We start from the raw sequence: 288,358 nt of genomic DNA on the forward strand, positions 1-288,358 counted from the left end.
TCCCAGCCTGTAGGTCTAAATAGCAATGTGCACCCATGATCATGTGGGCTCGAGACACGTGGCAGAGCCCAATTGGTAGAATGCTGGGCCCTCGATCTCCAGCACTGTCCCAGCCTTTGGAGGAGAGTTGAGATCTTCCCAAGGGATGAGCACACTCAATGGACTGCATTGATTTAAGGGGTTTGGAGGGCAATAAAAAGAAACTGACAACAGGCACCACTTCACAAGATCCATAGCTACCAAAATCAGATCAGACCAGATCCATTCCTTCATTCCGCTAGTGAGGAGATCAGGTGAAGTAGGGGAAGCGAAGGAGGTTAAAGAGAAATCGGTGTCACTACGATTTCAGAAAAGCCATGTTCACTTTCTCATATCTCACTTCAAATACGAAGTAGAATTTTTAAGTAGTGGAGCTATTGCGATATGCAACCTGCTGCTCGGAAATGATGGTGGAAGCGGATTCAATTCAACTTTCAAGAAATTAATTGGATAAATACTTCAGTGACAAATGAAGGAAAATAAAACGTTTGCAGGACCACGAGGAGAGCAGGGAACGAATGGGGTTAAATTGCACAGTTCTATCCCAGAGCTGCCACAGGCAAGATGGGCTGAATGGCCAACTTTGCCATCGTTTGATTCTCCGAGACATATTATTCCACAATGTTGGTTTTCTTGAGGCAGCTGATCCCAGTTAGAACCCTCAACGGCAATAAACGCAACAAGGAATATAGGAGAAAACGTCTTAAAGCAGAATGGCAAGAATGTGAAACTTTCTACCACAGGTAAATTGCACAGGTTCATTTAAGGGGAAGCTAGAAGGACAAAACAATGTGCTGATCTAGGGCCCAATGAAGTAAATCGAGTGGAAGTAAATCGAGTGGTGGGGGGGGGGGGGGGGGGGGGGGGGGGGGGGGAGAGAGAGAGAGGAGGCTTGTGTGGAGTGTAAACACTGGCACGTAGTTGTTTGGCTGATTGGCCACATTCTGTGCAGTAATTACTATAGAAATGAAGTGCTTACAGGATCGACACTGGGCGGAATCATTCAACGGGGTGGGTAAGAACAAACGGGGCTTTCCCTGAAGAGACTGGCACAGAACCAAAATGGAGTTGATCCTCATTGTGTACGGGCTACAAACATTTGTAATGATCAAAAGAAATCGATTGAGACTAAAAAGTGAAGTGACAACGCAAGCCCTGAACTTTAAAAACAACTCCCGGCAAAACATTTCTCCCATGGAAAGCTTTGTTCAGATATTTGAGACACAGTTCATAACTCCTGCTGTAGCTGTAATCACATTACCCAGTGGTCAAGGTGTCATGTTGAGACCAGGGTGGAGTACGATGCAGCTGGCAGGGAAACAACCTGCAGCATTACGGCAATGACGCACACCTATCTCAATGGGGCGCTGGGGATTTTTTCTGCCCCCCACCCTTGGCCTCCATATCTCCACCTGCTGGAAGTACCAAGGATAGAGAGTGTAGTGAAGGTTGGCTGAGATAATACCAGAAGTGAAAGATTATTACATAGGCAAGGGTGCAAGATGCTTCCAACACAATGTTGGGAGGAGGTCAGTAACTGCAGCGCTGCTGGACTATTGGCTACAAGGGATGGAGCAGAATTTCGTAAAGTGTGCACATACGAACGGGCATGTAAACACCCGTCACCATTTAAATAATTAACTGGGGAGGATTTGCAATCAAAATTCTTCACTTTAGAAAAGTATTTCCCTTATTACAACTTTGTGACGTGTTGGTACAAAAATAGCATATTTCACAAGTACTCCACATTTTCAGAAGAGCCTCAAACCCGTTTCACTTGCTTCTTGAGCTGGAGCTGTGACACACATGGAGAGCACGCTCCCACATGGCACAGAGTGACTGTGGCAGATTAACCCCACACATGTCCTGGCACCCTGAAGACCCTGCTGAGTACACGGGTAAGATTAAGGAATGCTATCCACTTCCCCGGATGTGTGCAGTTGCAAGTGCCACTCAAGTGGACAAAGCACCTCTACTGATTGATTGGCAGCAGCTGAACACCTCACCATGTCTGCATCCCTACAAGGCGCAGTGCAGCAACTCGCCAAGACACAGGGAAACACCACCGTCTAAAATATCCCTCCCCAATCAGATACACTGCCCCCGCTTGGGACTACATCACACCATTCCATCCTCCTTCGGTGTCACCGGCTCAAAATCCTCTGGAACATCTACCCAAACAGCTTAGTACTTGCACCACGTGGACTGCAGCAGCTCAAGGAGGTGACTCACCACCACCGGCTCATAGAGCAATTAGGGGTGGGTAGTAAATGCCAATCTTCCCAGCGACAGTCACACCACAACAATTCATTTTTAGAAATGTCTGAACACGAGTGAAATTCCCGAAGAACATAGTGGATAATTTACTAAATGTTGACCCATTGCTATGATTTTCTAACCCGTATGTACACCAAGGAGAAAAAAAGATCTTCAAACAAGGTTCAATTCATCAAGACAATTTGCTTCATGTATAAAATTTTAAAAATATATATATTATATAAATATATATTTAATAAATTTATTCCATCTTCGCATTTTGGCTTTTGGCACTGTTTAAATAAACAAAATAACAAAAGTACAAACATTACTTTTAAATAAACAAACCTTCCCTCAGGTAGAAGCACTGATTTGTTCCCCCCCCCCCCCCCCACCACCCCCACCACCATTTGGGTGACAAGAGATTCCTCTCAATCCTCTCAGAACTTCCATCACATGGTCAGTACCTTCATCGTGCAACTCATCACCCGGCTATTTTCAGGATTTCTTTTTAAAATCCATTGTCTTTTATGGTCAATCCTCCCCTCTCCTGAAGGCATCGCCATCGAGGATTGACCATCCACGTCTGCACCTCTCTGAAGGACGCTCATTCGTTGACCGCCGGTTTAAGGCGGGTGTTGCCAGGTCAAGGTCAGTGTTGTCTTGGTCCAATATCCAATAACTAGTGCAGGGGAGCAGTCAAGAGGCAGGAACTTGGCCCGCTTTTTCCCACCGCCTGTCCCTGCGACACTCGAGCCCAATTCTACCAGAAAGCCTTGATCGGTCAAGCACAGATAGAGCCTAGGTTGTGGGGGGAAAACCCAAAAACTCCACCCCCCGCAGGTCGACCGGGCTTTGATGGAAATGAGTCAGGTTGGGGGAGAGAGTCGTCAACTAAGCAGGAAAGGAACGTGAAACGGTGCAAATTGCAAAATAAACGACCCTTCAAATATTTTAACAAGCAGCGACATTGGTGACCATCTCAGTTAATGTGCAATGCAGTCCAAGTATGAATCAGATCCAGTTGATTCACAATCAGGAAAAGGAACACCTGACTCCAAAGTGCTGAAAGAGCAAAGCTCCCAAAATTAACAATGACTAACCTCATGGAATGATTTAACAGAAGGCAGGGGAGGTTGATCTGGAGAGAATGGTAACTGTGTTAATGCTAACTGCTCATTCACCAACCTCTGATCCAGACCATAACACAAAAATAATAGTCTTTTAATCCTTTAGGATTGTGCTCAGTGTAGAAGAGGGGGGGGGGGGGTCGTTTGGTGAAAAAGGAATCCGTTAGTTGAAGTTGACTTTCTGGAAATGTCGATTGGGAATTTCTAGGGCACTGACCTGCAGGGGCCAAGAGCCTCCCATGATCCCAGCCTGTATGGCAACACCAATTACTACTGCCAGGTCAGGATCCACTGAGGTGTTTGGCTCCTTGCCGAAGAACTCACGGATAACCTGGCGTATCCGCGGGATGCGGGTGGAGCCGCCGACGAGCACGATCTCATCCACCTCGTACCGGCCCAGGTGACCACGGGACAGCACGTCCTGCACGGGCTGCAGAATCTTCTCAAACAGGTCCCGGTTCAACACCTCAAACAGATCCCTGGTCACCGTCTCTTCAAACAGAACAGTTCTGCCTCCGCCGCTGTCTTCGCCTCCTCCTTCACTGGAGTGCCTGGGGTCCGGAAGTGACAGTGGCACCCTGATTTGCACCGAGTCGTAGAGGGTCAGGTTCAGTTTGGCCGCCTCGACGGCTTGGCGTAGGTGGTGCACGTCCTCCTTCTGGGTTGGTAGTGTTTTATACCGCCGGTAGATCTGTTTAAACAGGAACTGCAGCAACCGCTGGTTAAAATCCTGGCCGCCCAACTGGTTATTACCTTCACAAATAAATAAATTGGACAGATTAGAACCTTAATGCACAGAGCGAGGCCATTCAGCCCTCTTTGTCTCTCTGCTGACATTTTGAAAGAATTCTACAATTAGTGGCACTCCTCTCACTGCCCTTTATCCATACTATTCAAAATTAAAAAGCTTTACTCTGTATCTAACCCCATGCTGTACCTGTCCTGGGAGTGTTTGATGGGGACAGTGTGGAGGGAGCTTTACTCTGTATCTAACCCCGTGCTGTACCTGTCCTGGGAGTGTTTGATGGGGACAGTGTAGAGGGAGCTTTACTCTGTATCTAACCCCGTGCTGTACCTGTCCTGGGAGTGTTTGATGGGGACAGTGTAGAGGGAGCTTTGCTCTGTATCTAACCCCGCGCTGTACCTGTCCTGGGAATGTTTGATGGGGATATTTGGGGGCTGGTTTAGCTCAGTTGGTTGGTCAGCTGGTTTGTGTTGCAGAATGAGGCCAACAGCACGGGTTCAATTCCCATACCAGCTGAGGTTATTCATGAAGGCCCTGCCTTCTCAACCTTGGCCCTTGCCTGAGGTGTGGTGATCCTCAGGTTAAATCCCTCAAAGGGGAAAGCAGCCTCAGGTCGCCTGGAACTATGGCCTCGTTACTTTTCCATTTGATGGGGACAGTGTACCAGGAGATTTGTTCTGCATCCACTCCTGTGCTGTACCTATCCTAGCATTTCCTTTCATGGACTTTTTTTTGCATGTGCACCGGTCCCTTAAGGTAGCAGAGCAGAATCTTTTTTACCCAGAGGGTGGTGGGAGTCGCTGCCTGAAAGACTGGAGGAGACAGAGACCTCATAACTTTTGAGAAGTATTTAGATGTGTACTTGCGATGCTAAGGCACACAAGGCTATGGGCCAAGTGCCGGAAAATGGGATTAAAATAGTTAGGTGCCTGTTTCTGACCAGCGCAGACACGATCGAGCCTTTTCTGTGCTGTAGACCTCTATGCCTCCAATCTGAAGCCATGGGTCACATCAACCCAGAGTTCCATTCTGTTTCTGTATTTGTTGACGTGACCGGTTTAACCTTTAGAGGTTTTATAAAGTATTTGTCCTTACTTGGTAGATAATTTTAAATCAGAATAAGGTGCACATTACAAAGTGGCCACACTTTAAAACAGCTTCAATTGGCTGAAGAGTGCTTGGTACATTCGGTAGATGTACAAGGTTATCCCTTAGTTATAGCTGAAATAGATATAGGGAAATTTGCAGTGGCATTTTAAACAGTGTAACAGATCTGGACACCTTGCTCGGACAAGCGGTTTTGTTGATGTTGGGAATATGAAGGGAAGGAACTCTGTTCCCCAAGACAGGCATCCGTCCTCCCTACAAGCAATAAATACTTGGGTGAGTGCTGTCCCAGTGAGGAACACAGGGTCAGGAGGAGGCCATTCTGCCCTCTGAGCTTCTTCTGCAATTCAATGAGCTGATGGCTGATTTGTACGTTAATTAATAACTAAATTCTCCTGCTCTGCTTTTGAAATTCTCTATTCCAGCAACCTATGGGTGCTCAGCCACTGAGTCTATTCGCGACATATCTATTTTTGGGTGCTATGGGGAGTCGGGGATATGGAGATAGTGTAGAAACGTAAAGTAGGAGACCAGACTTGAGCTTGAATGCCAGAGCAGGGTTGAAGGACTGAATGGTCTCCTCCAGCTCCCATTTATGATTGTTTTAAATTGCCCTGGCCAGCAGAACAAAGTTTCTCTCTATTAACCCGATCAATTTAAATCAAATCAAGTCACCCATTAATCTTCTAAAAGGAGGGGCAGACAAATCTCACCTCATAATCTTACCCTTTGAACCTGGGTAACATTCTGCTCCATCTGAAATGAAAATGACCATACCCCTATCAAGACCACACATCCTTTGTCGGAAGAGAGTGTCAGTACTGAGAACCATATACTGGCCGGTAGCACAGTGGTTAGCACAAGTCCCGAAAGACACGCTGTTAGGTGAATTGGACATTCTGAATTCTCCCTCTGTGTACCCTGAAAGGCGGCGGAATGGGGTGATCGGGGATTTTCACAGTAACTTGAATACAGTATTAATGTAAGCCTACTTGTGACACTAATAAAGATTATTGTACTGTTATGCCTTTACCTGCCATTGCTCTGGTCAAGAACATTCCTCCTTGTTTGTTCAGCAGGGATACATCCAAGGTTCCACCCCCCAAGTCCACCACCAGCACATTAAAAACATCCACCTTGTGCAGCCCGTAGGCCATGGCTGCTGCTGTTGGTTCATTGATCACTCGCAGAATGTCCAATCCTGTAACACAAACAGTCAGTCTCACTAAACCGGGTGACAGCCCTTGCGGCATGATTCATGGCTGGGGTGGTGCTCGCTTACTGGAGGTAGAAAATTATAAATGATCTACATGCACGTGCACACAGGACATTTTCAAAACGGAGATCTCAGGACTGAGGGGTACGGGGAGGAGGTGGGACTGAGGGGTACGGGGAGGAGGTGGGACTGAGGGATACGGGGAGGAGGTGGGACTGAGGGATACGGGGAGGAGGTGGGACTGAGGGATACGGGGAGGAGGTGGGACTGAGGGGTACGGGGAGGAGGTGGGACTGAGGGGTACGGGGAGGAGGTGGGACTGAGGGATACAGGGAGGAGGTGGGACTGAGGGATACGGGGAGGCAACGTGACTGAGGGATACGGGGAGGCAACGTGACTGAGGGATGCGGGGAGGAGGTGGGACTGAGGGATACGGGGAGGAGGTGGGACTGAGGGATACGGGGAGGAAGTGGGACTGAGGGATACGGGGAGGAGGTGGGACTGAGGGATACGGGGAGGAGGTGGGACTGAGGGGTACGGGGAGGAGGTGGGACTGAGGGGTACGGGGAGGAGGTGGGACTGAGGGATGCGGGGAGGAGGTGGGACTGAGGGATACGGGGAGGTTGTGGGACTGAGGGATACGGGGAGGTTGTGGGACTGAGGGGTACGGGGAGGAGGTGGGACTGAGGGGTACGGGGAGGAGGTGGGACTGAGGGGTACGGGGAGGAGGTGGGACTGAGGGGTACGGGGAGGAGGTGGGACTGAGGGGTACGGGGAGGAGGTGGGACTGAGGGGTACGGGGAGGAGGTGGGACTGAGGGGTACGGGGAGGAGGTGGGACTGAGAGATACGAGGAGCAGGCCAGCATGTGGAATTTAGGGATATGGTGAGAATATTGATTTGGTGGGATTGAGAGGTAAATGGAAACGGTGGGTAAGAAGGGTTCAGCGATGCAGTAAGCAAGATTGGGCACAGTTCCCAACACATCTTCTGATGTTCAATCAGGAACCCTTTCCTCAATTCTCTCCGACAGCAGACACAGGAGTTGTTTGTCTATTGGCAATCAAACTCTGAAATTGTCAGGCTGTAATCAGCCAAGACATGGTAGTTATAGCTTCATCTCCTTCATTGCTACATAATGTACTGTTCAACCCATGGCAGGCAGCCAGCTTTGAGGATGATCCATTTCCACCTCCTGCAATTACTTTACCATTTAGAAAATTGCGCACATCAAAACATCAAAAACATCCTGAATGAAACCCAAGCAGCATATTCAGAGATTTAATAATAATACAATAATAATAATAAACTCATCTGCCTGGTGAGTTTAGATGCAGTTCAGAGCGATGGCCGAGTCTTCACTCAATGCAAGGATAAAATATGACGTACCATTAGACCGTCACAAGTTAATTCCTGTGGGGAACAGACATTCACAGAACATAGCCACCTATAGTTTGGCAGTAAATGAACTACCTTGCTTGGAGAGCCTAGAGTGTCACTCTGGGATATGGAAATGTGTGGGAACTGATGCAAGTGAAGGGTCAGAACATCTAGCTGAAGGATACGAGGAGCTTTATACTGAATCTGATCCATTAGGTAGCCAGCCTGGGGTGCCTGATGTTAACTGACTCGATCCACAGAAACAACATTCCTCATTTGATGAGCATTAAGAAAATTGCTAATGCTGGGACTATGCTGCTCTGGGTGATAGGGCACTGTGTACGGAGCTTGCCAGCTCCAGGACCTGACCAAAAGCAAAGCAAAACCTCAAAAATATTCAGCTTTGACTACTTGGCATCAGGAATCAGAATTTGGCAGTGAAAGGCCTGTGCTGGGTCCAGGGCATCAGTAACTTGGGCTCCAATGCTGGTCACAGATAAAATGTTATACTGGGTCCCCACCAACCTGCGTCTAGGTTTGGGCAAGGAATTCTCCGGTTTTCCTGTTCAATGTTCACCAGCAAATAAACAAATTGACTGAGCACGCAGTTATGTTAGTGGAATCTTGCTGCATCGTGTTTAGCTAATGAGTTTCTCACACAACAATGACTACACTTTAACCAAGTACAGTGTCATTCTTTGTTCAGTGATATCAGTCTTGCATGACAGATAGGCCCCGCCTCTCACTGTGGAAAGTCTGCCTCTGTACAGCGCCAAGGACGGGTCTGTCGCCTTCTAGCACTGCGGATGGGTCTGTTGCCGTCTATCGGTGAGGATGGGTCTGTCACTGTCTATCAGTGAGGATGGGTCTGTCACTGTCTATCAGCGAGGATGGGTCTGTCACTGTTTAGCACTGCAGATGGGTCTGCCACCGTTTGCGCTGCGGACACGTTTCTCATTGTACAGCACTGCTAACGGGTCTGTCCCTGTATACTGCTGGGGACAGGTCTGTCCCTGTATAACATTGGGGTACAGAACTGGTGGGGATGTGATCCCACTGCATAGCACTGCAATACAGGCCTGTTCCTGTATAACACTGGGTGACAGTAACTCTCGGGATGAGCCAGTGACTGTATAACACTGGGGTACAGTACTGGTGGATTCAGGTCTATCACTGCATAACATTGGGGTACAGTACTGGTAGGTATAGGTCTGTCACTGCATAACACTGGGATACAGTAATTATGAGGACTGCTCTATCACCTTGGAACACAAGTGCAGTACTGGTGGGGACGGGTCTGTCTCAGTATAACACAGATACAATACTGCTGGGGATGGGTCTGTCACTGTATAACACTGGGGTACAGTACTGGTGGGGACGGGTCTGTCACTGTATAACACTGGGATACAGTACTGGTGGGGACAGGTCTGTCACTGTACAACACTGGGATACAGTACTGCTGGGGACAGGTCTGTCACTGTATAACACTGGGATACAGCACTGGTGGGGACGGGTGTGTCACTATATTACACTGGGGCACAGTACTGGTGGGGATAGGTCTGTCACTGTATAACACTGAGGTACAGGACTGGTGGGGACAGGTCAATCACCATATAACACAGGTGTACACTACTGGTGGGGACGGGTGTGTCACTGTATAACACGGGTACAGTAGTGGTGGGGACGAGTCTGTCACTGTATAACAGTGGAGTACAGTACTTCTGGGTACAGGTCTGTCACTGTATAATACTGTGGTACAGTATTGCTGGGTACAGCTCTTTCACTGCACAACACTGGGGCACAGTACTGGTGGGGACAGGTCTGTCACTGTCTCATACCGGGATACAGTAGTGCTGGGGGCGGGTCTGTCACTGTATAACACTGGGGCACAGTACTGGTGGGGATAGGTCTGTCACTGTATAACACTGGGGTACAGTACATAGACAATAGAACATACAGTGCAGAAGGAGGCCATTCAATCCATCGAGTCTGCACCGACCCACTTGAGCCCTCACTTCCATCCTATCCCCGTAACCCAATAACCCCTCCTAACCTTTTTGGTCACTAAGGGCAATTTATCAAGACCAATCCACCTAACCTGCACGTCTTTGGACTGTGGGAGGAAACAGGAGCACCCGGAGGAAACCGACGCAGACACGGGGAGAACATGCAGACTCCGCACAGACAGTGACCCGGCGGGGAATCGAATCTGGGACCCTGGCATTGTGAAGCCACAGTGCTATCCACTTGTGCTACCATGCTGCCCCAGTACTGGTAGGTGTACGTCTGTCACTGGGGTAATATATTGGTGGGGACAGTTCTATCACTGTGTAAAACTGGGGTACAGTACTGGTGGGGACGAATCTGTCACTGTATGACACAGGGGTATGGTACTGGTAGGTATAGGTCTGACAGTGTGTAACACTGGGGTACAGTCGTGGTGGGGACGGGTCTGTCACTGTACAACACTGGAGCATTTTATACGTGGAGACAGATTGCCCCTAATGTTGTTCATGAAATACCTTTTGAATTTGAATCAAGATTATGCCAATACAGAAACCTGAGCTAATCAAAGTTGACAGTACCAGTACTGTGCTGAGGAAGAGCTTTTTCATCAGAGTTGCCATTTTTCAACACAGACTTTACGTTGAGGCTACAAGTCCTCTCTCAGGGGAAGGCAGAACATCCCACAATCACTATTTTGTAGCCATGATGTGGAGATGCCGACGTTGGACTGGGGTGAGCACAGTAAGAAGCCTGACAACACCAGGTTAAAGAGGTGTGAATTGAATCAAACCAGGACAGTTGGTCGGTACTGATCAACTAATCCTACCAACTGTCCTGGCTTGAGACAATTCACACCTCTAACCTAGGGTTACCCCTATCTCTGGATCTGTAAAGGCTCAATTACCTGCAAATGCTCACATTCAAAGCATTGTCTGGCATCTTTGACTTTGTCCATATATATGTTTCTGGAACATACCTCTTCATTCACCTGAGGAAGGAGCAGTGCTCCGAAAGCTAATGATTTGAAACAAACCTGTTGGACTTTAACCCGGTGTTGTAAGACTTCTTGCTATTTTGTAGAAGTGCCCCCCCCAGTGCCCTGAGCCAACACAAATGCCACAAATTAGACAGACTCCTTCCAGAGGTGAAAGAAAGCTGGTGCGACGTTACCACGAGACGTGCAAGCTCTGCTTACCCGCCAGCTGTGCAGCTTTCACTGTATGGTTCCTCTGTCTTTCGTCAAACTCTGCTGGTACCGAGATCACAGCTTTACTCACAGCTGTCCCCAGGTACTGCTCTGCCATTTTCTTCAATTCTAACAGCAAAAGGGAACCAATGTACTCTGGCGAGACATACATTGATTCATTGGAAAAAACAGAGAACACAGCATCACCCTTGTTGTACAAGATCTGTGAAAGGAAAACAATCAGATGACTCAATGTACTAGAGAAAGAAATACCAAAACACTCCCAAATTCTCCGACTTCACCTAAAATAACAGAATGGCCCACACCAGTGCTATACCCCAGTGTTATATCAGTACTGACCCCAGTGTTATCCAGTGACAGACCCGTCCCCACCAGTATAGTACCCCAGTGTTATAGTGACAGACCTGTCCCCACCAGTATTGCACCCGAGTGTTATACAGTGGCAGACCTGTCCCCACCAGTACTGTACCCCAGTGATATACAGTGACAAACCCATCCCCACCAGTACTGTACCCCAGTGTTATACAGTGACAGACCAGTACCCAGCAGTACTGTACCCAAGTGTTATACCCCAGCAGACCCGTCCCCACCAGTACTGTACCCGTGGTCTATAGTGACAGAGCTGTACCCACCAGTACTGTACCCCAATGTTATACAATGACAGACCTGTACCAAAAAGTACTGTACCCCAGTGCTGTATGGTGACAGACATGTCCCCACCCGTACTGTATCCGTGGTGTACAGTGACAGACCTGTACCCAAAAGTACTGTACCGCAATGGTGTACAGTGACAGACCTGTACCCAAAAGTACTGTACTCGAGTGTTATACAGTGACTGGCTCATCCCGCTTGTTACCGTCACTGTATCACGGTGTTATACGGTGACAGACCCGTCCCTACCAGTACGGTGTTATACACTGGCAGACCTGTACCCACCAGTACAGTACCCCAATGTTATAGTGACAGACCTATCCTCACCAGTACTGTACCCCAGTGATATACAGTCACAGACCTGTACCCACCTTATAAGGAATGATTACTGCGAAGTGACATACTTATTGGATTTTATAACAGGTACATTAGAACCTTAATAAGTGGAAGGGCTGAAAGCACATTTTTTTTTTATAAATGTTTTTTATTGAGTTTTCATGTTTTATATATGACAAGTTACAAATTGTTAGAGAGAAAAAAGACACAAAAATTTAACATGTATATTTACAGGTAAGCATCTTTATAACAACAATTGTGGCCGCCCCTTTTAGCCAGCATACATATTCTACATTCCCCAATATGGCCGAGGCACATGTTTATAGGCATTTATTTATAGTTTGGTTTTGGGCCTCAGCTTGCCATCAAACCCCCATACGAAGCCGTAACCCCCCCTCCCCCTCCGGCTACCTTCCCCGATTCCCGTCCATTTTCCCCCGATTCTTGGCCATCCGGCTATTCTTCCTTTTGTACGTTGGTCACAAACAGGTCCCGGAACAGTTGCATGAATGGCTCCCACGTTCTATGGAAGCCGTCGTCTGACCCTCGGATGGCGAATTTGATTTTCTCCATTTGGAGAGATTCCGAGAGGTCGGACAGCCAGTCTGCAGCTCTGGGCAGTGCTGCTGACCGCCAGCCAAACAGGATTCTACGGCGGGCGATCAAGGAGGCAAAGGCAAGGGCGTCCGCCCTCCTCCCCAGGAATAGATCTGGCTGGTCTGAAACCCCGAAGACCGCCACTATCGGGCATGGCTCCACCCTCACTCCCACCACTTTGGACATAACCTCGAAGAAGGCTGTCCAGTAATCCACAAGTCTGGGGCAAGACCAGACATGTGGGCGTGGTTGGCCGGGCCTCCTTGGCACCGTTCACATCTGTCCTCCACCTCCGGGAAGAACCTGCTCATACGGTTTCTCGTTAAGTGGGCTCTATGTACCACTTTTAGTTGCGTCAGGCTGAGCCTTGCGCACGTGGAGGTGGAGTTGACCCTATGCAGTGCTTCGCTCCAGAGTCCCCACCCTATCTCAATACCCAGGTCGTCCTCCCATTTCCTTCTTGTTGCGTCCAGTACGGTGTCGTCCCTTTCTACCAGTCGGTCATACATGTCGCTACAGTTCCCTTTCTCTAGGATACTTGCGTCCAGTAGGTCTTCCAGTAGAGTCTGTCGTGGCGGTTGTGGGTACGTCCTTGTCTCCTTTATGAAAGCACATTTTAAGCTGCATAACCTTGAAGGCGATTGACCCATTATGGCTGTACTGGTTCATTGAAACATTAACTGTCCAATTGTGCAATTAATCCCAACTGCTTTGCTCTTCTCCCACTGCCCTACAACTATTTCCTTTTCAAGTATTTGTCTAACACCCTTTGAATGTTATTAAATCTATCTCCACCATGCTTTCAGGCAAGTCATAAGACTCACATTGCCTGTCTCCAAGTGGACGATCTGCAGTGTTATACAGTAGAACATAGAACATTACAGCACAGTACGGGCCCTTCGGCCCTCGATGTTGCGCCGACCTGTGAAACCATCTGAAGCCTATCTGACCTACACTATTCCATTTTCATCCATATGTCGATCCAGAGACCACTTAAATGCCCTTAAAGTTGGCGAGTCTACTACTGTTGCAGGCAGGGCGTTCAACACCCCTACTACTCTCTGAGTAAAGAAACTGCCTCTGACATCCGTCCTATATCTACCACCCCTCAATTTAAAGCTATGTCCCCTCGTGTTAGTCATCATCATCCGAGGAAAAAGACTCTCACTGTCCACCCTATCTAACCCTCTGACTATCTTATATGTCTCTATTAAGTCACCTCTCAGCCTTCTCCTCTCTAACGAAAACAACCTCAAGTCCCTGAGCCTTTCCTCGTAAGACCTTCCCTCCATACCAGGCAACATCCCAGTAAATCTCCTCTGAACCCTTTCCAAAGCTTCCACATCCTTCCTATAATGTGGTGACCAGAACTGCACGCAGTACTCCAGGAGCGGCCGCACCAGAGTTATGTACAGCTGCAGCATGACCTTGTGGTTCCGAAACTCAATCCCCCTGCTTATAAAGGCAAGCACACCATATGCCTTCTTAACAGCCCTATTAATCTGGGTGGCAACTTTCAGGGATTTATGTACCTGGATGCCGAGATCTCTCTGTTCATCTACACTACCAAGAATCTTGCCATTAGCCCAGTACTCTGCATTCCTGTTACTCCTTCCAAAGTGAGCCACCTCACACTTTTCCGCATTAAACTCCATCTGCCACCTCTCAGCCCAGCTCTGCAGCTTATCTATTTCCCTCTGTATCCTATAACATCCTTCAGCACTATCCACAACTCCACCGACCTTCGTGTCATCTGCAAATTTACTAACCCATCCTTCTACACCCTCTTCCAGGTCATTTATAAAAATGACAAACAGCAGTGGCCCCAAAACAGATCCTTACGGTACACCACTAGTAACTGAACTCCAGGATGAACATTTGCCATCAACCACCACCCTCTGTCTTCTTTCAGCTAGCCAATTACTGATCCAAACCGCTAAATCACCTTCAATCCCATACTTCCGTATTTTCTGCAATAGCCTACCGTGGGGAACCTTATCAAACGCCTTACTGAAATCCATATACACCACATCAACCGCTTTACCCTCATCCACCTGTTTGGTCACCTTCTCAAAAAACTCAATAAGGTTTGTGAGGCATGACCTACCCTTCACAAAACCGTGTTGACTATCGCTAATCAACTTGTTCTTTTCAAGATGATTATAAACCCTATCTCTTATAACCTTTTCCAACATTTTACCCACAACCGAAGTAAGGCTCACAGGTCTATAATTACCAGGGTTGGCTCTACTCCCCTTCTTGAACAAGGGTACAACATTTGCTATCCTCCAGTCTTCCGGCACTATTCCTGTCGACAAAGACGACATAAAGATCAAGGACAAAGGCTCTGCAATCTCCTCCCTGGCTTCCCAGAGAATCCTAGGATAAATCCTATCTGGCCCAGGGGACTTATCTATTTTTACACTTTCCAAAATTGCTAACACCTCCTTCTTGTGAACCTCAATCCCATCTAGCCTGGTCAACTGTACCTGAGTATTCTCCTCGACAACATTGTCTTTCTCCAGTGTAAACACTGACAAAAAATATCCATTTAAAGCTTCCCCTATCTCGTCTGATTCCACACACAACTTTCCACTACTATCCTTGATTGGCCCTAATCTTACTCTAGTCATTCTTTTGTTCCTGATATACCTATAGAAAGCCTTAGGGTTTTCCTTGATCCTATCCGCCAACGACTTTTCGTGTCCTCTCCTCGCTCTTCTTAACTCTCCCTTTAGGTCCTTCCTGGCTAACTTGTAACTCTCAAGTGCCCTAACTGAACCTTCATGTCTCATCCTAACATAAGCCTTCTTCTTCCTCTTGACAAGTGCTTCAACTTCCTTAGTAAACCACGGTTCCCTTGCTCGACAACTTCCTCCCTGCCTGACAGGTACATACTTATCAAGGACACGCAGTAGCTGTTCCTTGAAAAAGCTCCACATTTCGATTGTACCCATCCCCTGCAGTTTCCTTCCCCATCCTATATATCCCAAATGTTGCCGAATAGCATCATAATTGCCTTTCCCCCAGCTATAATTCTTGCCTTGCGGTATATACCTATCCGTGCCCATCGCTAAAGTAAACATAACCGAATTGTGATCACTATCACCAAAGTGCTCACCTACATCTAAATCTAACACCTGGCCGGGTTCATTACCCAGTACCAATTCCAATGTGGCATCGCCCCTTGTTGGCCTGTCTACATACTGTGTCAGAAAACCTTCCTGCACACACTGCACAAAAACTGACCCATCTATAGTACTCGAACTATAGTATTTCCAGTCAATATTTGGAAAGTTAAAGTCCCCCATAACAACTACCCTGTTACTCTCGCTCCTGTCGAGAATCATCTTTGCAATCCTTTCCTCCACATCTCTGGAACTATTCGAAGGTCTATAGACAACTCCCAACAGGGTGACCTCTCCTCTCCTGTTCCTAACCTCGGCCCATACTACCTCAGTAGACGAGTCCTCAAACGTCCTTTCTACCGCCGTAATACTTTCCTTGATTAACAATGCCACATCCCCCCCTCTTTTACCATCTTCTCTGTTCTTACAGAAACATCTAAATCCTGGAACCTGCAACAACCATTCCTGTCCCTGCTCTACCCATGTCTCCGAAATCGCCACAACATCGAGATCCCAGGTACCAACACATGCTGCAAGCTCACCCATCTTATTCCGGATGCTCCTGGCGTTGAAGTAGACACACTTCAAACCAGCGTCTTGCTTGCCGGTGCCCTCTTTCTAACTTTTAACCCTATCCTGACCTCATTACTCTCAACATCCTGTACACTGGGACTACAATTTAGGTTCCCATCCCCCTGATGAATTAGTTTAAACCCCCCCAAAGAGCACTCGCAAATCTCCCCCCCAGGATATTGGTACCCCTCTGGTTCAGGTGAAGACCATCTTGTTTGTAGAGGTCCCACAGACCTACACCCCAGACTCTCTCATTCGTTTGCCAATCATCTTAAATCTATGTTCTCTGCTGACTGACTCGCCACCAGTGGTAATAGTTTCCCCGCATTTACTCGATTAAAAGTCTTGATAATTTTTTTAAATTAGTCTGTCAATCTCCACTTCACAAAAGAGGATCAGACTAGGCCGTCCGACCCTACTCCGCCTATCGGTAAGATCATGGTTGATCTGCTTGTGGTCTCAACGTGGTTTTCCTTTCACTGCTGTCACCCCCATACCTTTCTTCCTCCCCAGCCCCAGCCCCCATAACCTTTGCCTCCTTGTCTATCAAAAATCTATCGAACTCAGCTCCGCCAAACAAAGGTTGGTGGAGCTGCGGATAGTGAAGAGAATTGTCAGAGGATACAGCAGGATATAGATCAGTTGAAGACTTGGGTGGGGAAATGGTAGATGGAGTTTAATCCGGGCAAATGTGAGGTAAAGGATTTTGGAAGGTCTCATGCAGGTGAGAAAAGTAAATGGCAGAATCCTTAGGGATATTGACAGGCAGAGAGATCTGGGCGTATAGGTCCACTGATCCCTGAAAGTGGCATGCAAACGGATAAGGCAGTCAAGAAAGCATACGGCATGCTTCCCTTCATCGGTCGGGGCATTGAGCATGAATGGCAAGTCATTCTGCAGCTGTACAGAACCTTGGTTAGGTCACATCTGGAATAGCACGTCCAATTCTGGTCGGCACATTATCAGAGGACGTGGAGGCTTTGGACAGGGTACAGAAGAGATTTACCAGGATGTTGCCTGGTCTGGAGGGTATTAGCTGTGAGGAGATGGTTGGAGAAACTCAGTTTGTTCTCACTGGAACGATGGAGGTTGAGGGGCGACCTGATAGAAGTTTACAAAATTATGAGCGGCATGGACAGAGTGGACAGTCAGAAGCTTTTGCCCAGGGTGGAGGGGTCAATTACAAGGGGACAGAGGTTTACGGTGTGAGGGGGAAAGTTTAGAGATGTACGAGGAAACTTTTCCACACAGAGGGTAGTGGGTGCCTGGAGCTCACTGCCGGTGGAAGCTGATACAATAACAACGTTTAAGGGGCATCTTAAGAAATACATGAATAGGATGGGAATAGAGGGATACGGACTCCGAAAGTGCAGAAGGTTTTAGTTCAGACAGGCATCATGATTGGCATAGGCTCGGAAGGCCGAAGTGCCTGTTCTGTACCCTCTTGCACTTCAATATACTCAATGACCCAGCCTCACCTACTCTCTGGAGGATCCCAAACACTAACGTCCCTCTGTGAGAAGTAATTCATCCTCTTTTCCATTTTAACCTTCTTTGCCTTGAAGGATTTATTTTGCCTCGCCTCATTCTTCCTTACAAAATTGATCACTTAATTTTGTATGTTACATTTTATCGATATCCGTTTGTGTATTCCTGAATTTTGCTCTGAACTATCTCTGCTCTCCATGTAGAACAATTCCCCTTTCTCTCATCCGTGACGCCATTCCAGTAAATTGCTTCTGCACTCTTTCCAAGGATTTGACCAGCCGCTTCCTGAAAATTGCAGTGCTCCAAGAATTGCAATTAATGATCCAAAATATTTCCATCCTTACCTTAAACTGGTAGCGGCCACTTTCGGTGCTCAGTTCCTCCGGTGTGAAGCGCTTCCCTATGAAGCGTTTAGCATCATACAGAGTGTTCAATGGGTTGGCATCAGCCAGCTCCTGTGCCTCGTACCCTACCAGTATCCCCTGGTCAGTGAACAACACCACACTCGGCAAGCTCTTCCGCCCGGCCTTGTCTGCAATCACCTCCACCTTGCCGGTGCCAGGCTGGAACACGCCAACCGAGCAGTAGGTGGTGCCAAGATCCACGCCGATCACCTTCGGCTTAGGTGGGGGCAGGTACTGCTGTGCCAAATAACCAGCCAATAGGAGGGCCAGAATAGAGGAGCCTGGGGAAATACAAGAAGCTGAGTGAGAGACCCACTCAAACCAAAGGTGACAAAGCCCAATCAAAACTTGGTAGTTTCAAATTCCTCCTGCTCACTCACCCAGAAACCCAAGAGAAACACAACTGTGGTTGTCACCCGCTATTCAGTGGACAAAAACTCTCCTTTAAGTCAGGAACTTCTGGGGTCAAACCCCACTTCCATAAACTGAGTGTAAAATCTAGACTGACACACCAGTGCAGTACTGAGGGAGCGCTGCAGTACTGAGGGAGCGCTGCAGTACTGAGGGAGCGCTGCAGTACTGAGGGAGCGCTGCAGTACCGAGGGAGCGCTGCAGTACTGAGGGAGCGCTGCAGTACTGAGGGAGCGCTGCAGTACTGAGGGAGCGCTGCAGTACTGAGGGAGCGCTGCAGTACTGAGGGAGCGCTGCAGTACTGAGGGAGCGCTGCAGTACCGAGGGAGCGCTGCAGTACTGAGGGAGCGCTGCAGTACTGAGGGAGCGCTGCAGTACTGAGGGAGCGCTGCAGTACTGAGGGAGCGCTGCAGTACTGAGGGAACGCTGCAGTACCGAGGGAGCGCTGCAGTACCGAGGGAGCGCTGCAGTACACGAGGGAGCGCTGCAGTACACGAGGGAGCGCTGCAGTACACGAGGGAGCGCTGCAGTACACGAGGGAGCGCTGCAGTACACGAGGGAGCGCTGCAGTACACGAGGGAGCGCTGCAGTACACGAGGGAGCGCTGCAGTACACGAGGGAGCGCTGCAGTACACGAGGGAGCGCTGCAGTACACGAGGGGGCCGGAGGGAGGGGGCGGGGGGGGCCGGAGGGAGGGGGCGGGGGGGCCGGAGGGAGGGGGCGGGGGGGCCGGAGGGAGGGGGCGGGGGGGGCCGGAGGGAGGGGGCGGGGGGCCGGAGGGAGGGGGCGGGGGGCCGGAGGGAGGGGGCGGGGGGCCGGAGGGAGGGGGCGGGGGGCCGGAGGGAGGGGGCGGGGGGCCGGAGGGGAGGGGGAGAGGGGGCGGAGGGAGGGGAGAGGGGGCGGAGGGAGGGAGGGCGCGCGGAGGGAGGGAGGGCGCGCGGAGGGAGGGAGGGCGCGCGGAGGGAGGGAGGGCGCGCGGAGGGAGGGAGGGCGCGCGGAGGGAGGGAGGGCGCGCGGAGGGAGGGAGGGAGCGCGGAGGGAGGGAGGGCGCGCGGCGGGAGGGAGGGCGCGCGGAGGGAGGGAGGGCGCGCGGAGGGAGGGAGGGCGCGCGGAGGGAGGGAGGGCGCGCGGAGGGAGGGAGGGCGCGCGGAGGGAGGGAGGGCGCGCGGAGGGAGGGAGGGCGCGCGGAGGGAGGGAGGGCGCGCGGAGGGAGGGAGGGCGCGCGGAGGGAGGGAGGGCGCGCGGAGGGAGGGAGGGGCGCGCGGAGGGAGGGGAGGGCGCGCGGAGGGAGGGGGGCGCGCGGAGGGAGGGAGGGCTGCGGGGAGGGAGGGAGGGCGCGCGGAGGGAGGGGGGGCGCGCGGAGGGAGGGGGGGCGCGCGGAGGGGGGGGGCGCGCGGAGGGAGGGGGGGCGCGCGGAGGGAGGGAGGGCGCGCGGAGGGAGGGAGGGCGCCCGGAGGGAGGGAGGGCGCCCGGAGGGAGGGAGGGCGCCCGGAGGGAGGGAGGGCGCCCGGAGGGAGGGAGGGCGCCCGGAGGGAGGGAGGGCGCCCGGAGGGAGGGAGGGCGCCCGGAGGGAGGGAGGGCGCCCGGAGGGAGGGAGGGCGCCCGGAGGGAGGGAGGGCGCCCGGAGGGAGGGAGGGCGCGCGGAGGGAGGGAGGGCGCCCGGAGGGAGGGAGGGAGGGCGCCCGGAGGGAGGGAGGGCGCCCGGAGGGAGGGAGGGCGCCCGGAGGGAGGGAGGGCGCGCGGAGGGAGGGAGAGCGCGCGGAGGGAGGGAGGGCGCGCGGAGGGAGGGAGGGCGCGCGGAGGGAGGGAGAGCGCGCGGAGGGAGGGAGAGCGCGCGGAGGGAGGGAGGGCGCGCGGAGGGAGGGAGGGCGCGCGGAGGGAGGGAGAGCGCGCGGAGGGAGGGAGAGAGCGCGGAGGGAGGGAGAGCGCGCGGTGGGAGGGAGAGGGGGCGGTGGGAGGGAGAGGGGGCGGAGTGAGGGAGAGGGGGCGGAGGGAGGGAGAGGGGGCGGAGGGAGGGAGAGCGCGCGGAGGGAGGGAGAGCGCGCGGAGGGAGGGAGGGCGCCCGGAGGGAGGGAGAGCGCGCGGAGGGAGGGAGAGCGCGCGGAGGGAGGGAGAGCGCGCGGAGGGAGGGAGAGAGGATGAGGGAGAGGTGGGAGGGAGAGACGTGGGAGAGAGAGAGATGGGGGAGAGAGAGAGAGAGAGAGAGAGAGATGGGGGAGAGAGAGAGATGGGGGAGAGAGAGAGAGATGGGGGAGAGAGAGAGATGGGGGAGAGAGAGAGATGGGGAGAGAGAGAGATGGGGGAGAGAGAGAGATGGGGGAGAGAGAGAGATGGGGGAGAGAGAGGGAGATGGGGGAGAGAGAGGGAGGTGGGAGAGAGAGAGAGAGAGAGAGAGAGAGAGAGCGAGAGAGAGAGAAAAGAAACAGAATCAAGTTTGACATTGAGACGTCATGCATTTAATCAGTAGGGAGAGATTGTTAAAGTATTTTTTCACGTGATCAGATCTTCACACTATTTACGAGAACTATATCAGGGAAGGTGGCGCGAAAGTGTGCAGTAATCTTATTTGTACTTATGTCAGTGGTTCAGCGATATCAACCTCACCTTAGAATCAGAAGTTTCCACTCTATTGTCATAAGCCCACATTCTAGATTAACCCTCCAGCGCAGTGCTGAGGGAATGCTGCACTGCCGGAGGTGCCATCTTTGGGATGATATATTAACCAGAGGCCAAGCCTGCCCTCTCAGGTGAATGGTTCTATTCTCAGAAAAGTAGACATCTTTCCCAATAAAAATTAATCTTTCTCACAAGTAGGCTTACATTAACACTGCAGTGAAGTTACTGTGAAAATCCCCGAGTCGCAACACTCCAGCGCCTGTTCGGGTACACAGAGGGAGAATTCAGAAAGTCAATTCACCGAACAGCACATTTTTCAGGACTTGAGAGAGGAACCCGGAGCACCCGGAGGAAACCCACACAGACTCGGGGAGAACGTGCAGACTCCGAACAGACAGTGACCTGAGCGGGAATCGAACCTGGGACCCTGGCGCTGTGAAGCAACAGTGCTACCATGCCGCCCATTCCTGATCAATAATTTATCCTTCAATTGGCATCATTAAATAAAATGCTCACTATCACATTTCTGTTTGCTGTGTTTAAATGGCTCATGTTTCCTACAATGGTGGCCATGGGTGGGATTTTCCAACTCCTCCTGCTGGTGAGACCATCCAGTCTCCTCCAAAGATGACCCCAAGCAGTGGGTTCCATGGCAGGACAGGCGAGCCAGGCAATTGACCGGCGGCCAATGGCTGCCACATCGACAAAAGAAAACAAACTGCCACATTCCGGCGCCCTGTTCGGGGAGGCTGGTACGGGAATTGAACCGTGCTGCTGGCCTGCCATGGTCTGCTTCCAAAGCCAGCCAATTAGCCCTGTGCTAAACCAGCATCTAATTCCTTCTAGGAATCACACAATGTTTTGGCCTCAACTGCTTTCTGTGGTAGCGAATTTCAGATTCCCCACTCCCTGGGTGAAGAATTTCTCCTCAACTCAATCATACATAGTTTACCCCTTATCCTCAAACTATGACCCCTAGTTCTGGACTCCTCCACCAACGGGAACATTCTTTCTGAATCTACCCTGTCTAATCCTGTTAGAATTTTGTAAGTTTCTTTGAGATCCCCTCTCACTCTTCTAAACTCCAATGAATATAATCCTGAACAACTTAGTCTCTTCTCATATGACAGTCGTGCCACCCCAGGAATCTGCCTGGTAAACCTCACGGCCCAACACTATAACTATAACCTTCAATATGCCCATAAATTTGGATAGTGAGCCATGCCTCCCTGGATGGCAAATTGATGTTCCTCTGTTCAATTCCCCAGCACACTAACACAATGCCAACTGCAATATTATTTTCAGAACATAATTCTTTGTCAAGAGCCTCCCTGATTAAATCGGCACCTTCATAAAGAGCAGGGAAAGATGGCGCGGGCCTGTGAAGGTCACGTCATTAAGCATGTGCTGATGTGTGATTTAGGCACAGGGGTTACATACTCTCAGACAGTGCATTCCAGTGCCAAACCATTCTCGAATATAATAACATTTTTTTCTCATGCCCCCTCTGGTTCTTTTGTCAATTACCTTAAAACTATTCCCTCTGGTTCTTGTTCCTTCCACCGGTTTCTCCCTATCTACACTGCCCCGACCCCTCATGATTTTGAAAATCTCAATCAAATTGGTCGGCACAGTAGCACAGTGGTTAGCACTGTTCCTTCATAGCTCCAGGGTCCCAGGTTCGATTCCCGGCTTGGGTCACTGTCTGTGTGGAGTCCGCACATTCTCCCAGTGTCTGCGTGCGTTTCCTCCGGTTTCCTCACAAGTCCCGAAAGACATGCTGTTAGGTAATTTGGACAATATGAATTCTCCCTCTGTGTACCCGAACAGGCGCCGGAATGTGGAGACTAGGGGCTTTTCACAGCAACTTCATTGCAGTTACTGCAGTGTCAGCTACTCGCGACAATAAAGATTATTATTAAATATCCTCTCAGCCTTCTCTTCTCCAAGTAAAACAGTCCCAACTTCTCCAATCTATCCACATAACTGAAGTTCCTCATTCCTAGAATCGTTCTTGTGAATCATTTCTGAATTCTTTCTCAAGCCTTCACGTCCTTCTGAAAGCGTGGTTACCAGAGATGCTGGTATATCGCAGACAGATGTTGTACAGTTCTATGCGCAGTCTGACTGTCGGGATACATGATTACTTACTTACTATATGATCAATGTATATAATGGGAGATGGCTCTACAGGCAGTGAGACTACAGGGATATATGATTACTGTATGTAATGGGAGATGGTTCTACAGGCAGGGAAACTATAGGGATATATGATTAATGTATGTAATGGGAGATGGTTCTACAGGCAGGGAAACTATAGGGATATATGATTAATGTATGTAATGGGAGGCTGCTCAATCGGCAGTGAGATTATAGGGATATATGATTAATGTAAATAATGTGAGATGGCTCAACAGTGAGACTATAGGGCTATATGATTAATGTACACAATGGGAGACTGTTCTATAGGCAGTGAGACTATAGGATATGATTAATGTACACAATGGGAGACTGTTCTATATGCAGTGAGACTATAGGATATGACTAATGTATATAATGGGAGACTGTTCTATAGGCAGTGAGACTATAGGGATATATGGTTAATGTATATAATAGGAGACTGCTCTATAAGCAGTGAGACTATAGGGATATATGGTTAATGTATATAATAGGAGACTGCTCTATAAGCAGTGAGACTATAGGGATATATGGTTAATGTATATAATGGGAGACTGCTCTATAGGCAGTGAGACTATAGGGATATATGGTTAATGTATATAACGGGAGATTGTTCTATAAGCAGTGAGACTATAGGGATATATGGTTAATGTATATAATAGGAGACTGCTCTATAAGCAGTGAGACTATAGGGATATATGGTTAATGTATATAATAGGAGACTGCTCTATAAGCAGTGAGACTATAGGGATATATGGTTAATGTATATAATAGGAGACTGCTCTATAAGCAGTGAGACTATAGGGATATATGGTTAATGTATATAATAGGAGACTGCTCTATAAGCAGTGAGACTATAGGGATATATGGTTAATGTATATAATAGGAGACTGCTCTATAGGCAGTGAGACTATAGGGATATAGGATTACTGTATACAATGGGAGGGAGGACACTCACCCAGGATAGCCATAGCCCCGGCCATGGTGTGGCAGCTTGCTGGCAGCGCTGTGCTCGCTCCGCTTCCAGGCCGGTTTGATGGCGCGACCGCCCCCCGGGGCCGCACTCCTTCCTCACAAGGCTGACTGTACCTAGCGGCATCAGCGGCATGCCGGGACCTGTAGTCTTTCCGCCTTTCCGCTTCCGCTTTCCCCCACGGCGTCACCGCGCTTTCAGGACTACAGCCCCCGGCGGGCACAGCGCGCCCCGCCGGCCGGAGCCGAGGAGGCGACGGAGCGCACGACGATCCAGGGGCCGCGGCAAGAGTAGACTGGTCCCTCCCCCTAGGCCGAATGACTGACAGCGCCACCCGCAGGTCGGAGGAGGAACACAGCACCCAACCCAAATTCCTAATTCACTGTTGCCTTTGGCATCCAGGGATACTATGGTTAATTTATAAAAGGTCCATGTGTTCATTTATAAAATGGGCTGGAGAGGTCCCGTACCAGCCTCCCTGGACAGGCGCCGGAATATGGCGACTAGGGGCTTTTCACAGTAACTTCATTGAAGCCTACTCGTGACAATAAGCGATTTTCATTTCATTTTTTCTTGTGGTGCACTGGGTAGCTTCTCTACTTCCAGCCCAGAGCTCCAGGTTCAAGTCACACTTAATAACCATGGAAAGATCAAATAGTTTGAGTATCATACAATTTGCAGTGCAGAAGGAGGCCATTCGGCCCATCGAGTCTGCACTGGCCCACACCTCCACCCTATCCCCATAACTCAAACTAACCTTTTTGCACACCAAGGATCAACCCAACTAACCTGCACATCTTTGGGCCGTGGGAGGAAACCAGAGCACCCAGAGGAAACCCACACACACACGGGGAGAAGGTGCAGACTCCACACAGACAGTGAACCAAGACAGGAATCGAACCTTGGGCCCTGGAGCTGTGAAGCAACAGTGCTAACTACTGTGCAACAACATGTCAATCCTTCCAACGGAGGCACTAAGAGGAGAGATTCCTGATGTGATGGGAAACCTCTACTGAAAAGGGTTAATGGTTATATTAATTAGATGACAGCTAGGGGTTGGTTTAGCACACGGCTAAATTGCTGGCTTTGAAAGCAAACCAAGGTAGGCCAGCAGCGTGGTTTCAATTCCCGTACCAACCTCCCCGAACTGGCGCCGGAATGTGGCAACTAGGGACCTTTCACAGTAACTTCATTTGAAGCCTACTTGTGACAATAAGCAATTTTCATTTCATGTACACATGCCTCCAAAGCAGCAAGACACAGATCCTAGAATGCATAGAATCCCTACAGTGCAAAAGGAGGCCATTCAGCCCATTGCCTCTTCACCGAAACTCTGAAAGAGCACCTATCCCTGTAACCCCACCTAACCGCACATCCCTGGAAACTAAGGGGCAATTTATCATGGCCAATCCACCTGAGCTATACATTTTTGGACTGTGGGAGGAAACCGGAGCACCCGGAGGAAGCCCACGCAGTCACGGGGAGAACGTGCAAACTCCACACAGACCGGAGGCTGGAATTGAACCCGGGTCCCTGCCGCTGTGAGGCAGCAGTGCTAAACCCTGTGGCCAAAGGATAATATACTTACCTTAAAGTCTTGAATGATAATAATAATTTAAAGAAAAACCAAACACTGACAATCTTCAATTTACCCCCAGAATACGTGAAATCAGAAGAACATACGAAAGTAAAGTAGGAGTAGGCCGTTCGACCCTCAAGCATGCTCCCCCGTTCAATAACTCCACATTCCCACCTACCGCGATAACTTTGCTCCCACTTGCTTATCAAGAATGTATCTACTTCTGTCTTAAAAATATTCAAAGGCTCTGCTTCCACTGCCTTTTCAGGAAGAGAGTTCCAAAGACTCACGACCCTCAGTAAAAAGAACCCATCATCGCTGCTTTAAATGGGTGACTCCTTGGGCGGAATTCTCTGATAATTGGGCGATGTCCCAATGCCCGCGAGAAAACGGGCACAAATCACTCCTGGAGAAAGTCCAGTGATTCTCTGTTTTGAAGGGGCTGGCAGGATGCCGGAGTAGTCCTCGCAGTTCCTGCTGCCGATACGGAGCCCTGCAGTTCCGGCCGCGGGTCCGTGCATGCGCGCGGCTCTGGCCCCATGCACCATGGCGAACCCGCACAGCGGGCTGGCCCCAACAATGTAGTTTGTCTGGATGGCTGATGTGGATCAGATTGGTGGCAACAGCATGGGATCCAATCCCCTTTCCGGATGGGATGGACTCAGGACCCGCCGGTTTGCCCCACCCAGAGCAAAAGTTGCGGCGTCAGTGATTATGAACATACGAACAAGGAGCAGGAGTAGGCCATTCAGCCCCTCGACTCTATTCTGCGGCTCAATAAGACCATGGACCAGCCTTGGGACAGAGAACTAAAGAAGGGCTAAGCTGCTGAGTTCACGCTTCATAGAGATCATAGAATTCACTCGTAAAAAGATTGCATCACAGAAAGAGGCCATTCAGACCATCACATCTGCGCCGGTTAAAACTGAGCCACCCAGCCTACTCCCGCTTTCCAGCCTTTGCTCCATAGCCCTGCGCTTTGGCACGTGAGGTGCAAATCCAGATACCTCTTAATGAACGAAAAACAGACATTCCCGGAAAAATCATAGCAGGTCTGGCAGCATCTGTGGAGGGAATAACAAAATGAATGTCTAGCTCACTCGGCTAAATCGCTGGCTTTTAAAGCAGACCAAGCAGGCCAGCAGCACGGTTCGATTCCAGTACCAGCCTCCCCGGACAGGCGCCGGAATGTGGCGACTAGGGGCTTTTCACAGTAACTTCATTGAAGCCTACTCATGACAATAAGCAATTTTCATTTCATTTCATATACTAATTCACACTGTTATGTAAGCGCAGTAGCGCCATGCTACCACTAGGGGGAGTAGTGCTGGGAGCACTTAGGAACTTGTACTGGGCTCCACCCTTGGTTCCGCCCACGACTCCTCCCCCTAGTGCAGCTGTATAAGTATCCGTGTCCAGAGTCAGCCTGGGTCACTTCGAGTTCATCAACGGGTAACAGGCTGGCTCTGAAGTAAGTCGATTAAAGCCTAGATTCACATCGGAAACATGTGTCTGGTGAATTGATGGTTCCATCAATTTAATCGACTTAAGAACAGTAAGATTGATTATGGAATCGGCCCTCAAGCCTGGACGCCTGGAACTCAACCCGCAGGATGCAGAGGCTAAAGAAATCTTCTCCGATTGGATCCGGTGCTTCAAGGCCTACCTGGCCGAAGCAAGCACAGCCGAAACTACAGAAGATCAGAAGCTGAGTCTACTGCACGCGAGGGTGAGCCATAGAATCTCAACGCAACTAAACTCGGCCAGTTCATATACTGCGGCGCTAGCAATTCTCGAAAAAATGTATATAAGGCCCATTAATGAAGTTTACGCTCGCCATGTGTTCACGACCCGCCGTCAGCAGCCTACGGAATCACTCGCCGAATTCCTAAGAGAACTTAACAATTTGTCCAATGACTGTAATTACCAAGCGATTACCGCGGCTGAACACAGGGAATTGGCGGTACGCGATGCTTTTGTAGCGGGCCTCAGGTCTAACTATGTGCGCCACCGACTGCTGGAAAAGGGGGCCCAGGACTTAGAAATGACTGTGGAAGCTGTGACCACGATGGAGGTCTCCTTCCGCAGCCTTAATTCGTTCCCCACGGACATCGCGACCCAATCATGGGCCCCCGACCAGCGACTCCCCCAGGCCTGTGCTACACGACCGCCCAGCCACCATGCTGCCCCAGCCAGCCACCATGCTGCCCCAGCAAGTCGCGATGCTGCTCCAGCCAGCCACTATGCTGCCCCAGCAAGTCACGATGCTGCTCCAGCCTGCCATTTCTGCGGCCAGAACCAGCACCCGCGGCAGCACTGCCTGGCCCGCAACGCGACCTGCAGCAGCTGCGGGCGAAAAGCGCATTACGCTAGAGTGTGCCTCGCAAAAAAGGGCCTCAGCTTCCAACTCCCCAGCGACTCACAGTAACCGCTTCCCACACTCTTAGCCCCGCGGGGCCCGAAACGCTGCGGCCTATGCCCCGACTCCGCCCCCTCCAGCCACGTGCGATTCATGGGGGCCGCCATCTTGGAAAACCTCCACCACGCGGCCGGCCATGTGCGACTCATCGTGTCTGGTGAATTGATGGTTCCATCACATATAACTCTTCTTCAGAGTTTCTTCAGTGAGCCGAGGGTTTCTGCTTGCAGTGTGTCATCTTCACCGAGACCCCTCTGATCTTACCCTGTTTATAATTCTAAAAATCCGCAACCAACATAGATTGGATTTATTTATTGTCACCGAGGTCCAGTGAAAAGTATTTTTCTGCAAGCAGCTCAAACAGATCATTTAGTATATGAAAATAAAAGAAAATAAAAAGAAAATACATAATAAGACCATGAGACACAGGAGCAGAATTAGGCCACTTGTCCATCGAGTCTGCTCTGTCATTCAATCATGGCTGATATTTTTCTCATCCCCATTCTCCTGCCTTCTCCCCATAACCCCTGATCCCCTTATTAATCAAGAACCTATCTATCTCTGTCTTAAAGACATTCAGTGATTTAGCCTCCACAGCCTTCTGCGGCAAAGAGTTCCACAGATTCACCACCCTCTGGCTGAAGAAATTCCTCCTCATCTCTGTTTTAAAGGATCGTCCCTTTAGTCTGAGATGGTGTCCTCTGGTTCCAGTTTTTCCTACAAGTGGAAACATCCACTCCACGTCCACTCTATCCAGGTCTCGCAGCATCTTGTAAGTTTCAATAAGATCCCCTCTCATCCTTCTAATCTCCAAGAGTACAGACCTAGAGTCCTCAATCGTTCCTCATACGACAAGTTCTTCATTCCAGGGATCATTCTTGTGAACCTCCTCTGGACCCTTTCCAAGGCCAGCACATCCTTCCTTAGATATGGGGCCCAAAACTGCCCACAATACTCCAAATTGGTCCTTATACAGCCTCAGAAGTACATCCTGTGGTGATCACAAGTTAACCAGATGCAACACAACTGAGCGACCACTAGAGGGAGCACGGGAGAGCCATATAAATACATCAGGACAGGAAGTGAGGACACACTCTTCACAGCAGGCGGGCTGGTAAGCAGGACACAGCAAGCAAAGCTGGTAGTTAGCACTGGAAGGTAGTTCTAGGTCGAGCTCTGGAAACTGAACGAACTCACAATAAAGCATCTTCTCCACACTTGAGACTACGAGCTTTATTAAGATACGAGGAACAACACATGGTACCCAGGAGTGATTTCAGACGCTTATGACAGGACAACTCAGCTGCAGATACAGAAAACAAAAAAAAATGGCATGGAAATCTCAACCAAGAATGGCATGGAAATCTCCTACTGGACATTCGACTTGGGAAGACATTGCTGATGAGAGGATGTGCCTTGGATACCCACTTCACCTGGACACGACTGGAAAAGTAAGAAGTGTCTGGGAAAGGTTTAAACAAATGTTCGATTTCGGTATCATAGCATATGATGCAGCAGCAGCTTCAGACGAAATTAAAATAGCAATTCTCATCGAAGGAAATGAAGCTATGAAAGTTTATAATGGATTTAAATACTCAAAAGGTGAAGACAGAAACAGCTTACAAACGGTACTAAACAAATTTGAAGAGTACTGTGAGAAATTTGAACAGCAAGACATACTCAGAGTCCAAACTGCACAGAGACTGAGTGATGCAAAACTTAAAAAATCACCAAAAGAGCAAGAAATCGCGAATGCACAGTACAGATCAAAAAGAAGAAATAACAGGAATTTTTCACAAAGCCAAAACGCTGAAATCCAGTCCAGATCGGAAAGAAAAGGTAACTTACAACTTTTAGAAAGAAAAAACGCTGAAATCCGCGATAAAATGGCGTCGGAGCACATTTTGCAGTCTCTGGTAAACAAAGAACTACAAATCGCGTCTGCGCATGCGCCAGAACCGGAAGTCGCGCATGCGCAGTTTACAAAAGATCGCGGCGCCGATCGTTATGCGCATGCGCAAGCCGCGCATGCGCAGTCAAAAAAAGTCTTCGTCGCGGACCGTCATGCGCATGCGCAAGCCGCGCATGCGCAATGGACACCGAACCGCACAAGGAAAGAAAGCCGATTTGCGCATGTGCAAGTCGTTCCTACGCGTGGCGTCATGACGTCTGAGAATCCTGACCACGCCCACTTAAAAGGGAAATGCCCGAAAATTGAAAACAAGACACTTAAAGTGGTAAAACCAAATTTTCTTGCCTCAGAACACAGAAAAACGCCTGAACTTAAACCAACAGTGAAAAACAACTTGCACAAAACCTTGGAAAAAGCTGCCTTCACCACACACAGTGAAGCGAACAAAAAGAATTCCGAAACAACAAAAGATGATTTGTTTTTCGACGATTACCTCTCAGACCTGACTGGGTCAGTCGGATATGCTTATCACAACATCAGCGACACGGTCGCAAAGCACAACACGAACCAACTCGTGGTAGATGAATCCAACCAAGATGATTTGGTTTTCAAAGAATACTACTCAGACATGGCTGAGTCAGTCGGATATGCTTATCACAGCATCAGCGACACGGTCGCAAAGTTCAACACGAATCAACTCGTGGTAGAAGAATCCAACCAGGATGATTTGGTTTTCGGAGAATACTACTCAGACACAGCTGAGTCAGTCGGATATGCTTATCACAGCATCAGCGACACGGTCGCAAAGTTCAACACGAATCAACTCGTGGTAGAAGAAGCCAACGAAGATGAAATGGGTTTCAAAGAATACTACTCAGACATGGAGGAGTTATTTGGACATGCTGATCACAGCATCAGCGACACCGTTGCAAAGCTCAACACGACTCTACTCATGGTGGATGAATCCAACACCATGATGCCATGGCAGCTCGTCGATACATTGGATGACAGCAATACCCAAGACGAAGACGACGCCACACAGAGAGCACAGGAAGACTCCACGGAGAGAGCGATGACAGGCTCCACAGTGCGAGTGATGAAAGACGCCAACAGGGATGCAAGCAAACACTCCCGGGCGGACACCAAACAGGAACAAGAAGAAAGAGCAGACTATGAAAGTCCAATACGCTCACAGGAACAAGAAGAAAGAGCGGACTATGAAAGTCCAACACGCTCACAGGAACAAGAAGAAGACAATGCACCTCTGCCCACTGCATGCGAAGACAGTGACAAGGTGATCACACTCAACGTACAGGATCACAGTGAGACTGACAGTTCTCAGCTTGTCTGTACCGAAGCACAGAGCGAAAACAGTGACAAGGTGCTCGCACTCGACGTACAGGATCACAGTGAGACTGACAGTTCTCAGCTTGTCTGTACCGAAGCACAGAGCGAAAACAGTGACAAGGTGCTCGCACTTGACGTACAGGATCACAGTGAGACTGACAGTTCTCAGCTTGTCTGTACAGAAGCACAGAGTCGGGCCACCCAACAGTCCAGAGAGACAACGCCAAAAGAAAACATGCAGATTTGACTCCAGAAGAGGAGCACCTGGAGTCCACAGAGACAATGCCGAAAGAAACCATGCAGATTCTGACTCCAGAAGAGGAGCACCTGGAGTCCAGAGACATCAAACAAAAAGAAACCGTGCAGATTTTGACTCCAGAAGAGGAGCACCTGGAGTCCAGTGAGATAACATCAACAGAAATCATGAAGATTTTAACTCCAGAAGCGGAGCACCAAGAGTCTAGAGAAACCACGTCAACTGAAATCATGCAGATTTGGACTCCAGAAGAGGAGCGGCGAGAGTCCACAGACACCGCGTCAAATGTAATCAAGAAGACTTTGACTCCGGAAGACGAGCACCAAGAAAGCAAAGATGCGGAATCCAATTCTCCACAACTGATTGATGTCACCTGCACCGATGCAACATCAGATCATTCGCACCACTCGCGAGACGGAATGCTCAATGACTCAAATTATCCACTCGGGACACTCATAGAGTATAACAAGAAAAACAAAAGTCAAAAGAAACACAGCAAGAACAAAAACAACATGAAGCGCGACAAGACAAACAACAATAGCAAGAAGCACAGCAGAAACGAGAACGACAACAGCAAGAATAAAAGCAACATGACGCGCAACAAGACAAACAACAACGTCAGGCACAAAGATAGCGACAACGACAGAGGCAGAAACAACAAGAATGGCAACAAACACAACAAAGTCAGGAGCAAAGATAGCGACAACAACAAAGACGGAAACGACAAAAACAGCGACAAGTACGGCAACGGAAACAACAAAAACAGGAACGACAGAAACAACAGCAATGAAACAACGACTTGTACACAATGGCACTACTTGGCACATGATGGACGATGCCACAGCACACTGCAAAACGATAACAAGACTACAAACATGTCATGGGATGACAACGAATCGCACAAACTCACGTCTGCTCCAGAACAAGCAAGCACACCAGCATCCAAGGCGGATGAGACAATAAATCAACACCACAAGCACAAAACAAAAGTCCATGCCAGTCAACATCAGTGATGTGACCATGCAAACACCTCGGGATGACGCATTGGGTACTTAAGATAACAAGGAACACCAACAACATTCACAGCGGACTTGCAATATCAATATCACCACGTCATCAACAACAAAAAGAAAAAAAAAGCTCTGAACAAATTCATCAAGTTTGGACTCATAAATGTGTTTATTAAGTTTGGACATATAAATACATTGGCTTTGTTTAACTAAGGCAATAGCATCATCACTTGTATAGATACGCATATCATAAGTTACTGTTTTGTATAATTTTCCTTAATGATGTACAGAAACTATGTAATGAGAAAGAGGGGGATGTGGTGATCGTAGATTGACCAGATACAAAAACAACAGAGCAAACACGAGCGGGAGAGCTATAAATACACTGGGACAGGATATACAATTTTCTTTAACGATGTTCAGAAAATATGTTAAGAGAAAAAGGGGGATGTGGTGATCACAAGTTAACCAGATGCAACACAACTGAGCGACCACTAGAGGGAACACGGGAGAGCCATATAAATACATCAGGACAGGAAGTGAGGACACACTCTTCACAGCAGGCGGGCTGGTAAGCAGGACACAGCAAGCAAAGCTGGTAGTTAGCACTGGAAGGTAGTTCTAGGTCGAGCTCTGGAAACTGAACGAACTCACAATAAAGCATCTTCTCCACACTTGAGACTACGAGCTTTATTAAGATACGAGGAACAACACACATCCCTGGTCTTGTATTCTAGCCCTCTTGACATGAATGCTAACATTGCATTTGCCTTCTTAACTGCCAACTGAACCTGCACATTAACCTTAAGGGAATCGTGAACAAGGACTCATAAGTCCCTTTGTGCATCTGATTTCCTAAGCATGTGCCCATTTAGAAAATAGTCCATGCCTAAATTCCTCCTTCCCAAGTGCATAACTTCACACTTTTCCACACTGTATTTCATCTGCCACTTCATTGCGCACTCTCCTAGCCTGTCCAAGTCCTTCTGCAGCTCCCTTGCTTCTTCAATACTACCTGTCCCTCTACAGATCTTTGTATCATCTGCATACTTAGCAACAGTGCCTTCAGTTCCTTCTTCCAGATCCAGATAATAGGGCAACATGAGGTCCACATCGGGTGAAGCATACAGGAGTGTAGTATTAATCAGGTCAGTCCAGAAGAGGGTCGTTTAGGAGTCTGGTAACAGCGGAGAAAAAGCTGTTTTTAAGTCCGTTCGTGCGTGTTCTCAGACTTTTGTAGCTCCTGCCCGATGGAAGAAATTAGAAGAGTGAGTAACCTGGGTGGGAGGGGTCTTTGATGATGCTGCCCACTTTCCCAGGCAGCGGAAGATGAAGATAGAGTCAATGGATAGGAGGCAGGTTTATGTGATGGACTGGGCTCTGTTCACAACTCACTGAAGTTTCTTGTGGTCTTGGTTCAAACAGTTGCCATACCAGACTGTGATGCAGCCAGATCGGATGCTTTCTATGGTGCATCTGTAAAAGTTGGTAAGAGTCAGTGTGGACATGCTTAATTTCCTTTGTTTCCTGAAGAAGTATAGGCTTTGTGTGCTTTCTTGGTAGAAGCTTCGACATGTGTGGACCAGGACAGATTTTTGGTGATGTGCACCCCTAGGAATTTGAAACTGCTAATCATCTCCACCTCGGCCCCGTTGATGCTGACAGGGGAGTGTACAGTACTTTGCTTCCTGAAGCTCTTTAGTTTTGCTGGCATTGAGGGAGAGATTGTTGTCGTTACACCACTCCACTCGGTTCTCTATCTCCCTCCTGTATTCTGACTCATCGTTATTCGAGATCCGGCCCACTATGGTCGTATCGTCAGCAAACTTGTAGATGGAATTGGAACCAAGTTTTGCCATGCAGTCGTGTGTGTACAGGGAGTAGAGTAGGGAGCTAAGTACACAGCCTTGCAGGGCACCAGTATTGAGTACTATTGTGGAGGAGGTGTTGGTGTTCATTCTTACTGATTGTGGTCTGTTGGTCAGAAAGTCAAGGATCCAGTTGCAGAGTGAGCAGACAAGTCTTAGGTTTTGGAGCTTTGATATGAGCTTGGCTGGGATTATTGTGTTGAAGGGGGAGCTGTAGTCAATAAATAGGAGTCTGATGTAGGAGTTCTTGTTGTTGGGGTGCTCTAGGGATGAGTGTAGGGCAGGGAGATGGCGCCTGCTGTAGACTGGTTGCGGCAGTATGCAAATTGCAGTGGATCAAGATGTTCTGGGAGTATGGAGTTGATGTCCTTCATGATCAGCCTCTCGGAGCACTTCATTATGATGGATGTCAGGGGCACCGGGCGGTAGTCATTGAGGCATGTTCCCTGGTTCTTCTTTGGTACCGGTATGATGGTGGTCTAATTGAAGCAGGTGGGGACCTCGGAGCGGAGTAGGGACAGGTTAAAGATGTCCATGAGCACATCCGCCAGCTGGTCCGTGCAGGCTCTGAGTGCACGACCAGGAATCACGTCCAGACCCGTCGTCTTCCGAGGGTTCACTTTCAGGAAGGCCCATCGTGGGCAGCACGGTAGCATGGTGGTTAGCATAAATGCTTCACAGCTCCAGGGTCCCAGGTTCGATTCCCGGCTGGGTCACTGTCTGTGCGGAGTCTGCACGTCCTCCCCGTGTGTGCGTGGGTTTCCTCCGGGTGCTCCGGTTTCCTCCCACAGTCCAAAGATGTGCGGGTTAGGTGGATTGGCCATGCTAAATTGCCCGTAGTGTCCTAAAAAAAGTAAGGCTAAGGGGGGGGGGTTATTGGGTTACGGGTATAGGGTGGATACGTGGGTTTGAGTAGGGTGATCATGGCTCGGCACAACATCGAGGGCCGAAGGGCCTGTTCTGTGCTGTACTGTTCTATGTTCTATGTTCTATCTGAATTTGGAAGCTGCGACGGTGGGTATGGGTGTGTCCGGGGTTGCTGGGGCACCCGCCAGCGGATCGATGGTTTCCTGCTCCAACCGAGCATAGAATGCATCGAGTTCATCGGGGAGGGGTGCGCTGCTGCCGGAGTTACGGCTCGGCTTCTCTTTGTAGCCCATTGTGTTGTTTAGGCCTTACCACACGCGGCAAGAGTCTGCAACGAATAGAGCCTTAGCGTAGAAAAACTTGGGCGAGATGCTTCACAGGAGCATCACCAAACACAATTTTGACACTGAGGTGTTTTCAGGGCAAGATAAAGTTTGAAATGCAAACTGGAAATTCTGAAAAACCAAGTGAACGTTTTAGGTCAGTGACCACATCAATATTCCAATGGAAAGGCCGGTGGCTGGAAGATTGGTCGGGGATGTTTAAATAGGCATCCTAAAAGGAGGGTCGGAGGTGGCAAGGTGGAGAGGTTTAGTGAGGGAATTCCAAAGCTTAGGGCCGAGGCAAGTGGGAATGGGCGAGAGGTCTGAGTGGAGAAGTGCAGGAAATTTGGAGGTTGTTACGGAGATAGGGAGAGGATGAACCATGGAGGGATATGGGCACCTGTGGCAAGGACAGCATTTATTACCCACCCCTAGTTCCCTAAGAAGGTGATGGTGGACTTTTGCCCTGTACCGTTCCAGTCCTGTGCGATGAAGGTGCTTCCACAGTGCTGTTGGGGAGGCAGTACCCCCAGTGAAGGAACGGCAACTAGATTTCCAAGCCAGGGTTTAGGGGATACTGGAGGCGGCGGTGCCCTAGTTAGAAGTCAGGGATTTGCTACAGTGCCTCTTGTAGATGCTACACACTGCTACACAGTAGCACCGTGGTTAGCTCTATTGCTTCACAGCTCCAGGGGCCCAGGTTTGATTCTCGGCTTGGGTCACTGTCTGTGCGGAGTCTGCACGTTCTCCCCGTGTCTGCGTGGGTTTCCTTCGGGTGAACAAAGAACAAGAACAAAGAAAATTACAGCACAGGAACAGGCCCTTCGGCCCTCCCAACCTGCGCCGATCCAGATCCTTTATCTAAACCTGTTGCCTGTTTTCCAAGGATCTGCTTCCCTCTGTTCCCCACCCATTCATATATCTGTCTAGATGCATCTTAAATGATGCTATCGTGCCCGCTTCTACTACCTCCGCTGGCAAAGCGTTCCAGGCACCCACCACCCTCTGCGTAAAAAACTTTCCACGCACATCTCCCTTAAACGTTCCCCCTCTCACCTTGAAATCGTGACCCCTTGTAATTGACACACCCACTCTTGGAAAAAGCTTGTTGCTATCCACCCTGTCCATACCTCTCATAACTTTGTAGACCTCAATCAAGTCCCCCCTCAACCTGCATCTTTCCAACCAAAACAATCCTAATCTACTCAACCTTTCTTCATAGCTAGCACCCTCCATACCAGGCAACATCCTGGTGAACCTCCTCTGCACCCTCTCCAAGGCATCCACATCCTTCTGGTAATGTGGCGACCAGAACTGCACGCAGTATTCCAAATGTGGCCTAACCAAAGTCCTATACAACTGTAACATGACCTGCTGACTCTTGTACTCAATACCCCGTGCGATGAAGGCAAGCATGCTGTATGCCTTCTTGACCACTCTAGCGACCTGCATTGCTACCTTCAGGGTACAATGGACCTGAACTCCAAGATCTCTCTGTACATCAATTTTCCCCAGGACTCTTCCATTGACCATATAGTCCGCTCTTGAATTAGATCTTCCAAAATGCATCACCTCGCATTTGCCTGGATTGAACTCCATCTGCCATTTCACTGCCCAACTCTCCAATTTATCTATATTTTGCTGTATTCTCTGACAGTCCTCCTCGCTATCTGCAACTCCACCAATCTTAGTATCATCTGCAAATTTGCTAATCAGATGGCAGCACGGTAGCATTGTGGATAGCGCAATTGCTTCACAGCTCCAGGGTCCCAGGTTCGATTCCGGCTTGGGTCACTGTCTGTGCGGAGTCTGCACATCCTCCCCGTGTGTGCGTGGGTTTCCTCCGGGTGCTCCGGTTTCCTCCCACAGTCCAAAGATGTGCAGGTTAGGTGGATTGGCCATGGTATATTGCCCCTTAGTGTCCAAAAAAGGTTGGGTGGGGTTACTGGGTTATGGGGATAGGGTGGAGTTGTGAGCTAAGGTAGGGTGCTCTTTCCAAGGGCCAGTGCAGACTCGATTGGCTGAATGGCCTCCTTCTGCACTGTAAATTCTATGATTCTATAATTTGACCGACGGGGAAAAGGTCCATTGACTGCGAGCCGGAATTTCTGATCCCGGGGTGTGAGTGAGGGGAAAACCCCACCTTATGTACCCCACGTATTCCTGACGGTCTCTGCATTGCCCAGGTTCCTTATTGTGCTAGTAATCCGATATATATTCTAGCCTGCCTCCAAATCATTTGGACTTCTCACTGTCCTGCAGGTTCTTGCCTGCGTTATGTCTGTCCAGCTTTATCAAAAGTGCTTTTCCTGTCCCCAATCTTCCAATCCACGCACCAGGGTCGAACCAAAGACACGTGCAGAGTTTCAAACAATTCACCTCACTGAGTAACCACAGGGAGGAGCAAGCGAGCCACGTTTGCTCATTGAACTCCCGGCTTCTGCGTGAGTTGTGTGTGGACTTAACCTTTCCTCACATGACTCAGTGCCATTTGCAACGTGGATGAAAACTACTGTGGCCCAAGCCCGCTCTACTTATCATTGTTTTTCTTCAAGTCATATTCATAATGGGCTTAGCTCAGTTGGCTGGGTGGCTGGTTCATGGTGTGGAGCGAGGCCAGCAGCGCAGGTTCAATTCCCATGCCGGCTGAGGTTACTTATGGAGGTCCCCGCCTTCTCGACCATGTCCCTCACATTTAACCTTCAGGGTTAAATTGCCATCGGTCACCTCTCCCTCCTCAAGGAGGAAAACAGCCCACGGTCACTGAGGACCGTGGTGACTTTACTTCATTCCTAATGGCTGGGACCTCAGCTATAAGATTGTGAGCACTTAATCCCAAACAGCACACTTTTGGGAGCAGATTAAGGCTGAGAAGATTTACTAGAATCCAAACAGGGCTACAGTTTAGGGATTATGCTCTTCGAAGAGGAAAAGGTTAAAGTGGGGGGGGGGGTATTTCAATGAAAGTGTTCAGATTTTGATGGAACAAATAATGAGAAATTGTTTCCACTGGGGAGAGGGTTGGTAGCGAGATAAAACATTTAAATCCGACCTTGGCTGAGGTGGGGGGGGGGGGGGGGGGGGGGATGAGTAATATTTTTAACCGAGGTCGTTGCAGGGATGTGCTGCCTGAAAGTGTGATAGAAGGAGCTTCAGTTATAACTTTTGTTTTGTCCAGTGAGGGGTCAGGAGTGGGCATTTCCTCCCCTCCTCCTCCTCGATTGATTGTAAGGGGGTTATTGACCATGGTGTGGGTGTCGGTACTGAACTATTGCTGTGCCCGATAGCAAATAACTCGTTGTTTTGAGCTTAAACGCCAACAGGGGGTTAATTTTTTTGTTGTGATGAAAACCCACCCAAGTAAGGATATTTAAAACGACCAACCCACATCCCGATCTTTGCAACACGCACAAACACACACGAAATTACGAGCTATACATCAGAAGAGGCTTTCTTTTAGCCAAGTTAAGATTCAATGATAAAAGATTTTGAAAACAATAGAGAGTTCACTGTTCATGAGCCCTTGGCTGTGGGGTTGAGGCGATGTCATTGGCAATTTCTGGGGCAGTCTCTTTTAAACCTGAATCCATCTTTTCCAAAAGTCAGCACAAATTAGCCAACGTTCCTTTCAATTGAAATTCTCTAGATCTGTGATGTATTCCGAAAAGGTATCAGAAGAAGGACTCCAAACGTGAGAACAGGGGAAAGATGGTGTACTGCTCTATTTGATGATGTGGAGATGCCGGAGTTGGACTATGCTCTGTGTTCTATTTGAGACTACCTCTTCGAGACTACCTAAAAATAACCAGGGTATTGGAATAAATGCCAAAATGGTCATTCTGGTCACATGACCTCTCTCCCTATAGTGAGCTTGATATTCCGCAATGGATAATTGATTAGCTCAGGCTTGGACAGACCTTGGTTAGCATGTTGTGGCCCAGGTGATTAATTTCTTTAGTGGCACAGTCATCACTTCTGACTGCAGCCTTTGCCCCGGTAGATTGTCTTTTGAGGGGATCTCATAGAAACTTACAGAATTGTAACAGGATTAGACAAGGTCGATTCAGAGAGAATATTCCGGTGGTGGGGGAGTCCAGAACTAGGGGTCATAGGTTGAGGATAAGAGGTAAACCTTTTAGGAATGAGGTGAGGAGAAATGTCTTCACTCAGAGAGTGGTGAATCTGTGGAATTCACTACCACAGAAAGCAGTTAAGGCCAAAATGTTGTATAATTTCAAGAAGGAGTTCGATACAGCTCTTGGGGCTCAAAGGATATGGGGGGAAGGCGGGGTCAGTGTATTGAACTTGATGATCAACCAAGATCATAATGAATGGCAGAGCAGGCTCGAAGGGACGAATGGCCTCCTCCTGCTGCTATTTTCTGTATATGTTTCTCTGTATTGTCAGTGCCTACCTGAAAAGTAGCTTAATCGAAATGTAAATGGTGAGAGCCAGTTATACGTTTCTGTTCATCTTTGAACTAATTCTTGACAACAGTAGGTGCAAAACTCCATCGGAGGTGTGATGAACGGTATTAATAACTGCCGTAAACGGTACCTGACCTTTAATACCTTGCCCCTTTCAGAGGCTTGGAACTCTGGGGGACTCCGCCTCTGGCTACGCCCCCAGGAAACGGTAGATAGGATAAGGCTCCATGTGGTGAGCACTCTTCTCTCGGATGCTGTTCAGTTCTCTGTAGATTAAAGCCTTTTGATTACCGACCTCGCTCTCGCGTCGTAATTGAGGGTGCCTCAGGAGATTTGCCTTGACATGTCTGATTTGTAAGCCACATGGAAGCTTCCAGAAACGGACCAACTTGTAATTCCAAATCAATGTGTCAAGTGACCTGTGGCTGCCAGCTTAAATCAGTGTGTTTAAAGGTCCCTTTAAAGAAGCTCAATACGTATTTGGCCTGTTGATGAAATAGGATATTAATATTACCTGTGTACATTTCACATCATCATGATACTTCGAAAGAGAATTCGATAAATACTTAAAAAGGTAAAAAAAAAAATACTGGACAATGGAGAAAGAGTGGGAGTATTGAATAGGTCATCACAAAGCCTTTGCACAGGTCAAAAGGCCAAATGACTAATTCTATCCCATATCACAACATTAGCCATTTAATTCAAAATAACAGTGAGATATTGCAGATGCCGGAAATCCTTAATGAAACATAAAATCCTGAAGAAAGAAAACCTCAGCAGATCAATCAGAATATGTGGGAAGAGAAGCAGTTAATACTTCTGGTTAATGATATTATGAGAACAAAAGGATGTGAGAAATGAACAGCTTTTAAGTGAATAACATCCATACCCTTGGACCTGATAATATGACTGTTTCAATGCTTCCCTGGTCAACCTCCCATTTTGGTATCCTGTCACACACCAGTCCCATTCGCTCAACATCCCCTGTTCTTGCTCACCTCCATTGGCTCCCAGCCTGGCAACGCTTCAATTTTAATATTCTTGGTTCTGAACCTTCCCATGGTCTCATCTTCTCCCTATCCTCTGTAGCCTCCCCAGCCACCACAACCATCCATGACAGCTCTTCCAATTCTGATCATCGGCGTCCATGCTTTCCGCTCTCTGGAACGGCCTCCCTCAACCTCTCCGCCTGCCCCACATTGCTCTCTGCCTCAGAAATGACCCTTTTGACAAAGCTTGTGGGTCACCCTGTGCTGTAGACCTCTATAACTCGCTTGCTCGAAAGTGGGATTAGTTAGGTGGTTGACCGGTGCAGATGCCATGGGCCGAGGGCCTTTTCTGTGCTGCAGACCTCGATGACTCTAATGTCTCCAAATTCTATTTGGTAACGCTCCTGTGAAGCACCTCGGGATATTTTCCCACGTAAAAGGCGCTTCGCAAGTGTAAGTTGTTGTTGCAACAGAGTCAAGGCGGTAAACAGAAGCCCTGTAGGAGAGCGGGGTGGAAGACATCCGAGTGAAGGTCATGCCTTGGCGAGAAGGGGCAAGGGATTAAATTTAGAAACAAAAAAGGCAAAATGGCGCCGATGTGGAAATGTTAATCTGGAGTTCTGCCAGTATTGGTTGAGAGAGGATGTTGACTGAGGTAGCTGAAAAACACCCTGCTTCTTTCTGGTATTTTTCATGAAATCTGTATTTTTCGTCTGCGTGTTTGTTCAGGGTGGAGCTGCACCAGTTTTGTGCCTATGTGGGTGGGGGAGGGGAGGTGACCTTTGACCGGCTGGCGATTATAGCATTTGAGGTACAGAACGTAATAAGGATTGATGTATTCGCCCCTGCCTCAGGACAGGGGGTGTAACTCTGCTGGGAGATATTAACAGGACAGGTCAGTTCAGGGGTCACGCTAGTTTTGAGATAGTGAAGAGGAAGCCGGTGTTCCATGTAGCTCAGGTGCTACCATCAACTGCGTGCTGCTGGGGGTGCTGCGTGTCATGGTATGCAGACAGGCAGATAATGATATGCAGACAGGCACAGACAGGCAGCTAATGAACACAGAGAACAGGACATGACCAATGAGCAGGCAGGACACTCAGGGGTGGTATCTCACTATAAAATGCACGAGGCGCTCACACTCCGCCTCTTTGCACTGTTGAATAGGGTGTATGTACAGTGTCACACCTCCAGCACGTGGCTAAGAGCTAGTCTGGTTCAGTCAGACAGAGTAACCACACTTGGGTTAGCAGAGAGTCGAACTCATAGAGAACTGTGCTAACTGTGCTACTGGTTCAATAAATCAGACCGAACTAACTTCAAGGTCTGGAGTATCTTTTGGTTAAAGCTGCATCCAGTTGCAGCCTGTGTTATCCCAGAGTACATAACACATCACTGCGGATCGGAGCAGCGCCAGGAGTCCCATTGGTAGCTCCATGTTGCTGAGACCTGGGGCTCACAGAGGCCCGGGGGCCACGGGGTTCCTCTCAGAGCAGCGAGAATGATGGGATCGTCTTGACGATTCATTGGTAACTCCGTGAAGCTAGCAGCCGGGGCAATGAAAAGTCTGTCAGCAGTGATTGCCTGCTGGAGACTTGGAATGTGCCGGTGATTAGATACCAGTTTGCAGCCTTGTGAATCCAACGGATTACAGTCTGAGAAAAAGAGATTGAGCAATCGAGAGGTCATTGGGCAATCTGAGTTGGAATGGTTGCTGAGGGAAATCAGAGGCTAGATCAGGGGTGGGCAAACTTTTCCGTGCAAGGGCCACATTCAGAAATTCACAATTTTAAAGGGCCGCCTAGTATATTAAGTAAAATAATTAATATTTTAAATAGCCAAAATAAAAGGTCTTTAAAGAAAAAAAAGCACATCTATTTGAAAAACAAAGTAACTCAGTAAGTAACAGAACAATGTCAATGAGAATGATGCATCTGACTGCAGTCATTTACCAGTTTGTTGAAATCAGGTGTCAAGTTGCTTGTGCTGATCCTTAACACTGACAGAAGCACGGCTTAGCTGAGTCAATGATAAAAACGCGCGTAGTGGGGTGGATGAGTGGGGCTGCCTTATTGGTCGGTTTAGTTGGGTGTGCGACCAATAGGAGTCCAGGTTACAAACAATAATAAGGCTTATTGGGGGGGGGGGGCGCTTTCAACGGTCCCCGATCGGCGCGGTGGTGATTCCATGGGTGCCCGAGAATAGGCACCGGAGAATCGGCGAGCTGGCGTCGGGGCGGCGTGGCGTGATTCTTGCACCCCACCCATCCCCGCCCTCGGGGATTCTCCAACCCGGCGTGGGGGTCATGGCTGCACTTCTTGCAGACCCAGCATTGACCACCGTTACCCATGGTGCTGCAGGAGCAGTAATGGCTGACAGCTTTCAGAAGTGGGACATCCTCTCGGATACGGGCGGGTGTTCCATCAAATGCCAATTAACATCCAATGGGAGTGAGGTGAGATGAGAGTGGGACTCAAACCCATACCCCACTGACTTATTTAAACGTTTAAGCTTTTCCAGTCCCTGGCTAACCTTTATACCAAACTATACCAGAGCAAAACATCTCGAGGGATTCTCAGTGGCTTTAACCTGTAAAAGTGGACATCAATCTAAAGAAAGAAAGGGTCAGAGAGGTTGACCAAAGACTTAGACAAAACCATAATTTTTTCAATAATAATTATATATAAATTGCAACTTTAATGTCATAAAACACTCCAAGGTGCTTCACTGGAGCATTATAAAGCAAAGTACAATACTGAGCCCCATAATGAGATGGTTGGACAGATCACCAAACGCTTGGTCAAGGAGGTAAGTTTCGAGGAGTGCCTGAAAGGAGGAGGTGGAGGTTGAGAGGCGGACAGGTGTAGCGAGGGAATTCCAGATCTTAGGGCCTAGGGAGCTGAAGGAGAAATTTCCACCCATAGAGGAACAGAGGCCTCGAAGCGTTAAGGGTCTGGAGGAGATTACAAATATAGTGACGGGTGAGGCGAGGGAGAGCTTTGAAAAGGAGGATGAGAATTTAAAAACCAAGACGCTGCTTGAATGGGGGTGAATGTAGGTCAGCAAGCGCAGGGGTGACAGGGGTATGGGACGTGCCACGAGTTAAGACACATGCAGCAGGGTTTTGACGGCATGGCGGCTCAGTGGTTAGCACTGCTGCCCCACAGCGCCAGGGACCCGGGTTCAATTCCTGCCTTGGATCATTGTGTGTGTGGAGTTTGCACTTTTTCCCTGTGCCTGCGTGGGTTCCTCCGGATGCTCCAGTTTCCTCCCACAGTCCAAAGGTGTGCAGGTTGGATGGGATTGTCCATGATAAATTGTACCTTAGTATCCAGGGATGTGCTGGACAAGGGGTTATGGGGATATAGCAGCGTGGACGTGGGTAGATCGCTCATTCGTAGGGGTCGGTGCAGACTCGATGGGTCGAAAGTTGAATATGGATGATAAGGGCATAGTGTAGGTTAGATGGCCTTTAGTTTTTTTTCCATGTCGTTGCAACATCGAGGGCCGAAGGGCCTGTACTGCGCTGTATCGTTCTATGTTCTATGTTCTATGTTCTATGAATGGCCTCCTTCTGCACTGTAGGGATTCTATGATTCACAGGTTTCCAGAGGGTAGAATGCAGGAGAAGAGCCAGAAGTGCATTGGAATCGTCAAGTCTCAGGCTAAGAAGCCATGGATCAGGGTTTCAGCAAAAGTTGAATATGAGGCTGGAAGCTCATCTCAGGATCAAATGTGAAACCAAAGTAGAAAATAGATGGGCTTAATCTCAGTCTGTTGCCTTGAGCAAGGATGGAGTCAGTAGCTCGGGGACAATGTTTGGACCAGTGATAGAAAATAATAGGTTAATCATCCCAATATTTATCCAGTACTGTTTGTCGGGCAAGCAGTCTGGGAGTTCAATGTAAGAAGTCTTACAACACCAGGTTAAAGTCCAACAGGTTTGTTTCAAACACGAGCTTTCGGAGCACAGCTCCTTCCTCAAGTTTCACCTCCACATCTGTGTGGAGTCTGCACGTTCTCCCCGTGTCTGCGTGGGTTTCCTCTGGGTGCTCTGCTTTCCTCCCACAAGTCCCGAAAGACGTGCTGTTAGGTGAATTGGACATTCTGAATTCTCCCACGGTGTACCCAAACAGGCACCAGAGTGTGGCGACGAGGGGCTTTTCATAGTAACTTCATTGCAGTGTTAATGTAAGCCTACTTGTGACACTAATAAAGATTATTATAACAAGAACCAAAGGGCACAGCCTCAGACTGAAGGGACGATCCTTTAAAATAGAGATAAGGAGGAATTTGTTCAGCCAGAGCGTGGTGAATCTGTGGAACACTTGGTCGCAGAAGGCTCTGGGCGCCAAATCGCTGAATGTCTTTAAGACAGAGATGGATAAGAGGAACCACTGCCGCATTGTCCTGGGACTGAGATGATTGGCCTGAAATGACCGCAATCATCTGCCCTTGTGCCAGCGATGACTCCAAGCAGCTGACGGGTTTTCTCCCGATTCCCATTGACTCTAGTTTTTCCAGGGCTCCTCGATGCCATACTTGGTCAAGTGCTGCCTTGATGTGAAGGGCAGTTGGTCTCCCATTACCTCTAGAATTCTGCACTTTTGTGCACATTTGGGCTAAGGCTGTAATGGGGTTTGTAGCTGAGTGGACCTGGAGGTATGTAAACTATGCATCAGTACTGTGAGCAGTTGGTGCCGAGGAAACGTCACTTGATAACAATGTCAACGGCATCTTCCACCATGGTGATCAAGAATGTTCTGATGGGTGGTAATTGGCTGGAATGGATTTTCCCTTTGGTACAGGAACAACCTAGACAATTTTCCACATTGTTGGGTTGATGCCAGTTTTGAGGAATACTGGAACAGCTTGGCTAAGGACCTTGATAGTTTAAGAGCACAAGTCTTTAGTGCTGTTGCTGGAATGTTTCCAGGGTCCAAAGCCTCTTCTCTGGTCTATTAGCCCAGGGACTACAGCGGTTCAAGAAGGCAGCTCACCACCAGCTTCTGAAGGGCAACTAGGGATGGGCAATAAATGCTGGCCTAACCAGCGATGCCCACAGCCCATAAATTAATTTGATAAATATCAACACTGTACTATCAACGTTATCAAACGCAAGTTCTTTCTTCCTTTAGTTGTCTTTCGTTCTCTCTTTTTTCCTTCTTCTCATTTTTTTCTTCAGTTCCCTCTTAATCTCTCATCCTGAAATGTGTTTCAGAAAGCAATTAGAATTATGCTGCTCCTACTCAAAGACTCATTCTGCCTGGCAAGTCAGGGCAAAATGAAAACCGGTTATTGCAAAATGTTTAGTTCTTACTTAAATGGAACCCAGCAGTCTCTGAACTTGCACAGCAACAGGATATGAGCCACAAACGGAAACCACACTCACACTTTGTGAAGTATGAAGTCTTCCCAGACATAACACAAAATAATTTTTGTTTTAAAATGTTTTTCTTTTTAAAAAAAAGACTCAAATTTTCAGCAGCATATTTTGCAAAGATAGAGACAGCAAGATAACCAGTGACGTGATGAAGACTTGGACGTATTGTGAACCATCAGGAGTTTAGGGGGAGATTATAACGGTACAGAAATCCAGAAGCTCAGGCTAAATCTCTGGTGATATGAGTTCAAAATCCACCATGGCATCTTTGCTATGTTAAATTCAATTTTAATAAAATCTGGACTTGAGGGCTCGGCATTTTGACCACTAACCATCATTAATTGCTGTGCTTTTGTTTTGCTGTCTTTATTTGATCTGGCCAAGGTGTAACTCCAGACTCACAGAAAATGCAGTTAACTCTTGATTCTATCAAAAGCACAACAGGAAAGTCATCAAGGAATTAAATGGGCCGCTGAGCATCGAAACAGTCACTGGAAACAAGAACAGCAACACAGCCCTCTTAACGCTGCAAAGTCATCCTTCCTGACATCAGGTCCCTTATGCAAAAATTGGACGATTTAGATTTATTGTCACGTGTACCGAGGTACAGTGAAAAGTATTATTCTGATTACAGGCAGATCACTCCAGACATGAAAATCATAGGACATACGATAAATATACGATGTAAATATATAGACATAGACATCAGGTAAAGTATATGGACTGTAGTGCAGAGAAGATGCATAGAGCGATCAGTTCAGTCCATAAGAGGGTCATTCAGGAGTCAGGTAACAGCGAGGAAAAAGTTGTTTTGAATCTGTTAGTGGGTGTTTTCAGACTGTTGTACCTTCTGCCCAGTGGAAGAGATTGGAAGAGAGAATAACCCCGGTGGGAGGGGTCTTAGATTATGCTGCCCGCTTTCCCAAGGCAAAAGGAGGTGTAGATGGCAGGCGGGTTTGCGTGATGGACTGGGCTGTGTTCATGACTCTCTGTAGTGTCTTACAGTCTTGGGCAGAGCCGTTGATGCAGCCAGATAGGATGCTTTCTAGGATACATCTTTAAAAATTGATAAGAGTCATTGTGGACGTGCCGAATTTCCTTAATTTCCTGAGGAAGTCATAGAGGTTTACAGCACAAAAACAGGCCCTTCAGCCCAACTTGTCCATGCCGCCCAGGTATTACCACTAAGCTCGTCCCAATTGCCTGCATTTGGCCCATATCCCTCTATACCCAGCTTTCCCATATAATTGTCCAAATGTTTTTTAAAAAGCAAAATTGTACCCGCCTCTACTACTGCCTCAGGCAGCTCGTTCCAGACACTCACCACCCTCTATGTGAACAAATTGCCCCTCTGGATCCTTTTGTATCTCTCCCCTCTCACCTTAAACCTATGTCCTCTAGTTTTAGACACCCAGACCTTTGGGCAAAGACATTGACTGTCTACCTTATCCATGCCACTCATTATTTTATAGACCTTTATAAGATCACCCCTAAGTCTCCTACGCGTCAGGGGAAAACAGTCCCAGTCTATCCAGCCTCTCTTTTTAACTCAAACTATCAAGTCCCGGTAGCATCCTAGTAAATCTCTTCTGCACTCTTTCCAGTTTAATAATATCCTTTCTATAAAAGGGTGACCAGAACTGTACACAGTATTCCAAGTGTGGCCTTACCAATGTCTTGTACAACTTCAGCAAGACGTCCCAGCTCCTGTATTCAATGTTCTGACCAATGAAACCTATCATGGTGAATGCCTTCTTCGCCACCCTGTCCACCTGCCACTCCACTTTCAAGGAGCTATGAACCTTTACCCCTAGATCTCTTTGTTCTATAACGCTCCTGAACACCCTACCATTAACTGAGTAGATCCTGCCCTGATTCGATCTACCAAAATGCATCACCTCATATTAATCTAAATTAAACTCCATCTGCCATTCATTGGCCCTCTGGCCCAATTGATCAAGATCCCGTTGCTTTTCGAGATAACCTTTTTCACTGTCCACTGTGCCACCAATCTTGGTATCATCATGCCTCCTAAATTCTCATACAAATCATTAATATAAATGACAAATAACAGTGGACCCAGCACTGATCTCTGAGGCACTCCGCTGGTCACAGGTCTCCAGTTTAAAAAACAACTCTCTACAACCACCCTTTGGCTTCGGTCGCCAAGCCAATTTTGTATCCAATTGGCTACCTCACCCTGGATCCCGTGAGATTTAATTTTATGCAACAATCTACCAAACGGTAACTTGTCAAAGGCCTTGCTAAAGTCCATGTAGACAATATCGACTGCACTGCCCTCATCTATCTTCATGGCTATTCCTTCAAAAAACTCATGAAACATGATTTTCCCCTCACAAAGCCATGCTGAGAGTCCCTAATCAGCCCTTGCCTCTCTAAATGCCTGTAGATCCTGTCTCTCAGAATACCTTTGAACAACTCACCCACCACAGACGTTAAGCTCCCTGATCTGTCGTTCCCAGGCTTTTCCCCGCGGCTCTCCTTGAACAAAGACACAACATTTGCTACCCTCCAATCTTCAGGCACCTCACCTATGGCTGTCGACAATTTAAATACCTCTGCTTGGGGATCCGCAATTTCCTCCCTAGCCTCCCACAACATCCTGGGATACATTTCATCAGGTCCCGGTGATTGCCTTGATGCGTTTTTAAGACTTTCAGCACCTCCTTCTCTGTAATATGTACACTCCTCAAGACATCACTATTTATTTCCCCAAGTTCTCTAACATCCATGCCTTTCTGAACAGTAAATACAGATGAGAAATATTAATTTAGGATCCCACCCATCTCTTGTGGATCCTCACATAGATGACATTGTAGATCCTTAAGAGTCAGTCTCTCGTTATTCTTTTGCCCTTGATGTATTTGTAGAAGCTCTTTGGATTCTCCTTTGCCTTATCTGCCAAAGGAATCTCATGCCCCCTTCTTGCCCTCCTGATTACTCTCTTCACTTTACTCCGACAACCTCTTAACAAAGAACAAAGAACAAAAAAAAGTACAGCACAGGAACAGGCCCTTCGGCCCTCCAAGCCTGTGCCGACCAGGCTGCCCGTCTTAACTAAAATCTTCTTCACTTCCGGGGTCCGTATCCCTCTATTCCCGTTCTATTCATGTATTTGTCAAGCTGCCCCTTAAACGTCACTATTGTCCCTGCTTCCACCACCTCCTCCGGCAGCGAGTCCCAGGCACCCACTACCCTCAGTGTAAAAAATGTGCCTCGCACATTTCCTCTAAACCTTGCCCCTCACACCATAAACCTAGACCCCTCTACCCTGGGAATAATCCTCTGATGATCCACTCTGTCTATGCCCCTCATAATTTTGTAGACCTCTATCAGGTCGTCCCTCAACCTCCGTCGTTCCAGTGAGAACAAACCAAGTTTATTCAACCGCCCCTCATAGCTAATGCTCTCCATACCAGGCAACTTCCTGATAAATCTCTTCTGCACCCTCTGTAAAGCCTCCACATCCTTCTGGAAGTGTGGCAACCAGAATTGAACACTATACTCCAAGTGTGGCCTAACTCAGGTTCTATACAGCTGCAAAATGACTTGCCAATTCCTATACTCAATGCCCCGGCCAATGAAGGCAAGCATGCCATATGCCTTCTTGACTACCTTCTCCACCTGTGTTGTCCCTTTCAGTGACCTGTGGACCTGTACACCAAGATCTCTTTGACTGTCAATACTCTTGAGGGTTCTACCATTCACTGTATATTCCTTACCTGCATTAGACCTTCCAAAATGCATTACCTCACATTTGTCCGGAATAATCTCCATCTGCCATCTTTCCGCCCAAGTCTCCAAATGATCTAAATCCTGCTGTATCCTCTGACAGTCCTCATCGCTATCCGCAATTCCACCAACCTTTGTGTCGTCTGCAAACTTACTAATCAGACCAGTTACATTTTCCTCCAAATCATTTATATATACTACGAACAGCAAAGGTTCCAGCACTGATCCCTGTGGAACACCACTAGTCACAGCCCTCCAATCTGAAAAGCACCCTTCCATTGCTACTCTCTGCTTTCTATGACCTATGATGTGGAGATGCCGGCGTTGGACTGGGGTGAGCACAGTAAGAAGTCTTACAACACCAGGTTAAAGTCCAACAGGTTTGTTTCAAACACGAGCTTTCGGAGCACGGCTCCTTCACGGCTGAAGGAGCCGTGCTCCGAAAGCTCGTGTTTGAAACAAACCTGTTGGACTTTAACCTGGTGTTGTAAGACTTCTTTCTATGACCTAGCCAGTTCTGTATTCACGTTGCCAGCTCACCTCTGATCCCGTGTGACTTCACCTTTTGCACTAGTCTGCCTTGAGTTACCTTGTCAAAGGCCTTACTGATGTAGACAATATCCACTGCCCGACCTGCATCAATCATCTTTGTGACCTCTTCGAAAATCTCTATCAAGTTAGTGAGACATGAACTTCCCCTTCACAAAACCATGCTGCCTCTCACTATTACGTCCATTTGCATCCAATTGGGAGTAGATCCTGTCTCGAAGATTTCTCTCCAGTAATTTCCCTACCACTGACGTAAGGCTCACCGGCCTGTAGTTCCCTGGATTATCCTTGCTACCCTTCTTAAACAAAGAAAAAACATTGGCTGTTCTCCAGTCCTCCGAGACATCACCTGAAGACAGTGAGGATCCAAAGATTTCTTCAAGGGATCCACTTGATCCCGACTGCCTATGCATGTCATATGCCTCCTTCTTTTTGACCAGATCCTCAATACCCCGAGTCATCCAGGATTCCCTACTTCTACCAGCCTTGCTCTTCACTCTAAAAGCAATGTGCTTACCCTAGACACTGTTGGGCTTTCTTGGTCGTAGTGTGGACGTGGGTGGACCAGGACAGATTGTTTGTGATGTTTACAGCAAGGAATTTGAAGCTGTCAACCATCTCCACCTCAACACCATTGGTGCAGAGAGGGATGTGATGACACTTGGTACATGAAACCAAAAGAGAAAATGCTGGAAAATCTCAGCAGGTCTGGCAGCATCTGTAAGGAGAGAAAGAGCTAACGTTTCGAGTCCAGATGACCCTTTCTCAAAGCTAAAAGGCATAGATAGTGGGAGATATTTATACAGTAGGGGAGGGAATGAAAGATGAGGCATAGAAAGTTTTTAACTTGATACACGGAACTGTCCCACAGAAGAGTAAAGCAATAGCTGGGAATGGAACCCGCAAGGAATCTTACCTGACAGACAATGGCCAAGATACCACCATCACCATCCGGAGGGAGGGAATTCAAGGATTTTGACCCAGTGACGTTGAAAGAACGGTGATATATTTCCAAATGAGGAAGGTGAGTGACTTGGAGGGGAACCACCAGATGGTGGGGTTTCCAGGTATCTGCTACTCTTGCCCTTCTAGATGGTAATGGCTGTGGGTTTGGAAGGTGCCATCCAAGAAGCCTTGGTGAGTTACTGCAGTGCATCTAGATGTCTAATTCCTTCTTGAAATTGTACAACGTTTTGGCCTCAACTACTTTCCATGGTAGCGAATTCCACAGATTCACACTCTCTGTGTGAAGACATTTCTCCTCACCTCAGTTCTGAAAGGTTTACCCCTTATCCTCAAACCATGACCCCTAGTTCTGGACTCCCTTACCATAGGGAACATTCTTTCTGAATCTACCCTGTCGAATTGTTAGAATTTTCTAAGTTTCTATGAGATCCCCTCTCACTCTTTGAAACTCCAATGAATATAATCCTAACTGACATAGTCTCTCCTCATATGACAGTCCCGCCACCCCAGGAATCAGCCTGGTAAACCTTTGCTGCGTTCCCTCCATAGCAAGAACATCCTTCCTCAGATAAGGACACCAAAACTGCACACAATACTCCAGGTGTGGCCTCACCGATGCCCTAACAATTGCAGTAAAACATCTCTATTACTATTCTCAAACTCTCTTGCCATGAAGGCCAACACAACATTCACCTTCTTTACTGCCTGCTGCACCTAGACACTTACTTTCAGTGACTGATGCAGGAGGACACCAAGGTTTCGTCTAACAAATGCTTCTCTCAATTTACACCCATTCAAATAATAACCTGCCTTCCTATTTTTGCTACTGAAGCAGATTACCTCACATTTATCCACATTATACTGCATCTGCCATGCATATGCCACTCACTCAGCCTGTCCAAATCCCACTGAAGCATCTCTGCATCCTCCTCACAGCTCACCCTCCCACCCAACTTTGCATCATCTGCACATTTGGAGATAATATATTCAGTTCCCTCTTCCAAATCCTTAATATATAATGTGAACAGCTGGGGTCTTAGCACAGATCGCTGCGGTACCCCACTAGTCACTGTCTGCCAATCAGAAAAAAAAACATTTATTCCAACTTTTTGCTTCCTGTCTGCTCACCAGCTTTCTATCCATGAAATTAAAATCGCTTATTGTCACAAGTAGGCTTCCAATGAAGTTACCTTGAAAAGCCCCGAGTTGCCACATTCCAGCGCCTGTTCGGGGAGGCTGATACGGGAATTGAACCGTGCTGCTGGCCTCCCTTGGTCTGCTTTCAAAGTCAGTGATTTAGCCCTGTGCTAAACAGCCCCTGCAGTTTATCCATCTCAAGACACTACAGTAATCTCATGCACTTTAACTTTACATATTAATCTGCTATGTGACACATTGTTGAAAGTCTACTGAAAATCTATAAGATCCACATCCACCAGTTCTCCCTGGCCAAGTCTACTAGTTACATCTGCAAAGAATTCTAGTAGATTTGGCCAGCATGATTTTCCTTTCGTAAATCGATGCTGACTTTGTCTGATTAAATACCAAGAGTGACCCAGACTCGCTTTGACAAAGAGTCGGCCAGACTCGAAACGTTAGCTCTCTTCTCTCTCCACAGATGCTGTCAGACCTGCTGAGATTGTCCAGCATTTTCTCTTTTTGTCTGATTGCAACACTGCTTTCCATAGAAACATATAAAATTGTGAAGGGAATAGATAGGATAGAATCAGGGAGGTTGTTTCCACTGGCAGGTGAATCTAGAACGAGGGGACATAGCCTCAAAATAAGGAGGAGCAAATTTAGGACTGAGTTGAGGAGGAACTTCTTCACCCAAAGGGTGATAGATTTTAAGGCAAAGGTAGATAGATTTTTGAACAGTAAAATAATAGGTTACCGTGAGCGGGCGGGTAAGTGGAGCTGAGTCGACAAAAAGATCAGCCATGATCTTATTGAATGGCGGCGCAGGCTCGAGAGGTCAGATGGCCTACTCCTGCTCCTAGTTCTTACGTTCTTATGCACTTCGCTAGATTATAACAACCCGGATATTAGAAGGGTCCGGGAATCTCAACAATGTACCTCTCTGCTGAAAAGTGTATGGAGATGGTATCTCGAGTTTGGATACAGAAGACGACATGAGACAACATATTTTCTAAATGATATGACAGTTTATTGAAGAACCAAACATGAAATCCACTTTTAATGGCAATTCAATCACAACAGTGACTGTTCTAGGAAATGTAAGCAACGCATGTTTCTAATAGAGAATCAAAGTCTTATTAATGTCACAGCAAGGTATTTAAGATATCAATCAATATTTAAAATAACATTTACCTTAAATCTCTGAGGAGAAAACTACTGAGTCTAGCAAGATACCTCCACCCCAGTTAAGGAGGGAACTGTCATCACTCCAGTACATCAGCAAATTTTGCCATGAGAGACGCTGGAGTGAATCCAATGAATTTTAGAACCCTACTGTACAACAAGAGCTAAATCAGCAGGAAGCATGTTGAGCACTTGTGCTGGAAAACATCCTTTGTTTTTGGTCAACATTCTTCAATCAAACATGGTACTGAAAAGTGCAAGGCAGTGGTTGCTTCTTTGCAAACACCCAGTTTTCAAGATTCAGTTGACAAGTTATTTAGGTCATTCTTAAGGATATCCATTCTTAGATTGCGGTACTTTGCAATGTATCAATTCCTTACTGAAGCGATGTGGAGGACAGTTCTGTTTTTTCTTTACTACCTTGTGTTGGAGGATATACAATATTCTATTCTACAGGATGATGTTGTCCTTGAGCGCACAAGTATGCCCAGGCACGTTTATAAAATTTCTAAACATTTTCTTTTCGTCCAGTTCTTAATCCTGACTTCATAGGAGAATTACTCTTTTTAATCTTGTAACTCCTGATTTATAGCTGAATTCTCTTGTAACCTCAGATTTACAGCTGCACTCCTTCACAGTAAAATCAACAAAAGTCACACCATGGACCGGATTCTCCGATTTTCCGGCTATATCCAGAGGAGCCATGATGGTTTACGTCAAAAAAATCATCCCCAGCACCAATCCTCCGACCGGTCAGGGGCGAACAGGTAAACCGCACCACGTAAACCGTACGGCCTTCACAGACTAAACGGCCGGAGAATTGCTGGGTCCGTGGCTGCGCATGCAGCGGTCGCGCCGTACAACATGGCGCCAGCCATGCACGGACTGACCTGCCAGAGAGTGCCACCCTGGACATCCCCTTGCCACCCCCACCATTCCCTCCAGCCCTCGGCGAAGCCCCCCCACCCCGGCCAGCAGAACGGATCCTGCCCGACTGTGGCAGCGCTGGACACAGTCCACGGCCGCCACACCAAGTTCCCGACCGCTGCGACCACAAGCCAACCACGTCATCGGTGAACCTGGCCCATTGGGGCCGGAGCATCGGAGGAGGGCCTTTGGGTGATGTCGTGAGGCCGTCCCAACGGCGCGCGGTATGGCCATGATGTCGCGGTTTTGGAGGGGATGGAGCATGCGCAACCTGCGTAAAATAGGCGTCACCCCGATTCGCTGGTAAAAATGGATTCGCGGCCCAATCGCTAATTCCGAAATCGGCCTTGGGAAACGGAGAATCCTGCCCTTTAGCTCAGCAAAGCCATAAAAAGGCAAACCGCCCACTGTTTGTTTCTAGGGTGGATGTGGGGCTCTACTTCAGAGAAGAGCGAAAGTGTTATCCCCTGTGTCCTGGCCAACATTCATCTCTCAATCAACAAAAGGATCATCTGGCCATTGTCAACCACATTCAAAATTCACAATAATAAAAAGATATTGGCAGCGTATGGATGCTGGTCTGTGATACCGACATAGCTAAAGCACAAGCAGAAGCAGTAGGGAGGTAGAATTGGAAAGTTTTAAACCTGTATCAATGTTTGTTTAGAACGCACGATCACCTTTAGATCATCGCTCCGATCATCTGCTGGTTAAAAAGGACGTAGGGGCACGGGAGAATACGCAGAGAAGATTTACAAGGACAACACCAGAAATGTGTGGGTATATATATCAGGAAGCCTCGTTTTAAAAAACTTGAAAATCATATAGAAAGCTGAAATAGAGTAGATACAGGGAGAATGTTTCCTCCTGTGAGGAAGAGCAAAACTAAAGGCCGTCAATATAAGAGAATTACCAAGAATCCAATTGTGAATTCAGAAGAACCTTCACTCCCCAGAAAGGGGTGAGAATATGAAACGCGCTCCACAGGGAGCTCTTGATTTGGAAGAGATGTATTTAAGGGGAAGTTAGACAAGTGAATGAGGGAGAAGGGAGTAGAGGGTTGTGATGATGGATTTAGATAATGAAAATGGGAGGAGGCTCGAGTTGAGTATAATGGCCAGCATGGACCTGTTGGACCGAATGGCCTGTTACTGTGTCACATATGAACCCCGTTCAATAGATCCTTTCACCCGCCCCTAGTATCCTCCCTCCCCTTGGACCCCTCCCTCTGGCCGCTTACCTAATCTTTTTATTGAGAACTGTTTGCATGACATCGACCATCTCATTTTCTCAACTCCTCTCACCCACTCTAACCTGTCACCTTTTGAACTTCCTGCTCTCCGCTCTCTCACGTCCAACCCTGACTTTGTCATCAAACGTGCCAACAAGGGTGCAGCTGTTGTTGTCTTGCGTACTGATCTCTACCTCACAGAGGCTGCGCACCAACTCTCAGACACTTCCACTAAAAGATTTGTTTCTTAGGGGTCGGTTTGCAGGATTGAAGGAGCTGGAAGCGAAGTATGGGCTGGGGCAGTGGGAAATGTTTAGATACATGAACGTTCGAGATTTTGCCAGAAAGGAGATACAGAACTTCCTGGAGGAGCCGGCCTCCACATTGCTGGAGGAGGCGCTGACAACAGATGGACTGGAGAAGGGGTAGTGTCAGCAGTCTACGGAACTATTTTGGAGGAGGAGAAGGCACCACTGGAAGGGATCAAAGCAAAGTGGGATGAAGAGTTGGGAGAGGACATGGAGGAGGGGTTCTGGTGTCCAATTTCTCTATCCCTCCATTCCTCACCAGGATGTCCAATTTCTCTATCCCTCCATTCCCCACCAGGATGTCCAATCCCTCTCCCTCCACTCCCCACCAGGATGTCCAATCCCTCTCCCTCCACTCCCCATCAGGATGTCCAATCCCTCTACACCTCCATTCCCCATCAGGATGTCTAGTCCCTCTTTACCTCCATTCCCCACCAGGATGTCCAATCCCTCTCCCTCCATTCCCCACCAGGATGTCCAATCCCTCTTTACCTCCATTCCCCATCAGGATGTCCAATCCCTCTGTACCTCCATTCCCCATCAGGGTGGCCTGAGTGAGATGGCTTATTCCTCGAGCAGAGGCCTGATCAATTCCCATTCACCACCACTCTCCTCCGTCTGGCTGAACTTGTCCTCTCACTCAACAATTTCTCCTTTAACTTGACTCACTTCCTCCAAACCAAAGGTGTGGCTCTGGTCCCTGTTCGGTCTGTCTCTTTATGGGGTATGTGGGACATTCTTTGTTCTAATTCTACTCCGGCCAAATCTCACAACTCCTTTATCAGTACCTCGACAACTGATTCGGTGCTACTTCATGCTCCTGTCTGTACCTGGAAAAATGTATTAATTTTGCTTCCATGTTCCACCCCTCTATCACCTTCGCATGATCCATCTCTCAGACTTCCCTTTGCTTCCTTGACATATCTATCTCAATTTCTGGGGATAGACTGTCCACTAATATCCATTACAAGCCCATCGACTTCCACTCCTATCTCAACTACAGCTCTTCACACCCCACATCCTGTAAGGATGCCCTCTTCATTGCAGTGTTAATGTAAGCCTACTTGTGACAGGAATAAAGGTTATCATTATTACTATTCTCCCAGTTCCTTCGTCTCCGTTGCATCTGTTCCGATGATGCCACTTCCCAAAACGGCGCTGCAAACATGACTTCATTCTTCCTTAATCATGGTTTCCCACCGACTGTGGTCGAGAGGGCTCTCAAACATGTCCAACCCATCTTCCCGTACCAGCCTCCCCGGACAGGCGCCGGAATGTGGCGACTAGGGGCTTTTCACAGTAACTTCATTGAAGCCTACTCGTGACAATAAGCAATTTTCATTTCATTTCATTTCATTTCCACGCCTCTGCCTTCATCCCTTCCCCTCCCTCCTGGTCCCTTTTGTACTCACTTTTCATCCCACCAGCCTCCCCATTGAAAGCATCTTCGTCTGCCAACTCCAGCATGATGCCACCACCAAACACATCTTCCCTCACTCTCCTGTCAGCATTCCGCAGGGACCATTCTTTCCTGCACACCCTATTCCACTCCTCCATCACCCCCAACATATCACCCTCTTCCCATGGCACATTCCCATGCAATCGTAGAAGGTGTAACGCCGGCTCCTTTGCCTCCTCCCTGCTCACCAACGTAGGTGAGGCAATACCTCACGTGCATCTCCTTCAATCTGGTCTGTTGCAGTCGCGGTTCCCAATGCGGTCTACTCTACATTGGAAAGACTAGATGCAAGCTGGGTAACCGCAAGCAGGACCCAGACCTTCCTGTCACTTGCCATTTCAATTCACTACCTTGCTCCCATGCCCACATGTCTGTCCTTGGCCTGCTGCAATGTTCCAGTGAATCACAGACTAACTGGAAGAACAACACCTCATTTTCCAAGTCGACATGTTACAGCCTTAACAACTTCCCTAACAGGGCTTAACAACTTCAGACTGTGAACGCTCTCCTCCACGATCTCTGCCCCATTTTTATTTCTATTAACTTATTTTCATTTCTTCCATTCAGTCATTTTTCCACGACCCTTTTTATCCCACTTTCCATCTCGCTTTTCCCTTACCACCTCTTCCCCTACCCCACCTCGCTCGAGTCATCTGTTCCCTGTTCCTCGTTGCCCTTAGACACACTGCTTACCTTCGTTCTGCCATTAACACATTCTGATCTCTTAATGTTCCACTATCAGCATCCTTCTTAGCCTTAATCACCACCATTTACATTTGACAAAGAGTCACCCACACTCGAAATGTTAGCTCAATCCTTCCTCCACAGATGCTGTCAGACCTGCTGAGATTGTCCAGCATTTTCTGATTTTGCGCCAGAGACCAGCGTCTGCCGCAATTTGCTTTTATGATTAATTCCTTCGTTTGACTGAATGCAAATTCTCAAACGTCCATGGTGCAATTAGGTCAAGCTCTCAGCATTTTTACTCCAGTTCTCTGGATTACTTATCCCTGCAACAATATCAGGAACTCCACAGCAAAACTTCAGTGTGATGCCCTCCACAGTCGGATAGCCTGACAATCTGCATGTGAAGTATTGGCGGGTGCGGGAGGCACGTTGATGCAGCTGAATTTGTGTCCCAACAATTTTAGAAGAGGGAAAAGTACCAGGAAAACTAATATTCAGGGATGGATTATTTGAAGTGTTTAAGATGATTAAAGGAGTTAATTTAAGAACAGAGGAAACATGGGAGTGGATTCTCCGGTTCCCCAGCTGCATGTTTCTCGGCAGCGCCATTCGCTGGCGACGGGATTCCATACACTTGCCGCTTGTCAATGGATTTCCCATTGAAACCTCCCCACTCCGCCGGGAAAGGCACAGGCAGGGGTGCACCATCATCGGGATAAGTGAATCGCAAAAGCCGGAAAATTCCGACCATGAGTGGGCGGAGGTCATTTGACCCTTTGATCCTGCCCCACCATTCAGCAAGCCGTGGTCGATCTTCGACCTCAACCCTGAATTCCCAAACTATCGTCCGGATCGCTCAGGTACCTCGAGGTGCGTCAATATTGAATATACTCAGCAATTCCCACACCCCCCACAGCTCTCTGGGCTGGAGAATTGCACAGTTGGTAGGAAAGGGTAGATAAAGAGAAAGTATTCCCTGGGGTGAGGAAGACTGAAGCAAGGGGCATCTCTTTGAAATTAAAACGGGGGCATTTAGGCGTCTGGTCAGGAAGCAATTCTTCACTCAAAGGATCATGTAAACCTGGAACGCCCTTCCCCAAAAGTCTGCTGAGGTTTGAAGTCAATCGGAAATTCTAGAGCTGTGGACTGGAGGCATGGAGGAGTGAGGAGCTGGTGAGTCAATTGAAAACTCAGATTTTATTGGATGAGGGTTGTTAGGGGTTACGAACCACTTTGGGTAAATAGAATCGAGGTGCAGATTAGCCACGATCTCATTGAATGATGGAACAGACTTAGGAGGTTGAATAGCCTCCTCCAGTCGCCATGCCCGAGGAATAAAAGATTCATTTCCCTGTCAACCAGGAACGAACCTCCAATCAGAATCGGGAGGCGGCCGGGGGGGGGGAGGGGGGGGGGGGGGGGGGGGGGGGAATGGTCCTGGTCGGTGAGCGCGAGGTGATTGCTTTCATCTGATAGTTTTATCTGTCAAACATGCAAATGTATCATTCAACAAACATTTTTAAAATCTTATAATTTATTCACTGAGCCACAATTGAAGAATTTGGAAGGCCTTCATGTAAATTCATTAAAAATCCCAAGTGCACAACACAACAGTAAGTCAGGAAAAATTCGAACCAGAACTTAAAACACAGGAAATTCAGGTCAAATACAAAAACGTAATAAATATTTACACATAAAAAGTTTGAAATAAGCTTCAGACACGGATTGATGCAAATCATGCAAACTATCATCACGGAAACTGTGGCGAAGGGAACAAAGGGGATTTTCTCCAACCTGGTTAAAAGCCACACATCTGACCTAGCTAGTTACACCAAAATTCTTCCATTTGCCACGTTAAAAAATGTCAAAAAAGTAGAGCAGTGGATTGCATGTTGCACGTACTGATGTCTGTGTGTATCAATGTCTGTAGCTGGGTGTGTGTATGTTTGTATTTGTGTGCATTTGCATGCAAGTTCGTGAGTTTGTGTGTATCTATGTGTGTTTGTATTCGTGAATGTATGTATGAATATTCCCTTTATGTTCCACAGTTACATAGATACATGGAACATACAGTGCAGAAGGAGGCCATTCGGCCCATCGAGTCTGCACCGACCCACTTAAACCCCCACTTCCACCCTATCCCCATAACCCAATAGTCCCTCCTAACCTTTTTAGACACCAAGGGCGCTTTAGCATGGCCAATCCACCTAGCCTGCAAGTCTTTGGACCGTGGGAGGAAACTGGAGCACCCGGAGGAAACCCACGGAGACACGGGGAGAACGTGCAGACTCCGCACAGACAGTGACCCAGCGGGGAATTGAACCTCGGACCCTGGCGCTGTGAAGCCACAGTGTTACCCACGTGTGCTACCATGCTGCCCGTTGCACAGTTGCACAGCAACGCACAACTCCCTGCGCAGGGCACGCACTAGCTATCGTGCATCCACAACCATGCAAAAAGCTTTAACAGGACCATGCATTTACCTCAATGAATTGTGTACTCCAAAGAAAAATGGAGGATATTCTGCCCTGCGTGTATCTCTTCTTGTGTGCTGCATGTATGTCTTGCAATACTGTATGTGTGCTATGTTTATGGATTCAAGCTGTGGCTTTCCCAGCTCTGCATTTCCCTGTGTGTCAATGCATTGTGGGGTGAAGCACAAGCTGCCACGTTTAATTTTACTTTCCACAAATTCTGTAATACCATGAGAATATCTGGGATCGGAAAGAAGAGCATCAACAATCCCTTCCTTTTCGCATAGATCACTCATCTCCTCACCTTAACCCTCGCTAACTCACTTTTATCACCAGATACTTGCCCAGTTGTCTTCTTTGCAGCCATTTGTTATGATATTGCAGGTGGTACGTGCCAGGCTGCCAAAATCCCAAAGGGAAACTTGAGCAAACCATCACAACTCTTTGCAATTGGTATTTTATGAGAAGGTATCTGAGGTCAGGAGAAATAATTTCAAACCCCCTGTGAAGGTCTTAAAAACTAAATTTAAACATATATTTGGAAAAAAAAGGAAAAGAAATGAGACTTAAAGACAATTTTATACTCACACAGTTTCCGCGAAAGATTTCTGTTTAATTAAATCAGAGCTAAACATCCCTATTAAGCAACAGTCCTATAAAATATGAATTCATTGCTGCTATCGAGGAAGTCCTACATAGGCTTTTCTCTTTCTGTCATTCAATAATGGGACCAAAGCTTTTCTCAAAACTTTGCAGACACAAGCACTTTTCTCTGAGGGTGGTGGCAGCTGATTATTCACAAATCCGTCTCCAACACACACTCCTTCAGGATCTCAAAGCCACACCTACTGATACAGTCTTCTATCTCTCTCTTGTCCTTAACTCTATTGATTTTACCTTTCTTTCAGAATTCCTTTTCTCAGAATTAACAGGTCTTCCATGGCATTTTTTTATGGCCACCACATTGGGCAAACATACAGTTAATGCTTTGCGTTATTTCATCTGCGATCCTCGTCAATTAAATATATTGCCTTTGAAATATTATAGTGAACTTCAAGTCGCTTCACTTATCTTCCTAATGCAAATTTCCATTCATCCTGCACATCGTTCCCATCTTAGCCATTCTCAAATTCATATCTGCCCATTGTTGGCAACCCTATTCCCAACACAACAAAGCACTGGGCTCTGGAATAACTTATGGGTTTTTTTTAGCATATCTTCACACCCAACCTGTTTTTTTAGCCTTGGGGAATATTGGGGGAAGTCGCAGAAGGTCACTGAGCCGAGTATAGAAGGCAATGGTCACTTTGAAGATCCCAATTGTTAGCCCTCAGACCATCCACCTGCAAAGACCTGAAGATCCATGCGTTTCACATGCAGATTGATCCAGTGGGTAGTTTTGGGTGTCAACAATTGCCCATCATCTGTATTGCACCTCCATCTTGTGCTAAATGGACATCGCACACGGAGGCAGTGTACTTAGTGAAAATTTAGCCTAAAGCACGTTCACGACCTTGAAATGACCCCTGGCATCGGGTTACCAATGTTCATTGGAAAATTCAGCCCATTGAATTGCAATAATTTGCTGTAGTCAATGTATTTTTAACAGGTGCTCCCTGCTTCTTGAAAAGTCATAGGATGAATCCAAAACTGTGCCCGACTCTTTCTGTTGTAGATTCAGATTAAATAAAGGAAACAATGTTCACTGTGAGTCTATAGATATCAATGCAAAGAGACTGAAAACCCTCAACCATCCATGTTCTCCGACTGTTTGACTCAAAACTGTACAACTTGGTTATTCTCGCTGTAATTAATCATCAAGAGAAACACCTCCAACTATATCTTGCAAATTCTCCAATTCCAAGTCTTCTTTGCCATTGTCTGAGATTTCAGATGTAGCATAACATCCAGAGTCCCTGGGGCATTCAATCAAGTGTGCTTGTTCGAGCTTGAATTCAGAGGGTTGGTCCGGAGTTATAACATCATTTTTTTCTTCCTCTTCACTTAGAACTGGAACACAGAAGTGTCAAAATATCATTCTCTTTACCCATCATGAGCGACTTAGCTAGGAAGGGATAATTGAATAATGCTCTTGTATGGGAGACACATGGTTGTGGGTTTTGGTGCTTATATGAAATGAAATGAAAATCGCTTATTGTCACAAGTAGGCTTCAAATGAAGTTACTGTGAAAAGCCCCTAGTCGCCACATACCGGCACCTGTTCAGGGAGGCTGGTATGGGAATTGAACCCGCGCTGCTGGCCTGCCTTGGTCTGCTTTATAAGCCAGCGATTTAGCCCACTGTGCTAAACCAGCATTGTTTCCAAGTCCTAGAGAACACTCAGGTCCCTTGCCTTGACTACCTTCTCACTGCACCCCTCAAACCTGCCCACCTTCTCCCCACTTCACTCAATCCCACCTATCCAGCTTCCCCCCATATCTCTCCATCCTGCCTACTCATGCAGACACGGGGAGAACGTGCAGACTCCGCACAGACAGTGACCCAAGCCGGGAATCGAACCTGGGACCCTGGAGCTGTGAAGCAATTGTGCTAACCACTGTGCTACCGTGCTGCCCTCAAGTGATGTTTATGATGCCGCAGGTGACATTCTAACTTATTAACCTTCATGTAGAGAGACCGACAGAGGAGCAGGGTCAGGCAGAATTACAAATATCATCCTTACCATCATAATCCTGTTGAGCAGCAGACAGAAGCATAGCTCTCTGTTCTGCATCCGTGACGTTAAGTTCGATGAGGTGACACTCCTTGAGGTCTTTGAGATCCTCCAGGTTCTGGTAGCCATTCAGAAGTAACGTTGAATAAAGATCCTACACGGACCAAAACATGAAAATCAGAACCATTGCAAGAGGGACAAGAAAGATTACCTTTAACGTGATGCTCCTTAAAACCCTACTATTTATCCAGACTTTACGGGACTCAGTGTCAGATTTTGTCTGAAACGTGCTCCTATGAAAAGTGTTGGGATGTTTTGCTTCACTGACGCGCAGACCGAATGGGAATTGTTTTTGTTGTGAATATCATTCTGCTCTCCCAGCATTTCAGAGAGTTTCAGCTGTCCCTCCTTGCTAATGAGGAAACTCTGCTGATGAGCTAGCACTGCGTTCTCTCTCTGTGCCATTCTCCCTCCAATCACAGCTCTCACTGGGGTGGGACCGTGAAAGCCATCCTTTAGTATTTGAGTGGATGCTTCCCTATTGGTAAAAGGTTGCTTACACATGCAATCAAGTGATCGGATCGGTAGTCTTTGCACTTTGCACTGTTGGAGAGGTCGTATCAACAGTACACAACACAGGCAGTCCCAACTGGTAGAGGAGACATGAAAACAACCTGTTGTGCAGCACTTTCTTGGAATATTGACGTCGCTGGCAGCACCAACATTCATTGTCACCCTCAGTTGACCTGGATATAATTTTGGAGATCAGTTGAAGTTTGAACTTTAACCAGGTGGAGTCGCATATGGGAAACTATGGGTGTAAGGTTAGCAGGTTTTAAAAAAATAATCTTTATTATTGTCACAAGTAGGCTTACTTTAATACCGCAATGAAGTTACTGTGAAAATCCCCTAGTAACCACATTCCGGCGCCTGTTTGGGTACACAGAGGGAGAATCCAGAATGTCCAATTCACCTAACAATATGGGGGCAATTCTCCGCACTCATGATGATGCGCAGAATAGCGGGGGTCGTAAATTTTTACGGCCACGCTGGTCTGACGCCCTCCCGCTATTCTCCCCCCCCCCCCCCCACGCCCGCCTCCCGACACGAATCGCTGCCCGCCGTTTTTTTACGGCGAGCAGCCATTCTCAGCTGGCCGATGGGCCGAATTCCAAGCCCTTTACGACCGTTTTTAGGAACGTCAAACACACCTGGTCTGGCCGTTCATAAAAACGGCCGTAAAGTCGCGATCTGGGGAACCATGGCACCGATTGGCACGGCAGTACCACGGCCGTGCTAAGGGTGCCATGGGCCCGTGATCGGTGGGCACCGATCGCGGGCAGCGGGTACTTACCCCGCGCACTCTTTCTCCCTCCGCCGCCCCGCTGTATCCATCGCGGGGCGGCTGAGGGGCATACCGGCCCGCGCATGCGCGGGTTTCACGCAAATGCGTGATGACATCATCCGCGCATGCACGGGTTGGAGTCTTCCAATCCGCGCATGCGCGGCTGACGTCATGTGACGTGTCAGCCGTCGCAAACTCTGGCAAGCGGGCTTAACGAAATTCGTTAAGCCCGCGATGCTGGAGTTCACGGCCGCGGGATGCTAGCCCCGACCGGGGACCAGAATCGGTTCCCGGTCGGGGGGGCAGAGGCTGGCGTCAAACCCGCCCGTTTTTGACGCCAGCCTCACGATTTCTCCCGGGTTCGGAGAATCACGCCCAATATGTCTTTCAGGACTTGTGGGAGGAAACCGGAGCACCCGGAGGAAACCCACGCAGACACGGGGAGAATGTGCAGACTCCACACAGACAGTGACCTAAGCAGGAATCGATCCTGGGACCATTGCGCTTTGAAGTAACAGTGCTAACCACTGTGCTACCGTGCCGCTTTCTTTCCTAAAAAATATTGGTGACAATCCAACAGCATCATGGTCAACGATACAATGAGATTTATTAAAAATGGCTCCACGTTCGCAAAAAGCCATGGCGGGATTTGAACTCAGTATTATTATAAGTCTGGTGTGTTACTAGTCCAGGAACGTAACGGGTACTCGAGCATAACTGAGGACGCGGAACCTTTTCCTGCAACCAGTGGTTGGGATCTGGCAGGCGCTGACTGGGAGACTGAGGAAGGCAGGGGTCAATCAAAATGTTCAACGGGAATTGGATCGAGCATTATTGGAAAAGGGTCGACTGGGAAAAGCTGGGGAGTGGCATGACGTATATTGCTCCAATGAGCTGACGCCTCCTTCTGCCCCGTCTTCTCAACCTTACCCCTCGCCTGAGGTGTGGTGACCCTCAGGTTAAATCACCACCAGTCAGCTCGCCCCCTCAAAGGGGAAAGCAGCCTATGGTCATTATTATTGCTGAGTGAGCCGTATCAGAGAGTACATGTCTTAACATCAGCTGATGCCCTTTGCCACCCCTATCCCCAAGATGATTCAAAAGATTTCCCAACACTCAACACCTGGACTCGAAATTGAGGAATGAGCCAGGTGTAAGGTCTCTCTGAGTGCCTATGCAAGAATCTGGAATGGAAAAAGGAGGTGGAACATTGGGTGCATTAAACTGCACTGACCGGCAATTGGATTGTTTCCAAGAGTTCCTGCAAGGAATCAGGGACTGGCTGCTTGCTCCTCCTGTCTGTCCTTAGCTTCTTAGGCATGGCATCTTCATCGGGCAGGATATCCACATAAATGAACTTGAAGTTTCCCACCTTGCCGTTCAGCATTCCTGTCCATGTGCCCATGGTTGGCTTGTTAATTATGTCGATGAAGTCACCTCTCTGAAAGAGCATTTCAAAGTTGTGGTAAATTAATCTTTGCCCTTTCAATTTGAGTGGCCTGACATGACTGAACCATAGATACGGAGAAGGGTTGATTTTAGCTCAAGGTGGTGAAATGGGGAAGAGGCGAGTATTGCTTGGCATGTTGGCAAGTCCCCTTCGAATTCTCTGCACCCCCATCTACCCTTCATCTAACTAGCCCCTCCCTCCCCATGCTCCGTTCCCAATTACTCTACTACCCTCCTCTCACCTCGCCGTTCACTGTCTCCCATCCCCTCCCTCCCTCCCTTATTCTCCCCTCCCTTGCCCTTCCTCTCTTACCCTCCTTTCACCTCTGCCTCTCCTTCCCCTTCCTCCCCTTCAAACCACAACCCTCCCCCTTCCTGCCCGCCCCTCCCCCTTCCTCCCATCCCCTTTTTCCTTCTGACCCTGCCCCTTTCTCTACTTTCCCCTCCCCTCCTTCTTCCCCTCTCCTCCCCTCCCCTAGTTGCAGCTCTCCAGTAGTGTTCTCACATGGAGACTGTGTGGGTACAAGGCAGGAGTGAGGAGGCATTGGGAAAATGGAGAAAGGCCCAAGATGCGTTTGCGGTGGCCACCACATTTCTTGTGTGAGCATTTCCTCACTTTTTGGCGCCACAATATAACCAACGTTTCCTTTATTTTATTCGTTCATGGGATGTGGGCGTTGCAGGCTGTGCCAGCATTTAATGCCCAACCTTAATTGCCCTTGGGGGGTAGTTAAGAGTCAACCACGTTGCTGTGGGTCTGGAGTCACATGTAGGCCAGACCGGGTAAGGATGGCAGATTTCCTTCCCTGTAGGACATGAGTGAACCAGATGGGTTTTTACGACAATCGGCAATGGCTTCATGGTCACCATTCGACTTTTTTAAATTCCAGACTTTTATTGAATTCAAATTTCACCATCTGCCGTGATGGGATTTGAACCTGGGACCCCAGAGCATTACCCTGGGTCTCTGCTTTACTAATTCAGTGACAATACCACTATGCCACCGCCTCCCCCGTCCCTCCGCACCCAAACCTATCCCTTCATCTAACTACCTGGCCTGCTCTGTGAGTGCTCAGCTCTGAGGAAACCTTCAGCCGACTTGGGTGTCCGCTGTGTGTGTGTGCGTGTGTGTAGGGTGGGGGTGGGGGGGTGTGGGGGGGGGGTGCACTCAAGTTCCACCCCAGAGACTTTAAGGCCAGGCTGAGGACGTGCTACTAAAGGAGTGCTGCTCTGTCTGAGGTGCTGTTTCCCAGAAAAAAGAAAATACTAGAAATCTTCAAAACAGAGAATGCTGGAAATACTCAGCAGGTCTGGCAACATCTGTGGAGAGAGAAACAACCTGTCAGTTCCAATGAAAAGTTAGAAAATTAACTTTGTTTTTTTGGTAACACTGATTGAAGAATAAATATTGTCCAGAATACCAAGGGATAACTGCCTCTGCTCTTCTTCAAAACAATGCTATGGGACCTGTTTATATCCATCAGAGAGGGCGGACAGGGCCTCGGATTCACATCTCATCCGAAGGCAGCACTCCGTCTCTTCTACACCTGGATGTCCTGGATGTTGCCTCTGGAGTGGGATTCGAACCCACAACCTTCTAACTCAGGTGAGCCCCATGATGCCCCAACCCAAATACATCACCATTATCTTACCTTGAGCTTGAGAGAGTCGGTATCGTAGGGGCTCGGAGTGAAGTCTGTGTGAACCTTTGCTCGACAACAGAATGGGCCTGTGTATGGCACCTCTTCTTCCAGCCTCATACTGTCACGGTTACTGGTTGCGTCTGAGCTGCTCGCAAGGCCACCTGCTGAAGAGATAAGGAAGCATCAGGATTGCCGAAGGCAGCTCAATCTACACATCTTCTCGAAGCCTTCAGCCACTGCTACCTCTCCCATCACCAACAGTGTTTGAATACCTCCTCTGTCGTCAGCCGCCCCCCCCCCAACTCCTTTCCTGCTTCCCTTTCAGTGTTACCTTCTCTCTTCTGTGTTCTTCTTTGCGTTTGAGCTACGTTTCATGAAACTCCGCTTTTGACATGGCCTTAGGACACCTCAGAGAGGTTTATACAAGGTCAAACAAAACACAGTTCAAGTATTCTTAATCCTAAACTCTCGCTGTCCATTTGGAGTTTGGATCATTTTGATTTTCGGGTAGCAGGCATAAACTCACATTACAGTAGCCTAAACCGAGGCGAACGCGTCTAAAATAAGGAACATGTCGAGAAAAGTAAGATCAATCGCTGAATGATGAATACAGGGCGGGATTCCCCGATTCTGGGGCTAAGTGTTGACGCAGTCGTAAACGCTGGAGCGTTTTACAACAGCATCATCTGGCCGCTAGGATCAGCGATCATGCGCCGCACTGGGGGCCAGCACGGCACTGGGGGCCAGCACGGCACAGGGGGCCAGCACGGCACAGGGGGCCAGCACGGCACTGGGGGCCAGGGGGCCAGCACGGCACAGGGGGCCAGCACGGCACATAGAACATAGAACACTACAGCGCAGTACGGGCCCTTCGGCCCTCGATGTTGCGCCGACCTGTGAAACCATCTGAAGCCTATCTGACCTACACTATTCCATTTTCATCCATATGTCTATCCAGTGACCACTTAAATGCCCTTAAAGTTGGCGAGTCTACTACTGTTGCAGGCAGGGCGTTCCACACCCCTACTACTCTCTGAGTAAAGAAACTGCCTCTGACATCTGTCCTATATCTCTCACCCCTCAATTTAAAGCTATGTCCCCTCGTGTTGGTCATCACCATCCGAGGAAAAAGACTCTCACTGTCCACCCTATCTAACCCTCTGACTATCTTATATGTCTCTATTAAGTCACCTCTCAGCCTTCTCCTCTCTAACGAAAACAACCTCAATTCCCTGAGCCTTTCCTCGTAAGACCTTCCCTCCATACCAGGCAACATCCTAGTAAATCTCCTCTGAACCCTTTCCAAAGCTTCCACATCCTTCCTATAATGTGGTGACCAGAACTGCACGCAGTACTCCAGGTGTGGCCGCACCAGAGTTATGTACAGCTGCAGCATGACCCTGTGGTTCCGAAACTCAATCCCCCTGCTTATAAAGGCTAGCACACCATATGCCTTCTTAACAGCCCTATTAACCTGGGTGGCAACTTTCAAGGATTTATGTACCTGGATGCCGAGATCTCTCTGTTCATCTACACTACCAAGAATCTTGCCATTAGCCCAGTACTCTGCATTCCTGTTACTCCTTCCAAAGTGAACCACCTCACACTTTTCCGCATTAAACTCCATCTGCCACCTCTCAGCCCAGCTCTGCAGCTTATCTATGTCCCTCTGTATCCTATAACATCCTTCAGCACTATCCACAACTCCACCGACCTTCGTGTCATCTGCAAATTTACTAACCCATCCTTCTACACCCTCTTCCAGGTCATTTATAAAAATGACAAACAGCAGTGGCCCCAAAACAGATCCTTGCGGTACACCACTAGTAACTGAACTCCAGGATGAACATTTGCCATCAACCACCACCCTCTGTCTTCTTTCAGCTAGCCAATTACTGATCCAAACCGCTAAATCACCTTCAATCCCATACTTCCGTATTTTCTGCAATAGCCTACCGTGGGGAACCTTATCAAACGCCTTACTGAAATCCATATGCACCACATCAACAGCTTTACCCTGATCCACCTGTTTGGTCACCTTCTCAAAAAACTCAATAAGGTTTGTGAGACATGACCTACCCTTCACAAAACCGTGTTGAGTATCGCTAATCAACTTGTTCTTTTCAAGATGATTATAAACCCTATCTCTTATAACCTTTTCCAACATTTTACCCACAACCGAAGTAAGGCTCACAGGTCTATAATTACCAGGGTTGTCTCTACTCCCCTTCTTGAACAAGGGGACAACATTTGCTATCCTCCAGTCTTCCGGCACTATTCCTGTCGACAAAGACGACATAAATATCAAGGACAAAGGCTCTGCAATCTCCTCCCTGGCTTCCCAGAGAATCCTAGGATAAATCCCATCTGGCCCAGGGGACTTATCTATTTTGACATTTTCTAAAATTGCTAACACCTCCTCCTTTTGAACCTCAATTTCATCTAGCCTGGTCGACTGAACCTGAGTGTTCTCCTCGACAACATTGTCTTTCTCCAGTGTAAACACTGACGAAAAATATCCATTTAATGCTTCCCCTATCTCCTCTGATTCCACACACAACTTTCCACTACTATCCTTGATTGGCCCTAATCTTACTCGAGTCATTCTTTTGTTCCTGATATACCTATAGAAAGCCTTAGGGTTTTCCTTGATCCTATCCGCCAACGACTTTTCGTGTCCTCTCCTCGCTCTTCTTAACTCTCCCTTTAGGTCCTTCCTGGCTAACTTGTAACTCTCAAGTGCCCTAACTGAGCCTTCATGTCTCATCCTAACATAAGCCTTCTTCTTCCTCTTGACAAGTGCTTCAACTTCCTTAGTAAACCACGGCTCCCTTGCTCGACAACTTCCTCCCTGCCTGACAGGTACATACTTATCAAGGACACGCAGTAGCTGTTCCTTGAAAAAGCTCCACATTTCGATTGTTACCATCCCCTGCAGTTTCCTTCCCCATCCTATACCTCCTAAATCTTGCCGAATAGCATCATAATTGCCTTTCCCCCAGCTATAATTCTTGCCTTGCGGTATATACCTATCCCTGCCCATTGCTAAAGTAAACATAACCGAGTTGTGATCACTATCACCAAAGTGCTCACCTACATCTAAATCTAACACCTGGCCGGGTTCATTACCCAGTACCAAATCCAATGTGGCCTCGCCCCTTGTTGGCCTGTCTACATACTGTGTCAGAAAACCCTCCTGCACACACTGCACAAAAACTGACCCATCTATAGTACTCGAACTATAGTATTTCCAGTCAATATTTGGAAAGTTAAAGTCCCCCATAACAACTACCCTGTTACTCTCGCTCCTGTCAAGAATCATCTTTGCAATCCTTTCCTCGACATCTCTGGGACTATTCGGAGGTCACAGGGGGCCAGCACGGCACAGGGGGCCAGCACAGCACAGGGGGCTAGCACGGCACAGGGGGCCAGCACAGCGCTGGGGGCCAGCACGGCACTGGGGGCCAGCACGGCACAGGGGGCCAGCACGGCACAGGGGGCCAGTACGGCACAGGGGGCCAGCACGGCACAGGGGGCCAGTACGGCACTGGGGGCCAGCACGGCAGTGGGGGCCAGCACGGCACTGGGGGCCAGCACGGCACTGGGGGCCAGCACGGCACTGGAGGCCAGCACGGCACTGGGGGCCAGCACGGCACTGGGGGCCAGCACGGCACTGGAGTGACTCACGCAGCTCCAGCTGCCGATACAGGCGCCAGTACGGCCGGCGCGAGTTCGCGCATGCGCGTGGGTTGCCTTCTCTGCGCTGGCCCCCAGGCAACATGGCAGAGCCCTACAGGGGCCCGGCGCGGAGGAACATAGGCCCACCCCCCGTGATAAGCTTGGCCAGCGTGGAGGCCCCCCCGGGAGTCTGAACCCCCCCCTCCCCCACACCAGGGCGGCTCCCGCAGCATGAAGGGCGAGGTCCCGCCGGGTGGGACCACACGCGAACAGCGCCGGCAGGACTCGGCCGAACTCGGCAAGCATTCGGCCCGTCGAGCACGGAGAATCGCTGGGAGGGCCGCAGTGACCAGCCCCCAACCTGCGCCGGGCCGACCGCGCCGGAGTCATTGGCACCGATTCTCCGGTCGCTGGAGAATCCTCGGAGCGGCGTCGCGTGATCTGCGCCCCCCCCACCAGCGATTCTCCAACCCGGCGCGGGGTCGGAGAATCCCGCCCAGGATACCTGTAATAAGTCTCTTTCAAGAACATAAGAACTAGGAGCAGGAGTAGGCCATCTGGCCCCTCGAGCCTGCTCCGCCATTCAATGGGATCATGGCTGATCTTTTATGGACACAGCTCCACTTTCCGGCCCGAACACCATAACCCTTAATCCCTTTATTCTTCACAAAACTATCTATCTTTATCTTAAAAACATTGAATGAAGGAGCCTCAACTGCTTCACTGGGCATGTTCTACATAAAATCGCAAGATAAACAGTGCAGACATGGAACTAAACGTCCTGCGCAAAGGTCGATGAAGTTAAAAAAAAAAGTGTGGCTTTTGGATGCGTTTGGTTTTCAGATTTATGGATAAAGGACCTGCACTTTGAAAGTATGATCGCTGTGGCAATGTAGGAAACATGGCAAGAAAATCATGTGCAGCACCCTCGCAAGATAAATTATCAGGGAATGGTTTTGGGTGTTGGCTTGCTGACAAACTTGGCCAGGTTAACAATCACCCAGCCTTGAACGTTAAATAGTGAGAAATCGCCACTCCAACGCGAATAATGTATCGCCTCAGGTGATATGAACCTTGACCTTTTCGGGCGAAGGGGAAAATGGAATACGTTAACAGAGTTCTCTGTGTGTGTTTGAGAGTCAGCATGGAGCCACTGATAAGAAAGCGTAGGTGGTTGTTTTTGTGACGCACAGGTAACCACACTGCCTGTTCAAGCAGCCTTTGCCTAAAGTCGCTTATCATCTGAATCTGCTGAAGTAGCTTATCAACCAGCACACATCCTCAACAACTACAGTCAGGGTAACAGAAAAAATGTTCATTATTTTTAACCCTTGTAATTCATACTGATCACAGGAAATAGGAGCCAGGATTAGCCCGTTCCGCCCCTCGGGCCTGCTCTGTCATTCAATTAGATCATGGCTAATAGACCTCAACACCATTTTCCCCACCCTATCCCCATAGTCCTGTGATGTCTCTCCTCGCTGTAAAATCTGTCCATCTTTGCGTTCAATATACTCAACCACTGAGCCTCCACATCCCTCTGGGCTGGAGGATCCTCATAGATTCATCACTCTCAGGTGAAGGAATTCCACCTCTTCCCAGTCCTATTCTGCAGGGCAGTTGAAAAATACACCAACCAGTGCCTCGCAACAGGACTGACTTTAAATTGCAGGCAAAGCCTTTCTTCAAGTGGTAATTGGGGGAGCATGACTGAGGTTTTCAAGGTTAGATGGGGAACTGATACTGATGGTAAACCCAGAAAACTGCTCACATTGATCAAGGGATCGCAAAATACAAACAACAACATTCAGAAGGCACAGAAAAGTGGGAAATGTTTTCCTCCAAAAAGCGGTGGTGTTGTGTGTCAAACTTCAGAAAGGGGTTTGGAGGAGACGGAATCAATTGAGTTAAAGGGTAATTGGATATATTCCTATAGAGAAAGGGAATAGAGTGATATGGGGTTGGTTTAGCACAGTGGGCTAAACACCTGGCTTATAATGCAGAACAAGACCAGCAGCACAGGTTCAATTCCCGTACTGGCCTCCCCGAACAGGCGCCAGAATGTGATGACTAGGGGCTTTTCACAGTAACTTCATTGAAGCCTACTCGTGACAATAAGCGATTATTATTATTCTTGTTATTATAAGTTGGGGAGATGGTTTTGAGGGATATGGGTGGATTGTGGTAGTTGGGATTGAGGAATATGGGGAGTTGGTGGTTGGCGGGATTTAAAAATATGGGGATATGGGGAGACTGTGGGTAGGTAGGATTGGGGGATATAGGTAGGTTGTGCTACTTGGAATTGAGTGATATGGGGAGGTGGTGGGTAGGTGGGATTGAGGGTCATGGGGAGAAGTTGGGGAGGTAGGATTGAGGGTTGTAGGGATATATTAGCTTGGTGGGATTGAGGGATATGGGTAGATTGTGGTAGTTGCGATTGAGAGATATGGGGAGACGGTGGGCAGGTGGGATTGAGGGTTATGGGGAGACGATGGGTAGGTGGGATTGAAGGATATGGGTAGATGGTGGATGGTTGGAATTGAGGGAAATGGGGAGTTGGTGGTATGTGGGATTGAGTGACATGAGGAGATGGTGGATAGGTGGGATTGAGGAATATGGGAGATAGTGGGTAGATGGGAATGAGGGATATGGGGAGATGGTGGAGAGGTGGGATTGGGGGATATGGGGAGAAGGTGGGGTGGTGGGATTGAGGGATATGGGGAGAACATGAGATTGATGGAAATGGGGAGAAGTTGGAATTGGGGGAAATGGGGAAAAGGTGGGCATATGGGGTTGAAGAATTTGGGGAGCGGGGGAAATAGTCCCAATCTATGGAAAAAAGAGATTTGGGCTGTTGGATTGAATGGGCTTTTTCTGTTCCTGAAAACACTGATATAATGAAGGGCTTGGATGACAACATTGAAAACAGCAATCTGGATGGGAAGGACCTGTTGCGGATATGTGACTGTACCAATTTTGTTGCTCAAAAGTATATCAAGGGGAAGAGGATAACCAAGGAAAGAGTCGGACCCATTAGGGACCAAGGGGGTAATCTGTGTTGGATGATGTTGGTCGCGTGTTAAATGAGCACTTCACATCTGTCTGGAAAGTGGGATTAGTCTAGATTTAGAGTAGTTTTTTTTATTGGTGCAGGCTTGATGGGCTGAAGGGCCTCTTCTGTGTTGTATGATTCTATGATTCAAAACCACTTCCCTGGCTGTAAAACATGTCAGGACACCCGGGGGTATAGAAGTGGGAGACTGGCTTTTTATCATTTTTAATCAGCCTTCTCGTGCGATTGTTCCTGTTCCCTTTTCTCATTACCTGGACATCCATCCATCTTAACCAATGCACATCAGAATCTCTCTGTCATTCCAGGTTCTAAACAACGTAACAAGGGAAGGCTTCAAATGTCTCCCCCAGTAAGTGGTGGGTGAAGGTTGGACCATTGAATTTCTTCAAGGCTGACTTTGACAGATTTGGATAGACAGGGGTGTAATATCCCGCATTGGTCTTATGCGGTGAGAATGATTATCTTCCCCATGGTTGAGCACTTGAAACAAATTAATATACAAGGCTACGGACCAAGTACTGGAAAATGGGATTAGAATAGATAGGTGCTTGATGGCTGGCACAGACATATTGGGCTGAAGGACCTCTTTCTGTGCCATAAAACTCTATCACTCTATGACTGAGTGGCTTTTAACGTATGACCATTACTGGCTTGTGAGAGATTACGTCCTCGAAAAGGCACTTAGGTTGACTTACTGGATGAGCTTTGGCCACTGTTCAGACTATAAAGACTCTCGGTTGACTCGCCAGCTTTCAGGGAATCATCTTCTCCTTCATGTTCTCCTATAGTTTGGCTTGCAGGATCTTCTGCATCGGTGCCGCACTGAAAAACACAAGTTTGCTCCTGAAAACCTTGAACAATTGCAACTGTCACTGACAGAACCGATGAGATGATCCAGGAACAGTGATAGGCCCTTTGAGCCTACTCCATAACTCAATAAGCCCACCTTTGCCCCACATCCTCAATATTCCTGTTCAACAGAAATCTATCAATCTCAGTTTTAAAATTAACAGTTGACGTAGTGTCAATTACCATTTGCTGAAGAGAGTTTCAATCTTTCACCAGTCTTTGTATGTAGAAACATTTCTTAATTTCACTCCTGACCTCATACAAGCCTCACCAACTAGTTTCTCTCCATCTGATCTGTCTGCTTTTCTTCATTTTTTGAAAACTTCATTCCAGTAAGTGACGAAGGTTAGATGCTGAAATATCCCACTGATTGTGGCATCACTTGTATTGTTTAACACAGAATAACATGGATCCTGCATTGCTGCGGAGAGCCAACCACCAGGCTGCAATTAGAGGTCATAGCCCTGGGTAACCTTTGCCCTCGGTAGCATAATGAAACTGAAGCATTGCGTCAACAGCCCCTGGCTCACGCAACACCGTCCAACCTGACGGCTTCCTTGTCTGGTCTGAGGGGCGTGAAACTCCAGCAGCTAGTGTAACACCCATTGAGACATTAAGGTGGCAACAAACAGACCTTTGAGATTGAAGTGCCCTAGTAAAATCCCCTAGTCGCCACACTCCGGTGCCTGTTCGGGTACACGGAGGGAGAATTCAGAATGTCCAATTCACCTAACAAGCACGTCTTTCAAGACTTGTGGATGGAAACTGGAGCACCCGGAGTAAACCCACGCAGACACAGGGAGAACGTGCAGACTCCGAACAGACAGTAACCCAAGCCGGGATTCGAACCCAGGTCCCTGGCGCTGTGAAGCAACAGTTCTACCCACTGCGTTGAAAGCATGCCTCTTTTTAGAACCATATTCTTCTCTTTCTCATGTGTTAACTTCCCCTTGAATGCTCCGATACCATTCAACCACTCCCTATCTTGGTATGTTCACATTTTCAGCACTCCCTGGGTAAAGGCGCTTCTTCTGAATCCCCGATTGGATTTATTCGTGGCTATCTTCCTTTACGATCTCCCGTACAACTGGAAACTTCCTCTCTGTGTTAATCCTATCAAATCTCATCATAATTTTCAAGATCTCAATCAGGTCACCCACTCAGCCTCTCGTCCCCCTATTTTCCAGTCAGCCTAATTGTGATAAGAATCATGATGCGTTATCATTCTTGTAAATCTTTTGGTGCACCTTCACTGGTGCGCCAATGTTCGGTTTGTAACATGGAAACTAGCACCGCGTGCAGTACCAGTGCGGGATAACCAATATTCAACAAGTTTAAGTCAGAATTAGAGTTAGAGGGGATTTAGCCTATAAAACGTGACTGAACATTGAAAAGAAAACGGAAAATGCTGGCAGGACTTGCAGCGAGGAATCCCGGCCATGGACTCGAAGCGTTGGCCGAAATACTCCGGCCATTCCTGCCGGCAGGTCGTCTGGTCCCACTGATGGTGACCCCCCACCCCCACTGCCTGGGGGTCCTCGGCGGTGTACAGGAAAACCTGTTGATAGAGGTGGGATCGGAAAATTCAGCCGCTGTCCAATGGTGGGTCTCCTCAAAACACGTCGTGATTGGGGGGGGGGGGGGGGGGGGGGGGGTTGTTGAGCGTAGAATTCTGCCTTTAACTGTTTCTCGCTCTATAGATGGTGCCAGAGCTGTTGAGTTTTTCCCGCTCTTTCTACTTATGTTTCAGATTTCCAGTGTCCACAGCATTTGCTTTTTGTTTTTAGTTTGCTTTTATAATTATTATAATCTTTAGTGTCACAAGTAGGCTTACATTAACACTGCAATGAAGTCACTGTGAAAATCCCCTAGTCGCCACACTCCGGCGTCTGTTCGGGTACACGGAGGGAGAATTCAGAATGTCCAATTCATCCAACAAGCTCGACTTTGAGGACTTGTGGGAGGAAACCGGAGCACCCGGAGGAAACCCACGCAGACACGGGGAGGATGTGCTGACTCCGCACAGACAGTGACCCAAGCCGGGAATCGAACCCGGGACCCTGGCGCTGTGAAGTGACAGTGCTAACCACTGGGCTACCGTGCCGCCCAGTTATGTTTGTTCCTACATTCAGTGCACCTGAAAGGAGAGAAAGCTTGTCAATAAATGCAATTGCTTCAGCCTCTAGCAGAGTGATGGAAGTGTTATAACCAGCAACTTTCAAAGTGATATTAGTGTGAATGGGTAATGCCTGTGGATATATTTCCTTTTAGATCCTGCCATGTTAATTGGTGGGAACTGTGCTGTTGCTCATTCGAGGCATTATCGCCTTAATTAGACAACGGTTATTCCATGACCAGGTTGGGACGAGCACAGTTCAGTGGCGTTAAAACTTACCATCTCCTCCGACAGGGCTTTGGCATATTTGCGGGCCATTCTTTTCCTCATGGTTTTGGAAATGGCTCGCATGGTTTTCCCCAGGCCGCTTCCGTTCTGTCCACACTTGCCATGACTCTGCTCCCCAGCAGCCTCCATCCCCTGTTCAGCTTCGACATTCTACCAGAGCAAAAGAAATGCCTTGTTACTCTTCGGGTTTCATCCTCACCGGCAGCATGTTTGAAAAAGAAAAGTTCAAGTCGCCTCTTTAACTGCTGCTTCCACCCAGAAAGAGATTTCGCCACAAAACGTTAAATCAAGAACTTGCATTTTTATAGCGCCCGGAATGACCCCCCGGATGTCCCAAAGCACATCACAGAACTGTTCCCATTGGTGGTAAAATCGAGAACAAGAGTGCCCGGGATTGGCAAAAGAAGCAATGGTGACCTTTTCATCCACGGCTACAGCAAGTCAAGAAGGCGGCGGATCAACACCACCTTCTGAAGGGCAATGGGGAATGGCCAATAAAAATCATGCCCTGGCCAAGATGCCCACACCCTGTGAAGGAATGAAATAGCAAACGGTTAGGATCTGAAATGCGCTGCTTGACAGTGTGCCGGGGGCTGGTTCATTCCAGGCCTTCAAGAGGAAATTGAATTATTATTCGAACAGAAAGAATGCGCAGGGTTAATGGTAAAGTGGCTCTCGATGGAATTTATCCTTCCGAAAGCCAGCACAGATGGGATGGACTGAATGGCTCCCTTCTGTGCTGCTACCATTCTGGGATCTGGGATTCTGAGGTTGCACTGGGTGCCAATTGGGAGATACTGATCTTCAGCCTCGGTCCCTCACTGGGCTGCATCTTCAGTGAGGTGCAGGGGGCAGCATTTTGAGAAGGTCATGGGTACTGCCCATGTGGATGGGGGGGGGGGTGCCATTGTCCATGGGTAGGGGGTGTTGAGGACCCACAAGCTCACTTAGAGATCAGGGCACTCTTTCAAAATGGTGGCCCAATCTCTCGGTTCAGCTCCCCAGTGATGGAAGTAATTTTAAGTGTCGGCTAGCCCGGGTGGGGGGGGGGAAAGAAACTCCCCAGGGCCTAAAAAAGTGACTGTGGTTAGAGAGTGGTGGGGAAGTCACCAACAGAGTTGACTGGAAACTCTCAGCAAAACCCTCCGCAAATGACGCTTAGATACGTTTCCATTAGATCGCAACCACCAGCTACTACAATTTGCCTCAGTTTCTCTCTACGCGGAATTAGATGGGATGCCTGCTCCTGATCATTGTCTTACTTGACATTGGGCACGACTCGTTCAGTCAAATCACCCTCAGGAAGTAGGATCGACAGCCTTGCGGGATTATCCTGGAATGTCCAGGCTCCTGCGGAAATCAGTGGTGTAGTGGTGTGGTCACTGAACTAGGAGTCCAAGGCCAAGCCTCATGCTCTGGGGTCAGAGGTTCAAATTCTCCCACGGCAGTGAGCGAAACTCAAATTTTCCCAATAAAACTGGAATTTGGGGCGGGATATTCGGCGGCACCCTGCATCGCCAGGAAACCTGTGCGCCATCGATGGGACCGGAATATTCCACCCGTGTAAACAGCCGGTAAATTCCACCCGTGGTCTCAGTGACAGTCATCATTCACCATTTGACACCGACTATCTTTACCTGGCCTGCCCTTTACATGAATCCCTACCATGTTTACAGAAAAAAAAGACTCCAATAAAACAGAGGCTGGAAGAGCTACTCCTTAGGAAAGGAGAAGATTATGGGGAGATCCAATAAAGGTGTTTGAAATTATTAAAGTATTTGATAAAATATAGAGGGGAAAAATCTGGCAGGGGGATGATTTAAACTAACTAGCAAAAGAACCATGAGGCGTTGAGGGAAATGTTTGCCCCGGTTGCTAAGGCGATAAAGCATCAAACTTTTACTCTGAGGGACCAGTTCCTGCCTGGCTGCTGCTCTTGGCAAAAGGTGTTTAGTTCCCGTGAAATCACAAAAAGTGACCAAGTTATGCTGAAATCCCAGCTCCCTCAACAGAAGAGAAGGAGCTGTTTCTAAAATTTATTCAAAAGAAGAACACTCACACATACACACATTCTCACACTCACACACACACTCACACATACACACACACTCACTCACACATACACACACACTCACTCACACATACACACACACACACTCACTCACATACATACACACACACACTCACACACACTCACTCACACACATACACACACACTCACTCACTCACATACACACACACACACTCACTCACACACATACACACACACACACTCACTCACATACACACACACACACACTCACACACACTCACTCACACGTACACACACACTCACTCACACACATACACACACACTCACTCACATACACACACACACTCACTCACTCACACATACACACACACACACTCACTCACATACATACACACACACACTCACACACACTCACTCACACACATACACACACACACTCACTCACTCACATACACACACACACACACACACTCACACACACACTCACTCACACGTACACACACACTCACTCACACACATACACACACACTCACTCACATACACACACACACACTCACTCACTCACACATACACACACACTCACTCACTCACACACACTCACTCACACACAAACTCACACACACACAATCACGCACACGCGCATCATATTCACATACATACTGACACACACTCACACATACACACAGTGGCGGACTGGCCAGGGTGTCAGCTTGCCCGATGGCAAGTGGGTCCCCTATATCAAATAAAAATGCAATAAAGAAACAAACACAGCCAACTGTTTTAGTAATAAAAAGGAATTTAAAAAAAAGAGAACAGGACACAAATAAGCAGTGCATGAAAAGGAACGAAGCAGGGGTGGTAGTGGAAGGATGAGGAATAGGGGGGCCCGGGTCGGGCATAATTAAGGAAATTCCATGTTTTCAGCAAGAGTGTGTGAATTTAAAGATAAAGTTACAATTCGTGATTTGAGATGGTCGGCAACTTCAAAGGATATCAAGCAGTAGTCTTGGTTCAGCCGGTACATCGGTCCGGGGCCCGGAGAGCCAAGAAGTGAATCTCTGAAGGGCCCTTAAAAATTATAATTAATTAGATAAATAAATCTCCAACTTCTTTCCTGAGATTTGTATTCTAACTTAATAAAATATAATTGTTTTTAAAAAGAGCAATATCAAATAAAAATGCAATAAAGAAACAAACAAATAATCACTCAGTGTATGAAGGAACGAAGCAGTGTTAAACGGATGTGAAAAGGAGTGGAGGGGTAGGGGGGAGGGGCTGGTTCACCCGGGTCTATGTTCTATGTTCTATGTGCTTAAAGGTATTATCTGTGAGCGGCTACTTTCAGTTGTGCCAAGTAATGATGGTACAGGGCAGGGACGTTTTGATCTATTGATTGAAACATTACAGCATCTTAAAATTGACCCCCAAAAATGTTTCTCTGATAGCACAGATGGTGCTGCAAGCTACCATGGCCAATATAATGGTTTACAAAGTAAAATTGCTGATGTGGCTGATCAACATATCATATTTGCTGATCATATATGGTGCTATGCCCATGTCTTGAATTTGGTGATAACTGAAACAACAAAATGTTGTGTGCCTGCAGATTCTTTTTTCAATTTGCTCCAGAATATAGCAACTATTGTGAAAGCATCATACAAGAGAATGGCTGTATGGATAGACGTTGTTGGAAAACATCTGGGACAAGAAAAAATGAAACGATTAAAGCTAATTGGTGAGACCAGATGGTCAGGAAAATCCAATGCAGCAACAACTATATTTGGACGTTTTGATGATGCCGCTGCCAGTACTTTCGTAAATCTATTGACACGCTTATCCATGATACAAGATTCAGAAAAGTTTGATGCAAAAACAAAACATGAAGCAAATGTTTTACTTCAAAGTCTTCTAAAGTTTGAAACCATATTGACAGCATTTACTTACTTGTATATATTTGAAACTACAACCCCGTTATCAAGTTATCTACAGACAAGTGGTTTAGATATGTTTACTGCATGGAGTTTGGTAGATTCAGCTACAACAAAGTTGAAGGAACAGACAAGAACATTTGATAACGTTCACAGCAAGGCTTTGGAATTTGTAAATAAATGTAATGACAGGATTTCACAGATGAATATGGATGAAAATCAAACATTGGAAATTGATGCGTTGGAAACAGCATTGCCAGTTAAGAGACAGAGGAAGAAGAAAAGAATGGCAGATGAGCTTATTGATGATGAGAGAAATTCCTCAGATTCTCTAGCTGATTTTCGAGTAAATGTGTTTTACCTAATAATGGATCGCATTGTCCAGTCACTAGAATCACGCCTTGTACAACACAAACAGTTATATAAAGATTTGTCCTGCTTGGACCCAGCAAAGTTTAAAACTATTGCAGAGAAGGGCCTTGAAGATGAAGTATTGGAAGGTATATTTAAGCTGTTTCCACAAATCAGCAAAGATCAAGTAATATTGGAATTGTTTTCTTTTGCTTCAAACTTTGATGTATTAAAGCTATTCCTTAATGATGGTGAGAATATGGTTTCCAGTTTCAACAATTGTAAAATTTACAGCACTTGCCCATCGTGTGTACTAAAAACTCTGGCATCCAACAGACTTCATGACAAGGCATATGATAACCTTTATGAACTTTATAAAGGCATCTGCACACTATCAGTTACTCAAGTCCAATGTGAGAGGACATTTTCAAAGCTAAAGATCATAAAGACAAGGTTAAGAAATTTGCTGTCTGCGGAGAATTTGGAATCATACATGTTGCTATCCATTGAAAAGGAATTGTTAGATGAATTGGATGCAGAAGCAATTATTGGCAGATTCGCACAATCGTCTAGCGAACACAAACGATTGCTCTTAATATAGTGGACTGCATGCAATGCTCTATTGTGCTTTTGAACTATCTGTTAATGTGTAAATTGTGCAGTAAACTATTTAAAAATATCAACCAATTACTTAAAATAAAAAAATAAAAAAATTCAATTATAACATTCTGTATTTACATTTGGTATCTACTGCCAGTAATATGTACAGTGCATGTACACTGTAATTACTAAGAAATACACATTTTTTCCACAAAAATTTTAATTGTACCCTTTTTTCCATATGTATTTTTTGAAAATTTTATTTATTCGTTATGAAAATTAAATGATAGCATTGTAGTTGTGGGTGGGCCCCCTTTGTCTCCTGGCAACCAATATTTTTAGACCCAGTCCGCCACTGCATACACACACACACATTCACACACTCCCACACACACTCACATACGCACTCGCACAACACTCACATTCACACACATACACACTCGTACACCCTATCACACACACACTCACACTCACATACACACTCACACATATACCCAGAGACAAACACAAACAATGGAACAACATGAGAAGGAAACAAATGTGTCAGAAGACAGTGGGAGAAAGATGTTAATACTCAGGGTAAGGGAAATGGTGGAAGAGGTTTGTTCATACACTGAGTTAGGGAGATGGAATATGTGATACATGGAACGATCTAGGCGGAGTAAGAAGTCTTACCACACCAGGTTAACGTGCAACAGGTTTGTTTCGGAGCACTGTTCCTTCCTCAGGTGAATCAGCAGTGGAAGGAAAGTGCTCCGAAAGCTTGTGATTTGAATCAAACCTGTTGGACTTTAACCTGGTGTTGTAAGACTCCTTACTGTGCTCACCCCAGTCCAACGCCGGCATCTCCACATCAGATCCAGGCAGAGGCAGAGAAACAGAGCCCAGATGAGCAAGAAATTTGAAGAAAGTTCGAGACAGTACAGATGAACCTGGGAAATGTCACTGATTCTGACCATAGGGTGAAGAACACAGAGAGTGTGAAATACATACACACAGACAGGGAAAGCAAGAGAGAAGCAGCATATATTTGAAGGATAGGTCAGCTGTTGAGCATTAAACACGGTGTCCTCCAGCCTGAAAGGGTGCAGAGAGATCACTCCATTCGCACTCTGTGACCTTGACCTGGCCACGAGAACACGTACACTGTTGTCAGCTTTCTCCTCCGGTTTTGGTGCGTGTGAATGATGTCTGAATCGGTCGAAGCTCCCAAAGCTGCTGGTGCGCTGTAATTGAAACAAGAGAAAGAGCAACGTTTAGTCAGAATCCCATCGACATGTGGGCAAAAGATCCCATACCAGCTGAGAATTCTGAATTCTCCCTCCGTGTGCCCCGAACAGGCGCCAGAGTGTGGCGACAAGGGGATTTTCACAGTCACTTCATTGCAGTGTTAATGTAAGCCTACTTGTGACAATAATGATTATTTATTCATTTACTTAAACCTGGAACCTGGAGAGCCTGAAGGCTGCCAGCTCTCACTGCGCTCCCAAACTTTATTCTCTTATGGCCATGTTTTGCTGCAGCAACTTCCTGACCTCCTCCCTTCAAGGTGCTGCCTCCTACAGTTAATCAGCTCCACCATCATTGCTCACTCTCAGATTACCTAGCCTGGCTTTCACTATCTCCAGATTACATTATGATAAAGGTTACATTTCAAAACAACTGCATCAGCTATTGAACACTTGAGTTTTCCAAAGTCTGAAATGGGGCCATATTAATGCATTTGTTCTTTCATTCCCAATCAATCCAGTGTCCTGTTCCTTCAAGCATTCCCAGGACATTACAGCATGGGGTTAGATATAGAGTAAAGCTCCCTCTGCACTGTCCCCATCAAACACTTCCAGGACAGATACAGCACGGGGTTAGATAGAGAGTAAAGCTCCCTCTACACTGTCCCCATCAAACACTCCCAGGACAGGTACAACACGGGGTTAGATACAGAATAAATCTCCCTCCACACTGTCCCCATCAAACACTCCCAGGACAGGTACAGCACGGTGTTAGATACAGAATAAATCTCCCTCCACACTGTCCCCATCAAACACTCCCAGGACAGGTACAGCACGGGGTTAGATACAGAGTAAAGCTCCCTCTACACTGTCCCCATCAAATGCTCCCAGGGCAGGTACAGCACGGGGTTAGATACAGAGTAAAGCTCCCTCTACACTGTCCCCATCAAACGCTCCCAGGACAGGTACAGCACGGGGTTAGATAAAGAGTAAAGCTCCCTCTATACTGTCCCCATCAAACACTCCTAGGACAGGTACAGCACGGGGTTAGAGACAGAGTAAAGCTCCCTCTACACTGTCCCCATCAAACACTCCCAGGACAGATACAGCACGGGGTTAGATACAGAGTAAAGCTCCCTCTACACTGTCCCCATCAAAGACTCCCAGGACAGGTACAGCACGGGGTTAGATACAGAGTAAAGCTCCCTCTACACTGTCCCCATCAAACACCCCCAGGACAGGTACAGCACGGGGTTAGATAAAGAGTAAAGCTCCCTCTATACTGGCACATCAAACACTCCCAGGACAGGTACAGCACGGGGTTAGAGACAGAGTAAAGCTCCCTCTACACTGTCCCCATCAAACACTCCCAGGACAGATACAGCACTGGGCTAGATACAGAGTAAAGCTCCCCCTACACTGCCCCCATCAAACACTCCCAGGACAGGTACAGCACAGGGTTAGATACAGAGTAAAGCTCCCTCTACACTGTCCCCATCAAACACTCCCAGGACGGGTACAGCACGGGGTTAGATACAGAGTAAAGCTCCCTCTACACCGTCCCCATCAAACACTCCCAGGACAGGAACAGCACGGGGTTAGATACAGAGTAAAGCTCCCTCTACACCATCCCCATCAAACACTCCCAGGACAGGTACAGCACGGGGTTAGATACAGAGTAAAGCTCCCTCTACACCGTCCCCATCAAACACTCCCAGGACAGGAAAAGCATTCTTGGCAGGTGCAGCAGTAAGTACAAAGTACTAAGTTGCAAAAACATTAAAATCAGGTCGTTAACTTCCTTCGCAAGAAACTAAAATGTACAGAAAGTATGTTTTCTGTCTGATTTTTGATCTCCTGCTGCTCCTCAGAGGATATGGTCTGTTGATTGTATCAATGTTTGCGATGAAAAGATGAAAAGGTATCAGTGTGAATGGACCTCTTTTTAAAAAACAGGTTGATTGGCTGTTCAAATTGGACACCTCATAATTTCCAGAAATGAGAGAAACCTTGTTTTACCAAGAATCAGATTATGATGCCAGGCCCAAAGCCAATTGTAGAGCTTTGGACAGTGCAAGCATTTAGTTTAGAGGTTGGACAGGATGTGGGGTTGGATTCAGAGTGTGGACAGGGTTTGGGTTGTGTTTGAAGAGTTCCCAGGGGGCTTTATAGGGTAGATGAAGAGAGGCTGTTCCCCTTTGTGGGAAACCTAAGAGCAGAGGACATAACCTCAGGCAAAGGGATCAGCCATTTAAGACAGAAGTGAGGTGGAATTTATTCTTGTAGCGGGTAATGAACCTGTGGAATTATTTACCGTAGAAAGTGTTGAGGCTGGGTTGATAAGTATGTTCAAGGCTGAGACAGACAGATTTTAAATCAGTAATGGTTTCAAGAGTTATGGGGTTAAGGTGGGAAAGTGGAGTTGAGGATTATCTTTTTATATATCAGATCAGCCATGATCCCATGGAATGGTGGAGTAGACTCGATGGGCTGAATGGCCTACTTCAGCTCGTACAACTTACGGTGTTGTGCTCGTATGATAGGGTGCGTATTGCGTTTAAAGATTTGAACAGGATGGGGTTGAATTTAAATATTTGGGGTGAGTGGGCTGGAGTTTAAATATTTTGACAGGGTGGGGGTTGAGTTTAAAGGTTTGGACAGGGTGGGGGTTGAGTTTAAAGGTTTGGACAGGGTGGGGGGTTGAGTTTAAATATTTTGACAGGGTGGGGGTTGAGTTTAAAGGTTTGGACAGGGTGGGGGTTGAGTTTAAAGGTTTGGACAGGGTGGGGGGTTGAGTTTAAAGATTTGGACAGGGTGGGGGCTGAGTTTAAAGGTTTGGACAGGTTGGGGGTTGAGTTTAAAGGTTTGGACAGGTTAGGGGTTGATTTTAAAGGTTTGGACAGGGTGGGGGTTGAGTTTAAAGATTTGGACAGGGTGGGGGCTGAGTTTAAAGATTTGGACAGGGTGGGGGCTGAGTTTAAAGGTTTGGACAGGGTGGGGGTTGAGTTTAAAGGTTTGGACAGGGTGGGGGGTTCAGTTTAAAGGTTTGGACAGGTTGGAGGTTGAGTTTAAAGATTTGGACAGGGTGGGGGTTGAGTTTAAAGGTTTGGACAGGGTGGGGGTTGAGTTTAAAGGTTTGGACAGGGTGGGGGGTTCAGTTTAAAGGTTTGGACAGGGTGGGGGTTGAGTTTAAAGATTTGGACAGGGTGGGGGCTGAGTTTAAAGATTTGGACAGGGTGGGGGCTGAGTTTAAAGGTTTGGACAGGGTGGGGGTTGAGTTTAAAGGTTTGGACAGGGTGGGGGGTTCAGTTTAAAGGTTTGGACAGGTTGGAGGTTGAGTTTAAAGGTTTGGACAGGGTGGGGGTTGAGTTTAAAGGTTTGGACAGGGTGGGGGGTTCAGTTTAAAGGTTTGGACAGGGTGGGGGTTGAGTTTAAAGGTTTGGACAGGGTGGGGGTTGAGTTTAAAGGTTTGGACAGGGTGGGGGTTGAGTTTAAAGATTTGGACAGGGTGGGGGTTGAGTTTAAAGGTTTGGACAGGTTGGAGGTTGAGTTTAAAGGTTTGGACAGGTTGAAAGAGGGCTGCACTGTTGGAAGGCACTCAAGAGAGAGGTTGAGCCGAGACTCCCACTCCCCACTCAGGTGGATATCCGCACAAGGAAGAGCGTGGGTGTTCGCCAAGATTTATCCCTCAACCAATATCACTGAAACTGTTTATCATTTCATATCTTATTGCCACTGGTGCGAGCTGGCTTTGCAAAGAATTTCTGCCACATCCGCGACGTTACAACAATGACAACATTTCCAAATTGTTTCATTGACTGTCAAGCATTTGGGATGTCCTGAGGTCATGAATGGCTCTATATAAATGCAAATATTAATTTCTTTATTAGGAATATTTTTTATATTAACAGCTCTCTAACCCTTCATCACGATCTGACAATTATTCAATGATTCAAATCACTTCTCATCATCATTTCTACATGCCTTTCAGAAACTCTTGTTGAAGAAAGTTTCCAAATAGTTATTTTGACATTGTTCTTGTTTCACTTCCATTTTTTTTAAAGAATGGTTAATTTCGGGGTTTATCTCGCTTTTCCAGTAATAAATCAGTTTCGACGTAAAAATCCTACTCATCAGTTTTCCACTTTTAAAATCATAAAGCCCCCCCCCCCCCCCCGCCCGCCCTGGACATTTGTTTATTGAAGCTGTTATCTGGTGAGGGCAGAGAGATTCCAGATTTGATTGTTGGCCGAGGCAGTGTTTGTTGAGCTCAGGAACACTGCGATTAACACTGGCTGGGAGAGGGGTGGGGAGGGGGGGGGGGGGGGGGGGGGGTGGAATTTGAAAGGGAAAGTAGAGGAGTCCCAGTGCCCAAATGCCAGAAACGGGTGAGGGCAGGACTGTTGGTGAATGCAATGCCCCCACAGTCAAATAGCTGCTAAGACTGACTGCCTGGCCTCACAAGTGGACTGGTCATCTGAGTGCGTTACTGGGGATAAGTGGAAGCCCATTGATACCGACACCAGCAGAGAGCAAGCAACAGTATAACATGTCTAGACAAAAAGAGCCCGTTCCTTTTTTATCCTGTCACAGCTCCCAGCATTGTGTCCAGGCCAAGGGGGGAGGATAATCTGCAACCTTTCATTGTCCAAATGTCTGATAGTTTAAGGGATTTTTCCTTATTTTGACTGCTTGTCCCTGAGCCCCTTTCCTCCTGTATTTTCCGGGACAGCCTTTGGGAGACGAATCATGGGGGTCTCCAGGGTGAGTTTGAGTGATTCGAGCGGGACTGCAGGTGGACAGCAGAGAGATGACAGTGATGAATTCAAAAAGACAAGTTATAATTTTTAGTTGATTTTTAACCACCCTTCCTTGCTATTGTGGTCTCAAAACCCTGCTTTCGTGCTAAACAACACCCCCCACCCCACCCTTTCCCCTCTCTCACAGCCAATCTTTCACAGGCACCAGCACCACCCTGCCCATCCCCGTCAAAGTGCCTGTGCAGGTTAGGTGTTAAATTTCCCCTTAGTGTCTAAAAGCTTCGTTGGGGTTACTGGGATACGGGGCTGGAGTGGGGGCGTGGGCCTAGATGCGGTGCACTTTCGGAGGGTCGGTGCCGACTCGACGGGCTGAATGGCTGCACTGTAGGGATTCTGTGATTCTCTGATTAGTTTTCACAAGGGTTGGTCCCCCTGATCCCAGCAGGGTTAGTGAGCGCTGTTCGCACCCCACACTGTCCCAGGAGAGAAAGGGCAGCACACTTCCAGAAGAGATACTGACACAATGCCCCAGCTGAGCACGTGATCTGAGAAAGTTCGGGGGAACCACGGCCCGGCTTTTTCCCAACAGAGAAATTCAAGGACAATCTGCAGTCCAACATAATCCCAATATTTAACTCTCTCACCAATAAAATCATGGGTTATATTACAATGGAAAATTAGGAAAGCAGAAGTGCTGCACGCTGCCAGGATGAATTTCCGTTTGTGTCATTTCCCCTGGTATTTGTGTAAAGGGGAAACCTTAGAATCCACAAAACAGAAACAGGCCATTTGGCACAACTGCTCTGTAGCGCTGTTAATGCTCCACAATGTGAAATGGTCCAAAATCCATCGCTTCTTAACATCTCGTACTGGACAAGTGACCAAAGACGTTTCAACAAGTCTAATGTCAGATTCATTGAATTTACAGTGCAGAAGGAGGCCATTCGGCCCATCAAGTCTGCACCGGCTCTTGGAAAGAGCACCCTACCTAAGCCCACACCTCCACCCTCTCCCCATAACCCAGTTACCCCACCCAACACTAAGGGCAATTTTGGACACTAAGGGCAATTTATCATGGCCAATCCACCTAAACTGCACATCTTTGGACTGTGGGAGGAAACCGGAGCACCCGGAGGAAACCCACGCAGACACGGGGAGGATGTGCAGACTCCGCACAGACAGTGACCCAAGCCGGGTATCGAACCTGGGACACTGGAGCTGTGAAGCAATTGTGCTAACCACTATGCTACCCGGCTGCCCGTTTTGTTTGTACAGTGTTGTTTGTATTTAGTATTTAACATCTAACTGACAATCTTTGTTTCAATTCAGAACTGCATCCAGGCTTAAGCAGGAATAGACAAGCTCGCCACTGGAGAGCAGTTGAAGCTAGTTAATTAAGAAAACTAGCGTAAACTGTTTTTTCCTGTACCCAGGCTGAGCTAAGTATTCAATTTCAGGGTAAATGAATACAATCCTCTCAGTGTGACTTGGTGCTGGAGTGTGAGTTTGAACAAGAGCGCTGGGAGTTGGGTGACTGAGTTCAGGGAAGGAGCCTTTTTCCAGCTTTTTCCACCCAAAAAAGCTTATTAATAATAATAATAATAATAATAATCTTTATTGTCACAAGCAGGCTTACATTAACACTGCAATGAAGTTACTGTGAAAACCCCCTAGTCGCCACACTTCGGGTACACAGAGGGAGAATTCAGAATTACCTAACAGCCGTCTTTCAGGACTTGTGGGAGGAAACTGGAGCGCCCAGAGGAAACCCACGCAGGCATGGGGAGAACGTGCAGACTCAACACAAACAGTGCCACAAGCTAACCACTGCGCTACGGTGCCGCCCGGAAAAAGTTAAAGGCAGTATCAAACTTAAAGAAAAAGCATAAAATGGTGTAAGGATGGGAGGTGGGTCAGAAGATTGGACAGAAAATAAAAAATATTTTTAAAAAATGACTAAAAGATTAATAAGGAGGGAAAAACTAGAATATGACAGAAAGCTAGCTGGGACATAAAGACAGATAGTTTCCACAGATATTTTGAGAAGGAAAGAATTAAGAAAGTGAGCATTGGTCCTCTAGCAAGTGCGTCTGGTGAATTAATAATGGAAAATAAGGAGATGGCAGATGGGTTTTTCATCAGAATTCACTATAGAGGATACAAGTAACATCCCAGAAACAGCTGTAAATCAGGAAATGGATGTCAGGGAGGAACTCAGGAAAATTACAATCACCAGGCTAGTGGTACTGAGGAAATTGTTGGAGCTGCGACTGACAACCGCCCAAATCCTGATCGACTCCATTCTATGGTCTGAAAGCAGTGGCGAGTGAGATAGTTGGTGTGTTGGTTTTAATTTTCCGAAATTCCTTAGATTCAGGAAATACTCCATTAGCTTGGAAAGTAGTAAATGCAACTCCTTCATTCAAAAATGAAGGGAGACTGAAAGTAGGAAACCACAGGGCAGTTTTGCTAACACCTGCCATAGGAAAAATGTTCAAAGCTATTATTAAAGATGTGACAGCAAGGCACTTACAAAAAATCATGGTGATCAGGGAGAACTGGCTGGAGAATTTCCTTTGGCCACCTTGAGGTCATTAAATGTGCTATTTAAATGCAAATCTTTCATTTGTTTTCATTTCATTCTTTACGTTCACACCACTCACAGGCAGACAGTTTAACGCTCAGAACCTTGAACTCCCCAGAAACCTAGGCTGACAGATATTCAGGTGAGAAGTATTCTGGTGCACAGGCCCACAAGAAGCTGAAATGAAAAACATTTAACTTGAAAACTGTCATGTGAGAGTACCTTTAAGAAATGGGTGCTGAAGAAATGTACCTTTAATAAATGGGTGTCTATCAGTGATGTCAGAGTGTGAGTGGAGCTGGGCTGTCTGTCAGCTTTTTACTTTCGTTTTAGGCTGTTTGCTGCAGGGTGTGTTTTAGTTTCGTTTTCAGTGTTGGAGCTGATGCCAGACACAGCAGCTATACTGCCATGAAAAAACTATCTCTTGATCATTTGGTGAAATCAGAATTATAAATGTTTTCAGTAGTGACTTTAACCTGATGTGCTTCTGTTAGTGTTGTAGAATTTGGGGGTTGTATTTGAATTAAAGGTTGCTAAGATGTTCACTGTATGTTTTAAAAAGGTTAACTTGAGTTCATAGAATAAACATTGTTTTGCTTTAAAAAATACTTTTGCATTTCTGCTGTACCTGTAGAGTGGGCCGTGTGCTCCCCATACCACAATCTATGAAAAGTTGTGGGTCAGTTGAACTCCATGATACACTTTGGGGTTCTCTAAACACTGGCCCATAACAAATTGGGGGCTCGAGGGGAATAAAAGTCGATCTATTGGATTGGCTTAGTGAACTTAAAGACAGTGAGGGGTGAGCATATTGTGGTTGCTTATCAGGTGTGGTATTCCAGTTTAAGTGGGGAGTGTGTTGTGGACAACGGCTCTTTCAGAGGCTCTGAAGATTTTGGGTGTGGAGACGGTCACACGCAGTACCTTATGGACAGAGACGAAAGGCAGACTGTTAAATTTGGCAAAAACATTGCAGTTAACATTACCTGGCAAAATGAGAAAAGATGAGGTAATTATGGTGGTGGCAAAACATTTGAAGTTGCCTGAGATACAATTGCACTCATTGGAAATGGCAAAAATTCAGTTACAACTTAAACAAATGGAACATGAGAAAGAATTAAAGCAGCTTGAATACGAAAGAGAGGAAAAAGAAACAGAGAGAGAGGAAAAAGAAAAGGAGAGAGAAGAAAGGAGAAAAGAAAGAATACCCCTAGAAGAACAAAAAGAAAGAGAAAGGGAGATACAGATCAGGGAAAAAGATAAAGGGCGGAATTCTCTGACCCCCCGGGAGGTCGGAGACTCGCCCGGGGCCGGCGTCAATCCCGCCCCCGCCGTGTCCCGAATTCTCCACCCCCCGAGATTTGGCGGGGGCGGGAATCGTGCCGCGCGGTCAGCGAGCCCCCCGTGGTGATTCTCCGGCCCGCGATGGATCGAAGTCCCATCGCTGACAGGGCTCTCCCGCCGGCGGGAATCAAAACACCTACCTGACCGGCAGGATTGCGGCGCGGGCAGGCTCCGGGTTCCGGGGCGCACAGGATGATCTGACCCCGGGGGTGCCCCCACGGTCGCCTGGCCCGCGACCGGTGCCCACCTAATCAGCAGAGGGGCCTGTGCCATGGGGGCACTCTTTTTCTTCCATCCGGCCATGGCCTTCACCATGGCGGGGGCGGAAGAGACCCCCTCCCCTGAGCATGCGCCAGTATGACGTCAGCAGCCGCTGACGCACCGAAGCATGCGCGGACTTGCCTTTCGGCCCCGGCTGGCAGGGCGCCAAATGCCGTTCGCGCTGGCCGGTGGAGCAGGAGCCACTCCGGCGCGGTCCTAGCCCCTCAATGTGAGGGCTTGGCCCCTAAACGTGCGGAGAATTCCACACATTTGGAGAGGCCCGACGCCGGAGTGGTTCACGCCACTCCGTCCCGCTGGGAACCCCCCGGTCCGCCGGGTGGGGGAGAATCCCGGCCAAAGAGAGAGAGTTTGAACTTCAGAAAATGGCCATGAAACATGTCAGTCAGTTGAAATTTGCAGACATAAAGGGAAACGTACAGTTGGATGATAGTTATGAGGATAGTGAGAAAGAGCGTCATAGTCGAAGGCTTGGTGAGGATCTATTTAAATATTTCCAAGCATTGCCAAGGTTTGAGGAGAAGGAGGCAGAAGCCTTTTTCATTTCATTTGAGAAGGTAGCTAAACAAATGAAATGGCCACAGGACATGTGGGTATTACTAATTCAAATAAAGGTGGTAGGGTAGGGCTAGTGAAGTGTTTGCATCACTACCGGAGGAGGTATCTGGGATGTATGAGGAAGTGAAAAAATCCATCTTAGGTGCCGATGAACTAGTGCCTGATGCTTACAAACAAAGGTTTAGAAATTTAAGGAAAGAATTTGGTCAAACATACATGGAGTTTGAATGGCTCAAACAGAGTAATTTTGATAGGTGGATAAGGGCTTTGAAAATCGACCAAACGTATGAAGCTCTCAGAGAAATTAGACTTTTGGAGGAGTCTAAAAATTCAATTGCTGATGTAGTGAGAATTCATGTGGAAGAGCAGAGGGTTAAAACTGTGAGTTTAGCAGCTGAAATGGCAAATGATTTTGAATTAGTTCAGAAATCAAAGCTTGGTTTCTGATATCAGTTTGAGCCTGTGAGGGATAGAAACTGGGGACATGAGAAATACTGAAGTGGTAAACGTTAAGGTGACCTGATGGGAGATAATAAGGGGAGTGTACCTCAGATTAAAAAAGAAATCCAGGAGAGTGGAAGAGGCATGAAAAGCTTCAAATGTTTTCACTGTAATAAACTAGGCCATGTAAAGACACAGTGTTGGTGGTTGAAGAAAAGTACTGGGAAGGCTGATGTGGTAAAACAGGGTAAGACAGTGGTGTTTGCTAAAGTGGTAAAGGAAAGCCCAAGTGAAGCGAAGAAGGTGCAAAAGATTGTACAGCCTGATCAAGAGGTGATTGATAAGAAGGTGCCAGATCTCTTCAAAGAATTTACTTGTGTGGGTAAAGTTTACTCATGTGTATCAGGAGGAGCAGGTAAAGAAGCCACAATTTTAAGAGACACGGGAGCTAGTCAATCTTTAATGGTAAGAGATGAGGAGTTATGTAGTTTGGGAAGAATGTTTCCAGAAAGGTGTAATATGTGGAATTCTGGGTGAGTGGAGTAGTGTTCAATTATATAAGGTAAGTTTGGAAAGTCCAATGAAGAGTGGTGAAGTGGTAGTAGGAGTAATAGACAAACTTGTCCAGGAAAACAGTTTATCTTGGGTAATGATATAGCTTGATCGCAGGTGGGAGTGATGCCTACTGTGGTTGATAAGCCAGTGCAAAATCAGACAACTGAAGTGTTGAAGGGTGAATATCCTGGGATTTTTATGGATTGTGTAGTAACAAGGTCGCAAAGTCACATGTTAAGACAAGAGGAGAAATCAAAGTGTGAAGATGAAGTTGAAGTGCAATTATCAGAAATGATTTTTGATCAGATGGTTGAAAAGAACAAGAACAGGTGGATTTTTAGTTCAGGAAAATTGGCGGAGGTACAACAGAAAGATGTAGAAATAAAACGGATGTATCAGAAAGCATACGCGGAAGAGGAATCTGTGTGTATACCAGAGTGTTATTACCGTAAAAGTAATGTCTTGATGAGAAAATGGAGACTTTTACATATGCAGGCGGATGAAAAGTGGGCAGAAGTTCATCAAGCAGTATTGCCGGTAGAGTATAGAAAGGAGGTGTTGCGAGTTGCACATGAGGTACCAGTGGGAGGTCATTTGGCAATAAGGAAAACTCAAGCTAAAATACAAAAACATTTTTATTGGCCTGGACTACATAAAGATGTAGTTAAATTTTGTCAATCATGTCACACATGTCAAGTGATAGGGAAACCTCAAGCAGTGATAAAACCAGCGCCCTTAATACCCATTCCAGCATTTGAGGAACATTTTACAAGGGTCCTAATTGATTGCGTAGGACCGCTTCCTAAAACAAAAAATGGGAATCAATATCTTTTGACGATAATGGATGTGTCCACTTGGTTTCCAGATACATTCCAGTACGTAATATTACAGCTAAAAAGGTTGTGGAGGAGTTAGTTAAATTCTTTACTAGATATGGACAACCCACAGAAATACAATTGGATCAAGGATCGCATTTTACCTCAAGGTTATTCAAAGAAATTATGGATAGATTAGGAATAAAACAATTTAAATCAACTGCGTACCATCCAGAATCGCAGGGAGCGTTAGAAAGGTGGCACCAGACATAAAAGACAATGTTGAGGGCTTATTGTCAAGATTATCCAGAGGATTGGGAAAAAGGAATTCCATTCGTACTGTTTGCAATTAGTGATGCATCTAATGAGTCAACCATGTTTAGTCCTTTTTATCTAATTTTTAGTCATGGGGTAAGAGGACCATTTAAATTGGTTGAGGAAAAATTGGTGAGTGAGAAATCTGAAATTACATTATTGGATTACGTGTCAAATTTTAGGGAATGATTAAATAGAGCAGGTGAATTGGCGAGCCAGCATTTAAAAGTTGCACAAAATGTGATGAAACGGGTAGCGGGCAAGAAATCCAAAGTTTGTAGTTTTGCCAGTGGAGGTAAAGTTTTAGTGTTGTTACCAGTGGTAGGTGAACTTTTAAAAGCTAGGTTTTGTGGACCTTATCAGATTGAAAGGAGATTAAGTGAGGTGAATTATGTAGTAAAAACACCAGATAGAAGGAAGACTCACCGAGTGTGTCATGTGAATACGCATAAAAGGTACTTTGAAAGGGAAGGAGAGAAAATGGAGGAGGTTTTAATGATTCTAACTCAAAGTGACGAACCAAATCCAGATAACTTGGAATTTGACATACCTCAAATTAAATTGGAAAAGGAGGAAGTTCTTAAAAATTTGGATAAATTGTTGAGTTGCCTTCCAGAGGGATAACGAACTGACCTGAAAGAGTTATTGATGGGCAAGTTTGTGGAGATAAATTGGGAAGTACTAAAATGGCTATACATGATGTAGATGTGAGAAATGCTGTTCCAATCAAACAACATCCATATAGACTTAACCCTTTAAAATTGGCACAGGTTAACAAAGAGATTGAGAGTATGCTTAAAAATGGCATAATTGAAGTGGGTCACAGCCAATGGAGCTCACCCACAGTGATGGTACCTAAACCAGACGGTACCCAACGGTTGTGTGTGGACTATAGAAAGGTTAATGCAGTTACAAGAATGGACGCTTTTGGAGGATTGCATTGACGAAGTGGGACAATCAGCTTTTTTTTCCAAATTGAATTTATTTAAAGGTTACTGGCAGGTACCTTTATCCAAAAGGGCGAAGGAGATTTCAGCTTTTGTGACTCCAGATGGTATATACCAGTTCAAAGTTATGCCATTTGGCATGAAAAACGCACCAGCCACATTTCAACAGTTAACTAACAAAGTTGTTTCAGGATTACCCAATTGTGCTGTATACATCGACGATCTGGTCATTTCCAGCCAGACATGAACAGAACATTTAAAACATCTGATGGAGTTATTCGATCGACTTCAGGAGACGGGTTTGGTGATAAACCTCGCCAAAAGTGAATTTGGAAAGGCCCAAGTCACTGTTCTTGGCCATACAATCGGAGAGGGTCAAATGGTCCCACGGGATGTGAAAACACAAGTTATTGGGGAGTTTCCGATACCCTCGACGTGATAGGAAATAATGCGATTTCTTGGTATGAGTGGATTTTACCGGAAATTTGTACCGAATTTTAGCAGTATGATCGCCCCACTGACGGACCTGCTCAAGAAGCATAACAAATTCCAGTGGACAGCGGAGTGTCAGCAGGCATTTGTCAGCTGTGTTAACCACTGCTCTTGTGTTAGTCATCCCAAATTATACCAAACCACTCAAAGTGGCGTTGATGCGAATGATGTGGGTGTAGGTGCGGTGCTTCTACAAGACAACGACGAAGGGCTAGAGCGGCCTATTAGTTTTTTTTCTAAGAAATTGAATTCTCACCAGAAAAAATATTCCACGATTGAGAAGGAAACTTTAAGTTTGGTGCAGGCTTTGCAACATTTTCACATTTATGTGACCAGCAATCCGTCTCACACCATTATATATACTGATCATAATGCGTTGACGTTTTTGGAGCGATTCTGGGATAACAATGCAAGGCTGTTTCTCTGGATGTTATTGTTCCAGCCATTTCATTTAAAAATAGTACATGCGGCAGGACAAGAAAACGTGATATGCGATGCTTTGTCACGAATGTGATGAACGGAAGCAGTTTCAGTTGGAGGAAGAAGAAAGAAAACAAAATGGACTATATTATTATACCTGTTTGCGTGTGTTGTTTTTCGAAATGAAGATGTATATTTACTGTATGCATTTGTTAAAGGATAGTGAAAAGGTGAAAAATGAAACCATCTTGAAGTTGATGTTTATTTTTTTTTCTTGGGGGGAGGTGTCATGTGAGAGTACCTTTAAGAAATGGGTGCTTAAGAAATGTACCCTTAAGAAATGCGTGTTTATCAGTTATGTCGTCAGTGATCAGTGACCAGTGATGATGAAAGAGGGGCTGGTTTAGCACAATGCTAAATAGCTGGCTTTGAAAGCAGACCAAGGCAAGCCAGCAGCACAGTTCAATTCCCGTACCAGCCTCCCCGAACAGGCGCCGGAATGTGGCGACTAGGGGCTTTTCACAGTAACTTCATTTGAAGCCTACTTGTGACAATAAGCGATTTTCATTTTTTTTCCATTCATGTCAGAGTGTGGGTGGAGCTGGGCTGTCTGTCAGCTTTTTACTTACTTTTAGGTTGTTTGCTGCAGGGTGTGGTTTAATTTTGTTTTCAGTGTTGGAGCTGAAGCCAGACAGAGCAGGTGTACTGTTGATCTCTCTGCCATGAAAAGACTATCTCCTGATCATTTGGAGAATTCAGAATTATAAATGTTTTCAGTAGTGACTTTAACGTGACGTGCCTCTGTTAAAGGTTTTGTTTTTAAGTTCAAATGGATGTTAAAAGAAAAGCTTAAAGGTTTACTTGGTGTTGTAGTCTTTGGGGGTTGTATTTGAATGAATGGTTGCTAAGATGTTCACTGTATGTTTTAAAAAGGTTTTTTTTTTAAATTTAGAGTACCCAATTATTATTTTTCCAATTAAGGGGCAATTTAGCGTGGCAATTCACCTAATCTGCACATCTTTGGGTTGTGGGGGTGAAACCCACGCAGACACGGGGAGAATGTGCAAACTCCACACGGACAGTGACCCAGGGCCGGGATTCGAATCGAACCTGGGTCCTCAGCGCCGTGAGACTGCAGTGCTAACCACTGCACCACCGTGCTGCCATGTTTTAAAAAGGTTAACTTGAGTTAATAGAATAAACATTGTTTTGTTTTTTTTAAATACTTTTCCATTTCTGCTGTACCACACCTGTAGAGTGGGCCGTGTGCTCCCCATACCACAATCTATTAAAAGTTGTGGTTCAGGTGAACTCCATGATACACTTTGGGGTTCTCTAAACTCTGGCCCATAACAAAACCAATCAATTCACTTTCAGGACTCTTGAGAAACATGTAGAGTGAGATGTATTGGCACGTCAGAGACTCTGGGGGAAATGGTTGTCTGTTGCCATAGCGTCATAGAGTTTTTACGGCATGGAAAGTGGCCCTTCGGCCAATCGTTTCTGCGCAGGCCATAAAGCACCTATTTACTCTCGTCCTATGTTCCAGCACTTGGCCCATAACCTTGTCTGCTAAGGCATTTCAAGTGTCCATCTAGATATTTTTAAAATGTTGTGATGATTCCCACCTGTTTGTGGGACACAGGGAATTGCCACTAGATCTCCCCGTGGTCTTCATGGAATATGAATTCTCCTATTAAGTGGGCGGTAGCTCGCCCATTGGGAAATGTATCGTGGGTGCTTAAAACCAGCTTCTCTAACCTGGACTTCCATCTCCATGGGTCCCCGGGCTTGGTCGCGTGTACTGTCGGCTGCGGAAGAGGCTTTTTTCGTTACTGCAAAAAGGGAGGTGCCGTTACATTGGCGACGAGGAGTGAAAACAAGTTTTTCCGAGGAACTTTCAGAATCAACAGCGGGTGACTTCTCTGGTAATAAAATAATAGCTCGCTTTGGTAAATCCGAACCCTATAACGTTAATGGAGAAGACTGGGCCCTCTGCACTGAGCACATGTGCTACCTCTTCCGGGCTAATAACATTGTGGAGATGAGAAGCAGAAAGTAATCTTGCTGCTAGCGTGCGGCCCCGATATTCAGTTTAATGAAAAACCTGACCTAACCAGATGCCCCTGACTCCAAAGCTTGTGATGAGCCCGTAGACCTGGTGCGAAATCATTCTGACCCCAAGCTCCCTCTCACCCTCCAAAGGTACTGTTTTAACACAGCAGGGAGGACACCAGGGAGAACCCATCACCAAATTATTGACCGGATTGTGGAAATTGGCTGAATTTTGCGATTTGACCTAGGGTTCCAGCAGTATGGAAAAACTATGACAGTTGGACTGTTGTAAGTACTTATAAAAGGACAAAGCTGTAGGAAACGACAAAACATGTGTTACTCGGGGAAGAAGCAAGTACAGGCCCATACCATGCAGGTATACCCACTCCCAGAAACAGAGACAATGCAACAAATCATATCGCCAAGACCAAGATCACCCAAATAATGATAGAATTCCTGATAAATGGTCACCCATTGAAAATGAAGGTGGGGCAGCATGATGGCACAGTGGTTAGCACTGCTGCCTCATGGCGCTGAGGTCCCAGGTTCGCTCCCGGCCCTGGGTCAGTGTCCCTGTGGAGTTTGAACATTCTCCCCGTGTTTGCGTGGGTTTCGCCCCCACAACCCAAAGATGTGCAGGGTAGGTGGATTGGCCATGCCAAATCGACCGTTAATTGGAAAAAATTAATTGGGTGCTCTAAATTTATTTATTTTTTTAAATGAAGGTGGACATGTGAGCTGCTCTATCTGTCATTGGAGAGCAGACATTCGCACATCTCCAAACTGGGATCCAACCCTTAAGTTTAAAAGGCCCTAGGACCAGACTAACCATCTACATAGGGGAGCATTTGCAGATTAAAGGATTGGCAATGACCCCGTTGACCTATAGGCAGCAATGGGCCCAGGTTCACTCATCATTGTCCGGGCATCGGGAACAGGCCATCCGGGGGAAAATTGGCTCCAGTGGATCAGGCTGAACTGGCCGGCCATGTGGGAGGACTGTATGACGTCATCAGCAAATCTCCTGAAGTCTGTCAGGAGCGTCTTGGAAGAATAAAAAGAGCCAGAGCCAAATTTTATGTTGACCCCTCTGCAATGTTCAAATATTTTAGAAAAAGTCCGGTTCCATACTCCCTGTTGGAGAAGGTAGAGACCGAGCTCGGGCACCTGGAAAGTCCAGGTATAACAAGACCTCGTGCGAAGCGCAGAGTGGGCCGCGCCTGTCATCCCGTCCTTCAACCGGACAAATAGATTTTCCTCTGTGAGTGTGAGATGCTTACGGTCCATCGAGTTTCCAAACTGGATGGGTACCCCACGCAGCGAAGAGAAGACCGATGCGCCAAACCACTGGTGGCCAGATGGTCACTAAATTGGACATGAGCCATGTCTATCGTCAACTCGAAACAGGTGAGCCTGTAGTGTGTACAATCCCTGTCCAGATATTAGTACAGGGATTGTACAGACATTAAACACCGCTCCAAAGCTTCATGTAATCATCGGCATGCAGAAACTGGCAGCAACCACCGAGGCCAAATTGGCATGGTTTTTATTCGATTAGATGTCCACTCCTCAATACAACAGCATCGCCCCAATGGAAGTGTTAATGGGGCGGCGGCTTTGTACGAGATTAAGCCGACTATTCCCAAACCTGGCGGGGAGTGGCGGTGGAGGCCCAACAACAGAACCAGAAAGGAAATTATGGCTCCACTGGAACTGAAAGAATATTCAAGACAGGTGACCTGGTTTATGTGAGGAACTTCGGAGGTGATTCTATCTGGGTCCCTGGAATCAGAATGGAGAAAAAGGGACCTGTATCCTCCAAAGGGAAAGTCCAGGGTAAGGTCTTGAGTCGTGGATAGAATTGGAGAGCTTCGCTTCCGGGGGGTCAAAGATTAACTGATTGGATTCCTCCTCGGGGCCTGCTTCAGTCGGCACACCATTTTCCTCTGGTTCTATCTCGGAATCCAAGTCCTCGTTATCCAGGGAGACAGACACAAGGTTCTCTTCAGCATGTTGCCCTGTACTAGTGACGGCCACTTCTGTGGCCAGCAGTGAGACTTATATGGGGACGGACTCCCTACTTATGAGGTGGTCCAGGTGTTTCCCCAAGACCTCACCCTAGGGGTTGGGTGTCCCTCGGGTGTACATTTGGGCAACCCATTTAAGGGGTTACCCCCCTTAGCCCACCGTGAGATCCACCAGATCAGGTACACATTTGGTGATACCTGTAGCGACCTGTGTCCAGGTGACTCCCAGCCCGGAGCAGCAGAGGATCGCGATGGCCCGGAGACCCAGGAGCTGGGTCATGAAACCCATTTTCATCCAATAGTACCATCCCGCCTGTGTGCCTGCGCATACCTCGATCCAGCCGCCAGCGGTTGTTTCGGTGCCTGGTGCAAATCTCGGTTTCAACCGGACCCCCGATTCTCTGCCCGATTGCGATCCGCGTTGCCGGCTTCGCGGGCGGACAATCCCACCCAATTCTTCGCTATTGACCCGGCCAACTCCTTTCATCATCTTAAACACACCAATTAGATCACTCCCCAATCTTCTATGCTGAAAGGAACATGACTCAGTCCACACAACCCGTCCTCATCATTTAACCACTGTGGTCCTGGCCTCATGTCAAAAGCTTCAATATAAGTTGACGAGGCTGTTACTGAGGTATTATGTAATTTAGAACTTTGATAAGAGATGTTCCTTCTGTGGAATGTGGGCATTGCCAGAATCTATTGCCCATCCCTAATTGCCCTTGCTAAGGTTGTGGCAAGACACCTTCTTCAACCGCTGCAGTCCGTGTGGTGTAGCTACACCCACTGTGCTGTTAAGGAGGGGAATTTACAGATTCCAAAAAATGCCATAGATTTTGAAATCCAAAATAATGTTTGAGAACTTACAGAGAAGACAGATAGCGTGGCATGATGTGTAAGGCCAGAGTAATGAATGCTTGGCTGGGTTCCAAAGCTCACTAATGGAATAAGCAGTCACGAGCTGTTGGCGCAGATATGCAGGTGGAATTAGGAGCATTTGCTTTGATTGATTGACTCCTTAAGACATGGCAATAAGATATTCTTTTTTTGATTTTTTCTTTTCAAAGTTTGTATGTTTAATTGGACAAGATTGTGAGGTGTGAAGTGAGGTAATGCTTCTGTTTTTGAAACTATGAATGGCTCCGTCTATTTTATTGGATTGTAAAAGCAGCAATTTCTCTCAAACGTGATTTCGAAATGCATCTTTTTACATCTTACAGTCTTACAATATGGCTCATTGGATCGATATGGAGGACTTGAGGATATGAGGAGGCATGGAGAGGACATGAGCAGGAATGGAGGGTGTGGGGGCAGCACGGTGGCCTAGTGGTTAGCACAACCGCCTCACGGCGCTGAGGTCCCAGGTTCGATCCCGGCTCTGGGTCACTGTCCGTGTGGAGTTTGCACATTCTCCCCGTGTCTGCGTGGGTTTTGCCCCCACAACCCAAAAATGTGCAGAGTAGGTGGATTGGCCACGCTAAATTGCCCCTTCATTGGAAAAAAAATTGGGTAATCTAAATTTATAAAAAAAAAAGGAATGGAGGGTGTGAAAGAATGAAAAATGAAAATCGCTTATTGTCACAAATAGGCTTCAAATGAAGTTACTGTGAAAAGCCCCTAGTCGCCACATTCCACCGCCTGTTCGGGGAGGCCGGTACCGGAATTAAACCCTGTGCTGCTGGCCTTGCTCTGTATTACAAGCCAGCTGTTTAGCCCACTGTGCTAAACCAGCCCCTCCCCGAAATGGATGCCAGGATGTGTGAAGGGTAAGGGCAAGAGGGCCTAACAGCTTTCAATACAACCAGGCCGAAGTGCTAGAGAATCAAGGCAGGGCTTCTAACCAGCCTGTTGCTGTGGCTGCTTCCAGACTGTGTCTGGAGGTGGCGGACCTGGCTCCAGCCCATCCCCGTCTCCCCAGTGAGACGGCTTAGGAAATTTCCCAACTCAACCTCTGCACCTCATTAGCAAAACCTGGCCCGAAGTATTTAACTGAGAACAACAGCATTAAAGGTGGAGCTGAGGAAATGACCAAGAATATTGGAAATTCCAGAAATAACTGGGCAAAGGGGACACCCGGCAATTTGCAACTTGAAGTGAGGGCATATTTCTGACGCTTTCAGCGCAAACCAGAATTCAATGAGGAGAAATTACCATTGTCACAATTATTGAAATATTTCATTGAGCCAAGTAGAGGATTGAATAATTTGCACCCTGAGCTGGAGGTGGGAAATGGAAAAAGGGAAGCAGAGAATTGAATACGACACGTAATATTATTACTCAATTGCTCTTTAAAGCTTTAATCTTCTGTTTCACTGTGAATGTTGTAATCAACGCGATGAATACAGCCAAATGGCATTGGCTAATGACAATGATGACATCCTCTGTGCAGAACAGGATGTCTCACTAAAAATTCAGACAGCCGCTCCAAATCTTGCATTTTGTTTGCAACATTCTCAAAAATATTTTTTTATTGAAAGGAACACTTATGCCTGCCGAGTATTTCACTGAGTGTTCCAGACTGGACTATGTGGACTGGATTTCCCAGAGTGGGACTTGAACTCGTGACCTTTGGACTCGGTGAGGAGGTTGCCTACCCAAGAAAACTCAACGACCCCCTGGAAGTATCGTGGAGGCAAATGCAAAGCCATACAGGGTGAAGACATTTTCCCCACGCTGAAGGGCCAGAGCAATGCAGCAACAATTCATGTTCTCTTATTTATAGTGCGAGCTCACCCCACCACATTTATTTTATGTAAAAGTTCACCGTGGTGAATGTTGAGTTGACTGGCGGTTGAGCAAGACAAGACACTAAACTCGCCGTGGCCAGGTTCTGAAAAGGGCTTCAGCTTAACCATCCGGATAACTTATTTTCATCCCAATTCTAACCTCAAACACCCCTGTGACATTATGTAGAATGTCTAGAATATAACCTCATGAAGGAGCTGTGCTCCGAAGACTAGTGATTCGAAACAAACCTGTTGGACTTTAACCTGGTGTTGTAGAATATAAAGGGTTAACGTAATATCATAATTGACCACTAGATGGAGCAAGATGGAGAAATCTCTAAAGCACGGACTCTCAGGCTTCTGGGAGAGGGCTGGAGAGAGTGTAGAGGAGAGGTTTAGAGAGTGCGTTATAGATAAAGTGTTGAGACTAGAGTTAGTAGATTGTATTATTATTGCTTCCTATAGGAGTAAGTTGTCGAGCTTTAATAAGTAGAGTAATAAATGTTAGCTTTGTTACTGAACTTAGCTTGTGTGGTCTTTGTGAACACTATGACATTCACCCTGATAATAAGAATCACAAAGAACACCACAACTCCTTCTTGGGAATTAATGCCCTATCAGAGCATTTGTAACTGTGGACCACCATTAGATTCGTAAATGTTTGTGCTTGGCAAAGTACTGAAGTGGTTCGCCGTTGCCTTGCGCAGTTTGGCAGGCCAGGAAACTCTCCTTCGCGTACCGCCTGCCATCGGACGTATTGGAAAGATTCACAGGCTGGCAATCCACCAGTCTGGCCGCAGTGCATAAACACCTTCTATGGACATCAAGTGCTGACGTGAGACAGGAAGCCAGAGCTTCTGGCCCGGCGTTTAGTATGCTTCCCACTGTGACACACTACGGTGGCATTATGTAACTGGGCCATCTCCAGATCATCCTGAAGTAATATCCAAACTGCTGCTCACAAATCACGTCGCCGGCTCCTCTTTTTTAATTACTGTCCGGTCCTGGTTGACTTTCAGGCAAGTCAGGCATGTTTCTCACTTTACGGCTGTTAATTCTTAAACCTCTGAACACCCAGCGCCAATTATATCCTGAGATGAATAGAGCAATGATTTTTCATTTACATAGCGTATTTCACGTCCTCAGGACATTCCATAACCTTTTACAACCAATGATGCACTTTTGGGTCTGGGTGCCTCCGTGTCAGTAACAGCAACTTGCATTTGTATAGCACCATTGCTACAGTAAAGCGTCCCAAGGTGCCTTGCAGGAGGGTAGCCAATAATGAGATGCTGAGCCACGTACAGAGCGACCCTCGACTCGAAAACCTGCATGTTTACGATCACCAAGTGAGGGCAGAAACAGACAGGTCTGTGATGCCTGGCAGAGTTGAATAGCCTCCTAACAGCCACCATCTGACGTACTTTGGACTACACCACCGGGTGAAGCAGAATCTTTGGACAAAAAGGGAATAAATAGAATGGAAGATAAACTCTGTACCTCAGCATCGCTTAAATACTACCCACTGCTTTGGGAGCTTTTTTTCAATTATGCAACTTCAACCAACCTGAATTATTCTCAGAAACACTCCCTAAATAGCAGGACTGACGGGCAGCAAGAGCTGACTCATCACTGTCTAACAATTAACCAACATTTCATTTTCCTAATGTCACCATATATACTTTCGCATTACATGATATTCAACCGTCACTTGAGAGCTTCCAATAAATATCGACTCAATCCAGAAACGCGCTGCTCCACAGACATGTTTTCTGTAAAAGCAGAATACTCCCGGAGACCCCTGTAGAAATAGATCTACTCCCAGAGACCCCTGTAAATACAGACACTCTCCCAGAGACCCCTGAAAACACGGACACTCTCCCAGAGACTCCAGTAGCACGGTAGCATTGTGGATAGCATAATTGCTTCACAGCTCCAGGGTCCCAGGTTCGATTCCGGCTTGGGTCACTGTCTGTGCGGAGTCTGCACATCCTCCCCGTGTGTGCGTGGGTTTCCTCCGGGTGCTCCGGTTTCCTCCCACAGTCCAAAGATGTGCAGGTTAGGTGCATTGGCCATGATAAATTGCCCTTAGTGTCCAAAATTGCCCTTAGTGTTAGGTGGGGTTACTGGGTTATGGGGATAGGGTGGAGGTGTGGGCTTGGGTAGGGTGCTCTTTCCAAGAGCCGGTGCAGACTCAATGGGCCGAATGGCCTCCTTCTGCACTGTAAATTCTATGTAAATACAGACACTCTCCCAGAGACCCGTGTAAATACAGACACTCTCCCAGAGGCCCCAGTAAATACAGACTCTCTCCCAGAGACCCCTGTAAATACAGACACTCTCCCAGAGGCCCCAGTAAATACAGACTCTCTCCCAGAGACCCCTGTAAATACAGACACTCTCCCAGAGACCCCTGTAAATACTGACACTCTCCCAGAGACCCCTGTAAATACAGACACTCTCCCTGAGACCCCTGTAAATACAGACACTCTCCCAGAGACCCCTGTAAATACAGACACTCTCCCAGAGACCCTGTAAATATAGGCAGAATCACAGAGACCCCTGTAAATATAAGCAGAATCACAGAGAACCCTGTAAAATACAAAGCCCCTTAGGGCTTCCTCACCATAATCTTGCCAGATTGCCGAAAGTTAGTGGCAAAGACGTCCAAGGGTTCATGTGGAGAAATTAGCTTTCATTTACATAGCGCCTATTCCTAACTTCAGGGTGTCCAGAGGTGTGATTTGGCCAATTAAGTGCGTTTGAAGGGCAGCACGGTAGCACAATGGTCAGCACTGATGCTTCACAGCGCCAGCGTCCCAGGTTCGATTCCCGGCTTGGGTCACTGTCTGCGCGGAGTCTGCACGTTCTCCCTGTGTCTGCGTGGGTTTCCTCCGGGTGCTCCGGTTTCCTCCCACAAGTCCCTAAAGACGTGCTGTTAGGTGAATTGGACATCCTGAATTCTCCCTCTGTGTACCCGAACAGGCGGCGGAATGTGGCGGCTGGGGGATTTTCACAGTAACTTCATTGCTGTGTTAATGTAAGCCTATTGTGACAATAAAGACCATTTATTATTATTATAAAAAGTGTAAATACCGGGCGGACGGGTTTCTCCGTTTAAGGCTCTATGGTGTAAATTCTCCGTTGGCGGGATTCCAGCGGCATGGGGTAGCCACAATGGGAAATTCAATTGGCTGGGTTAAAATGCATCAAGACAGTACGACTGCTGAAAGTGAGATTAAAAGTGATTTTACCTGTTTTCAGACAGAGAGCTCATGTAATGTTGCAACAGTTTGAGCAAGGCTAAAGAAACCAAGGCAAAGCTTGTAATAAGAGACAAAAGAATGCTGTGTGCTTTGAGTGCAGCTGCTGTAGGTAATGGGAGGAGCCAGGTCTGTCTGGACAAAGAGTTGGGGTCTGAGCTGAGCAGATGATTTTCAGCTTGGTCCTAAAAACAAGGTGCGGGATACTCCAGTCCACCGGCCACTTATTTCCCAGTGGTGCGCCATTCGCTGGCGGAGGGATTCTCTCTTCCCACCGTTTGTCAATGATATTTCCCGTTGAAGTCACCCTGAAACCCACGGGCGTGGTTACCCTGCCAGCAGGAGAAGAGAATCTGAACTGCCGGAGAATTCCAGCCACGTTTCTCTCTCCAAGGACTCTGCACCAAGACAAGAAAGTAGACCCTGATTAACTTTAGACATAAGTGGCATTTGAAATATGTGAACTTGCTTAATTGGAATCGAGAGGCAGTTTTCATGAAGCAAGTTAATATGTTGTAATTGTAAACTGTAAATCTATTTCATTGTTGCTAATGTGCTTAATTCTGTTCAAATTCAAGTTGGTGTTGATATAAGAGCTGTCATATAATCATAGAATTTACAGTGCAGAGGAAGACTATTTGGCCCATCAGGTTAGCATCAGCCCTTGGAAAGAGCACCCTACTTAAGCCCATATCTCCATGATATCCCCATAACCCCAGCTAAACTTTATTGACATGAAGGGGCAATTGATCATGGCCAATCCACCTAAGACACATCTTTGGACTGTGAGAGGAAACCGGAACACCCGGACGAAACCCACGTGGAGAACGTGCAAACTCCGCACAGACAGTCACCCGAGGCCGGAATTGAACCTGGGACCCGGGCGCTGTGAGGCAGCAGTGCTAATAACTGTGCCACCGGGTCGCCCGATGTGCTGGCGACTGCTATCACTCTGGTGCAGGAACATCTCCTCATGGTTTAACTGAATGCAAATCCGTGATCGTAAACAAAAATTGAGGTTCTAGTCAGGACCCAAAACATGAGGCGATTAATTGCACCCAGTTTGTGTAGGAACAAGGCCCACTGGACAACAATGTGATCAGTGAGCAGATTGTTTGTTTTTTGGGTAATGTTTGAGAGCTGCAAATTCTTCCATTGTTTCAAAATCAATCTTTCAGTGCCATCATTGCACGTGTGACCAAGTTCATGTTCAACACGTATTTGAACTCACCAGAATTAATTTCATCTCGTGGAGAAGCAGCAGTCAATTGAATTATTTATTGGTAATTTATGTGACTGCCAGAAGGAGCACATTAGAGCAGCAAGACAAAACAGTGCCGGAATCAAACACTCCCAAGACAGGTACAGCACGAGGTTAGATGCAGAGTAAACCTCCCTCTATATTGTCCCCATCAAAACACTCCCAGGACAGGTTCAGCACGGAGTTAGATCCAGAGTAAAGCTCCCTCTGCACTGTCCCCATCAAACACTCCCAGGACAGGTACAGCACAGGGTTAGATACAGAGTAAATCTCCCTCTACACTGTCCCCATCAAACACTCCCAGGACAGGTACAGCACTGGGTTAGATACAGAGTAAATCTCCCTCTACACTGTCCCCATCAAACACTCCCAGGACAGGTACAGCACAGGGTTAGATACAGAGTAAAGCTCCCTCTACACTGTCCCCATCAAACACTCCCAGGACAGGTACAGCACGGGGTTAGATACAGAGTAAAGCTCCCTTTACACTGTCCTCATCAAACACTCCCAGGACAGGTACAGCACAGGGTTAGGTATAGAGTAAAGCTCCTCGACACTGTCCCCATCAAACACTCCCAGAACAGATACAGAATGGGGTTAGATACAGAGTAAAGCTCCCTCTACACTGTCCCCATCAAACACTCCTAGGACATGATGTGGAGATGCCGGCGTTGGACTGGGGTGAGCACAGTAAGAAGTCTTACAACACCAGGTTAAAGTCCAACAGGTTTGTTTCAAACACGAGCTTTCGGAGCACGGCTCCTTCTTCAGGTGAATGGAAAGGCTTGTTCCAGAAATGTTTATATAGACACAGTCAGAGATGCCCCGGAATGCGAGCACCTGCAGGCAATCAAATCATCAAAGATGCAGAGAGAGAGGTAACTCCAGGTTAAAGAGGTGTGAATTGTCCCAAGCCAGTTCAGTCGGTAGGCCTCTGCAAGTCCAGGCTTGTTGGTGGGGGCCGAATGTAATGCGACATGAATCCCAGATCCCGGTTGAGTCCGCATTCATGCGTGCGGAACTTAGCTAGGAACTTAGCCTAGGACGGGTACAGCACGGGGTTAGATACAGAGTAAAGCTCCCTCTACACTGTCCCCATCAAACACTCCAAGGACAGGTACAGCACAGGGTTAGATACAGAGTAAAGCTCCCTCTACACTGTCCCCATCAAACACCCCAAGGGCTGGTACAGCACGGGGTTAGATACTGAATAAAGCTCCCTCTACACTGTCCCCATCAAACACTCCAAGGGCTGGTACAGCACGGGGTTAGATACAGAGTAAAGCTCCCTCTACACTGTCCCCATCAAACACTCCCAGGACGGGTACAGCACGGGGTTAGATACAGAGTAAAGCTCCCTCTACACTGTCCCCATCAAACACTCCCAGGACAGGTGCAGCACGGGGTTAGATACAGAGTAAAGCTCACTCCACACTGTCCCCATCAAACACTCCCAGGACAGGTACAGCACGGGGTTAGATACAGAGTAAAGCTCCCTCTACACTGTCCCCATCAAACACTCCCAGGACAGGCACAGCACGGGGTTAGATACAGAGTAATGCTCCCTCTACACTGTCCCCATCAAACACTCCCAGGGCAGGTACTGCACGGGGTTAGATACAGAGTAAAGCTCACTGTCTACTATCCCATGTCCCGCACATGCCCGCGGATTTCCTCACAGTGTGGGAGTGGCCACAATGGAAAACCCCATTGGCCGACTGCTGGGACGGAGGATCCCGCCGTTGGCGGGTGCGGACTGCACCTGGAAACTGGTCTGGACAGACGTAGAATTATCTCCCTGGTTTCTCACACCAACTAATTTTGTGTCATTTGAGATGCTGATTTGAAATGGGATTGATTTTTATATTTTTAGTTCTCACAGATACATTCAGCCAGCGAACAGATTCCCTTTCAGTATAAAGATGGCCAAGAGATTTTTGTGTTGTTTCTCCTATTTAATTCTATGAGTTCATAGAATTATAGAATTTATAATGCCACAGGAGGCTATTTGCCCAAAGAGTCTGCACCGGCCCTTGGAAAGAGCACCTTACTTAAGCCCACGCCTCCTCCCTATCCCCGTAACCTAGTAACCCCACCTAACCTTTTCAACACTAAGGGCAATTTAGCATGGCCAATCTACCTAACCTGCACATCTTTGGACTGTGGGAGGAAACTGGAGCACCCGGAGGAAACCCACGCAGACACGGGGAGAACGTGCAGACTCCACACAGTCACCTGAGGCCGGAATTGAACCCAGGACCCTGGAGCTGTGAGGCAGCAGTGCTAACCACTATGCTGCCATGCCACCCCATGCGGTTGATGATTTTGTAAACGGAACTAAAGAGATTGGCCCAGCAGTAAACCTGTTAACCTGTTACATTATTCAAGAAGGTGATAGCTGACATTTGACCTCATCCCCATTATCCCACAATATCCCCATATCCAAAAATTCCCTTTGTGCCCAAACTCTGTCAATCCCTGCCTGGGGTAGACTGAAAAACTGACCACCACCTTCTCAAAGACAATTAGGAATGGGCAATAAATGCTGGCCCAGCCAGCGAAACCCAATCCTGTGGAAGAATAAAACATATATATTCACAGCTCCATGGGTGGAGAATTCCAAAGATTCGTCACCACCTTGGTGAAGAGATTTCTCCTCATCTCAGTTTGAAATGACCAGCCTGTTATCCTGAGACATCGTCCGCTACTTCTGGACTTCACAGACATGGGGAACAGCCTCCAGGGCAAACATTTATTTTCTTTAAGAATTTCATTTTCAGCTTCCAGTGGGGGCAGGTAGAAAGCAGTCACACACAAAGGGCCGGGATTCTCCCGGGGCCATTGTTCTACCGGCTTCACCATTCTCCGGCACCGTTTGTCGGACGCCCGCGGGTCCGCTGCCATGCTGGTTGGAGGACGTTGACAGCAGCACCCCCCCCCCCCCCCCCCCATGATTCTCCGGTCCCCGATGGGACGAGTGGCTGATGAGTTTGGCCGGTTCCCAGGATTACCCAGCTCCCACACGGCGGGACCTAGAAGGTAAGTGTGGGGGGCCGTCCTGGGAGGGGGGCAGGGGATCCGACCCGGGGGGGGGGGGGCCATGGTGGCCTGGCCCGCGATCGGGGCCTACCGATCGGCGGGCAGGGCGGTTTCATGAGGGCCTACTTTACTCCGCGCTGGGCCCATGTAGGGCTCCGCCATATTGCCCGGGGTCTGGTGCGGAGAAGGGAACTACCGATCATGCGTGGAAATATGCCGGCCATTCCGCGCATGCGAAGAAATACACCGGCCATTCCACACATGTGCGGAAATATGCCGGCCGTTCCGCACATGCGCAAACTCGTGCGGGCCATTCCGCGCCAGCTGGAGCTGCGGGGACCACTCCAGCACAACCTAGCCCCCGACGCAGGTGAGAATTCCTCACTTTTGGGGGTGTTGACGCCGGAGTGGTTGGTGCCGGTTTTCACGCTGGCATGGGGACATGGCCCCATTATTAGAGAATCCCGCCCAAGGTGTCTCGTGCCAGACTGCTTTGATTTTCGCCCTTTTCTCCTGGTTTTTGGGGGAGATTTGTGGTGGAACGTTTTTAGATTGGTGGGATAAGTGGCCCACCTTAAAGGAATGCCCAATAATTACAAAACCAGGCAGCAGAGTGGTAAAGAATCATCCTCGGATTCGGGAGCTTTGAGAACTTGGTCTGCTGAGAGACTATCAAAAGCTCCATCTACGGTTTTGGCCACTCCTCTAACCAATGAGATGCTCACGCGCATCCTGACGATGGAACGTAAGACAGGCTGTCTCCGAAGACCGCGACAGAACAATCGAAGGGGCCCTTTAGTCTATTCGTACGGCGTTGGCAGAAACGGACCTGGCGATACAGGCGCCAGACCCGGTGCTTCAGGGTGTGGAGGTGGCCCTCTCGAGGCAGCATGACCTGATCACCTCCTGGAGGCGGAGGTGGCACGGGTGGCCGGTGATGACAAGGCGATCTGGAGTATCGCTCCAGAAGGCAGAACGTGAGAATTGCTGTGAGGGTCTGGAAGGTCGGAACCCAATGAAATATATGTCGCAGCTATTTGAGAATATGGTGGGGAGGGTGGAATGGCTCCCCCTCCCCTTGAGTTGGTCGAGCCCCCAGGTCGCTCAGGCAGAAGCCTCGTTCTGGAGAACCTCTGTGTGGAACCATTGTGCACTTTGAGAGTTACCAAGAAAAGGAACGAGTCCTGCAGCAGGCGAAGGACCAGCAGGACTGTAAATGGGAGAGCCATCCAATAGGATGTACCAAGATGTGGGAGGGGAGCTGGCTAAGAGGTTTGCAGCATTCTATAAGTCCAAGGCCACGTTGTAAAGGAACAACGTTTGATTTGGTGTGATACAGCCGGCCTGCCTCCAACTAACTTAAGAATCGAAAAATTACTATTTTGATGCACTGGAGGAGACAAAAGGCGTTTGTGCAGAAATATGGACAGGGATCGAACTAACTGTGAACTATATCTGTTGTGAGATGTCTGTTTGGATGGTGGGCGTGAGATATTTGGGATTTCATTTCATTTCATTACTGTTTGGGCATTTTGGAGTTAGCACTTGTATTTTACTGTTCGTTTGTAGGATGGGCGTTATCCTTTGTTTTTATTAACTATTAAAGTTGGATTTGGGTGGGGGAGCTGGTTGGTGGTATGGTTAGTTGTTTTGTGTTCACTCTGAGCAGGGGTCAGCCTGCTAGCCGTATAGTTAGTCAACAGGAGAAAAGTGGTGACAATAACTGCAGCTCAAACTCGAGTTTTTTTTTAAGGATTAGGTTTTGTTTGGTTTGGTGGGTCAGGGCCTTTGTTTGTCTTGTTGCTGTTTGCTGTTTTATTTGGGCGTGGTATTGATGGGAGGCAGGTTGGGTGGGGAAAGGGGGAGGATTAGTTCTCTGATGGTGGCTGTAACTCATCCTTTGTTCTGATGGCGGCCATCTTGGGTGGGCCTGGGGTCGGCTCTCTTTGAGTAGTTGCTGGACCGCCCCGCATGGTGGGAATGGCTGACTCTGGGCCGGGGGGGGGGGGGGTAAAGATCTAGGGCATTTTTGCAACTCAAGAGTTTGAGTGCTGCTGTGGTGTTTTTACAGGAGACCCATTTATGGATCAAGAATCAGACATGATTACGGAAGGGCTGGGTGAGGTAAGTATTTCATTCGGGATTTGATAGTAGGGCCCGGGGCGGGGCGGGGGGTGGGGGGGGCTGCAGTTTTGGTGAATAAGAGAGTATCTTTTTCGGCGACTAAAACTTTGGTGGATCCAAACGGGAGGTATGTGATTGTTAGTGGGTTGTTTGTAGTTACTCCGGTGGTTCTTGGTAATTTGTGTGCAATGAACTGAGTTGATACAGCTTTCATCAACAGGTTGCTGACTTCTATTCCTGTATTCCCATTCTGGACCCAGATCAGCTGATTCTGTGGGGAGGGGACTTTAATTGTGCACCGAACCCTCGACTGGGTGGATCGAAACCTAAGTCCTTGAATCCTTCGGGGGTGGCAAAGACACTATTAGCCTTGATGGGACAGATTGTGGGGTGGGGGAGCCATGGCGGCTTTTACATCCGAGTGCAAAGGACTTTTCCTTTTTTCTCTCATGTCCATCAGGTCAACTCTCTGATTGACGTTTTTGTGGTGGGTGGATCTCTCCTTGGCGGGACGGTGGGGGACGGAGTATTCGGCAACAGTTATTTCGGAAAAAGTCATGCGCATGATAAAGATTATTCTTCGGACGTTTGAGGGCAGCATGGTGGAGAAGTGGGTTAGCCCTGCTGCCTCACGGCGCCGAGGTCCCAGGTTCGATCCCGGCCCTGGGTCACTGTCCGTGTGGAGTTTGCACATTTTCCCCGTGTTTGCGTGGGTTTTGCCCCCACAACCCAAAGATGTGCAGGATAGGTTGATTGGCCACGCTAAATCGCCCCTGAATTGGAAAAAATGAATTGGGTACTCTAAATTTAAAAAAAAAATCTTCAGAAGTTGGAGTATACCCAAAAATTCTTCAAAACCGGCAAATTTCCCCTCTACAAACATGTCCCAAAACCGCTCCAATCCCCCCCCCCCCCCCCCCCCCCACACGACCCGAACGACGAGTCCAAAACCGTTGAAAGAAAGCAATGATTTCTGCAGATTGGGGCTAACATTGATGTGGTGGCCAGCATAAAGTGCTGCCTGAACGGTCTCCATATTCTCAGAGTAGCCACCACCACCGGTTTGAAGTCAATTATTTTGCTGGGAGGGGTTGTGGTAAACCCACTGTTGCACCTATATGAGGTGATGTATGGTAGGACCTGTACTACAGGTACGACGGCAGTCACTGCCTGCTAGCTCCGCCCAGTAGGCGGAGTATAAATATGTGTGTCCTCCGTGCAGCAGCCATTTTGCCAGCCGCTGTGGGAGGCCACACATCTTAGAGCAATAAAGCCTCAGTTGTATTCAACTCTCATCTTTGTGCAATTGATCATGCATCAGGGAAATGGAAGCAGAGCCGTAACCAAGGTGCTCAAACTAATACCAGTACGAGCACTCACCTCCATCAACTCCCCTATAGAAGCAGAATCCTTTAAGCCATCCCCGTGCTTTCTCAAATTTTGCATGCCCATCCACCCCGGTACCACAGCCCACATCCTGGCACAACTGTCAGCACACTATGGTGATGGTGGACACTTTCCGTACCTACCCCCAACTTGAATAAAATAGCAAAGTGCAGAAAGATTTCTTCGGGAAACCTGCCTGTTTCTTCAGGGAGAAACACGTCGGTTTTCTGACTGAACTTTGCCATTTTTGAGGAACATTTCCCTCAGCGTGTGTATACCCATTTCATCAACAGGGAGGGGCTAGTGGCTAGAATCACACCCATTTTAAAATGGGTGTCATAAATCATTGGGGCAATTAAAGGCCAGTTAGCTTAACAATGAACAAAGAACAAAGAAAAATAGAGCACAGGAACAGGCCCTTCAGCCCTACAAGTCTGCACCGACCATGCTGCCTGTCTAAACTACAATCTTCTACACTTCAGGGGTCCGTATCCCTCTATTCCCATCCTATTCATGTAGTTGTCAAGATGCCCCTTAAACGTCACTATCATCCCTGCTTCCACCACCTCCTCCGGCAGCGAGTTCCAGGCATCCAATCCCCTCTGTGTAAATAACCTTGCCTCATACATCTCCTCTGAACCTTGCCCCTCGCACCTTAAACCAAGTAATTGACCCCTCAACCCTGGGAAACAGCAACAACAACTCTGGTTCATATTTAACTTGGTAAAACCTCCTTCGGGGTTTTAGTGGCGTGTAATCAGACAAAAATTGACACCGACCCTCGCAAGGTGATCTGGAATGATGACCAAAAATTTGGACAAATCGGTAGGGTTAAATGAGTGTCTTAAAGCAGAAGGGAGGTAATGAGGTGGGACGGTTGAGGGAAGCGATTTCGGAAGTGAAAGCCAAGGCAGCTGAGGGCATGGTCACCAATATTGGAGCGATTAAAATCGGGTATGTGCAAGATTGAGTACATCAACGAATTTAGACTGAGAGGAAACGGTGGCAGAAACCAGCAGAAGATGTCAAAGTAGGAAGTAGCGTTAATTCTTCAGAAAACCAAAGGAAGGGGTTGATAAGATTAAGGTGATGGGCTGTGTTAATATATCTTCACACCCATATGCTGTTTTGTTTTTACCAGCCCGTTGAACGCTCCTTCTGTGGCCAACACGTCCTTGCAGTGGACTCAAACCCAGAGCCTCTGATCCAGCAGTCGGGGTGCAACCCACTGTGTCACAAGGCCTCCAAGGGGTGGTGGGTGGAAGAATGACAAATTTAATCGCAGCACAGTGGCTAACACTGTTGCTTCACAGTGCCAGAGAGCTGGGTTCGATTCCCGGCTTGGGTCACTGTCGGTGCGCAGTCTGCACGTCCTCCCCGTATCTGCGTGGGTTTCCTCCGGGTGCTCCGCTTTTCCTCCCACAAGTCCCGAAAGACATGCTGTTCGTTGAATTGGACATTCTGAATTCTCCCTCCGTGTACTCGAACAGGCGCCGGGGTGTGGCGACTAGGGGCTTTTCACAGTAACTTCATTGAGGTGTTAATGTAAGGCTACTTGTGACACTAATAAAGATTATTATTAGTAAGAGTGAGGCGTTTTGGCAATAAAAAGGCAATAGAACAATGAGAATGGAAGTCAGGTTGGTGCAGCGGGAGAGCAGAGATGATTCAGGTCTATTAGGTGCACAGGTCATTGAAGCAGTAACTCAACTGTGAAAATAATCCAATCCAATTCTCTCTCTCCCTTTCCACTGGCTGATGCAGATGTGGAGGAACAACTATAATTTTGCATTCAGGTTATTAAACTAGATTATTGCATCTGGAGGAGGAGAGGGTGTTGCTGTCATATCCAGTCATACAGAAATATTTACAACACTAAAGGGGGCCCTTTGGCCCATCATGTATATCCAATCCTATTCCACCTTCCCGATCTTGGCCCATAGCCCAGTAGGTTACAACACCTCAAGTGTGTCTCAAATGCGAGCGTTTCTGCCTCTTGTACCGTTTCAGGCAGGGTGTTCCAGACCCTCGCCACCCTCTGAGTGAAGGATTATCCTACCCCCTCCCTCTAATCCTTCCATCAATTACCATAGTTTGCAGATCATTCGTCGACGTGGCGTGTAAGCCAACCCCATTTTAACGGCACAAGAGACCACGGACTGGTTCCAGAATTGTGGGCGTCTTAAATACAAGATCAATCTTAAGAGACTGAGGATGGATCTGTTTGTTATTTGGATCTTGCCGTGTGCAGATTGGCTGTTGTGTTCTGACATGACACTTACTATATTGTAAGTGTGCCTGTATTAAAGCAGAAACCATATTGACCAAAGAGATTAGATTAGATTAGTGGGTGTGAGATAATGGATTGAAGGGAGATGGGAAATGTACATGTGAACGTGGTAAAGCAGAATATTTCCTCAGGTGTAGGGTAAACACTGACGCAGACTGAATGGGTCACATGGACTCTTTCTATGTAATGACTTCTATACGTTTCCTTGCAGGGTTTCAAAAACGCATTGGTGCTGATCCTCTTGGTTCAATATTTTGACAAAATTGTAAATGCACATCCCTGTTTGTTTGACAGTCAATGCCTTTCAATGTGATTCATTTTGTAAGGAGAGCATTGACGGGTTTTTGTTTTCACAATGCGATTCAATCTGATAGCTGTGCAAGGTTCCCTACCGTCCACTAGCTGAAGCGTGAATTATTTTTAACAGCTCGATGGTCCAAATTAGCTGACATGCCTCTGAATCAGACCCACCTACTTCTCTTCGCACTCCTCTTCCTCGATGAGCTACTCCATCTGTTACATTTGTGTTTGTCCGAATATAAAGTGAAGCTGTGGTTAGGGTCAGGCGCTGTGAATGTTGAACAGGCTGGGTGCGACGTGTGTTAATTTATCAATGTGAATGTAAAACGAATTACACGCCAAATGATGAATCACTTTCAGTAAGGTGTACGTCTGTTCAAATTGATTTCTCGAAAACCGGCACTTGTTTCAGCTGTGGTTCAGTGGATAGTGTTCATCGCTGGGTCAGGAGCCATCATCTCCATCATAGAACATAGAACATAGAACAGTACAGCACAGAACAGGCCCTTCGGCCCTCGATGTTGTGCCGAGCAATGATCAGCAGAGCCATCAGATTGTCTCGCATCATGCAAAAAAAGTCTCACTCAAGAAGTTTGAAGCCACATTCCAGGCACTTAGGGATACCGTGGGCTGGATTCTCCATTCTTGAGAGTTGACGCCGGAACCGGATTCGTGGACTTTCCAACAGCAAAACTGGAGCCGCACCTGGACAGATTCAGTGACTTTGGAGAGATAGCACCAGTGCCACGTGGAACACAATCGATTCCAATGAAAAACGGTGCGGGATTCACCGGGTCCGTGATTGACGCTCGGGAGGCTGACAAGCTGCAGCCGCACATACACATTACACTCCCCCACACACACTCATCCCAGCCAACTAGGTGGCACTGGTTGTGCTGGAGCACGCCCAGACAGCTGATGGGTTGGCTGGAGCCAGACGGCACCGAGGGGAGTGCCCTGGGAGAAGGGGGGTGGGGGGGGGTACCCAAATTACCCGTGGCCCTTAGTTCGCAATGGGCAGTCAGCAGCATGCGCAGATGCATGGCTGCCTTGCAGACCGCAGCAATGGTGCTTCGTCCCGTCCACCCTGACCCCACAGCCCACATCCTAGCCACCCTCCCAGCCCTGGCAGAAGCCCCCCGGCGAGCAGCGTAACTGTCAGCACACTGTGCTGATGTTGGACACTTTCCGTAACCCCCCTCTTTCGCTCAGCAGCCACGACGTCAGATTCACGATTTTTAAAAGCACAGAATTGGCCGAGTGTAGTGGGCAGGAAGATTAAAAGGTAGGACAGTTGATGAGCAGTGACAGATGTTTAAGGGGGTATTCAATTCCTCCCAACTAAAATATATCCCATAGAGAAAGGAAGATTGTAAGAGTGGGGAAAACATCCATGCCTCAGCAAGGAAGTTAAAGACAACATAAAGACAAAAACTAGGGCACGCCATATTGCAATGGTTCGTGGCAGGCTGGAAGATTGGGAAACATTTCAAGATCAACAAAGGGTTAATAAAAATAATAATAAAAGAGCAAAGGTAAATTATGGAAGAAAACAAGCACAAAATATAAAAAAGGATAGCAAAAGCTTCTATCAATAATTAAAAAGGAAGAGGGTAGCTAAAGTGAACATTGGTCCCATGGAGGATGAGATTAGGGAGTTAATACTGGGGAACACAAAAATGACAGGGACACTCAGTCCATATTTTGCCTCAGTTTTCACAGTGGAGGATATTAGTACCATTCTAATAGCAGCCGGTTTTGCAGAGATATTAGAAAGATAGGACCTTCGAACAATCATCATTGATAGGGGAAAAGTACTTTGCAAACACTTGCAATTGAAGGCAGACATGTCCCCAGAGTCTGATGGCCTACATCCTAAGGTCCTCGCATCTTAAAGGAAGTGGCAGCAGAGATAGTGGATCCATTGATTGTAATATTCCAAAATTCCCCAGATGCGGGAATGGTCTCAGTAGTTTGGAAAAATGCAATGTAACAAACGTCCTTATTCAAAAAGGGAGATGAAAGTAAGACTCTCTAGATTAGATTAACATCTGTCACTGGGAAATCATTAGAATCAATTATTAAGGACATTATAACTGGACATTTAGAAAGTCCATCAGACTCAGCATGGTTTTATGAAGGATAAATCATGTGTGACTAATTTGCTAGAGCTCTTCAAAGCTGTAACATGCAAAGTGGATAATGGGGATACTGTAGATGTAGTATATCTGGACTTCCAGAAGACATTTGGTAAGGTGCCACACAAAAGTTAATACACAAGGTAAGATGACATGGGGATTAGAGGTAATTTATTAGAGAGGATTTAGCTAACCAACAGAAAGCAGAGAGTTGGGATAAATGGGTCTTTTCCTGGTTGGCAAGATGTAATTACTGAGGTGCCACAGGAGTTGATCCTCACACCCCAACTATTTACAATATATATTAATGCTGTGGATTCAATGATAGAAGTTACAAAAGCCAAATTTGCAGATGGCACTAAAATAGGTGGGTTAGTAATTTGCAATGAGGAAATAAGGCATTTACAAATGGATATGGATAGGTTAGGTGAGTGGGTCAAAGTTTGGAAGATGGAGTTGAACATGGATAAGTGTGAGGTCATCCATTTTGTTTGGAAAAATGGAAAGGCAACTTACTATCGAAATGGAGAGAAACATCAGAGTGCTTCAGTGCAGAGGGATCTGGGTGTCCCTGTGCATGAATTGCAGAAAATGAGTATGCAGGTACAGCAAGTAATAAAGAAGGTAAATGGAATTTTGGCGTTTATAGATGAAGAAATAGGGTATAAGAGTAGGGAAGCGTTGCTGCAACTTTCCAAGGCATTGGTGAGACTGCACCTGGAATATTGTGTACACTTTTGGTCCCCTTACTTGAGGAGGGATGTAGTGGCATTGGAGGCAATTCAGAGGAGGTTCACTACATTGATTCCGGAGATGAGAGGTTTGTCTTGTGAAAAGAGATTGAACAGTTTAGGCGCCATACTCTGTAGAGTTTAGAAGAATGAGAGGAGATCTAACTGAAGGATGTAAGTTGATAAAGGAGTTTGAAAAAGTAGATGGAGAGAGGATGTTTCCCCTTGTGGGCCATCCTAAAACCAGAGGTAATGGGCGGGATTCTCCGACCCCCCCGCTAGGTCGGAGATCGCCGGGGGGGCGGCGTGAATCCCGTGCGCCAGTTTTGGGGTGGGGCGGGGATCACGCCATGACAGTCGGGGGCCGTTAGCAGCCCCCCCCCTCCCCCCGGCAATTCTCCGGGCCCCTATGGGCCGAACGGCCGCCCGTTTTCAGCCAGTCCTGCCGGTGTGAAATAGACAAGGTCCATCCCGGTGGGACCTGGCTTGGAGGGCGGCTTGCGGAGTCCCCGGAGGGGCGTGGGGGGATCTGGCCCCGGGGAGGGGGTGGGGGGGGGGGGCACGGTGGCTTGGCCCGTGATCGGGGTCCACCGATCTGCGGGCACGCCTGTGCCATGGGGGCACTCTTTCTCCCTGCGCCGGCCTCTGTGAGGCTCCGCTATGGCTGGCGCGGAGAAGAAACCCCATGCACATGTGAAGCGAACATGCTGGCAGTCCTGCGCATGTGCCAACTCGCGCCGGCCCACGGCGGCCCTTCGCCACCGGTTGGCGCGGGGCCAACCCCTCCGGCACCAGCCTAACGCCCAGAAGTGCAGAAGATTCCGCAATTTACAGGCGTCCTGACGCCGGAGTGGTTCGCGCCGTTCTTGGTGCTGGTACGGGCCGCCCCATCAATTGCCGGAGAATCCCGCCCAATAGTTTTATAATAAGCGATTTGAAACAGAAATGAGGAGAAACACTTCTCTCAAAGGATGGTGATTCTGTGGAATTCATTACCCCAGAGTGCGGTGGATGCCGAGGCATTGAGTAAATTTAAGGAAGAGATCGACAAATTTTTAATCAGTTATGGGTTGAAGCATTATGGAAAGTGGGCGGCAAAGTGGAGTTGGGGCCGAGAGGAGATTAGCCCCAGTTGTATTAAATGGCGGAGCGAGCTCAAGGGGCTGAATTACATTCTCTTGCTCCTAGTTCTTATGTGCTTATGCCATGGACACAGTCATAACGTTTTATAGCACAACAAGAGGACCTTCGGCACATCGTGTCTGCACTGGTCAGCAAGGATCTACCTGTACTAATCCCATTTTCCGGTACTTTATCTGCAGCCTGTGTGCTGTTGTAACCCTCACGAGAACCACAGGGACCCGATCGACCGCCCCGTGGAGATCGTGGAGTACGAGCTCCCCTGCTGAGGGGCGGAGGCCCAACAGCGGGGCTCGATAAACCCCCGAGGTAACAGCCGGGCATCTTCGCACGGTTCTGGCTGGCTATTTGCTGCTGTATTTCCTCACCACGGGTAGGAAATAAACTTCGCTTTACTTACCTTTTCGCGACTCCTCTTTGATTACAGTACGTGCTGTGGCGCTTCAAATACTCATCTCAATGCTCCTCCAATGTTGTGAAGGTTCCCCCTCCTGCCACCCTTTCGAAGGACTCCCACTGCTCTGATGTGGTGACTATCACAACCATCGCTGATTATTGTTAAACCCCACCAGGTTCACTAATGTCCTTTTAGGGAAGGAAATCTGCCACCCTTACCCGGCCTGGCCTACACGTGACTCCAAGCTGGCAGCAAAGTGGGCGATTGAACTGCCCTCTCACCGAGCCTCACAAGTCAGCTCAAGATCGCGATTTTTATTGATTAACAGTAACAAGGGGATATCAGCAAATGCGGTTAAATAGAGTTGAGATGCAGATCAGCCAGGCTCTAACTGAACGACACCTTCTCAGCCCATTGCCTTCCTGTGAGCAATGCTGCAGAGGCTGTCTTGTCAAAGTGGAATCCTGAGTCACGTGCTGGCAATTATTAACACAGAAATGTTTAAAAGTACAGAAAATGCTGAGAATACTCAGCACGGCTGGCAGCATCTTTGGAGAGAGAGAGAGAGACAGAGTTAACCTTCCGAGTCCATTATGACTCTATTTCAGAACTGAGCTGGTCTGATTGCTTCCGGACCTACTGTTTGTATTTCAGATGCCACCATCCGCAATACTTTGCTTGTGTTTTGATGTTTAACACAGAGTTGAGAACCAAGGCAACAGAGCGTCGGTGCGTGAAGTGGGAGGCTGCCAGAGAATGAACTGTTAGAAACAGATGACCTGCCAAGTTGCTTTTTGAGGGAACTTGCTTGTGCGAAAATGGTTTGCTGCATTTCCGACAGGGACTACTCTTCACAACAACGGTTGTGAAGTGAAAGGTGTTGAAGAAATGCCTTGCTACGCGGGCTATCAGGTGGTCACCTACAATGGTTCCGAGTCTGATAATGACTCAATTTTAATATTCTCTTCCTTGTTTACAAATGCTCCATGGCCTAATCCGGCCTTTCTCTGTCATCTCCTCCAGCGCTACCAGCCATTGTGATATCTGCACTCCTCAAATTCAGGCCTCCTGTCTATAATCTATTTTAATTGCTCCACAGCTTTACCTTCAGGTGGCCTATGCCCTAAACGTCTCCTTGTCTCTATCCCTCTGACCCACCTGTGAGGTGGTCCTTGAGACCTCCCTCTTGGACCAAAGCCTCGACTCAGTGTCAAAAAATGTTTTTATTGCTCTCGATCTTGCCAAGTGCCTTGGGACTTTCTGCAACGTCAAAGGCGCGATGTGAACGCGAGTTGTGGCTGTCACTGCGATAGAGAAGTGTTGCACTTACAGCCAGGGAGGTTGGGCTGACTGATTATTCGGCCAATGAGAAACCAAATCTCCACCCTTCTTCTCCTCCACATTACCAATCCCACAATGCAAACCAGCTGACAAAACTGGTCAGTGTCAACATCAACTAACAACCTTCGCGGAGAAGCAGAGAGCAAACACAAGCCCCTTGGAACGAAGTAAGAAGTCTTCCTGAGGAAGGAGCAGTGCTCCGAAAGCTAGTGTTTGAAACAAACCTGTTGGACTTTAACCTGGTGTTGTAAGACGTCTTACTGTGCTCACCCCAGTCCAACGCCGGCATCTCCACATCATGAGGAACGAAGACAGAGATGCCGGGAAAGTATTCATCTTCATCCATGGCCTTTGGCTTCAGCTCAGTTCACCAGACCAGCACTGACTCCTGCCAACATCAAAGGGCTGCACGGTAGCACAGTGGTTAGCACAATTGCTTCACAGCGCCAGGGTCCCAGGTTCAATACCCGGCTTGGGTCACTGTCTGTGTGGAGTCTGCACACGTGTCCACGTGTGTTTCCTCCGGGTGCTACGGTTTCCTCCCACAGTCCAAAGATGTGCAGGTTAGGTGGATTGGCCACGATAAATTGCCCTTAGTGTCCAAAATTGCTCTTGGTGTTTGGTGGGGTTGCTGGGTTATGGGGATGGGGTGGAGGTGTGGGGTTGGGTAGGGTGGTCTTTCCAAGAGCCGGTGCAGACTCGATGGGCCGAATGGCCTCCTTCTGCACTGTAACTTGTATGATTCTATGAGTTAACCTATTGACTGCACCATCTCCACGAGCAGCCTCTTCCCTCAGAATGACCAGGGTTTAGGGACAGGATTACAACAGCTCCACGGCACCAAATTTCTGACTCTTGGTATATTTTTGTTGGCCGCACTATTCGATGATCCACCGGTGCCCACAGGTCCTAGTCAGCCAGGTGGTGACAGTGAGAACTGGCAGCAAAAACTGGTGACCATAGAAGGGGAGTGGGTAACATTTTCTGTGGAGGGAGGGTGAGGAGACCAGCGCCTCCGAACATGTGCACGAACATCTGCAACAGCAGTTTGACCCTGGTAGCAGCAAGGGGGGTGAAAACAGATTATGTCCGCGTGTGTCAGTTGTTGCAGTTTGACAGATTTCAGAGATAGTGCTGGTCTGACAACCACAATAGTTGCTGTTACAGGACCTTATCTCCGTAACCTCCTCCATCCAACATCTCCACACTTCTCCAATTCTGTCCACTCGAGCATCTGGTTTCCTCCGAAGTTTGAGGCCGGTGTTTTCAGCGGCCTGGGTCCGAAGCTCTGGAATTCCTTCCCTAGGCCTCTCCACATTGCTCTCCCCTTTAAACTTCCCTCTTCCAGCTATTCCTCCCCACGTGTTTCACTGTCAGATTAGATTTGATAGTCGCTCCTGTGAAGCAGATTGGGATGTTTCATTGTTTTAAAGGCACTTTGGTGCCTGGAACAGATGCAATGGGCTGAAGGGCCTATTTCTGTGCTGTAAACCTTTATGACTCTTATTTGAATGGGAGAATTCCTGCAGAGAATGGCTGAAAATCACACTGCACCGATGGTGGCAGACTAGGGGATTTCCTAATCATTTCAGGACCACTAAATCCAATATAGCACGACCTCTGAGCATTACTTTCATATTAACTTTCCAAAACCATCAAATAGGATGGGACACATGTGGTGAACATCAAAGGCTTGGAGAAGCAAAAGTAAATTTAAATGTTCTGACGTGTTTTTGAGTTGGTAGGGGTACGCTGTTGCTTCACAGCGTCAGGGTCCCAGGTTCGATTCCCGGCTTGGGTCACTGTCTGTGCAGAGTCTGCACGTTCTCCCCGTGTCTACGTGGGTTTCCTCCGGGTGCTCCGGTTTCCTCCCAGAGGTCCCGAAAGATGTGCTGTTCGGTGAATTGGGCATTCTGAATTCCCCCTCTGTGTACCCGAACTGGCGCCGGAGTGTGGTGACTAGGGGATTTTCACAGTAACTTCATTGCAGTGTTAGCGTAAACCTACTTGTGAGACTAATAAAGATTATTATTAGAATGAAGGTGACAGGAGACTTATTTGGAGCAGATACAACAGCTTGAAACTGACGTAGCCAATGGCCTATTTTAATGCTTTAACGTTTGACGCTTTCTATGCAGTACAAATTTGGTTCAGCATGTTTTGAGGACCATTTATGGCAAACTCGCAACATCGGACGTTTCCAGAGAAATGCCAGGGCTGGCACAGCTACCCAAGTTCCTCGAAGCTCCAACAATGACAGCATGAACTGCCAGCTCCGTGGACGTCAAGCTCTTCAGTCATTCGAGAAGATGGCGACAGTAAGTTACAACTTGGACATACTTGAACAACGTGGAGTCTCCCATCAATGCAAAGCATCAGCAGTTGACATATTGCGCACAGTTCTAGGTGCCCAATTATAGGAAGGGTATTAGTCATGGAAAGATAGTGGTGAAGGTTCACGGAATTGGCAACAGAAATGGATGCGAGAAAGAAACAATAATGCCACTCGCCCAAGGTACATGTCAAAATGCTTCACACAAAGAAATGTTGTGATACAGGCAGTCTTATAACAGGAATTTATATAATATCTTTCTCCTTGTCCGGATGTCCCAACACCTTCCCGAGACAATTACTTACCTTTGAAGCACATTCACTGGTGTGACACAGGGAAATGCAGCAGCTAATTAGCAACCAGCAAAAAGCAATAATACCCATTACCAGTTTAAAATAATTTTATTTTGTCTTTGGTTGACTGTTGGCCAGTTCTTTGAATTGTGGCACAATATCTATTAGATTACTCTGAACTGGCAGTACGCGGGGCATTGGTTTAACATCTGAAAATATGGCACCTCTGGCAGTGCAGCACTCACTCACTCACCCAGTAAATTACATATAGCGAGGACACAGGCCCCAATCCACCATGGTTCTCTGCATGGACCATATGGGCCGCATGCCTGTTCCTTTCCTGAAATTCCGCACAATTCTGTGTAACTGGCAAACAGTCCAGGATGGGCAACAGGAGTTTGTACTCTGCCCATTCTTCTTCTCCGCGCACCCCCCCCCCCCCCCCCCCCCCCCCCCCGGACACCTCATGCCAGGCTCTCCAGTCAGGCTGAGTTCACCTAACTCAGCACGGAGTTGGGAAACTGTTTATGTCAGGTATCCTAGTGTGCCAGGTGCTCATAAATCTGTACAAAAAACCGGACTCCATGGCTACTTGATATGAGAAGACAATGGGCGGGATTCTGCATCCCACTGCACCCATTTTCTGGTGCGTTGCGCGCCCCCGCCGGCCAGCAGGGTCCTCTGTCCCGGCAGCCGGCCAATGGGGTTTTCTATTGTGGGCGCCCCCACGCCGTCGGGAAGTCCGCGGGCATGAGTGTGCTGCTGGCGAAGCGGAGAATCCAGCCCAATATGTCAGCCGGTGGGTGTTGCGAAACATCACTCAGCAAGGAGCTGCCAGAAGGTGGATCTTGGTGCACCGAGCACAACATCAAATTTTGCAGATCAGGCAAAAGTCAGAAGCAGTGTGAATTGTGAGGAAGGTAATGTAGAACTGCAAAATAACAGAGACAGGGTGGTAAAATGGACAGATAGGTGGCAGATGAAGTTCAACGCAGGGAGACATGAAGTGATTCACTTTGGTAAAAAGAAATGGGAGAGACAGTATAAAATACAGAATAAAACTCTAAAGGGTGTGAAGGAACAGAGAGACCCTGGTGTATATGCGCATAAGTCACTGAAGGTGACAGGACAGGTGGGGAGAGCAGTTAGGAAAGCATACAGTATCCTGGGATTTATTAAGAGGGGAATAGAGTATGGAGGTTGAACTTGTATAAGTCACTAATTAGTTCAATCTCATTGCGCCCAGTTCTGGGTGACGCACTTCAGGAAGGATGTGCAGGCATTGGAGAGAGTTCAGGAAAGATTCATGAGAATGGTTCCTGGGACAAAGAACTAAAGTTATGAAGATAGATTGGAGATTTTAGACTGTTTTCCTGTGAGAGAAGGAGGCTGAGAGGAGGTTTGATAGAGGTATTCAACATCATGAGGGAGCAGAGAGGGAAAACCTGTCCTCATTCATGACCAGATTGAGAATGAGAGAGTGCAGATTTAACATCTGAAGTGTTTTCTAATCCAGAGGGACAATGAGGAGTAACGTTTTCACGCAGCAAATGTTTGGGGTCTGCAATATACTGTCTGGGGGCATGGTGAAGGCAGGATCAGTCAAAACATTCAAACGGAAATTAGGCTGTTATCTGAAAATGCTCAATGTGTAGGGTTACGGGGCGAAGGTGGGAGAATAGAAATGGTTGAGTTGCTCATTCAGAAAACTGGTGCAAACACAATGGACTGAATGGCCATCTTATAGAATTTTTTACAGTGCAGAAAGAGGCCACTCGGCCCATCGAGTCTGCACCAGCCCTTGGAAAGAGCACCCCACTTTAGCCCATGCCTCCACCCTATCCCCGTAACCCAGTAACCCCACCAATGCCTTCGGGCATTAAAGGCAATTTAGCATGGCTAATCCACCTAACCTGCACATCTTTGGATTGTGGGAGGAAGCCGGAGCATCCGGAGGAAACCCACGAAGACACAGGGAGAACGTACAGACTCCGCACAGACAGTGACCTAAGCCGACAATCGAACCTGGGACCCTGGAGCTGTGAAGCAACTGTGCTAACCACTGTGCTACTCTGCCTCTTCTGCATCATAACAGTTCTGTGATTCCGAGAGTGGATTTTAAAGGATAATAAGGAAAATAAATTAGATGTTAACTTCCTGCAATAAATAAATGCTCTAGTTACAGCTGATGGGGAGTAACTGCATTTAGTTCTTTACACTTCAGTGAAATATGTATTGGCCTCAAGAGAGGATCACGTGGAGAATGATACCGGGGCTAAAAGGGTAAATTACAAAGGACAGGTTACATAGAAATATATATAGAAAATAGAAACAGGAGGAGGCCATTCGGCCCTTCCTGTCTGCCCTGTCATTGGTGGAGTGGCAGGTGGACAGGGTGGTGAAGAAGGCATTCAGCATGCTTGGTTTTATTGGCCAAAATATTGAATACAGGAGTTAGGACGTCTTGTTGAAATTGTACAAGACATTGATAAGACCACACATGGTATATTGTGTTCAGTGTTGATGTGTTGGGTCTGCTGGGTCTGCGAGGACTGCGTTTACTGCAGCAGTGAGAGAGACAGGCTTCCAATACTTGAAGAAATGCAACTCGATTTTATTGAACTCTTAACTATCATACATGCTTTAACTGTGGGTTGACACTATGCTGAGTTGACTGGAGACCTGAGGCTAACCTGACCAGACTATCTTACTAGCACATGGTGTATGTTCTAGTTCTTTCTCACGGGCTCTGACTGTCTCAGAGGCTGCATCCCAAGAGATCGGGAAAACTAGTGCCCTCTGGCTTTATAGTGGTTGTGTCCTGTCTGGTGATTGGCTGCCGTGTTCATTGGTCATCCTGTGTGTCAATCACTGCCTGTCTGTGCACCATCATATACCTGTGTGTATATTACGACAAGTGCTGGTCACCCAGGAAGGATATTGTTAAACTAGAAAGAGTGCAGAAGGGATTTACGAAGATGCTACCAAGACTTGATGGTCTGAGTTATAAGGAGAGGCTGGATAGACTGGGACTTTTTCCCCTGGAGCGTAGGAGGCTTAGGGGTGATCTTATAAAATATAAAATAATGAGGAGCATACATAAGAAAGATAGTCAACATCTTTTCCCAAAGGTAGAGGGGTCTAGAACTAGAGGGCATAGGTTTAAGATGAGAGGGGAGAGATAGAAAAGAGACCAGAGGGGAAATTATTTCACTCAGAGGGTGGTGAGCACCTGGAACAGGCTGCCAGAGGCAGTGACAGAGGTGGGTACAAGGTTTTCCTTTAAAAGCCGTTAGACAGTTACATGGGAAGGGTGGGTATAGAGGGATATGGGCCAAATGCGGGCACGTGGGACTAGCTTAGTAATAGAAATGGAGCGGCATGGACCAGCTGGGCCGAAGGGCCTGTTTGCATGCTGTAAACATCTATCACTCTATTACGATCATGGCTGATCATCAATTCTATAGGCTGATCCCGCCTCCATCCCCCCTCCCCATATTCCCTTTTGCCCGAAGAGCTATATCTAATTCTACATCTAATTTAATCTAATTAAATAGATTAGGTTTTATTCTGCGAGTATAGATTAAGGGGTGATCTAATTGATGCGTTTAAGGTGATTAAAGGATTTGAAAGGATAGGTAAAAATTTCTCCCTGTGGGCAGAGAGCAGAACAAGGGGACATCGGCTTATAACTAGAGCCAATCCATTGAGGACAGACGTCAGGAAGCAGATCTTCATACGCAAGGGAGTGGGAATCAGCTGTGAAGGCTGAGGGTGAATTGAACATTTCAAAACGGAACGTGACAAACTTTTGTCGGGTGAGGGAATGAGGGTTACGGAATCAAGATTGCGTTGGGAAGACACAATCCGGTCAGAATTTCATCAAATATTGGAGCTGACTGAAGGGGCTGAATGGCCTTCTCTTGTCCCCCATGCTCCTGGTACTGTGGACGCCACACAGAAACCTTGTACCAGGCCAGCTGACATGGGTAAACAATGAAGCAACTGAAAGCTGATGGATTTTAGCACTAAAATGATCAAAGATGGTGAAACACTGATCGGTGCAGTGCCAAAGAGGTTTTGATGTGGTGTCGCATCTTGGGGTTTTGTTAGTCAAAAGAGAAAAGCGTGCACCAGTTGAGAAGAGGACGCCAATTTCAGATCGTCGACAAGAGAACAAGAGAGGAGGTGCCAAGAATTTATTTACCCAGCAGATTGTTATCACCTGGAATATGCTGCCCGAGAGGGTGAAGTGGATAAAAAAATTAAAAAGGCAAAAGGAACATGCAGGGCATTGGGAAAAGAGCAGTGGAATACAACAAATTTGAGAGCTCAGTGATCATTCATCCTGGTTAGCTTCGCAAACCCCCGGCACACAGGCCCGAGACTTGTTTATCGTTTTCGGTGAATTGGATAGTTAAAACATTTTGAAGCTACAACCGATTTCAGGAAGTATACATGCTATTCAGGGGAGATTTCATATTCACTCCCTGCCCGCCAGCCCCTATCCCTATTTTTATACTGTGCCTTCTCTCCCCATCCAAAGACACTCAGTCACACTGAATTTGGATTCTGCAGGTGATCATTACCCTGCAGCTCCCCTGCCAAGTGGCCGCTCTTCAAGTTTGAGTCCAGACAGCAACAGATCTTTAATGTGGAAGCAAATCCCAACACAGGAGAATAATGAAGCAGCATTTCACAGGGATCCCCATCAGGAGACATCAGGACAGGTAACCACAATCTTGGTCAGAAAGCTACAAGGAACACCTTAGGTTATTATTAAAGAAAGGGAGACAGCTCGAGATGCAGAGAGGCTTATGGAGAGCACCTCGGGGCAGAATGCAGCGCCGGCTGACCGCGAACGATGGAAAGCTATGGGACTTTGGGAGCCAAACCTGGTGCTGCATTGATCGGCATCCGTGTCTGAGCACATTTTACATTGAGGCCACCAAAGAATGATCAGCAGCGAGAATTTCGCCGCGTTGATCCCTGTCCAGCTCAGATGCCCTGAACACCATCTGGTTGAGCAAGACAGACACGTCCTGGTCTTTATGCCTCAGATCCACTTGGCATGAGTTCACCCACTTACCCGGGGCTGGTTTAGCACAGTTGGCTAAACAGCTGGCTTGTAATGCAGAACAATGCCAGCAGCATGGGTTCAATTCCCATACCGGCCTCCCCGAACAGGCGCCGGAATGTGGCAACTAGGGGCTTTTTACAGTAACTTCATTGAAGCCTACTTGTGACAGTAAACTATTTTTATTATTACCATGTAGCTCTGAATAAAAACCCTTCATTTTTCCCCCATTAACAATAATAATCTTTCTTGTCCCAAGTAGGCTTACACTGCAATGAAGTTACTGTGAAAATTCCTGAGTCGCCACACTCCAGCGCCTGTTCGGGTACACAGAGGGAGAATTCAGAATATCCAATTCATCTAATAGCATGTCTTTCGGGACTTGTGGGAGCACGCGGAGGAAGCCCACGCAGACACGGGGGAGAACGTGCGAACTCCGCTCACACAGTGACCCCAGCTGGGAATCGGACCTGGGACCCTGGCGTGGTGAAGCAACAGTGCTAACCCCTGTGCTACCGTGCCACCCGTTATATAAAATCCCATGGACCAGATATCTTTATGCTCATTCCCATTATATAGAATCAAAATCGATCAAACCACCTCACACTGAGGAGTCCGAATGGATTAAACCCCAACATATTTAGCCCATTGAAGCTATCCAATCACACCTATTATATAGGGTGCCAAACCCTTTCTCAGGCACTGCCATTCTATAGAATCTCAATGAACCAACAAAGAAATTCCCTTAGTTGTTCAACTTTAAAGCTTATTACCATCTTGTTATGTTCACGGCAGAGTCAAAAGCTCAGCGTGCATTTTAGGCTGTCTCACTGAGGTGGCTTCAATGCCCAAAGCCGTCGACTGTAAACTCTTGCCGGCAAATCGCACCTACTCAGATAAGATGCTTCCCCTTTTTTGACAGAGCAAGGGTTTTTCACACTCCCTCGGCATCGAACTTACCTTCGGCTTCAAGCATTTCTCTTTATCCGAAGCATTCGAGACCTTCCGCCGGATCATTTCTCCAAGCTTTGATTAAACCCCCTGACGTGAAGGAAACAGAAACGGTGCTCAGGCTAAACAAGAGCTGGGGAAGCAACTGTCGCGAAACCACAATGTGTCAGATCAGACTTAAAACTTGACTTCCTTAGAGAAGCCGGAAGCTTTATCTGTCATGCTGAGATAGAGGAACATCTCTGGCAACTTCTGACCAAGAACAAGAGAAGTGAGTGACCCAGTATCAGTAAATGAGATGCCTTGGCAATTTCCACAAACATATAAAGTAACAGCAATTTCCACACAACAAATCTCAAAATCCTCGCACCAGTGTTTTTCTTAACGAGTACTGCATTATTTGGTTCGTTACCATTTATTATTTCTCCCGATTATTAGATACTAACTGAAAAAGAATTTGAAATGTTCTGAAAAGTTTCAGATTACATTGTGGCATTTAACTTTCAGCTTCATTTCCAGGCAGGATATAATAAAAAAGAGAGATCTGATAATTGATCTCTCTTAACTCCAGCCTACAACCTCACTTCCTTCGCCACAAACTTTCCCAACACTCTGTCCTATTTAACACTACCACACGGACAGAGTAGAGGAATCTATCCTGTCCCAGCCCTGGGAGTGTTTGATGGGGACAGTGTAGAGGGAGCTTTACTCTATATCTAACCCCGTGCTGTACCTGTCCTGGGAGTGTTTGATGGGGATACTGTAGAGCCAGGTTTACTCATTATCTAACACCGTGCTGTACCTCTCCTGGGAGTGTTTGATGGGGACAGTGTAGAGGGAGCTTTACTCTGTATCTAACCCCGTGCTGTACCTCTCCTGGGAGTGTTTGATGGGGACAGTGTAGTGGGAGCTTTACTCTGTATCTAACCCCGTGCTGTACCTCTCCTGGGAGTGTTTGATGGGGACAGTGTAGAGGGAGCTTTACTCTATATCTAACCCCGTGCTGTATCTGTCCTGGGAGTGTTTGATGGGGACAGTGTAGAGGGAGCTTTACTCTATATCTAACCCCGTGCTGTACCTGTCCTGGGAGTGTTTGATGGGGATACTGTAGAGCCAGGTTTACTCATTATCTAACCCCGTGCTGTACCTCTCCTGGGAGTGTTTGATGGCGACAGTGTCGAGGGTGCTTTACTCTGTATCTAACCCCGTGCTGTACCTGTCCTGGGAGTGTTTGATGGGACGGTGCAGAGGGAGCTTTACTCTGTATCTAACCCCGTGCTGTACCTGTCCTGGGAGTGTTTGATGGGGACAGTGTAGAGGGAGCTTTACTCTGTATCTAACCCTGTGCTGTACCTGTCCTGGGAGTGTTTGATGCGGTCAGTATAGAGGGAGCTTTACTCTGTATCTAACCCTGTGCTGTATCTGTCCTGGGAGTGTTTGATGGGGACAGTGTAGAGGGAGCTTTACTCTGTATCTAAACCTGTGCTGCACCTGTCCTGGGAGTGTTTGATGGGGACATTGTAGAGGAGCTTTACTCTGTATCTAACCCCGTGAAGTACCTGTCCTGGGAGTGTTTGATGGGGACAGTGTAGGGAGCTTTATTCTGTATCTAACCCCAGTTGTACCAGTCCTGGGAGTGTTTGATGGGGACAGTGTAGAGGAAGCTTTACTTTGCCTCTAACCCCGTGCTGTACCTGCTTTGAAGGTGTTTAAAGTGACAGATTATAGATCATTTTCACTGACCCATCATTGAATTTGACATTATGCTCTGAGAAACCAGGGAAAAATGTACACGCCTTTAAAAAAACAGGGAGTTTTTTAAATTTTCTTTGAAAACTTTTGTATGTTAATTATGAAAAGCCTTGGAGTCATTTGACCAAATGGTGCAGCTGGTTGTGAGATGTCATGTGATTAAACCTCCATGAATATGTCCTGCCAGAGTTGATCACCATTTGGTGTGGATTACTCTGCAAGCTCTCTGCATTTGCTCGCAATCTGGGTAGGGTGCTCCTTCACAGGGATGGTGCACAATTGATGAGTCGAGTGGCCTCCTTCAGCACTGTCAGGACTCCATGGATCGATGGATGGATATGAATGGCTCTTATTCCTCATCTCTGTCTGTTCAAGTGTCTGAACTCTCCGTCATCTTTCAGATTGTGTTGGCCTGGTTTGTGGCCTGGGACCTTAGCTTCCATTGCCCCTCATAGCCCCATGCCAACTCATGTCCTTCTACCTACCCCATAGCCCCTCATACTCACTATGACCCCCACAACCCAAACACCCTTGACACATTTCCAGTTACTTCCAATTCATGGCAACCCATGTTCCTTACCCACCACCCTTTACCCTTACCTACTCCATGCCAACTCACCTAGTAGCCTTTGACAGTTTCTTGACAGTTTGACAGTTCCATGGGTTAATGCCCTTTTCACACACAATCATGTCCACTTTGGACAATACAAAAGAGTGCTCTACCTCGCCCAAAGGGTTCTTTTCCTCGACCAAAGGTGCCCCAGACCCTATCCAAAGGGGTACTTGCATCTCCAAAGAGATACCCTGATTATCCAAAAAAAAACCCTCCAGGATCAGACTTTCTGGTACCTGGTCTAGTCTGTACACTCCAGGCTGCAAACTCTTGTCCAACCATATTCCCACTTCCGTGGAGGCAGCTGATAATTTAATTGGCCAGCTGCTTCCTTTACTGAGCACTTGCGGATGTAATTCTTGGCTCCAATCCTGCCCCGGTGAAAATAAGAAATATTGCTTCAGAAGTGGGGCTTAGAATTTCCAGGCTCATCCACCATTTTTGCCACAACAGAGAAGCTCTCCACCGTGGCAAAATCTGGGCCTTAGTGTCAGCTGCCTCAGTAAAATGAGCAAATTGGCTTGACACAGACTAACAATAAATTTCAAGTTATCCATTTTTTCATCTGTGTAGTCCTTAACCAATTGTAACATTCTTGTATCCACTTTATCAATCATTTATCAACTGTTGTCTCTGAGGGGGGGACATGATTGAAATGTATAAAATTATGAGGGGCACGGATAGAGTAGACAGGAAGGAACTTTCCCCCCTTGGTCGAGTGATCAAGACCAGGGGGCATAGATTTAAGGTAAGGGGCTGGAGGTTCAGAGGGGATGTGAGGAAAACCCCAGAGGGTAATGGGAGTCTAGAACTCACTACCTGAAAGGGTGCTGGAGGCAGAGACCCTCGTAACATTTAAAAAGTATTTAGGTGCACACTTGCGATGCCCAGGCCTACAAGACAATGGGCTGCGGGCAAATGAAAATGAGATTAGAATACCAAGGTGATTGCTTTTGACCGGCACAGACGTGATGGGCTGAAGGGCCTTTTCTGAGCTGTCGACCTCTATGACTCTGTAAAATATGCATGTGATAATTCAGCAAATGATGAAGATATATTGATTCCAGGATGTTGCCTGGAATGGAGAGTCGGTCTTACGAGGAAAGCTTGAATATGCTCGGCCTTTTCTCATTAGAACAGAGAAGGATGAGGGGGAGACTTGATAGACGTTTATAAGATGAAGGGAATAGACAGTGAGAGACTTTTTCCCGGGTGCAACAAACTATTACAAGGGGACATAGATTTAAGGTGAATGGTGGAACATATAGGGGGGTTGTCAGAGGTAGGTTCTTTACCCAGAGAGTAGTGGGGGCATGGAATGCACTGCCTGTGGAAGTAATTGAGTCGGAGACATTAAGGACCTTCAAGCGGCTATTGGATAGGTACATGGATTACGGTAGAATGATGGGGTGTAGATTAATTTGTTCTTGATCTCTGACAAAGGTTTGGCACAACATCGTGGGCTGAAGGGTCTGTTCTGTGCTGTATTTTCTATGTTTTCCATGAGATTTCTAACTTCCAAAAAACTTGGAGACTGTGGAGAATTGATTGTAATCTTTCTTGGTAAAAGACAATAAAAAGGTGCCTCGAGGAAAATGTTTCAGGAAATGTATTATCTTATGAAGGATTTGAAATAATGTCCCTGGAATTAAGAATCCAATTATCATCCAACTGAACTGCCTCACGCAAAGCATTAACACACGGAGGGAAAGTATCATTTCAATTGACTCATTTTGTATATATTCTTTGAAGGGTATGGGTGCAGCTGGCTCAGCCAGCACTTACTGCCAATCAGTAAATGTCCTTGAGAATGAAATGTGAGGCACCTTGAATGGGCAGCACGGTAGCACAGTGGTTAACACCATTGCTTCACAGCTCCAGGCTCCCAGGTTCGATTCTGGGTTGGGTTCTGGGTTGGGTCACTGTCTGTGCAGAGTCTGCACGTTCTCCCCGTGTCTGCGTGGGTTTCCTCCGGGTGTTCCGGTTTCCTCCCACAGTCCAAAGATGTGCAGGATAGGTGGATTGGCCACTCTGAATTGCCCTTAAGTGTCGAAAAAAAAAAGGTTAGGTGGGATAACTGGGTTTTGGGGTTATGGTGGAGGTGTGGGCTTAAATAGGGAGCTCTTTCCAAGAGCCGGTGCAGACTTGATGGGCCAAATGGCCTCCTTCTGCACTGTAAATTCCATGATTCTATGGCTCTCAGTGAACCGCTGCAGTCCATGTGGTGTAGGTACATCTCCAGTGCTGTTAGAGAGGGAGTTCCAGGATTTTCACCCAATGACAGTGAAGGAATGGTGATATATTACTGTCAAACCCAGGAAGCCGAGCGGTAAGGTGAGCATCGAGTTATTTACGGTCACAAAAAGTCTGCCTATTGAAGCAAATATATTTACAGAGTAAAGCCCCATTGGGACAATCAACATACCGGTCCCTATCCTGGCCGGCTTTTATACTGAGTTCTTATGAGCCCCAGCTGGGCGGACGTCAGCCCATTAGCGGCCAACCGCGGGGGGGTCTCTATTGACCTCTGTATATCAGGTTGGCTAGTAAGGCACCAACCAGAACAGGAAACCAGTTGGGATCTACCAGGTTGTGTAAATATTGTGTGTAGGCACGTGGCACAGAGGTTAGCACTGCTGCCACATGGCGCCATGGACCCGGATTCAATCCTGACCCCGGGTCACTGTCAGTGTGGAGTTTGCACATTCTCACCGTGTCTGCATGGGTTTCACCCCCACAACCCAAAGATTAGGTGGATTGGCCACGCTAAATCGCCCCTCAATTGGAAAACAAATAATTGGGTACTCTAAATTTATTTTTAAAAATATTGTGTGCAAATGAAATGCCATTTCTTTATTTCACTCCATGTGTCCTTATTAAACGGGCGACAAGGAGCCCACTTGCAAGTTGTGGCCGTCAGTCTAGGCGTACACGCAGGCAGCAGGAGGGCCAGGCCTGAGGCGTCTCGGGGCCTGTGCCTTGCATCTGGATGACCCAGAAGAGGCCTAGCATGAGGCTGAGGTGCAGCTGAACTGTTTGACATCACCCCATGTGATACGGGTGAATATGCTCCAAATGGAGTTGGCTATTGGAGCTGCCGTTTCTGTCGTGGCGCAGAGCACCATTGAACTTATAAAACGATGTGTTCGCTCTTTGACTTTCATTTACACAGTGGTTCGTTTGGCCACTTATACGGGGGAACACCAAAATGCTGTGGGGCACCTTGCTCTGGTACATTATGGATGCCAATCAGTTCGCCTTCCCCTCATTGTTGTGAACGGAAGCGGCCCTCGCCTGTTAAGCTGTGATTGGCTGTACCAGGTGTTGTTAGATTGGCAGTATATCCTCCAGTGGGGATCTGGTGGTCTGTGTGCGATACTGAGCATGTTCTCTGAGGATTTCAGGCCAGGCTTGGATACAATTAAAGGGGCCGTGGCCAAGATCCAGGTGGACCCAAAAGCCCAACCCCGATATTTTGGTGCCCGCCCAATTCCCTATGCTTTCGTGGAGAAAATTGAGACTGCACTTTGTCATTTGGAGGGTTTTGGCATCATTAGTGCACTCCACCACGTGGGTGACACCGGTGGTCCCTGTCATGAAGCTGGATAAAATAGCCTGCCTCTGTGGAGACTATAAATTGACAGTGAACACGGCTTCAAGATTAGACGTTATCCTTTACGCCGCATCGAGGGTTTGTATGCAACATTGGCCGGTGGCTTTACGAAATTGGATGTGAGGAACGTTTATCTACAGCTAAAGCTCGATGAATCACCACAGAGGTACTTCATGATCAATGCGCACAAGGGTCTCTATGAGTACAACCGGCTTCTGTTCGGAGTATCCTCACAGTGCGCAATCTTCCAGCACATCATGGAGAACATCCTGCGTGGATTGCCATGCATTGCAGTTGACCTAGATGTCATGGTGGTCAAGGGAACCAGAGACCAAGAACACTTGCAGAACTTTGAGGCGATGTTGAAATGTTTTTCGGAGTTTTGGGGTCCACCTGCGCCGCACAAAGTGCATGTTTCACGCAAAGGAAGTAATATATTTGAGGAATTGGGTGGGCCAGGAAGGTCTGCATCCTGTTGCTCAGAAAGTGAAAGTCGCCAAAATGGCCCCCGCCCCGCAAGTCATCACCGAGCTTCGTTTTTTTTCTTGGTATAGTAAATTACTACGGCCGATTTATTCCAAATCTGGTGACCGTTCTGGCTCCCATTCACTTACTCCTCAAGATGCTCCAGTCACGGGAATGGAGCAAGGCCCAGGATGAGGCGTTCGAGAAGGTGAAATGGCGGTTGTTCTCTTCGGGCGTGTTGACACACTCGGCCCCTCAAAACCATTGTGCGTCACGTGCGATGCTTCGCCTTATGGGATTTAGGCAGTTCTGTCTCATCAGACAAGCGATGGCCGTGAACGTCGGATCGCCTTTGCCTCCCAGATGCTGATTGTGGCTGAGAGAAAATCTGCCCAAATAGAAAAGGAGGGCCTGACGGTCATATGTGGTGTCACATGGTATCATCAGTACGTCTATGGCCACCATTTCTTTATCTTCACGGATGACAAGCTGTTGCTGCGCCTCTTCGGTGGAAACAAGGCCAAAGATGTGCAGGTTGGGTGGATTGGCCATGCTAAATTGCCCCCTTAGTGTCCAAACAAAAGGTTGGGTGGGGTTACTGGGTAACGGGGATAGGGTGGAGGTGTGGGCTTAGCTAGGGAGCTCTTTCTAAGTGCTGTTGCAGACTCGATGGGCCGAATGGCTTCCTTCTGCACCGTGCATTCTATGAAGGCAATCCTGGCAATTACATCTGCGAGGATTCAGTGCTGGGCCTTATTATTGGCTGCTTACAAATATTCTTTCCAGCACCACCCCCGGACCCAGATTACGTATAGAATAGAAGCAGGAGGAGGCCATTCAGCCCTTCGAGCCTGCTCTGCCGTTCATTGTGATCATGGCTGACCATCAAGTTCAATACCCCGATCCCACCTTCCCTCCATATTTCTTGATCCCTTTGGCCCCAAGAGCTCGATCTAATTCTTTCTTCAAATTATACAATGTGCCCAGTTCAACGTCGGCCTCTCCGTCACTTTGCACCTCACGACACGGAATTCGTTCATAACTTCAGCGACGGTGCTCGCTGGCTCTCTGGAATTGTGATCAGCCGAACAGGACCAGTCTCTAACCAAGTTCCTGTCCGGGGACAACTGATGTGGCGGCATTTGGATCACATTCACTCTTGGAGTTCGCTCCCTCGTGAGGTTCCTCGCGAGCCAGCCTGCTGTGACCCTCCAGTCTCTCTTGATGCCTACATACCTGATGTTGTGTCTGAAATGGAGCCGCAGACCACAGACTGTGGTTGAGTACAATCCTGCTGCTGCTGATGGCTACCCAGAACCTCATGCGTCTCCAGTTTTGAGTTGCCCGATCCATTTGAAACCTATCCTATTTAGCATGGAGGGAGTGCCATACAAAATGATGGTGGGTCAAATGTGAAAATAGGATTCTTTGTCCTCAAGGAATGAGCATTTATCACAACAACCAATACCGTCATGGACAGAAGCATCTGCAGCCGGTAGATTGGTGCAGGCAGAGATCAAGTAGGTTTTTCCCTCTGGTTGGTTCCCTCACCGCCTGTCATTGACCCAGTCCAGCAGCTATATCCTTTGGGACTCGGCCATCTCAGGCTGTAGTGGTGCTATGGAGCCACTCTTGCTGATGGACATTGAAGTCCCCCACCCAGAGTAAATTCTCTGTCATTTCCATCCTCAGTGCTCCCTCCAAATGTTGTTCAACGTGGAGGAGTTTTTTATGTTTTTTAAATTCATTTACGGGGATGTGGGCGTCGCTGGTTAGGCCAGCATTTATTGGCCATCCCTAGTGATGGTGAGTTGCCTTCTTGAACCGCTGCAGTCCTTCAGGTGTAGGTATACCCACTGTGCTGTTAGGGAGGGAGTTCCAGGATGTGGCCCCAGTGACAGTGAAGGAACAGTGATATATTTCTAAGTCAGTATGGTGAGTGACTTGGAGGGGAACCTCCAGATGGTGGGGTTCCCAGGTATCTGCTGTTCTTGTCTTTCCAGATGGTAGTGGTCGTGGGTTTGGAAGGTGCTACGAAGGAACTTTAGTGAGTTACTGCAGTGCATCTTGTAGAGGATACACACGGATGCCATTGTTCGTCGGTGGTGGAGGGTTTGAATGTTTGTGGAAGGAGGAGCAATTAAGCGGGTTGTTTTTTCATGGATGGTGTTGAGCTTCTTCAGTGTTGTTGGAGCTGCACTCATCCAGGCAAGTGGAGAGTATTCCATTACACTCCTGACATGTGCCTTGTAGATGGCTGACAGGCTTTGGAGGGTCAGGAGGTGAGGTCCTCCTGTAGGATTCCTAGTCTCTGACTTACCCTGGTAGCCACAGTATTACTGTGGCTAGTCCAGTTCAGTTTCTGATCAATGACCCACAGTATGTAGAGTACTGATTCATCAGTCGAGAAGCAGCAGCAGGGGAGAAGGGGATGCAGAGCACATGTAATCAACAGGAGGTTTCCTTGTCATGTTTGACCTGATGACCTGAGTCTTCCTGGTGCGCAGGTTTGCTGTTGAGGGTTCGTCCCACCTGCATTCCACTATTCTGCCACTTTCAGCAGTCATAGTCATAGAGCATACAGTGCAGAAGGAGGCCATTCAGCCCATCGAGTCTGCACCGACCCACTTAAGCCCTCACTTCCAACCTATCCCCGTAACCCAATAACCCCTCCTAATTTTTTTTGGTCACTAAGGGCAATTTTATAATAACCAAGCCATCTAACCTCCACGTCTTTGGACTGTGGGAGGAAACCGGAGCACCCGGAGGAAACCCACGCAGACACGGGGAGAAAGTGCAGACTCCGCACAGGCAGTGACTCAGTGGGGAATCGAACCTGGAACCGTGAAGCCACAGTGCTATGCACTTGTGCTACCGTGCTGCCCACTTCTACTGGGTCTGTCCTGTCGGTGGGGTAGGACATACCCAGGGATGGTGATAGTGGTGTCTGCGACATTATCTGTAAGGTATGATTCCGTAAGTGTGACTATGTCAGACTGTTGCTTGACCAGCCTCTGCACAGCTCTCCCAATTTTGGCACAAGCCCTCAGATGATAGTAAGGAGGATTTTGCTGAGTTATCTGTTGTAGTTTCCAATCCTGGGTCGATGACAACTAGTCTGTTCAGTTTCATTCCTGATTGACTTTCCAACAGTTTGATACAACTGAGTGGCCTGCTCAACCATTTAAGAGTCAACCACTTTGTTTTAGATCTGAAATCACATATTGGCCAGACTGTATCAAATTTCCTTCTCTCGAGGGCATTAGTGAAAGAGATGAGCATTTATTCATGATAAAAAACAGTGTTTTCACGCAATTCCAGATTTGTATTGATTGAATTCAACCTCCACCTTCTCCCATGGTGGGATTCAAACCCAGGTCCCCAAAGTATTACCCTCGATCTCTAACTGACTTGTCCAGTTACAATTCCAGGACACCACTGTCTTCCCTGTGTGGGGAGGGGGCGGAGGTGGGAAATGGGCATGTCAGGAAGTGGCAGAAATGGGTGTGCGAGGGATGGGTACAGTAGCGGATTGGCAATTGGGAGGAAGGAGATGGTAGAGCATGGCGGTGTCTGTGAAAGGCAGGGAAGCGGGAACGGGATGAATACATATTCAGAAAGGAGAGGAAGCATAACATGGAGATGTGTGTGCTTTGGTGGAAGGAAGGAGATGAAGAAGAACATCTGTTTATTGACATGTGTTTATGTGCGTTTATCTATGCCTCCGTGTGTGTAAATGGACGTGTTGCATTTTATTTGTTCAAGGGATGTGGACATCACTGGAAAGACCAGCATTTGTTTCCCATTCCAGATTCCCCTTGAGAAATCTGGTTTCTTGAACCGCTGCAGCCCATGTAGAGTGGGTACACCCACTGTGCTGTTAGGGAGGGAGTTCCAGGATTCTGGCCCAGCGGCAGTGGAGGATCGGTGATATAGTCCCAGGATGGTGTGTGGCTGGGATGGGAAACTTACAGGTAGTGGTGTTCCCATGTGTCGGATGCCCTTGTCCTTCAGGTGACAAAGGCTTCAGATTTGGATGTGCTGCAAAAAATGCATATATGTTTCTGTATGTCGATATGAGTCTGTATTGTCCTGTGCTTGTACAGATGGGTGTGACTGTATATTGGTGTATCTATGTGCTTGTGTACATTTATATAGAGGAAGAGCTGTTGGAAGGATTTTGTGATATTACATTTCCTCCCGTGTTTCACCATTTCCTTTCATTGCCCTATCCATAAAGCATCTCCAGTAAAGAACTGATGACTTTGTACGCACTGACAGCATTAGCGTGATTTTGGTGGTGAAATATCTTCAACTGCGCATTGATGTATGGTGAGACGCTGATGCGGTATGAGTCAGGACGCGTTGAGAGGCAGGGAGAATGAATCAGCCAATGACCTCCTTCAGCAAAGCCTGGGCTGGGTGAATGTGAGATACTGCTCAACTGTTAAGACCCTTTCTGTCGAATCACGAACAGAATCACGAACAGAATCACAAACAGAATCACGAGATTGTTACAGCACACCGGGAGGCCATTCAACACTTTGCGTGTGTGCTGACCCTCCAAACGGACAATTCACTGTATGCCAGTCCCCTGCTTTCTCCCCATGCCCCTGCACATGGGATACCAATTGCCTACACTCACTTTCACCCAGTTACCAAATTAATAGGTTGGGGTTATTTTCATTGGAAAAAAGAAGGCTGAGGGGTGACTTAAGGGTCTCTGCCTCCACCACCAACTCGGGCAGCGAATTCCAGACTCCCGCTACCCTCTGCGTAAAAACGTTTTTCCTCATGTCCCATCTACACCTTCTGACTCTTATCTTGAATCTATGTCTATAATTCTCCTGGTTCTAGAATTCTCCACCAAGGGAAACAATTTATCCTGCCCACTCTATCTCGTCCCCTCGTGGGGGGGGGGGGTGATGGCAGTATTTAGAAAGAAGCTAGCTGTCACAGATTATTCTCCCATGACCTGCAACAATCAAACATTTTAATCTCCTCAACAAAAATGTGCATAGCTTTACTCTTTAAACTGACCCTGGATTAGTTGAATTTGAATTTGAATATGTTTGCAGTGTATTGTGTAAATTTAACCGAAATCAAACCATATATGTAGATATTCAACCAAAAACGAATCTTTATAGTTGGGTCTTTAGACAGCTGCAAGGGTTAAAAAAAACTAAAATTGTTGCAGGATCAGGTTGAGAGTCTCCTGTTGCTTTTCCCATTGAAGACTTGTGACAGACACAGTGGTTAGCATTCAAAGGATTGTGGGTTCAAGTCCTATTCCAGAGACTTGGGGAGGCAGTGGGGTAGTGGTATTGTCACTGAATTGGTGATCCAGAAACCCAGTTAATGCTCTGGGGGTCCTGGGTTCAAACCCCACTATTGCAGATGGTCAAATCTGAATTCAATAAAAATCTGGAAATAAAAGTCAACATAGTTTCCTCAGGAAACTAAGGAAATTTGGCATGTCTACATTAACCCTTACCAACTTTTACCGATGCACCATAGAAAGCATCCTATCTGGCTGCATCGCAGCCTGGGTATGGCAACTGCTTGGCCCAGGACCGCAAGGAACTTCAGAGAGTCCTGAACACCACCCAGTCCATCACACAAACCTGCCTCCCATCCATTGACTCCATCTACACCTCCCGCTGCCTGGGGAAAGGGGGCAACATAATCAAAGATCCCTCCCACCCGGCTTACTCACTCTTCCAACTTCTTCCATCGGGCAGGAGATACAGAAGTCTGAGAACACGCACGAACAGACTCAAAAACAGCTTCTTCCCCGCTGTCACCAGTCTCCTAAATGACCCTCTTATAGACTGACCTCATTAACCCTACATCCCTGTATGCTTCATCCGATGTCAGTGCTTATGTAGTTACATTGTATTGTGTTGCCCTATTATGTATTTTCTTTTATTCCCTTTTCTTCCCATGTGTTTAATGATCTGTTGAGCTGCTCGCAGAAAAATACTTTTCACTGTACCTCGGTACGCGTGACAATGAACAAATCCAATCCAATCTAATCCAATCCAATAAAACCATTGCCGATTGTTGTCAAAACCCATCTGGTTCACTGATGTCCTATGGGTAAGAAATCTGCCGTCCTTACCTGTTCTGCCCTACATGTGGCTTCAGATCCTCAGCAATATGCTTGACTTAGAACATAGACATAGAACATTACAGCGCAGTAAAGGCCCTTCAGCCCTCGATGTTGCACCGTCCTCTGAAACCCCTCTAAAGTCCCTCTACCCTATCCCCTTATCGTCCATATGCCTATCCAATGACCATTTGAATGACACTTTTAATAGCCCACTCCACTGAAATGGCCTCAGTTCAAGGGCAATTCGGGATGAGCAACAAAATGCTGGCCCAGCCAGTGAAAAATGAAAATGGCTTATTGTCACGAGTAGGCTTCAATGAAGTTACTGTGAAAAGCCCCTAGTCGCCACATTCCGGCGCCTGTTCGGGGAAGCTGGTACGAGAATCGAACCGTGCTGCTGGCCTGCTTGGTCTGCTTTAAAAGCCAGCGATTTAGCCCAGTGTGCTAAACCAGCTCAGTGACGCCCACATCTCAAAAACACCTTTTTTAAACACTTGAGCACCAAAATCTGGACTGACAATCCAGTGTCGCACTGAAGGGATGCTGTAATGTTGGCGATGCCACCATTAAACTCTGTCCGCTCTCTCAAGCGGATGTGAAAGACCCGCTGATGCTATTTTTCAGAAGAGCAGGGGGAATTATCAGCGATGTAGTGGTCAATATTATTGTGAGTGACAGATATACTTATTACCTAATGATTATCACACTGTTGTATGTGGGAGCGTGTGGTGCACATTATCTAGCATTGTGGCTGCACTTCACAGGTACTGCATTGGCTAGAAGGCACTTGGGACATCCTAAGGCCATGAAAATCGAGCAAATACACATCTTTCTTTCCCCATTGCCTTACAAGATTATCTGAAATTGGGTGTCATAAACACAGTTCCACTGTGAATGTTTTCATTAGCTACCTAGGCTCCAGTGACCAATTAGAACCAGGACAGGAAGATTGAAACCAAGCAAGGCTGTAGAGGACATGGATGTGCTGCCTATGATTGGGCCGGTAAGAGAACTTGCATTGAGGCTTCACCAGGCAGTGACAAGGTCTCTTCCAGTACTGACCATGCAGCACTCTCTCAGTACTGCACAGGGGTTGTTGGCTTAGATTCTGCCTTAACGAATCTGGAATGGCTCTTGAAGCCACACCATAGCAGTGAGATCGCTATCCACTGAACCTTAGCTGACCCCCAAACACTGTGAGCATTCCTTCAGAAGATCATTAAAATATTTAGAATCATAAAATTGCTTTAACTTACAGCACAGGTGAAGGCCATTTGGCCCAAGGTAGCTATGCTAGCTCTTTTAAATCAGCTATACTCTCGCCTGGATTTTCACCACATTGGAGATTATCTCCCGTCGTAAGAATTTCGCTTTAAGAAATGTTTGGTGCTCATATTACTGCAGTGATGTCAGAGTGTGGGTGGAGCTAGGCTGTCTGTCAGCTCTTTGCTTTCGCTTTAGGCTGTTTGCTGCAGGGTGTGTTTTAGTTTTGTTTTCAGTGTTGGAGCTGAAGCCAGACAGAGCAGGTGCACTGTTGTTCTCTCTGCCATGAAAAGACTATCTCTTGATCATTTGGTGAATTCAGAACTATAAATGTTTTCAGTAGTGACTTTAACCTGATGTGTTTCTGTTAAAGGTTTTGTTTTTAAGTCGTATGGATGTTAAAAGGAAAGCTTAAAGGATTACTTAGTGTTGTAGTCTTTGGGGTTGTATTTGAATTAATGGTTGCTGAGATGTTCACTGTACGTTTTAAAAAGGTTAACTTGAGTTCATAGAATAAACATTGTTTTGCTTTAAAAAATACTTTTCCATTTCTGTTGCATCACACCTGTGCAGTGGGCCCTGTGCTCCCCATAACCACAATCTAGTAAAGGTTGTGGGTCAGGTGAACTCCATGATACACTTTGGGGTTCTCTAAACCATGGCCCATAACACTACATTCGAGTGAAAATGGTGGAAAAGCCCAGGAATTGGAAGTCCCGCCTCCAGACACAGCACTTCCCATTTTCATGGGAATGGGATTGGATTTATTTTGTTAGAGGCAGCTGGCCATTTAAATCAGCAACTGCTTCCTCCACTCACAGTGGATTTTGGTAGAGTAGGAGTGTGAAACCCAAAGTGCACAGAGTAGACCTGGTAAGAGCAAGTCTGAATTTTGTGCATCTCTCTGTGTAGCCCTGATAGCCCTGTGGAGGTGTACCCATTTGGATATGATACCGGGACACATTCGCGAGAGGCGAGGTTCCCTTTGTGGGGATGAAGGGTGTAAGGTGCCCTTTGGAATTGTTAAAATTAGGATCAATGTTTGTAAAATATGCATAAACATATTACTGTCAAGCTTATTGGATCTGTCAGTGAACTTTTAAAAATAAATTTAAATGTGCCCAATTCTTTTTTTTCAATTAAGGGGCAATTTAGCGTGGCCAATCCACCTAACCAGCACATCTTTGGGTTGTTGGGGTGTGACCCACACAGACACGGGGAGAATGTGCAAACTCCACACGGATAATGACCCGAGGTCGGGATTGAACCTGGGATCTCGGTGCCGTGACGCAGCAGTGCTAAACACTGCACCAGCGTGCCGCCTTCAGTCAGTGGTGAACTTGACAAAAACAACTATTAAAACTGACAAACAGAGCTGACAAGAGGACTTATCAAAAGTGTCAAGACGAACCATCAAAAGTGACTGGCAAAGGGAGCCGTCAAGCCGACAAATGTCCCAAACAATGTCTGGAGTTCTAAGTAAAATCATTGCTTGCTATTTCACTCTGCCTGTTGCCATAGACCTGAGGATTTTCATCAATAAATCAGTGCTGCTTGACTGGATGGTATTCGGAGCTATGGCAGGTGTGCGTGTGTCTGTGGGGGGGAGGGGGGGGTGCGCATGATGTGGCATGGGTTGGCATGAATGTGGCATTTGGAGTGTGTGGTTTTGAGGATCGGAGGGTTGTTTTCTGGTTCATTATGCCTTTTTAAACATTGTAGCCCAGAATCACCCTCACGGATTCCAAAGTTGTGCAACCAGCTTCTATTATAACCCACTCCCAGTCTGGAAACTCGGGCAGGCATTTTCAGATGTCGGTCTCATGGAACCCCCAAGTCACCGAACTCTGCACACCCGACTCACAGGTAGAAATTCAGCCTTTAATCTCACAATTGTCTTCTGTCCACAATCCTGTAAGTTACTCATTCTCAGAGAGAGATGTTATGAAGCACTTCCACACAGAAAGAGGGATAGAGGTTTCCACAAATGTCAATTGACGCCAGAACAGTTGTCAATTTTCAATCGGAGATAGATCAATTTTGGTTAAGTGAGGTATGCTGCAAATGTACAAGACCTTGGTTAGACCACATTTGGAGTATTGTGTGCAGTTCTGGTCACCTCATTATAGGAAGAATATGAAAGCATTGGAAAGGGTGCAAAGGGGATTTACCAGGATGCTGCCTGGATTGGAGGGTAGGTCTTATGAGGAAAGGTTGAGGGAGCTAGGGCTTTTCTCTTTGGAGCGAAGGAGGATGAGAGGTGACTTAATTGAGGTGTATAAGATGACGAGAGGGATAAATACAATGGACGTTCAGCGACTTTTTCCTCGGATGGATGTAGCTGTTACAAGGGGGCATAACTATAAGGTTCATGGTGGAAGATTTAGGAGGGCGTCAGAAGTAGGTTCTTTACTCAAAGAGTGGTTGGGGCGTGGAACGCACTCCCAGATATGGCAGTGGAGTCGGACACTTTAGGAACTTTCAAGCGGTTATTGGATAGGCATATGGAGTGCACTAGAATGATTAGGAGTAGGTTGATTTGATCTTAGTTTCAGACTAGTTCGGCACAACATTGTGGGCTGAAGGGCCTGTACTGTGCTGTACAGTTCTATGTTCCTATAAGTTCCTCCAACTTGCTCTTAAAATTACTAAAGGAATCAGCTTCCATCGCGCCCTAGACCTCGACAACTCTGTGGGTGAAAAAGATTCTCAATTCCCCTTCCGATGAGTTAATTGAGTTCATTAAATAATTTCACACCATATATTACAACCGCTCACATAGACACAAGTGAAGGCGGAACATCATAAACCCAGTCCAGATGTTGTTGTACCAAGCTAGCATTAGTGGCTTCCTGTGCACATCTAAACAGCCCAAACAAACAAAGGTTTAAACAAGCTTAACTTATAGAAATTAAATGGACTAAATTTTCTTCTGGAGACGTCCTGGGATATGTACTTGCCATAACAAGCAAATCAACTTCAAATGGTGGTAAGTCATAAGTCATTATGATCAGGAGTTATGGGAAGAAGGCAGAAGAATGGGGATGAGAAAATATCAGCCATGATTGGTGGAGCAGACTCGATGGGCCGAGTGGCCTAATTCTGCTCCGATATCTTATGGTCTTATTACGTCAAAGAAAGAGGCCATCCAGCCCAAAAGGCCCATGCTGGCTCTCTGCCAAGAATCCAATTGTTCCTATTCCCATAGCCCTGCAGGTTTATCTTACTCAAGTGCCACTCCAATGTCTGTGGGCTGCAGGTTGCACAGCGGTTAGCGCTGTTGCTTCACAGCTCCAGGGTCTCAGGTTTGATTCCCGGCTGGGGTCACTGTCTGTGCGGAGTCTGCACATTCTCCCCGTGTCTGTGTGGGTTTCCTCCGGGTACTCCAGTTTCCTCCCACAAGTCCCGAAAGATGTGCTATTAGGTGAACTGGACATTCTGAATTCTCCCTCAGTGTACCCGAACAGGCGCCGGAATGTGCCGACGAGGGAATTTTCACAGTAACTTTATTGCAGTGTTAATGTACTTGTGACAATAAAGATTTTTTTTTTTTTAAATCTTTAATCATCTCTGCACCTGGCACCCTCATAGGTAACTAGTTCCAGGACATTACCACCTGCTGCGTAAGAATATATTTCCTCACATCCCTCCCAGCATCTTTGGCAAGAACCTTAAATCTATGCCGCTTAGTTCTTGTATCCTTAGCGAATGGGAACATCTTTTCATTGGGAACCTTACTTAAACCAGGGCTTTCTTATCAAATGAGAACTTCACAATAGGATTGAAATGGAAACTGGATACTTATATTAGTTTATTCAAAAAAAAGCAAATGAAATGAAAATCAGCATCATCACTCAATGGATGGTGAATGCTGCATATGCTTAGTCATTAGGTATTGTCAAAGCAGAGATCAACAGATTGCAGATAGCGACAGATTTTGGGATACGACAGGAAGCAAGGAGATTGGTGAGGATAGTGAAGTTTATTTCATAGAATTTCATTGAATTTACAGTGCAGAAGGAGGCCATTCAGCCCATTGAGTCTGCACCGGCTCTGAAAGAGCACCCTACCCAAGGTCAACACTGCCACCCTATCCCCATAACCCAGTAACCCCACCCAACACTAAGGGCAATTTTGGACACTAAGGGCAATTTATCATGGCCAATCCACCTAACCTGCGCATCTTTGGACTGTGGGAGGAAACCGGAGCACCCGGAGGAAACCCACGCAGATACAGGGAGGATGTGCAGACTCCACACAGGCAGTGACCCAAGCCGGAATTGAACCTGGGACCCTGGAGCTGTGAAGCCATTGTGCTGAAGCAGCCTTGAAGGAGCGAATGGTCTCTTCCTGAATGGATGTGGTGGTGGTGTAGTGGTATTGTCACTGAACTAATAACCAAGAGACCCTGGATAATGCTCTGGGGACCTGGGTTCAAATCCCACCATGGCAGATGGTAAAATATGAATTCAATAAGAACCTGGAATTAAAAGTCTAATGATGATCATGAATTGATCGTCATAAAAACCCATCTGGTTCACTCATGCCCTGAAGTGGAATCTGCCATCCTCGCACTGTCTGGCCTACATGTGACTCCAAACCCTTGGTCGCTGCATCATGACTCTTGAAATGGCCTAGCAAGCCCTTTAATTTTAAGGGCGATTAGGATGGGTAATAAATGCTGGCCCAGCAGGGTCACCTGTATCCCAGTAATGAATCAACAAAAAAATTCCTGCTCCTGTTTCCAATGTTTCCATGCTCATGAAGTCCAAGCACTGGTCATGTATCACTAGTCTATTGAGACCTCGTTATTGATAGACTTGTCAATCAATAACTTTGCGACTATTCACTACAATATTCTGATGGACATTCAGAATCACAAGCTCAACTATTCAGTTTTCCTACGGTTGAATACAAACTGATCCCATCTGGGAAAACTTCCATTGTCCTTGTGTCCTTTCCAGTCAGCTAAAGTCTGCCTTTTCCAAAGGATTGTTTAAATAAAAACACGACAATATAGGTTTTGGAGGGTGAAGGGTAGGGGTGGGGGGAGGGGGGGGGGGGGGGGGGGGGGGGGGGTGGGGGGGGGGTGGTTGTTGAAAAACCATGAGTATTCCCCTCCCCATATCTACCCACACCATTGACAAAGGAATTCAAAGCAGAGAAGGAGGCCCTTCAACCCGCCATCGTCTTGCTGGCCCTCTCTTAAAGCAATCAGGGAGTAATCATACCTTTGACATCCTGTGATGTACCTCCTGTGCCACAGTCCCACCTGGCGTCTGTCTGATGCCCACTGTGAGGTAGTGGAATTTGAGAGGTGCAGGGCCCAAGAGTGAGCCAAGATGCAAAAGCGATAAGATCCAGTCACCCGCATACTCATTCTTTCACCATTTCCTCCTCCCCTTCGGTTGACCAACCATGACTGCGTCAACAGTGAGAGAGATTGCACAAAGTTGCTGCAAGGACACCGATAGTGAAGCAAATTTGACACATGCCCCTGTCCAAACCCAGTGTGATCATAACTTAACGGAGGTTCAACACTATTACCAAATATTTCTCCTGAAAACTCACTGACCGTTTGCGTTGATCATATTCTAAGCTGTTTTAAGATTCCATTTACTTTCAGTTTTTGAGGTTGTAGTACAACAACTTACATTTAGACAGGACACTTAAGGTAGCCAAACACCCCATCGCTCTAAAGGACAGTCACACAGCCTCAAAATATTTTTCTCTCCACAGATGCTGACAGACCTGTTGAGCGTTTCCAGTCGTTTGAAGGATGAGGGGGGGGGGATCTTATTGAAACTTACAGGATGCTGAGAGACCTGGAGAGATGTTTCCACTAGTCGGAGAGATTAGGACCCGAGGACACAGCCTCAGGCTGAAGGGAAGATAATTTAAAACAGAGACGAGGAGGCATTGCTTCAGCCAGAGGGTGGTGAATCTGTGGAACTCATTGCCTCAGAAGGCTGTGGAGGCCAAATCACTGAGTGTCTTTCAGTCAGAGATAGATAGGTTTTTGATCAAGAACGGCAGAGCTGACCCGATGGGCCAAATGGCCTAATTCTGCTCCTATATCTTCTGGTCCAACATGCAATTCTGAGCCACTTAAGAAAATATAGAGATAGTTCCAACAGCTAATTTTGAAAGAGATTTAAAAGTTATGAATGTGCAGAGGGTTCAGGAGGACTTCCAGCACTTGGGGCCGAGAGAGCTTCAAGCACGACTGCCAATGATGGGGTGATTAAAAATCAGAAACGAACAAAAAGCCCAGAAATCTCCAAAGAATTTGAGGGCTGAAGAGCTAGGGAGGGGCAAAGGATGGTAATTTTAAATTGTGGTCTTGTTGGACTGGGAGCCAATCTATGTCGGTGATCAGAAAGTTGATGAGTGAATAGGACTGGGTCTGACACATATCACCATTGCATTCCCCTCACACTAAGTTTTGGATGACCGTCATCTTAATATATGTGGCTGGATTTTGTTCCAACGAGGCAGCTTCCGCCTTTCACCAGTAGGGGGAGGCAGTAGGAACACATTACTGCTTCCGATTGAATGCCTGTATGGCGATCAAACCCCCAGCGGGGCAGGAAAACCAACTCTGAGAGCTGCCGGCCAATCAGAGGCTGACGGCACTCAGTTGCCCGTCGTGCCATTGGGAACGGTGGCTGCATCTGGTAATACACCGAGGCTCAGCCCCAGGATCGACACCAGGTCTCCGGTGAGCGAGAGTCCTAGGGAGACGGGTGGGCAGCAATGGGGACAGGTTGGCAGTTTTGGGAAGGCTGTAAATAGTGTGCCATGCCACGGTGTCACTACCCGTCCATCCATATTTCTGCCTCAATTTTACCAGCAGTGGGTGAGGGATCGGGAGACCCAGTGGTCAGGCGAAGCCCTAAAGAGGCCATTTAAGGGCCTCCCCCACTGGGGGAATTAACCCATGGTGGGAGAGGATCATGTCAACTGTTATTGTGCTCAGGCTGGTAGCCATTCAAGAAATTTATGGTGGCATGGGATTGGTGCGGGGGTGGTGGTGATGTAATCCCCTATAAACTCATGTGACCATCAGAGACGCACCCCCAAAAGGTTGTATCCCTCCAGGTTTTTACCCCGATGTTTTCCCTCCCCCTGCTCCGCCACGCCAGACCCACATACCCCTTGACACCGCCCCCTCCTGCCTGCACCCCACCCTACGCCAATGGGTCTTGCCAGCCTGACACCAGCAATAACCCCTTCCCCCCCCACCGGACTTACTTAAGGTGGATAAGCCCCCAGGGCCTGATGGGATCTACCCCAGAATACTGAAGAAGGCAAGAGAGGAAATTGCTGAGGCCTCTTACAGAAATCTTTGGATCCTCACTGTCTTCAGGTGATGTCCCGAGGACTGGAGAATAGCCAATGTTGTTCCTTTGTTTAAGAAGGGTAGCAAGGATAATCCAGAGAACTACAAGCCGGTGAGCCTTACGTCAGAGGTAGAGAAATTACTGGAGAGAATTTTTCAAGACAGGATCTACTCCCATTTGGAAGCAAGTTGACGTATTAGCGAGAGGCAGCATGGTTTTGTGAAGGGGAGGTTGTGTCTCACTAACTTGATAGAGTTTTTCGAGGAGGTCACAAAGATGATTGATGCAGATAGTGCAGTGGATGTTGTCCATATGGACTTCAGTAATCCCTTTGACAAGGTCCCTCATGGCAGACTGGTACAAAAAGTTAAGTCACGCGGGATCAGAGGTGAGCTTGCAAGATGGATACAGAACTGGCTAGGTTATAGAAGGCAGAGAGTAGCAATGGAAGGGTGCTTTTCTGATTGGAGGGCTGTGACTAGTGGTGTTCCGCAGGGTTCAGTGCTGGGACCTTTGCTGTTCGTTGAATATATAAATGATTTGGAGGAAAATGTAACTGGTCTGATTAGTAAGTTTGCAGACGACACAAAGGTTGGTGGAATTGCGGATAGCGATGAGGACTGTCAGAGGATACAGCAGGATTTAGACCATTTGGAGATGTGGGCGGTGAGATAGCAGGTGGAGTTTAATCCGGACAAATGTGAGGTAATGTATTTTGGAAATTCTAATACAGGTAGGGAATATACAGTGAATGGTAGAACCCTCATGAGTATTGACAGTCAGAGAGATCTAGGTGTACAGGTCCACAGGTCAATGAAAGGGGCAACACAGGTGGAGAAGGTAGTCAAGAAGGCATACGGCATGCTTGCCTTCATTGGCCGGGGCATTGAGTATAAAAATTGGCAAGTTATGTTGCAGCTGTATAGAACCTTAGTTAGGCCACACTTGGAGTATAGTGTTCAATTCTGGTCGCCACACTATCAGAAGGATGTGGAGGCTTTAGAGAGGGTGCAGAAGAGATTTACCAGGATGTTGCCTGGTATGGAGGGCATTAGCTATGAGGAGAGGTTGAATAAACTTGGTTTGTTCTCACTGGAATGAAGGAGGCTGAGGGGCGACCTGATAGATGTCTACAAAATTATGAGGGGCATAGACAGTGGATAGTCAGAGGCTTTTCCCCACGGTAGAGGGGTCAATTACTAGGGGGCATAGGTTTAAGGTGCGAGGGGCAAGGTTTAGAGGAGGTGTACGAGGCAAGTTTTTTACACAGAGGGTAGTGGGTGCATGGAACCCGTTGCCGGACGAGGTGGTGGAAGCAAATGCGATAGTGACGTTTAAGGGGCATCTTGACAAATACATGAATAGGATGGGAATAGAGGGATACGCATCCCGGAAATGTAGAAGATTTTAGTTTAGACCAGCATGGTCGGCGCAGTCTTGGAGGACCGAAGGGCCTGTTTCTGTGCTATACATTTCGTTGTTCTTTGTTCTTTGACTGGGTGAGATGCATCAAAGAATATTGAAGGAAGCGAGAATGCAAATTGCAGGGTAGTGGCCATAATCTTCCAGTTTTCTCTCAATTAAGAGGAGGTGCCAGAGGACTGGAGAATTGCACCTTTGTTAAAATATGGTTGTAAGGATAAATCCAGCAATTACAGGCCATCATTTAACATCAGTGATGGGCAACCTCCTGTAAACAATTATTCGGGAAGAATTAGTAGTCACATGGATAAACGTGGGCTGACGAGGAAGAGCCAGCATGGATTTCTCCAGGGGAAATCGTGTTTAACTGACTTGCTGGAGTTCTTTTGAGGAGGCAACAGAAAGGGTTGGTGAGGATAATGCTGTTGAGGTGTGTGGTGAATGTAACTTAGTAATTCACACTGTATTTACCAATACCATTGTAAGCGCAGTAGCGTTATCCGACCACTAGGGGAAGTAGCTCTGGGAATGCTCAGGAGTTTGTACAGGGCTCCACCCTTGGCTCCGCCCACGACTCCTCCCATTAGACTGCTGTATAAATAACCGTGTCCAGAGCCAGCCTGCAGTTCATCGGAGAGTTCAACGGGTAACAGGCTGGCTCTGTAGTAAGTAGATTAAAACCACTGTTCATATCTTAAAGCACGTGTCTCATGAATTGATGGTTCCATCAATTTAATCTACTTAAGAACAGTCAGGATCGATCATGGAATCAGCCCTCAAGCCTGGACGCCTGGAACTCGACCCACAGGATGCAGAGGCAAAAGAAATCTTCTCCCACTGGCTGCGGTGCTTTAAGGCCTACCTGGCAGAAGCGAGCACAGCAATAACAACAGAGGAACAGAAGTTAAGTCTACTGCACGCGAGGGTGAGCCACAGAATCTCTACGCAACTACACTCGGCCGGTTCATTTACTGCAGCGCTAGCGATACTCGATAAGGTGTATGTAAGGCCCATTAACGAAGTTTACGCACGCCATGTGTTCACGACTCGCCGCCAGCGGGCTACAGAATCACTCGCTGAATTTTTAAAAGAGCTCAATAATTTATCAAATGACTGTAACCATCAAGTGGTTACCGCGGCTGAACATAGAGAACTTGCTGTACGCGATGTTTTTGTAGCGGGCCTCAGGTCTAATTATGTGCGCCAAAGACTGCTGGAAAAGGGGGCCCAAGACTTAGAAACAACTGCGGAAATTGCTACCATGATGGAGGTCTCCTTCCGCAGCCTCACCTCGTTCCCCACGGACCCCGCGACCCAATCATGGGCCCCCGACCAGCGACTCCCCCAGGCCTGTGCCACGCGGCCGCCCAGCCACCATGCTGCCCCAGCCAGCCACTGTGCTGCCCCAGCCAGCCACTATGCTGCTCCAGCCAGCCACTATGCTGCTCCAGCCTGCCATTTCTGCGGCCAGAACCAGCACCCGTGGCAGCACTGCCCGGCCCGCAACATGACCTGCGGCAGCTGCGGGCGGAAGGGCCACTACGCGAGAGTGTGCCACGCAGAAAGGGCCCCAGCTTCCAGCTCCCCAGCGACTTGAAGTAATCGCTCCCCTCACTCGCAGGCCCGCGGGGCCCAAAACGTGCGGCCTATGCCCCGACCCCGCCCCCTCCCGCCACGTGCGATCCATGGGGGCCGCCATCTTGGCAAACCTCCACCACGCGGCCGGCAACGTGCGACTCTTTAGGGCCGCCATCTTGGACGCCATCTTCCTCACCGCCCGCCACGTACGATCCAGGGGCCCGATCTGCATCTCAATGCACGGACAACTCATCGGAAGAGTACAACTACGAACTCAGAGGGCAGTCATCACGAGGCCACTCCAGCACAGCTGACCGAGCTGCCGACTGCCCGCAACTCAGCGCAGTCACTCTGGACCAATCGCGCCCGAAGCATCTGCGAAACTCGATGACAGAGGTCCAAATCAACGGGTACAGCATGCCATGCATTTTCGACTCCAGGAGTATTGAGAGCTTCATACACCCAGATCTGGTAAGACGCTGTTCGCTCCCCGTTTTCCTCGTGCAGCAAACTATCTCTCTCGCTTCAGGCTCCCACCCTGTCCATATCCAGGGGCGCACCGCCACGACACTCACAATACGAGGCACTAGCTATGCAAAATTTCAACTCTACGTCTTGCCCGACCTCTGCGCCATTCTTATTAGGCCTAGATTTTCAATGTAATCTTAAGAGCCTCACCCTCAGCTTCGGCGGGCCCCTGCCCCCACTCACTATCTGCAGCCTCGCTACGCTGCGAATCTCCCCCCTCCCCTCTTCGCCAATCTCACTAAGGACTGTAAACCCGTAGCCACTCGTAGCAGGCGATACAGCCTGCAGGATAGGGTATTTATCAGATCAGAGGTCCGAAGGCTTCTCAGTGAGGGGATTATAGAGGCCAGCAATAGTCCCTGGAGAGCTCAGGTGGTGGCGTTAAGACCGGGGAAAAATTCCTCATGGTTGTCGACTATAGTCAGACCATAAATAGATTTACACTCCTCGACGCGTATCCCCTCCCCAGGATTGCAGACACGGTAAATCAGATCGCCCAGTATCGGCTCTTTTCCACGGTGGATCTGAAGTCTGCATACCACCAGCTCCCAATCTGCCCGGAGGACCGCCATTACACGGCATTCGAGGCCGATGGCCGCCTCTTCCATTTCCTCCGGGTCCCCTTCGCGGTCACTAATGGGGTCTCGGTGTTCCAACGAGCAATGGACCGAATGGTGTACCAGTACGGGCTGCGGGCCACGTTTCCGTACTTGGACAATGTCACCATCTGCGGCTATGACCAGCAGGACCACGACGCCAACCTCCACCATTTTCTGCAGACGGCACAGAAATTAAACATCACCTACAACAAAGAGAAATGCGTTTTCCGCACAAACAGACTGGCCATCCTCGGCTACGTCGTGGAAAACGGAGTCCTGGGCCCAGACCCGGACCGTATGCGCCCCCTCTTAGAACCCCCCTTCCCCATTGCCCCAAGGCCCTCAAACGGTGCTTGGGCTTCTTCTCCTACTACACCCAGTGGGTCCCTCAATATGCAGACAAAGCCCGCCCACTCTTTAAGGCCACACTATTTCCCCTGTCAGCTGAGGCACGCCAGGCCTTCAACTACATCAAGGAGGACATTGCCAAAGCGGCCATGCGGGAGGTGGATGAATCCACTCCATTCCAGGTTGAGAGCGACGCCTCAGAGGTAGCTCTAGCAGCCACACTAAATCAGGCATGGAGACCAGTCGCATTTTTCTCCCGTACCCTCTCCGCTTCAGAACTCTGACACTCCTCAGTCGAGAAAGAAGCACAAGCCATTGTGGAGGCTATTCATTACTGGAGACACTACCTCGCAGGTAGGAGGTTCACCCTCATCACCGACCAAAGATCGGTTGCCTTTATGTTTGATAACTCGCAAAGAGGCAAAATAAAAAATGATAAAATTCTTCGGTGGAAGATCGAACTCTCCACCTATAATTACGATATTAAGTATCGACCCGGGAAGCTCAACGAGCCTCCGGATGCCCTATCCCGCGGGACATGCGCCAAGGCGCAGATTGACCGACTGAAAGTCATCCACAACGACCTCTGCCACCCGGGGTCACCCGGCTCGCCCACTACATCAGAGCCCGAAACCTGCCTCTCTCCAACGAGGAGGTAAAAGCGGTCACCAGGGACTGCCCGATCTGTGCGGAGTGCAAACCGCACTTCTATAGACCAGACAGGGCCCACCTGGTCAAGGCTTCTAGGCCCTTTGAACGCCTCGCGATTGATTTCAAAGGGCCACTCCCCTCAACTAACAAGAACGTTTACTTTCTAAATGTCGTAGATGAGTTCTCCCATTTCCCATTTGCTATCCCGTGCCCCGACATGACCTCCCACACAGTCATTAGGGCCCTGCATAGTATCTTCACCCTTTTTGGTTTCCCCAGCTACGTGCACAGCGACCGGGGTTCGTCCTTCATGAGCGACGAGCTGCGTCAGTACCTGCTCGACAAGGGCATTGCCTCGAGCAGGACGACCAGCTACAACCCCAGGGGGAACGGGCAGGTGGAGAGGAAGACCGTCCTACTGACCCTCCGGTCTATAAAGCTCCAAGTCTCCCAGTGGCAGGAAGTCCTCCCAGACACGCTCCATGCTATTAGGTCCCTCTTATGCACAGCGACCAACCAGACCCCTCACGAGAGGCTCTTCATTGTTTCGAGGGGCACTACCACGGGGGTCTCACTTCCGGCATGGCTGAGGACACCGGGCCCGGTACTCCTGAGGAAACACATCAGGGCACACAAAACCGACCCCCTTGTTGAGAAGGTGCGGCTGCTCCACTCCAACCCCCAGTACGCCTTTGTTGAGTTCCCTGATGGCTACCAGGACACAGTATCCCTCCGGGATCTGGCACCCGCCGGATCCAGCGCCCCCTCTACCCCCACAGAAGGACCCCTCACCCTACACCCAATGCTGCCGCCCCCTCGCGCTCCCGAGCCCACGAGCTCGCTCTACCAGTTCCGTGCACACGTGCCGGCCGGCCCCCAGCGCCCCTAGTCCCCGGTCGAACCAGAAGAGTATGAAGCTCGGACACAACCCTCCCTGGAGTCTGCCATTGTACCCCAGCACACAACACCCATCCAGCCACCGCAAGAGGCTGCCCCGGTGCTCCGCAGATCACAGCGGACAGTTCGACCACCGGACAGACTTACTTTGTAGACCACCACCCCCGCCGGACTTGATTGATGGAACCATCAATTCACGAGACACGTGCTTTAAGATATGAACAGTGGGAGAGGGGAAGGTGTCTGACATCTATAAGGTAATGCAGGAGGTGGAGGAGTCGTCAGTGGAGGAGCTGAAGGCTAAATGGGAGGAGGAACTCGGGGAGCAGATAGAGGACGGGACTTGGGTGGATGCCTTGGAGAGAGTCAACTCTTCCTCCTCATGTGCGAGGCTTAGTCTCATCCAATTTAAGGTGCTGCACCGGGCCCACATGTCCGGGACTAGGATGAATAGGTTCTTCGGGGGTGAGGACAGGTGCACCAGATGTTCGGGGAGTCCTGCAAACCACGCTCATATGTTCTGGGCATGCCCAGCACTGGAAGAATTCTGGAAGGGGGTGGCAGGGACGGTGTCGAGGGTGGTTGGATCCAGGGTCAAACCAGGGTGGGGACTCGCGATTTTTGGAGTTGCGGTAGAGCCGGGAGTGCAGGAGGCGAAAGAGGCCGGTGTCCTGGCCTTTGCGTCCCTAGTAGCCCGTCGAAGGATTCTGCTACAGTGGAAGGATGCAAGGCCCCCAAGTGTGGAGACCTGGATCAGTGACATGGCGGGATTTATAAAATTGGAAAAGGTCAAATTTTCCCTGAGAGGATCAATACAAGGGTTCTATAAACGATGGCAGCCTTTTTTGGACTTCCTGGCTCAGAGATAGGTAACTGGGTCAATAGCAGCAGCAACCCGGGGGGGGGGGGGGGGGGGGGGGGGGGTGCATTATTGTAGTGTTTATTCTGTAACTTTATAGTGTGTTAATATGCGTTGTTGTTAAAATGCTGGGTTGTTCATGGGGATGGGGCGAATGTATATGATTGTTAATATTATTGTTATTTTCGGTATTTTACTAAGGTGCGTCAATGTTGTATAAAATCAAAATTTCTCAATAAAAATTATTTAAAAACAAAAGATATGAACAGTGGTTTTAATCTACTTACTACAGAGCCAGCCTGTTACCCGTTGAACTCTCCGATGAACTGCAGACTGGCTCTGGACACGGTTATTTATACAGCAGTCTAGGGGGAGGAGTCGTGGGCGGAGCCAAGGTTGGAGCCCTGTACAAACTCCTGAGCATTCCCAGAGCTACTCCCCATAGTGGTCAGATAATGCTACTGCGCTTACAATGGTATTGGTAAATACAGTGTGAATTACTAAGTTACATTCACCACAAGGTGGTGTACATGGACTTTTAAAAGGCACTTTATATAATGCCACACAACAGACTTGTGAGAAAGGTTATAGCTCATGGAATAAAAGGGTCAGCAGCAATGTGGATACAAAATTGGTTAAATAGTGGAAAGCAGATATTGACTGTCAATGGTTATATTTTGGCTTGGAGGAAGGTTCGCAGTGGCGTTCCCCAGGGGTCAGTGTCGGGTCCCTTGCTTTTCCTGATATATATTAGCGATCTAGATCTTGATGTGCAGGGGGCAATTTCAAAGATTGCAGATTACACAAAACGTGGAACTATTGTAAATTGTGAGGAGAACTATGTAGAACGTCAAAAGGACATCGACAAGTTGGTGGAGTGGGCAGATAGCTGGCAAATGATGTTTAAGGCGGTAAAATGTGAGGTGATGCATTCTGGTCGGAAGTACATGGAGAGACAATGTAAAATATGGGGTAGCATTCTGAAAGGGTGCAGGAGCAGCGGGACTGGGGGTATCTGTGAATTGATCACTGAAGGTGGCAGGATAGCTGGCGACAGCGGTTAATAAATCGTATAGTATTCTGGGCTTTAATACTAGGTATACACAGTACCTGAGCAAGCAGGTTATGTCGAACCAATATAAGATACTAGGTAGATGTTCGCTGGAATATTGTGAATAGTTCTGGGGGTCACACTATCGGAAGAATATACAGGCATTGGAGAGAGTACAGATGAGGTTTAGAAGAATGGTTCCAGGGATGAGAAATTTCAGTTATAAGGATAGATTGTGTTATGGGCCAGGGTTTAGAGAACGCCAAAGTGTATCATGGAGTTCACCTGACCCACAACTTTTAATAGATTGTGGTTATGGGGGGCACACGGGCCTGCTTTACAGGTGTGGTGCAACAGAGAGTTAAAGTACTTTTAAACTAAAACATGCTTATTTATGAAAACAGTTAACCCTTTATAAACCCATAGTAAACATCTTAACAACTACCAACACCAATCAGCCCCACAGATACAATATGTTATATGTAACCCTTAATATTTCCTTGCAACATCCACAAGACGAAAGACCCTTTTTAACACAGAGATCAGGTTTAAATTCTCTACTGAGAGCAGTTATCACTTTGAAATCCGCAAATGATCTGGAGACAGTTGTTAGATTGCAGGGAGATCCTCATACAGCTGCTTGCTTTGCCTGCAGCTATCCTGCTCTCAAAACGAAACTAAAAACACCCTGTAGCTGCCTGCTCAATAACGAAAGTGAAAGACAGACTGCCCAGCTACACCCACAGCTACACCCACTCTCTGACATCACTGCAGCTATTCGATAAACACCCATTTCTTAAAGGTACATCCACTACAGCTATTTAATAAACACCCAGTTCTTAAAGGTTCTCTCACATGGCAATTGGAGAGGTTGGTACTGTTTCCCTTCGAGAGAAGAAGGCCAAGAGGAGATTTAATAGAGATGTTCAAAATCATGAGGGGCTGGTCAGAGTAGACAGGGAGAAACTTCCTTCTCGGAAAAGGATGAAGAACAGATTTGAAGTGATTTGCAAAAGAATCAAATGTGATGTGAGAAGAAAACGTTCTCCCACAGTGAGTGGCTTGGGTTTGGAATGCACGGTGGAGACAGGTCTAATCTGGGCAGTCAAGAGGACATCAGATGATTATTTGAATAGAAACAGTGTGCAGGGGTATGAGTAAAAGGCAGGGGGATGGCACTAAGTCAAGATGCTTGTTTGCAGAGCCAGTGCTGATGGGTTGAATGGCACCGTAACAATTCTGTGATTCAGGCATCACCATCTTGCTCGCATTTATTGCCCATCCCTAATTGCCCTTGAACTGCATAGCTTGCTCAGTTTAAGAGTCAAGCATTGTGGGTCTGCTAAGGGGGTGGTAGGTTTTCTTCCTTCAAGTATATTAAAGAACCAGATGGGTTTTCATGACAATCGCCAATGGTTTCATGGTCATTATTAGACTTTTCATTCTTACTGAATTCAAATTTACCATCTGCCGTGGTGAGATTGGAACCCAGGGAGTTCCGGAGCGTTACCTGGATGAATAGTCCTCGGGTGATTCCACTTCACCACCACCTCCCTATGCACACATTGGCTGACATATTTCCCTTCACACCGACAGTGACTGCATTTGAAAGCATTTCCTTGGTCACCAAGGGCTTTTGGGAATTCTGAGGTTGTACACACAAGAGGAAAACGCCACGATTCAGTCCTGGTCTGATGGTTTCAGCTACAACTTCGACACCCAAAGCGAAAGCACAAGAGCTAATACTGAAGCATTTACCTACCGTTCCAGACAGATCCATTCCAGTGACAGTGCTTTGGCAATGATAGGTGCGTGGACAGAACAGAGACCAATCACTCTCCATCGGCAGGGTTACGTCAAATCGGAGGTTTTCAGAATCCTTCAGCTTTGTACAACAGGCGTGGTGCTCCCCATCCCACGGAGAGGTGAGTTCTGGCATTTCGTACCACTTGGGGCTGTGGATCCTGATCAGCGATCGTGAGGGGAGGTCCCAGTCAGGGTAGGGCTCATATATTTGCCCCTGTGTCTCAGAACCGCACTCCTTGTCCAGAGGGTTTGGTTGCGGATTCTGTGGGTTCTCTGCACACGTGGGGTCACCTGATCCCTGCCCAGGAGCTGGTCAAGCAAAAATACACACAAACAGGTCAATTACATTGTGAACGATTTATTCATCCAGGGGATATGTGCGTCGCTGGCAAGGCCACCGTTTGTGGCCCATGCCACAGTAGTCCACATCCACATTGCTGTGAATCAGGAGTCACATTTAGCTCACACAGGGTAAGGACGGCAGATTGCCTTCCCTAAAGGACATTAGTGAACCAGATGGGATTTTACAGCAACTGATGGCAGTTTTATCATCACCGTTACTGAGACGAGCTCCAATTAGCCAGATTTACCCATCAATTGAATTCAAGAATCTACCAGACACAATGGTGGGATTTGAACCCATGTCCCCAGAGCATTTATAATAATCTTTATTGTCACAAGTAGGCTGACATTAACACTGCATCCTTCAATCCCACCAAAGCCATGTTGAGACATTGGTAAACAGTGAGGTCAGTGGGACCAAAATACCGACAGACTCTTATTTATTTTATTTGTAAACTGATGCCAACATTTTGCTAGTGACTCCAGGTTTTGGAGAAAGTAAAGTTTGATGAAGAATTCTGATGGGGATAGAGAGATTAACAGAATGAGCAGATCGGAGGTATCACAATCCATTGCAAAGGCTCCTGAAGTTGTATCTTAAGAGGCAAAATAAAGAAACGGGGAAATAAATTCCAGTCTAAATGTGTGAGATCCTTAACAAAGCAAAATAACATAGGGCGGTAGACACTTAAATATTAAAACATTGGGATGCTGAGTCACCTGAGTGAGAATTTATCTCCATGAAGAAAAGCTGGAAAATATTTTGGGCAGAACTTCCCATAAAATTACTAAATGTAATTTTGGGTGTGAAAATCGGTGTGCTTCCCGTCATCCCGATCACCATCTTCCCCCACTTGGTGCAATTAGTGTACCCCCCGTGTAATACACACCATACCTGACTCGCCAGGCATCTGATTCGCCTGCCCCAGGGCTCAGCTGAGAAATGCAATTTTGGAGGAGCTTTAATTAAACAGTTCCTCAGTACTCACTCCCGGGGGGAAACCTGGAGGGCGGCCACAAGGAGAGCAGCCCCATGATTTCTGGAGGGTGACCTAAAGAGGCTTTTGGGTGCAGTGGCGGAGAGGCGATCCACCATCTACCCGCATGTTGGCAGGACACCCCCAAGTTTGGGCAGCACAGTGGTTAGCAATGTGGCTTCACAGCGCCAGGGTCCCAGGTTCGATTCCCCGCTGGGTCACTGTGCGGAGTCTGCACGTTCTCCCCCTGTCTGCGTGGGTTTCCTCCGGGCGCCCCTGTTTTCTCCCACAGTCCAAAAACAAGCAGGTTAGGTGAATTTGCCATGCTAAATTGCCCTTAGTGTCCAAAAAAGTTTAGGAGTGGTTATTGAGTTACGGGAATAGGGTGGAAGTGAGGGCTTAAAGTGGGTTGGTGCAGAGTCGATGGGCCGAATGACCTCCTTCTGCACTGTATGTTCTATGTAACGTTACCGTGCCCGCCTGGGAGGTGGCAGCTACAGTCAGTGCCAGCAGAATGACCTAGTTCTAAATCCTCCAACCAGCGGAAACAGTTTATCATCATCTACCCTGTCTATTCTCAGAAATATCATGAAAACTTTGATCAGATCACCCCTTAACCTTCTAAATTCTAGAGAAAGTTGTATAATATCTCCTCATAACTTAACCCCTGAAGTCCAGATATCATTCTTGTAAACGTACATTGCCCTCCCTTCAAGGCCAACATATCCTTCCTAAGGTGTGGTGCCCAGATCTTCTCACAGTAACGCCAAGTGGGGTCTAACCAGGATTGTGTTGAACTGCATGATAACTTCTGCATCCTTATATTCCAGTCGGCTAGATATAAAGGCCGACATTCTGTTAGCCTTCTTGATTACTTTCTGCACTTGTTTGTGCCATTTTGTGCACCCGAATCCCCAGGTTTCTTTGAACGTCACTGAATTTAGCTTCACACCATCTGAAAGTACCCTGATATATCCTTTTTGGTTCACAATTGATAACCTCACACTTGATAACATTGAAATCCATCTGCCACAGTTTTGCCCATTCACCTCATCCATCAATATCCCTTTGTAATTTTATCCTGTCATCTACACTGGCCATACACACTGCCTGCAATGCCACCCAACTTGGTGTCATCAGCAAATTTGGATACATGACTTTCTGTGCCATCATCCAAGTCGTTAATGAATAATGTGATCAATCTGCCTCTGGGTATGTAAATACTGGTGATTAAGGCTAAGAAGGGTGCTGATAGTGGCGCATTAAGAGATCAGAATCTGTTAATGACAGAAGCATTGTGACAAAGTACAACTTTAGATAACAATCTCTTATGGGCAGCATGGTAGCATTGTGGATAGCACAATCGCTTCACAGCTCCAGGGTCCCAGGTTCGATTCCGGCTTGGGTCACTGTCTGTGCGGAGTCTGCACATCCTCCCTGTGTGTGCGTGGGTTTCCTCCGGGTGCTCCGGTTTCCTCCCACAGTCCAAAGATGTGCGGGTTAGGTGGTTTGGCCATGCTAAATTGCCCTTCGTGTCCAAAATTGCCCTTAGTGTTAGGTGGGGTTACTGAGTTATGGGGATAAGGTGGTGTTGACCTTGGGTAGGGGGTAGGGTGCTCTTTCCAAGAGCCGGTGCAGACTCGATGGGCCAAATGGCCTCCTTCTGCACTGTAAATTCTATGTATGTAGGACTTCACCAAATGCCTTCCGGAAGTCCAGCTAAACAACATCCATCGACATTTCTCTTCTACTAGCTTAGTCACCTATTCAAAAAATTCAATGAGGTTTGTCAAGCATGACCCCCTACCTGTCTTGAATCCATGCTGGCCCTCTCTGATTAACTGAATATTTTTGAGCTGTTGCCCCACCACAGCTATTAGGCTAACAGCTTGAAGGCGAACAGTGAGGGTTTCTGGGTCTCCTAGTGCAGTCGACTGGTCGTTGCTATGACGCGCTAGCCTATCCCTCCCGATCCTCAGCACCCAATCTTCAAGCCTTAACACCTGAAGGCTTCAACTCCTCGCCTTAACTTGGAGAATGAGTACAGCTGACATTGAAATGAAATGAAAATCACTTATTGTCACAAGTAGACTTCAAATGAAGTTACTGTGAAAAGCCCCTAGTCGAGACATTCCGGCGCCTGTTCGGGAGGCTGGTACGGGAATTGAACCGTGCTGCTGGCCTGCCTTGGTCTGCTTTAAAAGCCAGCGATTTAGCCCAGTGTGCTAAACCAGCCCCTGGTGAGAGTTGAATGATGATCGCCAATCGGTTGGATGAGCATGACTCGCAGGAATGTAGGAGGGGCACAAGTACTCTCTTCGGCAGAGAAAAGCAACACCAATCGGCATCGTCGACACTCAGGCTTGGATGTGTAACCGATGTCACGTCTCCACATTTAAGACATTTAAAACCCAATTAGGCGACCCTTATTCCACCCCCCCCCCCCCCCCCCCACTGTTCTCCTTTCTGCCTCTGGGTGAAATGCAGCCAGCTCCTGAGGGTGACAATTTTTAGTCTTATTACTCTCTTTCCCACCAAATCAAGAGCCCCACTCCGCTAGACCGCCAGGCATTTGGCTGCCTAATCTGGGAGCTTCTTCTCAATTCTCTGGCGATAGCCTGGACATTCAACAATGGCTGTGAGAAGGTCTGAATCCAAAAACCCTTGCACTGTAATCTTTGAGTGCCCCCAGCTGCCTGGATGAAAAAACCCTATCAGACAAGCCTTAGAGTTCTGACATCATTCTATCATTCTGCTTTTCGGAAAAAGAATTGAGTTCTGCCAGACCCCAGGTGGACAACCGTAGAACCTCTTGGGAGGAGTTTTAAAAAACTTCTTTGAAAAATTTCCAATTAAGGAGCAATTTAATGTGGCCAATCCACTTACCCTGCACATCTTTGGGATTGTGGTGAATGCGGTATTATAATCTGTATATATGTATCAATATTGTAAGTGCAGTTGCACTACCTGACCACCAGGGGGAGTAGCTCTGGGGGTACTCGAGAGTTTGTACTGGGCTCCTCCCTTGGCTCCGCCCAGGACTCCTCCCCCTGGAGCTGCTGTATAAAGATCCGTGCCACAGGGTCAGCCAGCCAGTTCACCGAAAGTTCAACGGCTAACAGGCTGGCTCTGTTGTAAGTATATTAAAACCGCTATTCTAATCCTACAAGCACGTGTCTGTAGAATTGTTGGTTCCAACAGGGATGTGGGGGTGAGACCCACGCAGACACGGGGAGAATGTGCAAACTCCACACGGACAGTGATCCAGGGCCGGGATCAAACCCGGGTCCTTGATGCTGTGAGGCAGCAGTGCTAACCACTGCACCGCCGTGCCACCTTAAACCTCTTGAGAGTTAATGGGGCATGACTATAAAGAAATAACCTCACTCGGAACAATGTAAACAGAATGCTTCAGCAAAACCACAGAACTATTCAAACTTCATGGGCTTTGAGATGCCCTTCCAGGAGAGAAGCTGCAGAATAGCTCCCTCCGTGTGAGACAATTTCAGGACAGACAGCATGCAAATGAGCTGCAGACTGTTAATATTTATGGCACGGTAGCATAGTGGTTAGCACCGCTGCCTCACAGTGTCAGGAACCCGGGTTCGATTTCAACCTCGGGTGACTGTGTGGAGTTTTCACGTCTTCCTCGTGCCTGCGTGGGTTTCTTCCGGGTGCTCCGGTTTCCTCCCACAGTCCAAAGATGTGCAGATTAAGTGGATTAGCGACACTAAATTTTCCCTTCGTATCCCAAAGGGTAGGTGGGGTTACGGGGATAGGGAGGGGGAGTGGGCCTGGGTAGGGCCTCCTTCTGCACTGTAGGAATTCTATGAATTCTATTCTATGATTCTAATTGATTGATGGAGCATGGTTGAGGGGCTGAATGGCCTCCTCCTGACCCTATGTTCCTTTACATTGCATTTCGTGACCTCAGCGTTATCTTTAAATGGTTTACTTTTAATTATTTTTCGTCCCATTTGTAATATAGGGAATGGTGCACTCCCTTTGCACACAGCAAGGTCACACAGCGCTGACAGCTTCATCAGCAGATAATCTGTCTTTAATTATCTTGTTTGTGGGATGAATATTGCCTCAGGTCACAGGGGAGAATTCCTCGCTATTCTTCAAAACAACACCATAGGGGAACGGGATTCTCCCTCGGTTCATGGGAGCGAAATTCCCCAGCCCTGCTGCAGTGAATGGGAGATTTGGTTGAGAGGCAAATTCTCCGTCCTCGCCACCAGCGATAGGGAGGGGGAGCCCGCAGCGGAGAATTCCAGCCCGGGTCTTTCACACTCACCTGAGAGTACAGACCGGCACTCAGATTAAGACCTCATTGAAAAGATGGCAAACCCAGGGCCTCACCCTCTCTGTCATAGAATCATAGAATTTACAGTGCAGAAGGAGGCCATTTGGTCCATCGAGTCTGCACCGGCCCTTGGAAAGAGCACCCAACGTCAGCCCACGCCTCCACCTTATCCCCGTAACCCAGTAACCCCACCTAACCCTTTTTGGACACTAAGGGGCAATTTATCATGGTCAATCCACCTAACCTGCACATCTTTGGACTGTGAAAGGAAACCGGAGCACCCGGAGGAAACCCACGCAAACACGGGGAGAACGTGCAGACTCCGCACAGACAGTGACCCAAGCCGGGAATTGAACCTGGGACCCTGGAGCTGTGAAGCAACTGTGCTAACCACTGTGCTCTGGCTGCCCACCACTGTGTGGCACTGGAAGAGCCGGCCTTGATTCCCGTGCTTCAGACCCTGGAGTGGGAGTTCAACCCACAATGCCGGGCTCAGAGCGTAGAGTGTTACCACTAAGGCGTAGCTGAAAAACTTTGGCAAATTTTGTTCATCACAGCTCTTGGCATTAAGAGTTGGTACTTTTCCAGCAGAAAAAAAAGGATTTGTCATTGATTTTACACTCAGTAACCTCGCAACCCAGACATAAGTAACATATTGGTTCTGTACTGGTCTCGGTAATAAGGAGGCAGGTGAAATCCCACCACTGCAGCTGGGAACATATATTCACTTAATTGAATAACATCTGGAATTGAATAGTTTGGTGTCAGTAATCGTGACCATGGATGACTGGACTGTGATAAAAATCAACCTGGTTTAGTAAAGGAAATCTGCCATATTTACCCGGTCTGGCCTACATGTGACTCCAGACCCACAGCAATGTGGTTGACTCTTGTCTGCCCTCTGAAATGGTCTATTCAGCTGTCCTCAAGTTGACAGTTCACCACCACCTCCTCAAGGGTCAATAAATGCCAGCCTTACCGGCGATGTCATTTCCTGTGAATGGAAAACATAAGAACCAGAGGACCCCATTCAATACTTCACCCTGCGCTGTCATTCAATTAGATCAGGACTGACCTGCATCTCAGCTCCAAACATTTGCCCTGGCTTCACAGTCCTTCATATCTGTGGTAGCACTCCAACAGTGTGCCTCTCCCTAAGTCCCACACTGGGAGTGTCAGTTTGGAAAATGGGGTTTAAAATTCTGCAGCTGCTTTTGACGCACACAGGAGTGATACCTACTGAGGATGGTTTAGCAGTTTGCAAGAGCTACAGCTTCACCACAAAACAGCTGCCGTTTTCAACCACGTTCCTTAGCCAGGACGGGACCTCTCTCTATGGGGCAGCCCTTGCCTGAAACTGCGGAAGGCGGGGGGGGGGGGGGGGGGGGGGGGGGGGGATAAAGGAACACTGTCGAAAATAAAGACTTACAAGGTGGAGGAAATGAGTGTGAGGATGGCATATTTTGGCTAAGTTCTAATGATCACTCAGAAGTACGTGACCTCTTCTCAAGGTCACCTTGACCCTGCCTAACAATGGTTGTGGGATATTGTTTCTGCATCAACAAGCTCGAGGTCGACGAGAACAAAACACATGAGCACTAAATCAAACGACAAACGCTGTAATTGAAATTCTCATATTGGAGCAAATCTCCATCATCAATTGCTAACTAAAAAAAAAAGCAAGAGTTTTGGAACCTTAAAGGGACATGCTCCTCATAGAAAACTGACAAATGTTTGAGTATATACGCACCCAACAACAACTTGTATTGCACCTTGAATGTAGCAATGTATCCCAGCAGTACAATTTGGACATCAATCCACATTTGAAAACAAGAGTGAGAATTGAAAAGGGTGTTGAGGACCAGTAATCAATGTGGCCCAGTGAGCACTGGGGTGATAGGTGAATGTGATTAGGTACGTTAGGATACAGGTACAGTCGCCATAGTCCCAAATAGCCATGGGCTGCTTTCCTCTTTGACGGGGAGAGCTGGCTGGAGGTGATTTAACCCGAGGATTACCACAACTCAGGCGAGGGGACAAAGTTGAGAAGACGGGGCCTTCTTGAATAACCTCAGCCGGTACGGGGCTTGAACCTGCGCTGCTGGCCTCGCTCAGCATCACAAACCAGCCATCCAGCCAAGTGAGATGAACCGGTCTCCGATTAGGATACAGGCAACATAGTAAAGGCTGTTGAATAATTTGTATCAATGAGACAGCTAATTAATGATTCCCATGTATCATAGATTAGCATAGAATTTACAGTGCAGAAGGAGGCCATTCGGCCGATTGAGTCTGCACCGGCTCTTGGAAAGAGCACCCTACCCAAGGTCAACACCTCCACCGTATCCCCATAACCCAGTAACCCCACCCAACACTAAGGGCAATTTTGGACACTAAGGGCAATTTATCATGGCCAATCCACCTAACCTGCACATCTTTGGACTGTGGGAGGAAACCGGAGCACCCGGAGGAAACCCACGCACACACGGGGAGGATGTGCAGACTCCGCACAGACAGTGACCCAAGCCGGAATTGAACCTGGGACCCTGGAGCTGTGAAGCAATTGTGCTATCCATAAGGCTACCGTGCTGCCCTTTCAAAGTGGTAAATAGGCTTGGGCCAGTGTCATGAGTGGAAGGATCTTGAATTGCCAGTTTCACTTGTCATGTGAGAGTGCTTTTTAAGAAATGGGTGTTTATAAATGGGTGTGTATATGTGTATCTCAATGTGAGAATACCTTTAAGAAATGGGTGTTTATTACTGCAGTGATGTCAGAGAGGGGGTGGAGCTGGGCTGTCTGTCAGCTTTTTACTTTTGTTTTCAGTTGTTTGCTGGTGTGTTTTAGTTTCGTTTTCAGAGCTGGATTGCTGCAGTCACAGCCAGAAGGTGTATTAGAGTCTCTCTCTGTAATCTAAAGACTGTAAATCCATCCTGATGATTTAAAACTAAAAACAGTAGTGACTTTAACCTGATGTGCTTCTGGCAAAAGGTGTTTTAAGTCATATGGATGTTAAAAGGAAAGCTTAAAAGATTACTTCGTGTTATATTCTTTGGGGGTTGTATTTGAATTAAAGGTTGCTAAGATGTTCACTGTATGTTTTAAAAAGGTTAACTTGAGTTCATAGATTAAACATTGTTTTGCTTTAAAAAATACTTTTCCATTTCTGCTGTACCACACCTGTAGAGTGGGCCGTGTGCTCCCCATACCACAATCTATTAAACGTTGTGGGTCAGGTGAACTCCATGATACACTTTGGGGTTCTCTAAACCCTGACCCATAACACACTTTATATTCTATTGACTTGGTACATATTTATCTTTTGTTATTAACTGAGAAACTTGGATCGAAGGTTCAGACTCAGAGCACAGCAAGGTTGATTACAAAAAAAGAGATGATGGGGAAAACCAGGAAGCAAAGCTTGATACCAAGATTGTGCTTCTCAAATTACTATCCAGGAAAAAGTTGTCCGCTCGATTGGCATTTCTTCCACAAACACTCACTCCCTCCACCACCGCCGCACAGTGGCAGCCGTGTGTACCATCTACAAGATGCACTGCAGTAACTCACCAAGGATCCTTAGACAACACCTCCAAAACCTACGACCACCACCAACTAGAAGGACCTGAGAACCCCACCATCTGGAGGTTCCCCTCCAAGTCACTCACCACCCTGATTTTGAAGTATATCACCGCTCTTTCACTATCATTCGATCAAAATCTTGGAACTCCCTCCCTAACAGCACTGTGGGTGTACCTACACCATACGGACTGCAGGGGTTCAAGAAGGCAGCTCACCACCACCTTCTCAAGGGCAATTAGGAATGAGTTAATCAGCGACACCTTCACCCCATTGAAGATAGCACAGTGGTGGACATTCAGCCCATCATTCCCATGGCAGCTCTTTGATAGAATGATCTGATTAGTCCCCACTCTTCCAGCCCTTGTAAACTTTTCTTCCTCGCATCTTTGTCCAATTTCCCCTTGAAGGTTACCATAATTTGTTTGCCCTACCCTTTCAAACAGTGTATTCAATGTGCAAAAATAATTCTCACCTCCCCCAGCCCCCCCCCCCCACCACCATCACCCTGCCCCAGGCACTGGTTCATTTCCAAACTATCTTAAATCAGTTTATCCTCATTCACTCGACAAAGATGCTTCATGATTCTTAGTACTTTGGTTAAACTTCCGTTCACCTTCTCTGCTCAAAGGAAAATGATCTAGGCTTTTTCAGTCCCTCCATATTGAAAGCAGTTTTCTAATTAGTATCCAAAGATGAATAATTGTGCTGTACCGCCCCCTCATCATCCTCATGAAGGAAAAGTGTCTGACAAGGGTAAGAGATGTTTGTGAGGGCCGCTGCCTTCAAAGACATGCATGTGGTCAAGTAACCTCTACGGGGGGAGGGGAGAGTGAGGAGAAACATAAAATGGTTGCCATAGTGACATTAAATGCAAGTAACAGGTTTGAGTGTGATTGATGCCACAAGTGTTTTAAAACAAAGAGGAAAGGTTTCCATCTCAGCCCGTTCCACTCCCCTAATTTCTTCCCCTCTTCTCTTGAAGGTGCTGACTCCATGGGATCTGCACTGTGGGGTCCTGGGACGTATGAACGTTCACCCATCTCACAGGCCAATATGATTCAGTCTTTACGTAGATCGGGACCGATCACCTCTAAGATTTCCTCCCAAGTCACGCACTCTGCCCTCAAATTAATAATAATCTTTATTGTCACAAGTAGGCTTGCATTAACACTGCAATGGCGTTACTGTGAAAATCCCCGAGTCACCACATTCCAGCGCCTGTTCGGGTACACAGAGGGAGAATTCAGAATGTCTAATTCACAGCACGTCTTTCGGTGCTTGTGGGAGGAAACCGGAGCACCCGGAGGAAATGCATGCAGACACGGGGAGAACGTGCAGACTCTGCACAGACAGTGACCCACGCCGGGAATCAAACCTGGAACCCTGGCGCTGTGAAGCAACAGTGTTAACCACTGTGCTACCGTGCCGCCCATTGTGCTACCGTGCCGCCCTAATTGAATGCGTGCTGCCAATATTTAGAAAGATTGGAACAGGAGGAGGCCATTCACCCCCTCGTTGCTGTTCTGCCATTCAGTTAGATCATCGCCATTCCACACTTCAGTTTACATGCCTTGCTCCCATAACCTATATCCTCCTTGCCAACCAAAGATCTGCCGGGCTCCATTTTGAAATTTTCACTTGATCCCCCCCGCTACTACTGCTCTTTTGAGAGAGAGAGTTCTATCACCTTTGGAGCGTTTCCTTGACCAGCTTGGATCTAATTTCAAAACTACACCCCCATTGTCCTGGACCCCCACTCATTTTTTTTTTTTAAATTTAGATTACCCAATTATTTTTTCCAATTAAGGGGCAATTTAGCGTGGCCAATCCACCTACTCTGCACATTTTTGGGTTGTGGGGGCGAAACCCATGCAGACACGGGGAGAATGTGCAAACTCCACACAGACAGTGACCCAGAGCCGGGATCGAACCTGGGACCTCAGCGCCGTGAGGCGGTTATGCTAACCACTTGGCCACCGTGCTGCCCTGACCCCCACTCATTAGAGGAATTTGTTTCTTTCCGTCTATCCTAACAATCCTTTAACCATCTGAAAAGCTTTGATTGAATTCCGTCCGCTCCTTAATTCGTCTACACTCAAGGCAGTACAAGTCTAGTCCATGCAATCTGATTCTAGCTGGATCAGAAGCCTGGAACTACCTGCCTAACACCATTGTGGGAGCAACGTCACGACAGGGACTCCAACAGTGCAAAGGCTTGCATTTAAAAAGCGCCTGACCTGACCTTGGGAACCACAACACCCTTTACAGCCAATGAAGTATTTTGCAGGGCGGCACAGTGGCACAGTGTTCAGCATTGCTGCCTCACAGTGCCAGGCACCGGGTTCAATTCTCAATTTGGGTGACGGTGTGGAATCTCCCCGTGTCTGCGTGGGTTTCCTCTGGGTGCTCCAGTTTCCTCCCACATTCCAAAGATGTGCAGGTTAGGTGGGTTTATGGGGTGGCGGGGGACTGGGTCTATGTTTGATGCTCCCCCAGAGGGTCAGTGCAGACTCAATGGGCCGAATGTAGGAATTCAACGGTTGAAGTACAGCGAATGTAGTGATGTAGAAAACATCGCGACCCTCCGAGGCATGTTCCGTGGCGTTGGAGGTGGCCTGCCATTGGCTGGTGGCGGGATCTTCTGGTCCAGCTGCTGTCAACAGTGTTTCCCGTTGTAAACACCCTCCCATCGATGGGACTGGTGAGAAAATACTGCCCGTGGTGTTTAATCTGTACATGGCAAGCTCCGACGAGTAGCAAAGGGCTAATAGCCAGATCGTCGCAATTGTGATAAATATTGACCAGGTCACTGGGGAGAATGTCCCTACCCTTCGTGGGTCCTTCTACATCCACCTCAGAGTTTAGGTAGGGCTTCATCCAGAAGGCCGATCACTAGTTTCTCAACACAACTGGCGATGGGCAATAAAGAGAAGCCTTATCAATGGTGACCATGTCCCTGGAGCAAATTTGAAAAGCCAACATGCACCAACATTCCTATTGGGTGGACAGCAATACAGTTCGGCAAAAGGAGCCACGTCAGGATTTCATCGCCGAACTCAGAGATATTCAGGCCCAGCGTAGGGTCCTCATTGTTACCCAGTTGAAGACCAGCGAACTCAGCACAAGTAAGGAGAAGAATGTGTTCGATGATCAACAGTGGATACTGGACTGACAATGCTACAAATTTAAAATTCACATCCTCATGTTCAAATCCTTCCAAAGACCTCACCTCTCCTCGTATCCGCAACCTTCTCCAGCCCCACAAAGTGATTGAGGAGACAGGGCCTGTATCCTGCAGGGTTCAGAAGAATGAGAGGTGACCTCATTGGAGCATTCAAAATGCTTCCAGGACCCGATGCAGGATGGATGTTTTCCCTGGCTGGGGGAGGGGTGGGCAAAGGAGTTGGGCGTGCATGTGCGTGCATGTGCGTGGGGGGGGGGGGGGGGACGTCTATACCCAGGGGGCACAGTCTCCATTTATATCCCACCCTAATTGCCCTTGAGAGGTGGTGGGGAGCTGCCTTTTTGAACCCGCTGCAGTCCATCTGATGTAGGTACACCCACAGTGCTGATAGGGAGGGAGTTCCAGGATTTTGACCCAGCGACAGTGTAGCAACAGCGATCTAATTCCAAGGCAGGATGGTCTGAGGCTTGGAGGGTAACTGATGTTCCTATGCATTCTTCCCTTTGCCTTCAAGATGTTGGTCGTCGTGGGTTTGGGATGTGCTGCTTTGAAGAGCTTTAGTGAGTTCCTGCAGTGAACCTTGTAGATGGCACACGCTGCCGGCAGCGGCGTTCTCCATTCCCGCAGCCGGCCAATCGGGTTTCCCATTGTGGGCCACCCCACGCCGTCGGGAAACGCGGCCAAGCGGAGGATTCTGCCGACAGAGAATCCCGCAGCTGATATCTGTATGTGTTGATGGACTTCAGACTCTGACTCTGCTGGGAAGTCCACCTCTGGGGTACAACCCATTGCCGCTGGAGAAATGGATACCTGGTGCGATGCTGTAACACTTACATCCCCTAGCATATCTGGGCCAGGAGCGAAGATCGGGGAAAGAATCTTGGGGAAACATAGGAATGAAAATCGGTTGCGAATCTTACCATGAGGAAGTGAGGTTTGCTTTCCATCCTCGGAACTATGGCTCCTCCTGTTCCAGACCAGTTTCTGAAGACGTTTTAAGGTTCCAATCTCTTCTGTCTCCTCAATGCCTGGCTGTACCCTCTGTGAAAAAATAAATATGGGAATCGAGATGCGAATATGAGAGAGAAAGGAATGGAAGAATATATCCGCCAGGGGGGTTGTTGGGTTACGGGTATAGGATGGATACGTGGGTTTGAGTAGGGTGATCATTGCTCGGCACAACATCGAGGGCCGAAGGACCTGTTCTGTGCTGTACTGTTCTATGTTCTATGTTCTGTGTTTGATGAAGCAAAATAGGAAAAGGCCCATGTGGAGCATTAACACTGGTTTTGGACCATGTTGCCTGCTTCTGTGCTGTAAATTCACAGTAGAAAGATTACAGGCCATAGTCGTGCAGGCTAAAAGCTTTCAAGTTTGGAAACACTAAAGAAAAATAAGCAAAAATTTGGATTCCCTGATGTGCCTCAAAACTTGTTGAAGTCTTGAAAGTTTCTGAATTGAAACCATGTTACAGCTCTCTCCATTGTGGGTCAGTGGGTAGAACTCTGAGTCCGAGAGCTGGGGCTTTCAGACTCCTCCCAGAGACTCAAACCAGGAAAGCCTCGGCTGACAGAGGGAGCGCTGCACCATCAGAAGAGCTGCCTTTTGGATGAGCTGTTCAAAACAAGGCCCTGTCTCATGCCCAATCAAGATGTTAAAAACTCCATGTGACATTTTCGCAGGAGAGAAAGGAAGTTCCCTCTGGCATCCTGGGCCAATACTGACCCCCCACAACCAATGGGACAAGAGCAGGTTCAGCTGATCATTCATCCCAATGTTGTTTGTGGGGTTTGCCATGCACAAAATAACTCCTGCATTTCCAAAGGCAACTCCACTTGAAGTGCTTTGGAATGACCTGATGTCACGAAAATGGGGCAATGTCCCCACGCCAGCGTCACAATGATTCTCCTACCTGCAGGGGGCTGGCAGGGCCCTGGAGTGCTCCTCGCAGCTCTGGCTGCGGATACGGGGCCCCGCACCTCCGGATGGGAGTCCGCGGTTGCGCACAGTGGCGGCCTGCGGTGGCCGCCCAGGCGATATGGCGGCCTCGCACCGTGGACCGTCTTGGAAATGTAGGGCCTCACCCCGCCCCTGCAGGATGGCACGCGCCCGCGGGTCAGTGCCACCTGATCGCTCCCCCGGCCGTCCATGAGGCTCCCCCCCCCCCCCCCCCCCGGTGAATGATCCCCCCCCCCCAACCAGGGCAGCCGCAGACTGAGTCTGCAGCCCCCACCCGAGGTTCCCGACGGCCGACAGGTGGGTAGAACTACGCCGTCGGGAACTCGGCCAGTTGCGCGCGGAGAATCGTAGGGGGGGGCCTCTGTCAATGGCCCCCTACCCACACCGCATAGATCGCGCACGCACGTTCCCGAGAATCGCTTCAGCGGCACAGGTCACGATTTCCGTGCAAACGCCCATTCGGTGCCCCTGCGCCGAACGCGATTTCGACGTGAATGCTCGGGGAATCCAGCCCTCAGGAATCTGAGTGTTAAAATCTCTGTGTAATGATTCACCCGGGCTGGTCTGCGAAAGCTTCACTTCTTTTCCTTTTACCTTAAGCAGCTGGTTTCCTTCATCATTCTTGACCTGTTCCTTATAGAGATAGTTGACATTCCAGTCTGTAACAGGGAGCAGGAGAAAGCACAGTCAGAACTGAATAGGAACTGGTGTAATGAATAGGTGTGTGTGTCTGTGTGGCTGTATACATGCATATGGCTGCTGTGTTTGTCTGGCTGTGTACATGTGTATGTCTGCTGTGTGTGTCTGGCTATGTATACGTGTACGTCTGCTGTGTGTGTGTGTGGCTGTATACATGCATATGTCTGCTGTGTGTGTGTGTGGCTGTATACATGCATATGTCTGCTGTGTGTGTCTGGCTGTGTACACGTGTATGTCTGCTGTGTGTGTGTCTGGCTGTGTACATGTGTATGTTTGCTGTGTGTGTGTGGCTGTATACATGCATATGTCTGCTGTGTGTGTCTGGCTGTGTACACGTGTATGTCTGCTGTGTGTGTGTGGCTGCATACATGCATATGTCTCCTGTGTGTGTATTTGTAGGTGTTTCTTGTGTGTGTGCTTTTATGTGGATGTGTGTGTCTCAGGTGTGCGTGCGCACTCATGCATCGATCACACAAGGCACACCAAAGGTAAGGAAGTGAATGGGAGCTGGAAGGTTGCAGCAAGCAAGCAACATAATCCAATTGTCTATTCGTGCCGCACAAATCCAAAGAGGGAATGCCACCTATCTCACCTGGAGTGAGGAATCCCTCTTTGAATTGCACATTTCTAAACATCGAGAACACATTTTACATTGGAACAGGCATACGGGGCAGAGAGGAGCTTATTGTTGGGGTATCGGGAGACCTATAGAGGGGTGTATCAGGAAAGATAAAGGCGCTCAAGCACGCCTCCTGTTTCAAATGTCTCCCTGTTTAATAGATCTCAAAACAATAAATCTCTTCACCTCTCTTCGCTCCTCACCTCCCTCACTGCTCGTTCCTCGCTTCCTCACGCTGGTTTCGGAAACTCCATTTTTCCATCACATCCCCACAGTTTTCAGATCTACCTGAACTTTTCTCCTGCAGTGGTGTCTAATAGAGACCGCTGGGCATTTCTCAAGGAGTGCCAGCTAAGATGTACTTATTGCAATGTTATCAAGTTCTCTCTGAAGAGAGGAGAAGAATGTATTGGGATAACATTTATTAAAACTGAATCAAAGTGACTGGGCAGTGGACGGACCATGAATAAAGGGAAAAACAGCATTTATACAGAAAACTTACAGAACAAAAGGAGTTAGTTAAACAAAAGAAGGTATTGGTCTGTAATTCCATTGTTTTTAATGCTTTAATACTTTTCTTGGAATTTACGTTTAAATCCTGCCAAACAGATTTTTGACCTTCTCACTGTATCCGAAATAACTCTTATCAAAGTCACAAATTATATTCCCCGAAAATGTCAAAGGTAAACTATCCCTCCTCTAAAGAGCCCATGAAATCCATGGAAACCATACAGTATAGAAGAAGGCCATTCAGCCCAACGAGTCTGCACTGACCGTTTGCAAGAGCATTCTACCCACATCCCCACCCTATCCCCGTAACCCCATAATCCCACCTAACCTGCACATCTTTGGACTGTGGGAGGAAACCGGAGCACCCGGAGGAAACCCACACAGACACGAGGAGAAGGTGCAGATTCCGCACAGTCACCCAAGGCAGGTATCGAACCTGGGTCCCTGATGTGAGATGCCTCCCCACAGATGCTGCCAGACCTGTTGAGGTTTTTCCAGCACTCTCTGTTTTTAGTTCAGGTTTTCAGTTTCTGTGTATTTTGCTTTTGTTTAATCATTCCTTCTTGCACCTCTTGACCTTTCTTCTGTCTTTGACACGGTTAATCGCGCCCTCGTCCGTCCACCTCTCCAACTTTGTCCATTCATAGCTGTCTAAACATAGCCAAAATAAATGGCTTCTCTTCCTGCTCCTGTGCAGTTATCTCCGGTATCCCTCATGTACCAATCCCTGGTTCCCTCCATATCTAGGCTGAACCTAGTATCCGATAACACAGCATCAGTTACCACATCTACACTGACGGCACCTGTTGTGTTCTTTGTATTGTTCTTCAGGATGGTGAAGGTTGTAGTGTTGTCAAACAACAGCAAGCAGGGTTTAACAAACAAAGCTAATTTATTACGCTACACTTAATGAGATTTGAACATTTGCTAAGGAATTAGATAAGTAAAGAATACACTACACTTCTACAAATCAGCTAAACTATTTCACATCTACTCAATCTGGCTCCCTTCCACCCTCTCCCAGAAGTCGAGGAGGCATGTGATATTTATATCGTTGCTCTATAGCACCATCTAGTGACTAGAGTAGTAACATTACATTAATCCTTTATGTTCCCTACAATATCCACATATTGTGACATGATCCTGCTCTATCTCACCACCACCTCTCTCAACTCCTCCACTGTTGCTAAATGATCAGACAGCTTACCTGGCAGCCAGCCTGATGAAGCATACATTCCCTCCAATTTAATACTAGGAAGGCCGAAGCCATTACTTACAGTCCCGGCTCGAAACTCTCTGCCCTGGTTACTGACTACACCTCTCTCCCCAAGAAACCGCCTGAGACTGAACCAGATTGTTCACAACCTTGATGTTTGATTTGACTTTGAGATCAGCTTCCAATGACATATCCATTCCGTCACCATGACTACCTATTTCCAGCTCCATGAGATCACATGACCCTCTCCCTAATCAGCTTCTCAGCTGCAGAAACCATCGTCGAAGCTTTTTTTATCTCAAGGTTTAACTATTTCATTGTAACCCTGGCCATCCACCCACATTCTACCTTCCGGTTTGAAGTCTGCCTAAACTTTACTGCCTGTGTCCTTATTCGCACCAGGTCCTCTTCACCCCATTGCCACTGTGCCCCTGGATTTATACTGGATTCCGGTAAAGTTACACCTCAATTTTAAACTGCTCGCCCTTGGTTTCAAATCCCCCCCCCCCCCCGGAGTTTCACCAAGTCCTATTCCCTCCTCACTCCCATGTATGCCAACCTCCACTGGCTCCATGTTGAGCACTGTCTCGGTTGTAAAATTTTCACCCTTCTTTTCAAGTCCCTCCATTGCTTCGCCCCTCCCTGTTTCTCTAGTCCCCTCCAGCCCCAGCTCCTTCCGAGAAACCTGTGTTTCTCTATTTCCGGTCTCTCGCTCAGCCCCGCGATTTAACTGCTCCACCGTTGTGGGTTGTCTGAGCCCGAAGCTCTAGAATTCCCTCCATTAAGCTCTCTGCCTCTCTATCTCTCTTTCCTCCTTTAAGATGCTCTTTAAAATCTACCTCTTTGACCAAGATTTGGAAAACTTGCTTGTGCCCAGCAATGATCCCAGGCCTCATTTGGGTGTCGTACCGACAGCAGCCACCGCCTCCTGCTCAGCGCTGCCATGCAATATACCTGCCAGTTTCTGGTTGGCCGGCAGTTCTCAACGGGTGGGCTTCTGCCCTAGGGGTCCTTTATCCTAGGAAAGACAAAGAGCTGTTCAGCGAAGTGCCTGAATGGCACTTAATGCAGCGGTAAAGAGCACGCGCCAGCTCGCCAGTTGACGGACGAGACCCCCTCACCTCTAGGACCTTGGGTCATACAAGGTACAATAGAAATGCACGCTATTTTTCTTTCCCTCCTTGTCTTCCTCGGCTTTGGTGATGCAAACTTTCTACCCAGCCAATGTCTGCCTCATTGCTCTCAGGGGGTTAACTATTCTATAAGTGGTACAGATTACCATGAAATTTGTGTGGAAAACTGTTTCTGTTCCATGGTCTGTTCTGATGAATGCCAAATCTCTTGCATTTCCGGATGGGAAAAAAATAGTAAAATGGGGAAATAATAATAATCTTAATTATTGTCACAAGTAGGCTTGCATTAACACTGCAATAAGGTGACTGTGAAAATCCCTGAGTCACCACATTCCGGCGCCTGTTCGGGTACACAGAGGGAGAATTCAGAATGTCCAATTCACCTAACAAGCACATCTTTCGGGACTTGTGGGAGGAAACCGGAGCACCCGGAGGAAACCCACGCAGACACGGGGAGAACGTGCAGACTCCACACAGACAGTGACTCAAGCCAGGAATTGAACCCGGGACCCTGGAGCTGTGAAGCAGCAGTGCTAACCACTGTGCTACTGTGCCACCATAAGAATATGGTCCAAACTGTTTTTTCCTTCAGGGTTTGAGGATGATAATGGGAATTTTACAAGTCTCGCTTATTGAACGATGAGTTTTAATTGATGGGTAACAGGAAAGAATGTGTTTTTAACCCTACACATATGGTGGTACAGTTGTAGCCTGACTGAGTTACTAATCTAGTCGGCCAAAACTGTGGGGACCTGAATTCAAATCATGGCCTCTGATGGAATTTAAATTCAGTGACTAAAATCTGGAATTGAAAGCTTGCCTCCGTAACGATGACTGCGAAACTATCATCAGTTGTTGTAAAGACCCATCTGGTTCATTAACATCCAGAAGGAAATCTGCTGGGGTGGGATTCTCCAACCCCTGCCGGCGTATGTTACCACAGGTACTTACTGGCGGTACCTGGCTCCGCACGCGGCCTCGGGGCTCCTCGGGGAGGGGCACGGGGGGATCTGGCCCCAGGGGGTGCTCCCATGGTGGCCTGGCCCGCGATCGGAGCAGACTGATCCACGGGCGGGCCTGTGCCGTGGGGGCACTGTATTCCTCCGCACCGGCTGGTGTAACAGTCCACGATGGCCGGCGCGGAGATGAACCCCCCTCCGCACATGCACTGGGTGGCGCTCCCGCGCATGCGCCCCCCTTCCACACCGGTCGGTGCAGCGCAAACCACTCCGGCGCCGGCCTAGCCCCTGAAGGTGCGGAGGATTCCACAGCTTCGGGGCTGCCTAACGCCGGAGTGGTTCACGCCACTCCTTCGCGCCGGAGTTGCCCGCCCCGCCGGTATCCGAAGAATCCCGTCCGTGATGTCCGAATCTGGCTTGGGCCGCACATGATGACAGCCAGACAGACAATGGCAATGTGGTTGATTTTTAAGGGCACTCTATAATGGCATAATAAGCCACTCAGTTCGAGGACAATTGGCCATGGGCAATAAATGCTGGATTTGCCCAAATCCCATGAAAGAATAAAGAAATAAAATCTGAGCGTTTTGGTCCAAAAAGTATGACGAAACTTTACATACAAATACTCACCCTTGCACCCTTATTCTTTCCCATCCTCTATTTTGTATTTAACAAATAACCTCCATTTTAAACCCAAGCATTTCAATCCCTACAAAACTATTGGCAGGGGTTTTAACTTCAGGAACAGGCAGGTGCCTACGCAGGATCGATGTGCTCTGAAACCTCTTTGAGCATAATGCTGATTATTTGGAATGACCCAGAGATTTGCAATACAGAAACAGGCCAATAGGTCCAACTGTTCCATGCTGATGTTGTTGCTCCCCATGATGTTCCTCCCACCCGATCAGAAATATCCTTCTATTCTTTCTTCCTTCTCAGTGGGGAAAACTGTTGCTTCACAGCGCCAGGGTCCCAGGTTCGATTTCCCGGCTTGGGTCACTGTCTGTGCCGAGTCTGCACGTTCTCCCTGTGTCTGTGTGGGTTTCCTCCGGGTGCTCTGGTTTCCTCCCACAAGTCCCGAAAAATGTGCTGTTAGATGAATTGGACATTCTGAATTCTCCCTCTGTGAACCCGAACAGGCGCCGGAGTGTGGCAACTAGGGGATTTTCACAGTAACTTCATTGCAGTGTTAATGTAAGCCTACTTGTGGCAATAAAGATTATTAGAAAGATTGTTATCTGACTTCACTTTATACTTGTCTATGCCATTTGTTTCAGTCAGTAAAACCATCCTCATTCTCACCATTCTCTGAGTCAAGGTGTAATGGCAAAAGGGTTTCAAAGGTTTTTGCTAAGCAAAAGGGTCATTGAGTTCCAGGACAAAAGGGTTACCACTTAGACAGACACAGATACATGTTTAATAAAGGCATAGCTACAAACCCAAGGATGCACCATCAGACATCGGCCTCTGAGTGGAATTTCTTTCAAAAAAAGGTATTGAAACAGAAAATTAACATTTGACAATTAAACAAGATTGGTGAAACTTGTTGTTTTAGGATGAATGTAAACATATAAATGTGGAAGTCTTTTATTTATACCTTTTATAATTGACATTATTGTGTCAGGTAATAAGTTGGGAGGTGGGCTTTACAGCAGGACTCATTGCAAACAGAGTCTACTTTACAGCAAACAAAGCTGATCCACTCAGCAAACAGTCTACAGAGTCTATTCCAACAGCACACTACAGCAAACAGGAAACAGAGTCTATTCCAACAGCACACTACAGCAAACAGTCTACAGAGTCTATTCCAACAGCACACTACAGCAAACAGAAAACAGAGTCTATTCCAACAGCACACTACAGCAAACAGTCTACAGAGTCTATTCCAACAACACACTACAGCAAACAGTCTACAGAGTCTATTCCAACAGCACACTACAGCAAACAGAAAACAGAGTCTATTCCAACAGCACACTACAGCAAACCGTCTACAGAGTCTATTCCAACAGCACACTACAGCAAACAGGAAACAGAGTCTATTCCAACAGCACACCGGAGCAGACTACACAGCCTGATTGAACAACACACCAAAGCAAACAGTCTATTTAAATGGTGAACTACAGAAAATAGTCCACAGAGTTGGTTTAAAAATTCTCTCCAAGCTATAGAAAACGGGACTCATTAGGTCAGCAATCTTTCCAGATTAAAATAGTCTCATTTTCTAGCACAAATGCAGTGAGTGGGGGATAGCTACAGAAAACAAACTGCACATAAAATCAATCCACAGTCACTCACAACAGCTTGATCTCTCGGTGTGATTGCAGTGAAGTTATCTATCCAAGAATCTTGGTGTCATTCCAGGCAGCCTTAAACAATTATACCAATGACAATTCTTCAAGCAAGGTGAAGGGGGAAATCATCCATTGTGCATTAAGGCAAAAGGGTTAATTCTGACCAGTGGCAGATATGGGAACCTGAGCATTCTCCCCACTATTATGGTCAAGCGCAACTCCCACCTGCTGATCCACAAGGCCAAAGGCCCAAACTTCTCAGATGTGGGCAAGGCTCACTCCCTGTCCTTTACCATCATTGGGAATGATTGATGGTGATGTTTGGTCTCCTTGGAGTTGCTGTTTCACTTTGCAGTGCTTTTAACTCCCTGGACGAGCACATCGGCTCTAACCAGGGACGAACCTAACAGATTCGTAATCACCTCTTAATTTGTAACTGGTCAGCCAATGTCATTTGGAGCCCTAATCAATTGGTTCTTTTTCTTTCCAACACACTTCACTGTGTTGGATCTCCAGCATCATGAAAGTCTTAGCTTGTGGCTGAGCTTTGTTGTCATCATTATTCACTTGATCCATCCAACCAGGTGTTATTGCCAGGACTTAGGTCAATTTGGTTACATCCCGACTTCATCCCAGCATCGAAATGCTCATCCTTGCTTTTTAACTTCCACAGTTGAGTGCTCTCTAGTCTGGTCTGGCAACCACCACACGCTCCATAATCTGCTGGCCATCAGCCATTCAGCACACTGCTAGCAGACCTACTTCAGCTCCCCAGTCTGGTAACTCCTCAAAATGTATCGCTCCCTCCCTCTGTAACCTGCTCTCGTCTAACAAGTAGACCCCACCCTCTCCAGAATTGTCCGTTTCACTGTCTCTAGCCTTCCATGTGTCACCCTCGCCCTCACTCACCTCCACCATCCCCCCACCCCACCCTCCATTTTCCTCACTATTGACAGCCAACAAGGCCCCATTATCTGGAATTCCTCCCCAATGCTTACTCTCTGTATCTCCACACCACTGTCCACCTTGAAGAATTTCCTTAAAATAGCCCCTCCCTGCTTCCTTTGATTTTGGGCACAGCTCTTCAATCTCCTTCTTTGCTCAAGGCAATTTTCTTTTTTCCGCTGATATAGCATTTCAAACATGATTAAATATCCCAAGGCTCTGAGAAAAACTCCTGGATGCTTTCTGCATTAAGGGCACTATATAAATACAGGTGCTATTCTTATAGAAAGAAAAAAAACTAACACGCTCAAAATTAACACAAAAGTTTGACCTTAATTCAAAACGCTCCCACTGAATCATAGAATTGTATTGCACTGAAGGAGCCCATTCGGCCCATCAGGTTGAAGGCTACTCATTTGACGAGCAATCCCGTTAATCCCTCTCTGCCGCACTTTTCCCATACCCCTGCAATTTTATTTTCCTGTGAGTATTTGTACACTTCCCCTTTCCAGGCTACTGTTGGATCTGTATCCAGCACACTTGCACATGATGCATTCCAAATCATAACCACTCACTGCTTCAAAATGTCTTCTCCCAAGTTGCTTCTGGTTCTTTTAGGGGCTGGTTTAGCTCACTGGGCTAAATCGCTGGCTTACCAAGCAGGACAGCAGCACGGTTCGATTCCCGTACCAGCCTACCCGAACAGGCGCCGGAATGTGGCGACTAGGGGCTTTTCACAGTAACTTCATTGAAGCCTACTCGTGACAATAAGCGATTTTCATTTTCTTTTATTTCGTTTCATTTTACCACAAGACAATTGAGCAGAAGTAGGCCACTTGGCCCATCTAGTCTGCGCCACCATTCAATGAGAACGTGGCTGACCTGATACAATCCTCAGCTCCACTTTCTTTGATTAAAATTCTGTCTCTCTCAGCCTTGAGCATATTTGACAACCCAGCCTCGACAGCTCCCTGCGGTAAAGAATTCCACAGATTCGCCAGTCTCTGAGAGATAAAATTCCTCCTCATCTCTGTCTTCAATGAGAGACTACCTTACTCTGAGATGATGCCCTCTGGTCCTAGACTCTCCCAAAAGAGGAAACATCCTCTCAGCATCTCCCCTGTCAAGCCCCTTAAGAATAGTATATATCTCAATAAAGATCACTTCTCATTCTTCTAAACTCCAACCCATTCGACCCTCTTCTCTTAAGGAAATCCTTGCAAAACCAGGATCAACCTGGTGAACCTTTCCCGGACTGCCTCCAATGCCCATTTATCTTTCTTTAAATAAGAGGACCAATCTGTCCACAGTATTCCAGGTCTAACTCGAGCCTTGTATAGTTTTAGCAGGACTTCCCTATTTTTATACTCCATTCCCTTTGAAATAAGGGCTAACATTCCATTTACCTTCCACCTGCTGAACGTATATGTTAGCTTTTTGTGATTTATACACGAGGACCCCCAAACCCCTCTGTGCTGCAGCTTTCTGCAGTCTTTCTCCATTGAAATATTATTCAGCTCCTTTATTCTTCCTACCAAAGTGAATAACTTCACATTTTCCAACATTATATTCCATCTGCCAAGTTTTGCACACTCACCTAAGCTGTCTGTGTCCCTCTGTAGACTCATTGTGTCGCCCTCACCACTTCCCGCCTTCCCGCCTATTGTGTCATCTGCAAACTTGGTAATAGTACATTCACTTCCCTCCTCCAATCATCAATCTATATTGCAAATAATTGTGGCCCCAGAACAGATCCCTGGGACAATCCACCAGTTACAGGTTGCCACTCTGAAAATGCTCCTCTTATCTTAACACACTGTCTTCTATCAATTAGCCAATCCTCTATCCATGATAATATATTACCCCCTAAAGAATGGGCTCTATCTTATTAAGTATCCTTTGGTGGAGTACATTATCAAACCCCTTTTCTAAATTCAATATATTAAACCATTGGTCTCCCTTCATCGACCTTGCTCATTACCACCTCAAACAATTTTAATAAATTTGTCAGGCATGATTTCCCGTCCATGAAGCAATGCTGACTCTGAGTGATTATTAGTTTGTATTTCTAAATGCTCTGCTATTACATTTATCATTACTCTAACATTTTCCTAATGACACAAGTTAAGCTAATTTTTCCAGAATTTAAGGAATCTTCGCAAATTACTAACATTGCCTCCACTATCTCTGTTGCAACTTTCTTTAATATCCTGGGATGCAACCCATCAGGTCCAGGAGACTTATCCGCCTTTAGCCCCATTAGTTTCCCCAATTCTTTTTCTCTCGTGATTGTTATTATATTTATTTTCTCTCTGTATTTATTTTCTTCCCCTCCGCCCACCACCCCCCACTCCTCTGCGCTTTGATTAACTACTTTTGAATGTTATTCGTGTTTCCACCGGAAGACTGATGCAAAACATTTGTTTAACTCCTGCCATTTCCTGGCTCCCCATTATTATTTCCCCAGTCTCATTCTCTAAGGGGCCTATGTTCACGTTGGCCTCTCTCTTCCTTTTTATATATGTAAACAAACTATTTCTGTCCATTTTTATATTTCCTGCTAGTTTCCCCTCATAGTTTTTCTTCTCCTTTATTTTTTTGGTCATCTTTTGTTTGTTTTTAAAACTTCCTTAATCTTCTTGGTTTACCACTAATCTTTGCCATTTTATATGTTTCTTCTTATGGTTTAAAGCTATCCTTCATCTCCCATTCCTAGAAACCTTTTTCCTCACTGGAACATATCTCTGTTGTGAGTTTTGAACTATTTTCAAAATGTCTGCCATTACTGATCAGCCCTCTTTCCTGCCAACCTCCTTTCCCAGTATACTCAAATCAACTCTACTGTCATCGCTTTATCCTTACTTACCCTTATTTCAGTGTAGCACAGTTGTTTCTGACCCATGTTTCTCACTCTCAAATTGAATGCTAATTCTGCCATGTTATGGTCACTGCTTCCCAGGGCATCTTTTACTCTGAGACTGTTTATTAAACCTGCCTCATTACACATCAGCAAATCCAAAATAGCCTGATCCCTGGTTGGACCCACAACATATTGCTCTAAGAAACTGACCTGAATACACTCGATGAATTCTTCCTCATGGCTAACTCTGCCAATTTTATTTTCCAGGAGAAAAAGAATTGGGGAAACTAATGGGGCTAAAGGCGGATAAGTCTCCTGGACCTGATGGGTTGCATCCCAGGATATTAAAGAAAGTTGCGACAGAGATAGTGGAGGCAATGTTAGTAATTTGCAAAGAATCCTTAAATTCTGGAAAAATTAGCTTAACTTGTGTCATTGTGAAAATGTTAGAGTAATGATAAATGTAATAGCAGAGCATTTAGAAATACAAACTAATAATCACTCAGAGTCAGCATTGCCTCATGGAGGGGAAATCAGGCCTGACAAATTTATTAAAATTCTTTGAAGTGGTAATGAGCAGGGTCGATGAAGGGGAACCAGTGGTTTAATAAATTCCAAATGAATATTAAAGACACCAATGATTAATGTACTGTATTTTATACATGCCTTTTTTTTCTCCTGATTTATTCTCCATCCTACAATATAGCTACTGTTTGGGGGCCTGCAGACTACCCCCATCAGTGTCTTCATCCCCTTATTATGTCTTATGTCCACCCATATAGGTTCTACATCTTCCAATCCAAGGTCATTTCTTGCTAATGTATCTATTCCATCTTGTATTAACAAAGCTACCCCGCCATCATTTCCTCCCTGACTTGCCTCATGAAAAGTCACATACCCTGAATATTTAGTTCCCTATTTTGCTCTCCTTGTAACCATGTCACTGTAACGGCTAGCGGATCATACCTATTAACCTTAAATTGTGAGATGAATTCATTTATTTGTGCCGAGTGTACGTGTATTTAAGTAAAGAAACATTAATTTTGCCTTGTTAACATTTTTCCCCTTTTGACCCCATTTGTTTCTTTTTTTATCACTTTGAATCTGTACATTTTGGCTATTGGCCCATCAGCCACTGGAAGCTGCTTCTCCTTATTTACTCTACGTGAACACTTCAATATTTGAACACCTCTTTTGAACCTCCTTGTAGCCTTTTGAGTTTCAAGGAGAACACGACCAGCTCCTCCAGCCGATTCACGTCACCGTAACCTCTCATTCCTGGATTCGTTTGTCAAATCCTGAGTACCCCAATTCCCTTGGGAGGGATTTCCAGGCCTTTACCGGCGGCAGAATCGCCTGGTCCGGCTGAGGGTGACCTGCCCGCCCCCCCCACAGATTCCCCGGTGGTGGAGGGCGCAAACAACAGAAAACCCCGTTGATAGCGGCGGGTCTAAAAGATCTCGCTGCTGGCCAATGGCAGGCTGCCTTTGCCGCGCAAAACACGCCATGTGGGCGGGGGGGGGGGGGTGCATAAATTCCCACGGCTCGATTCAATGGGGACGGTGACCTGTTCGAAGCTTACGGTTCACATCAGCTGAGGTCTCAGTCGGATATTCTGAACTATAAACCTCGCCTTCAAAACTAGGATAGCTTCAGCTAACAAACAATTTGCTGTGAAAAGCAATAAATTCAACTTACTTTGCCTTTTTCCGTATTTTTGTCTCTAGCTTGCTTGCTTCAGAGAACTCCTAAAAATAGATGTAAGTGTCATATTGTTACATGCTTTTAAAAGAGCAAGGAACTATATTATTCGGCACATGTACGCGTAAGTATCCAGGTCTCCCCATTAGCCTGTGTACTGAAGGACAGTGTATCATTCCGCAGCACGTGGTGCAATCTGAGAAATACATTGATTGATTGCTTGATTGATTGATTTATTGTCACATGTACTGAAGTACAGTGAAAAGTATTTTACTGCTGCCAAGGGAACATACACAGTACGTACATAGTAGACAAAAAAAGAATAATCAACAAAGTACATTGACAAATGGTATATTGACGCACAGTGATTGGTTACAGTGCAGGACAAGGGCAAAACAAAGCAAATACATCAGCAAGAGCAGCATAGGGCGTCGTGAATGGTGTTCTTACAGTGAACAGGTCAGTCCGAGGGGGAGTCATTGAGGAGTCTAGTAGCTTTGGGAAGAAGCTGTTCCTATGCCTGGATGAGCGAGTCTTCAGACTTCTGCCTGATGGAAGGGTCTGGAAGAAGGCAATGCCTGGCTGTGAGGGGTCACTGACAATGCTGACTGCCTTCCTGAGGCAGCGGGAGGTGTAGACAGAATCAATGGGAGGGTGGCAAGCTTGTGTGATGCGTTGGGCTGAGTTCACCAGACTCTTCAGTTTCTTGTGATCTTGGACTGAGCAGTTGCCATACCAAGCTGAGATTCCATTAGATTTCAGCTTGCGTATCTGTGTCAAACAGTGTGATTGTTTGAAACTTCTGGGAACCACGAGGTATAAGAGTTAGTGACCAGTGAAAGGGTAGCAAAGCCTATCATGAGACTTAATGGCATTAAACCATCAAGTCTTGTGGCGGGTTTGTGAATTGGAGTTCAAGTCATAACCAGGGATTTCCCACTGAAGCCACCACACGTTGCTGGGAAATCTGCGGGAGAGGGTTTGCTGCCAGCAGGGAATGTGGAACGCACCGGCCGGAGAATTCAATCCCAGATCTTGCTTAATTTGTCATTTACATACCTTTTCCTTCTAATGTCTTCAGTGTATATTCGAGAGCTGGGTCACAAATCAGAGAATCATCCAACAGAGAAGTAGGCCATTCAGCCCGTATTGCCTGTGCTGTTCCTTTTGACAGACTTTCCAATTAAAAATAACCGTAAGAAGGTGGTGGTGAGCTGCCTTCTTGAACCGCCGCAGTCCCTGAGGTGTAGGTACACCCACGGCGCTGTTAGGGTGGGAGGTCCCCGTTTGTGACCCAGCGAATGAACGGTGATATATTTCCAAGTCGGGGTGGTGCGTCTTGGAGGGGACCCGTGTATCTTCTGCCCCTGTCCTTCAATAAGGTAATGATTGTGGGTTTGAAAGGTGCGGCTTGAGAGGCTGAATGGCCTGGTCTAGTTCCTCATTTTTCAATATTCAGGGCTAACCGAAGAGATTTTGGTCAAATATAGCGGACAGCACTTGAAGCGTTTGCATTTTTTCTTGCAGCTGCCTTTTTTTTCATTTTTGGCAAACGTGTGAGATTTATTTTTATGCTGCCTTCTGAGAGAGTGGTGAAGAAGAATAAACAACTGAGAAAGGAAAAGGACAATAGGTGATCTGATACCGCAGTTCTGAGATGTGCCACATGGCGTGTTGCTGAGACACTATGGCCCGGATAGGAACCCACTTCCTGCCACATGAGGAATTGGCTGCCCTCTGTGAGAAAGGTTACATGGGCAACAAGAAAGCCCCATGGATGCCCTTCCCACCTCACCGGCAATTGAGGCCCTTCAATGGCCAATTAACGGCCACTTAAGCGTCTCAGTCCACCACCACTGGTAGGCACCCAGTACACGGGTGGGGGTTTCGTCATATGGAAAGCAAGACATGCCAACTCTGGCCGGTTTGATCGTTCAGTCCTAGAGAGGGGGAATGGGAGGGGGAAGAGTGATTGGGTGGGGTCCCTCATTCAAAGATACTCAGCGCCTGATTGAGGTGCCCTGGGTCCCCCCCTTGGCGTGAGATCACGGGTGGGTGCCGAACCACCGCACCTGTGGCACTGCCATTCAATAAAGATATTGGCCGTTGATTTGCAGACAGCTCTTCCACCTCTGGGTTGATTGATCCCAGGGCAAGGCCCTTCATTGGCCTGTCAGGCACAAGATGCAGCAGGCCTTCCCTATGAGAGGCGTTCATAGGGCTCTCTTCGATTCTCCAGTTGGTGGCCAAGATCCCCATTGCCTCCACAAGATTTCACCCACACTGTGGGCTTCTGACACACAGTCTGACAACAGAGTTCAGAAACCCGCAGGGAAAATCCTGCCCTTCATGTTGCATCTGTGTGAAAATACACGCCGGTACTGTGATGATTGGTAACAAAATACATCAGTACTTTACCAGAATGAATACCAATTGTCTTGGACAAACTAGAATGAAAAATAGACTTAAATACCGGGGTCATGATTAAGAAGTTTGTAGAGGGTACTAACATTGGCCGTGTGGTTGATAATAAGGAAGAAAGTTGTCGACTGCAGGAAAATATCAATGGACTGGTCAGGAGGGCAGAAAAATAGCAAATGGAATTCAATCCAGAGAAGTGTGAGATAAAGTGTGAGATAAACAAGGCAAGGGAATACACAATAAATGGCTTAACACTGAAAAGTGTAAAGGACCTTGGAGTGTGTGATGATATGTGAACTATCATCTATGTATATAATATAATAACCAATCCATACGTAAATATTAGTGCCTGTATGGCTTGATTAGTATTCTAGCAACCAACCATAGGTGGAGTGACGACAGGAGAACGTTACTGGAAGATGGCCACATGGTGAGACAGGACGCATTCAAGCATCCGACCACAGGTGGAGTGACGACAGGAGAACGTTACTGGAAGATGGCCACATGGTGAGACAGGACGCATTCAAGCATCCGACCAGAGGTGGCGTGACGACAGGAGAAGGTTACTGGAAGATGGCCACATGGTGAGACAGGACGCATTCAAGCATCCGACCGCAGGTGGAGTGACGATGGGAGAACATTACTGGAAGATGGCCACATATGAGACATAGAACTTGGACAGCAGGGTCAGGCTGTAGTCACATATCGAGCAGCTCTTGAGTCAACAGTAATTAATAATAGTTAATCATAGTTGCTGACATTCAGCCGTCGTATCCAACTGTAATCTTAGTAGACATCAGAGAAACCCTTTCGTGTTTTAGTTAATTAATGAACAGTTTCGTTCATTTACAAAGCCATATGTTCTCTGATCACTTCAATTGCAAGGACCTCGCCATCCTTACATACAGAGAACATTATAGAATGAATCACTACATGTCACTAAAGTTAGCCGGACTGACATGGTTAGGATGGCACCAGGATATTTTCTTCTATGAGCTGAGGCATAGAATATAACCTTCTAACAACTCAAACAAACCATTGTTTGCAGCAAACTACCCAGCCTTCAGAACAGCGACCGCGACATCACACAACCCTGCCAGGGCAATCTCTGCAAGATGTGCCAGATCATCGACATGGATACCACCATTACACGTGAGAACACCACCCACCAGGTACGCGGTACATACTCGTGTGACTCGGCCAACGTTGTCTACCTCATACGCTGGAGGAAAGGATGTCCCAAAGCATGGTACATTGGCGAGACCATGTAACACTGCGACAACGAATGAATGGACATCGCGCGATAATCACCAGGCAGGAATGTTCCCTTCCAGTCGGGGAAAACTTCAGCAGTCAAGGGCATTCAGCCTCTGATCTCCGGGTAAGCGTTCTCCAAGGCGGCCTTCAGGATGCGTGACAACGCAGAATTGCCGAGCAGAAACTTATAGCTAAGTTCCGCACACATGAGTGCGGCCTCAACCGGGACCTGGGATTCATGTCGCATTACATTCACCCCCCACCATCTGGCCTGGGCTTGCGAAATCCTACCAACTGTCCTAGCTTGAGACAATTCACACCTCTTTAACCTGGCGTTACCCCTATCTCTGGATCTGTAAAGACGTAATTATCTGCAAATGCTCGCATTCTAAGCATTGTCTGGCATCTTTGACTTGTCTATATATATGTTTCTGGAACATACCTCGTCATTCACCTGAGGAACGAGCAGTGCTCCGAAAGCTAGTGTTTGAAACAAACCTGTTGGACTTTAACCTGGTGTTGTAAGACTCCTTATAGAATATAAGAGCAGGGAGGTCACTCCAGAACTGTCATGATTGATGAAAGATTGTTTGGCTGGTATTTTATTTCTTAGAGGGAGATTTAATTAAGGTACATAAAACTCTGAAGGCCCAGGGACCTACTTCCATGAGCAGAGAGGCCAAGTACCAGTGGGGCACAGGTTTGAAATAATTGGAAGAACGCTTACAGGGGGAATAGAAAAGAATGTTTTTTTCACTCAGTGAGTGGTGGGGGTTTGGAAATCATTGACAGAGAAGTTGATGAGGGCAGGAAACCTCATCGCATTTCTAAATAGGATGATCGTGGAATGTGACCCTAGCAGGCAGGAGAATGGAGGGAATGTATATTTGAAATATGAATTTAGAGGGCTACGGAGATAAGGCTGGGGAATGGGACCAGTTGGTTGGTCTTTTGGGAGCTGGTGCGGATGTGATGGGCCGGTTGGCCTTCCGTGCTGTAAAATTCTAAATGCATGACGTGGAAGGAGAGGGGTGGTGTGAAGCAACATATGATGCTTGGGTGTACCCACACAAGACGGACTGCAACAGTTCAAAAGGCAGCTCACCGCTGCCTCCTCAAGGGGCAATTAGGAATGGACAACCAAGCTGACCTTGCCAATGTTGAAATAAAATAAACAAAAAAAACCTACTTTCGATAAAATGCTGACATTTCTAGTTTCGGCTCTGGCTGAGCGAAGCTACTCTTGTCTCTAAATAACATCCACATCTCCTCCCATACAGAGGGACAGGAATAGGTCATTTAGCCTTTTGAGTCTGCTCCACCATTCAGTTTCTGCATGGCTGATCTGTACCTCAACTCTCTTAACCTGTTCCTCCCCCATTTTCCTGAATTCCCTTCACTTAATAAAAGGCAACATGCGGAAGGAACTGGAAATCTAAAATGTAAACAGAAAATGCTGGGAATACTTTGTAGGTCAGGCTTTACAAAAATCTGAACATTCTCCATACTCCCTCCCAGCATGCTCAGCGATACAGAGACGAATTCCAAATCATCATAGAAATCGGAGAATCCCAACAGTGCCGAGGGAGGCCATTTGGCCCATCGTGTCTGCACCAACCCTCCGAAAAAGCACCCTACCTAGACCCACATCCTATCCACCAAACCCTGTAACCCCACCTAACCTTTTGAACACTGGGCTTGCAACCCAATGTGCATTTTCCTTCCTGCTGGAGTGATCTTCCGAAAGCCTATTCCCTGGTTGCCAACAGTGAATCGGAGTGAAGAGGAGGCAGGGGAGGGGGTGGGGAGGCAGAGGAGGGTGAGGGGGGGTAATCCCATCACCAGTGACAATTCCATCAATCTCAGGGACTGACTGCCAAGGGACGGGTAGTGGGGGGGGTTAGTGCCTGGGGCAGCAATGGAAGGCTTACCTGCATAATTATGGCGACGACTCTTCAAGCGTGATACATTGGTAGTGGAACACGAGGGCTGTATCCTGAGGATGTGGAATACTCTTTATAAATGCAGGCTTGGGGTGGCAGGGTGGCGCAGTGGTTAGCACTGCTGCCTCACGGTGCCGAGGACCCGGGTTCGATCCTGGCCCGGATCACTGTTGGTGCGGAGTTTGCACATTATCCCCGTGTCTTCATGGGTCTCACCCCCACAACCCAAATATGCGCAAGGTGGGTGGATTGGTCAAGCTAAATTGCCCCTTAATTGGGAAAAAGAAGAATTGGGCACTGTGGTAGTATGACTAGAGGAATTATGGTAACTAGCAATGCTGAGAGACCATTGGTGGAGAAGGCTCGCTGCTCATTGCAGGGGGCTGGTTTAGCTCACCAGGCTAAATCACTGGCTTTTAAAGCAGACCAAGCAGGCCAGCAGCATGGTTTGATTCCTGTTCCAGCCTCCCTGGACAGGCGCCGGAATGTGGAGACTAGGGGCTTTTCACCGTAACTTCATTGAAGCCTACTCGTGACAATAAGCAATTTTCATTTCATTTCATTTTCATTGGCCCAATGGTATGTAACACTAGTCACCCATTGGTTAAAGCTGAAAGGTAGCTCCGCCCTGTAAGGCGGGGTATAAGAGCCCGTGTGTTCCCCACAGCTTCCTTTCTGTACCTGAGCTGCTGGGGATATTGTCTATTAAAGCCTTCAGTTCGGACTACAACTTCGCTTCTGTGCTCAATTGATAGTGCATCAGACACTCTAAATTTATTTTTTTTTAAAGGAAAAAAATAAATGCAGGCGCAAAGGCTTCCCTCCTTTAAAGAGCATTCAAATGTGCGACTTCAGATTCTCCCAGCTAAAATGCTGGCAACTGCTCCATTAAAGGAAAGGGCTTAAAACAAATGGAGCCGAAGGTGGAGTTGCACTGAAAGTTTAGCATCTGCAATCCACCGTTTGCACTGATGGAGAGGTTGAGAAAGGAAGACTTGCATTTATATAATGCCCTTGGACATTGCAAAGTGCCCCACAGGAAACAATGAGGTTTCGAGATGGCATCCTTCCTGGAATGTAAGAAACAGGATTTAGCGGGCTCCAGCGTACCAATTGCAATTTCCATCTACGATCTGATCGAGCAGGCTGAGCAGCCAATCAAATTGAAGAATTCTCACAGATGGCAAGCCAGGAATTAAAATGCGTGGATTATATTTGACTTTATAATCATTTTAAAGAATGCAAAATAAAGATTCAGGTATACGCATGGTATTCAAACAAACTTCGAAAAAATTATTCTTTTTAATTATTCTGAAAACCATGGATTTTTTAAATCATGGAATAGAGGAAATGACACTCCACATTTGTAAACTTTCACGGCAAGAGAGGCTTTTCAGCATTGATTTTGCATTGGAACTGGGTTAAAAGCTCAGTTATACATATTCTTCACTGTTTAGCATTTTCAGTAGTTACTACAGTGAGAAGCTCACAGCAATTCACTGGTTCTGTATTAATGGTATCTGTGAAGAGTGCAGCAGTAGTGGAGGATCAGGGTGTCACTGAGAGGATTTGCAGATTTAACTGTGCACACACAGATGCCAGAAAACTCTGTCTGTTTCATACAGAAGTGACACAGAGTCTTTGGCAACTGCAAATTCTTGGTCAATCTCAAAAACACATCACAGTTAAACTGTGTCTGAATGGGAAAGTAGTTTGATCCTTTGGAATTCTGTACAAATGAAGTGAGTGGGAAGAATGTGGATTGGCAAGGATTTCTCCATTGGGATTTCCACGAATGGGAAGGAGTTTGGTCCATTGGGATTTCATACAATGGGAGTGAATGGTCAAGGGTTTAATCAATTGAGATTCAATATGATGAGGGTGAATGGGAAGGGGCCGAGTCTTTTGAAATATGCTTGGGCCACATTATATTTTTTTAAATGTTAATAAATTTAGAATTTTTTTTCCAATTTAGGGGCAATTTGGAATGACCAATCCACCTAACCTGTACATCTTTGGGTTGTGGGGGTGAAACCCACGCAGACACGGGGAGAATGTGCAAACTCCACACGAACAGTGATCCAGGGCAGGAATTCGAACTCTGGTCCTTAGATTATATAAATTGATTATATCTGTAGCTGTATCTGCAGTCTGTGAAAACTGGGTGTTGGGACAATGAGAACAAGAATATGATAATATCCTCTGTGCCTGATTCTTGCACAGTAGTTTCAAGTTCAGAGTTCCCATTATTCAGTTCAAACTGAGCTTGTTCTGCACAATTTCAGAGAACTCAAAAAGAAGAAATATGATCTCAGAGTCATTCGAGAGAATCATTTCATTCACAGTACAGAAGGCCATTCAGCCCATCGAGTCTGCACCAGCCCTTGGAAAGTGCACCCCCCCCCCCCCAAAGCCCACACCTCCACTCTATCCCTGTAGCCCAGTAACCCCACCTAACCTTTTTGGACAATAAGGGACAATTTTATCATGGCCAATTCATCTAACCTGCACATCTTTGACTGTGGGAGGAAACCGGAGCACCCGGAGCAAACCCACACAGACACGGGGAGAACGTGTAGGCTCCACACAGACAGTCACCCAAGCTGGGATTCGAACCTGGGACCCTCGAGCTGTGAAGCAACTGTGCTAACCACTGTGCTACCGTTCCCCCATTTAAGGATGGCGCACTGCATCTTTTTCACTTACCAAGGATTCTGATTTTTGCGGCAGCCTCCATGTTGGAGTGGGGTCCGGAAGAGATGGATTAATGGTATCAGCCCCACCCACTCGATCCCTATAATCCTGGTGGCCTCGGACTGGTTCATAAAGACTATCCATGGAACCTTCCTGCACACAATGGGATGAAATCATTATGTTAAAACAGTGAGACAATGGGGTAGGAGATGAATGGAGCCACTCAATGGATGTAAATGGGTCATTTAATTTACATTCCCCGCCGATGTGACCTCAACCCTGTCGCCAGCGGGGTCGGTTAGAGCATTGTGATAGGGTCGACGCCCGGTATCGATCCCGATTTTCCCCCAACACCCGATTCTCCATTCGATCGGTCAACGCAATCCGGGGGTCGCGGGGCGGAGAATCCAACCCAAGGGCAGCGGACACATGGGAACACAAATGGAAATCTCTCACTCTGAAAATGGGGACTTAACAAATCATTCGTTTTCATTTACTTTTACTGTCTCTCTTTGATGATAAACTTTATCTTTCTTGAAATTATAGAATTCCTACAGTGCAGAAGGAGGCCATTTGGCCCATCGAGTCTGCACCAACCCTCCGAAATAGCACCCTACCTAGGCCCACACCCTATCCCCACTTAACCTTTGAACACTAGGGGGCAATTTAGCATGACCTACACACCTAACCTGTACATCTTTGGATTGTGGGTGTAAACTGGGGAACCCGGAGGAAACCCACGCAGACATGGGGAAAACGTGCAGACTCCGCACAATCACTCAAAGTTTGAATTGAACCTGGGTCCCTGGCGCTGTGAGGCAGCAGTGCTAACCACTGTGCTACTATCGCCCAAATAACACCGTTCCATTTTTTCTCTCTTCATACTGGGAATATGTTGACACCTTTCCGAGGTTCAACAACTCATTTCTCATGTGCAATACTGGGTCAATGAATGTTGCCAGGCTATTGGACCCAGGAAAGCATCACAGCCTAATGGGATCCTGATTTTATTCGGGGTCCACACAGGGGACAGTGTCTTCGGCAGGTGCAGTGGAGACTGTTCAGAGTTGGAATGCTGTTTAGAACACTTAAATATTCCTTTCAAGTTACACACCTTCCTGATTCGGAACCTTATCGCCATTCCCCCAATGTCACTGGTTACAAATCGTGGAACTGTGTGCCTCAGAGGACCGTAGTTGTACCTACACCACATGGATGGGAGTGGGTTAAGAAAGCAGCTCACCACCTTCTCAAGGACAATTTTCCATATTCTAACAAATAATTTGAATAAACAAGGATTCCAACTCTGAACAGTCTCCACTACACCTGGTGAAGGTACTGTCTTGCTAACTTTAAGGATTTCACTACAAGGCCTCTCACTCCCTCTGCTCCTCTCAGTATCCTCCCATTTAGTCTGTATTCCTTTGCAATGTTTGACCCCACCCCCTGCCCCCAAATGCACCACCTCACACTGCTCTGGGTTAAATTCCACGGGCGCGTGCGCACGCACTCCCAATCGGACCAGAGAATCGCACCGCCAGCGAACTGCTGGAGAATTCCAGCCTTAGAATTGTACAATGAGATAGGATTAATTAATGGCCTCGCAGTGAAGGTGCCCCTAGGTAGCAGTGATCATAATATGCCCGAATTTTACAATCAGTCAGAGGAAGAGAAGAGACGAGGATTTTACACTTTCAGTAAGGGCAATTATGAAGATAGGAAAGAAGGGGACCATTAAGAGAGAAAACCAATCTGCCTGACAATAGACTCATAGACTCCCTATAGTACAGAAGGAAACCACTCGGCCCATCAAGTCTACACTGATCCTCTGAAAGAGTACCCTACCTAGGCCCACTCCCCGCCCTATCCCCGTAACCCCACATCAACCTTTAGACATTAAGGGCCAATTTAACATGGCCAATCCACCTACCCTGCAAATCTTTGGACTGTGGGAGGAAACCAGAGCAGCCGGAGGAAACCCACGCGGACATGGGGAGAATGTGCAGACTCCACACAGACAGTCATCCAAGGTTGGAATCGAATCTGGGTCCCTGGTACTGTGAGGCAGCAGTGCTAACCACTATGCCAGTATGCCATCCTGTGGAGTCCTTATGGAGACAAAGTTCTATCTTCACATTCGAGGAAATCTTCCATCGTGTTGTGTGGCACTGCCACTGTGATCATTGGGATAAATTTCAAACAAATCTAGGAACTCAAGATTGGGCAACCATGAGCACTGTGCACCGTCAACACCAGCCGTAACCTTAATGGCCCAGCATATCCCTCACTCTGCCATTACCACCAAGCCAGGGGATCAACCCGGGTTCAATGAAGAGTGCAAGAGGGAATGCCAGGGGCAGATCTTGGTATCCTGAAAAATCACGCGCCAACTTGACGATGCTACAACTCAGGGAAACTTGCATGTCAACCAGCAAAAGCAGCAAGCGATTGACAGAGCTAAGCTCTGCAGTCCTGCCAACTCCAGCCGTGAACGGTGGTGGACAATCAGACAACTGACTGAAGGAGGAGGCTCCACAAAGGCCCCCATCCTCAATGGTGGGGGAGCCCAGCTCATCTGTGTAACAGATAAGGCTGAAACATTCACAACAATCTTTAGCCAGGAGTGCTGAGTGGATGGCCTATCGCGGCCTCATCCAGACGTCGCTAGCGTCACAGATGTCAGTCTTCAGCCAATTCGATTCAATCATCTGAAATCAAGAAACAGCTGAAGACACCAGATGCAGCAAACGCCCTGACAATATTCTGGCAATATTGCTGAAAACCTGTGGTCCAGAACTTGCTGCACCCCTCCCCAAGCTGTTCCAGTATAGTTACAACACTGACACTCAGCAATGTGGAAAATTGTCCAAGTATGTCCTGTACACAAACAACAGGACAAATCCATCCCAGCCAATTCCCATCTCATTAGTCCGCTCTCGATCATCAGCAAAGTGATGGAAGGGTTCATCAACAGTGCTATCAAGGGAGGATTAGCAATAACATGCTCACTAACACTCAGATTGGGTCGAGCCAGGGTCCTGACCTCATTACTTCAAGCCATGAGCTCTCTCTTCAACCTTCACCCCATTTTCATTTCTATCGTTTCATTTCCTCCCTCGATCCGTGTTTTCCTCACTGTTGTTCCCCCCTCCCCCCACCCCACCCCACTGGGGCCACCCTGTTCCTCGTTGTCCTTTGTCCTGTTTATCTTTCTTCTGCCATTAACACATTCTGATCTCTTAATGTGCCACTATCAGCGCCCTTCTTAGCCTTAATGACCCCCATTTACATTCCTTCTGTCAATTTATCCACAGCATCTCCACCCTATTCAGCCCCACTGTTCCATGCCACCTCCCCCCCCCCCCCCCCCCCCCCCCCACACACACACACACACACACACAAAGTTCTCTCGAACTTTGACAAAGTGTCATCCAGACCCGAAACGTTTGCTCCCTTCCCTCTCCACAGACGCTGTCAGACCTGCTGAGATTGTCCGGTATTTTCTGTTTTCATTATGCAAATGAGGCCTACTTTCCCTAGAATTTAGATGGTTGGGGGGTGATCTGATCAAAGTCTTCAAGATATTAACAGGAAGAGACTGGGTTGATAAAGATAAACTGTTTCCACTGGTTGGAGATTCTAAAACTAGGGGACATTATCTAAAGATTAGGGTAGACCGTTCAGGAGACATGTGTGGAAGCACTTCAACACACAAAGGGTGGTAGAGGTTTGAGATCCTCTTCCCCAAACGGCAATTGATGCTGAATCAGCTGATAGTTTTAGGTTAAGCAAAGGTATTAAGGGATATGGGCCAAAGGCAGGTATTGAAGTGAGGCCAGACATCAGCCATGGTCTCATTGAATGGCGGAGCAGGCCCGAGGGGCTGAATGGCCTCCTCCTGTTCCTATGATCCTGTATTCCTCAATTCCCTATCGCTGACTGTGCCCTAAGCTCTGGAATGCCCTCTCAAAACCTCCTGATTGGAGATTCTGGGCTGGATTCTCCGCAGCCCCGCAGCAAAATCGCATTTGACGTGGGGGTGGAGAATCAACATTCCCGACGGAATCGGGCCCGGCCCCGTTCCGACCATTCTCCAGGCCCCTAATATTCAGGTGCCCGCAAATTATTCCGCGCGGCAGGGGGGCCCATTGTCAGAGGCCCGCCCAGCAATATTCCGCTCCCGACGGCGTGGAACTAACATGCTATGGCTGGCCGGGACTCTCGCGTGGCAGCTTTGGACTCAGTCCGCGGCCGCCCTGGTTGACACTTCCTGGGTCTGTATCCCTCTATTCCCATCCTATTCATGTATTTGTCAAGCAGCCCCTTAAATGTCACTATCGTTCTTGCTTCCACCACCTCCTCCGGCAGCGAGTTCCAGGCACCCACTACCCTCTGTGTAAAACACTTGCCTCGTACATCTCCTCTAAACCTTGCCCCTCGCTCCTTAAACCTATGCCCCCCAGTAATTGACCCCTCTACCCTGGGAAAAAACCTCTGACGATCCACTCTGTCTATGCCCCTCATAATTTTGTAGACCTCTATCAGGTCGCCCCTCAACCTCCGTCACTCCAGTGAGAACAAACCAAGTTTATTCAAGGGCATTAGCGAACCAGATGGGTTTTTACAACAATCGACAATGGTTTCATGGTCATCGTTAGACTTTTAATTACAGATTTTTATTGAATTCAAACTTCACCATCTGCCGTGGTGGGATTCGAACCCGGGTCCCCAGAGCATTACTCTGGGTCTCTGGATTACTGGTCCAGTGACTACACCACCACTTCTCCCACAGTGGTGTGTTGGTATTGACACTGGACTAGTAACGCAGAGACCCAGGGCAATTTCCTTCATTTTTATTTTCTGCCTTCAACATTTAAAGCTTTGATCCCTGTAGAACAGATTATTCAATTGCTTCAAACTTTATACCCACAATTAAGGTCAATAAGACATAAAGCACTAAAACATGCCCGCAACAGGATAATAACTGAGCCCTCCTCTCCTGTGTGGCTGCATTAATGCCAATGACCACGAAAACCGTTGCCAGTGATCACACCAACAAAATACAGGGAGCAGTGATACATCCAGCGACCTCGAAGATTTATTTATATATTTATTTATTTATTACACTTTCTTCTTGTGAGCACGACTAGGAAAATGCCAGAGAAGCTTTCTTCAGCGATCCCTCTTCCTTCCTAATCATGAAGGGAATTAAATAGATGAGGACAACAGACTCCCAGCGAATGCGCACCCACTGAACAATCAACAACCTGCCCACTCGGAGTTTCCACTATGGGGAAACCAGAGCCTGATTGTAACCCTCACAGATAGAGAACTTACCGGTGGCAGAACTTACCAGCGAGAAACAAAAGAGGTTCATCCTCGATGGTGAAATGTGGGCAAGGTGCGGTAGGGGAGGTGGAGGGGAGTGGATAATCTGAAGAGTATATTTGGGAGAGAGCTGAATGCTCCTATCCTGCTGCAGACAGGCGAGACTCAGTGAGAGGCTCAACTGCCCGTGCAGAGATTAGCGCTGGATGAAACCTCCGACTAATCTGGATTCAGAGCTATTAAAAGCTCAACTGGATCACCCTGCAATCTGTTTCCTTATCCCTGTCACGTGCCACACACCACTCATGTCTTTCAACCCAGTAGGTAACAACCTCTACATTCTGGATCTGAAAGGGACACCCCCTGGGGATGATACAGAAGGGACGTGGGCAAGTTTGCCAGGGATAACGGCAAACCAGTTACAGGGAGACTGGTTGTCCCCCTTAGAACGGAGCAAGTCAAGAGGAGGCTTGCTGGAGGATGTTAAAAATCATCAAACTGTTTCCACTGGCGGAAGAGTCAGGAACGAGAGGACACAGTTTTAAGGTGATTGCCAAAAGAACCAGAGCTAACATGAAGAAACATTTTTTTTGTGTGATCTGGAACATGCTGCCTGAAAGGACGTTGGAAGCAAATTCAATAGCAACATTGAAAAGATAATTGGATAAATACATCAAGGGCAACAAAGTCTATGGGGAAAGAGCAGGGGAGGGGATGGGCTGAATGGCCTCCTTCTGTACTGTATCATTCAACAACAAGGTCTTTTAACCTAATGAGGTTGATTGTACATAAGTACATTGGAATTTCTGAATCAAATACGCCAAATATTTGCCATATATTCAAGAGGCAGTTAATATATTCAAGATGCGACTGGATATAGCACTTGGAGCGAATGGGATCAAAGCCTATGGGGAGAAAGCAGAATTAGGCTATTGAGTTGGATGATCAGCCATGAGGTTGAATAAACTCGGTTTGTTCTCACTGGAACAAAAGAAGTTGAGGGGCGACCTGACAGAGGTCTACAAAATTATGAGGGGCATAGACAGAGTGGATAGTCAGAGACTTTTTCCCAGGGCACAGGGGTCAATTACTAGGGGGCAAAGGTTTAAGATGCGAGTGGCAAGGTTTAGAGGAGAGTTATAAGGCAAGTTTTTTACACAGAGGGTAGTGGGTGCCTGGAACTCGCTGCCGGAGGAGGTGGTGGAAGCAGGGACGATAGTGACATTTAAGGGGCATCTTGACAAATACTGTACATGAATAGGATGGGAATAGAGAATACGGACCCCAGAACTGTAGAAGATTTTAGTATAGACGGGCAGCATGGTCGGCGCAGGCTTGGAGGGCCGAAGGGCCTGTTCCTGCGCTGTACTTGTCTTTGTTCTTTGTTCTTTGTTATTTGTTCTTTGATCGTGATCAATGGTGGAGCAGCCTCAAAAGGCCTCCTCCTGCTCCGATCTTCTATGTATCTATGTAAGTCCATCTAGTTAGTCGTCCACATCCTCGTAGTCAAATGGCACGACATTGATAGAGCTGTTGGTTAATTATAACAATCGGTTTCTATCAATTTGTCTAGAACAGACGCACAGATGAGGGTAGAAAACCCCAGTGGGGGAAAGACCTCGAATTATGTCCAAAATCACCTGTTCCTCCCGAGCATTAAAACTCACTGAATGCCATGTATCATATTACTTCCATAATCTATCTCAAGATGTTAAATCACAAAGTATTTATAGGACACAGACGGGCCATTCAGCCCAATGAGGCCATGCTGGTGTTTACAAATTACATGGGCTCCTAAAATCACTTATCAGCTAAAAGGAAGACGTGCATTTACTTGGGTGCTTTTCACAACCGCCCGGCATCTCAGAGCACTTTTCAGTCCATGGGGTACCTTCAAAGTTTACTCACTGTTGTAACTTGGGAGACACAACAGCCAATTTGCACACAGCCGGCGCACACAAAGGCCGGGATTGTCAGCTATGAGTTTGCCGAGCTACCGCTGCTGACGTGGGCGGAGAATTTGGCGCTCAGGCAGATCTCCCACTCACTGCAGCAGGAGCGGCGAATCCCGCTGCCGTGAACAGACGGAGAGTCAGTGGTTGAACAGTCCAATCCTGGATCCGCCGACTCTGCCACAGGTTTGGCAGCTGATGTTTGTTGAGGGGGGGGTGGGTGGGACGCTCTGGATTCTGCGATCGATTCCGCTGTTTACGCTTGGCCTCCGTGCTGTCCTTCCTGTGACGCTCGAAGTGATTGGCGCTTTCGCAGATGCTTCTTCTCCAGTTTCTGCGTTCTAAGGCAAGCGATTCCCAGGTGCTGGTGGAGGTGTTGCATTTATTTAGGGAAGCTTTCAGAGTATCCTTATACCGTTTCCTCTACCCTCCTAGTGATTGCTTGCCATTGCGGAGCTCTGGGTAGAACACTTGTTTTGTGAGTCTTGTGTTGGGCATGCGGACAATGTGGCCCGTCCATCGCAGCTGGCCGAGCGTGACCAGTGCCTCGATACTGGGGATATTGGCCTGGGAGAGGATATTCACGTTGGTACGCCTATCCTGACAGTGGGTTTGCAGGATTTTGCGGAGGCAAAATCTCCAAGGATTTGAGGTGTCTGCTCTACACTGTCCATGTTTCTGATGCAAACAAGAGGATGGAGACCACGGCCGCTCTGTAGACCATGTGCTTGGTGCTGGGTTTGAGATCTCGGTCTCTGAACACTCTCAGATGTCCAAAGACTGCACTGGCGCATTGGAGTCAATGTTGGATTTCGTCATCATACCAGTATGGAACCAACATCAGTCAGCCCTGCTGCCTTTAAGTGTAATGAAGGAACCAAGGCCCAGGCTCATGGGCCAGATTGGTTGAAGAAAATTAAGTTAAATTGGCTAGAAATACTCGCATCACCGACAGGTTTTCCAGGAACTTCTAGGGAAACACCACAGAGTCAAATACCACGAGGGTGGCACAGTGGTTAGCTCTGCGGCCTCACAGCACCCGGGACCCGGGTTCAATTCCGATTTGGGTGACCGACGGTGTGGAGTTTGCATGTTCTCCCACGTCCGCATGGGTTTCCTCCGGGTACTCCAGCTGAGTTGTGAATGAATCGTGTCTCAGGACCCAGCTTGACCAAATTACTCGGAGTGGGTGGAAGCTAAACAAGCCTCACAGAAAGGCCACCACGATACAGCCAAGAAAGACAGGTCATTCCAAAAGGAAGATTTACAGTTTTCAATGCCTTGAAGTATTGTTGGCAGGATTGAGCCAGTATCCTATGTCATAGACCGACAGGGCTGTGAAGCGAGAAAACATGTTGATTGAGTGAGAAGGAGAGAAACTGTCACCACAAGGGGGCGAGTGGACTCAATCCCAGCTACCAGTATACCACCGGCCGGGTCAGTGGTGTTAGAGCCAAGATCTTCTCAAGGGGAATCATCAGGGGCTGCAGGAGGAGTTGAAGAGATAGTCAGTACTGCCCCACTTCAGACTCCACAGGTTTGCCTGCCATTGCTATGGACTCAGGTGCTTTCAGTCTGGAAAAGCCAGTTGCCAAGTTGAGTTATTCGACAAGAATTAGGAAGTCACCTGATAGATTTATCTTATGAACTTTGCTTTGAGATATAAACATAACATAAAACATACAGTGCAGAAGGAGGCCATTCGGCCCATCGAGTCTGCACTGACCCACTTAAGCCCTCACTTCCACCCTATCCCCGTAGCCCAATTACCCCTCCTAACCTTTTTGGGCACGAAGGGCAATTTATCATGGCCAATCCACCTAACCTGGATGTCTTTGGACTGTCGGAGGAAACTGGAGCACCCGGAGGAAACCCACGCAGACACGGGGAGAACGTGCAGACTCTGCACAGACAGTGACCCAGCGAGGAATCGAACCTGGGATCTTGGCGCTGTGAAGCCACAGTGCTATCCACTTGTGCTACCGTGCTGCCCTTAATCCCGTACTGTAACTCTTTTTGTCTGTGTATAACTGTAAAGAATAATTTTTCTGTTTTGTATTTTAGGGATCTGGAAGGAAGCTTAAGGGGGGGAGGAATGTCGTAGTGTGGCCTGTTTAAGTCATCGAGTCATAATGTTTACAGCAGGGAAGCAGGCCCTTCGGCCCAGCTTGTCCATGCTGCCCAGTTTCTATCACTAAGCTAGTCCCACTTACCCGCATTTGGCCCATACCCTTCGATACAGTCATAGATGTTTAAGGGGCATTCCCCGATCATTAAGAACAAAGAACAAAGAACAATACAGCAGAGGAACAGTTCCTCCAACCCTCCAAGCCTGTTCTGGGTATGATACCACCCTTGGCCAAAATCCTCAGCACTTCCTAGTGCCGTATCCCTCTATACCCATCCTCTCCATGTATTTTTTGAGATGCCTTTTGAACGATATTAGACATGTTCTCCCCGTATCTGCGTGAGTTTCCTCCGGGTGCTCCCGTTTCCTCCCACAAGTCCCGAAAGATGTAGGTGATAGGTGAATTGGACATTCTGAATTCTCCCTCTGTGCACCCAAACAGGCGCTGGAGTGTAGCGACTCGGGGATTTTCACAGTAACTTCATTGCAGTGGTAATGTAAGCCTACTTGTGACAATGATAAACATTATTATATTAATGTATCTGCTTCCACAACCTCAACGCGTCCCAGGCACTCACCACCCTCTGTGTAAAAACCTGCCTCATCTCCTCTAAACTTTGCCCCACAGACCTTAAACAGGAGCATTTGTACTGTTCTGCACGTAAAGTTCTTCTTAGTTAAATGAATCACCGTTGTGATCTAACACTGCCTTAGCGTTTGCCTCGCAATACAGCATTGTTAAACCAGGATTATCAACCCTCAGGATTCAATTCATATTGGGCCCAATGCTAAATTCACTCGAACCCCTTTTGCCCCAGTTCTTCTGGCCGTTAGATACCGCACCTTAGATGCAGTATGTAAATAGAAAACCAACTCCCGTTGCGGGATCACTTAATAGATTAGTCAACCATCTGATTGAAAAGCAAATTAAAATTAATGAATTTAAAGGTTATGGTCTCTGGGATTAATCTGCTCAATTGTCCGAGTCTGTCATTGTGACTCAATAGCTGTTATCAAAGCAAATATAAATCCTGTCCACTGACCTGCCAGTCCTGACGGGTGGATTAAATCCTTCAGCTGAAATAGTATTTTTCGGCCTTATAAGAAATTGAGGTCGCTCTATAATCCCCAGAAGGTAACTTGATTACTTATACCGAACTCAATGATGCTGGGGCTAAGCATCTTGATCTATAACCCGACAATTAAAATAAAATCGCCTTCCTATAGCGGTTCTCATGACTTCAGGGCATCCCAAAGAGCTTTCCAGTCAATGAAGTGTATTTTGGTGGCCATGGTAACGCAGGGAACCGCAGCAGCCATTTTGTGCATTGCAAGACCCCACAGTCAGCAACGCGATTGTGGTCAGATCATCTGCTCCGATGTGGGCCTGAATTTGGCGCTCCATGGACGGGTGCATTTCCCGCTTCGCGGAGCATAATATCGGGCATAATGTTGTGCATAATCGGGCACCATGCTCATTTTAGATAACACCGTGCCTGCGAGGGAGGTTAAATGTTTGGGAACCCACCTGGCTATTTAAATGTCCATTTAAATGGGCAGCACGGTAGCATGGTGGTTAGCATAAATGCTTCACAGCTCCAGGGTCCCAGGTTCGATTCCCGGCTGGGTCACTGTCTGTGTGGAGTCTGCACGTCCTCCCCGTGTGTGCGTGGGTTTCCTCCGGGTGCTCCGGTTTCCTCCCACAGTCCAAAGATGTGCGGGTTAGGTGGATTGGCCATGCTAAATTGCCCGTAGTGTCCTAAAAAGTAAGGGTAAGGGGGGGGTTGTATGGTATAGGGTGGATACGTGGGTTTGAGTAGGGTGATCATTGCTCGGCACAACATCGAGGGCCGAAAGGCCTGTTCTGTGCTGTACTGTTCTATGTTCTATGTAAATGCCTAACGCTTGGAGTGTAATAATACGGGCAGAAGGCAATAAAACACCTTCAAAGTCTGCATCACGCCTGGTGTGAATCTCGGCTTTTTAGGGCAGGCTCATTCAGGTGGATGTTTAAACTGCAGAGTCTCAGCTTTATAGTTCAGAGAGTGCTGATTGGAGGGAATTCTCATTGATGCAAATATCTGGATTCTGTATCTTTAGAAGCACTGCCCTCCCATTGGGAGGGTCCTTCAGAAACCTCCATTCTCTCCACCAACCCGGGGTGTGAGTTGCAATCTCTCCGACATAGATGGGGATTGTGGTGTCAGGATGAGGTGCAGCCTCCAGGGAGGAGGAGGAGACGGAAGGGTGAGAGGAGCTAGAGATCGGGGGACGGGGGAGGCACCGGAGCCGGTGGTTCTTCAGGGTGGGCACAGTCAGCCTTGGAGAGCCTCCTCGCAGATGACAAAGACTGGTGTACAGTCAGCGCGCCAGCTACTTCGAGATGACACAAAACCCTACGTCAAAGACGACTGAGCATCTCTCAGGCAACTGCCTTTGTGAGCTGATTTCTGGAGACAGGGCCTTGGGGGTCACCGGATGCCTATCACCCCGAAGGTGACAGTGGTGCTCAAAGGCTTTACTACACGGTCCTTTCAAGCAGCATTTAGCGACCCGACAGGGTTAATGCATCCGGCAGCACACCACTGCCTCAAAGTGTTTCCTGATGCAGTGTTCCAGAGGATCGGCAGCTGCACTGCTTTCACCACTCTCGTGTAAATCCTGATGGAGAAGGCCTGAGGATTTGCAGCAATTCCTCAGGATGCAGAGAGCCATCAAATTCACCCATGTAGCCATCAAAACTCCTGCAAGGCAGCCCTGTGCATTCATCAATAGAAAGGGCTTCCACACACGCAATGTTCGGCTTGTGTGCGACCACAGACAGCGTTTCATGCGGGTGTGCGCCAGACCTCCAGGCAGCCGTCATGATGCTTAACTCCTCAGGAATTCACAAACGCTGCTCTCCTCACCAGGCCTGATGCATCGGAGGGTGGGCTTCTGGGAGGTAAGTGTCCTGTGAGAGTACCTTTAAGAAATGGATGTTTATTACTGCAGTGATGTCAGAGAGTGGGTGGAGCTGGGCTGTCTGTCTGCTTTATTTTCGTCTTTGAGCAGGCTGCTATAGAATGAGGTTCTAGTTTTGTTTTCAGAGAGAAGAGCTGCAATGAAAGCCAGCACATGTGCATGGATCTCTCTACAAGCTAAAGCGTGTTTATTTGGGTGATTTCAAATGGATAACTGCTCTCATTAGAGAATTTAAACCTGATGTGTGTGTTAAAAGGGTGTTTTGACTTCTGGATGTTGCTTAGGAATTTATTAAGGATTATTAGTGTTGTATTCTTTGGGGGTTGTATTTGAATTGATGGTTGCTAAGATATTCACTGTATCTTTTAAAAAGGTTAACTTGAGTTCATAGAATAAACATTGTTTTGCTTTAAAAAATACTTTTTGATTTCTGCTGTACCACACCTGTAGAGTGGGCCGTGTGCTCCCCATACCACAATCTATTAAATGTTGTGGGTCAGGTGAACTCCATGATACACTTTGGGGTTCTCTAAACCCTGGCCCATAACAAATTGGGGGCTCGGGGGGGATAAAAGTCTATCTATTGGATTGGCTTAGTGAACGTAAAGACAGTGAAGGGTAAGCACGTTGTGGTGGCTTTTCAGGTGTGGTATTCCAGTTTTCCCGTGGTGATTCTCCGGCCCGCGATGGGCCGAAGTCCCGCCGCTGACTGGGCTCTCCCGCCGGCGGGAATCAAAACACCTACCTGACCGGCGGGATTGCGGCGCGGGCAGGCTCCGGGGTCCAGGGGGGGCGCACAGGATGATCTGACCCCGGGGGGTGCCCCCACGGTCGCCTGGCCCGCGATCGGGGCCCACCTATCAGCAGACGGGCCTGTGCCGTGGTTGCACTCTTTTTCTTCCGTTCCGCCATGGCCTTCACCATGGCGGGGGCGGAAGAGACCCCATCCCCTGCGCATGCGCCGATATATCGGCGTCATATCGGCGCATGCGCGGACTTCCGCCGGCCGGCGAAGGCCCCGGCTGGCGGGGCGCCAAAGGCCGTTCGCGCCGGCCGATGGAGCGGGAGCCACTCCAGCACGGGCCCAGCCCCTCAATGTGAGGGCTTAACCCCTAAAGGTGCGGAGGATTCCGCACCTTTGGGGAGGCCCGACGCCGGAGTGGTTCACGCCCCCCGCCCCGCCGGGTAGGGGAGAATCCCGGCCAAAGAGAGAGAGTTTGAACTTCAGAAAATGGCCATGAAACATGACAGTCAGTTGAAATTTGCAGACATAAAGGGAAACGTAGTTGGATGATAGTGATGAGGATAGTGAGAAAGAACGTCCTAGTCGAAGGCTTGGTGAGGATCTATTTAAATATTTCCAAGCATTGCCAAGGTTTGATGAGAAGGAGGTAGAAGCCTATTTCATTTCATTTGAGAAGGTAGTGAAACAAATGAAATGGCCACAGCACTGGTGGGTGTTACTGATTCAAACGAAGCTGGTAGATAGGGCTAGTGAAGTGTTTGCATCAATACCGGAGGAGGTATCTGGGACATATAAGGAGGTGAAAAAATCCATCTGAGGTGCATATGAATTAGTGTCTGAAGCTTACAAACAAAGGATTAGAAATTTAAGGGAATAATTTGGTTAAACGTAAATGGAATTTGAATGGCTCAAACAGAGTAATATTTACAGGTGGATAAGGGCTTTGAAAATAGACCAAATATATGAAGCTCTCAGAGAAATTATGCTTTTGGAGGGGTTTAAAAATTCAATTCCGGATGTAGTGAGAACTCATGTGGAAGAACAGGGGGTTAAAACTGCGACTAGCAGCAGAAATGGCAGATGATTATGAATTAGTTCTTAAATCAAAGCTTGGTTTCCGACATCAGTTTCAGCCTGTGGGGGATAAAAACTGGGGACATGAGAAATACTCAAGTGGTAGAGGTAAAGGTGATCTGATGGGAGATAATAAGGAGAGTGTACCTCAGAATAAAAAAGAAATCCAGGAGGATGGAAGAGACATGAAAAGTTTCAAATGTTTTCACTAATAAACTCGGCCATGTAAAGTCACAGTGTTGGTGGTTGAAGAAAAGCACTGGGAAGGCTGATGTGGTAAAACAAGATAAGACAGTGGGGTTTGTTAAAGTGGTAAATGAAAGCTCAAGGGAAGCAAAGGAGGTGCAAAAGATTGTACAGCCTGATCAAGAGGTGATTGATAAGAAGGTGCCAGATCTCTTCAAAGAATTTACTTGTGTGGGTAAAGTTTACTCATGTCTATCAGGAGGAGCAGGTAAAGAAGTCACAATTTTAAGAGATACGGGAGCTAGTCAATCTTTAATAGTAAGAGATGAGGAGTTATGTAGTTTGGGAAGAATATTGCCAGAAAAGGTGGTAATATGTGGAATTCAAGGTGAGAGGAATAGCGTTCCATTATATAAGATAAGGTTGGAAAGTCCAGTGAAGAGTTGTGAAGTGATAGTAGGAGTAATAGAGAAACTATCTTGTCCAGGAATACAGTTTATCTTGGGTAATGATATAGCTGGATCGCAGGTGGGAGTGATGCTTACTGTGGTTGATAAACCAGTGCAAAATCAGACAACTGATGACAGGATGAATATCCTGGGATTTTTCCGGATTGTGTAGTAACCCAGTCGCAAAGTTACAGGTTAAGACAAGAGGAGATATCAAGGAGTGAAGATGAAGTTGAAGTGCAATTATGAGAAACGATTTTTGATCAGATGGTTGAAAAAGAACAAGAACAGGTGGAGGATGAGGCGGATATTCTTCATTCAGGAAAATTGGCGGAGTTAACAGAAAGATATACGGAAGAGGTATCTGAGTGTATACCAGAGTGTTATTACCGTAAAGGTAATGCTTGATGAGAAAATGGAGACCTTTACATATGCAGGCGGATGAAAAGTGGGCAGAAGTTCATCAAGTAGTATTGCCGGTAGGGTACAGAAAGGAGGTAGTGGGTCATTTGGGAATAAGGAAAACTCAAGCTAAATTCCAGAAACATTTGAGGAACTTTTTACAAGGGGCCTAATTGATTGCGTAGGACCTCTTCCTAAAACGAAAAGTGGGAATCAAGATCTTTTGACGATAATGGATGTGTCTACTAGGTTCCCAGAGGCCATTCCAGTACGTAATATTACAGCAAAAAAGATTGTGGACGAGTTACTTAAATTCTTTACTAGACGTGGTCAACCCACAGAAATACAATCGGATCAAGGATCAAATTTTACCTCAAGGTTATTCAAAGAAATTATGGATAGTTTAGGAATAAAACAATTTAAATCAACTGCGTACCATCCAGATTGCAGGGAGCATTAGAAAGGTGGTATCAGACATTAAAGACAATGTTGAGGGCTTATTGTCACAATTAACCAGAGGATTGGGATAAAGGAATTCCATTCGTACTGTTTGCTATTAGGGATGCATCTAATGAGTCAAACAAATTCAGTCCTTTTGAACTAATTTTTGGCCATGAGGTAAGAAGACCACTTAAATTGATTAAGGAAAAATTGGTGAGTGAGAAATCGGAAATTACATTATTGGATTACGTGTCAAATTTTAGGGAATGATTAAATGGAGCAGGTGAATTGGCTAGACTGTATTTAAAAGTTGCACAAAATGTGATGAAACGGGTAGTGGTTTAGTGTGATGAAAGGGGATGGTTTAGCTCACTGGGCTAAATCGCTGGCTTTTAAAGCAGACCAAGCAGGCCAGCAGCACGGTTCGATTCCCGTACCAGCCTCCCCGGACAGGCGCTGGAATGTGGCGACTAGGGGCTTTTCACAGTAACTTCATAGAGGCCTACTCGTGACAATAAGCGATTTTCATTTCATTTCATTTCAGTGGACAAGAAATCCAAAGTTCGTACTTTTGCCAGTGGAGATAGAGTGTTAGTGTTGTTACCAGCGGTAGGTGAACTTTTAAAAGCGAGGTTGTGTAAACCTTATCAGATTGAAAGGAAATTAAGTGAAATGAATTATGTGGTAAAAAACACCAGATACAAGGAAAACTCACCGAGTGTGTCATGTGAATATGCTTAAAAGGTACATTGAAAGAGAAGGAGAGAAAAAGGAGGAGGTTTTAATGATTCTAACCCAAAGTGATGAACCAAATCCAAATGTCTGTGAATTTGACATACCTCAAATTAAATTGGAAAATGAGGATGTGTCTAAAAATTGGGATAAATTGTTGAGTTGCCTTCAAGAGGAGAAACGGACTGACCTAAAAGAGCTATTGATATCACATGGGCATGTTAGTAGAGATAAATTGGGACGTACTAAAATGGCTATACATGATGAAGATGTGGGAAATGCTGTTCCAATCAAACAACATCCATACAGACTTAACCCTGTAAAATTGGCACAGGTTAACAAAGAGATTGAGCGTACGCTTAAAAATGGCACAATTCCATGTAGTCGGTTAAAGCCCCAGGGCCGGACGGGTACCCAGTGGAGCTTTATAAAAAGTTCTCGGGGATATTGGGGCCGGTATTGATGAGGATGTTCAATGAGGCAATGGAAAGAGGGGTGCTGCCTCCGACGATGTCACAGGCCACGATTCCGCTGATTCTGAAGCGGGACAAGAACTCGGAGCTGTGTGGGTCCGACAGGCCGATATCCTTGTTGAATGTGGATGCCAAATTGCTGGCCAAACTTTTGTCCTCCAGGTTTGAGGATTGTGTTCCGGACGTTATTGGGGAGGACCAGACGGGGTTTGTTAAGGGTAGGCAGTTGGTGGCCAATGTAAGAAGGTTGTTAAATGTGATCATGATGCCCCCAGAAGGTAGGGAGGGGGAGGAAGTGATCGCAATGGATGCAGAAAAGGCTTTTGATCGGGTAGAATGGGATCATCTGTGGGAGGTACTGGGATGGTTGGGATTTGGGCGGGGCTTTATTGACTGGGTCAGGTTGCTGTATCAGGCTCCTGCAGCAAGCATACGGACAAATTGGGCAACGTCGGGCTATTTTAGACTGCACCGGGGGATGAGACAGGGATGCCCCCTCTCCCCACTGTTGTTCGCGCTAGCTGTAGAGCCGTTGGCAATTGCTCTGAGAGCCTCAAGGGACTGGAAGGGGTTGGTCCGGGGGGGGGGGGGGGGGGGGGGGGTGGGGGGGGGGGGGGGCGGTGTGGGGGGCGGGGGTGTGGAGCACAGAGTCTCGCTCTATGCAGACGACCTGCTTCTGTATGTATCGGACCCAATAAGAGGGGATGGAAGAAATCATGAGGACTCTGTGGGAATTTGGCTGGTTTTCGGGGTATAAGCTAAATTTGGGGAAAAGTGAGATGTTTGAGGTCCAGGTGAGGGGACAGGAGAGGCGATTGGGGGAGCAACCATTTAGATTAGTAGGGGAAAGCTTTAGGTACCTAGGCATTCAAGTGGCGCGGGAATAGGACCAGCTGCATAAATTAAATCTGGCCCGACTAGTGGACCAAGTGAAGGACGATTTTTGGAGATGGGACGCGCTCCCGTTGTCACTGTCTGGAAGGGTGCAGATGGTGAAGATGACAGTCCTTTCGAGATTCCTGTTTGTACTTCAGTGTCTCCCCATCTTTATTCCGTGGTCCTTTTTTAAACGGGTCAACAATATGAATCTTTGTTTGGGCGGGCAAGACCCCACGGATAAGGAAGGTAATGCTTGGGCGGAGTCGGGATGAGGGCGAGCTGGCGCTGCCAAATTTTAGTAACTATTACTGGGCGGCGAATATAGCCATGATCAGGAAGTGGGTGGTGGGGGAGGGATCGGCTTGGGAGCGTATGGAGGTGGCTTCATGCAAGGGAACCAGTCTGGGGCTGTTGGTAACTGCGCCTCTGCCGTTCCCGCCAGCACGGTACTCCACCAGCCCCGTGGTGGTGGCGGCCCAGAGAGTCTGGGGGCTATGGAGGAGACATGTGGGAGCAGAGGGAGAATCGGTCTGGTCCCCAATCTGTAATAATCCCGGTTTGCCCCGGGAAGTATGGATGGGGGATTACGGATATGGTGGAGAGCAGGGATTGAGAGGATGGGGGACATGTTTACAGAGGGGAGCTTTCTGAGCTTGAGGCGCTGGCGGAGGAGTTTTGGTTGGCGAGGGGGAACAAATTCAGGTATCTGCAGGTGCGGGACTTCCTACGTGTCAACCTTCCTGCTCCTATCACTAAGGGAGATTCAGGACAGGGTAGTTTCCAGAGGGTGGGTAGGAGACGATAGCGCATCTGACATTTACAAGGGACTAATGGGGTCAGAGGAGACGCAGACCGAGGAGCTGAAGCACAAGTGGGAGGAGGAGCTGGGAGAAGAGATAGAGGTTGGTCTATGGGCGAACGCATTGAGTAGAGTCAATGCATCAGCAACATGTGCCAGGCTCGGCCTGATACAATTCAAGGTCGTTCACCGGGCTGACATGACAGTGGCCCGGATGAGCAGATTCTTTGGGGTGGAAGACAGGTGTGCAATATGTGCGGGAGGACCAGCGAACCATATCCACATGTTCTGGGCATGCCCGAAGCTTAGGGGATTTTGGCAGAGGTTTGCAGATGTCATGTCCACGGTGTTAAAACAAGGGTGGCACCGAGTCCAGAGGTGGCGATTTTCGGGGTGTCGGAAGACCCGAGAATCTAGGAGGAGAAAGAGGCAGACGTTCTGGCCTTTGCTTCCCTGATAGCCCGGAGACAGATACTATTAGTTTGGAGGGACTCAAAGCCCCCGAAGTCGGAGACCTGGCTATCGGACATGGCTAGCTTTCTCTGTTTGGAGAAAATCAAGGTCGCCTTGAGAGGGTCACTGTTAGGGTTCGCCCGGAGGTTGCAACCGTTCGTCGACCTCTTCATGGAAAATTAATCGTCAGCAGAAGGAGGGGGGGGGGGGGGGTTAGTTTAGTTTAGAGTAGGGGGTTAATAAAGGTGGTACCTGTAAGGGAGGGAGATGGCTTTTGCACTATGTTTATAGTTTCATGTACATTGTTTATTTTGTTGTTACAATACCACAAATACCTCAATAAAATGTTTATTAAAACAAATGGCATAATTGAAGTGGTTTGCAGCCAATGGAGCTCACCCATAGTGATGGTACCTAAACCAGGTGGGCTGCATGGTCGGCACAGGCTTGGAGGGATGAAGGGCCTGTTCCTGTGCTGTACCTTTCTTTGTTCTGTGTTCTTTGTTCAGACAGTACCCAACGGTTGTGTGTGGACTATAGAAAGGTTCATGCAGTTACAAGAACGGACTCTTATCCTCTTTGGAGGATTGCATTGAGAATGTGGGGCAATCAGCTTTTATTTCCAAACTGAATTTATTTAAAGGTTACTGGCAGATACCTTTATCCAAAAGGACGAAGGAGATTTCAGGTGTTGTGACTCCAGATGGCATATACCTTTTCAAAGTTATGCCATTTAGCATGAAAACGCCCCAGCCACATTTCAACGGTTAATTAACAAAGTCGTTTCAGGATTACCCAATTGTGCGGTATATATCGACGATTTGGTAATTGTCAGCCAGACAGGGAAAGAACATTTAAAACATCTGATAGAGTTATTCGATCGACTTCAGGAGGCGGGTTTGGTGATAAATCTAGCCAAAAGTGAATTTGGAAAGCCCAAGTCCCCTTCCTTGGCCATAAAAAACGGACAGGGTGGAACGGTCACACGGGATGTAAAGACAACAGTTATTGAAGAGTTTCCAATACCCTCATCACAAAGGGAAATAATATGATTTCTTGGCATGAATGGATTTGATCGAACATTTGTGCAAAAGTTTTGCAGCGTGATTGCTCCATTGATGGAATTGCTGAAGAGACATTGACAATGTCAGTGGACGGCAGAGTTTCAACAGGCATTTGGCTGCCTGAAAGCTGTGATAACCAATGTTCCTGTGTTGGAGAATTACAAGGGACTCTGTGATCAGATTGAACTAAAATATCTGACTTTAAAGAGAAATGCCGAGGCGTAGAGAAATGGATGGATCGTGCAAAGACCTTCTTGTTCGAAGAGACTGTCAATCGAGAAGGATTTCAGTTGGAGGAAGAAGAACAAAAATGGACTATATTATTATACCTCTTTGCGTGTGTTGCTTTTTGAAACGAAAATGTATATTTACTGTGTGCATTTCTTAAAGGATAGTGAAAAGGTGGAAAATAAAACCATCTTGAAGTTGATGGTTTTATTTTTTTTTCTTTGGGGGAGGTGTCATGTGAGAGTACCTTTAAGAAATAGGTGTTTTTATAGAATAACTGTAGTGGGTGTACCTTTAAGAAATGGGTGTTTTTCATCGAATAACTGTAGTGGGTATAGCTTTAAGCAATGTGTGTTTATTACTGCAGTGATGTCAGAGAGTGGGTGGAGCAGGGCTGTCTGTCTGCTTTACCTTTGTCTTTGAGCAGGCTCCTATAGAGTGAGGTCTTAGTTTCGTTTTCAGAGAGAAGAGCTGCAGTGAAAGCCAGAAGATGTGCATGAATCTCTCTACAAGCTAAAGAGTGTTCATTTGGGTGATTTCAAACGGATAACTGCTCTCATTAGAGAATTTAAACCTGATGTGTGTGCTAAAAGGGTCTTTTGTCTTCTGGATGTTGTTTGGGAATTTATTAAGGAGTACTTAGTGTTGTATTCTTTGGGGGTTGTATCTGAATTGATGGTTGTTAAGATGTTCACTGTATGTTTTAAAAAGGTTAACTTGAGTTCATAGAGTAAACATTGTTTTGCAAGTACTTTTCCATTTCTGCTGTACCACACCTGTCAAGTGGGCCGTGTGCTTCCCATACCACAATCTATTAAAAGTTGTGGGTTAGGTGAACTCTAAACCCCAGGCCCATAGCAAGAGTTATCCGCTGGAGAGATGGCTCATGGCACTTGACAGGGTCCCAAGAACTGGGGGAGAGAGATGGTTAGCGAGAGGCAGCGGTATAGTGCTTTTGTCACTGGACTAGTAATCCAGAAATCCAGGACAATGTGGTGTTCTTTCTGTTGCTTCTTTCAGGATGATTGGCGTAATGTTCATAAAAAACACAAAATAGCTTTAGCACAAACAAAACTATAAATTTATTAACATTATTAACTTGGATTTGACACATGCTCCGAAAGAATACAGAATTAATTGATAACATCTAAACTACACTCATCTACTTCTACTCTCACTTCTGGTTTAAACTATGATCTTCTCTCACTTACACTATCCGTACTTCTGACTCTCATTAGCTAGCTCCTGCACATACGCTCCCACAAAGCTCAGCATCACTGTCTTACATAGTTGTAACAGTAGCTCCCTCTAATGGCTACTTTTGACATTTCATTAACCCTTTCAATACTGTTAGTTATGATAATACCACTGGCAAGATCTGGGGACCCGGGTTCAAATCAAAATGGCAGATGGGGAAATTTGAATTCAATAAGAATCAGCAATTAATAAGTCTCACTATGACCATGAAACCATTGTTGAGTGTCTTAAAAACCCACCTGGTTCACTAATGTCCTTTAGGGCAGGAAATCCTGACCCAGTGCCTATATGTGTCTCCAGGACATTGAGGGCTCTCAAATGCCCTCTGAAATGGAGGGCAGTTAAGGTTGGGAGATAAATGCTGGTCCAGCCAGCGATGCCCACGACCCGGAAATGAATAAAAGTTTAATGACCATGATACCAGCACACGTATGAGCTTCCGATGCATTGACAGGTCACGAGTGATATGCAGTACTCCCCTTCACTGGGCTTCCCTGATGGGTCCACAACATAGCTATTCAAAGAGGAGATACATTGGAGGATGACGAGAGGCCAGAAGGGCAGAAGACACCCCCTGATGGTGAGGATGATGAAATGTGACTTTGTAGTTGAGTGAGAATGATGAACAAACAAAAAAAACACTGTCAATGGGAGATATCAGCCATGTGTCCCTTATTGTGAACAATGTGAATAATGGCAAAAACATTTACGTCATGTAGCCATCTGGGATGGCCACTTTCAGTATACAAAATGGACGCTGGCAGAGCCTACAGGGAAAAATGGACAATACTAAGCAACAAGCAGGCATGGAGACTGAATGTATATTTGGAAGGCAGTCTGTAGACGGAACCGAAACTCTGGGTCGATTTACATATTGATGGCCCATCTCCGAGGAACAAAGAACTAGTGCTCAGGTAGCCGATACTGTCTCAGACATTCCGGTGCCACTACCCCAGCAAGAAGACACAAAGCAAGGCCAACGGCCACTTAGGACACGCCCAGCCATCAAGGTACCCACCCCTTTATTGGTTTAGATCGATGACAATGATCAAGAAGCTGCCCAATTAATTGGGACCAAGTTTAAGGCCGGCCTAAAAGCACGCGAAGCCCCTCCAAGTATAAGAAGGAACCCCCGCCAAAGGCTCAGTCTCTTGGATTCGGCTCTCAAGGGGAGAGACCCTTCCACCAGCATCACCAGAAGCAGTAAGTTCAAGGTCAACGCTCGCTACCAGACGGACAACCTTAGCTGTACTCCTGCTACTTCTTCGAACCCAACAGCCTCAGATCCGAACAACGGCCATTGTTCCTCTGACCTAAATGGGCACCCGAAGTTAAGTATAGGTGTTAGTGATAGATACAGTTTAGCCTGTAGTGTTATTGTGCATGAGTAAATCATACTGTGTGTAAATAAATTAGTATTGACTTTGAACTAACTAACTGGTGTATTGGCTCTTTGATCGGTATTCGGTTGAACCATGTGGCGGTATCGAGAGATACCTGGCGACTCTGAAAGCATATTCATAATTAGGATTAAGAAAGGCGACTTTATTAACCGCCATATTTATGGCAAGTAAACAGAGCACCAGTCTGCCCGATGCAGTCCTGCACCACTTGTTTGTGGCTGTACTAGAGGAGAGGCACCTGGCCTGCCCGGCCCTGGATGACTTTGGAGGGCATCTTCTGCTAATTGTAGACCGTGAAGTGTCAGCTACTTCAAGAGACTGTTGCACAGATGAGCGTGAGTCTCCAGTCACCACGGCACGAGTCGAGGCCTGTATCGGTGGCTGCTGGATCGAGGAAATGCCGTCCCCGCCCTCCACCCCCACCCCACAGGTGCCGGGGGGGGGGGGTAATTTACAGACGGAGTTTGCAGCTGTTCCTCCACAGCCATGACGACCAGTTAGTCCTCCCCGGCAACTGCTGAGGTTCCAGGAGCTGGGTGGGCCTATGCCCCTGACCTCTGAGCCAAGTCAGAGTACATCCTGATAATTGCACCTGTAATGCAATCTCCAGCACAGTTGCCAATCTGTCCAAGGTGGAGGCTTGGTGCTCTGAAATGTGGGTGATCGCAGTCCCTGGATAGTCCAGGCTAGACATCACTACCTGTCTCATACACCGACCATATGAAAATGAAATGAAAATCGCTTATTGTCACGAGTAGGCTTCAAATGAAGTTACTGTGAAAAGCCCCTAGTCGCCACATTCCGGCGCCTGCCAAAGTACCAATATCTGCGATGGTGCTGGATGCTGTGGGAGGATGCGAGTGTGCACCATTTGAAAGATTGTTTCTCAGAGGAGAATGGAAGTTCTGGAATGTTCTCCAATGGAGGCAGCGCTGAAGAGGCTTCACTAATGAGGAACAAAATGAATTGAGAGTGGCCACTGGTTATCATCTTACTAAAAGAAGCACGTCTAAGTCTTAACTCAGATATATTTTCACCCTGTCAGATGTGCATTAATTAACTCCGCAGAAAGGATGATCCTCTGAATGAAGACGTGTACTCTCTGTGACACTTGCCAAGGTGCAAACCTCAGGACCAAACACCGTGGGCAGGATTCTCCCTTTCAGGGACTAAGCCCCACGCCCGCCAAAAAACGGGCGAGAATCACTCTGGACTTTTTCCTCGTAGGTCCGGGCTGATCCTCCGCTTTCAAGTGGGCTAGCAAGGCCCTGCCGTGCGCCCCACAGCTCCGTCTGCCGGTGGTGCCCTGTAGTTATGGCTGCGCATGCGCACGGCAGGGGTCCGCGGGTCCGCACATGTTCGTGGCGGCCGGCCGCGGGTCCGCGCATACGCGTGGCGACTGTCTTTGTGCCGGCCCCCGCGCAGCATGGCGGAACCCTACAGGGACCCGTCGTGGAGGAACATAGGCCCTCCACTGGAATGAGCACGATCGCCAATCGGTAGCCCCCGATCGCGGGCCTGGCCACTGTAGAGGCCCTCCCTGGAGTCGGATCCCCCCGCCCTCGACTAGGACAGCCCCCGCAGCTGGAACGCTGAGGTCCTGCCGGGTGGGACCAGCTGTGAACCACGCCGGCGGGTCTCGCCGGACACTCGGCCCGTTGAGCGCGGAGAATCGCCGCGAGGGCCAAGCCCCCCGGCAGGCGCCACGTCACCCGCGTGAGTGTGCCTGGCTGGGCCGCGGAGAATCGCTGCGAGGGCCAAGCCCCCTGACAGGCGCCACATCACCCGCGTGAGTGTGCCTGGCTGGGCCGCGGAGAATCGCTGCGAGGGCCAAGCCCCCGGCAGGCGCCACATCACCCGCGTGAGTGTGCCTGGCTGGGCCGCGGAGAATCGCGGAAGCGCCGTCGCGCCGTATTTCTGGCATGAACAGCTATTCTCCGTCTCCTCACCAGGCGCGATTCCGGCGCGGAGGGTCGGAGATTCCCGCCCTATGGATAGGATACTTCGATCCGCCATTCCAGCACAGCACTCCCTCGCCAGCAACGGGATTCTCCGTTCCCACTGCCAGGCAATGGGGTTCCCCCTTGTGGTTACCCACAGCGTGGGGAAACCTGCGGGCTTGGGTGCGCTGCTAGCAGACTGGGATGATCTCGCTGACGGAGATTTCCGCTGCATGATTTTCACCAATACACCTTCAAATCACTATGAAAATTTCATCCTATCACCCAGCATACCTCAGCCATCTCACCAGATCCAGGCCATCCATCCTCCAATCTGGGGCTGATTTAGCACACTGGGCTAAATAGCTGGCTTTTAAAGCAGACCAAGGCAGGCCAGCAGCACGGTTCAACTCCTGTAACAGCCTCCCCGAACAGGCGCCGGAATGTGGTGACTAGGGGTTTTTCACAGTAACTGGGGGCTGATTCAGCGCACTGGGCTAAATAGCTGCTTGTAATGCAGAACAAGGCAACAGCGCAGGTTCAATTCCCGTACCGGCCTCCCCGAACAGGCGCCGGAATGTGGCGACTAGGGGCTTTTCACAGTAACTTCATTGAAGCCTACTTGTGACAATAAACGATTATTATTATTATCTCATCACTGCCAACACCCCTTGACCCTTGTGTGTCTATGAGGGACAGCAAGGTTACGGGAATAGAGTGGGGTAATGAACCTGGGGGGGGGTGCTCTTTGAGAGGGTTGGTGCAGATCCGATGGGCTGAATGGCCTCCATCTGCACTGTAGGGTTTCTATGCCAACCAACCACCATCCAAAATAAAAAAAGAATGATGCATCAGGAATGCAGGTAGAAGTCACCAGGTCTGGTATCGTCTGTGGATAGAAAGGCTGAGTGAAAATTACAACTATGCATGACTCCCCTTCAGAGCTCAGAGGAATTGATCATCCCTGCAAACGGTTCCCAATGGTTCTAATCCCCGTACATGACGTCAGATTTACCGACTTCTACCAGTATTCTCTGCCTCTTCTCCGGTTTGCAGCCTGCACAGTTTTTTGGGTTGGCTGATTCATATCTAGTTGGAATGAAGCCCGGCATGATTAACCAAAGCTGTGAGCCTGTACAAACATGCAGCTGTGGATGAGCTGGGCACCTGGTACACCTTCTGCATTTGCTTTGTGTTACAATCCAAATTGATGTTGTAACTGGACGGTATGGAACCCTGGCTCAAAAGACCGTGGGCGGGATTCTCCCCCGACGTCGATATCGTAATCGTTGATCGGGCAACAGAGAATTCCGTCCGAAGCCCAAATCGGGGGTGGCGCTGGTTTGACGCTGGTTTTCTCTGCCCAAAATGGTACCATGGCGTCACACGCTGCACGCGGTTGGAACGGCGGTGACACGTTATCGGAAGGCCTTTCCCCGATGCTCCGTCCCCGATGGGCCGAGTTTCCGTCTGCGCGGGTGGCGTGTAGTCTGAGCAGTTGGGGACCCGGCGTTACGGCTGTGGACTGTGTCCAACGGCCGCAACGCAGACCCTCTCAAAGATCACCTCCCCCCAGGTCCACTACCCCACTCTATTCCCTTAACCATGCTGTCCCTCATGGACACACAAGGGTCAAGGGGTGTTGGCAGTGATGAGATAATAATAATAGACATCATAAAATTTACAGTGCAGAAGGAGGCCATTCAGCCCATCGAGTCTGCACCGGCTCTCAGAAAGAGCACCCTACCCGAGGTCAACACCTCCACCCTATCCCCATAACCCAGTAACCCCACCCAACACTAAGGGCAATTTTGAACACTAAGGGCAATTTATCATGGCCAGTCCACCTAACCTGCACATCTTTGGACTGTGGGAGGAAACCGGAGCACCCGGAGGAAACCCACGCACACACGGGGAGGATGTGCAGACTCCACACAGACATTGACCCAAGCCGGAATCGAACCTGGGACCCTGGAGCTGTGAAGCGATTGTGCTATCCACAATGCTATTGTTACAAGTAGACTTCAATGAAGTTACTGTGAAAAGCCCCTAGTCGCCACATTCCGGCGCCTGTTCGGGGAGGCCGGTACGGGAATTGAACTTGCGCTGCTGCCTTGTTCTGCACAGTCAGCCGGGAGCTGTGCTGCTGGCCTGGGGGGGGCTTCTGCGTGGGCTGGGGGGACTGGTGGGGGTTGGCCAGGGGGTGGCCAGGGGCTGTACTGTGGGGTAGTACCTGGCAGGTCGGGCCACACATGGCCGGCACCATATTGTACGACACGGCCGCTGCAGGTCATCACCGTGCGCATATACAACAACGGACCTGGCCATTCTTCGGCCGTTTTTGGCGCATGCAACGGGAGTTTTACCCAGTGCCACTGCTACCCTCTACCGGTCCCGGAATCTTTACTCAAACGTTTGATCGCCTGTTCTGATAACTCCTTCCATGACTTGCTGTCAAATCTTACTTGATAATGCTCCTGTGAAGTCACTTGAGACTTGCTCCCATGTTGGAGGCACTATATAGATGCAAGATATTGTTACAAAGTGATTTCCGATTTCCCACGATTACAGCAACCCGGAACGATAAATCCATAAGACCTATTCCATTCCGGATTTCTGCAACTTGGGTGTGATTATCTGGACCATGTCACACTGAAACTTCCCAAAGAAATGAGTGGCTTTTGAAATGCGTTAACTAGTACAGGGTTACCAGGATGCATGGCATTACACAAGATTGCTCTACCCTCACCGATTTTAGGTTGAGCTGCAAATGTTTCAAATGCACAGGTGATCTCTCAGCCTCTGAGGAGAAAAAGTCAAGTCAACATTTTAATATCAGCCCCGACATTTCCTACTTTGCAAAATTTAATTTGAACGGCGAGGTCCTAATTTGGATAATTACCCAGAGACCCACTCACGTTCTTCAACTGTGGTGGGACGAGGGGCTTAACTCTGCGTAGCCCAGTGGTTAGCACTGTTGTTTCACAGCGCCAGGGTCCCAGGTTCGATTCCCGGCTTGGGTCGCTGTCTGTGCGGAGCCTGCACGTTCTTCCCCATGTCTGCGTGGGTTTCCTCCGGGTGCTCCGGTTTTCTCCTACAAGTCCCAAAAGACGTGCTGCTAGGTGAGTTGGACGTTCTGAATTCTCCCTCGGTGTATCCAAACAGGTGCTGGAATGTGGCGACTTGGGGCTTTTCACAGTAACTTCATTGCAGTGTTAATGTAAACCTACTTGTGACACTAATAAAGATTATCATCATTCTTTCTTCCACAGTTGAATGACCTACCACAGGAAAATGACCAATCCATTCCGGTTCAGGAGGGGAAGTTCCTTTATACCTCACAGGATGTGGATATCACTGGCAATGTTTAAGGGCGCCTTGAGAGGGTGGTGGTGAGTAACCTTATTGAGTACAACTGAATATGTTGCTGGGCAATAGTAATAAGCCATTTCTGAGTACAGTTAAGGGTCAACCTCATTGCTGTGGATCTGGAGCCACATGCAGACAAGACTAGGTAAGGACGCCGATTTCTTTCCCCAAAGTTGACTTTTGATGACAATTCAGTAGTTTCAAGGCTGTCATTCCCAATACCAATTTCTTTTTTTATTCCAGATTTATTCCATTGATCAAATTTTAATTTCTTGTTGATGTGGTGCGATTTGAACTCATGGGGCTGGGTTCTCCGAGCCGAAATTGCGTTCGCGTGGGGGCGGAGGATGGGCGTTCGTGCTGGAATCGAGCCGACGCCGCTGACCAGAGAATCGCTCACGAATCGCGCGCGCGCGGTCTACTCAGCACAGGTAGGGGGCCCCTGACAGAGGCCCCCCCCCACCCCCATGATTCACTGAGGGTAACTGGACAAGTTCCTGCTGCTGTGGTTCTCACCATGTATTGGCCGTCGGGAACCCCGGGTGGCAGCTGCGGACTCAGTCAGGTGGGGGCGGGGGGGGGGGGGGGGGGGGATCTTTCACCAAGGGGGGCGGCCTCATGGATGGCCAGGCAAGAGATTAGGCGGCACCAATGGTGCACGCGATCTTTGGGCACCTACTTCTTCCATCACGGTCCACGGTGCATGTCTGCCATGTCACATGGGGCGGCCGCCGCCTTGCGCATGCATGCACAGACTACCGACCGGAAGTACAGGGCCCCGTATCAGCAGCCAGAGCTATGAGAAGCATTCCAGGGCCCTGCCAGCCCCCTGCAGAGAATCACTCTGCACTTTCTTAAGGAAAGTGGGGACATAGACCCATTTTTGGAGAATCCAGCCCATGAACCGAGACTACTAACCATGTCCGAGTTGGGCCAATAGGGCCGCAGGCCAACTTTCAGCCAGCTCCTTCAGCTTTGAGAGGTAAAATAAATTAACAGATAACTCTCTTTGTTTTCCAGCTCTCTGTTTTTGTTCTGGTTGTTTTAGTCTGATACCTCCGTACTTTTCCTTTATCATCAGACTGCTGAAATAATTTGTTTTATGAGGAGCACAACAGATTCTACTAAACTAGACCAAACTGACCAACTAGAAAGTTATCTCGACCTTCTCTTTGCAATGGGTCCAATCCCAGGGCTGAATGTTATTCATAATATTCCACCGCTTTCCCATCCCCCGGAGATTTGACAGGACTAACGCCATTAACTCCAAGTTCACTTGCGAGCCACAGAAACACCCAGTCCAACCTGAACGTTCCATCCCTTCCTCCGTGTACTGGGTCACAATCCCAGAAATCCTGCCGACCTACAGACCAAGAATACATTCACCACCATGGACAATAGCGGGTCAGGAACGCCCTCACCACCACATTCTCAAGGGGCAATTCAAGGTGGGCACTAGGTGCCAGCCTTGCTGATGATGTTCACATCCTGAGAATGAGGGGGTTTTTTTCAGAAAGAATATTGAGGAGCAAATAATGCTATTTGACCCAACGAGTGTTTCTGATATTCAATTTGCAATCTCATCTATTCTCCTGCCATTCAAGACCCACCTTAGCATGTGTTTGTGAAAGAATTTAGCATTATTCCAAGAGAAGCACGAGAGAGTTCTCCTGATGCCCTGCTCCACATACCTCCCTGATCAGGACTGGGTCAGGGAAACAGAATAACCCATCAATCACTTCATGTGTTGCTTAGGCAATCTCATGGGCCCACTGCGTATTTCCCGACATAACAGCAGTCATTGTACTCCAATAATTCATTGGATGTTTCCCTCACATGGTGGGTGTTATAATCGCCTTCAAGAAAGTTCAGGGTCAATCTACAGGATGAATTGCTATTTTAAAGAGCCTCTGTTACTCAGATTATATAAAGTTAGATAGAATACACAGCACAGAAACAGACTATTTTGCCCAACCAGTCCATGCTAATATTTATGCTTCACTTGGGCCTCCTACCAACCTCCCTCATCCAACGATTAGCAATAACCCCCATTCCTCTCTCCCTCATCTGCTTCATCATCCACCTCTTAAAATCTTCTGTCTCATTCAAGGAAACTGCAACATTAGCATTCATGTCAAGGGGGCTAGAATACAAGAGCAGGGATGTACTTCTGAGGCTGTATAAGGCTCTGGCTCAGACCCCATTTGGAGAATTGTGATCAGTTATGGGCCCCATATCTAAGGAAGGATATGCTGGTCTTGGAAAGGGTCCAGAGGAGGTTCACAAGAATGATCCCTGGAATGAAGAACTTGTCATAGGAGGAGAAGTTGAGGACTCTGGATCTGTACTCATTGGAGTTTAGAAGGACGAGGGGGGATCCTATTGAAACTTACTGGATACTGCTAGGTCTGGATAGAGTGGATGTGGGGAAGATGTTTCCACTGGTAGAAAAAACTAGAACCAGAGGACACAATCTCAGACTAAAAGGATGATCCTTCAAAACAGAGGAGGAATTTCTTCAGCCAGAGGGTGGTGCATCTATGGAACTCTTTGCCGCAGAAGGCTGTGGAGGCCAAATCACTGAGTGTCTTTAAAACAGAAATAGGTAAGTTCTTGATTAATAATGGGATCAGGGGTTCTGGGGAGAAAGCAGGAGAATGGGGATGAGAAAAATATCAGCCATGATTGAATGGCAGAGCAGACCTGATGGGCCGAGTGGCCTGATTCTGCTCCTGTGTCTTATGGTCTTATTCTGCTCAACTACTCCTTGTGATAACGAGTTCCACATTCACTTAGAAAGCTTGCTTTATTTACCTTCAACCGATGAGGGATGTGGAATGAAAATAATCTGTCTGTAAATAGTGAAAAATGCTGATTGTGGGCCTATTGGTAGAAACTTTCAGTTTGACAGTCTGTCACAAGGGGACATGTATTCAAACTGCACAAGAAATGGACAGGAAGTTGGGCAATTTTCTTATCCAAGAGAGCCGGGGTCATAAGGATATGGGAAATGAGTCAGTGAAATAAAACTAAATAGATTGCTCTTTGAAAGAGCTAGCATGGACTTGATGGGCTAAATGGCCTGCTGTATGCTTCTGGATTGTTTTTGCCTGCTGGTGTGCTGGGTGCTCAGATCACGTGACAACTAGACTGGCTCATGATGCCTGGGGCACATACCACATTGTATAAATGTTAAGTGGATTAACAGTTAACTTATGCATGGTTACTGGGATTACCAGGTCAGGTTTTGATTGCCACTGCTGGTCAGAAATATATTTTCCAGAGATTTCCTTCTGCTCTGTTATTTGTTGTCTGCCTGGGGAGGTTATGACGTCTGAGAGGGTGGGGAGAGTTCAGTCGCAATAAACCGACCATGACGAATGTGAGACAAGTTGGGTGAATCAGCTGACCATTTCCTGCCCTGCCATTTTTCAATGTCTGTGTGAAGTTTTGGCACCATCCAGCTCAGAGACAGCATGATGCAAATCCAAGCTTTTCTTTCCCTTATTCTGTCCAATAACACCATTGCTTTTTAGAGGGTGTCTAAACATCTCTCAAACCTGTGACCCTCTCTGGATTCAAGACTTTGGCATTCACCAGCCCCACCTACACACCTTCTTCCCATATCCTCAACCCGACCGAACCAGCCTCTTCCCATATCCTCATTCCCACCTTCCCACCCTCTTCCCATATCCTCAACCCCACCAAACAACCCTCTTCCCATATCCTCATCCCCACCTTCCCACCCTCTTCCCATATCCTCAACCCAACCGAACCAGCCTCTTCCCATATCCTCATTCCCACCTTCCCACCCTCTTCCCATATCCTCAACCCCACCAAACAACCCTCTTCCCATATCCTCATCCCCACCTTCCCACCCTCTTCCCATATCCTCAACCCAACCGAACCAGCCTCTTCCCATATCCTCATTCCCACCTTCCCACCCTCTTCCCATATCCTCAACCCAACCTACCCACCCTCTTCCCATATCCTCAACCCCACCGCCCCACCCTTTTCCCATATCCTCATTCCCACCTTCCCACCCTCTTCCCATATCCTCAACCCAACCGCCCCACCCTCTTCCCATATCCTCAACCCAACCTACCCACCCTCTTCCCATATCCTCAACGCTACCGAACCACCCTCTTCCCATATCCTCAACCCAACCTACCCACCCTCTTCCCATATCCTCATCCCAACCTACACACCCTCTTCCCATATCCTCAACCCAACTTACCCACCCTCTTCCCATATCCTCAATCCCACCTTCCCACCGTCTTCCCATATCCTCAACCCAACCTACCCACCCTCTTCCCATATCCTCAACCCAACCTACCCACCCTCTTCCCATATCCTCAACCCAACCTACACACCCTCTTCCCATATCCTCAACCCAACCTACACACCCTCTTCCCATATCCTCATCCCAACCTACACACCCTCTTCCCATATCCTCAACCCAACTTACCCACCCTCTTCCCATATCCTCAATCCCACCTTCCCACCGTCTTCCCATATCCTCAACCCAACCTACCCACCCTCTTCCCATATCCTCAACCCCAAACTACCCACCCTCTTCCCATATCCTCAACCCAACCTACCCACCCTCTTCCCATATCCTCAACTCAACCTACCCACCCTCTTCCCATATCCTCATCCCAACCTACACACCCTCTTCCCATATCCTCAACCCAACTTACCCACCCTCTTCCCATATCCTCAATCCCACCTTCCCACCGTCTTCCCATATCCTCAACCCAACCTACCCACCCTCTTCCCATATCCTCAACCCAAACTACCCACCCTCTTCCCATATCCTCAACCCAACCTACCCACCCTCTTCCCATATCCTCAACTCAACCTACCCACCCTCTTCCCATATCCTCAAACCAAACTACCCACCCTCTTCCCATATCCTCAACCCAACCTACCCACCCTCTTCCCATATCCTCAATCCCATCTACCCACCCTCTTCCCATATCCTCAATGCTACCGAACCACCCTCTTCCCATATCCTCATTCCCACCTTCCCACCCTCTTCCCATATCCTCAACCCAACCTACCCACCCTCTTCCCATATCCTCAACCCAACCTACCCACCCTCTTCCCATATCCTCAACCCAACCTACCCACCCTCTTCCCATATCCTCAACCCAACCTACCCACCCTCTTCCCATATCTTCAATCCCATCTACCTACCCTCTTCCCATATCCTCAACCCAACCTACCCACCCTCTTCCCATATCCTACAATCCAATCTTCCCGCCCTCTTCCCATATCCTCAACCCAACCTACCCACCCTCTTCCCATATCCTCAACCCAAACTACCCACCCTCTTCCCCAATCCCCAACCCAAACTACCCACCCTCTTCCCATATCCTCAATCCCATCTACCCACCCTCTTCCCATATCCTCAACCCGACAGAACCACCCACTTCCCATATCCTCAACCCAACCTACCCACCCTCTTCCCATATCCTCAACCCAACCTCCCCACCCTCTTCCCACATCCTACAATCCAATCTTCCCACCCTCTTCCAATATCCTCAACCCAACCTACTCACCCTCTTCCCATATCCTCAACCCAACCTACACACCCTCTTCCCATATCCTCAACCCTACCGAACCACCCTCTTCCCATATCCTCATTCCCACCTTCCCACCCTCTTCCCATATCCTCTACCCGACCGAACCACCCTCTTCCCATATCCTTATTCCCACCTTGCCACCATCTTCCCATATCCTCAACCTAACCTACCCACCCTCTTCCCATATCCTCAACGCAACCTACCCACCCTCTTCCCATATCCTCAACCCAACCTACCCACCCTCTTCCCATATCCTCATTCCCACCTTCCCACCCTCTTCCCATATCCTCAACCCAACCTACCCACCCTCTTCCCATATCCTCAACCCAACCTACCCACCCTCTTCCCATATCCTCAACCCAACCTACCCACCCTCTTCCCATATCCTCAATCCCATCTACCCACCCTCTTCCCATATCCTCAACCCGACAGAACCACCCACTTCCCATATCCTCAAGCCAACCTACCCACCCTCTTCCCATATCCTCAACGCAACCTACCCACCCTCTTCCCATATCCTCAACCCAACCTACCCACCCTCTTCCCATATCTTCAATCCAATCTTCCCACCCTCTTCCCATATCCTCAACCCAACCTACCCACCCTCTTCCCATATCCTCAACCCAACCTACACACCCTCTTCCCATATCCTCATCCCAACCTACACACCCTCTTCCCATATCCTCAACCCTACCGATCCACCCTCTTCCCATATCCTCATTTCCAGCTTCCCACCCTCTTCCCATATCCTCTACCCGACCGAACCACCCTCTTCCCATATCCTTATTCCCACCTTGCCACCGTCTTCCCATATCCTCAACCTAACCTACCCACCCTCTTCCCATATCCTCAACGCAACCTACCCACCCTCTTCCCATATCCTCAACCCAACCTACCCACCCTCTTCCCATATCCTCATTCCCACCTTCCCACCCTCTTCCCATATCCTCTACCCGACCGAACCACCCTCTTCCCATATCCTTATTCCCACCTTGCCACCGTCTTCCCATATCCTCAACCTAACCTACCCACCCTCTTCCCATATCCTCAACGCAACCTACCCACCCTCTTCCCATATCCTCAACTCAACCTACCCATCCTCATCCCATATCCTCAACCCAACCTACCCACCCTCTTCCCATATCCTCAAACCCATCTACCCACCCTCTTCCCATATCCTCAACCCAACCTACCCACCCTCTTCCCATATCCTCAAACCCATCTACCCACTCTCTTCCCATATCCTCAACCCAACCTACCCACCATCTTCCCATGCCCTCAACCCTACCGAACCACCTTCTTCCCATACCCTCATTCCCACCTTCCCACCTTCTTCCCATATCCTCAATCCCATCTACCCACCCTCTTCCCATATCCTCATCCCTACCGAACCACCCTCTTCCCATATCCTTATTCCCACCTTGCCACCGTCTTCCCATATCCTCAACCCAACCTACCCACCCTCTTCCCATATCCTCAACCCAACCTACCCACCCTCGTCCCATATCCTCAACCCAACCTACACACCCTCTTCCCATATCCTCAACCCAACCTACCCACCCTCTTCCCATACCCTCAACCCAACCTACACACCCTCTTCCCATATCCTCAACGCAACCTACCCACCCTCTTCCCATATCCTCAACTCAACCTACCCACCCTCTTCCCATATCCTCAACCCAACCTACCCACCCTCTTCCCATATCCTCAAACCCATCTACCCACCCTCGTCCCATATCCTCAACCCAACCTATCCACCATCTTCCCATGCCCTCAACCCTACCGAACCACCTTCTTCCCATAGCCTCATTCCCACCTTCCCACCCTCTTCCCATATCCTCTACCCGACCGAACCACCCTCTTCCCATATCCTTATTCCCACCTTGCCAACGTCTTCCCATATCCTCAACCTAACCTACCCACCCTCTTCCCATGTCCTCAACTCAAACTACCCACCCTCTTCCCATATCCTCAACCCAACCTACCCACCCTCTTCCCATATACTCAACCCAACCTACCCACCCTCTTCCCATATCCTCAAACCCATCTACCCATCCTCGTCCCATATCCTCAACCCAACCTACCCACCCTCTTCCCATATCCTCAAACCCATCTACCCACTCTCTTCCCATATCCTCAACCCAACCTACCCACCATCTTCCCATGCCCTCAACCCTACCGAACCACCTTCTTCCCATACCCTCATTCCCACCTTCCCACCCTCTTCCCATATCCTCAATCCCATCTACCCACCCTCTTCCCATATCCTCATCCCTACCGAACCACCCTCTTCCCATATCCTTATTCCCACCTTGCCACCGTCTTCCCATATCCTCAACCTAACCTACACACCCTCTTCCCATATCCTTATTCCCACCTTGCCACCGTCTTCCCATATCCTCAACCTAACCTACACACCCTCTTCCCATATCCTCAACCCAACCTACCCACCCTCTTCCCATATCCTCAACCCAACCTACCCACCCTCTTCCCATATCCTCAACCCAACCTACCCACCCTCTTCCCATATCCTCAACCCAACCTACACACCCTCTTCCCATATCCTCAACCCAACCTACCCACCCTCTTCCCATACCCTCAACCCAACCTACACACCCTCTTCCCATATCCTCAACCCAACCTACACACCCTCTTCCCATATCCTCAACCCTACCGAACCACCTTCTTCCCATAGCCTCATTCCCACCTTCCCAATCTCTTCCCATATCCTCATTCCCACCTTACCAATCTCTTCCCATATCCTCATTCCCGCCTTCCCACCATCTTTCTATATCCTCAATCCCACCTACCCATTCTCTTCCCATGTCTCAACCAAACATCCCCACCCTCCTCCCATATCCTCAATCCCAGGAATCCACCTTCTTTCCATATCCTCAATCCTAGAAATCTACCCTCTTCCCACATCCTCAATCCCAACAATCTACCCTCTTCCCATATGCCCAATCCAACCTGCTCACCCTCTTCCCATATCCTCAATCCCAGCAATCTACCCTCTTCCCACATCGTCAGTCCCACACACCCACCCTCTTTCCAATGCTTCAATGTTACCTACCCACATTCTTCCCATACCCTCAATCCCATTCAGCCACCCTCTTCCCATATCCTCAATCTTACCCACCCACTCTCCCCCAATATCCCTCAATCTTCACCTTCCCACCTGGTATTGACATTAACGGACACTGAATCAATATCGCCAAAAGTCCAAAATAAGGGGTCAAATCTAAAATTAGACCTAAACTGTTCAGGAATGAAATCAGGATGCATCTTTTCACATGAAGATTGTGAAAGTCTGGAACACTCTTTCCTTTCCGAAGGCTTCGGACACCGAGGGTCCATTAGAATTCCCAAAGCTAAGGTTAATAGGTTTTTGTTGGATAGGAACATCAAGGGATACAGAACTGTGGTGGTTAAATGGAACTGAGGAACAGGTCCCCTAACTGAAGGGGAGAATAGAGTACTGGGCTAATGGCAAGATTCTTGGTAGTGTAGATGAACAGGGAGATCTCGGCATCCAGGTACATAAATCCCTGAAAGTTGCCACCCAGGTTAATAGGTCTGTTAAGAAGGCATATGGGGTGCTAGCCTTTATCAGTAGGGGGATTGAGTTTCGGAACCACGAGGTCATGCTGCAGCTGTACAAAACTCTGGTGCGGCCGCACCTGGAGTACTGCGTGCAGTTCTGGTAACCACATCATAGGAAGGATGTGGAAGCTTTGGAAAGGGTTCAGAGGAGATTTACTAGGATGTTGCCTGGTATGGAGGGAAGGTCTTACGAGGAAAGGCTCAGGGACTTGAGGTTGTTTTCGTTAGAGAGGAGAAGGCTGAGAGGTGACTTAATAGAGACATATAAGATAGTCAGAGGGTTAGATAGGGTGGACAGTGAGAATCTTTTTCCTCGGATGGTGATGACCAACACGAGGGGACATAGCTTTAAATTGAGGGGTGGTAGATATAGGACAGATGTCAGAGGCAGTTCTTCACTCAGAGAGTAGTAGGGGTGTGGAACGCCCTGCCTGCAACAGTAGTAGACTCGCCAAATTTAAGGGCATTTAAGTGGTCACTGGATAGACATATGGATGAAAATAGAATAGTGTAGGTCAGATAGGCTTCAGATGGCTTCACAGGTCGGCGCAACATTGAGGGCCGAAGGGCCCGTACTGCGCTGTAATGTTCTATGTTCTAACAGGCATGAGGGGCTGAAGGGCCTCCTTCAGTGGCTCAGTTCCGATTTCCTTTGCTGTTCATCATCCCTTCCAGCAGGTGGCACAGGAGACAGGCACGAAGGCTTCACCCTGTTTCCTCTCCCACCCTCCCTGGCTCTGCAATTAAACAGGCAGCGAAGGAGCACGAACCGTTGCCATGGAAACAGCTCTCTGCCGCCAGAACACTTTGCTGCAATGCCTGGCTCTTCATCGCAGACACGGCATCGAAACAAAAGCCTCAACCTCGACGAGCAATGTGACACTTGGTCCGTTTCACAACATTTGACCCGTGAGACTACTTGACAAGAGTCATTCAACCCTTCTCCCCGCTGCCCTCTCGCCCTTTTAGAACCTGCAGAGGAGCAGGAAAGGAAAATTCAGCTAATTCAGTGCCCAGAATCAGACACAGTCCTTCAGGTCAATTTGTCTCTTCAGTTTTCACATCACAGAAGCACAGAATTGTGATGGGGCAAGAGGAAGCCGTTCGGCCCATCGTAATTTGGTTAATAAGACTGGAATTATAAAGCTATCTCAGTAATGGTGACCATGACAACCATTCTCAATTGTCGGTTAAAAAAATCTATCTGGATCACTCCTGTTCTTTAGGGAAGGAAATGTGCCGCGCTTACCCGATCTGGTCTAAACGTGCCATCCAATATGACTGACTGGGCAGCACGGTGGCACAAGTGGCTAGCACTATGGCTTCACAGCGCCAGGGTCCCAGGTTCGAGTCCCTGCTGGGTCACTATCTATGCGGAGTCTGCACGTTCTCCCCGTGTCTGCGTGGGGTTTCCTCCGGATGCTCCGGTTTCCTCCCACAGCCCAAAGACGTGCAGGTTCGGTGGATTGGTCATGCTAAATTGTCCTTAGTGACCAAAAAAGGTTAGGAGGGGTTATTGGGATAGGGTGGAAGTGAGGGCTTAAGTGGGTCGGTGCAGATTCGCTGGGCCGAATAGCCTCCTTCTGCACTGTATGTTCTATGTTCTGTGACTCTTAAATGGCTGAGCAAGCCACTCAATTGTATCAAATCCTCCACAGAAAACTCCAGAAGGAATAAAAAAACAGACAAACCACCCAGCATCATATCAGTGTATGAATTAAGAGCAGGAATAGACTACTTGGCCACTCTTCGCTATTTGATAAGATCAGGGTTGATCTGACTGTAACCCCAACTCCATCCTGTTCCCATCTACCCATAATAACCTTTCACCTCCTGGCTTATCAATGATCCATCTACCGCTGCCTTAAAAATTATGAAAGACTCATGGCCCTCTGACAAAAAAATAATTGCCTCCTGTCCATTTTAAATGGGTGACCTCTTTTTTTTTAAGTGACCACTAGTTCTAGGTTCCTCACAAGAAGAAACATCCTCTCCACATCCGCAATGCCAATTTCTCCTCAGGACCTTACATGGTTCCAATCAAGTTGCCTTTCACTCTTGTAACCTCCCGCAGATACAAGCCTGGCCTCTCCAATTTTTCCTCATGAGACACCTCTCCCATTCCAGGTATTAATCTAGTGAATCCCCTCTGAAATGCTTCTAATGTATTTACATCCTTCTTCAAATAAGGTGACCAACGCTGTACACAGTACTCCACATGTGACCTCACCAATGCCCTGTAAAACTAAAGGATATGCTCCCTGCATTTGTACTCAATTCCCCTCGCAAGAAACGATAAAATTCTAGTTACTTGCTGTACCTGCATACCAGTCTTTTGTGATTCATGGACTGGTACACGTAGATCCCTCTGAATCTCAGAGCTCAGCAATCTCTCACCATTTAGATAATATGCTTCCTCCTTATTTTTACTGCCAAAATAGATGATTTCACATTTTCCCACAGTACATTCCATTTGCCATATCTTTGCCCACTAACTTAACCTATTGTAAGAGACGTCCCTGTTTGTTTATTTTGTTCCCATTTCTTTTATTTTGTTTTACTATTTTGTTCCATGGACCCATAATTGGGATATGCCTTTAAGTAGAAGACTCCTTGCCAGGTCACTGTGTTCCCAGGCTTCATGCTTGGGAGAGGGGAAGTCAGAGTGTTGGGCACCGGGTGGATCTTAGGAACCGGTTTTGGGGGGAGTCAATTCGATTGGTTAACTGGCAATTGGTGGGTTGACCAGGGAGAGTTTTCTGCCTGACATTGGTCGATGATTGGTTCTTGCATGATGCTTTGTGAGAGAACTTAGCAGAAGTGGTTAGACCTTGGAAGTGACAGGAGCACTCTCTCTCTCTCTCTCTCTCTCTCTCTCTCTTTCCCCTGCTTGCTGAAGTGCAGGAACTGCTCTATTATTTTGAAAGCAGTGAGTGGCCGGCACATCCTTTGAAGTGAATCTGAAATCCCAAGCCGAGAAGGAAGAAGTATCAAAACAAAAGCACGAACCTCAGAAAGACATTGACTGAAAGTCATCTCAGTGCATCAAAGATCATTATCCTTTTAGTCTTATTAACATTTTCTTTCCCATTCTACCACCCTTTTCCATAAGACCATAAGACATAGGAGTGGAAGTAAGGCCATTCGGCCCATCGAGTCCACTCCACCATTCAATCATGGTTGATTTCAACTCCATTTACCCGCTCTCTCCCTCTGTGTTAGGAAGGTGGGGGTGTTGGGAAAGTGGTAGCAAATAGTGAGTTACATTTTTCTGCCCGATTTATAATAATATTTTACAAAATAAAAGGTTACTTGTGTTTTAAAGTTACAAACCTGGTCCGGGATTCTCCCCTACCCGACGGGACGAGGGGTCCCGGCGTAGCAGAGTGGCACCAACCACGACTCAACTACCCTCCCAGACAGTACATTCGAGATTGCCACCTCCCTCTGAAAAAATGTTTCCTCAAATCCCTTCTAAACTTCCTGGGCTGGATTCTCCATTATTGGAACTATAACCATGCAGTTTTGCTCCTGAAAATCCTGGATCAAAGGGACACGAATTCCCAGCCCTGTAGGGGGCAAGCAGGGACCCGGAGTAAATCTCGCAGCTTTTGCTGCAGATACGGGCCCCTGCACGTCCGGGTCAGAGGCCGCGCCCGCGCCCGCGGCCGTGCCGTGCTCCATGGCGGACTCGGAGGGCGGAGATAGACCCATAAAGGAGACCCCCTGATCGGCCACACGCCCAACTCTCGACCCCCGCACGAACATTCCTCGGCCACCAATAAGGCCCCCCCCTCCCGGCCTTAGATCCACCCGCCATCGACCAGGGCGGCCATGGACTGAGTCCGCGACTATCCATACCGGCTGGACCAGGTTAGATCCACGCTATCGGGGCTTCGGCCGGTCGGGCCGGAGAATGTCGGAGGGGGGCCTCTGGCAATGGCACCAGGCAGCACGGTGTACTCCCCGGTGCTGCTTTTTGGTGCCCGGAGAATCGGCGAACCAGCGCCGGTCCCGATTTCCACGCCAAACTGGATTCTCTGCCCCGGCGCCAGCCACGGTTTCGGCGTTGGGGTGCGGAGCATCCAGCCCCCTGCCTTTCACCTTAAAATTATGTCCCCATTATATTCCCTTGTTATTCACCCTTCAGCTAAGGGGAACAGCTGCTTTCGATCCCCTTGTCCACGCCCCTCATAATCCTATACACCTCAGTCAGGTCCACTCACAGCCTCTCTGCTCAAAAGAAAACAACCCTTTTTTTTACTACAATTGTATCGGGCATTGGTGAGGCCGTACCTGGAGTACTGTGCGCAGTTTTGGTCTCCTTATCTGAGGAAGGATGTTCTTGCTATGGAGGGAGTGCCGCGAAGGTTTACCAGGCTGATTCCAGGAATGTCCGGACTGTCATATGAGGAGAGACTAAGTCAGTTAGGATTATATTCATTGGCATTTAGAAGAGTGAGGTGGGGGCTCTCATAGAAACTTATAAAACTCTAACAGGTTTAGATAGGGTAGATTCAGAAAGAATGTTCCGATGGTGGGAGAGTGCAGAACTAGGGTGTCATAGTTTGAGGATAAGGATTTAGGACTGAGGTGAGGAGAATTCTTTTCACCGAGACAGTGGGGAATGTGTGGAATTTATGACCACAGAAAGTAGTTGAGGCAAATGAGGCAGGGGAAAGATTTGTCTATGGGGAAGATCACCCCATTTTCATCAAATGATGTAGCCAAGCCCATAACTATTTTAAGGAACACAGGTGTTACGTAAACTTTGATCTAGAGAGGGGATTGGTTTTCCCTCAAGAGAGTTCAATGAAAGGTAAGGTATTACTGAATGGGATGAGTGGAGATTATATCCCAGTTCCCTTCTATAAAGTAGAATTGGAGTGTGTTTTATTATCAGGTCCAGTAGTTGTTGAATGGCTAAGAAGTCACCAATAGATAGGGGAGACTTACATTTTGGTGAATAATTTGGCAGGAGTGAAGGTTGGATCTTCACCCAGGATTACAGAGAGTCTGAGAGAAGATAAGGAGACAGAACAGTTACAGGAATAATTTTCAGATATGCTTCTGTCGTTATGCCTGGAAATGGTGGTCTTTGGGGATTCAGACCAGCCAGATCTATTCCTGGGGAGGAGGGCGGACGCCCTTGCCTTTGCCTCCCTGATCGCCCGCCGTAGAATCCTGTTTGGCTGGTGGTCAGCAGCACCACCCAAAGCTGCCGACTGGCTGTCTGACCTCTCGGAATCTCTCCAAATGGAGAAAATCAAATTCGCCATCCGAGGGTCAGACAACGGCTTCCACAGAACGTGGGAGCCATTCACCCTCCGGGACCTGTTTGTGGCTAACGATTAAGCAGAAGAATAGCCAGGACGTGAGAGGGAGGGATAGACCGTTGGGGGGGGGGGGGGGGGGGGGCAGCTAAACCTACGAGAAGAGAAAGACGAACCACAGGAGAGGGGGAGGGGGGAAAGGGGCAGAAAGGGGGGGGGGGGGGAAGAGTGAAGAGACAGGGAACAATAGAGGAGACCCAGAGAGATGGGGGGGGAGGCAGGGGAATGATAGCCGGAATGAAGGCACGGGAAACGATAACAAACTTGGCATCTACAGGGACAGAGAGCAAGGACAATACGGGCGAAAGACGGGATGAACGGCTGAAGCGGAGGTGAACGCGAGACGACAACGGCAGCAAAATCCGCCCGGCATAAGCAAGTGACAACACGAACACCAGACCCATTCGCGTATTGCCCTCTGTAATTGTTTCTCTGGCACCCAAATGTGTATCTACCTCCCCAGTTTCGACCCCCCCCCCAAACAGATGCCGACTTCTGTGTTAAGAACAATATTGCCAATTGTACAGAGTTGCTGTTGTTGAGCTAGTGCATAATACCTTACCAGTTTTTTATTTTATTTTACTATTTTGTTTTCTTTGTGTGTGCTCTTCTCTTCCATATATATTTTTTATTCTGTGTACAAAACGGTAAATATACTTTGTTCAAAAATCCAATAAAAAACATTTATAAAAAAAAGATATGCTTCCATCATGTGTGGTGACGATGGTAATGTCTAAACAAAGTCCATCACCAGAGATTGAAGTCAAACCATCATCGGATGGTAGAATAGCCAAAACTATCCTTGAGGATGAGGATAATTCAGAGGAGGTGTTTGGAGGAATCCATTAATTGAGGCCCAGAAGGCAGATCCCAGGGTTACACAGGTCAGCACAGCCATCTGTCACAGAAGTTGAGGTGAGGGGGGTTCAGAGTGCTTTACATTAAGAGTGGATTACTGATGAGGAAGTGGAGACATCCTCATAGACCTGCGGAAGGGAAACAGACAGTTGTTCATCGGATTGTGGAACTGCCCAAATAACGGAGGGAAAGACTGCGGGTGACACAGATATCAAGAGCAGGAAATGTGGGAATTCGGAAAACTCAGGCATCAGTCAACAGGCATTTTTCCTGGTCAGGACTGCATACATGTTGTGTAATTCGATTGAGCCTGTCATACTATTACCGTGGGCGGCATGGTAGCACAGTGGGTTAGCACTGTTGCTTCACAGCTGCAGGATCCCAGGTTCGATTCCTGGCTTGGGTCACTATCTGTGTGGAAGTCTGCACGTTCTCCCTGTGTCTGCATGGGTTTCCTCCGGGTGCTCCGGTTTCCTCCCACAAGTCACGAAAGATGTGCTGTTAGGTGAATTGGATATTTTGAATTTTCCCTCTGTGTACCCGAACAGGTGCGGGAATGTGGTGACTAGCGGCTTTTCACAGTAACTTCATTGCAGTGTTAATGTAAGCCTACTTGTGTCAATAAAGATTATTATTATAACCACAACATGTGATTAGCCCAGCTCCTTTGACACCCATACCAGTTTGCGAAGAACCATTTTGTCAGATATTGATAGATTGTGTAGGACCATTGCGTAACATGAGTACAGGGCACCATTCGCACATGGACATGACCACCTGATTTCTGGAAGCCAGACATTTAAGAACAATTAAAGCTCAGGCATTAGTGGAAAGGTTGATGCAATTCTTCACACACTATGGCTTCCCATTAGAAGTACAATCTGATCAAGGTTCAAACTTTGTGTCTTAAATTTTCCAGGGCATAATTCGAATTTTCGGTATCAAGCAACCAAAGCTGACAGCACAGGGAGTTTGTGAGCAATATCATCAGACTCTCAAAACTGTGCTGTGAACCTGAAATGATGCTGACTCATCAGAGAATGGACAACTTTGCCAGAAAAAAACATCTCAGGCCGAGAAGGACGAAAACAAAAGCCTGAATTTCAGAAAAACATTGACTGGAAATTATCCCATAAGACCATAAGATACAGGAGCAGAATTAGGCCACTTGGCCCATCGAGTCTACTCCGCCATTCAATCGTGGCTGATATTTTTCTCATCTCCATTCTCCTGCCTTCTCCCCATAACCCCTGATCCCCTTATTAATCAAGAACCTATCTATCTCTGTCTTAAAGACACTCAGTGAATTGGCTTCCACAGCCTTCTGTGGCAGTGAGTTCCACAGATTCACCACCCTCTGGCTGAAGAAATTCCTCATCCTTTCTGTTTTAAAGCATTGTCCCTTTAATCTGAGATTGTGTCTTCTGGTGGCTTCTCGGGCAAGTGGAAACACCCTCTCCACGTCCACTCTATCCAGGCCTCGCAGTATCTTGTAAGTTTCAATAAGATCCCCCCTCATCCTTCTAAACGTCAACGAGTACAGACCCAGAGTCCTCAAACGTTCCTCATACGACAAGCTCTTCATTCCAGGGATCATTCTTGAGAACCTCCTCTGGACCCTTTCCAAGACCAGCACATCCTTCCTTAGATACGGGGCTGAAAATTGCTCACAATATTCCAAATGGGGTCTGACCAGAGCCTTATACAGCCTCAGAAGTATATCCCTGGTCATGTATTCTAACCCTCTTGACACGAATGCTAACATTGCATTTGCCTTCTTAACTGCCGACTGAACCTGCACGTTAACCTTAAGTTAATGTGCAGGTCATCCCAGTCCATCAACCTTTCCACCAACCTTTCCCCTCTGTGTTGTTTGTCTGTGTGTCAGTGTAGAGAGTGAAGTGAGTTAGGGGGGGGGGGGGGGGGGGGGGGGGGGGTGTAGTAAGTAGTCAGTTACATATAGCACAGGGCTAAATCGCTGGCTTTGAAAGCAGACCAAGGCAGGCCAGCAGCACGGTTCAATTCCCGTACCAGCCTCCCCAAACAGGCACCGGAATGTGGCTACTAGGGGCTTTTCACAGTTACTTCATTTGAAGCCTACTTGTGACAATAAGTGATTTTCATTTTATTTCAATTTTCATTTCTTTCTGTCCTGAATTATAATACTGTACATAATAAAAAGTTACTTTTGTTTTAAAGTTACAAATCTAGTGACTGAAGTTTATTGGGCTCAGCAAATGACCTTGGGTATTTAAAATAAAATCTAGTTTGGGTCAAACGGGTTGGAATTGACCACGCTCCAGCCCAGGGTGCCGTGACACTTACTGTATCCCTTTTTAGCCTTCTCACTTCCTCTTCATAACTTAACTTCCCTATTTATCTTTGTGTCAGCAGCAAATTTAGCAAAGAAATCTTTGGTCCCTTCACCCAAGTAATTTATATAAATTGTAAAAATTTGAAGCACTTATCCCTATGTCACATCCTGCCAACCAGAAAATTACCTCTATTTCAGCCAACCCTGCTTCCTGCGAGCTAGCTAATCTCCGATCCATGCCAATATTTTACCCCCTCCACCATTAACTTTCATTTTCATTAATAACCTTTGATGTGGCACTTTATCAAATGCCCTCTGGAAATTTAAGTACAGTACATCCACTAGTTCCCCTTTATCCACAGCACCTGTTACTCCTTCAAACAACTCCAATGAATTGCTGAAGCATGATTTCCATTTCACAAAACCATGTCGGCTCTGCCTGATTGCATAGATTATAGAACATACAGTGCAGAAGGAGGTCATTCGGCCCATCGTGTCTGCACCGACCCACTTAAGCCCTCACTTCCACCTGATCCCCGTAACCCAATAACCCCTCCTAACCATTTTGGTCACTAAGGGCAATTTATCATGGCCAAGCCACCAAACCTGCACGTCTTTGGACTGTGGGAGGAAACCGGAGCACCCGGAGGAAACCCACGCACACACGGGGAGAACGTGCAGACTCCGCACAGACTGTGACCCAGTTACCTCGAGTGTTTCAAAGTGCCCTGCTGTAATATCTTTCGTTATAGCTTCTAGCATTGTTCCTCTGACAGATGTTAAGCTAACTGGCCTGTTGCTTCCTGCTTTCTGCCTCCCTCCCTTTTTGGATAAATGGTTACATTAGCTATTTTCCAATCTGATGGAATCTTCCCAAACCTAGGCAATTTTGGAAAATAAAAACCAATGTATCAATTATCCCACTAGTCATTTATTTTATGACTCTAGGATGAAGTCTGTCAGGACTTGGGGATTTGTTAGACCCCCAGCTCCAACAATTTGCCATGTATCGCGTCTCTGGTGATTGTCATTTTCCATTTCTTGATTTACAGCTATATAGAACATAGAACATAGAACGATACAGCGCAGTACAGGCCCTTCGGCCCTCGATGTTGCACCGACATGGAAAAAAAATCTAAAGGCCATCTAACCTACACTATGCCCTTATCATCCATATGCTTATCCAATAAATTTTTAAATGCCCTCAATGTTGGCGAGTTCACTACTGTTGCAGGTAGGGCATTCCACGGCCTCACCACTCTTTGCGTAAAAAACCCACCTCTCACCTCTGTCCTATATCTATTACCCCTCAATTAAGGCTATGTCCCCTCGTGCTAGCCACCTCCATCCGCGGGAGAAGGCTCTCGCTGTCCACCCTATCTAACCCTCTGATCATTTTGTATGCCTCTATTAAGTCACCTCTTAACCTTCTTCTCTCTAACGAAAACAACCTCAAGTCCATCAGCCTTTCCTCATAAGATTTTCCCTCCATACCAGGCAACATCCTGGTAAATCTCCTCTGCACCCGTTCCAAAGCTTCCACGTCCTTCCTATAATGAGGCGACCAGAACTGTACGCAATACTCCAAATGCGGCCGTACTAGAGTTTTGTACAACTGCAACATGACCTCATGGCTCCGGAACTCAATCCCTCTACCAATAAAGGCCAACACACCATAGGCCTTCTTCACAACCCTATCAACCTGGGTGGCAACTTTCAGGGATCTATGTACATGGACACCGAGATCCCTCTGCTCATCCACACTGCCAAGAATTTTACCATTAGCCAAATATTCCACATTTCTGTTATTCTTTCCAAAGTGAATCACCTCACACTTCTCCACATTAAACTCCATTTGCCACCTCTCAGCCCAGCTCTGCAGCTTATCTATGTCCCTCTGTAACCCGCAACATCCTTCCGCACTGTCTACAACTCCACCGACTTTAGTGTCGTCTGCAAATTTACTCACCCATCCTTCTGCGCCCTCCTCTAGGTCATTTATAAAAATGACAAACAGCAACGGCCCCAGAACAGATCCTTGTGGTACGCCACTCGTAACTGAACTCCATTCTGAACATTTCCCATCAACTACCACTCTCTGTCTTCTTTCAACTAGCCAATTTCTGATCCACATCTCTAAATCACCCTCAATCCCCAGCCTTCGTATTTTCTGCAATAGCCGACCGTGGGGAACCTTATCAAACGCTTTACTGAAATCCATATACACCACATCAACTGCTCTACCCTCGTCTACCTGTTCAGTCACCTTCTCAAAGAACTCGATAAGGTTTGTGAGGCATGACCTACCCTTCACAAAACCATGCTGACTGTCCCTAATCATATTATTCCTATCTAGATGATTATAAATCGTATCTTTTATAATCCTCTCCAAGACTTTACCCACCACAGACGTTAGGCTCACCGGCCTATAGTTACCGGGGTTATCTCTACTCCCCTTCTTGAACAAAGGGACCATATTTGCTATCCTCCAGTCCTCTGGCACTATTCCTGTAGCCAATGATGACCTAAAAATCAAAGCCAAAGGCTCAGCAATCTCTTCCCTGGCTTCCCAGAGAATCCTAGGATAAATCCCATCCGGCCCCGGGGACTTATCTATTTTCACCTTGTCCAGAATTGCCAACACTTCTTCCCTACGCACCTCAATGCCATCTATTCTAATAGCCTGGGTCTCAGCATTCTCCTCCACAATATTATCTTTTTCTTGAGTGAATACTGACGAAAAGTATTCATTTAGTATCTCGCTTATCTCCTCAGCCTCCACACACAACTTCCCACCACTGTCCTTGACTGGCCCTACTCTTACCCTAGTCATTCTTTTATTCCTGACATACCTATAGAAAGCTTTTGGGTTTTCCTTGATCCTACCTGCCAAAGACTTCTCATGTCCCCTCCTTGCTCGTCTCAGCTCTCTTTAGATCCTTCCTCGCTTCCTTGTAACTATCAAGCGCCCCAACTGAAACTTCATGCCTCATCTTCACATAGGCCTCCTTCTTCCTCTTAACAAGAGATTCCACTTCTTTGGTAAACCACGGTTCCCTCGCTCGACCCCTTCCTCCCTGCCTGACTGGTACGTACTTATCAAGAACATGCAATAGCTGTTCCTTGAACAAGCTCCACATATCCAGTGTGCCCAACCCTTGCAGCCTACTTCTCCAACCAACACATCCTAAGTCATGTCTAATGGCATCATAATTGCCCTTCCCCCAGCTATAACTCTTGCCCTGCGGGGTATACTTATCCCTTTCCATCACTAACGTAAAGGTCACCGAATTGTGGTCACTGTTTCCAAAGTGCTCACCTACCTCCAGATCTAACACCTGGCCTGGTTCATTACCCAAAACCAAATCCAATGTGGCCTCGCCTCTTGTTGGCCTGTCAACATATTGTGTCAGGAAACCCTCCTGCACACATTGTACAAAGAATGACCCATCTAATGTACTCGAACTATATCTTTTCCAGTCAATATTTGGAAAGTTAAAGTCTCCCATAACAACTACCCTGTTACTTTCGCTCTTTTCCAGAATCATCTTCGCCATCCTTTCCTCTACATCCCTAGAACTATTAGGTGGCCTATAGAAAACTCCCAACAGGGTGACCTCTCCTTTCCTGTTTCTAACCTCAGCCCATACTACCTCGGAAGAAGAGTCCCCATCTAGCATCCTTTCCGCCACCGTAATACTGTCCTTGAATAGCAGCGCCACACCTCCCCCTCTTTTGCCCCCTTCTCTGAGCTTACTAAAACACCTAAACCCCGGAACCTGCAACAACCATTCCTGTTGGGATCTGGGAGGTTAATCTGGGAGGTTACTTGAATCCTCTGTAGTGAAGACGGCATGGTGGCCCAGCGCTGAGCACCGCTACCTCACAGTGCCAGGGACCCGAGTTCGATTCCGACCTCGAACTGTCTGTGTGGAGTTTGCACTTTCTCCCCGTGTGTGCATGGGTTTCCTCCGGGTGCTCTGGTTTCCTCCCACAGTCCAAAAATGTGCAGGTTAGGTGGACTGGCTATACTGAATTGGCTTTAAATGGAGTTATGGGGATAGTGTGGCGTTTTGGTCGAGGTAAGGTGCTCTTTCAGATGTTTGGTGCAGACACGATGGGCCAAAGGTTCTCTTTCTGCACTGTAGGGATTCTATGATTCTAAGACTGACGCAAAATACTTTTTTATTTCACCATTCACCTGCCGTCTCCCTAGTTTCCATTGTTACTTCCCCAGACTCACTTTTTATGGGACTAACATTCACTCTGTTCCCCTTTTCTTTGTTAAACATTCATAAAAACACTCATTACCTGTTTTTTCCAATTTTGGCTTCTTATTTCTGGTTCCTAATTCACTCCTTATTAATCTTTTAGTCATTCTTTGCTGTGTTTTATAGTTTGATCTGCCACCCATTTTTGTGTAATTAGATGCTTTTTCTTTAAGTTTGATACAACCTTAAATTTTTTTCGTTAATCATGGTTGGTGGGTCCACCCCTTGGAATTTTCTTTCTCATAATAATCTTTATTGTCACAAGTAGGCTTACATTAACACTGCAATGAAGTTACTGTGAAAAGCCCCTAGTCACCACACTCCGGCGCCTGTTCAGGTACACAGAGGGAGAATTCAGAATGTCCAAATTACCTAACAGCACATCTTTCGGGATTTGTGGGAGGAAACCGGAGCACCCGGAGGAAACCCACACAGACACGGGGAGAACGTGCAGACTTCGCACAGACAGTGACCCAAGCCGGGAATCAAACCAGGGACCTTGGAGCTGTGAAGGAACACTGCTACCAGTGTGCTACCGTGCCGCCCTATTCAAATTCAAATGTAACTATTGTTAGTATTCTGAACCATCCCTGTAAGTGTCCACCGCCACATCTCTACCACAGTATTATGTTTCCCTGCCCTTGTTTGGACTGCTCTCAGGGACTGCTTTCTAGATTCCAGACAGGAGTCTGTTTTCTAGCGGGTCTGGGGGAGAGGGGGGGGGGGGGGGGAAGAGAGTTCCTTCAGTTAGGGGGGCTCTGAGGTGTCCCTTTAGTTAGGGGGTCTCTGTGGAGGGTCCCTTTAGTTAGGGGGTCTCAGTGGGGGGAGGGGTCCCTTTAGTTAGGGGGCCTCAGTGGGGGGGGTCCCTTAAGTTAGGGGGTCTCAGTGTAGGCTTCCCTATAGTTCCCTATAGTTAATTGGGGGAGGGGGTCTCCCAATCTAGGGGATCTGTGTGGGGGGAGGGGGTCTCCCAATCTAGGGGATCTGTATGGGGGAGGGGGTCTCCCAATCTAGGGGATCTGTGTGCGGGGAGGGGGTCTCCCAATCTAGAGGGTCTCTGTGGGGTGTCTCTGTATCTAAGGGATCTCTAGGGATGTCTCCCATTTTAGGAGGGTCTCGGGGGGGGGGGGGAGACTTGATGTGGTGGGGTTTCTGGTGGGGGGGTGGGCTTGTCAGGAATTGTGGGCAGCGGGATGCCCCTTGGGTGGACTTTGGCAGCAACTCCCTTAAGGGGTCACTCCCTCGCCGCACGGCAAGGTCCAGCGCCTTAGGGCCTTCTGGTAGATACCAATAGCAATAACGGGGTTAGATACAAAGCTCTGTCTACCCTGTCCCCATCAAACCCTCCCTGGACAGGTACAGCATGGGGTTAGATACAGAGTAAATCACCCTCTGTTGTGTTATTCACCCTGGGGTAACACGGACTGCAACTGGATGCAATTGTACTGTAAAGCAGACACCAAACCTAGACGTTGGTTCAATACGATTTATTGAACTTCTGTAACAGTGCACACAGCTTGCTGTGGGTTAACACTCTAGTACTCTAAGTGTACTGGCTATACCTAACTAGACCAGACTAGCTCTGAGCCACGTGTAGAAGGTGCTAACTGATATATACACCCTGACTGTCACTACAGTTGTCAACAGTGGAAAGAGGCGGAGCGCTGATGCCTCGTGTGTTTTATAGTAGGAAATCTCCTTCTAGTGTTCTGTGTGTTGATTGGTTGTGTTCTGTCCTGTATGTTGATTGGCTGTACTGGGTGTCTGTCGCTGCCTGTCTGTATCTCATTATGTGCATGAGTGCATATCATGACATCCCTCCTTTTTAAAAAACAATTGTCGGTTGCTTAGAGCATGTCCGACAGTATATACAGATATAACTATTTACAGTAAATGGCGAGTGAATGAGTATGTACATGAAAGGTGTCTAGTGTGCAGATACAGAACAATATATACAAGATAAATTTATATAAGTCCAATCTCTGGGGCTGGCGTTGGATCCTTGTCGACCGCCTGAGAGGTGGAGGTGGGGACGATGGCACCTTGACTAGCAGGAATGCAGCCAGACTGGTGGCCCCATGGAGCGAGGTGTCCGGCGGAGGCATAACAACAGCTGGAAAGGTGAAATTCGGTGATGGGCAGGCAAGTTTGCGTAGTGCCCTTCTCTTGCGCCTGACAATTGAGCCATCAGCTATACGAACCACAAACGACCTGGGAGCAGCCTGCCGAACAACAACAGTTGGGGCTGACCAGCCGCCATCAGGTAACTTGATGCAAACAGCATCTTCCGGAGAGAGGACAGGCAAATCAGTAACATGAGCATCGTATGTCAGCTTCTGCCGGTTCCTGAGTTGCTGCACCATTTGCAGCACTGGGAGGTGATCCAGGTCGTGTTCTTGAATGGCCGGAACAGTCATCCGCAGGTATCTATTCATGAGGAGTTGTGCCAGAGTCATACCAGTGGACAGAGGGGCTGCCCTGTATGCCAGCAGCGCAAGGTTGAAGTCAAAAGCTGAGTCCGCAGCCTTGCAGAGCAGTTGCTTCACGATATGGACCTCTTTCTCCACCTTCCAGTTAGAGTGCAGGTAGTGTGGGCTTGAGGTGATGTGTTTGAATGGGTACAGCTTGGCAAAATTGGACCACTCTTGGCTGTGGAAGCAGGGACCATTGTCACTCATGACAGTGAGCGGAATACCATGCCTGGCAAATGTCTCCTTGCAGGCCTTGATGACTGTCCTTGATGTGAGATCTGACAACTTCACCACTTGAGAAGGAGTAACTTGAGAAGTAATCTATGATGAGCACATAGTCACGCCCATTGGCGTGAAAAAGGTCGATTCTCACCTTAGACCACGGAGAGGTCACAATCCCGTGTTGCTGGAGTGTTTCTTTGGCCTGAGCAGGCTGCAAACGCTGGCAGGTCGCACAATTGAGGACCATGTTGGATATGTCCTGGTTGATTTCAGGTCCCTGCTGGGCCCTGCGCCTACATTTCTCGACACCGAGGTGTCCCTCGTGGATTTGTTTGAGCACTAAGCTCTGGAGGCTACGAGGAATAACGATACAATCTAGCTTGAGGAGGATCCCCTCAACGACTGTCAGGTCGTCCTTGACATTAAAGAACTGAGGGCATTGCCCTTTCTGCCAGCCATTGGCAAGGTGATGCATTACCCGCTGCAGAAGAGGAACCTTGGCAGTCTCTTCTCAAATGTTGACCACTCTTTCATCTGAGGCCGGGAGGTTGCTGGCACACAGTTGCACCTGTGCCTCAATTTGGCGGATGAAGTCTACCTGTTCACCAGGCGAGGTGATGGAGAGCGACAGGGCACCTGCAATTATTAACTCCTTGCCTGGTGTGTATACTAGTTCAAAATTGTACCTGCAGAGTCGAAGGAGAAAGCACTGAAGCCTGGGCGTCATGTCATTCAAGTTCTTATGAATGATATGGACCAAGGGTCTGTGGTCAGTCTCTACTGTGAAGGTTGGTAGACCGTAGACGTAGTCAGGGAACTTTACAATGCCAGTGGGGAGGCCCAGGCATTCTTTTTCAATCTGAGCATACCTCTGCTCAGTAGGAGACATGGCCCTTGACGCATAGGCCACTGGCGCCCAGGACGAGGAGTCATCCTTCTGGAGGAGCACCGCACCAATGCCGTCCTGGCTGGCGTCCGTGGAGATTTTCGTCTCCCTCTCCGGGTCAAAGAACGCGAGTACCAGAGCGGTGGTAAGCTTTGCCTTTAACTCGAGCCACTCTGCTTGATGTGTGGGTAGCCATTGGAATGCAGTGGACTTCTTCACCAGATACCTGAGAGCCGTGGTGTGTGATGCCAGGTTGGGAAGGAACTTTCCCAAGAAGTCAACCATACCCAAGAAGCGTAGTACCGTCTTTTTGTCTTCCGGGGTCATCATGGCATTGATGGCCTTGACTTTGTCCGAATCTGGTTGCGCACCCTGCTGGGATATTTGATTGCCCAAAAACTTCATGGATGACATGCCAAAGGAGCACTTGACCTTGTTCAACTTGAGGCTGTTTGCATGGATGCGTTGAAAGACTTGTTTGAGACGGGATATGTGTTCCTCGGGGGTGGTGGACCATATGATTACATCATCTACGTAGACACGCACACTCTCAATGCCCTCCATCATTTGTTCCATGATCCTGTGAAAGATGTCAGAGCCTGAAACAATGTCGAACAGCAAGCGGTTGTAACAGTACCTTCCGAAAGGTGTATTAAACGTGCAGAGCTTCCTGCTGGACTCGTCCAGTTGTATCTGCCAGAAACCACGCAATGCATCTAGCTTCGTGAAGAATTTGGCGTGTGCCATCTCCATGGTTAACTCCTCCTGCTTTGGGATCGGGTAAAGTTCCAGCATTACGTTCCAGTTAAGATCTTTGGGATGTATACATATGCGCAACTCTTCTGAGGGCTTCTTCACACAGACGATCGAGCTGACCCAGTCAGCCCCGTTACTTTAGAGATTATAACCAGGATCAGAATCAGACATGACATCTTTCAGATCAGACATTAAACTGGAGTCCAATCTGCCAACTTGTGTGGACGTGGAGGATCCCATGGCAAGTATTCCAAAGTAAGAAGTCTTACAACACCAGGTTAAAGTCCAACAGGTTTGTTTCAAATCACTAGCTTTCGGATAACTGCTCCTTCCTCAGGTGAATGAAGAGGTATGTTCCAGAAACATTTATATAGACAAAGTCAAAGATGCAAGACGAGTATCAAAGTATTCAAAGTATTGTCTTGGATCTTTGACTTTGTCTGTATATATGTTTCTGGGACCGACCTCTTTATTCACCTGAGGAAGGAGCAGTGCTCCGAAAGCTCGTGTTTGAAACAAACCTGTTGGACTTTAACCTGGTGTCCTATGACTTCTTATTATGCCCACCCCAGTCCAACGCCGGCATCTCCACATCAAGTATTTCAGAGGCAGAGGGAGAGAATTCTCCCTGCCCAATACTTATCCCTCAACCAACATCACTTAAAATATAGATTGCTGCTGATGCTTGTGGGAACTTGCTGCGCCCAATTTATGTGTCCCAGGTTAAAGTCTGCAGCTCAAAATAAGTACTTAGCTTGCGGCTTCAAAGCACGTTTGAGCTCCGTGAGGCCTCGAAAAGGCACTATAAAAATGCGAGATCTTTCTTTTCTCCTTCGGCCTGGATGTGAGTCTAAGAAAAGAGAACTAAAGAGAAATCTAATCCCAAGATTACGTATTAAAATAATAAGGGTGTATTATATTATTATTACAAAAGCCACTAAGTGTTTGAGCTCTCCCATCTTCCTGCTTGTTTCAGGTTTCTGCAGCTCCAAGTGTGGCTCACGGCCTAGTTTTCATCAATAGCCTGACCTTCTGACTGCTGCAGGATCTGGGAATAAAGAACTGACAGGGTTGAACAGAGCCATAACCTAGTTTTAATCAATGGTCTGACCTATTGGGTGGTGGCTGATACCAGTTGTAATGCACAACAGCTTTTATTCTCTAATTACAACCCAGATTCCCGCTGAATGAAGCCAGGGCCCAGTTCCACTCAGGGAAACAAAAAGCCTGACCCCCAGGGCAAATGAGTGACAAAAGAACAGATTGTGACTTATTTATACCTGTGTTGTGTCTGAGCCTGTAACCTCACCGCACTGTAATCAAAACTCTTCAAGAAAAAAACCTTCTGCTACCAGACACAGCCTTTCCCAGGGCCTCTGACATGTTCTCAGGGGAGAGAACCGCGCATTCAGATGTATACACAAACAGGCAGACAAAGACACAGAAAAACACAGATACACATTAAGGACACCTGCAGACTCACAGAGACGTATAAACACGTACAGACACACTGAGACACATATATGCACACGTAGACACGTACGCAGAAACACACACATACACACAGGCACACACATAGGCACACACACAGAATCATGCAAAAACACAGAGACACACACATATACACACACACTGAAACACACACACACACACACACACACACACACAGAAACACGCAGAGACACACACTGACAGGAGAATAGACAGACACACACAGCCAGACACACACGGGGGGGCAGAGGGGGAGGGAGGAGGAGGAAGGGGAGGAAGAGGGAGGAGGAGGCGGGAAGGAGTAGGGGGGAGGAGGAGAAGAGGGAAGAAGGAGGGGGAGGAGAAGGGGCAGAGGAAGAGGGGGGAGGAGGAGGGGGGGATTGAGGTCCCACCGTAAAATCCAGCCCATTGAATTTACAGCACAGAAACAGGCCAATCGGCCCCAAATGGTCTACGCCAATATTTATGTTTCACACACGGCTTCTCTCACCAGTAGCTTTGCCTCATCCAGTCAGCGTATCTGCCTGTTCCATTTTACCCTCATGTGTTCATCCAGCTTCTCGTGAAATGTATCGATACGATTCACCTCAGCCGCTCCCACGTTCCCGCCATTCTCCGGGTCAGGTTCCTGTTCGATTTCTCAGTGCCTGTCAGTCCCACTCCAAGACTTGAGCACAAAATCTAGGCCGACCCTCTGGTGCAGTGCAGAGTGAATGCTGCCGTGTTGCGGGGGCAACATTATGCTGTGGCCCTGTCTGCTGTTTCAGGGAACCCCAAAGACCTCCTTGACCCAATTCCAAAGAAGGGCAGGGGAATTATCCCCAGCGTCCTGAAGAATGTTCATTTCACAATCAACGTTACTCAAACAAGTTGCTTGCTTATTTTATCTCATGTTGTTTGTGGGAACTTGCTGTACACGAGTTAGCTGCTTACAACATTTCAAAGAGTACTCAATTGGCTGCATAGTGCTTTAGGATGTCCTGTAGTTGTGAATAATGCAAGATAAATGCTAATCTTTTTATCTTTTATCCTATTTTATGTGAGTAAATTTAAGGAGGAGTTAGAGAGATTTTTAATTGGTAATGGGTTGAAGGGTTATGGAGAACGGGCAGGATGGTGGAGTTGAGGCCAGGATGAGATCAGCCATGATCAAATTGCAGAGCGACTCGATGGGCCAAATGGCAGATTTCTGCTCCTATATCTTGTGAACTCACGACCCCTTTCAGGTTTCAGAGCCTCCCTCCCAAGTCGAATCCGGCTGGGGCAAAATCATCCCGGTTCCTGGTTCCTCGTGAATAGGTCAACAGAATAGAGCTGTTGTAACACAGCACAAATTGGCAATCCAACTCAAAGAGACGAAAGGTAAAGATCCTGAGCAGATTGTCTGACCCTGAGGCTAAGTGTTGGCGCCGTCGTAAATACTATCGCTTTTCTCGACGGCGTCAACATGGCCTCAAGATCAGCAATTCTGGCGACTACAGGGGGCCCGCACGGTACTGGAGTGACCCACGCCCCACCAGCTGCTGTTCCCGGCGTCAACTCGGCGCCACGGGGTCCGTGCATGCGCAGTGGCACCGAAGGCAACGCGCGCATGTGCAGTGGCCCCCTTGTCCGTGCCTGCCCCGGCGCAACATGGCGTAGGGCTACAGGGGCCGGAGTGGAAGAAAGAAGGCCCCCAGCTCGAGAGGGCAGCCCACCAATTGGTGGGCCACGATCGCGGGCCAGGCCACAACGGACGCCCCCCCCGGGGTCGGGATTACCCCCCCCCCCCCCCCCCGCCACAGGTGGCCCCCGGACCCTCCCACGCCGAGGTCCCGGCAGGTAAGAGCACACATGAAAGGCGCCGGCGGGACTCGGGTTTTTTGTTACGGCCGTTCAGCCCATCCCAGGCCAAGAATCGCTGGGGGGGGGGGCCCGTAAAGTGGCCCCCGACCGGCGCCACGCCAACCACGCCGGCACCAATGCCGGCTATGCTCCGCAGAGCATCCCGGCGTCGGGGCGGCGTGGCGTGATTTGCGCTGGTCGCGGCGATTCTCCGGCCCGGCCTTGGCCGATAATAATAGTATTGTCACAAGTCGGCTTACATTAACACTGCAATGAAGTTACTGTGAGAAGCCTCTAGTCGCCACATTCCGGCACCTGTTCGGGTACACAGAGGGAGAATTCAGAATGTCCAATTCACCTCACAAGCACGTCTTTCGGGACTTGTGGGAGGAAACCGGAGCACCCGGAGGAAACCCACGCAGACACGGGGAGAATGTGCAGACTCCACACAGACAGTGACCCAGGCCGGGAATCGAACCTAGGACCCTGGTGCTGTGAAGCCACAGTGCTAACCACTGTGCTACCGTGCTGCCCTAACTTAATAACAGGTTAAAGCTGAAATTGCAATAGCTTTACAATTAATTAGCTTATTAGGTCACCCTTTGATGAGATTGAAGTGTCGACGGCAAGGCGTGGGACCAGACGTATGCAAGCTGAACCCTCCCTCAAAGGTATACATGGAAGAACTTACATTCATTCATCAGCTCCCAAGATCATGGGATTTCCCAAACCACTTTACAGCCAGTTAAGTATTTTTGATAAGTAATGTCTGTTGTGAAAACACAGCAGCTAACTTTCCCACAAGCTCTCATTAATGTGATATTGATAAATAATCTGTTTTTTAATGATTTAGGTTGAAGGATAAATATTGACCAGGACACTGACAAGATGTCCCCAGTTCTTGGAAGTAATGATTTGGAGTCTTTTCGATGAGGGCCGATTGGTTTAGTATACCATCCAAAAGCTGACCGAGCAGCCAGTTGTCAGTACTGCACTGGAGTGTTGGCCGAGAGTTTGTGCTCAAGCCACTGAAGTGGGACATGAGTCAATAACCTTGTGGTGATATGATCTGCATACTCGTCTGCCATTGGGCCAGAACATCGGCTTACCATTGGCCCTGGTCGGTCATGTGCCTCTCGACCGATTGGCCGAGAGGCTGAGTTAACCACGCCTCTATTAACGAGGTATAAATGCTTAGACGCCTGATGATCGTCCCTTTCCACTGTAGACGATCGCAGAGCTGTGTTCTAGTCAATTAAAGCCAGACTTTGGTAAATCACTCGCCTCGCGTACAATCGATGGTACATCAAACCTTTAGCGTGAAAGGTGAGAGGAGGCTACAGCTGACACTGGTTGAACAAAAGGACATTGTTGAATCCATCACCCATGCTCATTTACATTTCCTGGGCCAGAATACGACGCTTCCCTCGCAAAGAGTTCTGAGACGAAAGGGGGAAGAGCGTGAGATCGCAGGGATGGAATTCCTCCTCGCCCCAACCCAAATAAAATTTCACATTGGGGCGGGCAGGGCCTTGTGTGGGAAGCCTGCCCTCGGCCCTATAGAGGATCACTTAATGGCCACTTACGTTCCTTTGCCCACCAGCACAGGCTGTGGGTGGTAGCACGGTGGTTAGCACTGTTCCTTCACAGCACCAGGGACCTGGGTTCGATTTCCGGCTTGGGTCACTGTCTGTGTGGAATCTGCACGTTCTCCCCGTGTCTGCGTGGGTTTCCTCCGGGTGCTCCGGTTTCCTCCCACAAGTCCTGAAAGACGTGCTGTTAGTTGAATTGGACATTCTGAATTCTCTCTCAGTGTACCCGAACAGGCCGGAGTGTGGCGACTAGGGGATTTTCACAGTAACTTCATTGCATGTATTAAGGTAAGCCTACTTGTGACAATAATAAAGGTTATTATTATAGCATCAATCTTTAGGCAGGCAAGCACCAGTCAGAATAGGGTGGGAAATTAAAAACGTTACAAATTTCCATCTCGGACAGGAAGGGGTAAGGGGTGCCTCAATATGAAAACCCCTTCCGACTTGACCCCCCCCCCCCCAAATCTGGGAACTCCAGCAGCCCCCTCCCGCCAGCTTACCTCTCAACACAGAGCCTCCCTCTCTCTTTTATTACACTCCTGTATCATATTTTATTGCACTTCTTTGTATGTTTTGATACGCTACAGAGTGTAATATGTGTTACTCAACCCTCGGTTACTGATGAGGTCTTCTGATTCTCACTGAAGAAGACTTGAACTCGTCCAGTAGTGACAAAAGGTTTATTGAGTAACCATAACAATAATTGCATGAGTCCTTTATTTTAACATTGATATTAGCGATAAGGTCAACAAGATCTGACTACAGTAACTATGCTTAACTACACTAACCATCTGAGCTAATCTGATACTCCTGTCCTGGTCACAGTACACCCGAAAGAGAGAGCGAGGCACAATGTGGTTGCTTTTGTACTCTTGTTGGTCCGGCCCTCTCGTGATCATCTGTTGCTCCTGATTACACATTAACCCCTTATGTACTTGCACATAGAGATTATTACACTCCCTTTTCCCAAACCCAGAATAACCTCTGCCCTCCCTGTCCCCCGGCACCCCTAGCACTTGCCTGAAGTGCAGTCCCGGGACTTAGACTGAGCCATTGCACTGCAGTACTTCCTCTAGCCACTGCAGTGCTGTGCTTGGAGGGGCTGGAGACCGAGGGTGGACGGCGCTCACCATCCTAAACATTCAGGCCCCGCTGTCTGTTTGTCCATTTGTCAGGGTTGCTTAATTCACAAATTCCCATGGTACGATTTCAACTCTGTCGGGGAGGGGGCGGGGGGGGGGGGGGGGGGGGGGGGGGGGGGGCATTACGGACCCAGCAGAGTAACCATTAGGCCGGCAGTGGAAAGTGCTGCTTTGCTGTGGGGAGGCTGCAATGGGCATGAAATAGTTGCCATGGTGCCATGACCGAATTAGCCAGGGCTTCAAGATGCATCCTTGACATCTCCCGCTGCGATTGGATGCATTCTCCAGATGCCTTTAAGCCGACCGCACTGAGGTGAAATTGGGGGAGGGGGAGGGGTCCAGTATGGATTGGAGAAGGTATCTCATTATCTTGGAGAAATTAATTATAATTTTTAATGAGCTTCGAAAAAGACGGGCCTGGGAAACGATCCAGATTAATCCTTGTTCTTGTCCATAAGGTTAACACATTGCGACAACACATTGGGGCCTGCTGGAATCAGTCTTTTCTTTCTTGGCTTAGTTCTTTATTTATTTGTATTTCTGTAACACCACCACCCCCGGCTACCCCTACTCTTCCCTCCCCCAGTTAAAGCCTCTCATGAGGAGGCGGAGGCACAGTGTTGGAGTGGTTTCTTGTGGGAGACGTCCTAGGGTGACACCAATTATCTCCCGAGGCAGTGAAAAAGAACTTTCATTTGATGCCTTTTGTGACCTCGGGGTGTCCCAGGGCGCTTTCCAGCCAATTTAACTTCTTCTTTTGACGTGCACTGTTGTAACACAGAGAAAGGCAGCAGCCAATCTGCTCACGGCAAGTTCCACCAACAGTAATGCGATAATGGCCAGGTAAACTCTTCTCGTGGTTTTAAATGAAGGATAAATATTGACCAGGGCTTTGGGGAGAACTCCCTTGTTCCGATTTGGAATGATAATGGGATCTTTTGCCTCCACCTACCTGAGAGGATGGGTGGACTCTGGTTTAACGTAACATCTGAAAGACGGCACGTCCAACAGTGCAGCACTCCCTCAGTGCTGGCTGTCCATTGGCCTAGATTTTGTGCTCAAGTCTCTAGCATGGACGGCACGCTAGCACAGTGGTTAGCACAGTTGCTTCACAGCTCCAGGATCACAGGTTCGATTCCCGGCTTGGGTCACTGTCTGTGCGGAGTCTGCACGTTCTCCCCGTGTCTGCCTGGGTTTCCTCCGGGTGCTCCGGTTTCCTCCCACAGTCCAAAGATGTGCAGGGTAGATGGATTGGCCATGCTCAATTGCCCTTAGTGTCCAAAAATGTTAGGTGGGGTTACTGGGTTACGGTGATAGGGTGGAGGTGTGGGCTTAGGCAGGGTGCTCTTTCCAAGGGCCGGTGCAGACTCTATAGGCCGAGTGGCCTCCTTCTGCACTGTAAATTCTATGATCTATGATTGTCTTGAACCAATATTCAAAGTATTATATTGCATTATTGCCTTTGTCTATATATGCTGTGTTTGTGGAACCTACCTCTTCACTCACCTGAGGAAGAAGCTGTGCTGTGAAAGCTAGTGATTCCAAACAGACCTGTTGGACATTAACCTGGTGCTGTAAGACTTCTTACTGCTCACCCCAGTCCAAAGCCAGCATCTCCACATCATAACAACCTTCTGACCTGCTGCTTCTGCCAATTAGCATGCTTGTAGTCCTACATTGTAGCTTCATCAGGTCGGCATACTGCTCCTGGCATTTTTCTTCTCCAAATCCGAGGCGTTATGTCAGGGCGCATGACTGGTGGGACAGTGCTTGCACCTCGTGACCCTGAGGTAACTTGTGTGCCAGAGACCTTGAAGGTGGAGTCGCAGGTGGTCAGGATGGTGAAGAAGGCATTCAACATGCTAGGTTTTATTGGTCAGAATATTGAATACAGGAGTTGGGATGTCTTTTTGAAGTTGTACAAGACATTGATAAGACCACACATGGATTACTGTCCATTTCTGGTCACCCTATTATAGGAAGGATATTGTTAAACTAGAAAGAGTGCTGAAGAGATTTACGAGGATGCTACCAGGACTTGATGGTCTGAGTTATAAGGAGACGTTGGGTAGGCTGGGACTTTTTTCCCTGGAGCATAAGAGGCTTAGGGGCGATCTTATAGAGGTCTATAAAATAATGAGGAGCATCAATAAGGTAGATAGTCAACATCTTTTCCCAAAGGTAGAGGAGTCTAGAACTAGAGGGAATAGGTTTAAGGTGAGAGGGGAGAGATACAAAAGAGACCAGAGGGGGAATTTCTTCACACAGAGGGTGGTGAGCATCTGGAACAGGCTGCCAGAGGCAGTGGTAGAGGCAGGTACGATTTTGTCTTTAAAAAAGCAGTTAGTCAGTTACAAGGGCAGGGTGGTATAGAGGGATATGGGCCAATTGCGGGCAAGTGGGACTAGCTTAGTGATAGTAACTGAGCGGCATGGACAAGCTGGGCCGAAGGGCCTGTTTATGACTCTCTGGCAGGCTCACACGTCCCAAGAGAATCATGTTCAAATAAGAAACAATAATAATAATATTTATTGTCACAAGTCGGCTTACATTAACACTGCAATGAAGTTACTGTCAAAATCCCTGAGTCGCCACATTCCGGCGCCTGTTCTGGTACACAGAGGGAGAATTCAGAATGTCCAATTCACCTAGCAAGCACGTCTTTCGGGACTTGTGGGAGGAAACCGGAGCATCCGGAGGAAACCCACGCAGACAACACGCTGCCGAAGGAATACATCTTTCTCTTGGACAAAGGCTCGCTTCGTCTACCTTTGAACATTGATGCACCACCCAAAGGGGTGCTGACCCAGCAGACCAGGGAAGACACATTTGCGGCATGTACCCGTAGGTGAGGGGCAATGTGGTGGGTTACACAGTGGAGCATATTTCTCACCCACATCACCCTCGATCTTGGGCAACATGTGCGACAGAACTAGAGGTGAAAGGGGGAGAGTGCGATGATGGATTGTGCATCAGATTTAAAAAATGCTAGTTGATTTTAAGTGACACTGAAGGAATTTGTCAGGATACAAAGACACAGGGACTGAGAAGGGTGGGAACAGCTTCTTATGGAGCAAAAGATTTTGGCAGTGTTTCACCACAGCTCCCAATTTCATTTAAACTGCTGTTTTCATTTCCGTTTTTAGAGAATCATGGCATTGCTCAAATATATCAACACTTGCATTTTTTCGGAGCTTATACAAAACAACTGTTTCATTCAAGTTGAAAAAAAATTAATTTTTAGGTGTCGCTTTTCTGAAATTGGTTTTGAGTTTTCAAAATACCATCCATCCCACCTGAACGCAATTTTGGCGGACATTGTGTTTCGCTGAGTTTTCTGGAGAGACTTTGCTGGCTGTTCCTCATCAAAGTTGCCATTTTATAACAAGCTTCTGTTGGGGTTTCCTGCATTGTAGCTTTGCTCAAATGAAGCCGATTCGTGTCTTGTCCCGTGCTTTGTTTATATTAATTTTTTACGGGATATGGGTGTCGCTGATGAGGCCAGCATTAGTTGCCCATCCCTAATTGCCCCTGAGAAGGTGGTGAATCACTACAGTCCATGTGGTGTAGGTACACCCACAGTGCTGTTAGGGAGGGAGTTCCAGGATTTTGACCCAGCGACAGTGAAGGAACGGCGATATATTTCCAAGTCAGGACGGTGAGCGACTTGGAGACATGGGCGGTGAGATTCTACCGCAATCGGCGAGATGGCCCGAAGCCCGTGCCAAGAACGGCGCGAGTCATTCCGGCACGGGCCACCCGGAAGTTGCGGAATGCTCTGCACGTCCGGGGGCTAGGCCGGCGCCGGAGGGGTTGGCGCCGCACCGGCATGTTCTTGCACACGCGCAGGGGGTTTCTTTGGAAGGAAGGAGTGGCCCCACGGCACAGGCCCGCCCTCAGATCGGTGGGCCCCGATCGTGGGCCAGGCCACCGTGGGGACCCCCCGCGCCCCCCCCCCCCCCCCCCCCCCCCCCCGAGGACTCCACTAGACGGCCTACCAGCCAGGTCCGTGTGGGACCATGTCTATTTCACACCGGCGGGACTGGGCAGGAACTGACGGCTGCTCGGCCCATCGGGGCCCAGAGAATTGCCGGTGGGGGGGGGGGGTGGCGTTGGCGACCGGCGCAGCGGGAATCCCGCCCCCGCCGAAAACCAGCGCTGGAGAATATGGCAGCCGGCACCAGAGCGGCGGGGCCGGATTCACGCCGCCGCACCAGGGATTCTCCAACCCGGCGGGGGGGGCTCGGAGAATCCCGCGCGGGGTTCCCATGTATCTGCTGCCTTGGTCCATCTCGATGGTAGTGGCCATGGGTTTGGAAGGTGCTGCCTAAGGAGACTTGGTGAGATCATGCAGTGCATCTTGTAGATGGTACACACGGCTGCTACTGTGTGTTAGTGATGGAGGGAGTGAATCCTTGTGGAATGGATGCCAATAAGGCAGTTGCTTTGTTCTGAATGGTGTTAGAAACCATAGAAAATCTACGATGCAGAAGGAGGCCATTGAGCCCATCGAGTCTGCACCGACCCTCCATAAGAGCACACTACCGAGGCACGTTTGGACACTCAGGGGAAATTTATCACGGTCAATCCACGTAATCACATCTTTGGAATGTGGGAGGAAACCGGAGCACCTGGAGGAAACCCACGCAGACACGGGGAGAACGTTCAAACACCAAACAGGCAATCACCCAAGGTTGGAATCGAACCCGGGCCCCTGCCGCTGTGAGGCAGCAGTGCTAACCATCATGTTAAGAATCCAGTGGATGCAGGTATGGAAATAAGGCAAATGGATGAAGTTAACGTACATCAGTCATGATCTAATTGAATGGTGGAACAGGCTCAAGGGGCTGAGTGACAGCCTTTGGTCACAAAGACTCAGGGAAGGGTTCCTAGTCCCTTTTGGATTACAGAGATACAGGGAAATATACATAGCAAATAGAAGCAGGAGGAGGCCATTCGGCCCATCGAGTCTGCTCCCCCATTCATTATGATCATGGCTGATCATCAAGTTAAATACCCTGAATCTGCCTTCCTCCCTTATCCCTTGATCCTTTTAGCCCCAAGAGCTATATCTGATTCCTTCTTGAAATTACACAACGTTTTGTCCTCAGCTACTTTCTGTGGTAGCAAATTCCAAAGATTCACCAAGAAATTTCTCCTCACCTCAGTCCTAAAAGGTTTAACTCTCTCCCTCAAACTATGACCCCTAGTTCTGGACTCCCCCACCATCGAGGACATTCTTTCTGAATCTACCCTGTCTAATCCTGTTAGAATTTAATAAATTTCTATGACCTCTCTCATGCATCTGAACTCCAATGAATATAATCCTAATCGACTTAGTCTCTCCTCATATAACAGTCCCGCCACCCCAGGAATCAGCCTGGTAAACTATCGCTGCACTCCCTCCATAGCAAGAACATCCTTCCTCAGATAAGGACACCAAAACCGCACACAATACTCCCGGTGTGGCCTATATAATTGCAGTAAAACATCCTTGCTTTCCAAATCCTCTCACTACGGAGGCCAACATCCCATTTGCTTTCTTTACTGCCCGCTGTACCTGCACACTTACTTTCGGCGACTGATGCACGAGGACATCAAGGTCTCGCTGAGTATCCACCTCTCTCAATTTGCACCCATTCAAATAATAATCTGCCTTCCTATTTTTGCAGCTGAATGGATAACCTCACATTTATCCACATTATACTACATCTGCCATGCATCTGCCCACTCACTCAGCCTGTCCAAATCCTGCTGGAGCATCTCTGCATCCTCCTCACAGCTCACCCCTTAACCCAACTTTGTATCATCTGCAAATTTGGAAATACTACATTTAGTTCCCTCATCCAAATCATTAATATATAATGTGAACAGTTGGGGTCCTAAAATCGATCCCTGCGGTACCCCACTAGTTATTGCCTGCCAATCAGAAAAAGACCCATTTATTCCAACTTTTTGCTTCCTGTCTGCTAACCAGCTTTCTATCCATCTCAAGACACTATGTGTAATCCTATGCGCTTTAACTTTACATTGTAATGTGCTATGTGAGATCTTGTTGAAAGCCTTCTGAAAGTCTAAATAAACCACATCCACCGGTTCCCCCTGGTCAACTCTACTCATTACATCTTCAAAGAATTCCAGTAGATTTGTCAAGCATGATTTCTCTTTCGTAAATCCATGCTGGCCTTATCTGATTTTACCACTGCATTCCAAATGCTGAGCTATTAAATCCTTGATAATGGACCCTGGCAACTTCCCTAGTATTGACATTAAGCTCACTGGTCTACAGTTCTCTATTTCCTCTCTACCTCCCTTTTTGAATAGCGGAGTTATATTTGCTAACCTCCAATTGGTAGGAAACATTCCAGAGTTAAAGAATTTTGGAAGATGTATGAATTCTCCCGTTTCTGACTGTAAGATGCCTGCGTTACATTTTAATCAACCTTTTTCTCTTTACATACCTATAGAAACTTTTACAGTCGGTTTTTATGTTCCCTGCTAGGTTACTTTCACACTGTCTTTTCCCCTTCTTAATCCCCTTTGTCCTTTTCTGAATTTTAAACTGTTCCCAATCCTCAGGTCTATTGCTTTTTACAGTTAATTTGTATGCCACTTCTTTTTTTTTTCTTTTTTTAAAATTTAGATTAGCCAATTATTTTTTCCAATTAAGGGGCAATTTAGCGTGGCCAATCCACCTACTCTGCACATTTTTGGGTTGTGGGGGTGAAACCCACGCAGACACGGGGAGAATGTGCAAACGCCACACGGACAGTGACCCAGAGCCAGGATCGAACCTGGGACCTCAGCGCCGTGAGGCGGTTGTGCTAACCACTAGGCCACCGTGCTGCCCTTTGTATGCCTCTTCTTCGAATATAATACTATCCCTAATTTCCCTTGTAAGCCATGGTTTGGCCACAGTTCCCTTTCTACACTTGCATCAAATGGGAATAAACAACTTTTGAAGTTCACCTATTCTTCCCTGAATGCCTGCCATTGCCTGTCCACTGTCCTGTCTTTCAGTAATGTTTCCCAGTATATCATAGCCAGCTCATGCCACATACCATCATAGTTACCTTTACTGAGATTCAGGACCCTCGTCTCAGAATGAACTACTTCACAATCAACCTTGACAAAGAATTCTAACATATTAGATTGCCAACTAATCTTTTCTCATTGCACAACACCCATTCTAAGACGGCCCCCTGTTGGTTCCTCAACGTATTGGTGTAGAAAACCACCCCACTGACACTCAAATTCCTCCTCTAGTGTACTGACTAATTTGACTCACCCAATCTATATGCAGATTAAAGTCACCCATAATCACAGATGTTCCCTTATCACATGCATCTCTGATTTCCTGTCTAACGCTATTCCCAACATTACCACTGCAGTTTGGTGGTCTGTATGCCACCCCTATGAATGTTTTTTGCCCCGTGGTGTTTCTTAACTCGACCCATTCAGTTTCCCCATCATCTGTGCTAATAGCTTTCCCCAATATTGTATCAATATTTTCTTTAATTAACAATTCAACTCCACTGCCTTTTCCTTTCTGTCTGTCCTTCAGTGCAGTACTTTAAAAAATATAAATTTAGAGTACCGAATTATTTTTTTTCCAATTGAGGGGCAATTTAGCGTGGCCAATCCACCTAACCTGCACATAAGAACATAAGAACTAGGACCAGGAGTAGGCCATCTGGCCCCTCGAGCCTGCTCCGCCATTCAATGAGATCATGGCTGATCTTTTGTGGACTCAGCTCCACTTTCCGGCCCGAACACCATAACCCTTAATCCCTTTATTCTTCAAAAAACTATCTATCTTTACCTTAAAAACATGTAATGAAGGAGCCTCAACTGCTTCACTGGGCAAGGAATTCCATAGATTCACAACCCTTTGGGTGAAGAAGTTCCTCCTAAACTCAGTCCTAAATCTACTTCCCCTTATTTTGAGGCTATGTCCCATAGTTCTGCTTTCACCCGCCAGTGGAAACAACCTGCCCGCATCTATCCTATCTATTCCCTTCATAATTTTAAATGTTTCTATAAGATCCCCCCTCATCCTTCTAAATTCCAACGAGTACAGTCCCAGTCTACTCAACCTCTCCTCATAATCCAACCCCTTCAACTCTGGGATTAACCTAGTGAATCTCCTCTGCACACCCTCCAGTGTCAGTATGTCCTTTCTCAAGTAAGGAGACCAAAACTGAACACAATACTCCAGGTGTGGCCTCACTAACACCTTATACAATTGCAACATAACCTCCCTAGTCTTAAACTCCATCCCTCTAGCAATGAAGGACAACATTCCATTTGCCTTCTTAATCACCTGTTGCACCTGTAAACCAACTTTCTGTGACTCATGCACTAGCACACCCAGGTCTCTCTGCACAGCGGCATGCTTTAATATTTTATCGTTTAAATAATAATCCCGTTTGCTGTTATTCCTACCAAAATGGATAACCTCACATTTGTCAACATTTTATTCCATCTGCCAGACTCTAGGCCATTCACTTAAACTATCCAAATCCCTCTGCAGACTTCCAGTATCCTCTGCACTTTTCGCTTTACCACTCATCTTAGTGTCATCTGCAAACTTGGACACATTGCCCTTGGTCCCCAACTCCAAATCATCTATGTAAATTGTGAACAATTGTGGGCCCAACACGGATCCCTGAGGGACACCACTAGCTACTGATTGCCAACCAGAGAAACACCCATTAATCCCCACTCTTTGCTTTCTATTAATTAACCAATCCTCTATCCATGCTACTACTTTACCCTTAATGCCATGCATCTTTATCTTATGCAGCAACCTTTTGTGTGGCACCTTGTCAAAGGCTTTCTGGAAATCCAGATATACCACATCCATTGGCTCCCCGTTATCTACTGCACTGGTAATGTCCTCAAAAAATTCCACTAAATTAGTTAGGCATGACCTGCCCTTTATGAACCCATGCTGCGTCTGCCCAATGGGACAATTTCTATCCAGATGCCTCGCTATTTCCTCCTTGATGACAGATTCCAGCATCTTCCCTACTACCGAAGTTAGGCTCACTGGCCTATAATTTCCTGCTCTCTGCCTACCTGCTTTTTTAAACAGTGGTGTCACGTTTGCTAATTTCCAATCCACCGGGACCACCCCAGAGTCTAGTGAATTTTGGTAAATCATCATTAGTTCATCTGCAATTTCCCTAGCCATTTCTTTTCGCACTCTGGGATGCATTCCATCAGGGCCAGGAGACTTGTCTATCTTTAGCCCCATTAGCTTGCCCATCACTACCTCCTTAGTGATAACAATCCTCTCAAGGTCCTCACCTGTCATAGCCTCATTTCTATCAGTCACTGGCATGTTATTTGTGTCTTCCACTGTGAAGACCGACCCAAAAATCCTGTTCAGTTCCTCAGCCATTTCCTCACCTCCCATTATTAAAACTCTCTTCTCATCCTCTAAAGGACCAATATTTACCTTAGCCACTCTTTTTTGTCTTATGTATTTGTAAAAACTTTTACTGTCTGTATTTATATTCTGAGCAAGTTTACTCTCATACTCTATCTTACTCTACTTTATAGCTTTTTTAGTAGCTTTCTGTTGCCCCCTAAAGATTTCCCAGTCCTCTAGTCTCCCACCAATCTTTGCCACTTTATATGCTTTTTCCTTCAATTTGATACTCTCCCTTATAATCTTTGGGTTGTGGGGGTGAAACCCACGCAGACATGGGGAGAATGTGCAAACTCCACACGGACAGTGACCCAGGGCCGGGATTTGAACCCGGGTCCACAGCGCCCGCAATCCCAGTGCTAACCCTTCAGTGCAGTACTGAGGGAATGCCGCATGTCAGAGGTTCTGTTGAATGGAGGCTCCATCTGCCCTTTCAAGTGGAAGCAACAAATCACAATCCCCTATTTAAAGAACAGCAGGAAGGGTTTCCCTCATCCCTTGAGCCATTATTGGTCCCACAAACAACATCGTGAAAAACAGATCTAAACAGGTAAGATCTAAGCTCTGTAATCTTGCCGCATCAAGTTGTGAATGGTTCCCATAATCCCGCTCAGCGCATCAGTGTAAATGACAAGGCTGAAGCACCTGCAATCACCTTTATGCAGAAGAGCCAGGTGGACAATCCATCATGGCCTCCTCCTGAAGTCTGCACCATGTTCTGCTTTGAGCGCACAGATCATTAAGTTAGGAGTTTGACGAGTGAGAAGGTTAGGTGAGGAGGATATTTCTTTCTCCTTCTCTGTATTTTTCAGCATTATGTGGGAAGTGATGGAAGGATCACATGTCCCAGACAAACAAGCAAGAAATGTCACCAGCTCCATGTTCCAGAACTCAAATAGCAGCTCGAATTACTGTGGTGCATTCGCGAGGCAGAGAACTACCAGGGAGGTATAGAGTCTCTGGAACCCTACAGTGCAGGGCAGTTGGAGGCCATTCAGCCCATCACGCTTGGGTGACTGCCTGGTCACTCTTAAGAGAACCAGGCAGCTAGTGCAGGAGCCCCCTAAGTCTACCTTGGTTGCTAACCAATTGTCCATTTTTGATTCTGGTGAGGGCGATAGTTCCTCAGGGAAGCGTGACCAGAGTCAAGTCAATGGCACCAGGGAATGACTCAAGCACACAGAAGGGGGGAAGAAGCAATAGTGATAGGAGGTTTGATAGTCAGGGGACCCAAGAGGTTTTTCTGCGGCCGTGAACATGATTCCAGGATGGTGTGTTGCCTCCCCAGTGCCAGGTGAGAGGATTTGAGTACAGGAGCAGGGATGTGTCGTTGCAATTATACAGGGCCTTGGTGAGGCCACACCTGGAATATTGAGTGCAGTTTTGGCCTCCTTACCTGAGGAAGGATGTTCTTGCTCCAGAGGGAGTGCAGCGAAGATTTACCAGACGTATTCCTGGGAAGGCAAGATGGGCGTATGAGAAGAGATTGAGACAGTTAGGATTGCATTCGCTGGAGTTCAGAAGAATGAGGGCCGATCTAATATAAACCTATAAAATTCTAACAGGACTGGACAGGGTAGATGCAAGAATAATGTTCCCGATGGTGGAGTGTCCAGCACCAGAGGTCGCAATCTGAGGATACGGAGTAGACCATTTGGGACTGAGATGCGGAGAGATTTCTTCACCCAGAGAGTGGTGGTCGGCCTGTGGAATTCATTACCACAGGAAGTATGTTTTCAAAAAGGAGTTAGATGTAGATCTTGGGATGAAGGATATCGAAGGAAATGGGGGGGAAGGCAGGATTAGGCTATTGAGTTGGATGATCAGCCATTCACTCTCAAATTGAATGCCAGATTCCACCATGTTATGGTCGAAGTAAGGGAGTTGGAGGGGGTGGTGGCGCTGGATGCGGAGCCGGTGTTTGATCGGGTGGAGTGGAGCTATCTGTGGTATTGGAGAAGCTTGGGATTGAGCCTAAGGTTTGTGGCATGGGTGAAAGTGTTGAATAAGGATCCGATGGTGTGTATGCGCACGGATGATATGAATTCAGGGTACTTTCTGCTGTATCAGGGAAGGAGGCAAGGATGTCCCATGTCCCCCTTTTTGTTTGTGCTGGTGATGGAGCCCTTGGCCATTGGGCTGTGGTGCTCGGATTTATGGAAGGGGATAGTGAGGGGATGTGGGTGGAGCACAAGGGCTCTCTACGTGGATGATCTGCTGATATATAAATCGGACCCGAGCTCTTCAGCGGGGGACATAATGGATCTGCTTAAGAGATTTGAGGGCGCTTTCGAGATAGAAGTTACATTTCAGGAAATGCGAGTATTTTGTGGTGTCTTCTCCAGGGGTGGGGGTCTGAGTGGGTTGCTGTTTCATAGAATTTATGGTGCAGAAGGAGACCATTCGGCCCATCGTGTCTGCACCGGCTCTTGGAAAGACCTCCACCCTATCCCCATAACCCAGTAACCCCAACCAACACTAAGGGCAATGTATCATGGCCAATCCACCTAACCTGCACATCTTTGGACTGTGGGAGGAAACCGGAGCACCCGGAGGAAACCCACGCATACACGGGGAGGATGTGCAGACTCCGCACAGACAGTGACCCAAGCCGGAATCGAACCTGGGACCCTGGAGCTGTGAAGCAATTTTGCTATCCACAATGCTACCGTGCTGCCCTTTTCAGGTGGCAACAACCCATTTCAGGAATTTGAGGGGTGCCGATGGCCCGGGATTGGGTGCGGCTTCATAAGCTGAACTTTACAAGTCTGGTTGGGAGGGTGAAAGTGGATTTATTGAGGTGGGACAGTCTTCGCCTGTTGCCAGCAAGTTGGTGCAGGCAGATACGATGAACATTTTGCCGCGGTTTCAATTCCTATTTCAGTGCCTGCCCAAGTCATTTTTTAAGGGGGTGGACAGGTTGTTTTGTTGTTTGTTTGGGCTGGGCAGGTGGCCAGCATAAGGAAGGTGGCACTGCAGAGGGGCCGGTAGTTGGGGTTGGGCCTTCCGAACCTGTTGTATTATTACTGGGCGGAGAAGGTGTGAGGCTGGAGTAGGGAGGCGGAGGATTTTTGGGTGAGGTTGGAGGCGGGTTCTTGTAGGGGGTGGGGGATGTGAACGCTGGCGACAGGAAAGTATTTGGGGAGTCCTGTGGTGGTTGTCACGTTGAAGATTTGGAGAAAATTTCGGCAGCACATTAGTTTGGGAGCGGGGTCGAGGCTGATGCTGATCCGGAGGAATCATGGATTTGAGCCGGGGAGGATGGTTGCTAGGTTTCGGGGATGGGAAGAGAGAGGGGTGAAGGAGATGAAGGTTCCAGAGGAGACTGGGGCTGGTTTAGCACACTGGGCTAAATCGCTGGCTTTTAAAGCAGACCAAGGCAGGCCAGCAGCACGGTTCCATTCCCGTACCAGCCTCCCTGAACAGGCGCCGGAATGTGGCGACTAGGGGCTTTTCACAGTCACTTCATTAAAGCCTACTCGTGACAATAAGCCATTTTCATTTCATTTCATTTGTTTTTGGAGGGGCGGTTCACAAGCTTGGAAGAGTTGAGGGGGAAGTTTGTGTTTCCGCATGAGAACAGTTTTTGGTATGTGCAGGGGCGGGACTTTGCTAGAAAGGTTTTCCCGATCTTTCCGATAGTGTCTGCCTTCCCGTTGTTGGGGAGATGCTGTCGGTCATTGGGTTGGAGGGTGCAGTCACCTCGGCAATTTATGAGAGAATTTTGGAGGAAGATAAAGTGTCGATGGAGGGGATTGAGGCCACGTGGGAGGAGAAGTTGGTGATGGCACTGGAGGAGGGGCTGAGGTGTGAGGTGCTGCAGAGGGTGAATGCCTCAACCTCGTGTGCGACACTGGGGTTGATACAGTTGAAGGTGGTGCACGTAGTCAAGGATGGGACAGCAGTTTGAGGGGGTAGAGGACACTTGCGAACGGTGTGGAAGGAGCCCGGCTAATCAGGCACACATGTTCTGGCCCTGTCCAAAGTTGGAGAAATTGGGGTCATTTTTCAGCAACCACGTCGGCCATCTTGCACGTGGATTTGAAGCTGGGTCCCCTGGAGGCCATATTCGGGCTGTCAGACCTGCCGGCGATGCAGTCGGGAGCAGAGTCAGATGTTTTACCCTTCTCATCGTTGATCAATCACAGGCGGATTCTGATAGGGTGGAGGTCAGCTTCTCCACCGTGCCTCGACATGGCTGGTGGATCTGATGGAGGTCATACATTGCGAGGTGAAATTCACCCTAAAGGAGGGGGTAGGGGTGGGGGGGGGGGGGCGGTGGGCAAATGAGCGGTTCCCCAGGACAGTGGGTTTGTTTATTTTGCATTTTGGAGTGCTAGTTACCACCAACTTTTGGGGAGAGGGTTTGATGAAGAGTTTTGTTTTATTTGTGGGAGTAATGTTTTTGTTTTGCTTTGTAAAAGATTAAAATACTGAAAATATGAATGAAAATACTTTAAAAAATAACCAAGTGAAGGTTAGTATTGAACTGAAAGAAAAATCATACAATGTAGCAAAACCTAGTGCACCTGATTGGTTTACATCCCAGGATATTACAGGAAGTAGCCGCAGAGACAGTGATGGCACTGGTTGCAATCTTCCAATAATCCTTAAATTCCGGAAAAGTCCCAGAGGATTGGCAAAATGCCAATGAGACCTTATTGAGACATGGGCGAGATTCTCTGCAAATGCGGAAAATCGTAAAGGCTGCCGTGGGACAGGCAGTGACCCACGGCAGCCTTCACGCCCACTTCCGGGGCCGATTCTCCCCCCCGGGCGGGACTAGGAGTGCGGCCCCGTGCGCAGTTGCCGTCTTTTCCCTCTGCCGCCCCGCAAGACGCGGCGGCTTGATCTTGCGGGGCGGCGGAGGGAAAAGAGTGCGTCCGTTACGGACGCACGGCTGTGGTACTGCCGTGCCAATCGGGCCCCCAGATGCCCCAAACGGACATCTGCCGCCCGTTTCATGACGGCAGCGAGCAGGTGTGTTTGCTGCCATGTTGAAACGGTCGTGAAGGCCCGGCCGCTCGGCCTCGGAGAATTGCCGCTCGCCGTAAAAAACGGCGAGCGGCGATTCGTGGCGTGGGGGGGAGGGGGGGGGGAGAGTAGCGGGAGGGCGTGAATAATGTCGGGAGGCCCTCCTGCTATTCTCCCACCGGCGTGGGAGGCGCAGAATCGTGCCCATCACATCAGATCAGTCATGGAAACGAGAAACTGCAGGCCAGTTAGTTTAACATCCGTTATAGGGAAAATGTTGGAATCAATTATTATTAAGATATTAAACTTAGAAAACGCCAAGGCAATCTAGCAGAGTCAACATGGCCTTGTGAAAGGGAAATCATGTTTAACCAATTTATTGGAGTTCTTTAAAGGAGTTAGATGTGCTGTGGATAACGGGGAACCAGTGGATGTACTGTACTTAAATTTCTAGACAAGGTGCCACATCGAAGGTTATTGCGGAAAGTAAAAGTTCATGGTGTCGGGGGTAACATGTTGGCATGGATAGAGGATTGCCGAGCTAACAGGAAACAGAGTTGGCATTAATGGATCTTTTTTGTTCACAGGATGTGATGAATCATGTCAAGAGATCAGTGCTGGGGCCTCAACGTTTTACAATGTATGTAAATGACTTTGATGAACAGATTTAAGCGATGGTTGGACAAAGATAGGTAGGAAAGAAAACTGTGAAGAAAATGCAAGGTGGCTACAAAAGATAGGTTATAAGTGAGTGGGCAAAACACTGGCAAAGGAGCATTGTGTGGGCAGATGTAAAATCGTCCATTTTGGCAGAATGAATCAAAAAGCCTATTATTTAAATGGTGCGAGATTGCAAAGCTCGGAGGTACCGAAGGACCTGGGTGTCCTCGTGCATGAAGCACAAAAGCTGGTGCACAGGAACAGAAAGTCATTAGGAAAGCAAATAGAATGTTATTGTTTATTGTGAGGGGAATTGATTGCAAAAGTAGAGAGGTTATGCTTCAGTTATACAAGGCATTGGAGAGACCACATCTAAAATATTGTGCCCAGTATTGGTCTTGATTAAGGAAAGATGTAAATTCTTTGGTAGCAGTTCAGAGGTTTACTAGACTAATGCCAGGAATGTGTGGGTTGTCTTATGAGGAAAGGTTGGAGAGGTTTTCGGTTTGTATCCACCAGTGTACAGAAGAGAAAGGGGCTGTCAATACCTTTAAAGTCCTGAGAGGTCCTGACTTAGCGGATGCTGAGAGCATATTTCCTTTTGTGGGAGAATCGAAAGCCAGGGTCACTATTTAAAAATAAGGGGGTTGTTCATTTAAGACGGAGGAGAAATTGTTTCTCTCAGAGGATAGTGAACCTTTGGTTCTCTTTTTCTCAAAAGGCAGTGGAAGCAGAGTCTTTGAATATTTTTAAAGCAGAGCTAGATAGATTCTTGATTAACAAAGGGGTGAAAGGTCATCAGGGGTAGGCATAGCAGCACAGTGGTTAGCACTGATACCTCACAGCGCCAGGGACCCGGGTTCAATTCCAACCTTGGGTGACTGTGTGGAATTTGCACGTTCTCCCCGTGTCTGTGTGGGTTTCCACCGGGTGCTCCGGTTTCTCCCACAGTCCAAAGATGTGCAGGTTAGATGGATTGGCTGTGCTAAAGTGTCCCTTAGTGTCCAAACGGTTAGGTGGGGTTCTGGGGCTCCAGGGATAGGTTGGGGAGCAGACCTGGGTACACTGTTCTTTCAGAGGGTCAGTATGAACTCAATGGGCTGAATGGCCTTCATGGCCTCCTTCTGCACTGTAGGGATTCTCTGAATATGGGGTTGAGGTTGCAATCAGATCAGTCATGGTATTACTGAATGGTGGAGGAGGTTCCAGGAGCCTAGTGGCCTCCTCCTGTCCCTAATTCATATGACCAGATTTGGGCTCGTCACAATATACATCAATAATTTGGATGTGGGGGACCGAATGTAATATTTCCAAGATCACAGATGATACAAAGCGAGGTGGGACTATGCTGTGAGGAAGTGAGCAAAGCAGCTTCAATGGGATTTGGACAGACTGAGCGAGTGGGCACTTCGATCGGAAAAACAGATATGCAGACTATTTCTTAAATGGTGAGATTAGAAAGTGCAGATCAAAGAACAAAGAAAAGTACAACACAGGAACAGGCCCTTCGGCCCTCCAAGCCTGTGCCGACCATGCTGCCCGTCTAAACTAAAATCTTCTACACTTCCGGGGTCCATATCCCTCTATTCCCATCCTATCCATGTATTTGTCAAGCTGCCCCTTAAATGTCACTATCGTCCCTGCTTCCACCACCTCCTCCGGCAGCGAGTCCCAGGCACCCCCTACCCTCTGTGTAAAAAAACTTACGTCGTACATCGCCTCTAAACCTTGCCCCTCGCACCTTAAACCTATGCCCCCTAGTAATTGATCCTTCTACCCTGGGAAAAAGCCTCTGACTATCCACTCTGTCTATGCCCCTCATAATTTTGTAGACTTCTATCAGGTCGCCCCTCAACCTCCGTTGTTCCAGTGAGAACAAACCGAGTTTATTCAAACGCTCCTCATAGCTAATGCCCTCCATACCAGGCAACATCCTGGTAAATCTCTTCTGCACCCTCTCTAAAGCCTCCACATCCTTCTGGTAGTGTGGCGACCAGAATTGAACACTGTACTCCAAGTGTGGCCTAACTAAGGTTCTATACAGCTGCAACATGGCTTGCCAATTCTTATACTCAATGCCCTGGCCAATGAAGGCAAGCATGCCCTCTGCCTTCTTGACTACCTTCTCCACCTGTGTTTCCCCTTTCTGTGACCTGTGGACCTGTACACCTATATCTCTCTGTCAATACTCTTGAGGGTTCTACCATTCACTGGATGTACAAAGGGACTGCGGCCCTCATCAGTGGGTCACTTGAGGCTAACATGCAGGTGCAGCAAGCAACTAGGAAGGCTAATGGTATGTTTGCCTTTGTACAAGTGGGCTGGTGGTTCTGGGGCTGGTTTATGACAGTGGGAGAAACATCTGGCTTGTAATGTAGAAAAGGGCCAGCAGCGTGGGTTCAATTCCTGTATCGGCCTCCCCGAACCGGCGCCGGAATGTGGCGACTAGGAGCTTTTCACAGTAACTTCATTGAAGCCTACTTGTGACAATAAGCGATTAATATTATGAAGAGGAGTTGAGTACCGAAGTAGCTTCAATTGTATCGCAGCTCAGTTAGACTGCACCAGGAATGCTGTGTGTGGTTTTGGTCCCCTTACCTCAGAAAGGATATTATTGCCATAGAGAAAGAGCAACAAAGTCTCACCAGACTTGTTCTGAGGATGGTGGCACTGCCTTGTGAAGAGAGATTGGGAAAACTGAGCTTATGTTCTCCATTGTTTCGGAGAATGAGAGGTGATCTCATTACACCTACGAAATACTTAAAGGATTAGACAGGGTCGATGCAGGTTGGGGAGTCTAGAACCAGGGGGCACAATTTCAAAATAAGAAGGAGGCCAGTCGGGACCGAGATGAAGAGGTTTTTTTACTCAGAGCGTTGTGAATCTTTGGAATTCTCTATCTCAGAGGGCTGTGGAAGCTCAGTCATTGAGTATGTTTGAAGTAGAGACATAAATTTCTATCTGCCAATGACGTAAAGGGATAGAATAGTATGGGAATAGAGAATTTAAATGGATGATCAGCCACCTTTGTATTGAAGGTCTCCCAGCATCACAGATGTCAGTCTTCAGGCAATTCAATTCCCCCCACGTGACATCAAATGGATGAAGGCACTATAAAGGCTTTGGATCCTGACAATGTTCCAGCAATAGTCCTGAAGACTTGCACTCCAGCATTGGTTGTGCTCCTAGCCAAGCTGTTCCAGTGCAGCTACAGCACCTTCATCTACCTGCTGATGTGGAAAATTGCGCAGATATGTACTGGCCACAAAAAAAACAGGACAAATCAGACCCAATTAGTCCACACTCGATCATCCGCAAAGTGGTGAAAGGTCTCGTCGAGAGGGTGGTGCCATTTACTCAGCAGTAACCTGCTCAGTGATGATCAGTCTCCACGACCACTCAACCCCCCAACCTCATTGCAGCCTTCGTCCGAACATGGGGCTGAACCTGAGAGGTGAGGTGAGAGTCACTGTCCTTGAGTCCTTACGGGAGGCAGAGTGTGAGGAAGTTGTTGGGGAGTCGGGGAAAATTGGAGAGTCCTCAAACCATCATGGTGATGGGGGGGGGGGGGGGTGGGGGGGGTGGTGTGCAGAGAGATTGGACATACAAAGTGAAATAGCTTGCCAGACCATTTCGGAGGGCAGCTAAATAGTCAGCCCATTGCTGTGGGTGTGTGGAATCAGTTATGGGCCAGACCAGGAAAGGAGGGCAGATTTCCTTCCCTGCAGGACAGCTTGTCTGGGCAGGGGTTCATTAACCCTTTGGCTAAAATGACAGCGCTGAGGGCTGTTGGCAGATGCCTGCGCATCTCACCCAAAAGATGGCACCTCTGACAGCGCAGCACTCCCTCGGCAAGGTGCGACTGTCGGGCACGCAGCCACAATTTCCTCTGCCTCCGAAGTGCGAAAGCTCGCCCTTTGACCTTTTATGTTCAAGAATGCCGACGGAAAAGTGGGAAGAAAAGACAGACTTTGTAAAGGCACCACATTTAGGGATGCACACTTCACATTCCAAAGTTTATTTATTTTTTGCAGAGTACAAAAAAAACTGGTACAGTTTTCATGGTTTGTATTAGATCAGGCGACATCTTCTAAAAGACCAAAATAAAACCCAAAATACTAGTTGTACTGAAATATTATCTTTTTTTAAAAACCTAATATTTCCCATTGGTTACAGTGCATTCTTCTTCAACAAAAAAAAAACCAAACCCTAACTCCAGATATTTACAGAAAACCAAATTCATTTTCATCGACAGAAATTCAAAATGGCGCTCGGCTCTCCACTTTCACCCTGGTTGGCAACCGGAATATTCCGTCGGCGGCTTGAAGTTCAACGTCATTTGGAAGAATCGTCAACCACAGCACGTGACTGGAGCGCTGCCATTTATTGTCAGAAAATACACACCTTAAAAAAGAAAAAGGGCAAATTGCCTCATCCCACCAAGGTGGGATTGGAAACAAAAGAATGACCTATCTTGGGAAGTCTCGCACCTGCATCAAAACCTTGGTCATCCCATCGTGATGGAACGGATTGTTCTGGAAGACAATGGGAGTCTTGGGGATCATTGAAAGTCTACGGTATTGGGTTGAGTGTTTGAGATTACCCAGAGGAGGTGTTCTCATGTAAAATTCTAACCGCCCCAACTCCTGTTCGGCTCCCAGGCTTAAAGGCCTGTAAGGTTCCCGTTGGTCCCACTGGCACAAAGCCTTGATTCCAGCTCGTCACCCCACAGCCTTGATTCTTCTCAGACACGAACCTGACTCCAACTGGTCCACGGGACCCACAGCCCACCCTCCTGCTCGTATTCCCAAACCCAAGGCCCTGATTCCTTCGCTAAGCTCCCTGACTCAAAAGCCCCTGACCCTTGGATGGTGTAACCAGATTCCCACAGGCCTCACTCCTGTTGGCCTCCCTGACATCTGCTGGTCTCCCCAGCTCCAACGCCCCCAAAATCCTGCCGCTTTCTTGGGACTCGTGAGAGCCCCGATACCAAACGTGATGTCTGGGTGGCCTCGTATTCAGTCACGGGCTGTTTGGTCAATAACCAGTTATCCTAGCTGTACTGAGAACCTACAGTCTATGAGAGGCCAACTCAAAATCCTCAAACTGTGCTTTCAGACAAAGAAAAAGAATAGTTTTGTTAAAATGTCAAGCACGGACCCCCATAAAAGCTGGCTGGTTGGTCAAAATGGGCTGTTCATGGGCCAGGCAGCCAGGAAGCATGGATTGTCAAGATTTGCACTTTTAAATTAAAAGATAAGATATATAAATAAATATGGCCACCCACATACAAAAACAATTCCCAGCATGGCAAAGGTGGTGAGGGCGGGGAGAGGGGGAGAACTGATGGGATTTCGGGACTTAAAACATTTTTTTTTAAAAAAAAGGACAGAATAACTTTCAAAATATACCCTGCTACCCACTTCTTCAGTGACAGGCCACACAGGTACAGACAATGTACACACAATGTACAGACTGATTAAGTAATTAAAGTTAGATTATTAAGACATTAAATTCTCTTTTTTTCTCCTCTCCATTTTTTAATGAACACATCACATTTTTTTTTTGTGCATAGGGATTCCACATGCTTATCATTCCATGCGGTTCGCAAAGTTAGAAGGGTTACTTTCTGTGTTTTTTAACATTAGATCGGACAAAATATGCATATATAACTATACAATATTTAACACTTGCAAATGCAGATACATGCAACACAAAATAGGCATCTTCCCCCATCCAACATCCATACATACGCATACTGTATATATACACATTTTTACATACAATTTACATTACAGCAAAGGGGAGAGATACAGGGGAAGGTTGAAACTTTCCCCCCCCCCCCCCCACAGATGAGAGAGGGAGAGTTAAAATTTCCAGCAAAGTAAACTATTGGTGACAGGAAACGTACATACTTAGCGACAAACAATAACCGGTGTCGCGGTAAGAAAAATGAAACAAAAATCCAGCTCGTTCAAAAGTCCTGATTTGACGCACCATTGTATGACACTTTTTTTTTCTTCTCTCGATAGATCTTTTTAAAGTTCTGGTGCGTTTGGACCATCAAAACGGAAAATTCAAAATGGCCATCGGCGTCCGGAGACGGGAGTATATGCAAACCCCTAATCTACCCCGCCCCACACAAAATAAATAAACGTTTTCGTGCATCGGTGCGACAATGGAGCCTCCGAAAATATCGAGGGCGGGAGGGGAATTGTGGGTGTCTTACGCGCAAAAGGAGGGGGAGGGGGAGGAGGGGGCAGGGAAGAAAACAAAAAAAAAAGAGTAAAAATGTGCAAACGCAAGTAACAAAACGAGGTCCGGATTCTTTCTCGCTTCCTTAAACATGCTGCCGTTCTGTGGAATTGGAGGACAAGGGATGAACTCACAAGGGGCTCACCGGTGTCAACAGGAACCTGGCAGGTTTGTTAAAGAGAGAGAGAGAGTCACTGGGTACAAAACAAAACCAAGGAATGGGGTGAGCTAGGGCCATTAAAAAACCCATGAACTGGTGCCATGACCTCAATGAGAGGGGCAAGGCTCCCAATGGGGTTTGTGGAACACATAGCTGTACGTTTCCATGATTATCATTCTTTAGCACAGATCTTGACAGGGCAAAAAGCCAAATGGTACCATCCTCATTGCATTTATTTTATATATATGTACATATATATGTGTGGATGTACATATATGTGTGTATATATAAAATTACAATATAAAAATTGGTGGCTCCCAATACCTTGACATTCCTGGCAATAGATACAAGTTCCAAACATGGGATCACGCTAGCCAACAAGCTGTCCGTCAGCGCTGGTATATATATTATATACACTTATTTTTTTATATATATATATTATATATGCAGCATTTGCCCTTCTATCTAGCTGATCCAGAGTGTATTGCACAAGACCTGATCGAATGGACAAGATTGTCCTCTTGCTTTCGTTCACGTATGTTTTCTTTCATTCTCTCCATTCTCCTTCCTCTCAATCGGGCTCCCGCTTTATCGCCACCACTTTCTCCAGGATTCTGCGCGTGCTTTCACTCAGGTCCGGTGGCGCCGGAGCGTCACGACTTTGGAAATAACCCAGAGCGCTGCCGGGCTCCTCCTTCACCTGCCGGTCAGGCGACGCCCGGTCGGGGTGCTCGAGACGCTGCCGCGGCGTCCTCCTCTCTTTCCTGGTGGTTTCTCCTTCCCCCGCTCCACCTCTCTGAAGCATGTAATAGAGGATGGGGTTCGTCTTAGTCAACCAGGGCGAGTCTGTCTGCAGTCCACGGTAGGGCGCTTGGCGCTCCAGGTTCGACGCTGCCCGGACGGCCGCCGGGTTTTCCGCGGATGAGCTGGAGGGTACGGTGTTGAGATACCTGGTGGCCCCAAAGTCTCTTGTGGTCTCCTTTCCACTGACATCCAGGTCTCGCTGACTGTAAAAGTGGGCAGGATGACAATCCTCCAGCTTTTGATCGCAAGGAGACCCCCTCTCACTGGCTGAGCCACCATTTTGAATTATCCTGTGCTGAGATAAGACTTTGATGCCATTCTCTGAGAGGAGAAGCTGCTTTAGGACATTAAAGCCTTGGGTATCCTTCACGTTACTTCGGGATTCAAACTCCAAACCGTTGCCAGGCCGGAGATCCAACAACCTGCCACTGCCTTGACAACCGGGAAGTCCGTTCGTAGCCCCTCTGGAAGAGACGGCATGATTGTTCCGGACCTCGCCCTGGTCAAGCATCTTCGGCAAGTCATCCAGGGCAGTGGGGGAGGCGGGGAGAATCTTTCTCTTCTTGGGAATGTTGCAGGGGCTGTTGGAGCCAGAGGTGGGCGTCGGTGCCTCAAGGAGGCTGCCGGCACTGGGATGTTGACTGAAGGCGTAACTCCCCAAGGTCGCATTGTTGTCTCGCTGCAGGAGTTGGCTGAGGACCCCTCCTTTCTGAGAGGAATGGGACTGAGCTGGAGAGGAGGGTAAAGGAGGGGAAGTCATTTCTTGCTTCACGTTGTCCAATGAAAAGGATGGGTTTTTCTGTTCAGCCTTGCTTGGCATTGGAAGCTGGAAATTGACACTTTTTTCCAATGCTCCTGCATTTGAAGAGAAACCAACCTCTTCCTCAACACGCTCAGTCTTGACTTTGACCATGGATATGGGTTCTGTATTGGCGGCTTGCCCATTACACCGGGGCTCTGATGTTTGTGCACCTGCCAAGGTCTGTTGGTCACCTGGTCTTCCATGCACGTTCCCCATGAAGGCCTTGTCCTTCTCTGGGGTCCTCAAGAGGAGCTGAAGGACGCTGCGTCTTTCAAGCAGATTTTCGAGATCGGTGTTGGGAGTTGAGCCTGTCTGAAGAGGGCGCCTAGCCTGTCCGCCACTGGACTCCAGCAGTACTGACTGCTGGAAGCAGAGTGTGTCGGCTGACCTATTGAACAGGAGGCCACCAGAGTTCTCACCTACCCTGGCCTCCATAGAGCCCAGGACAACACTCTTCTCCTCGGTGTCTGCTTCGGAAGCTTCTGGGGTCTTGCCGAAGCCGGTGTGAGCCAGGTCCTGCAATAACTTGCTCGCACTGAAAGAGAAATTGGAAAGCCTGCTCTCAGGGCCGAGTGACTGCATCGAGACGTACTGATTATTCTTTGCCAACTCTATGGAGACCAACTGCTTGGGAAATTGGTGAACTTTGGCTGACTCGGGGGAGAGGAGAGGCTCGAGGAAGTGGTGACTCTTTGCCGGTTCCAACGGCGTCAACTGCTTCGGGAAATGCTGATGGTTCTGCAAGGGCTCCCCATCGCTTGAGGGCTTCCCCCGACGGGCAAAGATACGATGTGCACCATCGTTGGCGTGGCAGAGGGGTGAGAGTTGTGGTTGCCGACCGGCCAAAGATGGCGGGCTGTGCGTGCTCTTCAACACCGGGGATCTCTCCGCCGCTTGTAAGGATGAGGACAAGGAGCAGGATGAGGAGGAGGAGGAGGAAGACGATGAAGGTGGGAAGGTTTCCAGGCCTCTGACGCGCCGGCTGAGTACCGAGCTGGCCACTGGAGGCTCAGCATGCGTCACTGCACTGTTGGGACTCTCGCTCTTGACATTTGGGATTTGGGGTTCAGGTGTTCGGTTTCCTTTGGCACCATTTTGGTGGCCGAGGAGCAATTGAAGAAGAGTGACTTTTTGGTGGCTTTTCACCTCAGACCCATTGCAATCCTCCTTTGCCTCCGGACTCCTAACCCCCGGGGTTTTGGGGTTCCAACTGAAAAGGAGAGATTCAGTCATTTGCTCCAGGCTCCGTGATTGGAGGGAGATGGGTTCACATATCCTGGGCTTGGTTGATAGATCCATGGGTGTACAGCTGGAGCGGGAACTCTCGTCACTGCTGTAGGCCTCCTCCAAGGAGCTGGTTTCCTGCTTCACCGGCTTATCCCAGGTTGGCACACGATTGCCGTAATCAAAGGCAGGGAAGTTTCTCCTCTCGGGCCCTGCCCAGCGGTGACCATTGGCTGACTCAGTGCCATTGTTGGGGGAAGACTTAGGGCCACTGTTGGTGTTGAGAAGGTGCATGAGGAGGCTGCTGCTGTTTGGGGACATGGACGACCGATTCTGCTCCCTGCTGCGCTTCTCCCAGGTGCTTGAGGGGCTCTTTGTGTGATCCACAAACCTCCCCGATCGGACTGACTGCCTCTTGCACTCTGATGCCATCGAGGTACCGTTGGACGTGGCATGGCGATACCTGTCTTTTGATGGGTGCTCCGGGGCTGGGTCAGGCTGCGAGGCCACAGTCACCTTCTGGCTGGCGATGGCAGCCAGCCGCTCGCTAGCCGAGGGTGGCACGGCCCGGGCTCCCAGCGAGTGCTCGCGGGTGTACTGCTGCAACTGCGTGTCGCTGGACAACAGCAAGGCCAGCTGGCTGCAGGCAACACTGGGTTTGGGAGAGCTGCTGGGGCAGGCCCCATTCTCCACCATGCTGGCCACGGCTCTCAGCCTGGCAGAGCAGGAAATGGGTTCACCAACTGTCCGCCCGTCGGCGGGAGAGCTGGAAAGTCTTTGATGGTCGACGGGACTCTGGTAAATGCCCTCTTCCTCCTTGGGAAGGTGGTTGGTACGGCTGTGGTCCCTGTTCTTTAGAAGGGCTCTCAGGTGGCTGGACACTAGCCCGTAGCTCCTCAGATCTTCCTCCGGCGAGGATGTGCGGGTGCTCGAAGACTGCAGCTGGCCTGGCCTGGGGGCACTGCCATGCTGGGACAACGCCACGTTCTGCAACCGGGAGCTGAATGATTGCAGCAAGGAGGCAAGCAACGTGCTATGTTGCTGCTGCTGCTGTTGCTGGGTTTTGCCGAGTGTGCTCTGCCTGGCATTGGGCAGGCTGCCCTCCTGATCGTCAACCTGCAGCCCGTGTCCGCATACCCTTCTCCTCTTAGCTCCGTCCCAGGCCTCAGCTTGGAGTAGCCTGGCCTTCTTCACGTTCAGTGCGGAAGCAGATTTGGAAGCCCTCTGCTGGGAGGAGACAGCAGACTCACAGGAGGGAGAGGCGACAAGACGCTGCCCTCCTCCCCCACCACCACCGCCTCCTCCTCCTCCTCTGCTGCTGCGGTTGGTGGAGGACTTGCAGGCCGCACCTTCCTCGTCGGAGGTGCCCTTGGTGGATGGCGTGCCCATGCTGTCCCTCGATGCTTGATGCATTAATACACTCTCAAGGTAAGTTAACACAAGTGAATCCTGGTGCATCTCAGAGCAAAGCTCCTCTCCATGGGTCATGTTCAAAGAAACAAAATAAGCTCACAAAAAAAGGTAAGAGGCAAACAAAAATAATCTTGTTCCAGAATTACGTGTCCATTTATTCACGAGCTGGATTGTATTCAGGATCCATTTCTACTAACGATGCATTTGTATCTGGCAGAGAGGCAGAAATTTCTAGGGCCATTCCCAGGAAAAGATACGGGGTAAAGGTCCGACCTCCGAGGAGACGTTGTAACCGTTGCTTCACGCTTGACCAATTAGAGATTATGAGAACCCATTGCTTGCCGCCCAATGTATCCCAAATGTTGAAAAGCCAAGCACCAAAGCCAGGAAAGAAATGAGATTCCCATCTGCGGCCCTTCCTGGAACATCTGGGATCCTGGTGAGTCAGGTCACTTCTGCTTTTCCCAACAGCTGCTCTCCGAGGTAAGGAGGGACTGAACCTGGAAAATAAAAGAAAAACGAGAGTGAGATATGGCTCATTTAAACCAATTAGATTGTTTTTCTCACATTAACAATGGTCTTGTCACTGGGAGGGAGGCTAGCACAGCAGAGTGCAATGTTTTCCAATTCCAATATCAGACATTCACAGGACAGGTACAGCTCGGGGTTAGATACAGAGTAAAGCTCCCTCTACACTGTCCCTATCTGACACTCCCAGGACAGGTACAGCACGGGGTTAGATACAGAGTAAAGCTCCCTCTACACTGTCCCCATCAAACACTCCCAGGACAGGAACAGCACGAGGTTAGATACAGAGTAAAGCTCCCTCTACACTGTCCCCATCAAACACTCCCAGGACAGGTACAGCACAGGGTTAGATACAGAGTAAACGTCCCTCTGCACTGTCCCCATCAAACACTCCCAGGACAGGTACAGCATGGGGTTAGATACAAAGTAAAGCTCCCTCTGCACTGTCCCCATCAAACACTCCCAGGACAGGTACAGCACGGAGTTAGATCCAGAGTAAAGCTCCCTCTGCACTGTCCCCATCAAATACTCCCAGGACAGGTACAGCACGAGGTTAGATCCAGAGGAAAGCTCCCTCTACACTGTCCCCATCAAACACTCCCAGGACAGGTACAGCACGGGGTTAGATACAGAGTAAAGCTCCCTCTACACTGTCCCCATCAAACACTCCCAGGACAGGTACAGCATGGGGTTAGATACAGAGTAAAGCTCCCTCTACACTGTCCCCATCAAACACTCCCAGGACAGGTATAGCACGAGGTTAGATCCAGAGGAAAGCTCCCTCTACACTGTCCCCATCAAACACTCCCAGGACAGGTACAGCACAGGGTTAGATACAGAGTAAAGCTCCCTCTACACTGTCCCCATCAAACACTCCCAGAACAGATACAGCACGGGGTTAGATACAGAGTAAAGCTCTCTCTGCACCGTCCCCAGGATATCTGCAGCTCAGAGGAATTCTTACTTTGCCCCAAGAGTCCTGCTTTAAGCTCCAAGTGCAAAAGACCAATTTCTCAAGCTGCTGTTTTTTTTTCCATTTCCCACACTAACTGTCCTTTATCCTCTCTTGTGCCAGTGACGATGAAGGGCAGCAATGTGCTGCAGGCTGAATGCACTCACAGGATCAGTCTACACATGAAGAAGATTTCAAGCCTATTAGGCTGGTGAATACAAAGTCCAGATGATCCAGTTCATCAAGCATGTTTCAAAGTGCCAATCACTCCGAGACCAAGCACAGCTTAGTTCCGAACATCTCTGAACTTGGGAAGCAGGTTGGTGGAGACCCCGTATTATAGGATATTATGTTACAGTGATCAATCAGGAGAATCTCAGAGTAAATTATTGACCACTGTTTAGGATATCATTAATTATACAAGATCTCAGAACCTAAATGCTGCTAAAATGAATTTTTGCGGGACGTCGTAGCAAATAGAGAAGCACTCTTTGTCGTCCTCCTGCATGGACACACTCCCCCTGCTGATACAACCCAATATCCTCTCGTTGATGCACCCTCCCATTGACACTACCTGTGACACCCACCAGGGACTCCCTGTCCATTCCCTGTACAGTGGCATATTTGCCACTAGCCCAACCCCAGAACAAAACAGTTCTTCAGGGACCTTTTAGTCCCATTGGCTCCCCATCAGTGAACGCCTATATTCGCCCTGTAATGACACAATCCCTGAGGCCAATCGTAGCAGCGCGAGACGTTTCCCTCAACGAAAGGCTCAGGCAAAATTGTGGATACAGTGAGTCACTGATACCCACCCAGTGCAAGAAGATTGAACCATGAATCTCAGGTCCTCACTTCTATAGAGTAAGAAACTATGCATGTCGCTGCAGGCAAC

At 47.8% G+C, this 288,358-nt stretch overlaps 3 protein-coding genes across 10 annotated transcripts in view; all 3 read right to left on the reverse strand.

Moving 5' to 3' along the window:
• Window positions 1–2,510: 2,510 nt before the first annotated feature.
• hspa13 (heat shock protein 70 family, member 13) lies at window positions 2,511–24,589 on the reverse strand. Its single transcript, XM_038801361.1, has 5 exons — window positions 24,427–24,589; window positions 18,204–18,544; window positions 11,075–11,288; window positions 6,311–6,478; window positions 2,511–4,178 (listed from the first exon to the last, which is right to left on the reverse strand). Exons 1-5 carry the CDS (start codon window positions 24,449–24,451, stop codon window positions 3,589–3,591), a joined length of 1,338 nt encoding a protein of 445 aa, XP_038657289.1. The 5' UTR covers window positions 24,452–24,589; the 3' UTR covers window positions 2,511–3,588.
• Window positions 24,590–62,089: 37,500 nt separating this feature from the next.
• LOC119968726 (SAM domain-containing protein SAMSN-1-like) lies at window positions 62,090–205,138 on the reverse strand. Of its 5 annotated transcripts, none has more exons than XM_038801364.1 (14): window positions 204,989–205,138; window positions 199,648–199,788; window positions 191,318–191,367; window positions 184,963–185,003; window positions 178,982–179,046; window positions 177,349–177,469; window positions 163,993–164,345; window positions 84,669–84,749; window positions 78,604–78,762; window positions 76,055–76,181; window positions 68,618–68,769; window positions 66,751–66,957; window positions 64,181–64,325; window positions 62,090–63,507 (listed from the first exon to the last, which is right to left on the reverse strand). In XM_038801364.1, exons 1-14 carry the CDS (start codon window positions 205,010–205,012, stop codon window positions 63,308–63,310), a joined length of 1,866 nt encoding a protein of 621 aa, XP_038657292.1. In that variant the 5' UTR covers window positions 205,013–205,138; the 3' UTR covers window positions 62,090–63,307. The 5 variants fall into 5 exon arrangements, with proteins under 5 accessions (XP_038657292.1, XP_038657291.1, XP_038657293.1 ...); XM_038801363.1 differs by having other exon boundaries at window positions 68,618–68,772; XM_038801365.1 differs by having other exon boundaries at window positions 68,618–68,772; window positions 204,973–205,103.
• A 74,174-nt stretch (window positions 205,139–279,312) lies between these two features.
• nrip1a (nuclear receptor interacting protein 1a) overlaps window positions 279,313–288,358 on the reverse strand; it is a 115,982-nt gene continuing 106,936 nt past the window's right edge. For all 4 annotated transcript variants that reach the window (XM_038801368.1, XM_038801369.1, XM_038801371.1 and 1 more), the window contains one exon: window positions 279,313–286,483. In XM_038801368.1, coding sequence (XP_038657296.1) covers window positions 282,312–286,058 — 3,747 coding nt within the window. In that variant the 5' untranslated portion in view covers window positions 286,059–286,483 and the 3' untranslated portion in view covers window positions 279,313–282,311. The remainder of the gene's footprint in view (window positions 286,484–288,358) is intronic.

The sequence above is a fragment of the Scyliorhinus canicula genome, chromosome 7 (genome assembly GCF_902713615.1).
Source record: "Scyliorhinus canicula chromosome 7, sScyCan1.1, whole genome shotgun sequence".
NCBI classification, from domain to species: Eukaryota; Metazoa; Chordata; class Chondrichthyes; order Carcharhiniformes; family Scyliorhinidae; genus Scyliorhinus; species Scyliorhinus canicula.

Excerpts from the sequence above, each read along its gene's own strand:
- hspa13 (XM_038801361.1), bottom strand. The coding sequence starts at position 24,451 with ATGGCCGGGGCTATGGCTATCCTGG. Across the intron at positions 6,479-11,074 it reads GAAAGCTGCACAGCTGGCGG|GATTGGACATTCTGCGAGTG; the intron begins GTAAGCAGAGCT and ends TTTGTGTTACAG. Across the intron at positions 4,179-6,310 it reads CTTGACCAGAGCAATGGCAG|GTAATAACCAGTTGGGCGGC; the intron begins GTAAAGGCATAA and ends TTATTTGTGAAG.
- LOC119968726 (XM_038801363.1), bottom strand. The coding sequence starts at position 205,012 with ATGAACCTCTTTTGTTTCTCGCTG. Across the intron at positions 185,004-191,317 it reads AAAATACGGAAAAAGGCAAA|AAATTCCACTCAGAGGCCGA; the intron begins GTAAGTTGAATT and ends TTTTTTTGAAAG. Across the intron at positions 64,326-66,750 it reads TGGAAACAATCCAATTGCCG|GATCTTTATTCAACGTTACT; the intron begins GTCAGTGCAGTT and ends TGGTCCGTGTAG.